Raw genomic sequence first — 288,358 nt, 5'->3', positions numbered from 1 at the left:
AAAAGCAGCATTTTCACCAAATTATGCATGCGAATATGATTAAGCGTATTGGAGTCTTACGTTGTCGTCTTATTTTAAGCATTTGTTGCGAATAAATTTAAATCTTCCAAGAGTAATGAGCGTGAAAGGGAATGAGAAATAATAATCGGTCGTTGAGTGTATGTTAAAGGCATCAGATGTTCACCCCAAATTATGCTGACTAAATACGATCAATATACATTACACATACAACTAATTTATAACGAATTCCGTTGATTACATTTTATGTGTAGCACATACGCTTGTGACAATTTCTTCCAGAGCGTCATCGGAAGTATGCTAATGCATGCAGCAGTTATGATGTGCTGTCATTGCTTCAAGCAGATGGGTTAATCAGCTTAGAGATGCATTGTTTCAGTGGTAGATGATATACAGTGGTCAAAATTAAGAATCACTCCGGCCATAGGGCAATTTCCGGCCTTGTTGAATTTTATTTTTTACATTTGCTTCAGCTGCTGTATGATACTAATACGAACATAACTGCTTACAGCTTACCGTTCCCACTTGTGTATATCGAGGGCGACATCACTAAAGGGCACAGCTCCGATATCTCAGACTATTAAACTATTAAACCGATTTCGATTTTTTTTTTTAAATTTTAGAAACACGTTTTTGAAAAATACTGACTTTAGAGAACACAACGAAAAATGCTAATTTCGCTGAAATTTATGTCGGGCTCAAAATTCAAAAGTTTTCTACTACTTTTCACGGAAAAAAAATTATCAAAATCGTTTCAGTAGTTCCTGACATGTTGGAGATATGCCCTTTCGTGTTGTTGCCCTCGATGTAATTGCTATTTTTTTGCTATTATTTTACCTTTTGACACCTTTTCGCAGTATCTCGGAAACATCCTTACCATTTTTTTCTGTTTGCAGGTGATGCTGCTCAGCACTAAAGTCTTCCTAGTAAAATTCATTCGAGATTTTTCAAAACTCTTCTGTTAATGAAATGTGATAATTTTCATCCAGAATACAGTAAATGGTGCAAATGATGGAAATGGTACTTCTTGTGTGTTTACCGAACTCGCCTCGATCGATAAATTTCCCATTGGTAAGTAATGTACTATCGTGCGTCATTTATGTTTTCTTCACTTCTGTCTACTAAATTTCACTGACCTCGATTCTAGGTCGCCACATTGCAGCCAAACTTTAATCAAACATTTAATGCATAAAGCATCTTCTATGAAAAAAAAAAATTAAATTGAAACTAATGATCGAAACGTTATTTTAGACAATTTCGCTGGCTGTACCTCGAATCAACGAGATATGAATATAACTGTACAAGCAAAAAGATGAAATCACGACCAAATTCCAAAATTCCTTCATAAAAAGTAAATTTTAAAAGCATATGTATGTTTCGAGTTATTCAGGATTTAATTTCGATGACAGCACTGAAAAAGCGTTACGTAATTTATGAGAGCTCCCCGAGCTCCCTCACTAAAAAATCGAACTGTGGACATGGACAGGAAAAAGCCTGTCCTATCTGAAGAATTCATACCATATTCCATTCGATTCCATTCCATTTCCCATATACCATACATTATTATGAATTCGAATGTTAGCGTTTAATAAACAATACAGTCACGTTTAAATACCAGTTATCAATTCCCTTTTGTAATTGACACTTGGCAACACGTGCCGAATTATTAGTGCTTTAAGCAATTTTATTTTCATTGCGAAGGCTGGCTCAAATAATTACACCAGGAATTCTTATTACTGAATTATTATCGTCGTACGTATTGCTGGGTGTAACATCATAACATGGCATTCAATTAGAATCGAATAGTAACCGGAAACTATTTGTGAACTAAATTAACATACAACTTGGGTTACACATATCCGTTTGATGTGAGAATCTCTAGATTTTGCTGTCACTGTTATGAAACGCTTTGTCTTAGAACTAATTCAATAGTCGAATGCAAAATTGTAATGGGATGCCATTGATGAAGGTAGATTTTGCTGAAATTCATAGATAGAGGTACAATCGGTTTCGAAATTAATTTGGCAATAAATAATTAAAGAAATTGAGCGACTCTGATTTTAAGCGGAGTCTACACATGGCTAAATTGTTGCTTACATTTCGGGGAAAAATTATTCTTATTTTGATGATAATTTTGGACTCACATTCCATTTGGAAAAAGTACAACCATCGTTTAGTGTTACAATGTGTTAGCTTTCAGTAAAAATTTAAATGTTTCTGGTGATGTAACCTCAAAACTCAATATTTCACGAAAATTGACATATATTGACACATGTTGGTCCATTTGGGTGTCTCATTGATTGTCGGAATTGAGAGCTCTTGAAATTCCCTCTAAAATGAGCGACGACACGACTATTTTGCTTTCCAGTCACAGATTTTAAAAAGCTTTTAACCCAAAAAAAAACTGAAAAAGTCATGGTCGCGAGCACTTTTTGCAATTTTTCCTCGGTGAGTCGAATTTTCTTTTTGTTTTAAAATATGCCAAAGTGAAGTCACAGTCTACGAGTAATTATCGTATACACTTAACAAATTTTTTTCTACACAGTCGACAGAACTGATCTCACTATGGTTTTGTGACCAAATAGTAGGTTTTCAGAGGTGCGCATGGGAGCTGCGAATTTCTTTTTTTTCATTTTTGTGATCAGGGGACCATCGAATCTACTTGCAGGCCTTCAAACACAAAACACCTTTGTCAAAACGCTACACCCTATTTATATTGTAAGTGGTCATTCACCAATATTCACTCGTGTGTAATTTGTGAATGTTCCCTCATTGAAAATACATGTTGTACACCAATGCAAGTAACTGGCTTTTCATCTAAATATATATTAATACAGTGGAATCAAAGTCTACAACGAATAGTGAGCAAATAAGCGTGTTAGAGAAGGAGCTCTGGCTCTTCATTCGGTCAGGGTAACGGGTAAGGATACTAAATTTAATAGGGAGGTAAGTAATTTGGATTTGACTTAATACGTCACAACCGCTTCGGTTTTTGTGCTAAAGACTTCTACGTTTTCCATAGTATATGGAAACACTTTGATTGGGGATGCTGTCCCCGAGAATTTGCTTTTATTCTCCACGATTGTACAATTGTAACTAACTTTTTCTTCTCGGTCTTCTTCGATCGGTTCAGCTCGATTAGCCTTCTCAATCATTTTCATATTCAAGTGATTTCACATAGACGATTTCACATATCATGATGCATATATTCCAGGGAACGTTTTTCATATTTTCTTGAAAAATTCGTGAAAAAGGAATTTCCGTCCGACCGTAAAGAGAGGTGAGATTTACAAAAAATAGCAAAATGTAACGAATTATACACGTATGACTGAGTAGCGAATCATTGAAAGTTTGACTTTTGAAGTGGCAGTACCGGTTGAAACGACATCATTGGTTAGTTCAATTTTTCTATAATTTAATTGTAGTTGCTTACAAGAGGATAGCACCGAAATTTGGATCTTAAATTTATTATATTTTAAATGTACATTGGAGTTCTGCGCTAGGCGGTAGAGTAAAATAACAGCGACAGTTTAATTTATGGGCGGATGGAATGATAAGGCTAGTATTTTCTTTATCTTTATTAAAACAAAATTTGGTTACATTTGTTGCAACTTAGAGTCTAGTATAAGTAGCCAGCTACATTTTAGCTTTTCATACTTTGAGGATAAATGTTTTTGTGCTTTTTACATGTTTAATTTGATGACCGATATTGTACGAATTCTAGTATATATTCGTCTGAGAAGATGTAACAAAACCGAATTGTAAATTCATTTTCTTGTGGAAATATAATATATACAGTAAGACAAAAGACAGAGTTTCCAATTAATTTGTAGTATTCGAAATAAATAATTCAGCAGGTCTAAATATGCCCAGTCATTCAGGCTTCAATTAACAAAACTTCAAAGTTTGACAAAATGAATACAAACGCTTAAGCTTATAAATTTAACTCTTTTATTTTCGCTTTGTTCTGCGAAACGAAACACCCTAACCAACATCATCGCCCTTATTTATCAAGAACATTTAATTAAAATGAAATTGTAAGCAATTCTCATTCAGGAAAAGCTCTAGTTTACAATAACCGAAAAAGGAAGAAAAAATTAATCCTCATTTTTACGAGATAAAACGGATGGTTTACATACAACACACTGTACATCTAGTAGAACTTATATATAGAACGATGATGTTCCTTAGAAATTAGTTCCCTTTTTTCTCTGTTAAAATTAAAAGACTCGTCTACTCGGAAGAAAAATTAATTACCATCGCGTTTTCGGTCGTTATTCCATCCCATAATGCATTGTCAACTCTGTTACTTAATGTTAGGTACGTGATAAACCTAATCCTTTTTTTAATTTAATTTGTTTTACGTTGCCGTTTCATACCAAGTCTGCTTTGCATTTAAGAATTTAAAAATCGTGGTAAATTGTGGAAAAGTAGTTGTCGAGCTATTTTCTGAAGAACTGGAAGCAAGTTGAGTTAAACAAGTTTTCGACGAATGCAAGTGTGGTGAATTTTATCCGATGGTGTGGACATGAATTATCCATTAAGTTTCAATCACAGATAAATATTTTGTTTACATGAAAGTTTTGCTATCGAATTATTTAACCGAGTACGGTAGCTTAGCAAATATAGTATTTTAGCCATGAAGTGGAGTTCAAATATGAATAGTTCCGGTTTTGTACCACCACAGAAATCGGCATAGAAGCGAAGCAATTATAAACAACGTAGACTTACGTAATAGGAACGTATTAACGTAAGACGGTACGAATTTATTCAACTATTGTTTTACATGAAACTACCTTCCTGATATATATTTATCGTATTTTGTGGGAGCTTCAGCCATATCAATAAAAAATTTAATAATTTTTTGGATGCGTCTTCTCTAGAATTGAAAGACGAATCCGACGACCTATCACTCATTTCAATTGGGGAACCCGTGTTCCCAAAGTTAATGAAATAACCTGCAGTTTTTGCGATATCACGAACAGCTAAAAAATACACTGAAATGTCACTTCGCAATCTGTTGACAAATGAACAATGAAAAGAATCTTGCATATGTTATGTACCAAGAAGGCGGATATCAAAAACGGTAGAGGTACAGCCGATCGCTATTTTGTTGCACAACATCTTATGATTAGAATTTTGCTATTTTGTCCAATTTAAACTCAACAATCAACACAAGTTTTTAACGGTTTTGTTGGTTTTCTTCATGTAATTCATTCCATTCATTCTACATGTATTTCATTAGGGTCTTACATTTCTCCCATTTCACACGAATTTCCTTCTCATGTTTGAAAGATCAGAAAAGCATTAGTATTTTACATGACTTGGTATAAAAAGATGAAAAGTATGGTTTTCGTGTGAATTTTGTTGATCCGAGGCGTAACCGAGGTCAATAAACACGCGAAAACGAGACATTTCATCTTTTTATCCCGAGTGGATTTTACATGCTTTGGGCGTCGAAAGTAGTGCGTGAAACATGAAAAGTACCGTTTTCGACGCATGTAGCATGTAAAATACATAAGTAAACAAAAAAAACCTTCTAAATTGCTTACTGTCTTTGCGATCAAGTCAGATGTGATCTAAACTGTCCTTTCAGAATTTTGATTGACGCTACCTGGTACTTCTTTAACTGCTTGGACACGCAAAGTATATGGTGCCACCACAAGCAGATAGTGAGAACTAACTACTTGTATGTCAATGGTGCCAATCGACAAAATCGACGAAATTGAATTCGTTGGTTCAATTGAATGTGGGAAGTGTGTAGGATCTAAAAGTAATGCATCCTACAATCCTATAGTCATAATAAAATTGGGTACCTGTATTTCCACATTCATATGAGTTTCAAAATATGTCGTATTGTGACACTCGGCTGCAGACACTCATTTCTTGTATTTTTTTAGATTATCAACATTGGTTAATACATGGTAAAATTTCTTACTTTTAGCAATTAACACAAATTTATCGGACTCAAGTAAATTTTCTTTTGGCGTGGGACGTTACGTCGTACAAAAAATTAAACCGAACTTTCAAGAAAGATTTGGCAATTCAGTTTTTTCTTCCTTGCATACTTACTACTGTGGAATGGTTCACTTAACACTATTCAATTGACTGTAACTCAACTTTCAATTGCTCTTGTATGTCTCTTCAGAAAAGTATGAAATAATTTAATGGTTTTATTCCATCCACGTCGACGTCTAATGGTCGTTCGGTGTGTTGAAATGCTCGACACAATCATATTCGGTGTATTGAAAATAGTTTCAAGTGGTGCTCAAATTTAATTTAATTCTTGAGTTGAAAAAGCTATTTAGATTTGACGACAGAACTTAAAGTCTATCGATGGCGCATTTTTGTTTAAAAAAAACGGATAAAACTACTTTAAGTCGAAGTCACGAAGTTTGATTTCAGAACCAGTTCTACCAAATATTTTGGAATCAAATTGAAGCCCCCACGTCCTACGTAGTACAGCCCTAAGAAAAAAATGTTACGCTAAGTATAAGTTAAGGACGTTAAAATAAAAAAAAAGATTAAAACATAAGTGCGGGCCTGTTCTGCAGCTGTAGAAAATATTTTCAGTTCAAAGTGAAAGTTTGCCCTTTCACAAAAACTTTTTATTTACAGACATTCTTAGCAACATTTCGAGTCATAATATTTCTCCAAAGTTTCACATTAAATATTCCAACGATGCAGCAACTTCTTTTAATTCTAAGAAAATGATGCAGCAAGAATTCTAAGAAAATATAGTTCTTCCCCGGTTTTAAATGCATAGAAATGATAGAAGTGCATCACAAATAACGATTAATAATGTGCATAGCATCTAAGAAAACATCAGATTTTTATAATTTCATCCATTTTAGAACGTCTGCTCGGTTATGAAATAGAAGTCTTTGTATAATCACAAAAAAGTGTACTAAACAAAAATAACAGAGAAAAGTACACTTCAATGCCTTATCGTCGCCTTTGTTTGAAGCATTTTGTTATTTTAATACAATCTGTACCCCGAGGATACCAACCAATGTTCTTCAAACGGAAGAAACAGATTTTCGAACAAGAAAATTCGTACGAAAACTCATATCATCATCGTGTAGATATAAGCCAATTTTCTTTGCTTGGTTAGGCATAGTGAAAACGTATATTGTATAGCAAATTATTGAACAGGCTTTAGATATTATATGTCAGAAAAACGAAATGAAAATTCGAGTCTTTAGCAACGATTTTTATTTGCTAAGGAAAGTTAATTTAGCGTAAAACCCAAGAAAAAAGCAGATGATTTAAGGGTGGCAGGCGAGACCCATACCATACGACTTTACACGTATACATATATGTTAAGATATGTTCACCTAACACAAGAAGCACTGCTTCAAGAAGTCATAAAATATAAAAACTAAGACGATGCTGTCTGTGCTGAAAAAATTAATTTTTGAAAATTGAGACGCTGGTTACCGTAGATAACGTTGCCGGAGATGCAGCAAAATTTACAGTTCTTGGTTTTTGGTTTAATTACGAAGACAAATGTTCAATCTTCATAAGAAAGTTATCCATTACTTCTGGATATCAAAGGATTTCAAGAAAATGACGTACAAAGTTAAAAATTGTCACGATACCTCAAATCAACTACCTTACATAACTAGCTATTGTCGGTTTATTTTCCTCGGCTTCGACTCAGATGAACAAAATTCAAACGAAAATTCTACTTTTTATTTTTTCGGTCCAAACCTACAAACTTTGACGTACGAGTTTCTTTTTAATTTGTTATTATAACTTACGTACCCACGCTTTGACTTTTTTTTACTGTATAAATAGAGATATTAGGGAAAAACAATGAAAGACAAGCTTGTCAGTTCGAATATCCTTTTGAGCCGCTGATTTGACATCATCCGAATGCTTCCACCTACTTCTACAACAATAAGAATATTGGCAAAGGTAAATATGGATTAGCATTCCGTTGAGTATACGGCTGCTGAATATTTTTCATTTCAATCAGTTATTTTTTTGTTAGGATGTGCGCGACTACACACCATATACGTACGTGGTAATAGTATTACATTATTGTTCTGTGTTAATGTTTTGTTTTATGTTTCCTTTTTTGTAGCCGGTACAAAATTTACACTAAAAACGTAAAATCCTCATCTAAATATGCTAATCTTGACACCTTTTTTCAATTTATCTTTCGAAAACCAAATTCATCATCGACTTAAAACAACAATACGCACATTTACAACATTTCTCTCTTTCTACCTCTATGTCTCTCTCTCTCTACCTCTCTCTTACATCTTTCGCGTAACCACATGGATTTCGTAAGCAAACCCTTATTACTTTCCACACCTCTCAATTATTTACTGTTCACGGTTTCGTTTATGCATAAATTATACATTTCCCACGTATAAATTGCCGCCTTCATATTTCATTTCCTTTTATTTTGGGTTAAACAAAGGACATCACCTGAATTTAAAACCTTTTTTTATTGTTGGCAAGAAGAAATATTTTCTAGAGAGGCGAAGAAAAAACAACCTCAAATTGTAAGTTGGTCACGTATTTTCCAGGTAATTTAAGTCTGACACAGCAAAGATATTTCTGTTTGAAATCAGATAGCTGCCTACCATATTATATACCGAAAGTTCGATTGATGTGTATAGCCATTAGTTAAACAATTTGTTTTTAATCCCGAAGGTTGCTGCTTTATGATTTTAATTTCTCAATATTTTTGAGAAGTAAAAAAGTTTTCTATTCGTTGCTTCGTGTGTTGTGTCGTTATATTTTCTCAAAAAATGTGAAAAGGAATTTTATTTGAAATCGTTGCTATAATCATAACATCATAAACCTCAACCGAAAAATTGCTTCTATTGTTGAAATGCACGTATTAAGTGAGTGTTGTTATGTTACATTTTTTTCTCTCCCTATAACGTCCTCTACGTGCTGCTGCTGCAAAACAAGAAATCAACCATTCTTAATGGTTGAAAAATAGCAAGAGAAAAAAAAGTAATAAAATTATGTGAACATAGCCTCGGCAGGACCGATAGGAAAAATCGAACAAAAAAATATTACAAATCCTGTCATAGACACGTAGTTATCGTTTATGGCCTGGGATGCTATAGTGTATTGATAGATGGACGTATTATGTAAGTGAACTGGATGTGAAAGGACGTGAATAATTTACCGTTGCTTCACGTTTGAGGTTTGCCTCATATCGACTTTCTGCAGATATATGAGGAGAGGTTAAAACATTAATTTTTTCGGGGATAACTTGAGAAAAAAATGTGAAAGGTAAATTTGAAATGATTTGTTTATTGTCTCTATGGTAATTGATGATGACATTAACATTATGAGCGGCCCATAATTTAAGCTTAAAAACTATTAAAAGTGAATTAAAATGGAGACCTTCTCCCGAGTTCCGTTGTGTCCAACTAAACATTACGACGGGCCGAAAATGAGGGTACTTTCAAATTTTTCTCGGACTTTCGGCCATTTGTAAGTTGTATACGGATAGTTTGTATAATTTGGGACGGTTGACCTGAGGTACTTCCGCTTATAAAGCAGTTGACCAAAATAGTGTACATAAATAACTAAAAAGTGCTCTCCTTTAACACTTAAAAGCAGAAAAAAAACTAGCGATGGAATTGAATTCAAACGAAGAGAGTGGTAAATCTTAAAAGCGAAATTACTCAACATATCCGTCGACAGAAGTACAAAAACATTTCATCGAAAATTTGCAGATGAAGAGGATTACCAGCGAGAGAACCTGAGTGAGAGATTTCAACGATGAAAAAAGTTCATTGACTGAACGAACTAATTTGCTGACCAAATAATTAACTAAATACCGTGGAGGTAGACTACTTAGAGGAATTATGACCCGAAATTCATTGAAAAACGTCAACTTTGCTTTTGACGTTATGAGTCACGTTACTTTTGGCATTAAGAGTTCCTTTTAACTGTCTGCACACGGAACTGTTACACACACATTTAAATATATGAGTTTTCATTTTAATTTGTCAGTTTGTTCTTGCTAAAGACTCACCCCATGTAACTCAAAATAAAATCAAATCAAATCTTTGCCACAAGTCAAGCCAAACATTTTCTATTCCATTTAGGTCACGGACTCTTCGGTATATAATTGTTGTATCAAATACGTCAGACTTTCAGAGTGCATTGATGCGTTATCCATCAAAACGGTTGTATTGGTCACAATCGTTTCAATCTCAGACCGAACAAATTCCTTAAGCTCGTCACTTTTTAAATTTTTGCTACCTGGAAATTACATCATTGGTCCATAGAAACAATCTTTTGTATGTTATCCATGGCAAGTTGAAATTAAATAACTTAACATGTCAGGAACGACAGACCTTTCAATTAGATTGTTATTGCATTCAACTTGTGACACCAACGCACTTCAAGCATGAGTGGTACTCTAAATAGAGCACTTAAACTTGACAGTGTGTCACACAACCGTAAAACACTGTAAAAAACCATTTCATATAAAATACTACTTCTACTACTTCTTTTGCTTGAAGTGCGTCGCACCAACTTGATTTCTCTACGAAAGCTGCAAGCTGACTAAGATTGAAACTAGGCCTACCCTAGGTAGCGCTCAAAAACATGTGCGGCAAAAATCGGGAAATTTTAAATGAATGTTGTGGAAAATATGTCATGAGGAAATCACACTAAGAATTGTCGTGGCGAATGGCAAATAGTTAAAAATAACTACTTTGATGATGAATCATTAACTGCAAGCCGAATGTATTTGTTGGTTGGTTTCAACAAGTTGCAAATTCATCTTATGAAAATTAATTCTTCTAAAGTCGTCCTGACGTTATCTCGTTTGTTCGTTGAATATTTTTTTGCAGAAAAACATTTTAAATTTCTTTTTCTTTTCCACTTTTTTTTTAAATTCAATGCAGGATTAAAAGTCTATGTTGTCTAGATGAAACCAGAAAAGCTTGCATAAAGATAACACAAAATCAGATAATGTACTTAGCGATATTTTATATTTTGTATAAAAATAAGAGGAGCGAACGGGCGCTTCCTCATATTTTTTTATTTTTCGTTTTCTTTTTCACCCATCGCTTATAATATACGTATTCTGTTGGAATTAAAAAAATGTGTCTAACAATAAATTTCCGTTGATCCCTTATTTCGGGCTTGATTGATATACGTACTCTGTCATTTTGACTGGAGCATTATATCTGAAGTTGAACAAGCAAATTGTAAATAGAGAACTTGTTCAAAAATCCGGCATTCGCTTGCATATATATCCGTTGTACGATCAGGTTCAATTCACGAAAGTGATGTCTACATCAAGTAAAATCTAAAATCATCCGAAATTCGGAATGTATCAAATTTGATGTGAGTCTCACTTACCACACTTTGAATTGCTATAAGTGCGAGTGAGAGAACTTCAAGTATGGCACATTGGAAGCGGCTGGATTAACTGATGCCCCTGGATCCATGACCCTTTTTTAACAAAAATTGAACCACAGCGCTTTGATTAGATAGTGGCGTCGAGATAAATTTCTCTTAAATATGCGGTGGACAGTAGACACCTCTTTGACCGTCTTCACGATGAGTCGGTAAATAGAAAAATTTAAGGCGACAAATAGCTATGATCTGCTATGTACAAAACTGTCAGCGCAGAAAGGACTTTACTAACGCAGGTTATTCCATTTTGGTCGTCGAACGTAGTCTGACAATTTGAACCATTGTCCATAATTTGTCGTATGTACGGCATATACTCTGTTATTTGTAGAATCAAAATTTCGGTTTAATTTAAATTCATTCATTTATTCATGCAATTATTCACGAGTTAAATTTCAATTTGAAATCGCTTTCCGAGCACAATGCCAATGCAAAACGTAAAACTAATAACCACAGGTCGTTTTGGAATGTTGTAAATATTAGAAGCACTTAAATCTTTATCACCCCAGGAGTTTACTGATACGTACAACGCAACTACACGTTTATGCACAGCACGGTTTTCTGCACAGTAGTAACTGTTAAATTTGTATTATGCAAATCGCATTATTTTCCACCTATACGACTTCTGTGAATTAAGTCCATAAATTTAAAGCGCCATTACGACTCATTAGTGAATCATTCATTCGTTTAAGTAATATTTCATTTTTAGTCATACCATATCAAACGAAAATTATGCACCGAGTTCATTTACCGGACAGAAAACATCAGAGTTGCATGGGCAACGGTTTCCGGGACACAAGAACCAAATTGAATGTATGATTTAGACACTCATAGTCAATAAATTATTTTACTTCTTTGAAATTGTATTTTTCTCGAAAAATTTCCAATTTTCTACTTTACAGTTAGCTTACGGTTCATTTGATTTCCATAGGAGGTGGAATGTACTTCTACAGCTTGTGATGTTGTAGCAATGGATAAAAAAAATTGACCTTGGTAACATCATAATCGAGTATCGACATCTGTTATCGACATCGACGCAAGAAAAGAAGCGATGAACTCGGTCCAATATGATCTCATTTCAGAATTTATGTAGTCGGTCTCACTACAAGCAGTAGAATTTAAGACAATGTAATTTCATTGTGGGATGCGCCTTTCTGTTATGAGACCACCTGTATGTTCAAACTACTGAAGCAAAAACAGGTTTTGTATTGTTGAAAACATTTAGGTCAAACGAAGGAACAGAATCGGTAATAACTCTAGAAATTTTTATTTAATTTTACCGAGTGATATTTCGATACAGTTGAGGTCATAAAAAATTTATATTAAAGTTGGTATTACCAGCTGTTCCGTTCACACAAACACACTTAGTATGTGTTTCTATGGGTTTGTAGTCATACACATGTACATAGTAGTGGTACGACCGTATAAACATGTATAACCCGTATGTTTGCATGAGTCGCTCAATTGGTAAATTAGTTGCAGCAAATTTCAACATAAAGGTTTGCCTTTAACTGTATTTGGAAAGTGACACTTTTGTGAATTTTTTAGTTGTCTTGTTGGTTACAGGAGGCCGCAGGCGAGAAGCAATTAATGAAAGTGTTTTCCGTGAAAAACGTTTCATGGCTTTGCCCATTAACGACACCTCGTAATAAAATTCAATTCCTCGAAAGTGCTCATTTCTTTGTGCAGAATTTCGCCTCTTTCGACAACTGAGTCCCATTTCAATATTATGTTTTGGTACGCATAGACGCTTCGGAATGAAAGAAAACTTCAGCTGAGAATGAATAAAAATATTTAAGAAAATTTGTTTTCGTTTCGCAAACATTTTTTTTCCTTTCTCCATCCTTGCAGAGAAAACTTTTAGCTTATCGCATCATTTAATATTTTCAAGGAAAAAAGAAAAAGAATTCTCATCTCATCGTTAAGAGGTATACTTTCGTACTCAAGATATTTTTCCGACTTTTTTTTTACTGTGCGTGATTTATCCAATTTTTCCACTTTGCGTTTGGTTATTTAAGTAGAAAATACAGCACGGTCTTGAAGTGATAACTAACGTAAGTTTTTAATTTATATTTATTAATGCGACTAAAAACCACAAAATAGACCCACACACATCCAGACCACAGTATAATCAATTCTTAAAAAGGTAAATGAATGATACTGGTTTCCGTTCCTGTTCTCTACTGTAACAGGTTTCTTCCCAGTTATGTCTTTCAACATTACCATCGTCGTTGAATCCCATAACATAATCTGATATAATAAATCACATAAGACGGAAATCTGTTTGGCTTTGGTTTATTTTATTATGTACATTTTGTATAACAACCTAAAGTGTATAAACAAAATTATTACATTCCCTTACAAATAATTCTACGTACATAAATACACAGAAGCAATCATATACGACAACACGACTTATGCTAGATTTTGTACAATATTTTGTTTTTATAAATAGAAAGATAGATGTGTTAGTGTGTGTGTGTGTGTTTGTGCCTCCCTATACAAAATTATTGTGAATAAAGCTTCTGTTTATAGTCAAACAACACATATGTTTGTTTACGACTTTTCTTATATTCTAATTACAAATAAGAAATGAAGCCACTCTTGTGTGTTTCTTCGTTATACTCTCGCTCGTTTAATCTCGCCTCGTAAATTATTTAATATTTTTGTTTCTGTTTATTTATTATTTCTTTTTTTTACTAACTGCAAGACAAGAGTATATACGTTACATTCACTTTACAACTTACTCGTATGTTTGTAAACATATTTTTTGTTTGTTTTAAATATGAAAGAAAATTAGTTTGACTTTTTCTTTGGTAGTACAACAACCATTTAAGCGCCTTAATTTCGACTTTATAGTTCATAACAGCAGTAAAATGTAATGCAAGGATTGCAGGTGTTAATTAACATAAGGTGCACGCAAAGCAAGATTCAACTGTTAAATGATAGTCTCGTTGTGAAAATGATATTAGTGCACTCATTGCGACGATGCAGGGCTTAATATTCGTAATTTAAATCCTTCTGAATTTTTTAAGGGAATTTTTAAGAATTCTAAATAATAAGCTCTCATATTTCATCGTAGATGCTTTCAAACCCCCATAAGACCCTATTTGGCCCAAAAGCACATAAAATTACCTTTCAAATGATACCCCACACCACCATGTACGGCTCGTGTAACTGGAGAAATATTGGTAAGAAAAGTGCAAATTTTCTGTTGAAAACTTCAACTGCACATATTTCAGTGTGGATTAATTTTAAAACCAGTGAGTCTCTATTCGGCTCAATAGTACATGTGATTACCTTTCTAATGACCTCCCACACGACCCTGTACGGCTCGTGTACCTGGAGAAATTTTGGTAAGAAAAGTGCAAATTTTCGGCTTTCGATCACCTTTCACCAGTCACAAAAGCTTCGAAGAATTTTTTTGAAAGTGGTTTTGGGTTCTAGGGTCGAAGTCCTTTCTAGGCACATAGAAAAAAGTCCACTGGAAAATACGTCCGATTTCGGTAGGCTGTTTTTCAAAAGAATCCCTCTGTCTACTCGGAAACAGAACATTGCTTTTCACATAAACCTTCACTTAATAATACTTCATATGAAGAACAGGTCGATATAGTAAACATATTTATTCAAACTTAAATCTCTAAACAGGTTGACTTCTCGTTCATTCACCAGATATCGTTTTATACTGAGACTATAATCAGTCTGATGCTTAAAATGAATACCCTATCGTATTTAACCCCCTAAGGAACTTTTTTTTTATTATTTTCTAAGTTCAATTTGGGTTTTCATGTGGATAAGTTTTCGCCATTAACTCTCGACCGAATTGCATAAAAAATTGCGGAGAACATAATCTATAAAAAAGATTTTGTATTAAACTCTGAGGAGATGCTTAATATAGAAGAACTAGCAGATTTAATGATTATAACAACATACTGTGCTTGTCGTTGTAAATAGTTTATTAGCTTTCCTTATCGAAATATGATTAAAGCGGTAGAAGAACGATTATAGTTTATAATAGGACATTGAATATAGAAGAAAGTTACCCTCATGCATTGTTGACAAACCTTAAACATTGTACAAACTAATTGATCAATAGACAGAGGTTACAAAATGGAATCTGTCACATAATTTAGAACGGATCTCGTAGTTTTCCATACAAATTTAGAATCGTCATCGTAATTAAATTTACAAAAATTACGAAATCCGTAATAAATTATGTGATAGATGGATTCAACTATGAAACCTGTCTTTGTGTAGTGTAGTGGAACTTTAGGTGTAAGCTGGTATCACTGTTAGCAAAGTTAAGTCAAAAATATATGAAAAAATGAGACTTGGATATTCTCAACGGGGGATTGAAGTTTTGACAAGTTATTTTTAATCGAACAATTCCCCATTATCTCATCGGTATTATCTATTAACTTGTCGAGTACAGAACTGTAGTTCACTTTGAAGAAGCCGTATTTTCATCTCCGTTTTTGATGAGAAAATCGTACGTTTTCGGTACGCTTGGATGTTAAATAATCTACAATGAGGTTCATGAAAAAGTAAATTAAATTTTATTATCACAATTTTTTTCAACCAGCAAGGTAAAGTATAATATTTACATCTGGAAGATGTTTTTATTTCGTTACGAACGAATGACATTTCCATTCAAGTCATCAGGATGAAGGAAGAAGAAAAAATAGAAGAATAAACAAAGAACACCTATGCATGCACAATATTTTTTTTATTATTTATATACGAAAACACTTCACATTATTTTTATTCCAAACAAAACCTCAAATATTTATACCTCGCTTTACATTTTTTATTTGGTGTACGGTCTGTGCCGTGTTGCGTTTGAAATATAAACAAAAAATAAATTTTAAGAGCAAACTGAAAACTTTTTTTATTTTCATTTTTAGTTATTTTTTTACTCCTCTTCTGTTAATATTTTTAACTGAAAACAAACTGACAATTATTAGATATTTGCTTTGAAACCACTTGTATACCTTCCTTGCAGATATAGCGAGAGGACAGAGGATAAAAAAATTGTTTACAGTCGAAGCGCATAAAAATAATTTCTACGCTTGGGTAATCTGCATACACTCAACGTTGTTTTTAGTATATACAGATTGTCCATTAATTTTGAATTTAATTTTGAGTTGTCAACACTAGTACCATGCTGTTGGAAAAATGTTAAAACGAAACGTCTCGCTTCAGCGCGAAAATTACTTTTCGACAAAAAAAAAACGAGACCTTTCGTTGAGCCCTTCCAAACGTTTCATTTGAGATAGTTATTTGTTTACCGAGAGAAGAAAATAGCAGGGTCGGACTGGCATCCAAAAAACGCATCGGGCTCGTAGAACAAAGACGCACCTCGAAGAGGCGCCAATATAGGAAAAAAGGGTCGAATTGGAAAGGCACATCGGGCTGGGCCCGATCGCCCAGTATGGCCAGTTCGGGCCTGGAAAGTAGGAAGTGGAAGCGGAGAAATTTGAAGATGAATGTCTGCAAGCTTGATGTACTGAAAATAAGCTGGGCATCAACGTGAAACGAGCCATCAGAACAGTACAAACCCGTATATCTATTGCGTACGTACTAGCTGTCACCCTACTTTGACCGTAAGCCTATTGCGCCCGTTAATGTAGTTAAAGTAAAATTATTATGAAATGTGTACATCTTGAAATCGCCCATAGCGCGACGTTCCTTTAAAATGTAACAAAAATTTCAAATACCCCTAAAATTTTAATTTATTGAGTATAAATAAACATAGTCCGAGTACCCGAATTTAAAATTTTTTTCAACAAAATTCTATTCTGCATTTGATTACCTTCCAAATGAAACAAAAATTACGAAAATACACATAGGGCCCTAGTAGTGGCCTTAATCCAAGGACCCAAATTCAAATTTTTTTCAACAACATTCTATTCGGTATTCGATTACCTCTCAAATGAAACAAAAATTAGGAAAAACGGATGAAATTCACTCGAGTTCTATGTAAAATACACATAGGGCCGAGTAGCCTTTCACTTCTAAGGTCCACTCATCCGATTTTAAAAAACTGGATTGGTATTGACAATACCTATCATTTGCTGTGTCATTTACATTCATTCCATCGTTTATTTTGCCATAAATATCAGCAAAAGACCTTAAATCACTTCGGTGGCTCTAACTCACGAAGGGCCAACCCGATTGAAATCGGATTTGATTTACTCAAGATATCGACGTGATAGACAGACGGGCAGACAAAATTTTTATTACGGATTCCTCGTCTATGAACATAGGCAAACACTTTGCCCTTACTGTCTGCTTCGAATTCCATCAATTACACACTGCATCGCAAACCTATGAGCCTTTGTACTTCGTACGGGGCTTAAAATGTGTCGTAATGTCAATTAAAGTCGATAAGAACAAACTTGAATACCAGTACAGGTTTGGTAATAATACTGCTCCTAGAGTCAACTCGAAACGTGATATAAGAGTCATCATCGGTAAAAAGCTTATCATTCGCCGAACACATCAGCGTAACGACAAGGAAGTAGTACCAAATGCTTGGATTCATCTTCAGGTGATTTTTTAAGCGTGGAAGTGTAATTACGTTGTACAATTCCTTGGCAAGGAAAGTACGCTAGAATCTATTTCTTTATGGTAACCAAACCTGAGTATGCTAGTCGGCGTGAACATTTGAATATGATGTCGCTGTAGAGTCGTTGATAAGCGATGAAAACATTCTTTATAAAATCATTCACCACCATATGGACAAAACGTTGAACATTGATTGTGTATTACAATCATGGGAAACTAACCAGATTGTTTTAACATCGACATATTCAAGTAATGCCGAACTGAACGAACCGCTTAATACAATGCAGGTTCATCAATAGTTATTTTCCCAATGCATGCTAAAATGCTTTTTTAGCGAATCCGATTCAAGCACTCGCCTCCGTCTCGAGCTGGAAACCTCTCATTCGCTAAAAAAGCATTTTATCATGCGTTGGGAAAATAACTATTTAACACTTTCTTATATTCGAACAATGTGAATGATAATGATTCAACGCTGCGTAAGTAAGACTCTTCTCACTTGCCATTTTGTATTTATTCTGAATCTATTCTGTGTTACCTTAGAATCTAGACCAAAAATGGAAAGAGGTAAACGTTGGAAACTTCAGAACTAAATCTCTTCCCAGAAACTGCAATAAAATTAGAGCTAAATATATGTGTAAAACAAATGAAGTAAAAGATTCATTTATAACCATGTCGTGTTGAAGGCATTTAGATCAAAAGAAGTAATAGACTCGAAAATTGTGATTGACTATGATAGATAACATTGACGTCCACTTCGCATATACATTTTCGCTATAGTCTTTTTTATGGTATCTACGGGTGACTGTTTTGGGGTCTTGGGTGTAGATATTACGTCTTTATTTCAAACATCTTTCCACTTTCAGCAATACGTAGAGCTTCTGTAAACCCCGTGATTACTCGAACTAAATTCGTTCCAATTTTAAGACACCTATCCCAGTAAAGTTAATTAACTTTAAACATTTCGAACACCAAATCAATACAAAATTCCGTAATTTATTAGCACGGAATCCTTCATTTTAGGCTAACGAATTAATTCCACTTTTCCACTTCAGCTACATACTCTCGCATATATTCTAATCATTTCGTTCAACTTCAAATTAGCGTAGGTATATCCATTTTACATAGAATAATGCATTATTATTCCCCTTGAAGTTGCAAGAAGTTTCGGTATAAGGTTAACTACATCTTTTGCATTATATGCCGCATGTACTTAGAACCTCCATTCCCTGTCAAACTTATATTGTAACACAAAGGTTGTTCGCTATTCAAGAAATATAATTTACATATACAATGAACCCGGACAAAATGGTGTGTTAAAGGTGCATTGTAGCACATACGTAATTCACAACCTCATCCCATCTAATATGTGCAACTTAAAAGCTCGCCACTATTATTTTAACGTTTCACTTTATGTGGATAAACTTATCGTCTCGTAACAACTATAAAATCATGCAACATAAATATCTATTCCCCATGCACATTGTACTACATATAAGTATATCTACTAAGTACGGAAAACTCTCCAAAAACTATTACATAGTCTCATTCAGTGTCTAAAGAAAAGTTGTTCTTTATACAGAAAATTCCATGGGAAACTCGTTGGGAAAGATTATTTTATTTAGTGTAAACAACAAATTTATATTGTTTTTAGCATTTGGAAGTTCTACCAGCATTTACATACATATGTACAGTATATAGTATATAGTATAACATAAGAAAAGGGTGAAAGACTGGAAGCGAAATAGTTTATCGAATTAAAAAGTTTTTAATAAAACAATTGCAGTCTTAAAAAAGTTTCCTAAACTGATTCGGTGCGATGAACAAATACTGTAAACAGTTATAAACATCCATTTGAGATAGATTGTTTTGGCTGTTTTTGTCGAAAGATTTAACCGTGTTTGTTTGCTTGAGTGAAAAAAAAAGTTTTAGTTTTTCTTTGTAATTCCCTTTATTTCCACCGAAAACCGACAATTCATTTCTTTGATACACGTTGCAGCGTTCAATTGCATGAACACATTCACACACAAATATTACACCTTTTCTTTTGCATGCTCGTATTCAACACAATATGCGGAACCTACAATCGTTACAAGAATAAAAATCTGAAAACCCCATTTACTCGACAAGTTTGCAGTTTGCAGCAAGTTTAGGCAAAATGTACCAGTGTAACAGTCAATAAGTAATATGTTTTCAACAGGCGAATACCAAATTCTTTCTCATACCAAAACAGACTGGAGAGCCGCCAGAGGTTTAGGCCGGCTGGAGTATTTTCGTTATAAAAAAAATCTAACAAAAATCTAAGTTATTTAACTGAAAACTGAAACTGAAAAAAATAGATGCTATTGGCTTGGCAGGCCATTTCACCTGCAAATAGTCTTTGTAAAAGGAAAAATGCTATTGGCAGGCGCTTGTCAATAGCCCCCGTAAAAGGGAAAACACTATTCGCAGGCAAGTTCGCCTGCCAATAACATTTTGTATAAGGGAAACACCTGCCAATAGCATCTTTAGTAATAATTTGGCTATTGGCAGGCGCCTGCGAATAGTCACTACGAAAAAAATAATTTGAAGTTCTAGTGAAGCTGTGAAGCTGTGATACGACACATTCCTAAAATACATTAAATTTATTTTGTGCTACTGTACCTTCCACTTGAGAAACTATTCATAATTAACCTGAAAAGTCTGTTTATTAATTCATGTTCGATGAAATCGGTCAATTGTTAATTTTTGCTGCATGTGCGTGTTCGGTTTGTTAAAAAAGTGCAAATACAAAGGATTTCATTGATTTTCAGAAAAGTTCAACGAAATTTCCGCACAGAAAAAATGTTAGAATTTGATTTTTTTTGTCGGCTACGAGCCAGCTTATTTGACTGCTAGACGCCGTAGCCAAATTTTTCATGGCTCTCCACTCTGTACCAAATGCTCGTTGTATTTTCCTGCATGTATCAGTATGTGGATAGAATGTTATTAATTTCGTAAAATCATAAACATTCGAGCAAGTGAACATTGTTGTGGTGTAACCATTACACTGACGTACTATGAATAATTTTTGAAGATTCCACGAGGTACTAAATTTCTATATGTTTCCACCGATACGAAAAACTGTATCAAACCGTATCTGTAGCAAAGAAACAACAGCTGCGAAAGTAAAACGAAATGCGCTTCATTTACAAATCGGGCCACTAAGAGAATAAAATCTTACCAAACAAAGGGCGATAAATTTTTAACAAAATTATCGCAAGCACACAAATTTGTCACCGCTGCTGTGTGGTGAAAACCTGTCAAGATGACTGTGTAGGGGATCAAAGCGTAAACTGCAAGTGTACCGTTCTCACGAAACTTTTTGTTTTCAAGCTTTTTTCTTATTATTATTCTGAGTTCGTTAGACTATAAGTATTTCTCAAAAGTGTTAAGTAATTGATGCGATAGAACATTTAGTTATGGCTGAATGATGATGTTTTGCTCGTAATTCTAAACAGGTCCGTAAATTATCACCCTCTCCCCAATATAATGGAAACCATGTTCCTAAACAATGCATTATAGGCATGGAAGACTTTGAGAATTATCAGAAATTCTATTGTTACGAATTTTTCGTAAAGAACCAAATTTCAACTTTGAACGACACTTTAAAGAATAGTAAAGTTCACAGAATTACTTAAATAAAGTTTCCACTCAATAGATGCTCTCTTACACTTCAATGATTTTTACATCGGACGGCACCTTTAAAAATGCAAAGCAATTCAAATTTCGGAATGGATCCATTCCACATCTCTTGTTTTTTTTTTTATTCAATTGGAGGGTTTTACCTTCAGAGAAATTATGCTTAGGCTTTGTGACTATGCGAAATGAAAATTCGACCATTATCTTTTCTCGGCTGAATTTACTACATGCAGCTGATGAATACAGTTGATTTCAGACAGTGAAATTATGATATTTCTGCCCTTTATTCATGCAAGGGATGTGAGGTGAATTACATATCAGTGAGTATCACGTACGGGTCTCATGCTGTCTGCAAAGTATTTGTTTTTCATGCCATTTCAATTATATCAATATAACGTCGGTCCAGCGTATATGGAAAGCGATTCATAACAAATAATTCTATGTTGTTCGTAGCGAAAACTTTGTACAAAACTTTGCAGATAAAAACGGCAACAGAAATGTGGTCTGGGAATTTTCATAATGGTTGAAATTAGTTGTTTTTCCATACGTACACAGAAGTTACATAAACCAGACCAACTTATACACCTGTGATAGTCTACATTTAATCGTAAACAATTTATATAACTATGTTGTGTGTGGCGTTGGGCTTTACATAGATTTTCGCGAAAATTTATGTCAAGGGACAAATTAGTAAGTCTATGCGTGGCAACATGTGACCATAAATGAACTGCTTTAATGGTTTTGTTGTTTGGTTAAATATTGAAATTATTTCTCGTAAATTTAGAGGGTTGAAACTGTAGAATTTATTGGTAAATTATTGAAATGGTGAGGTTATTCAGGTGGGATAAATTATGCTTACGGCTTTTATTATCTAAATTTGTTTTGAAAAGTCAAACTCACAGCAGTTTCATTTAATTCAATATTGAAACGGGATTCGCAATCAAGCCAATAGGAAATAAATAAAATAATCAAATGCATAATTATAGTACAGAGAGCGAACTGGTGCTGGTGCTGGTGGTGATGGTAGTCTCATGTGATTTATGCAGACTCGAATCGACTCGACTGGTTACTGTGCATATATATATGTATGGCTGTTTATATATCAAGCTATTTTCCATTATTTATAAGAATTCCGACTACATAAGAAAATTCAATTAATTTCGAAGTGTTTATTTATGAGCTTTTTATGGGAAATATTCCATATTCGATTACGAGTTATTCGAAAATTTTCTTTATGGAATAAATGTTTTATATTGCGATGTGCATGGCGAATAACCGTGTACAGTTTTGTCTCTTTCGACTTATTGGTGGAGTCTCATAAAAAAATTTATGTGTATGCTTGCTTTTGCACTGGAAAATGTATCTATATATAGAACAAGCCGATTAAATTACATCCGAACATAATGGATTTGTTCTTGCACACAATTTTTCCCAAGATGGTCATCATAAAATCAGTCAAGTGTAATATCGGAAAAGAAATAAATTAAATTCCAAATTCAATTATATATAAAGACGACACACTTTCGTATTGATAAAATGTTTCAGATTGAAAATGGGATGTGTATGATGATTACACGGTTAGCATTTCGAAGTTCGTTTTTGCGATATTATATACGTTTTGGTATAAATGTGACAGCCAACGTAATATAATATGGGAAAACAGTTACATGGCGAATGAAATCGGATACTTAAATTGATTTAGAAAACCGGACGGTATAGAAGCTTGGGCCGACTACTACCAGGAGCACGTGTGCGAGATACTCGAGAAACGTGAAAAAAAGTGAAATTAATCAGTATCATCGGCACCACTGGAATAAATTTTAACAGAACATAGTGTGAAATGGCGAAATGGTAGCTTATATATTTCCTGTTATTCATTGCAAAGAGAGTTCTACGAAATTTTGTTAAAATAGCGAAATCCTTGGCGCTGAACCGTGTGCGATAGAGGCAATTTGTTGGTGCCTTATGCTCTTCCGCGGAGTAGGACAAGATGATGAATTCAAAATTAGCGACGTCTACGTACAATTACAATAGACTTATATGATAAATCCAGTTTCCACTGGTGCATTTAAAATCTCAATCCTGGTTCTTCACAATTTCGCACAGTCAGAGGCAGTGATATTTCAACTGACCCAAAATCAAAACGGTTTATACTTGTTTATACGGTTGAAACTGCTACACGCAGCTGAAGCAAATTCTTGGTGAAGTTTTACTGACTGTAAGCCTCATACTAAATAGCTTTTCTGTTTAATTGAACTTAACATGAAATACCTGAAATTGTTCTGACAAGAAGAATTTCGTAATTAGTTCTATTTTTAAGAATTGTATTTCTTTGGAAATTCTTGAAAATTCTCTAAATTCTTAAAAGTTCTTGAAAATTTTTCAAAATTCTTTAAAATTTGCTAAAGTCTTGAAACTTCTTGAAATTTTCAAATCATCTTGAACTCATGGGCCAAAGCCCCTTGAAGGAGTGAAACGTGACGCAATGGCCTGTGCGCACTTTCAAAACGATTGATGCTGCGCCTGTCCTTAAAAATTGTGAAGACACACAAAAAACAATTCAATTTTATACATCCTTTGTATCCGCTTCAAAAAATATTGAAAAGAAAATTTTATTAAAAAAAACTTGCGTCGCAAAACGAGGAAAGTACAGTTTATCTTTAAAATGCAGGAAAATATGTCCTGAAAGAAAGCGCTCGTGTGTACCCAAATGCGTCGAAAACCGCAACTTTCTATGTTTGAAGAACTTCTTTCGACGTCCTCACCATGATACAGTACATAACTCGGGATAAAAATGAAAAGTCTCGTTCAACACGAAAATTGAACTTTTCATATTTTTATCCCTAATTATGTAAATTACTATTAAAATCTTATTTTGAACGAGAGCCGAAATTTCAGGAAAAGCCATAGAAACGTTTGGGATCTAAAACTATTTTGACACGTGATAGTTCGGCGAAGTCGTACGGCTGCCAAGATTGATATCCAGGCTGAGAGGTTGGGCCAAGAAGGAAATTGATTGTAATTTGTTCCTTAGTCCCTTAATTTTTTTGTGTAGCAGTGGACACTATTCAAGCCCACTCACTAACTAACGTGCGGACATGATCCTTACCGCCGTAATTCAGAAGAAAAACAATTTCCAATGAAGTAACAAAAGAATTAATGGAAAATCTTTCGTTATTTCCACTGGAAATTGTTTTTTATCAAAATTACGGCAGCTTAGTCTAGTCTTCAATTTTTTATTTGCAGTATTGGACTTGCTTCACGCCCACTAACTAACCTGCGGACATGTCCTATTACAATTGTAGGCCCTATTCGTGACAATTTTCGCACACGAAAATCTTTTTCAATTTCATTTAAGAAAAATCGACTCAAAATTAAGTTGAAAATAATTTCTCAAATGTTCCCAATGATGATGTAGAAAGTCGACTGCCTTCATCGTCATCGTGAAAGTGGAGCATTCCCAAATATTCAACTTACTGAAACATGGCTCAACGATAATGCGTTCGTTGGTGTAAAATCATCGCTTTCAGTTTGCATAAATTTAAACATGCAAAACAGTTATGAAAATGAAAATAATGTCATTTAAGTGACAAGTGAAATAACTTATAATTTTAGCGAAATGCTTCGTTGAGCATAAGTGGTTGCATTTAATTAAATGGTGATAAGAGGAAAAAACAACGTACTACCACAACTTAATAGTTCCACTGTAACTGTGCTTAAATCGTTCAGAGAATATAAAAGACAATTTTCGGAAAGTTAAATCTTGTTTTCGCATCTTAGCTAAATGCTTAGTTTACGTTTGTACAATGTGGAACTGGTTGTCTGTGTATGTCGAAAATTGTTTGAACATAAAATCGCATATTATACTATATGTACTGTACAGATATATGATGTAATGTAATGTGTTCGCTTGCTTTCTATGGATAGCTGAGCAAACAATTTAAAAACTTTTCAGACGAATAAGAAAGGATGAACGATAAGATCGTATTTGTTTAAAATATATATCCCAGATACCTATTATATTAACCCCAATCTATACATACTATTATGTACAATCGTTATGAAATTTTCATTAAAGTTTTATGTTGTATTGCGACATTGGGCTACCATACAATATTCAAATATGAAAGTTCAACAAGCCATTTCGTTTATAAAATTTCCATTTTCGTTGTTGATATTTAAACCAGCTGAAGAACGATATTAAAATATTTATGGTTGGCAAATCTACCAAATAATATTTTCGAAATTCTTAAATGGCTTCTGATTATTTATTAAATTGTGTGCAAACAGGGGGGGTGGTGTTGGTAGATGGTAGTTATTGGGAACATTTTGAAAGTGGACGAGATAAAGGTTTTCCCAGCATAAATGTCAGCGGCATTCATATTGAAATTACGCTCTTTGAAATGCCTTTTAATATAATTCGAGAATATGACCGGCCGGACCTGAAGCAATTATAAACATTATTTGTACTTTTCATGGACACTGCTCTGTGGCTCCTAGACTGGCGCCAAAGAAGATAGAAATCATTTCAAAACAGATTCCCGAAAAACCCCGTATTTGGTTAACACTTAGTATACTGCTGATGTAGTTGGAATAATCTTTGCTATGATAATTGAATTTTGATACTTTGCGTGTCGAGCTGATGAATCCAGCTGTGGTAAAGCAATGTACATTTGGGAGGTTTTTGTTTTGAATGAATTGTCAGATGTTCAGGGTCTTAATAGACTGAACGGTACGGAGGGCAAAAATAGAGGAACCGTATTTTTTAGAATTTAAAAAAATGTTTTGGGAATGAACGGGTACTCGATCTTTGCCCTCTGAACCATTTAGGTCTGAACCATCACCCCCTCTGACAATTCTTTTAAAACAAAACCTGCATAATGTCGAGCCTAATGCACAACTATATTCATTCAATTTTTTTTTTGATTCTTTCTTTACTTAATTAACGTTGTCATTCTTTTTGCTAAAAAACTCCTAATTAATGCTCGTCGATTATAAAAAAGATCATGAACTGGCGACCATATAAAAGACGAGCTATAGGTAGACCACCAGAGAGATGGACAAACGGAATTAAGAATATTGCAGGTACAAACTGGCAGCAAATGGCAATGGATCGTACGAAATGGAAAGAAGTTGGAGAGGCCTACATCCAGCAGTGGATAGAAACAGGCTGAAAAAGAAGAAGAAGAAGAAGATTATTTTTGTAGTCGATGTCGATAACCGATCCTAAAACATCCAGCATCCAGACAAGTTATTTTCAATCTACGGTATAACTTCCCAAAATGATCAGCTGCGAAAATTACGACCCATATTTTCGATTTTACACTGTTTTATTGATCAAAAGTGTGGCCACGGGCTACAAACGACTGCTTTAAACGTCCTGACGTTCATTTTATTTGATTTTAATTATTATGTTTGCATTGAAAGCCATTAAAAGGTCAGTAATCGGCTCAGACAAGCATCTTACATGTTCAACTTAAACAACAAATAATTAAACGTTAGATACCATTCTGAACATTCACCTAATAACGTATACAGCTCACTAATTGCATTCTCGTGTGCTTCTTCTGAATAGAAATGCTGGCATCAGACGGAACGTATATTATGTGTCTTTTATGTCAATTATTCGTCTATGTACCACGCAACGAATCAATTAAAAATTGAATTTCATATCATTTGTAACGACTGCGACCTCACAAGACCTCTTTAATATCCCATCTAGAAAGGGTTTAAAGTGGAAACGATGTTCTGAAAAATGTTAAAAACCATTATTAGTTCGATATTCTGCTGTGCCTTTTAATTCGTGATGTAGTATGGACAGTATTATATATAGGCGTGAGGTATGTTGTAATATATATAATATATAGGAGAAAAGATAAATGATGGATCAAAAAAATGAATAAATTTGTGGTTGTCAGTTTGGTATTTAAGTAAAATGTTCATTAACAATCGATCCTTTGTAATTATCGTTAGTAATGTGGATAATGGACATGACATCAATTTTAATACCCCCGCTTTAAAGAATGTTAGAAAACAATGCAGCTATTAATCGAACAGCACTGCATTCAAGCATCATAGGTATTTCGTTCCGCAATTTAATTGATATAGAGGACCACATTACGCTCGATAGAAGCACGTAAGAATTTGCAATTTCATCTATTTTGTAGAGTTTCTTCGCTTATTAGAAAATACTTGTTGACGCAACTGGGATAGACAATATAGCACAATATCGCCTTGTCAGCATTTTGTTTTTCGTTTCACGATAATAATTTCGTGCCATTCAAGAATCGTGTGCAGGTCGATAGATTTAGCGAAACGCAATTGGGTAACAGCATCCTGATTGCATCAATTGACTTCGTTATTTCCTTACTATAATTAGAGTTACGTTTGATTTAAGCAGCTCACAGTAAATACATACAGTCGGAGAAATATAGATTTTAAGAGACATAATCGTTTTCATCGTTTTTCTGCATTCTCTCATTTCGCATGTCATTTCAAATGACAATTGAGAGAATTGGAGAAACGAGTGCAGTACTATTATTGTTGAATTTGTTGTTCTCGAGTTATTCAATCGGATTTAGAAAAAAAAACTTAGCCATATCAGTAGGCAATTTCTTCTGTATTCCTTCAACGAAAAGCTACTGTGTCCGTCGACGCGTTATTTACAAATACAAATAAATTTCTGCTGACTTTTGAATTTTTTATTAAATAAAACAATTGTGCACGCAATATTTTCTACCCTAATCCTAATACAGCAAACACATTTTCACAACAGGTACTTGCCGGTAAAAAATCCGAAATATCTGCTTGTTTTTCCAAATGGAAAGGAAAGATATATCCCGGCACATACATAATATTTCGGGTATGTCTGCGTACACAAAGCCTTTGTGTGCAAAGGGATAAAATATTTATTTTGGATAAGGCTTTAAGACCTTTATTTACACTTGGGTAGCTTGGTGCTGAAGAACAAACTTATCTGATTTTTTTCACTCTGTTTTTCTTGTCAATGCTTTCTTTTTACCATTTTTCAAACCGTACTCGAAGAACTCGCAACGGTGTATATTTCCACATGCACTCAGTGTTTGAACGGTTATGTAAGTTGGCTAACTAAATCTTCATTCTCGAATGAACTTTTCGGCCCATTTAAATCGAATGGCCACGGTAAATTGAAATTAAGACGAAAAAGAACAACCTTGCCGGACCATGATAAATAAATTATGAAAATTATAAATTCCATAATTCCATACCAATGTTTACATGACAACCCATCATTAGACGAAACAAACCACACAGAATCACACACGGCTACAAATTTCAAAGGTATACAAGGAAAAAAAAGCCACCCACGAAGCATCTCAATACATTTTATGACTCAACAGAAACTAAATTTCGTTTTCTTCATTTCTTCAATAGAATCATCAATCCACCGATGTATATGTATAACATCGAGTGAATGGTACGCTTTGTATCCGTGTCAAAACGTATGGGGAAATGATAGCGCTGGTGGTTTTCTGTGTACTTTTTGTGGCAACAACAGAAAACATATAGTGAAAAGATAAGAGCGAAGAAAAAACGAAATTTGTACGACAGGAGAGAAAAAAATCCTTCAGTAAACCCTCATTAAAACAACATTTGCTTTCACCAAATTGTAATGACAATAATATTAACGTGTTTTTTCGGACAGCTAAAAAGGTAATATTTTGGGTGTATTCTATGTGTAGTGTATCTGATGAATGATGACGGGAATGAAAAATCTTCGCCAGCAGTCTTTTCAATATAGGTATAGGTGGGTAGTGGGTATGTCTGGTCTCCAGATATTTGGCATGCTATTCGGTTCGAAGTCGAAGAAATTTTTTTTAGGTTGGCTGAATAAGATTATTTGTCTGTTCATTTCTCCCCATGACCTGATAAAAGGTTGGTAAAATGTTTTTTTTCCTCTCGTCTTCTTTATTCTATCCAACAACAAAAATGTCGATGGTTATTTATTAGGTGGGTTCATCCTTCATCCCTAGTATATATTGACAAATCAACGTTCCATCACTCTTGAAAAATATACCTAAACCAAACACATACTAAAAAGGTTTTATTTGTAAAACATGGTTCAATTTTCCCATGAGAATTGAAGCAAAATTGGACATAAAAAAGGTTTTTTTATGTGGAAAACTTAACTGACCTTGGATATACATTTTCAACCCCTTGAGTGTTATCAAACAAAAGAAATCGCTTTTTAAAAAGAACTTCAAGATAGTAACCAACCACTTGCATAAATTCCATTCATTGGTTTTTCGTTTCTTTTCTTCATATAAATTCCGGCTGATTCAAACATAAACATGAAGAAAATAAAAGGAACTTTTGCTGTGATCGTTAGTTGAATAATTTTTTTTTTCTTCATTTCATTCGAAAGGAAACTATTATCGCAAACATGAAGATAATATTTGGATGAAAGTTTCGCATTCAAGCTCTGTGGCAAAGGTGGTAACTGAAAAGGTCAAACAAACCCTTTACCCATTCATTTTTCCATTCATCTAAAGTTTCGTTGATGGATTTATTGTGGTAGCGGGTAAAGGAAAGAGGATTTTTTTTTATTCTGCCATTCAGCGCTTTTCAGCCAACCTTCACCAGTTATTTGTTTGTTTTAAATTGAATATGCTGGCTTTTGTAACCTGAATAATATTTATGTATTGCGATGTGTTTTTTTAGGGTGGATCGGTAAGGATTTCTCTATTTGAAGTTCTGGCACATAAACCATATCCTCGGGCGCATTTAATTACATACATCTCATGATGTTTCATGGCTGTTCCTTTAGTTAAATTTAAGGATAATAAAACATTCATTCATTCATTCATGGGTATAATGACCGTAAAGTGAAAATTTCGTCTTGCTTTAGTTTCATTTTGATGTGACCTGAAGATGTGTCCTCTGATATATCTGCTATATTAATATAAAGAAATATTTCGAAAAAATTTGATGAAGTTGCATGATTGCATGGACGCATATTAGATGATGAGTCTGGGTTACTACGACAGGAAAATCTTAATTTAGACCTTAAAAAAACTTACCTGTCCTAGAATATCTATGATCTTCCGTCGATCTATCCATGCACCTCACACAACTTTAGCAGTTTGTGGATTTAATCTACAGAAGAGTTGAAATTTTTGGTTGAGGCGCCATGGTTGGGAAAAGTAGCTCACTTGCACAGATGTAGATGTTGATACTATTATAAAGCTACATTCATAACCTGTTGATGGTTTCATCTCACAAATGTGTCAGATAAACCTACTGTTATAACCACATCTACTGCCACTACCACAAAAAAATCCGTTTTGAGCCATGGGAAAAATTAATTTTTAAGAAAAGATTTCTACCGTGGTCAATTCTTTGGACCATTTTGCGTGCATTAAGGGGTCGAGAAGAACCAAAGGTGAAACACGACCCCCCCCCAAAATCAATTCTCAAAAATTTGAATCTCGTCATCATATGTTTAAGCAAAGCACTGTCACAGTGCGTTGGTTTAAGGTAGTCTTAGAATTCAAAAAAACTATTTTACTTTCCGAACCTTTATAAAAACCCACGATAAGTCGTTTGGTATTCGGTTTGAAGTATCAAACAAGACTCAGGTTTGCTCTTAAAAAGAGTATTTGTTGAGCATTCTGGTGGTTTCTGTTGGCTTAGCACTGCTCCTAGCATTGAATCTCGTATATCAGACATCAAAAAGCCTCCAAATTTTGAATACATTGGATGTACACTTGCATGTTACCTGATGCATATTACCTGTCTTCACGAAAGAAATGCGAATCTTATTCGGATGACATTATCGTCCAAATATTGTCAAAGTTTATTTGTCAAGTGGGAAGTTTTAGCCCCGAGTCGAAGGTCAAAATAAAAACTACAGCAAATGTCATTGGACAATTAATCATTTCCATGGCGGCGTGTTTCGATTAGATAGCTCTTTGCCTGACCTCCCCAAAGGTTACAGCCGTGGTTCTCCTCTAGTTCAGCCACGCCGTACATCGCACATGCACATTATGTATGTTGGGGTATATTAGGGACATTGCGATTTTCACTTGTTACCAAAGTCCACTTTAGTCTTCGAATACACAAATTTTTGAATTTTCAAGATAAGGTTTAAATATTTTCACTCTATTGAAAACACAATTTCTCAAACAATTTAAAAATAAAAACTTTTCTGACGATAGATTTGTCCTTTAAATTTCCATGTTGAATGTTCTAAAATTGTAAATCGACAATATCTTATCGCCAATGTTACCATGACCGTGTAATATTTTCTTATCCTATTCGTACATGAATACACAAGGTAAATAAATCAATAAAGCATTAGTAAAATCCATCCGACATCAAACATTTATGTCCAATGCCAGAGGAATGTTTATGGTAGAAACATTTGCCATGGTAAACAGAAGTCTTCCGATATCAAACCACTACCACATTACAGTTTATTGCTTTTAGCACCAAGGTTTTTCTTATTTTTGCTTTTAAACAAAAATGCAGAATTTAAAAAGCGAACGTGTACGGAGAGCTGCACTAGTTAGGTAACCATATTCCTTGAGGATATTGGACTCTGAGAACACCGAACTGAGCAAATTGAATATTACCTCAAGCGTTCAACTTGAATATTCTGAATAATGATAGAAGCGGAGAGAGAAGAAAAAGAAGAAGAAGAAGAAAAAAACCGAACGAATGTAATAAACTTAAGTATGTTGCTACCTTTGATATTTGTTCAACAAATAAATTAGATTATCATCGCACGTGACATTTATTTTATTATAACTTCTCGCTCAATGTGCTCAACCCAACGCTTAAGTTAGCAAAACTTTTCCAAAAGAAAAGAAATAAAACTCCATCAAAACAATATATCCTTCGTTACACAATGTCACATAAAAAGGAATCCTATGAAATGGACAAAAGTAAAATCATCAACACGAATAACAAGCTTTAATAGGAAAAATAAGTTTGGACTTTTCAACTCACAGTCTCGGAAAAACACATAAAACATAAGAAAAGGAAGGAAAAAAAAGGAAAAGAAAAATAAAAGAGAAACGAAAAAAGAAGAACAACAAAACATTTTGTATGCTCCACGGAACGAAAGAGGAAATTATGTTCATTGAAAACTTTAACCGGAAAGGATAATGCTCTACATGAGATGTTAGCATGCTGTTGCTGTTGCTTCATTTTAATTCTAATTAAGTTGCTGGAACACGAATCTTTTTAGGTGAATAATACACACGTGCTATGTTTGTATACGGTGAAAATGGCTTTCCAATGTAGGTAAAGAATCATTTGCTATTTGTATTACGTTTCATTTGAACACGAACGAAATTTATAAACAACTTTCCAGAGAAAGTTTGCCGTGCTTCGTTCGGCCTCAAGCTTTATGAACCGTACATATTCATTTATTAGCTAAAACGAATCGGAGTTTAAACGACACAAAACTTAAAAACTGCGAAATGTGTCAACCCCCAACAAATTTTCCTCATTTCAATTTTTGAATTCGTTTACTTTGAAGATGAACTAGTGCTAACAGAACCGTTATACGGCATCTAAATTAATTTCGATTTTATAATTTTGCCAAGTTTCAACAGACCAAAACTCTGCATTCATTTCTGTTTCGAAAAATAAAATCAACCAAAAGTTGACAGGAGAGAGATACATTTTCCAGTTTTCACAGCCGAATATGTTCCGGTTTTCATTTGTTTTCTATCGCTTTGTTCTTGTATTAAATGTATGAATGACGCAATTTACCTGGTATGCAGTTTGTTATTCACGCTAATCATGGCTATTTTTCGTGACTGATGGTAAATTGGAGGCATAATTTATATTAACCAAATTTTATGAATGCGAAAATTTTAATTGACAAAGCGAAAATATTTTCTTAAGCTCAATATTCAATGTTTGCTACACCAACAGAATAGACGAAAAGACAGTAGAGGTTATTTAAACTTGCTCTTCTATTTAAAATAATTTTCCTCCGGACAAATTCGAATGGATACCAGTTTTTGTGATTTGTCAGGTTTTTGATGATTGTTACTATGTAATTTGATGGTTAATGTGTTATAAGGTGCTTCAGGTTTGTAGAATGGGACGTTCCATACAAAACAGCTATTTTGACCCTTTAATCTGCTAGAACTGTTGCGTTCCGAAGGCATGAAAGCTTTTAACCGTTTAAGCACATCTGGGTCATCTCTTGTCGACATTATTGTTGATAAGAATGCATCCAGTGAAAGACTAAAAATCGTGGGTTAGATAATGTACCGAAAACAAAAATTTGCCTTACCTATCCGAAGTGAACAAATAAGAAAGATAAATTCGGTGCATAAAAATCGACCAGGTCAGTAGAAACATTGCGATGTTACCTTTACAATTGTAGATTGACCTGAAACTTGGCAATTGTGTTATGCATTTTTATTATTTTGAAAAAAGGTTTGTCGGAGAGCCAATAATTTTTCTGATTTTATCCTAAAATGAATACAGGAGTTGTTTGCATTGGATTCAAATGGAACAGTTCGTATCAAACAACTCGGGGTGCCAGAACTGTTCTGGCTTTACTTTCCTATTATTTTGTACTTACCGTCGTTATCTTTCGCATTTGTTTTTTTCTATGAAAATCTTAAAATTTTGAAAGTCGACACATTTTCTGTTTCGTGGTTCACTGTTTTTTGTGTGTGCAATTTGCAAATATTTTTATATGGAGAAATTAGAAACTCAAGTAAAACTCGATAAAACATAGAAACAGAAATTGTGTCGGTTTTCAAAATTCCGTGTGTATAACAAATTTAAATCAAGCAATGTCCATCTATCATTATCGTAAAAAATAGTCAAATAATTTAGGGTTGCCCAAAGAAAAATTGACATTGCTTATGGCATCGTCTGATTTCGATTGGGTATCATAAGAAATTAATAAAGTTCTAAGCTTTTCGTAGAACAGAAGCCGTCATTCAAAATTTTGCACGACCTTAATGCCCTTGGGTTGAGTATGGGCATCATGGGAATAAAATTTGCGAAAATTATCAATTTTATGAAATATTTTTGTTCGTTCGTTTTGTGACTTTTTTTTCGTGAAACCCCCAAATTTTAGGTTGGAGTGTTTGGTGAACAAATATAATATTGTATCTGAGCTGAGTAAGGATGTTCAACAACTGCTATTACTAGAATCTTTTTCTAAACTTATACACATAACTGTAAGCCTGCACTCTAAACTGTTGAACTTACGTAATGAAAGCGTAACAATTTTTGGGCATCAGGCAAACTTTGCCATGTCCACTCATCTTTAACGACGAAAAAACAATCGAAAAATCGATTGATAATAGCTTTTATATCTAGACCGTCCATGCAGTGTTAATCTATTACAGCGTCGAATTTCATCCAAATCCTCGATCCGAATGTTTTTAAGTGAATTGAATTCGTTTTTCTAAAAAAAATGTCCATAACTTACGTGTTCCACAAAGCATTGGCAATTTCAAGCCACTAAATCACACGAAAATATCGAAAGAATTCACTTGAGACAATAATAATTTCTGCCAGATACAAAGTTGTTGTGTTAATGCAATGTTATGCTCAAAATATATAAATTTGTTAACTTCTTTCGTAAGATTTAGAATGTATAAATTATTTACATTGTTTTGATGGATAAAATATGGTGATAATTTGTGCTTTTGTTGGATGTGTATGCATACTGTCGGAAAAAAAAGAAACGAAAAGGAAACATTTCCGTTTTCTTGATGGAATTGAGCCTTTCTCGTTTATTTATTTTTTGTTTTGTTTTTCCTCCAAAAGGAAAATAAGAAAATATTTTTCATTTTAACTGTAGATACTTTGTAATACTCTGCGAACTTTTATTTTATTTTCTTGTTTGCTTATGCGTGTTTTCTCTGACATACACGCGAAATGATAAATTTGTAGGAGGGAAAATCAAATTTGCTACTCGGTGCGTGGCAAAAACGAAAGAAATTCTCATTTTAAATTAGTCAGCTTGAATATAAAGGAATTCCATTGATTGTTTTTGTACGTTAGTTGTTTATTGCTTCCATGACATGTTCTCTTATAAAGATATAAAGCATGGAATTCGTAACTTACACACACGACATAGTTATTTATACAGCCAAGAGATGAATACCTTATTAGTCACAAGATCTATAACTGTCAACAATACACTTGTCTAAAAACCATCTATCAACGAGTTCTCCACAATGTTTTTCTCAATAACTTCAACGAAATTTTTACGTCCTCCGTGAAGTTACGCCGCGCCGTTTTCTTGGCAGTTTGTTTAAGCAATGAAAACTCCGCCTCTTTTCTATTTTTTCAACCAATGGCTAGGCGGAGAGCTTTATGGCGTCAGTACTCGCATCGCTTTTACTTTTCGTTACTGCGTTGCGAAAAATACCTCTTTTTGCAACTCACATGCGATTTACAAATACGGGTGAAGGAATACGTTTCAAATGAGTCTTGAGCACCCAAAAGCATTCTAATATCAAACGTAGCTTAAGAATTTTGTATGCCGGGCTTTAAACAAACATTTCAAATGAAGAATTTAGTCTCTCCAGTCGAGTTGGCAGTGACAATTATTTCAGAATTACAGCTGTGTTCGTTTTTAGATTGAACCACATTACATGAAGTTAGCAAAAAAGATCTGGAGTAATGTTGTCATTGAAATTTCCATTTATTGGTAACAACCTCAGGAATAAAATACAAGCTCTGGCTAAAGTCGTGTTATACATTCGCTGCGTGTTTTAGAAAAAAGCATGTTCAAAAAACTGAAGTAAAAGATTTGAATTTAGTCAAATAATAAAATTGCTGATGTGCTTTCCGTTTGTTAAAGGGTACATATACGCAGCTAGCTTTTGTCTTTTTCATCTCACAAATTAAATTTCAAGTGGATTCTGACTCTCATCAAAGTCAGGGGTAAAAAAGTGAGTGAAAAAATGCCAAATAGGACAAGCCAAATTTTCAGCCAATAATTTCATTCACATTTACTTTTGACATCTTACCCTTGAGGGTTCATTCTTGGAGCTAGTTATGATTAGGAACAACAACAATGACGTATTTTTATAGTGATGTTTCACTTATCAAATGAAGTAAAAGACTTTGTTTCTAACACTTGGTGGAGCTTTAAACAAACGAAGTAACAGATTAAGCAGCATTATTGTTGTTGGCCAAAGGTTATTTATTTGATCAATAGGAATGTCTATGGACAACATGGATTGGATGAACTTCCTAGTTTGCTAACAAATTTTCATGTTGTTGATGCTATGCTATGTTCTTTTGATAAAGACTTTTTTAAATGTCGTCCTAAATGGTAGACCACAACATTTTACAGATTGTTCGGGTTGAACGAAGTGAATTTTATGTATCCTCCATTTCATTGTTCGCTCAGTTCTTTGTTCTACTAGAATTTATGACATGTGAAACAAGCATAACGTAAACATAGTAAAGAATAAACAAAAAAAAGAGCGAAAAAAAACAGAAACCTTTCTCATTCACAAAAACCCATGCAAAAGAAGTGCCGTCAAAGAAGTAACGTACCTTTGTTTGCAATATACCATATTGTGCATAATAATCTTATTCAGTTTGCATGGCTGAAAAACCACTTGCTCTATAACATTTTTTTGTGTGAACATTTTCATGAGAATATGGACCTATTATACCGTATATAATACACATATAACGTAATTGTTCCAGCGAGAATATTAAAATAAAACCTCCGTTCCTATCAGCCGGCTCAAATAATACAAAAGAACATTACTCTGGTGTATATCAGAGGATAACAACCGGGAATATCATGTGAATCTCCATACCCATTTCAATGAAGCATTTGTCATGTCTGACAGAATTTTTAAAATAAAAAAAAATCTGAAAAATGTTTTAAAAAATCGAATCTCTTTACATTTAGAAATATGAAAATCCTTGTAAGCTGCGCCCTGTGCCACGATGTGTGAAGTATACATACTATACTATATAGTGAATAAGAGTACACACAATGTACTTGCGATTCTATATTATACAAATATAGATTCGCCATGGCCCTGATCTGATGTGCAAAATTTAATTTTTTTCTTTTATATTTTTGGGTGTATGAATATAGTATGAAAATACCTTCTCCCCCTCCCGATCCATCCCTATCTCTATAATGTGATGCTATGTTATGGGAATTGTTTAAAGGATTGCAAATCGAAAAAGTTTTTTTTTATTAAATCGTGGTTTTTGCGGATTTTTCTGTGGATTTCGTTTGCCGTGTATGGTTTAGTCGGTCTGCATGGAAAACGTTGGAACATGGCACAGGTGTAAATTCGCTAAATGAATTTAATAAATGGGCATATATATGCTTGGATAAAAGTTGAGGAAAAAAGAGGATTTTCGTGGAAAGTTTTGAATGCAAATTGAATTCTTTTTGTTTATGCCGAGTGTGTGTGGTGTTAGTTTTATTTTTCCGGTTGGGATAGCGCGGTAATTTATTATTGTTAGTGCAGTTGAAAGCGAAAAGTCATGGAAAGGAATTACCTCGTATTACCTCGTACATTACGGAAAGTTTGCTGTGGTTTGATTCATGATCCCTTTGATGCTGATTTGACTGCAGATATACTTTTGGTGGTGGTGGTCTACTAACTTTTACACAATACACATTTTCGGGTTTAATCTCTTGTATTTTTCAGCACAAAATATTATTTGGTACTCTTTGGCAGTAGCACTGGTTGGATGTTCGGCAACACACCACCTTGTGAAATGGTAACATTGGACAGAAGTGTATTGAGCTCATCGTCGTTTCGAACAGCCAGCTGCAAATGACGTGGAGTAATTCTTGATCGCTTATTATCACGAGCTGCATCGCCAGACAGTTCCAGTACCTCAGCGGTTAGATATTCCAGCACAGCAGCAAAATACACCGATGCACCGGAACCAATACGTTCAGCATAATTGCCTTTCCGCATGTATCGTTCAAGTCGACCGACTGGGAATACGAGTCCAGAACGCTTCGAACGAGACAACGATTTTCCCTTGACTTTTCCTCCCTTAAATTTTCCACCATTTGACTTTCCTTCCTTTGATTTGCCGGACGTAGGCCTGGGGTCGGTAGATTTTTTTTCCACTTTTGCATTGTCGGATGTGGCTTTGGAGCCGGTAGTTTTTTTGGTCTTATCAGAAGAAGACATTTTTTTGAACTGAATAAGAAATGAGAAAAACACCAAAACTTGAAAACTAGATGAGAGCTCAAAGTATAGTTACAGACTACTTCGTTTGTTAAAATTTTCTATTTTCAGCGTGTTTGTGAGGCGACAATATTAAGTATTCCGAATTTGAAAGATATCAGTTGCTTTGCTTATTCAGTGACAAGAAGCATCAAACGCAATACGTTTCACAAGCTATATTAATTCAGAGATACTTTCATTCGTATAAGTTTGCAATGGAAAAGAGAATTTCAAGGTCGATTGCAAGTGACTTAGGTCTCTGTAAACATAAGCATTAACGAAAAACAACAACAAAAAACAAAGACTGAAAAAGGTACACGTACACTTTGAATAACTAGTTTGCATGGGTATTTTGTAGCAAAAGCATGCTGAATGAAGTTTCAACAAAAGTTTTTGAAAATTTTTATACCAAAGCAAGAAAGGACTGTTTCACATAGACAACAAGCCTGAATTTAAAAATAGTTTAAAATACCTTCAGAGCAGTGATAATGACGATGAAAGATAATATTACAGTCAGGATTTCGGTACCATCTCAATTTGTCGAGCTCGGCAATTTTATGGATTTATAAAATATTTTGATTCATTACCGACAGTGCCTCTGCTTCTGTACAAAGTCACCATTCATATGAAATTTCATTTTATTTAATTAAATAAAATTTTCAAACCAAACGGATTTGGCATTGCGGCATTTACATTATCAAGATTGTTATGTACAAAAGTTTTCACAATTAAAAGCTTTACAAAGCTTTATAAACAAACCATACGGACACTCTAGCATCTTTTGGCATTTGACTGGCATTACGAAAACACCCCAGAAAACTAGTTCATTGATAGATTGTTTAAACAGTGCAGCTGTTATTTACAGCTAGAAAGATTTTTCTGCGAAGAGCAGTCAATTGAGAGAATACAATTTAAAACAATTATTCAGAAATTCAGTGTAGTGTGACACGGTCGGCTATCATCTGTTATAGATCACGAATTCAGGAATAAAAGACATGCTCCGACTAAAGCGGTCAATGTAATGGTAAAAAAATGAAGTAAAAGATTTGAAATTAATCTCTTGAAAATACTTAGATCAAATGACCTTCATTCAATAAAGTCCTAGTGCAATAATAATAAAACTGGTGATATTCTTGCCGTCTGTGAAAAGTTAATCGATTAACAAACGAATATTGCGGTTGAAGAAGGTACACAGTGAATTCGAGTTACAGGCTCCCCACGCAAAAAAGATCAGGATATTTAGTAAGATACAAAGCATTAGTGATGACCTAAATTTAATGATTGTTGGTCATATGTTGGTATTTTGTCGACTTCTACGGATATAGTCAACATAGTCAAAATAAATTTCAAATTACCATTTTCCGGTTTTTACCTGTATTACTACTCCGAATAGCAATAGTCAGAAAATTACGTACACTGCAAGAGAGCAGTGTAATTTACCAAATCAGGCAACATGTATTCACTTTCCTCACTTATTTTACGTATTACAGCAAATAATCACGTAAAATACAGTACGGAATACATGCTTGCAAACTTTTATTTTGACAAGTGTAGCTACTAAAACCCGATTCGAAGGGGCGCCGGTAGTGAGCAATCGAAAAAAAAACCCAAATAGGGATAACACATTTACAAATAGAAATATAGAACTAGATCTTAATCTTTTAGGGATTAACAGTACGCGATCTAAGTTTTTTTGGAATTAAAATTTAACCCAAAATTATTAGGTCTTAGAGAAATTACATTTTAATATTTCGATACCTTACTTAAAAATAAAAAAATAATCAGAAGTTGTGACATCTGTTGTTAGTAGTAAGGAATAGTATTTTTTGTTACGAGTGATGAAAAGTGGAATTTTTCAGGACTAGTCGTTAGCTTGTCTTAACGAGGCGAAGCCGAGTAGGACAAGCTTACGACGTGTCCTGAAAAAATCTGCTTTCATAACGAGTTACGAACTACGTTTTTTGTGCCGTAATGATCATAATGAGACGGAACACACAAACAATAACAAAGAAATCGTTCTACAACGATTTCACTTTTACTCGGCACAAAATCGTGTTTTATCGAATTATAGTGAAAAATTTTTGACTAAGAATTTCTTAGTAAGAAAGACATTTAGTGACAATATGAATTGGTGCAGTCAACGGTTTCACAGTAAAAATACCACAAATTTCATTCAAGAATGCTAACAAATTAGTTGCAAGATTGTATTAAATTGTCGGTACAGGCGTATTCAATTGCATATTCAAGAAATTGAACAATAAGATTTTATGAATCTTCAAAAGCAAAAAAGTGCAATGGTTTTGTTTTGATATGAGTCAGCATAATTTTCGTTTTGACAGATCAACATATGACTCAGGGTTGATAAATACTATAAAGCTAGGGTTGTCCATGTAGTGGCCACATGGATAGATGATAAAACGACAAAACGCCATCACGCCAACTCTCGAGTGTAACTCTATGATTGGATGTGATTTTTTGTTCTACGATCAATCAAAATGATTCAATTGGTAAAGTTATCATAGCCGTAGCTAGCCGGCTTCCTCAGGAAAGAATTATTTTCATATTGTGAAATGAAAGAAAAACCGATTTTTCGCTCTTCCCATCTTAGCCCATTGGTGTCACTATGAGAATATTTGAATTTCCTTAACACTAGCAGGGGATTAAAATTTCAATTCCAGATTTTTATCTGAGGTAATGCTTGAGAAGTTATGAAAAACAGTGTTTTGCCCTATTTTCTTCCCTCAATATGCCTTGAGAAAATTGCGTTTACCCGACGACTGGTCGGATGACATTTCTAGTGAGAAAAAAGTGGCACTTTCTCTTCATTGGGGAGGAAATAGAACATTTTTCATTCGAACTGTATATCTTGCTTGAAAACTATCTCTTTAAATTAACTTATCTTGTCCGAGTCATTTTGACTTAATTTTCATAAATTAATTTAAATAAATGAAATGAACTGTCACTTTGTTTATGTTTTCCGAAATTGTATAGCGAATTTGTGTTTTCGTTTCGTTTTTAGAGAAACGACAAAACGCAACATGCACGCATCAAAAATGTTGTGTTCAACGCTGGGAGAAAATAGAAAATTCCAACTCGAGGGAAATTACGGCCCTCACTTCGCTCTGGCCGCAAACATCACTCGTATTGGAATTTCCTATTTTCTCCCCCTCAGTAAACAAATAACCATTTTTGAAACGAAAAAATAATTTCATCGTTGTCTCAAGCAATGCCGCTCTCTATGATTCCGAAGAAATGAAAGAAGTGGGAGATCTGGCTATATGTTCGCACATATTATATTATACATATAAATACTTATGAACGGATCCATATTCATTATGTGGATATATATTTGCTTTTTATCAACGAAATATGGGTATATATGCATAGCACAACCATATTCTTATGTAATGAAAAAAAAAATATATTGAAGCCCCTCAGTCATATAAAAGCTTTCGTTTAAATGAAATTTCAATTGAACTCAATAAAAATATTCTTTATGCGAATTGAAATTGAATAAATTTTTGAGCGATAAAGAATCGAAAGTATATTAAATTTTCCTTTTTATGGCGATGAATTTGCATTATGTTGGTGAAAAATATATTTTTTTTGACAATCCAAAATACAAAACTAATTTCCGGTTTGAGTTTTTTTTCTATGTTTTCGTTTAACGGAAAATCCGAACAGTCATGTGTGGCCGTAAGTGTGTATGATATGATGTCTATATGGATGTTGTTCGGAGCTGTGTTTGACGAGGTGTTGCCATTTCCGTAATATAGTGGTGAGAACATACTGCCTCTCAAAACTGTTCATTATCATTAAAATATGTAAATCGAAAGCACAAATTCAATATTCAAGTCGTAGCGTGATGACCGTATGAACTTTGATTACTTTGCACCCGATTCGTCGACAATAATAAAATTTATGTTCTCGTCTCCAGAGAGTGCAGTCTGGTATAATTTCATGCATGGATTTCCATGGCGTAGAGATTTTGACAAACGTTTAATGAATAGATAATTTCATTCTTACGTGTGTGTATTTGCGAGTCCGTAAAAGGTTTAAAAAGTCATCGTTTTACTGTATTTGAATGCAGGCAATCGGGGGAATATATATATATATATATATATATATATATATATATATATATATTTATAGTGACAGCCTCATCATCCTCTTTCATATCATATCCTTCCGACCGTGTTATTTTTCATTTCACTTCTGGTAACGAGAACAACGGACGACAACGACGTGCAGATGTTCTTCCACTCGAATAACACAATTTTTCGAAACCATTTTTTTTTCAGCTCTCTCCAGATAGTTCAGTATGTTGTGTTCACAAAACACTTTTAAAACACTAAATGCAAATTAATGGTAATTTTGTTTCGTCGCAAAATTTGCGATATAAATTCTCGAATGTGTGTACCAGTGTACATGCATTTCCTTCAAATTGGTTCCAGCAAAGTACACAATATTTCAACGAAAAAAAATCAATAAATTGTAGACCAAAAAGACCGTCGTCGACAACGATTCTGGCATACACAAAATACGATTATGACTTTACCTCCATCCCTCTACCATCTAACTAGCAATTTTCAGTATTGGCTTTTGTGTATAACATTGAAAAGCATTCCACGAGAAAATGGCTGTAGAGTGTACACATTGAACAAGCTAAGAGACTTGGGACTTTGGTTCTTTGTAGTTTTTAAATTAATTACATATTCAGAAGTTGTAATTAGTTGCACTAATGGAATCGGTTCTCTCGTTTTTTTTGCCGTTCGTTCTTTCTACACTGTCGACTGTAATAAATTCAGCGTTGAGTTTGTTGCCGTTGTGAACGATAAGAAAAGTTTATTTAAGTTGAAGAATAAATAAAATAATAAGAACGAATTTACATTTTACATGACAATAAATTTTAAGTGAAAATACATTTTCATTGACTTGCATTTCGTGAAAGCTTTCGGGAAATTACCATAATAAAGTTGCTTGATCAAACGGACAGGATTTCAATTTTGGTAAACATTTTCCGTTTAAATACTACTTGTGGAAGACGGTGCCGTCGGAGGATGATGATGATTTAAAGTGTTGACGGTTAAATTGCAAAAAGTCGTTGGTCCACACAAGTTAGTAAAGGATCATTCACAAATGACATTAAGGTTTCCTTCAATAAACATAAAGTTTTTTGAGGAATAGCCAAAAAATGACTTCTGATCCGAGTACTGAGACCTAGAAGGAATTCAAAACTGCTTTGCTTAGTCGTGAAAATGTATGGGAAATGTTGCTTTTTTCACAGCCGAGTCAACTATGAGGAAGACTAAGCAAAGCAGTTTTGAACTACCTTTAGGTCTCAATACTCGGATCAGAAGTCGTTCTTTGGATACGCTTCAAAAATACTTAACTTTTGTTGAGGAAACCCGTCACGTTACGTAATTCTCGTCATTCATCGCTAACAGACCAGTTCTCATGATGTACCATTCATGGTATGACTTCAAAGGAAGGAGGAACCAAGTGCGTCGAAATCTAGGCAAATAGGTAAAGTCAACCATATCGAAAAAGTTAGGCAACAATCGAAATATGAAAATCTAAATTTCTTTATGAATGTGCTTATTGAGTCGGCTATAAAGCTGACATTATCTCGATATCAGCAATAAAGAAGAAAGAAAGAAAGGTGAGTATAATCATATCAGAAGTGTTAAACAACTGGAAATGGAGACAGAGATTTTTAAACTGAAAATGAGCATAAATGGAGAGAGTTCCTGTAGTGAGTTACAGCACAGCATAATCTTGATGATAAAATTAAATATTTTAGAGGACTTAAAAAGTCTTACCTTATTTAGAAAAGTTTCCATCGAAATTTTTGTTGTTGCATAAACCTACACACACCGGGCATCAGCAGTGGCAGTGACTTACAGAGTAATATTTCCATCAAATGTAAATGTTCGCAAACAAAAAGCGTCTGTTCTCGTTAGTCTCTACCACTATTACTGTTTTGTGGAATCTGACATGATTTACAAACAAATCCAAACTGATAATCATATGTCATCAAAAACGCGGTGACAAAAATTAGCAATGAGCTCTGGCTACGGTTTTCCTATATTAATGTTAAAGCAAATGAAGTGAAAGATTTTGCATGAAACACTAGGCGATACTTTAAATAAATGAGGTAAAAGACTTAACAAACTTATAGTTACCGTTTTTAGGAGGTTATAGGTTAATTAATCACTTCAAATTCAAACATGTCTGTGCCGTAATAATCTTTGTTTCGATTTATGTTAATTGATGACGTAATTTAATCTAATTGTTATAATGAACGAGGAATTGTTACAAACGTTACCATATCAGTTGCTACGCTTCAGAGCCGTTGAATTTATTTTATTTTATTTTTTCGCATTAACACAATCGTTTTTCTAACATTTTTAAATCATCGTCTAATAAACTCGGAAGTAAAAACACTCTTACCATGAAATGGTAACGTACCTGTTCAGTAGATCATGAACATGAATACATGTTGTGTTCCGAAAAAGATCACAGACCTCTTCATCAAGTGCATGTGTGCATATTGCGTTTATATAGGTATAGTTGTTGAGAAAATGTACGTGCGAAAATAAAACGAAAATAATCGTAGATTACATCGTATGCGGCGAAAGGAATTCTTTACGTGAAGTAACAATTTTGTGATATGAGCTCAACTTGAGAGTGTGTTATAGGTAAGGTATATACATCGTACAGATGCAGTCAAAATAACAGCTTCCTTCTATCAGTTTGCGAGCATTACAAAATTGATCTCTAATTAATAAATTACTTCCGTAGTATTAAGCAGCTTATTTTATTCGGGATATAAATCATACTTCGTTTGGTCAAACTTGTTTTTTTTTTTTGCTCTGTTGAGTCAAATACCTTACCTGTCTGTGGGGTAATTTGTTTATCCACTCGGGTGATTGTCAAACAGATACGTATTGCAAACAATAAATTAGTGACGTCATCATATGTAAAAAAAAATCATATCATGTAATGGCTCATTTTCCGGGGATGCACTGAATAAAATAAACGAACTGCAGCACAACTTTTGTTCCAGTACTGTTGCACATTTTTACATTGGATTTCAATGCATCTTTTTGTACAGATAAAAATGCGCTATATTCTACTGCGAACATTCTTTGATTTAGTTAGTCAGGCAGACGTATACAGAAGAATCAACGAACGAAAATCGAGAACATCAATATTATTTCGTTCTGTGTATAGTTTTCTTTTCTTATTCTAATTTTATTTATTTATTTTTCGTTCCTTTTTTTCTCTTTTAAAAGATAATAAAAATCAGCGAAGCGAAATAGAGGAAAATGGAATTGCAAAAGAAATATATAACTTTGTAGAATGGTTTCCATACATTTTTTTTTTGTTCATTCGGGTTGATGGTGTGGTTATATTGGGACGAAGAATATAGAATAGTGAAGTAATGACACATAAATATGCGACAATCTTTCACAAAAGTTTTGTGCGGAATAAAAGTTTCGCGTAAGCACACCTACTTTATGCATGAAAAACAACAACGACCAAAAGAAAAAGAAAAGCAAAATGTTCGGAAAAGAAATGCAGAAATTGCCAATCATATTTTCTATATCAAATTTGAGAAGAAAAGGAAACATTTTTTCCCCATTTGTGTCCCAAGCGATTTGGAGATTCTCAATTGAGGAAGTTTTATTTTCAACGGAAAATTTACGGTGAAAAAAGATGAGTAGCAGCAGATGAGGCTGGTTTTCGCACCAATTGGGTCATTAAAAATAAAAAATTTCTTTCGATATATCTCTCGATATTGTAAAAATGTTTTTTTCAGAAAAGAAGAAAAATCAGAAAAGTTCTATATTTTCGATGGAGATTTTTTTAACAACTTTCCAATGTTCCTCACAGTTACATACTTTCTTCAGTAAAAAACAGCTATTTTCCTGCCACTTGTGAACTGCTTTTTAAAAAAGATGTCTCGATGATGTTTTTCAAATAAATTGTCGTATAAAAGAAAGTTAAAAAAAATGATATTTAACAACATTATAGGACATTGTCGTGCCACCTACCACCTACGGAGAATAATCTTATTGTGAACTCATAGTGTACGTAAGGAGAAGATTCTTCCAGGTTATAGCGTAAATGACCAAACAATAACCTCTCTAGCAACCAAATTTATTAAGGTGGCAAAAATGGAACGTAGCCTTCGCTTCTCGCTTTTTACATGTAAAATTGGAAATTAGTCAACTGTGTGTGATTCCACAAACAAAGGAATAATGTGCTATTTTGACAGCTTGCAATTTTGTTTGCTAGAGAGGGTAGACCAGTGGATTTAAAAAATATCAAAATTTCTTAAGAAAGTGACTATTAAAACTGTGTGTAATTAGTCGCAAATACACTATTTCCAACTGGTATATATAGTCTAATAGACTATAGACTATTAGTCTATAAAACACTGTTTGCTCTCATACAGCCTTGCAATAGTTCCTTTTTCCTTGTAAAGATTGGCCTAACAATCAGAAGCGACTTAGACTTACATCCAGGTGGAAATGTTCCTTTTACGCAATACGTAACCATAATACGTCCGTAACAGTAATACACCCGGAACCCTAATACGTCTACAACCCTCTAATGCGTCTGTTACCAAAATGCAAGTCTAGTTGGGCATGGTCAAATTTACTGAAAGTGTTCATTTTTAAAATTGCGCATAGCGCAATTACGAAAGCCCGTACGAAGTACCACTCAAATAAAACCAACAATTTACGATATTTTTTTAGAAACCCAAAAATTTTTGCCAACTTTCCATTGGGTATTCAATTATCTCTCAAATGAAACAAAAACTAGCAAAATCGGATGAGATTTACTCGATTTATGTGCAAAAAACACTTAGGGCCGAGAAGCGGCCTTAGTCCGAGGGCCCTAATTTGACACTTTTTTCGTCACGTTCTTTTCGGTATTCAATTACCTTCCATAAAAAACTAAAACTAGCAAAATCGGATGAGATTTACTCGATTTATGTGCAAAAAACACTTAGAACCGAGTAACGACCTTTGAGCCCTCCCAACAAGCCCACGTTGCATCTTACCCAAAAACAATGTTCAGCAATTTTGTTCTACTCGTCAATACCTTTCATTTGATATATCACAAGCAGCTATTGCGTGCGTATTTCGGTAGATATCGTCGAAAGACTGAAAAACACCTATAGGGCCCTAGCTCTGGAGGGGCCGACCCTACCATGCCCATTTTCGAACTTGACCTTACTTTTGTCGATACCAATCGGGGAAAAAAAAGAATTTTGAAAAAAGGTTGTGATTTACTCAAGCTAGAGGGGTCACGGACGGACGGACGGATGGACGGACGGACGGATGGACGGACGGACGCACGGACGGACATTTTTTTAATTGCGGATTCGTCATCTATGAACATAACCAAATGCTTTGCCCTTACTGTCTGCTTCCAATTCGACGTGTTACAAACGGCATATTAATCTTATAAGCCCCCAGTACTTCGTACGGGGCTAAAAAGAGTATCAACTAATCGTTAATTCAACTATACAAGATTTTTCGACAAGTAAGTTGGTTGACAAATACAATTTTGGCACGACAGAGTAAAGTTAACCAGGCAGTAGCGCTGATTTGACTAGGGACCTAATTTATGACAGGTTCATTTGAGTTCATTTTCATACAGACAGTGTATTAGGTCTCTAATTTGACGTATCAAAAATGAACCGCTCCTGCCTGATTTATTTTACTCTGCCTTGATTTTGGCGATTGGTGATTTTCTGCTTATTTCCAGATGTATTAAACAGAGGTATTCAAAGTTTCAAATGAGATGAGAACGCATAAAGTTGAAAAAAAATTCAAATTCAATCTGATTTCTGGATAATTTTTTTACCAAAACTTCGGAACCCTCGAATCATACTATATACTAGAATCTATGCGATCTAGGCCCTAGATTGACCATTCTTAAATTGCAATCATATCCCAAAATAATCATTAAATCTGCTACTTCATTTGTTAAAATGTCATACATTGCTTCACACAAAATCTTTTACTTCATTAGATTTAGCGAACATTTTGCTGTATAAGACAGCATTAATGAAAGGACATTGCAATTTTTTTGTCCAGAGAATAGATAGTTAAGATGGTAACTTGGAGAAACCTTTGCAAATGTGTAAATTTATGTATTTTGCAAAGGTTTCTCCAAGTGGGTTATCGACCACAAACCAATTTTTCCCTTAAAAGTAACACATTTTGGCATGCTTTAATGGTTTTACTTTTTCAAAAAAAGATTTTGGTTCAGGAAATCATCAAAAAACGAATATTTTTGCGCACAAATGTAGGCTAGAAAATTGCCAAGGGGTGAGCGCTCTTAAACTAAGTTCATAATTTGAAAATTTCCTCGAAAATTTCAGAATTCGGACAATGAAATATCAAATAAAAATTAAATTAAAAGTTTGTGAATTTTCATTTTTTTAATCGGCTAAATTGCAGTTTAGTGGAACAACTCCGATTTGGTCGAAAGTGGTGGGGCTCGACGCGGGGAGGTTCACTGATGACGAAAAACCACTTTTTGGGGCGCGGAAGCCCCTCCCTGAGTCACCAGGGCCCTCCGAAGTTTCCTTTTTTTTATTGAATTTTCGGTATTTTTTTTTGAGAATCGACAACCTGATAACGGAATAAGAAAATTTGGGGCGCGAAAGCCCCTTACTTAGCCAACAGGGCCCTCCTTAGTCGGTACAACTAAAAATAAAACTTCATTTTCATTGTACAAAATGACGACTTCTAAAAATTAAACTTCATTGTACGAAATAAAGACGACAACACTGTCCGTAGTAAAAAACTTCATTTTCCTTGTACGAAATGACGACGACTACAAACACATAAGGAACTAAACAAAAACTTCTTTTTACTGGTTAGGAACTCGCTTTCCAAACTTTCGAATGTTGCCGTTCAGGAACATTATTAACTTACGGGCCGTGGTGGCTTAGTAAGGGGCTTCCGCGCTTCAAAAAGTGGTTTTTCGTCATCAGGTGACCTACCGTTGTCGATTCCATAAAAAAAATACCGAAAATTCAATAAAAAAAAGGAAACTTTGGAGGGCCCTGGTGACTCAGGGAGGGGCTTCCGCGCCCTAAAAAGTGGTTTTTCGTCATCAGGGAACCTCCCCGCGTCGATCCCCACCACTTTCGACCAAATCGGAGTTGTTCCACTAAACTGCAATTTTGCCTTTTAATCTTTTCGGGCTGAAGAAAATTGAAAACATTGATCATGAGGCGTGCTCATCTGTCCAACGCCGCACCAACCAAGTAATAAAAAAACTCCTCGAATTGTTTTTTAATAGTACGGAAAGATTCGTTGTCCATGTACATAATTTTTTCTTTCAACAACCATCAGACGCCGCACAGGTAATATTTTTATGATTTATTCTGTTAAAAATGCAATTAATAAGGATTATCATTTAACATCCTATGTTTCGACATCAACTCTATTAGCCAGTCTAATATTTAAGGGGGGCTAATTAATGAACATAAATAACTCAGAAGTGCAAGAGCGAAAAGGCGATTACGTTCAATTGGTCTCAATATACATAAATTATGTACCGAAATATCGACGCAAAAATGAATAAATTTCACATTTTCTATCTGTTGTAGCGGAATATAACAACCAACGTCTTCTTTGTTCCTGTACACCAGATTAAAGTTAATGATTTTTCATTAAAAGATTTCCTTTTTCGAGAAGGTTTTCAGCGTTTTTCGCATACACACTCAGTTTTTGGGTGTAATTAATGATTTTAGCCTAACTAATTTGCTATTTTCTCTTGATTCTTTATATTCAAACTTCGAATTCATGTAACTGCTACAGGTTTTGTGTATTAAATTAAATGATTTCACGGAAATAATCCCCCTCTAGTGTAATATCTGAAACAAACATGGCAAAATACTTCAATTTAATTAAATATTAAATTCGACTGTATTGTTTTCTGTGTGGGCCTTCGTTCCATTTAAATGGCATGGTGTATTGAGTGGCATCGTTGTCGTCGTCGTCGAAGTTGTTGTTGGTGCTGGTGGTGGTGGTGTATACATGTATGTCTGAAGGAATTTTCGTTTGTTTCGTTCTTCGTTTCCATTCTACGTACATATATTTTATTGTCTAATAGTTTCGGGTGCTTTCTAGATCATCAATCTTGTCATAAATTTTGATTTATTTTTGGTAGAGTGTCGTTAACATTAAATTGGGATTTATTTCATGTGTTTCTTGGGGGATTTTTGTCGAAACAAATATAAATCATCAAACGCACACAAAAATGTAATACGTAAAAACGTATGAAATTAGTGTTGAGTGAAGGCAGCCTTTTCATGTTTTCGATTGTACGAAGTTAAAGTGTGTTTACGAAACAATTTTAATTTAATGGCAAACGTTTTCGCCATCATTGTTTTTGGGGCGCTTTTCGTCGAACATTTACACAGAAGCTACAACAGAAAACGTTTTATGGCATTTTTATTTTGATTCTGTGGACGGATTTATTTTTTTTGGTTGACCTAGTACAATAATGGGATTTGGGGTTTGCACGCGCCTTCATTTACGTCTTCATTCAACTATATATAAAATTGATTGGAAAATCACCAGACTAAACACTGGTTTGGTGTTCCAGTGTTCCACTTTTAATTGAAAATTAATTTATGCGAAACAGTTTTTCGGTCTCTTCCGTTATGTTTAAACTAAATTATTATTATCGTCAACGTGTTTCTCACATAGAGAGAGGATAATTGAAACCCCCTTACTAGTTCGGATATTTTTTATAGATTAAATATCTGACCCAATTTGTGAAGTTTTGAGTCGAACAAAATTATCGTATTATGTAACCCCATGACACGACAGATATGACCAACAAATTATTCAATACTCAACAATCCACACACACCGATCTTGTTTTACATTGCTAAATGACTTTGTCGGTCTCGAATTTTCCAAATCTGGGATAAACAATCATCAATCATCGCTAAAATGCACGGACGTACGTATGTTTTTCCATAGAAAATTCGACGATAACCGTGTATAAATATACCGTAAACACCAGTTACAGTTATACATAGTCCAACGAATTTTCTAAACCCCAGTTCATCACCCTATTTCTATCAAGTCATCCGCCTCGGGCCCGACAAAACCAAAAATTTACACCCATATTCCGCTACATAAGTAGAAAACATTTACACCATTAAAAATGGAAAAACGCTGTTGCTTCTACGGTTTTTTTTCTGTTTCATTCCACCCACAGACCCTAACTCTCGCTGCATCGTAAAATTCACAGAATGGGTGCTATCTTTTATGCCCACATTTGTATTGTTATGGGAATGACGATGACGAAGATGAGTTGCATTCAAATTACTATCATGTTTTTCAACAACAATAAGAAGCAAACACCTTTAGTCTGGTCTGACAGAAGGAATGGAGAATTTTTTTTCCGATTTTTAATCGCGTATACAATTTTCTGTCTGACTTGTTCGTCGGTTGTTTGTGTATTGAATTCAAAGTACACTCTTACCACATCGAAAATGTTGTACAGTGGAGTGGATATTACACAAACTGCCTCTCTGCACACGCTGATATATTCTCAGTTTGTGGTGTATAGCGTCGGCTGTGCTGAAGAGAATTTGCAAATATTTCCCATTTGTCTCACTAATGACTTGGTTCGACTGAAATTTACTACAACTTTCGCGGTATCGGCTTCGTTAAAATCTCGAATTAAAGCTTACAATTTTATTTTATATCCTAAAGTTCATTGCATTTTGGCTCTTAAACATAAATTTTTGTTTCAATTCAATCACTGTCGTTTAGGAGGTATCGGAACTATGATATTCTATGTATGCATAACAAAACATGACTCCCGGTATTTTACAAATATTGAATATTTTCACTCACAAAATATTGTCGTTTTCATACTTTTAGAGGTGTAGAGACCCTTTTTGGTGCTACTTTCTAAACTTTTTATTTAATTTACCTTGCAAGTAAACTATTACAGTCCAAAATCGAAAGGGTTTATCAGCATTTTCACAAGATCAAAGTTTGCCGATGTCTATGAACATTTTATATTTGGAACTTTGAGCTCGTGCTAAAGATCAACTGCTATCGTATACAAATTACTCAGTATGGATTATTTTTGACGGGGTCAAATACTACCAAATAACAGTGAATTAATTCTTGTAAGTTTTCACAATTCACTTGAGTTGCAAGCTGGCAACACTATTTAGTAAAGATTACGATACGTCAAAAATATCAAGGTTCTAAAAGGTTCAGAACCTTGAAAATATATGGAAAAATCCAAGGTTCTGAGGTCAAATCCAAGGTTAAAACACTTTCGAGTTGATCACGAAGGCGGTGTGCTCAAAATTTTCCTGTAGCGCCAACTAGGTTTGGAAAATTTTATATGACGATTTCAACTTAACAAAAACAAGGCATCAGAACAGTCGGAGCGTTTGCTGCGACTTAGCCCCGTACGACCCGTAATCCTATTTCGTCCGTAACTATAATACGTCCGTAGCCGTAAAACACCCGGAACCCTAATACGTCTACAACCCTCTAATGCCAAAAACCAACAATTTACGACATTATTTTAGAAACCCAAAATTTTTTGCCAACTTTCCATTGGGTATTCAATTACCTCTCAAATAAAACAAAAATTAGCAAAATCGGATGATATTTACTCGATTTACGTGCAAAAAACACTTAGGGCCGAGTAGCGGCCTTAGTCCAAGGGCCCAAATTTAAAACTTTTTTTTCCCACCATTCTATTCGGCATTCAATTATCTCTCAAATGAAACAAAAACTAGCAAAATCGGATGAGATTTACTCGATTTATGTGCAAAAAACACTTAGGGCCGAGTAGCGGCCTTAGTCCAAGGGACCAAATTTGAAACTTTTTTCGACACGTTCTTTTCAGTATTCAATTATCACTCAAACGAAACAAAGACTAGCAAAATCGGATGAGATTTACTCGATTTATGTGCAAAAAACACTTAGGGCCGAGTAGCGGCCTTAGTCCAAGGGCCCAAATTTAAAACTTTTTTTCCCACCATTCTATTCGGCATTCAATTATCTCTCAAATGAAACAAAAACTAGCAAAATCGGATGAGATTTACTCGATTTATGTGCAAAAAACACTTAGGGCCGAGTAGCGGCCTTAGTCCAAGGGACCAAATTTGAAACTTTTTTCGACACGTTCTTTTCGGTATTCAATTATCACTCAAACGAAACAAAAACTAGCAAAATCGGATGAGATTTACTCGATTTATGTGCAAAAAACACTTAGGGCCGAGTAGCGGCCTTAGTCCAAGGGCCCAAATTTAAAACTTTTTTCCCACCATTCTATTCGGCATTCAATTATCTCTCAAATGAAACAAAAACTAGCAAAATCGGATGAGATTTACTCGATTTATGTGCAAAAAACACTTAGGGCCGAGTAGCGGCCTAAGTCCAAGGGCCCAAATTTGAAACTTTTTTCGACACGTTCTTTTCGGTATTCAATTACCTTCCATAAAAAACTAAAACTAGCAAAAGCGGATGAGATTTACTCGATTTATGTGCAAAAAACACTTAGGGCCGAGTAACGACCTTTGAGCCCTCCCAACGATCCCACGTCGCATCTTACCCAAAAACAATGTTCAGCAACTTTGTTCTTCTCGTCAATACCTTTTGAAAAAAGGTTGTGATTTACTCAAGCTAGAGGGGTCACGGACAGACGGACAGACGGACATTTTTTTTTATTGCGGATTCGTCATCTATGAACATAACCAAATGCTTTGCCCTTACTGTCTGCTTCCAATTCGACGTGTTACAAACGGCATATTAATCTTATAAGCCCCCAGTACTTCGTACGGGGCTAAAAATGTTGTTTTCAAGTTGACTTTTCAAACAATATACATGTCTGAATTGTCAAGATTTGTGTTTCACCCGCCTTCGTAAGTGTCTTAACCTGTTCTTTCAGAACATTGGAAAAATGATGACAACTCGTGATTTTTTTCAGAAAAACGTGACGCCCTCAACAGCGCAGCTCAAATTCCAATTAACACAATACACTAATCGTAGAATACATTAAATTTAAATGGAGCTTGTCCGTATTGCATGTACAATGAAAATTGCTACCGCCAGGGCAGTTGTAAAAATTGTTTTAAAAGTACCGATCATTGTTTACCGATAAAAAGCAATAAACTTTCGGATCGATGATCGACGTACTTTCAAACTTGTTCAGCGAAGCAATAAAAGAACTTCACATTTTAGCATCCACACTTATAGAATGATAACTTCCAATGTTGTATAGTGTCGAAATGAATATACTGTAGTGCGTTAATATTAATTTTGCGTGTGTACATAAAATCATGATTCTAACTACAAACCTAACCTTGAATTCTGCGTTACGGTGTGTCTCAAATTTTCACGAAAATATTTTCACGAATTTCTCAAATTTTTGTGAACTTTCGCATAAAGATTTTTGTGAAAATTTGAGAAAATATCGAAAATTTGAGAAAATTCGTGAAAATATTTTCGCGTTAATTTTCACATCTTCCATTTAGGCACATGTTATGAAAATAGCTATTTTTAACCTTCCAACGCTATCGAGGATTCGAATATTATTCAAAATTAGTGATTTTTACCATCACTCGAAATGTGTTTTTCAGTTAAAGACAATGTTGATAAGCGACTTATAGTGCATTGTGTTTTTAAATTAATGAAGTAGCAGTTGTTGAGTCAAAAAATACTAGACAACATTTTAAACAAAATCGGGTTATGCGAAAATAATCCGAAATCCAATTTTGACGTTGGATCGCTAGCGTCCTATTTAGAAATAAATTGGTTTCCGTTAAACAAACAAACCCATTTATTTTTTGATGATTTCTTCAATATCAACCAAAATATATAAAATAAATTCAACATCAAATTGTTAGCCCAATGAATATTCAAAATTTAATGTTTCAGCCAAAGTTTTTGCATTCAGGGCAAGTTATAAATTACAAATTAGTGATTAATTACTTCTCGTTAATTACATACGCAAACACCAAGAGAGCTTTAATATTTTCGGTTCTGTGTTTTGTTTCGCGCTATGACAAAACAGAACCATATACCGAAAATTAGCATTTTCATTTTCCATTCCGCTCTCTCGCATGAACAAAAAAAAAATGTTTTACCCTCAAGGGATGGAATCGAATCAGCATTTCGCTATATATGACGAAAATTCAATAAAATTGATGACTCTTTGCCACTTTAGCAACCGTATAATAATTAACCGCTTGATAAAATTTTCATGGAATATAATAGGTTTTTTTGGGGGGACCGAACGGACCGAACACAGAAATACTAAAAAAAAACCGACCCAACCACCAAAAATTATATTAATTTGATATAAATATAGATAGACGTTTGGTCGGGTCGGTTGCAGGGGTTAGGTTTTTATCGGTGACACCGAATTTGGTAATTACGAAATCAAATGAAAAACAAATTAATTAGTTTGAATTATAAGCGTAAAAGGAAATTTATTGTTGGCTTTTTGTTAATAAAATATTGTGATTAATGAGACCATTGATAATGAGGCATTACTTATGACGAGAATATAAACGCCGGTCTCATTATCATACACGTTAACTTACTCTGAGCACCAGTTACAATTCTTGTGACAGAGGCTTGGTAGAAACACTTTGAACAAACAAACTGCTATGTAGATCCGTATGTTCGCAGTTTTATCGCTTATACAACATCCTGAGTGGGTAATAAATAGATAACACATATTTGGCGCGTAAATAATTGAAAGTATTTCTTAAAATCAAATTTGTCGACACAATTGTTATTTCTTTTTGTTTGCACTTTCACTAGTGCGAAGGTCTTTACAATTAACGGTGAATTACCATAAATATGCACTTTTCTTTACAATCGAAACAATATTGGATTAAAAGTGTCATTCATCGATAACAATTTCCTCTGTCCTTTCTAAGATGTTATTGAGGATTTTAATTATGAAAAATTCAATTTTCAACTTTTTTTTGTGTATTTATTCCACTAGAACTATCTAGAACTGTTCCTCGTTCTAGAATTTCTAGACTAGAAACTAACATTTTGTATGTTTTTCTCTATTTTTTTGTTAGTTCCTGGATCTAAGACATGTTTGAGCTTACCACTGGTCAGTTCCTACAAAAAAGTGATATCCTCATTGTCCACTGTAAGGAAGATGTTTTGTCCAATTTTGTCATCATTTTCCAAGAACATTTTTCGCAAAAACTTCGAGAAAAAGTGGGAAAATTTAAAAAAAAATGGAAAAATTTACCAAAAATAGTTTCTGACTATTATTCCAATTATCAAGAAGGACAGAACAGATTCAAGAAAATCACCGAAAAAGCGTCCACAACTATTATCATGCTTCGAAAATTCGTCCACTGAATTGCCGTCTCGAGGTAGCAATAGAGATAAGTTTATGTGAGAGTACAATTCATCAGCGTCGATAAAATCTGATTAGAATCATTTTCTCCGACTCAGAGACTACAATTGTTCGTGACGTAGGTAGGTCACGTATATCAAAGTGTCCTTAAATGGTGTAATCCATTTACTCAATGTTTTCTCTAATTTCCTGCTAGACGAAGTAAACTAAGACCTATAGACACAGGTAACTACAAGTATTGGCATGTTCTCTATCGTCCGAAAAAGTTCCTTAGCTGTATGTATAAAGCTTTATGGATTGGCTGTGCTATAAGTAATCTTCGTGATGACTTCCACTTTCATTAGACGGTTTTAGTTAACTAATTGGGCAACAAATCATTGTACATTGAAAATGGATCAGTTTCACTTTTACAAGCAACCATAAATTAGGATTTAATTGCATTGTGGATAAATTTTCTGTATCTAATATTTCTGTACTATATACGTTTGGTGTTGCATCCAATGCACTTAGTGTATAGTCGTGTAAGTATGGAGGATAGAGCCACTTTTTCCTCCAACGTTTACGAGAAATTTCCAATAAAATAACTAATAAAACGGAAAATTTACTATATTGCACAAAAGTCGAAAAATGTAATCAAAGAGTGGTGTGTGTGTGTATTACTTTTCCGATGCAATATTGTGCTATATTATGCCATATTTTATATACTAAGCCATAATATTCTGATACACGGATATTCGATGCTGATGCTACACACACACATACACACTCTATTCATTGGCGAAAATTCCGAAACTCTTTTATGTTTGGATGGAGAAAATAACGAGAAGTCTTTGTTGGAAGTTAAGTGGGGAAGCAACAGGAAACACCAGTTTCACTTCGTGTTTACAGTTCAAAATGTAATAATCGTAATGAGCTATCGACATAAAAATGGTTATGTAACAGAAAAATATCCTTTGCTGGTAATGTATTGTTTTCGAAATAAAATTTTATTGTACAACAATGGGGTATATCGAAAATAATAAAAACTTTTCCTTTGCTCGGTCTAATTTGCGCTTATCGATTTTATGGATGTATTTTACGATTATTTGATTGATTCGTTTGCAAGCAGGAAATGAACTTTGGCTGGATTGTCTAATGGTTAAACATTATTATGGGAATTTAGGGAAAAAAAATCGATAAAAATCGAGAAAATAAAAAAAAACACAAAAATTAAAATTGCAAACAATGAGCAACATTGCGTCATCTGTTATCGACTTCATTACCAATAACCGATCGGAAAACGGTGCTCTTATATAACAAATGTATCTACCAACTATTAAAGTAATAGATTTCGTATCGAACTATAAATGACACTTCAAACAAACGGAGTGACAGATTCAATAATCAAATCAACTAATTATATTTTGTTATAGAACCATTATATCTGTCACTTCTTTTGACTGAAATATCATATTAATATGATTTGAATCATTTATGAAGGGTTCCAAAATTTATTAGACGGTTTGTTTTATAATAAGGAAATTATTAGTAGCGTTCTAGAACTTCTTGTATGATTCCAAACTCCTAAGTTATAAATTATGCGCAAACTGTCAATTATATAAAGCCGATTTCATCGAATGCAACACTGGCGCTCATACCAAAAAGCAAATATTCTTGCGGACAAATATGTGAGACAGCACTCAAAATCTTATATGTCAATAAGACAATGATAATAGCTAAGATGATGATTATTTTAATTCCCTTAACTGAAAGTCATGGGTCTTACAGATGATAAACACTTTAAAATGTTTGTCACACAATATTCACTAATATAATTTAAATTGCATGAATTTATGACCAAAAACCTTAAATACATGAGGGAGGGATTCTCTTGAATTTCGACTGACCGAAATCGTCGCTATTTATTCCGGGACTTTTTTACATATGCCTAGTTAGGCCTTGGTGCCTAGCCCAATAAACCAGTCTCAGATATTTTAGATCTTCCATACCTGGCTGGTTGTCAGTGGCCAAACGTCGAAAAATCGTAGTCCGGATTTCATTTAAGGTTGTGGGGACACGGGCGTGTATGGGTTCGTTGGAAAGCTGAGGTCGAGTACTCCTGGGGCAAATATACCCTTCATAAAATTTGATGATAAACGGCAGAAAATATGACCTAAGGAAAATTTCTAAAAATCGATGTAATCCTCGGTGATCTTTGATTATTTGATCAAATTATTACTTAGTATGAATGTGGAGGACCTCTGCTTTACAGCGAACATTTATCTGATTCGATGTTCGATTCTTTTTACGTTTGATTGACCTCAAAGTGCTAGATTTAATAGATAAAAATAATGTGCTAAATCAAGAACTTCATAGTCTAAGACTAAGACACACAGCAGTAACGGGAAATTATACTCGAGGTATCAATGTTTCTGGGATGACCAGATTCTTTTCTTTCCAAATATTATGAAGAAAATATTGGCAAATTTAATTATTTCGTAACGCTTAACCGAAAATTAATAACGTTCTTTAATTAAGTACCTTAGTAAATGAGGGTCGCACTTGTGGAATTTGTTTGAAAGAAGAAAAGTTTCTTACGCCGAATTCGCACATGTAGGAACGTTATGTAACATTATTTGTGACAACATAAATGTGAAACTGAAACTCCCAGCAGCAGTGAGCGCTCCATGCGTGAGGTTCTTGCGGTTCTAGTGATGACCCGCAAAATGTGGTTTTATTTCAGTTCCTAGTTCTAATTTCTGTATAAATTCATTAGTTAAAAATTTTTCAGCGCCCATTGACCTCTTAAGAGTCAATTCGCCAATTTTTCGACCACTTGGAAAACAAGCTCGCTCCGATATTATTGAGTTATAGCTCATTCTATTCCTCGTTCAACTCTAGCGAACGGGTGTCTGCCATTTTTTAAAATAAAATCCATTTTGAGTGTAATGTATCTAAATGTCATGTGATGTCAGAGCGTGGTCAAAACATTTTTTTAGCATTAACTTGAGGAAGGAGCAACACAAAAAGTTGAAACTTTGTAAGATTGTTCGCCTATCTACGTCCGACATTTTGAGCCCACTCTGACGTCCGCACTCACCACCCATGGCCAGTCATCAGTCATAGTATGGTCAACTTTCAAATAGTACTGTACCTCTGCAACATCATTGTTCTGATGGGCCTACTACATATTATGATAGCTGACCTCAGCCACCATCACATACCAAAATATTACCTCAGAAGTTTTGTGTTGCAGGATTTGCGGAACATTCACGGAAAATTCGGCAAATTCGACATTTGTTGTGTGCTGCATATATTTGCTGCAGACTGAATAATGTTCCCGTGTGTTGTATTACAATAAACATGTAATATGAATATTTTCAAAATATAGTTCCGGCAACAATATTATTCAGCTCGTAGGAATATTGTGAGGTTCCCAGGTATATATTTGCTGTGTGCTGAATTATATCTTCAAATTAGTTGTGGGATGTATTACTTAACTTTACCTGCATGCCGAATATTGACTAAATGGTACTATCGAACTATACCTGCATGCTGAATATTGACTAAATGAATAAAGTCGTCTGTATTTAGAATGGACTATGCAACAATAAATTTATTGTTTTAATGAAATAAAAGGAAGGTCTCAAGAACATACGCATAAAGATGATTATCAAATCTAATTTTATTCCTTCATTTAAAGTTATTTCTATTTTTACCGAATTAATATGCAATGATAATGTTACATTTATGTATTTCAATAGAAATTTTGACGAACGAACTTTTAAATCCATTTTCGGTGTTAAAGGCTTTTGAAATGTTAACAGAAATAGTTGGTGGTATTCAGCAATAAATGATGGAATTTGTTTATGTACTGTCCGTTTGACAAGAGGATCGCCACGGTTCAGCAGGGGGTTTTGAACATTTGTTTTTTACACGTTGGCACACGTGCTCTTGTCAGATTCAAGATTCTTTTTACGAAGGTTACGCTGATTTTACTTTGTGAAAAAGGCCAATACCTTGCAAATATGTCACATCTTGGACAGAATTTGACACTGCAATATCTGCAACATGAAAAAACTAAATGTTCGAAACCCCCTGAAACCCCGTGCTTCCACCTACGTAATATACACAACCAATCTTAATTCGCGTAATAGATGCTCACTATTAATGTGAACAGTTTTTTTGTAGATTGAAAAAACCTCTAATTCAGAACCAGGCTCAGAATTAAAATAATAATATCCGATGACATTGCTTAGTGGGGAGAAGTACTACATTTCATAGAAAATAAATTCAATTAAATGTTGTTGCATAACCCATTCTAAATACGGACGACTTTATTCATTTAGTCAATATTCAGCATGCAGGTATAAATATGCCTGTGTGCTGCATAAAGCAAAGTAACAACGGTTCGAAATAAGACTGCCACTATATGCAAGCAGTATAGCAGCAGTGGTAAAGTCGTTGGCAGTCAGAAACTGAGGTTAAGCATCGATGGTCGCGGTCCGTACTTGGGTGGGTGACCGGAAAAAACGTAAGCAAAAAAAAAATCTGTTAGCAATTTAATATGATGAATTTAAATATAAATCTACGGCTACAGTGAACGACATCTCAAATGTCTCACTGTCATTTTTTTCAGAGAATGTCATTGTGAATTTGCAATGACACAATAAAATTCTCAGAAAAATTTGACAGTGAGACATTTGAGATGTCGTTCACTGTAATAACAAATAATAATAATAAAATTGAAAATAAAAAAAAATAATTTTTTGAAAAAGTTTTTTTGTTTTTTTTTTGCTAACGGAAATAAAATTGATAAAGTTAATTAAATCAATTTCTTCTATTAAACGATAAATTAGGTTGTTTATTGAATTGAAAAAAATGGCGTCATTTTATATTATAAAACAGGCATACAGCTAAGACCTGCACGCTGAAAAATAATATCCAGCACACAACAACAATATTCATTAGGCGGGCATTGTATGATCCTCAGATCAATATGCAGCACACAACTAATGTTCTATAATCGTGAAGCTGTTCCCGATTTCTTCGTCTGGGGTGTATATATGAGTTTTCCGTGTTTGAAAAAAAGTTGACCTTTACGGCTGGAATAAAAGAGTAAATTTGAACCAAATTCTCGTCCAAAATGGTTTTTTTATTGGTAACGTGTCTAGGTGACAATTCTAGCCCACAGCCGATCGATTCCGAGGAAGTCTTTCTGAAAAACTCTATTTTTTTACATTTTGCTCATGGTCGAAAAGTCTCTTTGACTATAGGGAAATGGTGTAGCGATGCAGAGTGAACATACTTTATCTTTAGAACATTGCTAGGCACCCCAGAACTTGTTTCAAAATTGAAAATTAGGCTGACGAATTGGCGAATTGCCTCTTAATTGACTAAAAAATGGTGTAACGTTAAATTGTTTCATGATTGAATATGATTGATAATGAAGTTCGTTACTAAAATTCGTTTGAAAGTCTAAATAGACAGATACTACTAAAATCAAAAAATTAAGTCCGCTTCCATAGGTACAATTATGGATAATACTATCAGCCAGCAACACCATGCACGGACTCGATCACAAACAATTTACCTTAAATTAAACTGTACAGACCAGACGGATAAAATTTTAATTATTATCTTTTTATGAAGAATTCTGACGACCGATCTGCCGTTATTAAAATAGAAAAAAGCAATTAACAGTTCCCGACGAAGAGTTGGATGAATTGCCCTTAGCTCCAAAAATAATGTGCATGGAAAACATTAAACAGTAACATTTGTAACGACTAAATTCAATTGAACTTTCTCTCATCCTTCTCCACCTTTAATGTTATCTTCATCTCTGAAATTATCATAATAGGGAAGACAATGCTAACCATGAACAACGATAAAAATATCCACCGGTGTGATATATATTAAGCCAATGCCGCAAAATTGCTACCGTAATCTCTCCCATGTAACAAAAGAGCAAAATTTTACCACACAATTCGCGACATGCGCACATATACGCGCTATAATATCCGTATACTATTCAATGAACAACGAATGTCGGAGTACTCTTTGGTAACGAAAAAAAAACATTTTATCCATGTGAAATATCTCTCAACAGTCCAGTTCACATTGCTACAAAACAAAATAAATCTTGCATTCACATATCGTGTTTTACACTCTTGCAGTTGTAAAATAAGAAATCAGTCTATTGTACGACCTTCAGCGGAACAGCAACACACACCAGTGCTCGGTGGAATTTGAATATAAAATATCGAAAACGACAAAACTTGTTTCGTGTTTGTTTGAAGAATTCAATAATAATCTCGCTTCAATCACGTCGTTTAATTTTTTTTCGGTTATTTGTTTGTTTGTTTTTTTTTCTGTTTATTTTATTCTTGTTTTAAAATTAGCTAACAATATTAACAATACGAAATTGTATAACGTCTGCAAAAATTCAGATGAAAAGTTAAAAGAAAAAATTGTGTTGTAAACAATCAAAGGAAATTGTCGGGTTTTTCCCCAAAGTGAATTCTTAAGAAGTGGAGGTGGTCGCGTGTACACAAAGTTTGCCGACCAAAATTTCGAGTAAAACGAATAGTACAGTGAAATTTTATCTTCCGTTAAAGATTTATTCCTGATTCCTGTTTATAGTTTTGCTGGAATACTGTCCACGACTGCAACAAAATAACATTTTTTCTATAATAAGAGTGATTGCGAAACGTAATTTATGCAAAATATCGTCAGTGAAGTCAGTCGTTTCCAATGGTACAGTAGATATATTTGTATATGAAACATATAACCATTACGTATGAATACACGAGGATTGTATATTATTTAAATCACATTATAGTTTATTCGTTGGTGTTTGTGAAATTGTTGTAAAAAGTTTGTTGTTTTTTTTGAATAATAAAAAAAACCAGAGTTTGTGTATTGAAATTATAATCCGAAATTTACTCAATTTTTTATTTTGAATGCTGGCTGGTTGACTTCTTTTTTTTTATAACATTTTTTTTTCGTTCGTGTAGTGAAATATAAATATTTAGAATTGACTTCGCCGTATATAACAGTCAATTGAATTATAATATCCAGACGAAGACGACGACGACACCAGCAACAACAACGGTGTTGTGTGTATGTGTGGATTCGGAATAATATAAAGGGAAAGCAACTTTTATATCACGAAAAGGTAAAACATTAAATAAACAAACAAACCATAAAAATATTTTAATTTCAACGACAGACGAAAAAAGGAACAAACAAAATATTCATTTAGTTTGCTTGAATGTGGTCCCGTAAACCCGTGACCGTAATCGTAACCGAACTTTTTGCTACATTGCCTTATACAATGAATAATATTTGGCGAACAAAAAATGTTTCTCTACGAACAAGGAGAGGCTAAAACCTATCTCATTCTGGTTGATGGGTAACTTTCACCTTTTGCTTTTAACCTTTTACAAACGGCAAGTGTCATCGAATTTGACACTAGCTTTGTCTAGAATCAATTGTTTGGTCGAAAATCTGTTACTTCATTTTGTTTTAACATAAACGGTCGTCTTTAGGATTGTTAGGGGATAGGTTTGGGGAATGGAGGTTTGGTCAAATGACGATTATATTATAATAAGAGATTTTTTTTTTCATTTGTTGTGGTATTATATTATTGAATTAATTGGCTGTTCCGCATCATAACTTTGCTCCAATTATTTTTTTTCGATTCTCTTTTAAAGACAGAAGAAGCGGTTGGAATGGTTGATGTAGAATAGTTTCCCTTATTTTTCTCAACATTTTTAACATATGACATTGCCAACATTTTTCTCAAGTATTTGAACTCGTATTTTGTTCCTGCATGCCAAAATTCACTTAAATGCAATAGGATGCCAAATGTATACTACCACGAGTGTGGTGATTCCACCGAAAATGTAACTTAAATGGAAAATATGTCATAACGAACGTTGTCTAACCGCAAAACTGAATGTTATGGTTAAATATTAAATGTAAATAGTTAAGAGCATATAATGAAGTCGTTTTGGGGATTGGATAGGAGAAGAAGAAGATTTGGTAATGATACCGTAACGGTCTACGTTTAGTAAATATTATTCTGAACTGCAATGGAATTATTTAAAGAAAAAAAGCAATATAACCCAATATGTACACCTAGATAATTAACCCAATATAACTTCAATTCTGAGCAGTCGTTAGCACTATCGAATCTATTACTTCTTCTGGTCAAAGCATTTTCAAGAAAAGTCTTTTACTCAATTTTTTTGAACATGTGTTTGCTATGCAAGGTCGCGTTAGCTTGTCAGAAGTCTCGTTATCGATTACAGACGATTCGTAGCACCTGAATTCTATTCCGACGTGTGCTTAAATACAGAGTTCATGAAATGGATTTATCTTCTCAGTTTCATATTTGAAAATGTCGCTTTGTGCACTATCGAAATAACAAAACGAAAAACCACTTGCGGTTTTGGAATAAAACGAAGAACCAGAAACAGACGAAACTGGGAATTTCATTTCATAGTTCAAATAACCAAGTTTTCTCGATTGGAAGAAATTGAATATTATGAGTGAAAATATTTCTCAGTTCAATATTTCCACTATAGGGAGGACTAATGACGAGGGTCAACTGGTAAACAGTTCAATGCAAATACCATATCCGGGGTGGATTCGGTTATTTAGTTTTATTATACATTTAACACTAACTCTCGTTAAATCAATCAAAAGTCTTGTGATACAATATACTAATCGATTTTATCCAAGTATCTTTTCGAATTGATTTATTTCAGACAACGAGTTATCTTCGGGTCTGTTTTTTTTTAAATTGTTTTAAATAGATTGATTGATATGTTGTGCATATTAAGTAGCCTCTGTCACGTCAGTTTTTATGTTAAACCGAAAAAGTTGAACAAAAAATTAATTTTACTAAAACGTAATTCATATACAATGATAGTTACCAAAATCAATATAGAAGATTGACGTGAAATAGTCTGTCAATTGGTACCCGAACTGTGGTGATTAACTAGGAATTCTAATTCAAAATTTTCTCAGAAAAACCTTTCAATAATTTCTTAACCTTTAGTTTTGGTATATCTACCAAATCTCCCAAACACAAGTATGATAAATAAGCACCACTTGATAGATAATTTCTGATGAAGTGATGGTATGTATTGTTAGCGTTTTTATATCGAGACGAGATTTTTTTTCTCTCTGGCCATCAAAATAACACTTAATTATATCGAATAAAAACAGCTTAGTTTAGGTGTATGCGGGAAGACATTCAGAAAAAGTTGTTTTTGAACTTTGTTCAATCCATCGGATATCGGTTGCGTACATGAGACTTGTTTCGAGATATAATAATGTTGACGACATTAAGTAGAAATGAATGAACTTGATGGGCTTACCGAAATAATTTCATCTCGTCGAAGTTGATTGCGGTCTAGCATCTTTTGTTTCGAATATTTGTGAGATAAAGCTTCGGAAAAACCATAATCATTCCACCTTTATACGTCACTAATCAATGATGGTAATATGATGACCTTCATTGAATGATATGTGTGTTTTACCACATTGTCTACATGCTAGGCCCTGGGAAAGAAAACATTCTAGCGTAGGTCACCGTGTTACATGCAGTATCAAGTTTCGAGCGACCTTAGCGCAATGATTTTTACCGAACAAATTTAGATGACACGATTTTAAAAGGTAAAAGAAGTAGCCTCCACAAGACTGACGATCGGTTCGTGGCGGAAGCACCCATTGTGATTTTACTTCAGCTATACGTAAAGTTAACGACTTTTGAGCTTTTACTTACTAAGCAGCCGTTTTAACCTAAGTATTCAAGTGTCAAGTATTCGCTGCTATGCTGCTCTATCGTTTACAAGTTAAACTATAGTTTTGTTTAAGTAAAATTTATGTTAAAATTGATGAAGTAAAAGATTTTGTATCAGACGTTTCTAACAAGAGAAAGAACAGATGTTATGACTCAATGACGATACGTACAACTAAAGGCGATACGATTCAATAAGAAGCATACAGAAACCTCGTATCTGTCTGTAACCCGGACGGAATTTATCATTAAAACTGAACTTTTCATTAAAAATTTTATGTAAGCATTTTTGTTGACGTACATATAAAATTTTATTGGTTACAGAGCGGAATCGCGCAATTTTCCCTCCTAACCAAAATCATTATAGCAGAAAATTCATTTTCCCAATGTACCACGTAGAAGCGATGAATCCCTTTTATCGTATATACGTAAAAATTATAAAACTTATGCAGGCAATTAAGTGTTAACATAAAATGGATTCATCAGTTCAACGGCAAAAAGAAATCTATATCAAAATTCCGCAAGAAAACCAGAAAATCGATAATTAATTTGAAAGTTCGTCTAGCATACTTTGGCACCCCTTTTTTAGCTTTTCTAAATTAATGTCGTTTGCTTTCTTACAATTTCCTTTCTTGGGGTTACATCACAAAATATGTACGTCGGTACAAAGTATATACGTAAATATCATGCTCGTCGTATTACCAATGCAATAAGAGACATGAGTATTTCTCGTTTTGTATAAAATTCAGAAGTCTTATTTAACGTAATGTATCCCCAAGCTTATAACTGTATCCACTTGTATGTATGTACAAAATTTGTGAATAATACGTATATACGACGAGATATCCCTTTACTATACATTAAAAATGATAGAATTTACTAAACATGCCATCATGCCACGAAATGAATAAGAATTGAGGAATATTTTTCGTTTTAATTTCGTGTTCTGAAATCGTAATTTGTATTTCCTAACATGGGTAAAAGAGCGGCGCTTCGTTATTCTTATTTTCGTTCGTTCGTGTTTTTTTTTTGCTTTCTTCCTGCTTTCTTCCTTTCGTCTGTAATATTTAATTAAGAATTTATTGTTAATTATCCGTTAAAGCTAATTTACATAAATTTACGTACGTTTCAACATTCTTCCGTGTCTATTTTCGGGATATTATTAGGCTCTATTAGGCTGTTTATAGTACAAATATTATTTTACAATGTAAATAACTTGATGGTATGGTCGATTTGATACTGTACACCGTACGTAGGTATATATAACACTCAATTCTATTTACTGTAAGTACGCCTTTCAAATATTCAAAATAATTAAGAAAGCATACGAAGAAGGTGTTATAATGAAATAAATTGTTTGCTTAGCACATGGAATTGATGTTAGAGTTCCGAAAGGAATTCTGTCAAATGTTCAATCTGTTAAAACACTTAGATCAGATGACGTAAAAAAACCGATAATTACACCCGCAAACAAATTGTGACATGACTGCCTATATAATCATGTATTGCTTGCAGACAATATGTGAGAATGTCGTACGACCTACGATCATATTATATTACGGACGTGGATCATTTTGGTATTTGCCAATATTTTGTGCTAACTGTAAGCACAATGAGCAGGCATTCGTTCTGGCACATTCGGGTGCATCAAATAGCATATAATTAAATTACGCTTGCAAGTTAACGTGAGATGATGGTTTCAAATTATTCACGCCAAATAAGGATGAGCGTGTTAGTTAATAGTACTTTACGTCCAAGGTTCCAAATGTTTATTTTGACGAGTGGGGACATTATGGCCCGACCCGAAGGAAAGAGCAGTTTTTCCATTCGTCAAAATAAAAATTTGGAACCTCGGACGCACAGATCTTTACGTGCTTCTGGTCGATAGATGTACTCGGCTTGTTCCACAAATCTTTCATTTGCAAAAAGAACAAACTTTCAAGAAGGACGTAATTTACTATTGTTTGCCAGAAAGGTCCAATCGAACAACACTTCCTCCCTGTCCTTATAATCTGAACGTAGCAAATTGTACACTAAACCTTGTAAGTTTTAAATTGATTTAGCTTATAGCCCACAACAAAGAAGATCAAAACCAACAATTCCCCATCGTTTCATTCTTTTGCGTTGAGCAGTGTGTTTATTGATACTAATAATAAAAAATCGGATTACCTTACAACATCAAGGTTAATTATCTCAACAAAGTTTTGCTTGTAATAACACCTTCTATTCCACAGTTCCACACTATATGTTCCATTTTATACGAACGGCGCGGCGTATTCAACAGCGCTAAAATCGGGAAAATTAGCTTCACCTTGTGATTGTATTCAAACGTTGATATTCGCATTAACGTCGTTTATATTACATTCCACTTTATTAGCTTAGAAGTCGGGAAACGTCGCCCTTTTTAAATTAACGAGTGAGAGCTTTAAGCATCAAAAACTTCGTTATATTTACCTATATATGCCATCTTTCCCATGTCTATTATATGATGCTTGTAATGATTTTCCACTCTCACTCCATCAACGATTCGCGTAGTACACTAAAAATTTTGCAGTGAAAATTAATTATAAAACCAAAAGACAAAGTTAATGGGGCACTTGATTTCTACATCAAAAAGCATTTTCTTGAGGAATTTTCGCATAGAACAGTGAATACAGTATGTGTGTGGATATATGTGTAAATTTATACTCTGTGCACAGAACGACACCATCGAGCATTATTCGTTGTTATATTTTGCCATCAATGAAAAAGTTGTTGGTTTAAGTAAATCTACAGAAATTCTCAGCATAAAAGCTAATTAAATGTGAAAATTAACTTTTATAATTAGAATTAATCTAACCATAAAGTCTGGTGGTGGTGGTGGTGGTAGAAGAATTTATTTATTTACATTTTTTGTTTATATTTTTTTTAAATAAATAAAATAAATTCATTTTATGAAGTGTGTGTATGCTTTGTTTATGAATTATGAATTTGTTTTTTTTTAGTGTGTGATGTGGTCTGGTGGATGTTCGATGCGTGTGAGAGAGAGAGGGGATTATGCATAATCAAACTGTTTTGTGTATACTTATCATGAATTCGTAATGCCAGTATTAAATATTATTTTATTATGCTTTGTTGTTTCGCTGAGCATTGGATTGAATATACTTTATGGTCTGTCATAAATTCTGTTACTCGTTGCATGGTTTTCCATTTCCATGTACTTCAACAATGGCATTTTTCCACATAATTTATGTTTGGTACGTTTACGGCGTAGAAGTGATTTCATTTTTAAATGTTGAAAATGTGCGTACATACATTACATTTTGAATACACAACAAAAAAAAATATAATTAATCCCTTGTGGATAATTCATTGCTTTATTTATTGGAACTGCAATTTTACAGTTGCTTTAACATATGAATTACATTTGCCCGCATATTACATGGTTCCATGGGCTATCATTAATTAACTTTATTCATTATTATTATAGACGTGGTGTGACATCTTTAGACCCGTACGAAGTACTGGGGTCTTATAGGTTTACGCATACGTTTGTAACACGTCGAATTGGACTCCCTGAGTAAGGGGAAACCTATTGTGGTTGTCCAGAGATGCCAAATCAGCAAGAAAAAAAATGTCCGTCTGTCCGTCCGTCCGTCCGTCCGTCTGTCTGTCTGTCTGCACGATAACTTGAGTAAAACGCATCCGATTTTGAAAATTCTTTTTTTCCCCGTTTGGTAATGTCAAAAGACAGGCTAAGTTCGAAGATGAGTGATTTTGGATCGACCCCTCCTGAGCTGGGGCCCAATAAGTGCTTTACGGTTTTTCGAAGATATCTCCGGACATTTAAACGCTATACTCGTAAATGATACATCGAATGAAAGATATTTACAATACCGATCGACAAAAAAAAAGTTTATGGAAATCGGATGACCGACTTGTGAGTTACACCCCTTGGTGTGAAACAGGCATAGGGCGGCAAGCAGTTTTTGCTTGTAGGTCGGCCAAATTTGAACATATTTCGTTCGTTTTAGCTTTATTAGATAGGTATTGACCGTACCAATCAGGGAAAAAAAAGTTTATGAAATTATGTTCTCCGGAGCGTGAGCTAGGTCTCTTGGAGTGAGCTCTTATCTGGCTACTCGGCCGTACAGTGAACGTGGAGTATTTTGTCAATATCTCGAGTAAATTTTGACCGAATGTCATGAATTTTTTTTGTTTGAAAGGTATTAACGAATGTAAAGCGTCGGTACTATTTCCGGTCTCCTAACAAAATGGCTGCCGGCGGCCATATTGGATTTTATTAAAAGTGATATAAATTGGGAAAAATGATGCTTAGAGAGTTTCTGTTAACATGGAAATAATGTGTTAAGTGTGAGGGGTTTCAGGGATTCCATATATGGACATCTATATATACCTATATACAGCTATATTGAGCTATATACAGGCATATAGAGCTATATAATAGCATATTCCTCTGTGAAATGTTTATTTACAGTGAAATATAGGTAAATATAGCGGTATATAGCTGTTTAAATAGGAATTTATGAAATTTGACTTCGTACGGGGCTGTCTATATTGCCTCCGGCAATTTAATTGTATATGATAACAAGGCAAAGAGTGGATAATGTAAGTGATTTAAAAGGAAGAATAGTTTTTCAGCAGAGAAGAAAATGAAGTAAGAGAAATGAAGAGTTTCACATTAAAGGCTTTTGATACGAATAGGTGTTTCGTACGGGTCGGCGTTAGCTATGTTTTTTAATTGAAAGTGAAGACGACGGAATCGATGGATATAGGCGAAACTATTTCGGATGATAGTTTTTTGTGTCTATTTTATAATACATCAGACGGGACATCAATCCTTGTTTAGCTTGACAATCAATGATTTAATAGAGTACACTTTTATGTCATTGTTGACAATACTCATCGTGTGCCAAAAAAACATTTATTTGCATCGCGTTTTAAAATTGCAACAAAAGATGGTCTTTCCGTCACAGAGTTGTTAAATCGGTGTTTATGCAACTCGGTGACTAGGCCCCACCTTTTGGGCGGGTCAGGTCTCTTGACTGACAATTTTATTCTTATTATTACTTTTAATCAATTTCATTTTAGTTTCCGTTGTTAAACTTCCAAAACATCACAAATAACTGATATGAAAACCTTCGCTTGAGTTCAAATTCTTTGGAAAAGTATTTTTTGTATGTTCTCAATTTTCTTGTAAGATTTTTAATCTACCATAAATCATAAATTAAATACAAAGACTCGTGTGAATTACGGCACTCGCTCCGCTCTGCCCGCAAACTTCACACTCGTGGGAGTTTTGAAGTTTTCTGTTTGATTGTTTTTTAATGTCATTCCATACATTTGAATAACGATTCAGAAATTGGTTTTTCATAATATTTTATACATTTTTTATGCCATGGCGTGAAATCTGCTACTTTTGCCCGTGATAGCTGACTATCACTGTTATAACCAAAGAATTTATACAGTGTACCGAACACAAAATACGAAATCAACACCTCGCGACATTTTTAACATTAGGCAAGATAAATCGGTACAACAGTAGTCTGGTTTGTCTGTTTTGGTTATCTAAGTTTTTAAAATAATAATGGCGACCTTCATACATTAGCTGACTATCATGCGTGATAGCTGACTATCATGCGTGATAGCTGACTATCATGCGTGATAGCTGACTATCATGCGTGATAGCTGACTATCATGCGTGATAGCTGACTATCATGCGTGATAGCTGACTATCATGCGTGATAGCTGACTATCATGCGTGATAGCTGACTATCATGCGTGATAGCTGACTATCATGCGTGATAGCTGACTATCATGCGTGATAGCTGACTATCATGTGTGATAATTTGATATAACTAACCGACAAATTATCAAATTTCATCAAAGTAATCTTTTTCAATTGATTGAATTTCCAACAGTGTAAAATACTGTTTTTCTGGAATAACTTCCAGATCCATCCCACACAGCCCATCTTCGAACCTAACCTCAAGAATTTAATTCTGCGTCGATTAAAAATAAAATTAGTAATTGGTTGATAATTACTCAAGTTATCGTGCAAGTTATCAAGCAAAAAAAATATTGAATCAAACAATTCCGTTTTTCATACATTTCATACAAACATTCTAGAGTATTTTCCGGCATAAGACCCTGACTTACAGTGAATGGAATAAATAAAAATTCTGCCCTGACCAAATTTCGAACCCCTCACACCAAAACCCTATGCTTATCGAGCAACACGTCTAACCATTCGGCTATTGAGATATGCAATTGCAGGGAACTAATTTTTGAAGCATTATGTACATAAATGCAGTCAATTTGATCGTTCATACAATATTTCGTTCATACAGTAGAATATATGAACGTATAATGTTAAAAGTAAAGTTATGTTTTGCATTTCAAAAGAACCACTTTCGCAGCTGGTTGCAGAAAACGTTGTATGCAACACGTTGCGAAAGTGGTTGCATAAATTACTATTTCCTAAAGCATGGTGAAAGGCTCGCCTACGGCTGTGCTGGAGACTTTTCATTCGCTAAAAAAGCCTTTCAGCATAAGTTAGGAACAACGTTTTTCATATTTTAGACCGTCAAAATCCCATACATCTAAATAATATAATTTTCTGCTCATATACTTCAGAACATCAGTTCAATCCTTCGCATCCGTTTTATTTTCAAAAGACAAGTCTTCTACCCCTAAATTACCTACAAAAGCCCATAAAGTTTAAACATTCTAAGTAAATCTAACTTAAATTTTACGATCAATTTCTCTTTTATTTATTCATTCCCATATCCCTGAGCGCAATACCAAGCAATAATATCAGCAAAAAAGCTAGAAACTTGAAGATTTATGCAAACGACACTTAAACAACATTATTTAAATAGAAAAAGTACGCGGAAAAAAGTAAATAGACCCGAACAAGATATAGTATGCCCCACGTTGTAATACAGTCCTTTGAGTTTTTTATTTCGTTTTTTTTAATTGTTCTAGTTCCGCATATTACTGCGTGCAATGAAACACTCTATACTGTCTGCTGTCTAGAATAGCCGACTCTCAACGTGAATTGGGAAAACCTGCAAAAAAACACACAAATGAAAAGAGGGTATACTGTAATTAAACTAAGGAAGGAAACGGTTTTTAAATTTTCTTTGAAGAAGTAATTATACATCTCAGTCTCAGCTATTCTCATGGGAGTCCTTTCCTGGCTATCAAAGTGTAATTAAATGGTTGTGGTGTACAAGTGTAGGAAATATCAAAATGAAAAAACTTTTGTTTCGCCTATTGTCGACTGACTTGGCGAGTAAGAACATTTTGTCAGCTTTTGTTTTATAATTTATATTTATGGCTTTACAGTACAGGTCATTCTAATTATTTTATCGTACGATTGAAAATCAGATTGAATAAATTGGTTATATTGCCTGCCGTTCGCAGAACAAAGTCATAAACTAGGCACATGGCATACCATTTCTTTTGATCGGGTGTAGCTGAACGATGTCAATATATCTAAGTATTTATGTTACTACCAGACGGTAGTTGGTATAGTACACATAAAATCGACTCTTTATATTTCTTCGTCGTAAATACACAAAAAAAAATCTTTTCGATTTATAGAGTCATTCTGCTGGATGCTTTTAACGATTTATCTTTAAAATATTTACTATGTTCTTCGAGGAAAATAAATAGTAGAATGACTATCACGAATCGTAAAGAAAATGCTCGATTAATTTGAAGTTAACACTTATTGGAAACGATTTCGCTGTCTCAGACACAAATCAAACATTCTAAATTATTACAGCAAAGTGTCGTATCGGCACATTATCAAATTGCTTTATTAAACAGTATAAATCTACCAGCGTATAGATCACGAGAAACTGCAGTTGTTCATCGAACCCGAAATGATCGTCAATTATTTTATTTTATTTTTCACATTTAACCGTTTACAGACGGCATGCATATCATCAGTTTTACTATCAGATCTGTTTCTTCACTTGATTGATTTCAAATCTGTTACTTCATTTTTTCACCATAACAGATTTATCTCGCTCTATTGACTATTTAAATCTGGAATTTTGCAATGAGATGCAACACCAGGGAGGTTATTTGGGATCATCCATAAATCCCGTCAGCTTTTTTCGACGATTTTCAGACCCCCACCCTCCCCTGTCCCCATAGAAAAAATTAAATTTTGTATGAATCAGTCATCAAAGGTAACACAATCGAGCCTAAAACACACATGTTGTTACCGACTTTCGCATTGTACGGAAACTATCGAATATTTTCTTTTATGGAAAATCAACGTCGATTGATTGGAAATTATCTCATTGTCTCTCGGTGGATCAGAAATGAGTCCAATTTTAATTTATTATCAGTTTCTGTTGACATATTCGTATGGATGCACGGCTATTTTGACTTTCAAAGCCTAATGGACAATACTCCTCTTATAATGGCAAAAATATTAAAAGCCTACCGTTATACACACATCGAACCCGGGCGCTATCTAGATAGATCGTACAAATTCGACATATTACCGCTCGACAATATACACCTCATAAAGTATTGCAAATTAAGCGGGAGTATAAATATGACTGGAAACAATGAAAAATGTTTGAGGCTATTTCGAGAATACAATTTCGTAGAACAATGGCCATGGGATTTATCCAAACAGTATGTCACGGTTGTTACTGTCGTGCAATGTCCTATCAGGGTTTACTTTTAATTAGTATAGAATGGAAAAGAATATTTGATGTGCTGTAAAGTAAAAGTTCAAATGAGTCTCCAGACAGGCATTTTATACTGTCCTTACGATACGATTTTATAGATACCGGGAGAAAACACAGACCATTTCATTAAACCAGGCTTCTTGGAGGAAGAATGTTAAGAAGTGATCACCTATACTAATTCGTCTTCCCAATCTGCAGCTGGTTATCAATAAAAGTCTAATAGTAGCACGTCTAATAGTCCATGGACTGCAGTGATTTAGAAATTTCCTAAAAATTCATGGAAATTCCTCAAATTCTCAGAATTATGATTCACCAGAGAGTGATGACCGAAAAGATTCTTCTTCGCTATTTTGTCTATCAACACTTTTTCTAATTATTTGGAAACAGCTCCCATTCCCATTTAGATACCTCAGATAGTACTTAGTCACAAAGACTTGAAGTTGAGCTTCTTACCTGTCCCTGAATTAACCAACATGTCCTTGATAAGATTTGTAATTTATTTACAACTTTGTTCGGCATATTCTACTGCATCTCATTGATAAATTCAATATTTCCTCTTTCGAGTCCGATCAACGTATTCCATGTAATTAAATTTAGTTACAAAGGTGGGAAGTTAAATTTAAAGCTGCTCGTCAGACGTGAGGTAGAAGACTCATTTGTGCGATATTGATTGAAATTCAAGTCGTTTGCATCGATTGCATCGGGAGTAGTGAGTAGTTAACACATATCAAAAACTCTATCAATTAGAGCATGAAGTCTTTCCGAACAAACATTATCAAATCATCAAATTCGCTAATTATTTCTGATACAAAGCCTCAGTTTGATTGAACAAAATTTATTCGGAATTTCTCTATTCCAAATTGCGTCATTTAACACATAATATCTTATATTATGCCGTCGTCGCCGTCAATACAAACAGTATTTGTAACACTGAATATGTGTACGTGTAACCATACAGATAAATCGTTCCTCTTTGGTGTTAGACGTAATGCAAAATTTTGTGGCTATAACACATATTATACTTGGTGAAATGTGTGGTAACAACATTGTATGATGATGAGTAACCAGAGCGTCGCGTGTTAGCTAACTTTGATTAAACTTTAAATAGCAAAACTATTATCTTTGGACATAGTTACATGCACTTGGAGGCACTCATTTCTTTCGATTTTGTGCATTCAGACCCGAACGGTGTACCGTGCGAGATAAATAAAGTAATTTATGGCTTCGGAAATATACATTTCAGTTGTAAAACCAACATAGCGTTATCAACAAATCATTTTCAATTAAGTACACCGTACAGTCTTATAAACAATGATGAAGCTTAATGATGATCATCGCTTGACCCGACCGGAAAAACTAAATATATTCCACAACAGAACTTCTTCTTCACAAACTTCTCTTAGCAGAAACTTTATGCAAATGGGCAAGAACAAAATGTAGTTAAGCGTTTAACAACGTCGTCGTCGTCGCAAGTTTTATTCAACATTTAGATCATAGAACCAAATAAGCAACACTTCAGACAGATTTAACGTGAGAAGTTCATTTCACTTTTACATAATTGTAAAGTGTCGTTTTCGAAACGCCCTGTACGTGCGATTTATGCAATGTTATGCTGTTTAATAAGTTGATGTTGAGGGTATGCCATTCTCGTGTATGAACGAATTTTACGTGACGATGATGATGAGTCGGGTATTATCGGTAAAATGTGAACAGTACCTGCATCATAATTTATTGCACATGATTTCAATATATATGGGTGTATAACGAATTCACATTCATTGCAAGCATAAATTTGTTCAATAAAAAACAAAATCGGACCAGAGATAATCGGTTTGTAAAAAAAAAAATACGAATTGTGTTTGGATGGAAACTGAATTAATTGATAAAAAGGCGTTCCACACATACCACACGGCATCATGCACGAAAGAAATCATGGAATAGCAACCCCCCAAAAAAATAATAATAATAATTCTTTGTTAGAGAAAGATGGTGGGACGATTAGATACATCGAAAAATTTATTGTATTTTTCGTTCTAGATTGAATGGAACCAGATTGTGAGAACACATTTATATATATGCGATAACACATTCCGTGTGTGTGGGTGTGTTAACTATTACCCACATTATTTTCACAAATTAAAATTAGTTTTGGTTGTTTGGTTATCTTGCAATACCGATCATTAAATGAATTTATTTTATTCCATGCATTTAGACTTATTTAAGACATCAATGGTATACGATTTCGTATATATACAAAGAAGATTTCCGAACATTTTATCAAGCCCAATTTATCTTGGTGCGTGTCGTTGTCTTCCTATGCTTCTAATGACAATTTCGGTATTATATTATAATATCATAGAAACTTGAGAAGAAGCTACAATCAGTCGGAGATTTTAGTCGATATAATTTTAATAAGACGATGGTGATGGTTCACAAAAGGTGGGTTGATATTGTGTACGTCGTTTATGTTTACAAACGACTTGCCTAATGGAGTGTAAAAAAGAAACGATTTTAATCTTATTGTGCATTTAATATTGTAAATTTAGTGTGATGGAAGGGTCAACGGGAATGACTGAAAATGTTAAACGTCTTCCAGTGTTTCGTGAAGGGCTTACGTGGGTTGATTATATGTATTATAAAATAGGTGTTGAGGTTAATAACATTTTATGTACAGTTGGAAGGTGTCTTATACTGAAAAATATAAAACTTTTGAATTTGAGTATAGTCTTCTGCCCATTTCCATTTTACAAAAAAGAAAACGGAATGGAACGATCACTTAATGAAGATTTTATGCGGTTGTGTCGCATATAAATTGTAGTGGTTGGTTCTTTGTTGTATAGAAATTAAAACTTTATTTTTAATATCACTAAATTACATAAAATGTAAATGAACTTACGTGACGCTGCTGCATTAAATGTGTAAGTTGTCGATGTGAAATAACAACAAAAATTTTTGGAATATAATTTCCATAATATTGATTCCTTTCAATACAGCACTGTTGAGACGATGTTCTAATCCAAAGTAAGCTAGCGCTTCGAAAGTTGTTAGTGTTTTGCATATAATTGATTTCGTCGAATGAATTGATTAATTCTAAAGTAAATGTTCTCATCGAATTGTTTATGAAAATATTTTTTGTTTGAATTCAATTGGCTTCTAATAAGAAAGCACAACACAGCCAATTCTCGATTATCATTAAATTAACTCCACACCAGACGATTCATTCTGACGTCAATAATAAATTAACGACTGGGCTGCGAAAAAAAGATAATTTTTCTGCGAAAGCAATTTTACGAATAAATTAACAATTGCAATTCACAATTATTTGATGGAAAGCACACTGACCTAGCATCAACTGGTTTATTTCAATTAAAATAATTTGTTTTCATTTCAGTTATTTCGTTGGAACGACCGCTCTATCAATTCTCCATCAACACAACAAACAATACAGGTAAGCAGACATCACAGATATAACATGTAATTGGACATTTTGAGCAGATTAAATTGAACTCAGCTTTGTTTGAACCCACACGTTGAGTAATTATTGATGTATGTACTAAATGCCTGATTTTCTACAACAATTTGATAATAACGTAACTTATATGAATACCATGGGGGATATACATTATACATAAGCTACGTCCACTTTGAGGGGGAGAGAGAGTGTAGCCAGGTGGGACACAGCATGTTAACGATATAGGAATATTGTGGACGATGTGGACTCTAAAATCAGAAGAAGAAAAAAACAGCGGACATCACTGATTGACGGGCTTCATATTTATCTGTTAACGAGATTGCACAATATCGATAAACTTTGGCTAATTCCGATCTATATAGCAAAAAATAGAACATCCAGAGGTTTATAGTTGTTTTTTCTAGGGCTGTACTCTTGTGGCAAATGTTCTAAATCGTTTCGAGCATGTTCTAGAAAGATTGTACTGCTTCTCATATAATTTCGTGGAGTTATTGAGTAGTTCCAACAGTGAGACCTGAGTCTACAATTTTTTTTAAACATTTTCCTGAAGCAACAAATCGATCTGCTTTCTTCATTCTGTCGCAAACAATGTTTTCAATTCACCTGATTCCCGGCTAGCTTTTATATTTTTCTTCACTTTTTTTTATATTCACAAAAGAACTTCCTTTTACTGTGATTATTCTGCAGACGACCTGCATATTACACGCACAAATGCATAACTCGTCTGAACCATTGCACCATTACACTACGTGATTTCAAAATTGTTTGTGTAAAGTGAACATCTTATTCAATAAAATATTGACAATCGTTTTATCGCTTGCAAATGGTGTGTAATTAAATTGAAGAGTTCTTGCTCCATACAAATCTATTTATGAAATTAATGGTAAAATAACATCCAGCCTTCATGCACTGCATCCGCATTAATAAATCAACTACATCCATTCACTCCAAGTACAATGTATATTGAAAAAGTAGAATAAGAGCAAAAACAAGCTTCGACAAGCCATTCCTGTATAATAGTGAACAGAAAAAGGGGAACCGGCAAGAACGATTCGAGAATTAGACACCAACAGCTCAATAAACGTAAACGTAAATTAATATACGTAAGAAAACGTGAAACGTTTCGTCAACAATTATATCTCTTTCCATTTTACAGTAGAGAGATATATAAAACTATTTATGCTACTAGAACTTGAAACTGGTATCTCGGTTCTCAATTTAGTAAGCACAAACTCGAACCGAGATACCGTTTTACAGTTCTATTAGCATAAATACCTATTATCAAATTCAGGATATTTAATTCACAAATACTATTAAATTGAAGGGCTTCACTAAGATCAATTGTGAAAAGTTGATTTTTTGAATAAATTGAAAGATAGAATTGTGAGCGAATAAATATTTGTTCGATTTTCTGTAAATCCGATTTTGAAATATGGTCTTTGTTTTCGCATAAAAATGAAAAATTTAGTTTATTATTTGAATGAAATTTTTGTTTTTGTTCTCAGCGATTGATTGTTTATTTTCAATATATGTATAGTCTGTTCAATAGTTCAACAATTTTTATTCTGTTCACGTATTTCATTTGTTATAATGACAACAGTTCCATTCATTTCTAGTGTGTTTTTTTCCTACATTTCTTTTTGTTTGATTTTAATACAGATTCAATTAACCCGAATGAAAATTCAATCTTTGGCTTCAATTTTCGACCTTAAACGTGAATCAGACCTGCCAGGGTACGTGAACATGTTATTTGAAACCTGCTCTAACAGGTTTCAATTATGTCACGTCATCATAAAGGTGGACATTTATGTTCACTAATTAGAAGAATAGATGGGAAGACTAAAATGATCAGATCACCTTTCTTCTACTGTAAACAGTAGGAAAAATGAAACCATTACATACTCAAGCGGAGCCTGTAAGCTTGCAAACGTTTTCTCAAACTTCCGTGAATTTTCACGATTTTTGTGATTTGAAATTCTGTGCACTCAAGGCATGGAATTTACTAAATTCAATTACGTGATAGAAATGGTAGAAATGTGGAATTACCGGTATAGAAAAGGATCAATAAACCTATTGTAAATTCGGGTCTTCTTATCCATTACTCAGTTATAAAATTTTGCAAATTCATTTGAAATCTGGTTTCGCCCCTATTTGAGTTCATTTTTATATTTACGACAAGTCGTCGTCCTGTACAACACATCGTCATCATAAAACACTTTTTCCCCATTTTATTTTTATTTTAAATTGGTTTCAAGATATTTACCTTTATTTTCAATTCGCGGAGAGAATAGAATGCTAAAGTGAAAATAGCATTCCAATACTTACCTTACAGATATATGCTGTCATCGACCTCGGATAAATTGTATACACTTGCAAAGTGCATCGCTATTTGCACCTTTCTTTCACCGTAAATCCGTACATAAACCGTGGCTATACAATAAAACCAGAAATTTGCACAAAGTGGATTCAATCATCAAGCATTCAGTTTAGATTACCGCTTCAGCCACTCTCGGATATATGTTAAATGTAAAATATAATAAAACTAAAAATAGAAGAAGAATTTTCGAGAAAGAGAAACCTGTTGATTCTTTCCCAACATTTTTCATTCCATTTTCTATTAATCGTACGAAATGACTTTATAGAGTTATATAATGTAGAACTTGTGCTCCTCTCAAAATGCATTTATAAGAAATTCTATAAACAAAACGATTCCATTTATTTGAATAACGACACCAAGAAACCATATAAAAAGCTCAATAGCAATGAATTTCATTTTCATTTTCTAGAAGACTATTTATTATATTCTGACTGTAGGCGATGGGAATTATGCATTTGTTTTTGAATTATTATTTTGCCTACAGAGTATTATATGGAGACAACACATCATGTACACGCCATTTAACTATTTTATAAGCGTTTACGTATTATGCCATTGTGTGTACGATTAATTTTAGGGAAGAATTATGATATGTATGATTTCAGTTAAATGCCTAATGTGTAAACAATGTGCAGGATGTGCATATTAAACTTACGTAAACAGTTAATTTTGCCAATGATTGCGAACAGGAGGAGGCCTTGGAGTTTGTTGGTAAATGACGAGCGGACCTTACTTTTTTGCTAATAAGTCTAAGACTCTCCTTCCCATTTGTCCTACGCTTTATTATATACAAAATACCTACTTTCCTCCTAGAACAAGACGTTAATTAATAATGGCCGCGATGGTAAAGGCAATATTTTTGAAAGATTGTGTGTAACTCGTAGAGGTAATTTCGGTAATTGAAACATCCAAAAATGCATACTCCTCGAAAAACTCTGACTGACAACATTGAACTACGGACGTCCTTTAAGGAATGCCCCAAAATTAAAGAATTGCTTTGAAATGTATTGCAATGAATGCAATCCTGAGAGGATTTGTTACCTGGCGTCTTAGGAAGGATGTACTGTAGATAGTCTACAGGTTGTAGGTGTAAGGCTGAACCAGTTTTTGATCAGTCTGACCTTTTTTCGACCATCTCCTTTACTTCTCTAAGTTTATTGTTCGCGTGAATCGCTAAACAGAATCGTACAGCTAGTTTACTCGAAAATTGGAAACAGAAATACAACTAGTCATATAGTCTATATCAATGACATAGTAAAAATAGACCGGCCCTCGATAGAAATTTCAATGAAGCAAAAGTTCGTTGAACTAAACATACATAATATATGTAAAATTCCACTAACACATTCAAACTATTCATATGTGAACTTTTGCTTCATTTATTCATATCAACAACATACCAAAAGTGCCAGTTTATATCAACTAATATGTCATTGGAATTCGACATTTTTAACATTGTTTATGTACAAAATACTAATTTTTCCACAACACGCAACATTCGGAAAATCATTTAAACTAGATTAACAAAATTGTTTTGTCTCAGTCAAAGCTTTAGTGCGCGCAATAAATTACGAAAAATAAATCCGTCCAAAAAGTACGTTACACCGTTTCGCCCCGCTAGTCTTAGTAACTAGAACATAAGGGACGAATTCTGTGACTCTAAGCGTAGTGCGGTAAGGCAGACAAACTTTTACTCTGTATTGTGGTATGAATTCTTTACACAGGACAAGTCATTTTGCTTAAAGCGGGTCAATGGAAATGGGATCTAAATTTTTCTCGTTGATTTTAGTCTTTCATAAAACGGCGAGTTGATCGCGGTGTAATCATTTAAGTCGGTTACTTCTCTCGTTAAAGAAGTTGCAAGTGAAAGAAACAAAATCTTCTACTTCATTTTTATCAACAAACACTTTGCTTTATGAAAGAGCACTAATCAGAGTCAATCGCTTTATTGTGGATATCGTGTGTGCGTTGTGGATAACGGATGACAAAAACTACACAAATATTCAAAAAGTTTCTGCGAATGTGGGCCTTTTCTGTCGGTCAAAATAAAATCAACGATAATAACGAGACAACCAAATGCGAATTTGATTAACAGAATCTTTCTTACAACACATTTCCAGCGGCCTCATTCACTAATTTGTTTCAAGAATATTTGAGTCTATTCGTAAAAATAGAAACAACTAGCGGGCAATTTAAGTGTGATTTTAATTACGATAATTATCACTTTAAATTTAATAACCGAAAAAAAAATGTGACCAAATGAAAGGCGATGACTCATGAACATGGAACTAGCGAATTTCTAAAATTAAAACACCGATGTGTCTTCTAGGCTCTAATTGCTTAAATCAACAATGGATGCAAACTTCAATGCTAAATTAATTGAATTAGAAATACATTCTTGAAAGTTCAACAAATTCCAAATTTTGGTCTTATACCAGACATGTTGCTTAATCAACTTCGATCATTTTTTTTACAATAATAAAATCACCCACAGTATTAACATGATATGAGAGTATGGAGCACACTCTCGTTATAATAATAAATTAACCCTCGAGCAGCTAATAAGTATTACATAATTTCGATTATACTTCCCACATACCGACATTTACATTTACCAGATAGGAAAAAAAATAGGAAACCTGGAAAAAAGGTCCATAAAATAGAATATTTTATGACAATCCATTAACCGCACAAGTCGTTTCGATTATATTATCCTCCCTCACCGAACAAAAAAAAAGTAATATAAGTAAATAATACTACGATGTTTGTTTTATCCTTATGAAATCCATATATTATGTGTTATAAAATAGATGGGTACATTCAAGAATTCCAACTAAATCATGAAGGATTGATGTGATATTACATACTCCGCTTACGACTCTTGTGATCTTCCATACACACAACACACACACAAGCCATTGGATTCATAGAGAATAACATTTGAAATAGAAATTTTCAAATCAAAAAACCTCTCCAGTCTAATGTGCACACATAAGTCACCAATGTTATCATGGAAATGTTGCGCATTTTGATGTTTGTAGGTAATATATGGCCGTATAAATTTTGAGACATGTAGACAGGTATTGTATTATGTAATGCAAGAGAATACTACTCACCCTTATATCACAATATACCATTTTCAGAAGACAGTATGCCACATTATGCTATGATACACCACACACAATTCGTATATATACGATTCGTGCGTGTTCTATTGTAGGTAATATAATGTATCATGCAAAGTTTTATTGTATGTCTAATGCACAAGAGCACAGAGCTTTCACATAATGGCTGTGATTCTTGGTTTTATACGACTTAATGTTTGCATTCCATATAGTGCGAATAAGTCTAGTACGAACAGCATAGTACACACAAGTTCCATATTCCACTTCCACTATTTTCCACCTGTATCTTTCGCGAAACATACATAAATAAAATACATAACATAATGTGTCGGCTGGTTGTGATATACCACTCCCATGTCACATGCCTTCATATGTCGGAATATATTTATCTATCCGTTAGGTGTACTCCACATTTTGTCATTTTGCGACTCGATATACAAATTCTGCTGGCAACGAAAGTTTTTGTAATTCTTTTTTTTTACTACATGCTATCAGAGGTAGAGTTCGTGTGTGTGTATAGTTGAGATACAGTTCCGTCATTGAGAAATGTTTGCCGTTAGCAAACCATATACAAACGAAATACGCAATGTTTTCTGATTGTACCATTTTGGGTTGTTTGCAACAAATCTTGTTGAGATAAGTTTGCTGTCCGACAAAGTTTTTCTGGAGTAGCAAAGATTTGTTTCCTTTACTTTTTCTGCAAACAAGAAATTACGTCTATTTTAGGATCGAAAAGTGGCTTGGTCTTTGAATGCTATTTTGGTTTTCCGGGAAATTATGTGGAAACAATTCTAAAAGCAGCGAATGTAATTGAATTTTAGTAATTTTCTTTGTGATCTGCGACTTTCCAAAGTTTTGTAACAAATGCTTGTAACACTTTAGGGTTTACAAAAAGGGTGTTATTCGTAAAATGTGAATTTTAGATGGGCGAGATGGCTGAATCTAAAGGACTAATTGCCTTCTTTATTGAACCGACTAATAAGAAATGTAGCTAGATTTATACTCAAGCAATAACAGTTTTTTCCTAACTAGTGTTAAAATATCGCGGATATCGAGCGTCACTTAGAAAAAACGATGTTTTTTTACCGAATGAGAGGTTTCCATGAGCCAGAGACGAGTTCTGGAATCGAAAACCTTTTAGCAGGTGCTGCTGTAAAAGTAACTTGTCAGCTAGCAAAATTGCATAATAGGGTGGGCACCAGTATTCGGACATGTACCAGTAATCCGACAACTGTTCTTTATGAAAGGTTATCGTTGACAGAACAATAGGTGTCGGTCTACTGGTACATGCCAAGTTGTGCCAGGCTAGCTCTCAATTTTAGAAGTCGGTTATGGCCGCTCGGAGTAGACTTTGGTATAACATTTTCGGAATAGCCAAGGGTCACTCAACATGTCCCTAACAACCCATAAACTATACGGCCCATTGACACAAATCCATGTTCATTATGCTGCCAGCGAAATTAATTAAGCCATTAACTTAGATTTAACTTCCAACTGAACGATAACGAAAACTGCACTTTGAAACTTTATCTTAACCAAAAATCAACAAAAATATCAAAAACTTTAAAAACTATTAAACTTAATTGACCCGACGGTTATAACGGAACTTTAATGTGAGTTGCGTGCTAAGTCATATTTTTGCCTTTTTCGAAACATTAAGCCAAAACGAACATATGAAAAATTACAGCTCTTTAAAACCCCTTTATGGGCATTATACAATCTTTATTTGAATACAGAAAGTAGTCACTTATCTATATGTACAGCTCTCTCCTGGTTGAAAAATGCATATTAGTTCGGAAACAACAGCAACAACAACAACAACGGTAACAGCATAAAGTTTCAACAAGAAAACTAAATTAAGAAATAAAAATTATGGGAAAACTCACCTGAAAACGTTGTGATAATAAATTTTCCATGCTCATGCACACACACCTTTCAAAGGTTAGTTTTGTGTTGAAAAATATAAAAATCTTAAACGTGACCATATGCTCGGTATAAGAAAATGATATGTTCGCAGAAATAAGTGTGGGGTTGTTGAATACATGTTGGATCGCCCCATATTAAATATTATTTTGATTTTTATTTCGAAATGTGTGTGATTATACTGTGGGCTGGGGCCGATTATATTAGCGAACTTATATATGAGAGTTCGACACGTTAAGTGCGATATGCCCCGATTTTGATTGATATTTATTGAGTTGTATGCTTGGGGGCTGTTTTCAAACTAGGTAGAAATTTATTATTATTATTTTTCAAGTAGACCGCTTGCGAGAGGATCACCACCAGGTGGTAGCGAGTTATATAACCTTTGGAACATCCCATTTCGCATCATTTTTTTTTTTTTTCAAAACTATGTTTATACATTGCTGATATTCTCTGTAAAAAAAACGCCAATATTCCGATTGGTATCGTTTATCTATTGCCATTCATTTTTCGCGTAAAAATACACCGAATTCAAATGGGCGTATGTTGTATAACGAAAAACGTCAAATAGTGGCTGTGTGGAAATATTTTGTAAAATTTGAATAATTTGAACACTTTTCTGTAGTCATTCACTTGTATAACTTGATGTACGTGGAAATGCTAACATATCCATGGAGATATGGAGAATTTAAATAAATCGATGGAAACTCTATGCGGAAGTTCGTTTTTTTCTGGGTTTACTTTTCAATTTTTCTATGTCAAAAGTATATTGCCTTGATATTGGCTTGTGTTGTACATTTCGTTGTGTGCATAATTTTTTTTTTCGCGAAAATTTTCTTCTCTTTCGGTGAAGTACGTATATCTTTGAATTTATTACAATGGGAAGATGTCAATGAACGATTGATGATGTGCGCCCATTTATCTCACTATTTTTGAGGTGTACTTGCCCTACTTATCCGAGGGATGCTTCTCTTCTAGAATTTAGTCCATTAAACCATTTAGAACATTTACTACTTTTAGTCCAATCCCCAATTTGTGGTCCAATATAAAATTTGATTGTTGTTATCTATACTGTAGAGTAACTTAAAGTAAGTTCAAAGGTAAAGTGTTGCGAGTGATCGCTTAAATATATCGATAATCGTATGGTTTTTCGATGATCGCTTGATTAAATGTAAGAAGAGTTGTGTTCTTTGACTTCCTTTTCGTGTGGTTGTCTGGTTTAAAAAAATAATAATTTTTTGATCCCGAAATTGCGAACACATAAACTAAATATTTAATCTGAAAGCTTGCAAGTGATTTATCATCCAGTAGAATGCATCCACAGGAACACATTGTTCGAACAAACGTACGTTCGTGTGATATGTCGCACCTCTGATTTTATTTTTTTCAAAAAAAAAAAATTCGCTGCAAGTTCGATATCATTAGAATCGAATAACTGTGAAATTCGCTTTGGAAAGTGGCTTATGGCTTTATTGGATTTTTTCAGTGGAGCAACTGAATTTAATTTGAATTCGAATTTACATGCAAAAGTGCGTTTCACACTAAAGCACAGTAATTGGAAACGAACTAAAACTTGCCATTCGAAGTTGGTCTCTGAAATAATTGTTTAGAATGCAAATTAAAATTTTTTTTTGCTCTGTTTCGTGAATGCAGGACAGGTAGCTTGTTAGATGAATCATGTTCCAGCAAAATTATAAAGCTTTTGCCATCAGCTAATTCATCTCAGCTACATAAAATTGAATTTATTCATTGACAAGCCGTTTTATTTGAGTAAATTATGAATACGAAATGTGTGGAAATAAATACATTTGATGCAGCCTCTATACACCCAATCCTCTCGAAGCATTCGCAATGTGTCAGAGATATCAGTCGCCGACAAAAAAAAAACTCGCTCATAAAAAAGCCAGTTCAGCAATAAAAATTTTACACACATTTTGAAACAGACACCTGTCGAGTCATTTCTTTTTTAATTTACCATGCAGACAGACGGTTTCACCTACAAACAGGATGATATTTTCAGTTGTTTCATAGAATACAAACGATGAAAATAGTTAGAAATTGCCATCGGGCTCTAGGCATTACAATTCCGTTTGAGTTTCATGTTCATTGATAAATAGTGGTTGTCATCGGGATGTCGTTTCACTTCGCGACATTTTCAATAATATCAGAATTTATCGTTATCAACACTGTCGAGGGCCAATTAGTTTTAACCTCATTTAACCATGTTCAGTAGTTTTTAGCAGGAACTGTTTACGATAAAAGGTAAGTGTACCAGTATCCGTCAGTGTACCAAATGCCTACTTATCTGATTTACATGTAGTGGCTGACTCAGGTACAGTGACTGATGTAGATGCAGTGACAGTTACGATTCATAAGAAAGAATGACCATTATGAGATGTTCCATAAATTCAGAGACAGATAGTTAGAAAACTTTAGGTCTTTGACTTTGACATTGTCATTCGTAACTCATACATTTCCTATCGTTTCCATTTTAACTCGCCAGGTCAGCTTACGTTGCTGCTAAAAAAATGCGAGTTCGTTACTATCATAAATATTTGTATATAAAAAAGGTTTTTTTTTTTTCGATTTTTAATTGAATTTTCCCAATGTAAACATTCATATGTTGATGTTTGGATTTTTATTCTGCTTTTTCATTTTCGGTTGAATAGCAGCTACAACTTTTTTCGTTTTTATTTTTTTTTTGTCTTTTTTTGTTTGGATTAAATTAACAATATAAAATGTATGCTCACAGGATATCAATGGTTAATGGTAAAAGCATGTCAGCTCACCCTTTAAATGCCATTTTATAAATGAATCTTTAATGCTTAAATACATATTTTAAATGTATTATCATTATAATATTCACCAAATATGTATATATACAGCGAATGAATTTGGTGTTTGTTTGCAAAAAAAAAATTTTGAAGGGGGTTGGAACTGTCCATATAAAACGGGGATAATTTGTATCGAATTTTCCAGCCGACATCGAAAGCTTGATGCGGAAACGTTATCACACGGCAGGAATAATACCACTTTAATATCCAGATAGAATATACAGCGTTTCAATTAACAAAGTCACAGCAATGACAATCAATACGCATTCGGTTCAATTTAACAACCGGAAATTAACAGCTAATTTAATGGCAGGAAGGAAATTAAATTTTAATAACAATTTAGTCGCCTAAATTTTAATTTATTCACTGGATTTGGCCTAGTTTTAGCCGAATATTTTATCCTGTACAAATTACTCATATCACAAAATACGTTTAGTTACTGGATCCGGTGGACCAAATCATAAGATTAGTAGCAAATGTTTCGATTCGATAGATTTTATCAACTGGCAATTACACATCCACTCAGCGATTATTTCCTCTTAAAAGTCTTCGATTTTGCATGGTCATATTTGATTCGGGTGATCAACCGAATTTACACAATTTCTATACCCGAAATTACTTAATTAGAGTTAAATGTCTCCGCCGACATAGGAAAACCATATACTCTTACACAGTTGTCCCCTCAACGGTGTGAGTGTGTATAATATACAATACGGCGAAGTATATCCCTTTTGGGACGTTTGTACACATAATTATTAGCAAGACTTATTGGTGCGGTCCCTTACCCCAATCCCATTCCAATCCCATTATAACCCAAAAAGCTCTTAACAACATCACTCAGAAGACAGATGGTCTGTTGAATACTGGATGTATTTGTGGTTTTGTGTCGAATGTGTTCGTCTTATTATATATTAACGTTCCCATCTTTTTAGCATGTTTCTAATTTACTATCCAACATAACATAATATTAATTTAAACATCAGTTTATTGATGTATGGTCTACAACGAAGGATTTCACACGCCTCAGGCTTTAATTTTGTTAAGCAAATAATTTTAGGGGGGAAATGAGTAACTTTAATTTTATTAACGTTATCCGTTTGAAAAGGAATGCATCGGTTAAGTGGTGAGCTGGCAAATTTACATCAGAGAAATTATTGGAGAAATTGTGATCTCAAATTGTAATGTGATTGGATTGATGGAATACCAGGAGTACACATATTTTAGGAAAATATGCTTAACAATTTATGAGCGGAATATAATATATTGGATCATCATTACTTTATACCCGTAGGCTTTCCACAGTATGACGTCGTAGATCAATTGATTTTGGTTTTTGTTGGGTTGAATGGGGTAAAGTAATTATTATAAGGACCATTATAAGTTAGCGTGTCCAATTAGTAAGGATTAAGTACTGAATCCTTTTAGTAGCAGCTTACTACAGGAAAATGATTTTGAAATTAGGGATCAAGTGTTATTTCACCATTTGCTCATGTCGATGAAATGGACCAACCAAATGGGAAAATGATGAAAGTCATTTGATGCGTTGAATCCAATACAATACGTTATGCCATTAGGCTGAAATGCTTTGGATATGCTCTAAATCATATTTTCAAAATAAGCTTATTTAATCCAAAGATACTCAGGTAGTTAAATCATACACTGAAAAAAAAACTTTCAACGAAATGGAATATGAGTCCACCAAGTAGTATATTAACGCGATTAAATTGTAATATGTTCGACCAAATAGTAACATATTCCATCAAACGGTAAAGGAAATGCATAAAAAAACATGGAATATTATTTTGGGTAATACGCTCTGCCGCCATATAATGAGATTCAGTAGAATCTTATCCAATCGAAGTACAAGTTGGTTTAATATCTTTCCTGGTGGTATTGTGAAATTCCATCAAGAAGTATTACAAATGATATCGGTTAGAATATCATGTCACTTAATCGTATTACAAAAAATGATCAAATGGCATTTCCAGTAGACCTGCAATTTGATGGAATATATTACGATTTGGTTGCGCCTTATTTTTCGGAATGTCATTTGTTAGAATTTAAATATAATGAGCCTGCAATGAACAAAAAACTCTTTGAGTTCAGGTGTACGAATTGCAGAAAATTCTCATGACGTTACCAATGGAGCATATGATAATTGGATTTGAATTTTACAACATTATAGAAGCGATAGACAAGATTGAAAAATGTTGGTTGCTCGAGGATCAGAAAAGTTTTAAACTTTTTAAGATTTTTTTACGTGTATGAAAAGTTCGAAATCACGTCGTTAATGTGATCTACTGAAACAACTTACTCCGCAGATATATTATCCGAAAATAATGGAACATGTCGATCCTCTTTGTTTCACCAAGGTATCACAAATTTTTATTAATTGTAGAAAGAACTTACTAAAATCATGTCTGTTAGGATGCGGTATGCACATTTCCTTATAAATTTCTACTCATTCTTTGCCTCAAAATTTAAAAGTGGGAAGCTAAGTGAAATGAGTCGTGGTATTGCCTCTAACTTCCACTGTGACTCGGCTTTGCGAGTTTTGCGATCTGCATTGATCAATGATATATTTGTTCATCAAAAAAACATTTTGTTTAAGATGTCAGACTTTGAATGATTTAGGATTTTCGTCACACTTTCATGCAGTCAGGGTTGAAAGAAAAAGTTTCACGTTCGTCAAATTAACTAATACTTTGCATAATAAATCTTCGTATATTTTAATGGTGTTAATAAATATCGGCAAGCCTCGACCGCTTTGTCATACGTGCATATTCTTTTTTATCGCATAAGCGAAAACGAGACAACAAGATATGCGAATGACCATTTGAGAATTTACAGAAGTATAATGTTTGTTTATATATCCTAGGTGAATAATTTCACACCGCGTATGCGATAAAGAAAATTACGTAACGTGGGATTGATTCTAGTTTCTAATAAAACGTAATAACGATTTTAATATGTGCATTCAATTGAACTTATATCGGGCAGCACTTCCATTTCATTGAAATATTATACCAATTTTTGGTATGTCTGTGCGTTCTACACAGCAAAATGTTCTAGTTGTGCTGAAATTAGGGAAGGGAAACCGGTAAATCCATTACCGGTAAAACCGGTAATACCGGGATCCCGAATACCGGTGTTACTAGTTTGAATACCGGTTTTCTACAGAAATAGAAAAAAGTGTCAAAACTAATGCAACTTTCTTAAAAAAATATCAATAAACTAGATAGACGAGATAGACAGATGAAAGCGAATAACTTTGCCTTTCAAATTTGCTAGAAGTACCTGTATTACATTATTTCAGCCCTTTGCTTCTTTGAAATGAAGACACAAAATCTTAGGATGGCTAAGAATTTGCGTTCTGATCACATAGATTTCAACCTAAGATACTTCGTCTTATGACAAACGGTCTAAGAGATCTCCTAAAGAGACATACTTTTATCGTGCCGTCATTTACAAAATGTAAATTTATTTCTCACTTTTACTAAAAATTTCCCTGCTTGTTCCACTATTTCCAGTTCACATTGTTCCGCAATGGCAAACATAAAAAAGAATGTATGGGCTAGTGAGTAATGTGTGGTCTTCTATACATGATCACATCGAAGCCAGAAGAAATTCCGGTGGAAGATTAAAACAGTTCTGGGAATAGGGAAAGACCGATCGGTCTTTGTATCCACAATTATTAAAGCATACTAAGAGTTTTGTCCCGCATCCGGAATGTTTGTAAGCAATAATGGAGACTTTCGGAAAAGTCCACACTATTGATTTTATACCACACGTCTCTCAAGCAGTGATACAAAATGGAACTATGTCATATAGAGGTCTTTGAAATACCGGTAATACCGGTAATACCGGTTTCCTTTCCCTAGCTGAAATACCATCTCGTGGTATAATATTCGTTCTGATGGTATCATTTTCATTCTGGTGGTATAAATTACTAGCAGAGCTCTAGTAACGCTTTAATTCACCATTTTTGACAACCTGAATAGCAACAGTAGTAAGGCGATGGACTCATGATCAAGTGGTCGGCGGATCAAATCCAGCTGTCGTAAAAAAAACGAAGTAGGAATTTATAAGGGGAAACATTGTCCAATGGGTGAAAAAAAAAACTCAAATTGCTATTCAACAATAGGAGTAGCTCTATAATTTTTTTTTTAAGAAATTAAATTATTTTTATTTACTGCACAAAACAACGTACATTGCCATTTCGTTACCAAAAAGGTGACAACACATTTATTTGGTACTAATACAATTGTGAAGAAAGTGGTAATGCCACTCGGTGACATACTACACAACCGAATGGTATCTAAAAACCGAATTGGTTGTATTTAGTAACTACCATCTGATAGCACAAAATTGCAATCAGATTGTATTAGTGCAAAATAAATGCCTTGTCACCTTTTTGGTAACGAAATGGTAATATTTTTTTTGCGTGTACGATCGATGGATTCACTATTGGTCGCAGGTTGTCGATTTCCTATTCATTAAATATATTTAATTTAATTTACTTGAAAATCATTTACAATGGAAACGGGTTGTTACACATTACATGGCAAAATTTCAATCGATCATAAATAAAACACCTGGTCTAGCCGGGTGGACGTCGGGATCGTTGATAATATAGAAGACGCGTTTGCGCGTTGAATGGCTAGCGAAATGCGCTGAACCAAATAATCGTGGGTCCGACTGTTTCCACTAACCTCATTGTAATCGACCAATGGTACAAAACTTTATTTTACCTGGAAGCCAGACTAACTTCAGGGGTGGCGTTATCTAATATGCAGAACAATCACCAAAACAAACAAACAAACAGAGCATAAGTACTCTTCCCTTTCCCATGGATCGCATGAAGCGAAAGTGGAGATAAAATGCTGTTTCGACCTCCGGGACCAGTGGCGGTCAGAGGTTAGCGTGGTCTAACCATCTTCAGTCGTTAAGTTTGGGAACGATTTTATTGATTAAATTTTTAGCGTCGGACGACCATGGGCCGAGAGTCTCAACGGCGAATGCATTGAAAATGAAATTGTTCTGTTTCAATTCGGTGTATTTGTTGTGTTTGGCGTTCGAAGCGAGTTCGGCCATATGACCAGCGTGCCTGCGAGATACATTGATGTGCACAAGTGACATCCCAAACTAAATAGCGACCGTTCACCCATGGCACCAATGTCAGACCGTCAGGCCTCTTTCCGTCGTCCCGGTGGTTCAAGCGTTCAATTTACGTGTATGGCCGATAGAGCTTGACATAGAATTGCGTTAAGTTCGGTATGTCGTGGATGTCTGCCGGCGCTTCTCTGACAGCTGAGCCCATGAAGGCCGTATTCATTTACGAAAGTACCACAAGAACAAATGTGAGGGCGGCAGATAATGGCTCCGACTCGAAGAGCCAAGCAAACTCTGACGTGATGATCATCCAAGAAAGTGCCGATGTGTTTTGACGGAATGGTGTTAAGCCAAGCGTTCGGCCTGGGGTGTTGAAGAGCCAAAAATCGTGCGATGTCATTCGGATGTGTATAATCAAGCTCGTAGTCAATTAATCGATCAACGTTGATTTTATCCCAAGCACTTTGATGGTGACGATTAAATATATTAGTCGCTGACGTCTTTAACAACTAATTAGCTTGACTGGCTCTAACAAAGTTTTACCAAAATAATTGAATTCAGAGTTCTCGTTTGACCCACATGGTGTCAGTTGCTCAATTCACAGGACATTTATATTCCAGTAGTTGTAATAGCTTGCTTTCCTTATCCACTGAAGTGCGCAGAAGTTTTTTTCTAGTGGAAAAATCTGACGCTTATGTCGGTAATTGACGGTACCTGGGTGCAAATAGTCATTTCGTTCTTTTTGACGGCTTCAATCATAGTAGTAGTTATACTCCCGAATAAACCTAACCTAACGTCCGGAATCCGATTTTTTTTTATTTTGGCGAGTGAGAGATGACATGGGCCGGAGGGGAGGCCAAAATCAATTGATTTCCCATTTCACTTAACATTATCCCGATATATTGCCTGCGTACAGCTTTAACAAAATCATAATTCAGAAATTGAATTAATCTGATTACATCGCACGTACAATATATAATATATATCGTCATACCACACAGGCGATAGACAACTTCTATCCGAGATAATGAAATGACCAAAAATAATTTATACTTGGGAATGAATTTCCTATCCTGGGCAAAACCATATATCATTATCCTGTTCGCAATTTCGAAAGCTGAAACGTAACATGGCTACAGGTCAGAGCAGTTGACATAATATCACAAAATAATTATTTTCGTAAAGTCTCTCCAAACCGTCCAGCTCGTTCTTGTTCACATTTATGTAAATTAACAGGAAATTTGCATAACACAATTCATGCGAAATTTATGGGCAATTAAATTACAGGAACATAACTTCGAGAATATGTGCAAGAGTAAGAAGCGTATGATGTACAGCATGCAATACTTATATAGATGTATGCATTGCATACAGCATTTTCTCTAAAATACAATTTACAACACTCATATGGCGATGCTATATGTTAACAACAGTTTGTGTGTTTCACTATTTTTAGTCACAAATTATTAAATGAATGCAAATGTGTGTTCAAGAAATGTGTTTTTATCAGTGAACATTTTATTTAAATAAATGTTTTGTCACACAGGTCGTAATTTTAAACATAAATGTTTATTAAATGCTTTTTGTTCAGTGTTTCTGTACGATATATTTGTAAACAAACCTGTTGGCTGAAACATCAGAACAGGACAAATACTTTATTGTATGCGGTTGTATATATCGACGACGGTCTTTTTAAAGATGGTACAGACTACAGACGAAGAGAATTATTGGATGTATGACACTGTTGCGTGTTATAAGAAGACGTCATGACTCGGAGGAGAGAACTTAAAAGTGTTTGCTGTGCTAGTTATAATGTCAAGTAGATTAACAAATTCAAAAGTTCCAATGGCTACAAACAATCACGATTAGTTAAGTGATGCTCCGAACAGAGCATGTTTGATGTGACCTGAAACTGATTTGAGAAAACCTGATTTTAATCAGGTTCAGGCTAAATTGAATGAACCTGATTTCGAAAATTCTATTTCAGATAAAGTAACTTCAGGTCGTATTCGGGTCAGGTTCAGGCCTGCCATTTTCGGTTCCAATTTCAATGAAATCAAATCAAATAATGTGAACCTGACCTGAACCCGACCTGAAATGATAAAACCGGATTTGATTAAGAGGAATCACCACTTGGCTAAATTGTAGCCTACATTTCTGCGTTTTTTATTATTTGATCGGCGATATCTTTAAAAAGAAAAAGTTTTTCAAAAATGTGAAACCATTATTTTCTGTAAAAGTATGTTAGCTTTAAATGAAAAATATTTTTTTAGCCATAGGTTTTATGTGCACCGAGAAAATCGTGCAGATTACCCAAATTTGCATAATCTGCACGATTTTCTCGGAGTACATAAAACTATAGCTAAAAAATATATTTTTCATTTAAAGCTAACATACTTTTACAGAAAATAATGGTTCCACATTTTTGAAAAACTTTTTCTTTTTAAAGATATCGCCGATCAAATAATAAAAAACGCAGAAATGTAGGCTACAATTTAGCCAAGTGGTGATTCCTCTTAAAGTCAATTTGACGCTGAAATCGGAAATTCACTTTCAGGTCAAGATCAAGTCATGTCAACCCGAATTAAATCAGGTCAAACAGAACCTGATCGTAGTCTTACTTAATAGAAACAGTTCGACCTTATTCGACTGCCGTAAAAAGAATGGATTACCTAGAAGTTCAGCTCAGGCAACTAAGAAAAAGGAATCCCAGACATCTGGCTTTACTCAAATCATCCAGGTCAGATTTCGGGTATTCTGAAAATTTCACACAGATTTTCGCAGGTAGCCGGAGCTGTTCATGGTGTAGGTTAATATATCAGTTCGAATCAGGTATAACGTGAAAAACGTCAGATTCCGAGCTTTAGTAATTAAAATGTTGAATTGGTCATATCTTCATGTGTAACGGACAGGACGTAGATGCACAATCCGTTACAAAGTTGAAGTGATCACATATACCCATTATGTGAAAACGGATTGTTGTTCCCTCTTTGTTTCGTTCACTCAAAATTCATGGGAAATATTTTCGACGTTCCACTTTATTTTAATGAACGGAATTCCAGCAAAATAACACACACAAAAAGTTTTTTGGCATTACATTCGGACAATACATTTTGCACATCCGAATCATACATTAAATGCATCAGAACCGTAGCAGGGATTACTGGGATTTTTGTTTACTGAAATTACTCAACCTCTTACGGGCGGGTGCCATAGTTAGAATAGTAAGAAACATCTTGAAGAATTTTATTTCTGCATTCGTACATAGGCGTCCGAAAATATTTAGATGAAATGAAAGAATAGATTAGATAGTAACACTGATATGCTTGCCGTCTGTGAAATGCTAAAATTAGCGAAGTTACTTCTTCTGTAAATTCAGTAAGTTTTTGATAAATTTTGGTTATTTTAAGTAATTTTAGTAAATGAAATTCTCAAAAATACGTAAGTACCTTCTACAGTTTACCGGAAATTCGACAATTTATGTTTCATACCATCCGTTCTTAGATACACGATTTCGTAGAAAATAAGATTTAAAATGTGATATTCTTAGTAGCTGGTTAGGCAATAGCTGAACGAAGGTTAGACCAAACATTTCTGCTCATAAAATAATTATCGTCGAAATAAGAAAACCGTTAACCGATTCCAAGAAATTATTTTTTGTTGAACTAAAGTCAATTTAACATTAAATTTTGATTATACAACAGAAACCAAGTAATTGTACGTTCATTATTCGAACGATCGTTGTTTGTTTATTCAATTTTTAATATTTTTTTTCTTTCTTGCAGACTCTCACAAGTGAATTCCGGGAACCACCAAAAACGAAGAGGTGAGTAACTTAAACATAACCTTTCGTTCAATCAAATCATTTCATTTTCGACTTTATTACCGGAAAAAAATCCCCCACATAATCAACGAGCTTATACTTCAATGTTTTATCCACTTTTTGTATCAATTTTTATAATCGTAATAAAAAAAAGTTTTTTCCCGGTGCCTCGTATGCCCAAATAACATAAAAATACGAAACAGCAAAAACTTTATATCAAATAACGACACACAGTACGACGCTGAAGATTGAACCAACAACCAACTGAGTATGTTCTGTTGTATAGGTGGAAGAATACAGTACTAACTTCACAGATTGGTCGAGTTACAAAAGCTTTTTTTTTTGTGATGTTTGATTTGAATGTATCTACTTATACATGGTATACATATAGACTACAATAAGGCACGATATGTGTCGGGTCAGACAGTGTATTTTTGCAGAATGCCACTATACGTGTGATCCCACTTTTTTTTTTAATTTAAGCTAAAATGGATATCACTTGTTTTCTGAGTATATCCGTGACATGCATTCCCAATTTAATGAAAGTATATAGAGTGCCGCTGCAGTAATTAGGCAAACATTGCAAGGGAATTATTTCGAACAAAAAAATGGGTAGAGGAAATGGGGTAGTCGTTAACTTTCTGCATTTTAAAAAAGTACATGACCATGTAAATTGGTTTTTCTGTCAATCGGTTGATCTCGTTGAAACGTTGTCTTTATGGAAATCTTTCCAGTGGATATAGGCGTTATTGGTCTCAGCGTTGGGATTTATATGTTAATCAAAATGTTTTTTTAGTAATGCAGATGTCCTACGAAAAGAGAAACCGATAATAATTCGATCACACGCTAAGTGCGATATCGAATTGTGATTTTTTTTTAGTTAAATAAAACGTTAATTTAGGAATTGAGTACAAAAAGATAAAATTAAATGGAACAATGGCGTTTAATACCAAAAATATAAAAAAAGCTGGTAGTTTGCATACAAGAAGATTACCAATAGAGTGAAAATAGCGGAAATGTAATTTCCATAAAGTTGCCAGTTTGTTTGTCGTGGCTGTATTTACCAACCAGCATAATTACACAAATAAAAAAAAATGAGAGGAACTTGAAAGGGAAAAATTCAATTCATCGTCGGAGTTTGTGTGTTGTTCGAAATTTTTGCTTATTTTTGATTTTCGCTGCGATTCGGAGGCAATTAAAAAAAATATTAAAATTGGTAGCAGATTGTGAACATCCAGTCTCGGCGAAAAAAATGAACATTAAATCTAAAGAGTAAAAATTAAAAAACAAAACAAAAAAATCGATGTAAAAAACATTGAAACATAAATAATAGTGTTAGTCTTGTATATGTATGGCAATTATCGTTCGATATTGTGATAAATTGTCCGTATGAACCAATATGTATATGCTAAGGGAGAATTGAAGCGCGCCAATATGCCAATATAAATTTTCCATGTTTTTTTCTCGATATTCTCTTTTTTTCCTCTCGCTACACCCATACCACACTTTACCATATATGCACGCATATTATATCCTATCTACACATATGTATGGATGGTGCACATATATTTATATTGTCTGTGAAAATATGTGCAGAGAGATGTTTTAATACAATAAAAATGTATTCTGTATGCAAACAATATAATGATTTGTTATGGTTTTTTTGGTCGGGGGGGTATTTATTTACGTTATCGAATTCGATGATGAAATATTGTTTCCTACAAATTTTCGTTTATTAGAAAAAGTATCCAGGAAATGAGCGTTGTTTATTGTAAATATTTAAATTTGAATTGATGTTAACAACCAGAGTGAAAATGTTGAGATTTGTGTAAAAATTGGAAAGCGTAAATCTGGATGATCTAATTCAGGGAAAGCCTGATCTGAATAATTGGCTGACGCTTTTACTTTATTCTCTTTAGCTCTAAAAGAGATTGTTATGAGTAAAGCCTGTCTCCATCCTACATCCTACGTACCCTACGTCCAACGAGATACAAGTTAGTACAATTGAAAAAAGTGAAAAGCAGCATAATTATCTGTTGTGTTAGTTTCTTAGCAAAAACCTAACTGAAATCCTAATTACCCCGAATATGTATGTAATCCACAACTAACCCACAACATAAATAATTGTCTGAGAGGGTAAATATCAAAATGTTAGTAGGTTTAATATTTTTTGAGAGTTGTAGTTTCGAGCAATTGTACACTTTGAAAAGTTGAAACTCTCAAGGATTTGCAAAGCTCGATAACCAAGAACGTAAGAACCGAAAAATTTTACACAATTGACTATGCAATTCGATAATGGTCGCATAACGGTACCAACAGAACCAGATCTGATACACGCTTTGAATGTGAATTATACCATACACATCCAAGAATTCCTGATTCGACGAGTTATTCGCGCCAAAAATATCCGCGACATTCCGACATGACATATACTAATGCTAAACAAAAAGTGTGGGTTGATTGTTGATATGTTGATATACATATGCCAGAGCTGACAGATTCACAAATTTTCTCAGCACACCCATTGAATTTTTTTATTTTGAGTAGGACGCAACCGACGTCAATAAACGTTATCAAAAAAGATGAGAAAGTTGGTGTTGAAGCTAGTTTCGAAAATATTGATAATATCAGGCCAGAGCTTTGGTCCAGTATGATATTCAAACAGCGACAATTGCTATTGCTGTTCAAAAGCAGAGAAAAACTACAGCTCACAATTCTTTAGAGGGATTCTTTTGAAAAACAGCCTATCGAAATCGGACGCATTTTCTAGTGGACTTTTTTATATGTGCCTAGAAAGGACTTCGACCCTAGAACCCAAAACCAGTTTCAAAAAAATTCTTCGAAGCTTTTGTGACTGGTGAAAGGTGATCAAAAACCGAAAACTTGCACTTTTCTCACCAAAATTTCTCCGGGTACACGAGCCGTACATGGTCGTATGGGGTGTCATTAGAAAGGCAATCACATGTACTATTGAGCCAAATAGAGACTCATTGGTTTTAAAATTAATCCACATTGAAATTTATTCAGTTTAAGTTTTCAACCGAAAACTTGCACTTTTCTTACCAATATTTCTCCAGTTACACGAGCCGTACATGGTGGTGTGGGGTATCATTTGAAAGGTAATTTTATGTGCTTTTGGGCCAAATAGGGTCTTATGGGGGTTTGAAAGCATCTACGATGAAATATGAGAAGTTGAAATGTTTAAGTGCCCATATTTCATCGCATATGCATCCAAACCCCATAAGACCCTATTTGGCCCAAAAGCACATAAAATTACCTTTCAAATGATACCATGTGCGGCTCGTGTAACTAGAGAAATATTGGTAAGAAAAGTGCAAGTTTTCGGTTGAAAACTTCAACTGCACATTTTTCAGTGTGGATTAATTTTAAAACCAACGAGTCTCTATTCGGCTCAATAGTACATGTGATTACCTTTCTATTGACACCCCACACGACCCTGTACCTGGAGAAATTTTGGTAAGAAAAGTGCAAATTTTCGGCTTTCGATCACCTTTCACCAGCCATAAAAGCTTCGAAGAATTTTTTTGAGAGTGATTTTGGCTTCTAGGGTCGAAGTCCTTTCTAGGTACCTATAAAAAGTTCCACTAGAAAACACGCCCGATTTCGGTAGGCTGTTTTTCAAAAGAATTCCTCTTAATATATTTCATACTGGACCAATTTTCGGTCCTGTAGTGCCATGGCACGATTAATTTTTTTTTTATTAACAGCCACCTTAGACATAAAACCTAGAAAACTCGAGAATTTTTTTTTATTGACCCACCCTAGGGTCCATGTTACTTATGTTTCTTGTTTATATTGTAATGCAGTTTTCGAATAATATTTTCTTTTTCAAAAAGCCTAACTAATGTTGAACAGTTACAACTGTGACCAGGGTGCTTGACACTGGAGTCAGCCCACTTACATCCTTATTAATGCAGAAATACAGTTTCTAAATTTGCACTTTGCTTATTATTACACATATAAATACATGCTATTTTTGTTGAATGTTTATTTATTTCGAATTGTATGCGGTTATAAGTCGTATACAATAAAAATTACCATTTTATATGTTAATGGCTCAGTTTTCCTTCCTCTCCAAAAAAAATCCATTCAATGGCATTCAATGGTATGGAATTTATATTAAAAAAATAAAAGAAAATCAAAAGAGTCATATGAATAAAATCCAATAAACAATGAAAATCGTCTAATAGAAAGACTCCCGACAAGCGAAAAGAAAACAAAAACACAACAATGAAGCTGAAACCGAATAAAAAAATGGAAATGCGACGAAAATGTGTTCTGCACAACATCTGTTATAGAATATTTATAACAAAACAACGATAAAAAAGAAGAAGAAAAAAACATTTTATGCTGACAACCAAAGAAAATCAATTTGAAGTTCGACTCAATTTCTTGACTGTCTGTCTACGGCGACACATCCCCTTTTGCACATAAAAAATTTATTTAAAAAAAAAATAAAGCTGAAAAAGAAGATATGGAGGATACGTATTACATAAATAGATATTGATTTGATAAACTCTTTATTCTTTTGTTACAGAAAATGATCAATTCTATATAAAAGAAATTTTGAAAATACATCGAAAATCTATTGACATTTGAGGGATAATACAACGTCTTTCACGTCTCTCTCCAAGTGCAAACATTTTATTTTTCTTCTTCCAATTTTTACCTTTACAATATAACGTACAAATTGAAAATGCGCTACAATCTATTCACAAACACATTTTGCATGTTTTGATTCGCTTTATAGGTTTAACAAAATACTAACGCTTCAATTGCAATATAAACTCACTCTATGTAATAAATGGAATTGAGACATCGCGTCTCTCACTCTGTTCTTTTTTATATCTTGTACCCGTGACAACACAAATGAACGGAACATATCCCACGTGGGTACACACCTTCCTTAGCTACACTAAAATTCGATTTAGTATTCATTCAATGCATGTCATGTGTTAAAAAAGTTTCCGTTGAGTTTTTTTTTGTTGATTATTTTCTTTCCTTTAAGGGTTAAATTGCATAGAACAGAGACTGCATAAAACAGTTCTCGTAGTGCAGTTACTTTACTATTATATTTTTTTCGCCTTCTTTTGTTTTTATCCCATTGCTAGAGATTTCTCCATAACAAACTATGTGGAAAATGATTTGGAAACAAGAGATTTTATTGCCAAGTTTTTCGTTTTTATACTCTACAGATGCCCCTGTAGTTATATACGTTCTACGTTCAGATTTTTTTTCTTTCGGAGAAAATTGTTTGGCGAAATAACCGTAAATTAGATGCTCATGTCGAATCGAAAGTATATCACTAAAAAAGAGGATAAGAAAAAGAAATATGTTTTACTATCGTCGAAATTTTATTGTATTTATGTCAGACTGAGAGTTACGATATTTTCGAATGAAATTTCAATTTTTATAAAGATGCTGCAGTTTTCTTCTCGATATTTAAAATTCAATGATTGTTTTTTATGCAACAAAAAATTGCATCGATGTATCAAGAAAATACAAAAAAAAAATAGTTTTTTATGCTACCGGGCGGTAAAGTGCACTTTATATCACTGTATGTGACAGTGAAAATGCACTTCCTACCGCCCGCTAGCATGTAAAATAACTGACGTAATTTCTTAAAAATTGTTGGTTTGTCTTCTGTGAGTACTTCACTCGCATTCGACTCGTTCCGAAATCATTGGCAAAGCAACAAAATTACAAGCAAATACGTAATATACTATTACGAGTATTCCAGTTATGGATACGAATAATCTTGTTACATAAGTCTTGTGTCTAAGGAGTTGTTATAGGCGACGTATTATCGAAAAACTTTACAGAACAAATTCGTTTCCTTTAAACTAAATTTCTCGAAAAATTGCATTATCTAAGTCTGTATCTTATTTTGTCGTCGAATTCTGAGAAAATGCCAAGCTTTGAGAAAGAGAGACTTGTACAGTTAGAAAATCCATTAAACGATATCTTTACCGTGTAAAACTCGCCATAATTTGCATAATTTAAATTTATACCATCAAGTAACAATGAAGTCCCATCAATGTACCTAAATTAGAATCTCAAACCACATAATGAAAATAGTTCAAAACTTCATTACCTGTAGCTTTCATGTGAAAATTACAGCTTACCTGAAATGCCTGTCGTGTAAGACAAATTGAAAAATCAAAAATTTGAGTAGTCTGGCATCAAAAGATTTTAATTTTACAATTTCATTCGACAAATAATTGTACAACAGTCGATACAATATGAGTGAATAAAGGTAATCATCGGGGACCCAACACCTTCATTTCGACATCAATTAGTGTCCTTCTAGAATATTAAATTAAAAGTCGTAGAACAGATATTTCCCGTGTCGTGTAGTGTAACAATGCATGGCTCGACACCATTATGTGAGACATATGTGTGTTCTCGATCTATGCTAGGTTTGAATAATATGAAGCTCAGGTTGAGATCAGATCAAAATAGGCTCAGGTGAAAACAGGTACAGGTTTTTAAGCAGATCTGTTCTGAGCTTCAAACTTTCAAATAGTTAAACGGATAATGTCATTTATCTTGAACAATCAACTAGACGCTACCATTTGAGAATTTTCTTAATTTTATTAATTTTATTGTTACAGTGATAAACTCTCTAAATTACCGTGTTTTTCTAAATCTCTTATTTCTCCAACTTCTCTCATTTCTCCATAATGAATATTTAGAGAAATGATAGAAGTAAGAGAAATAAGAGATTTAGAAAAAGACGGTCATTTATAAAGTTTGTCAGAGTATCTCGTAAATTTGAAGTTGCAAAATACATAATTTATTCCACGAAATTCTTCCCGTAAAGATACTCAAGAAATGTTGTCACTATTTTTTTTGTTCGCCCATTTCTTTCGATATTACCTCGCAATCTATGCCTTCGAAGATATTATTTGTTTTTAGACCCGTACGAAGTACTGGGGTCTTATGGGTTTACGCATACGTTTGTAACACGTCGAATTGGACTCCCTGAGTAAGGGGAAGCCTATTGTGGTTGTCTAGAGATGCCAAATCCGCGAAAAAAAAATGTCCGTCTGTCCGTCTGTCCGTCTGTCTGCACGATAACTTGAGTAAAACGCATCCGATTTTGAAAATTCTTTTTTTTTCCCGTTTGGTAATGTCAAAAGACAGGCTAAGTTCGAAGATGAGTGATTTTGGATCGACCCCTCCCGAGCTGTGGCCCAATAAGTGCTTTACGGTTTTTCGAAGATATCTCCGGACATTTAAACGTTAAACTTGTAAGTGATACGTCAAATAAAAGGTATTTACAATACCGATCGACAAAAAAAAAGTTTATGGAAATCGGATGACCGACTCGTGAGTTAGACCCCTTGGTGTGGAACAGGCACAGGGCGGCAAGCAGTTTTTGCTTGTAGGTCGGCCACATTTGAACATATTTCGTCTGTTTTAGCTTTATTAGATAGGTATTGACCGTACCATTCAGGGAAAAAATTTTTTATGAAATTATGTTCTCCGGAGCGTGAGCTAGGTCTCTTGGAGTGAGCTCTTATCTGGCTACTCGGAAGTACAGTGAACGTGGTGTATTTTGACAATATCTCGAGTAAATTTTGACCGAATTTCATGAATTTTTTTTTTTGTTTGAAAGGTATTAACGAATGTAAAGCGTCGGTACTATTTCCGGTCTCCTAACAAAATGGCTGCCGGCGGCCATATTGGATTTTAGTAAAATAGAAATATCTTGGGAAAAATGATACTTAGAGAGTTTCTGTTAACATGGAAATAATTTGTTATGTATGTGGGGTTTCAGGGATTCCATATACGGACATCTATATATACCTATATACAGCTATATTGAGCTATATACAGGCATATAGAGCTACATAATAGCATTTATTTATCTGTGAAATGTTTATTTATAGTGAAATATAGTTAAATATAGCGGTATATAGCTGTTTAAATAGGAATTTATGAAATTTGTCTTCGTACGGGGCTGTCTATATTGCCTCCGGCAATTTAGTTGTATATGATAACAAGGCAAAGAGTGGATAATGTAAGTGATTTTAAAGGGAGAATAGTTTTTCAGCAGAGAAGAAAATGAAGTAAGAGAAATGAAGAGTTTCACATTAAAGGCTTTTGATACGAATAGGTGTTTCGTACGGGTCGGCGTTAGCTATGTTTATTATAGTTTTTAACTCATAGCAGCACGTTTGAGCATTTTAAGCCAATAACTTTTATTTAACTTTAACTTTCAGTCAAGGGATTAGACCCTCATTAGACCGATTTTGTCTACTTGTGAACTACTGATCAATTGATTCGTCTTTAAAGAAAAAACTTTAAAAATCAGTTATAAAAATTCTTTTGGCAATAGCTCCCAAATCATTAGATCAATGTTGTCCATTTGCGAACTAGATCTCAAGGGTTCCATTCTTCACAGAATGAAACGAACATTTTAATAATCGGTTCAGAACCACCCAAGTTTTCATACCATCAAAAAGTCAGAAATCAAATTATATTGGAACTAACTCTGAGATCATTAGTTCGATATTGAACATCTACGAATTTGACCCAAAAAATGTTATTCCTCGTCGAATAAAACCAAATGTTTAAAAATCAGTTCAGAATTACTTAAGTTTTCGTGCTTAAGTATTACAGTTTTCATACATTTCAGTATTTTCCGTTTTATTTTTGTCATCATTTCATATATTTCATAGACGTAAGACCTTGGCTTTCAGTCAAGGGAATTTACATTAAAAAATTATAAAGGTTCTCAGTGTACTAGAAGTCGTATGTGTGAGTTCACCAATTTTTTTTATGAACTTTATTTCAGACGTAAATCGAACAAAATTAATGATGTTGCATCAGATGATATACTCGATAACTACAGCCAATATAACACAGCCAGACAAATATTGAAAATATCAGTTATGGTCTTAACCTTTTTCTTCGAAGGACAGTGGTTTTTGTGGTTTCACTGTAAGAGCTGTATTCATTCAAGACAACAAGAACAATGCAGTCAAAGCTAGTTCGATGATTGCATAACTTAGAGAGCGGTTTTCCCAAAAATAAGACCAACAAAGTTACAATTTAACAATTTTGTACATTGTATTGTATATACGACTCCAAACGTCCCACCTCACAAAATATTATGCGTACGCAAAATCACACAAAATAAAAATAAATAAATAAAAACATCACTGGCATGAGTTAGCAAAATAACACCAATATGTCGGTTGGTGTGTTGTGATTTTAATATAAGAACATTAATACATCATTCATGGTGATATATAACCATATATATATATATATGTAGAATCATCATCATAAACACACTTGTCAAATGCACAGTTTTGAATTAAAATCATATTAAAATGTATTTCGTGAGTGTATGTGAATGGATGCATGATAATTTATAACAAGCTTATATACATTTCTATTCCATAGATCTCTATGGATGGTATACACAGCAGACACACACATTCACAAACACATTGTATGTATAGTTTTGTTGCATACATAATATGGCGTTTGTGTGTTATTTGAATTTGAAACTCTTGAGTATTTAGTTGCAAATCAATTTTAATTAAAAATCAACAATATATTGCGCATACGAAGTTTAGTGTTGCATATCATGCACAGCAACCTGCAACATTGATGCATATACACCATTAATAAGATGTGCAATATAACATTCATCTCGACCACTGAAAGCTAAATAAATATTCCATTAATGCACCGAGGCATCGCATATTATAATGTACCGGTCAGTATGCATATATTTACAGATATACTCAAATAAACAGTCAAAGAAATGCTATTCATATTTTATAGTCAAATCAACATTATTACCCTTCTATTCACACAAAATGTAATATCCATTTGCCATAACCTACATCCACCATGTACAATAACTGTGACACAGACACCATAAGAATTTTCGCATTGAATGAATATAACAAAAGGTTAAATCAAACATCTTTGGGCTACCTCAAGCCCATACAGAATGACTGCCTTCGTCGCCCTATAAAATATGCTCTTTTCGTATGGCATTTATTGTTCGTAATGGATGGATCATGAAAATGGAGGAATTATGGAATGGGCATGAAAATGTGTGTGGTCGAACGATACATGTATATATGAAAAAGGGCGGGAGGGAGCAGGAGTAGTAGGACTATAGAAGGGTTATTATATGTTTTGCATAATCCATCCATTTCGTACAATTCGTTCAAACGTTTTATTATGCTTCAGTTGTACATTGGTTACTTGGTAATCTCGACCGCACCATGTCGTGTGTAACCCATGGACATTGTATATTTATGCGTTTTGTTACATTATTGTTCGTATGGTCCTTTCGGACATGTGGGGAGGTAATTTTGGGGCATTGTGCTAACAATTTCTTTTTTCTGCTTCTCTTTTTTGTGCTACCGAAATTTCAACAGAATAAATTGGTCTCATAAATGTCGAAATAAATCGGAGACAATAAGACATTTACATAAGGAAGCAAGTGTATTTGAGTATTTATGGGGAATATGGTTTCTTTACTTAACAATTCCAGTTATGGATTCACAGCGAGGGGTCACCGACGAATCAAATTTATGTGACACTGATTTCCTCGGGGTTTTCACTGGACATTTACAGGCATTTCATTCGTTGAAGTAATTTCTATGAAGTTTTCTCGTAGAGGTGTGACACCATTTCTACGAGTCGGTGACCCCCTCGGTTCAGAGCTTTGCTACGATAAACTATCTGAACTTTTTTTGTATGCATCAGAATTATCAAATTGTCATTCGGAATCATTTTCACCAGTTGTATCATTTCCCAGCCGTCGAAGATGTATAAAGATGTTTGGTAATCATTGTTTTGCCTCATCATATTGTGATATTTCAATAAACTATTTTCACCAGGCTCGTAGACTGATATTTTTCATAGATACCGAATGACCTGTGCGCCAATAATAGTAAGACCAGAAAAAAGCGTTCTTTGTCGAATGTAGTTGAAGCATCGATATATCGTTTCATCTGATTCCATATAGTCTATTGTTTGTCTTTGATCTTCCCATTAATGGAATTCTCTAGTTAATGTTCGTTTAAAGCAATACTCTAAGTCAACAAGAACACAATCAGACGAACTTTAACGCAAGAAATTGCACATAAGTTCTCAGAACCGTCTGAATAACATTTATTCAAATTATATACGTCTTGAAACTTCTATATCTGAAGCAATGATGATGCCAGATCTATTTTACTTTCCAGATTTAAGGTATATGTATTTTCGAAAATGGTCTTAATCGTTCAAATATCGAAATGAACTTAAAAACTTCTATGCGCTGTACCGTTTGGTGATTTGTCGCTCTTTGTTTAAAGTCAATGTTTAAGCAATCAACTGAAGGTGAATGAACTCGGGTCTGAATGTTGAAGAAAAAAAAAACAAAAATGTTATCGAAAATTCAAACATTTTAAATTAGATTCTGATTCGGAGTTTAAGTTAAAAAGAAATCTTTCAAACGCTTGAATTATTTTAGCGAAAAAGTAAGAAATAAAAAACCAGCAATTTTTTAAGAAAGCGAACAGATCAACCGAATAATGAATTATGATTTTGTTTCGGATGTTAATGCAACTATTTTTCATAGCTCATAAGCAGAACGTGTCAAATTTCAGACAATTTTTTTTGTAATTTTGTGAATCGATTAAATTTTTAGCAAAGAAAATATTTTGCTAAAGTTAATATTGCCTTTTTGAATTTATATTTCCATTCATGAACCAAATTGACTCTATTTTCTACAAAGAACAATGCATAAAATTGCCATTATTGCCTGAATTAGAGGAAGCAAATACTTTTTAGCTTCAGCTTTGTTAAGTGCCCAATATAATTCGAATTATGTTAAAATTAACGCTATTGTCCGAAACGAGGATTAGTTAACAAGATGTGTTATCTGCCCTTAGGGGACGTTCATAAATTACTCACGTTCACAAAAATGCATGAACTGTCACGCAGGCCCTGAACCCCTCTTGCGTTACGTAATCTATGAACGTCATCTCAGTAATAGGATCCCGGTTCCTTCATACTTAGGTGATTTTCAACACAATAGGTTTGTTCCCAGGCCACACGAATTGTCAAATTTCATCCATACAGACATAACGTCATCAATATTTATATGAAAAGCGAGTTATTCCGAACAAACCTAACGATATTTTATTGTGTAAAAGCAAACACGTCGACAACAGATCTGTGTTTCGAGATCTTAAATGATCGTCCCAAACTGATAAATCTAAAAACACGTCGACAAACTTTCAACTTATCGATGTATCGATAATGTACGATTTATGGACACCAAGTAAATAATAATGACATCACGCACATCGCAACACAATAGACGCGATGACAGAATTAATAATAACGAGATTTAATACCCTGACAATGTCGGTTTATAAAAGGAACAAATTCAATCTTCAATCATATTTTCCATTTAAAAACAACGTCACAAACTTACGTTTTACATGAACTTCAGCCACATTCATAAAATGTCAAGAAGTCGTACGATTTCATTGATCTGAACTATTAACGCATTCTTCCTTTAAGCTAACTATCGCCCGGAATTTTTCTTTGTGTCACGGTGCCGTCAAAACAAAGAGCGAATTGCTCTCAAGTGCACCCTTTTTGTACGTAAGAAGGATTGGGGAATGGCAAACATAGCTCATAATTCAAGCTGTAAATTACCTCTTTAAACAAAATATTTTACGGTTGGAGGTAGCGCTTAACATTATTTTGAAATTAAATTTTTTTGGTAGAATGCTCTGATGAACTATAATAAAATTTTAGTTTCTTATAAAAAACAGATTTATTTCAAAACTAAAATATTTAAATGTTTAATGCTCATGTCACTGAAGTAATGACCAATTTCCAGGGGTGTAGTATGTAAAGATTTTTTTAAACGTGACGTTTTATGCAGAGAAACGATCACAAAGGTTGAGGTGGACGCTACGCGCTCTGTTATCATTTCTATGGATTTATGTCATACTTCAGAACATGAACTATGAGTGTTGACTTTTCACACGGTCCAGTTAGTCCGCAAACCCGCGCATTAAGTGAAAAAAAGCTTAAAAAAATGATGAGTTGCTCTATATGACCCATCATGGCCTGTTACTTCGAATCATTTGTAAAAAAAAATTACATCTGCATTACGAAAACTCTTATTTTAGCGTCTTACTCTGAATATATACTTTTCCTCTAGTCTTGTCTAGTCAGGTCTCAAAACCCTAGTCCTGTGTGGAAAGACTTTCAAACTTTTGAGGCTTTTATTTCCATCCGGGAAGAACGAAAAAATTCATGTACGAACCTTGACTGTGAAACAAATTGTTTCGGGCGTTTATTCAGATTCCACAATAAAATCAACATGACGCACCGCCAACGTGAAAAACACAAACATGTTCATCGCCGTTCCTTGTGTATAAACCACAATATAATCAACAATTCGAAAAAAATGTGTTGGAAATGGAATGTGTTAAAATGGAATGTTTCAAATAATTTCAGAACATTATAACACTTTCGAAAAATATCTAACTTTGTTGACCCCGAACGAAATTGATTTTTTTATTATGCTGGTAACACTTAAAAAATTCTATAGGATTATTATGTGGATAATTACAATTACACCAATAACTTTTCCAATAAAAAAAATCATTGAACATCATGTCAACTTTCCAAATGGGAGCAGTTTTTTTTTTGCTGTAACCTATTACTTTCATAAGAATTTCTATCCAACAATTTAACTCAAACACTCCAATAGTTGTGCTGAGAGAAAAGAAAGAAAGAAGATCAACAGATTAAAAATTGTTAAATTAGTTTGTTTGAGTGAAGATGAGCTTAATTAACTTTTCCATTTCAATAAAAAAAAACTTCTTTTACAGTTCTACCTAATCTGAGACAATTTATCGCCTTTCAAGTGAAAAGAAAATCCAACTCAAACAACTAAAGTAACAAACAAAACGAGAGAAAAAAAAGCAAAACAAAACAAAAATAAATAAGTTTAAGCTTCCTCCTCTGTTATAAGTATTATTGTTTCCATCAAATTTGAGATTTCTTCGGAATCGTACGTATTGAGCATCTAATCCATTTCCGTTGACTTTTTCTTCCGATCAACGGGTATGTGATGTTGTTGATATGGTATACGGTACGTATATAACCTAAGCTTGGAAGCATATCGTCATACATATATGGCGGCTTTTTTTATACGAAACAATTTATATATGCAACATAAACCAGACTTAAATTATATATGAGAGAAGAAATCTTCTTCATTTTCAGCTTGATTAGTTTGTATTTCTTTATCACCGTTCGCTCATTGTTTCCCTCAGTTTTTTCTTTCTTGTCTTTTCTCCTTCTTCATCACATGTATGTATGGATTTCCGATTAAATTGTCAATCCATGTATGTTATATTACAATTGTAACGTCTGCTGGTCTATGCGATTGAAAAGAAGCAGTTTTGGTTCGCTTTTTTTTTCTTTCTTTTCTTTTATTTTTCAAGATGAGAGATAAATCTTCTACACTTCTAGGTATAGAAGGTAAACGACACATATATATATATATATATATATATATATATATATATATATATATATATATATATATATATATATATATATATATATATATATATATATATATGATGTTGTTCTTATTATACGAGTTTTGCGGCTATCTAGGTATGTCACCGCATAGAGAGGAGATATAAGGTGTATAGTTACAACGTAATAGGTCTACGACCTTTTGGTTTACGTTTTATCTCGTATATGTCGGTGTGTTTTTGAAAATTGCTGTAGCTGTTGTTACAACTTGATTTGTATTGACAACGATAAAAGCGATTGAATCACAGGTTTTGATGTTAGAATCGAACACCAAGAGGGCAATGTGTAGCTTTTGAATTTGAAGAACTTATTTTGTTAAACGAAATAGAAAGATAGAAAGATCGAGTGAAAAAAGGACATTTCTATCTCCGATTTATTATTTCTGTTTCTGCTTTATTTGAATTAATTATGCGACGTTATGATGCGACTAATTGGCAAGATAAATCCTGCAACTCTCAGAACTAACATCCAATTTTGTGGCATTTTTTTTTATTTCATAAAACAAATTCGAAATTTCAAACTACATCGCCGAGCAATTGCTTTATTGCATACTCACTGTCAACATTGATTTGTATGGGTATTGATATTCATCCAATGATTCATCTGCCGATAATACCGAAATAACCAATTTGTCAAAATGGAGGAGAAAATGAATGTTTGAGACAAGTGTATGTCAACAGCAGACTCTTTGTCCTACATTCTGCTATATAGAGTTCCGTTTCGAATATCGTGAATCATTAAATTTACAGAACAACATCGAACAAATACGGCCGGATCATACATCCCGAAATTTCCAAGAATTTTTCCTGATGGCTGAAAGTTTATTTGTTCGGTTCGGCAACATAATTTGCATTGATTATTTTAGATCTCCATTTTTGTTGTTAATTTTTGGACTGCCAGAAGGGCTAGCGATCATTGCCGGAACCGAGACGAATTTATGCATAATCCCAATTTGTTTCAGAAATAGACAGTCTTTTTTACGAGCCGTGTATTTAATTAGGAATTCCGTGAAGATGGAAATGCATTAAATTTCATCACATTGGAATTGTACAAATATTGGGTCTACATGGCAAATAAGAATATTTCTCTAGAACTGAATGTATCATACTGATGACCTTAATCAGGCTCAGTCGAAATTCTCCTAATTCATTAGAGCGTAGGAAATTTACTGCAAAACCTTCGTATACCGCCCAGTGCAAATAAACCACCTATTGTTATTAACTCCATAATCTTACGCCGTAGAAATTCCATCCAGTGCAAATGAAACCCAAACATTAAAATATAATTCTCTAACAAATCCAGAATTGTCAATATATCTGTATGAAAATCGGTTCAAATTTATGAACGAGGTAAAAAATCGGAAAAATCACGTGCAATCAAATTTGTGACGCAATTTGCTTCAGCTGTTTTTCAGCTGGTCGACTCATACAACTTCACTGTATTATATACGAGCCTTATATACGTGCTGTGTTTGTACGAGTTTTATAGTTATACGCGCTCGTGGTATTGGTGAAACCGTACAAACCATTTTATAATACAGTGAGTTTGTATGAATGGACCAGAGTGCATTAATTCAATACGGCTTTCCTTGTACAATACGTTAGAGTACGACTAGTCAAATCATTTAAAACAAACCACTGAGACTTACATTTTAATCACTTGGAACCCCAAACACAATATTTTTGTCACTTTAGCTACTTTATGGAAAACGGTGGAGTGTCTGTGTATGCACTTTTCCAACATCTGACGGCACAGCCATCATTTCAAAATTTACGTTGCCGCTGCATACTTTCTTATTCCACAAAGGCTTGTTTTCCAATATACCAATATTAGCAATTCCAAGCTATTTCTACAGCATTTGCTCCTTAAAAAAAAACTATTAAGTCGAACGAAACTACCTTAATTGCAAAAATATATTCAAATTTATTGCAACGTTGCTACGATTCCATGCTTTTGTATTAAATGACATCGTTTGAAACGTTGCATTTTAAGTTAGGTATTTTTTTTTTGTATCCTGCAAACTCACATCCTTTTTTTGTAAAAAGGCAAAGACCAAAAAAAAACTCGGAAAAAAATCGGAAAGCTAAAGTCCATTTTTCATTGTTGATACTGAAAAGCTTAAAAAAACACATATAAATTGGCGAATACGGCTATAATTTTATCTGAAGAGGAAATTTTAAGCTAAAAACAAACAGCAACAGAGTTTACATATTGGTTTTGATTTGTGGTGTGGCGGCGCTCTCATGGTTTTTTGTTTGTGTATAGCTAAAAAAAAGTTGAACTTTGTGTATTGGGGAAAAAAAAACATCCCGAAATTATGCACATAGTTTGTATTCTTTTTCATGCAGGAAAGTCTCGTTTAACAGAAGGACCAATGTACAGTTTGAAAATTGATATTTTTCGGTTTTGATTTTCCTTTTTTTTTTTTGTGCGAAACTTATTATCGTATACCAATTGAAAGCAGCATATTGCAGCTCGGCTTCCAAATTATTGCAGTAAAAGCGAGATCGTGGGTGAGGTAAAATTCATTGATTGATTTGCATTTGTATATGGCTGCTTCGACATAAGGCTCTTTTTTATGGTCCATTTTTTGTTTGTTTTTTTGTTAAGTAAACTTGTTTATTTCTGCGTTTTTCATTTTCTTTCTTGTCTGGATTCGACATTATTATTGGTTGGAAAAATGGTGAATTGAAAGTCATTTGAGAACTTTATGGGGGTTCAGTAATTGTTAAGGAACGGCTTCAGGTGCATAACTCATGTGAGCCAAACATTTCAAGTGAAATCATTAGAAAGCAAATTTCTGCAGATAACATCATTTTTTGTAACATCATAATGGGCCGTAGCTAGAAGATATTGACCTCCAGCTACCGACTCAATTCTACAATGGTTTATTTATGTCTCAAAAGACATTTTTTGAAATATAAAGAGAATCGACTCTTGGAAGTTAAGAAATTTATTAACGAAAAAAACCGTTTCAACTGTTATAAAAATATCGTCTTTCAATTTTTTCGAAATTTATTAAAGTTGAGAAGGTATTTTTTCTTGATAACTTTCTTACTTCCAAGAAATCCCCATCCTCATTTTTTATTTCAGGAAACTAACCTTTTTTTAGAACAAAATAATTAAGTTTTGTATGCAAATTACGACAGATCATTGTACAAATGAGTCGGTATCCATGGGTCAATATCTCCTAGATACGGTCCTGCGAGCCATTTGTTTCCAATCAAATTTTATCGAAATTTCTACATATTGTTATACTCTCCTTCAGTACGCTTATTGAGTTGGTATTTACAACAAATATCATTTATTCGTTCGAATCAAATGTACGAGCATATTTCGTGAACTGAATTGATGTAGCATTCACCTCGCTTCGCTCTGACCGTAAACTTCGTTCTTGTTCACATTTCCTATTTTCTATTAACCATAGGTATTGTTTTCACAAAAAAATTTGTTTCAAATTTTCGTGGACAATGAAAACACAAATCGTATCGGATACTAAACTCCCCATAGTGTTGAATTTCATAAGGCAAATCGTAAGCTGTAATATTAACGGCAATGGTTTATGATAAATGATCGTAAATAAAACACAATTTTGTTCACATTTCGTGTAGCTTATCACAAATAATTTATTTTAATTAATTTTCTTTAACATTTCTCTTCATCTTTTTAACTAATTCAAGAAAATAACCACAATTCTCTCCATTATCCGCTGGTAACATGTTTGTACCAACAAAAATAATGTCGAAACGTTGTATTAGTGTATCAGAAAAAGCCACTTATTATATCTAACGTAACATCACATTAATTTCAATGACTAAGTACAAAATTACACAATAACAAAGTAAAAACGGAAATTAATTATTCAATAAAATAGTTCCGGTAATTTCGTTGATAATATTCCTTATTTGGCTTTTTGATTTAGACACAACATGTATAATATACCGTGATTACCATATTATTGCGTAACCCAAAAAACATCAGTTCTTTCTTTAGTTATATTTATAAGGAGGGAAAATGAAAATATAAAAAAGACGAAAAAAAATCAAGTGGAAATAAATTTGGACTGGAAAAGTACAACAGGAAATTGTGCTTAAAAAAAGACGGAAAATAATTGAAAGGAATAAAAGAGGAGAAAAATATATATTTTTACAACAAAACAACAAATTATGCTAATAAATCATCGTCACTGTCTGACAAGCTGCCCGGTTGAGGGAGTAATAGACTAGCTTCTTCGTCGCTACGTACCTGCAAAAACAATGCAAATATGAGCACGATAAATAAAATAAAATTAATAAAAGTTCTGCAAATCTTTTTCCCTTTCATCCCCTGACAGTAAATTAAATCCAATCACCCCATCAGCAAAATGCACTATAAGCAAAAATTTACTAACAGACATAATATACATCTTGATTCTGCCGTGAAGGAAACGCTTCAACGTAAAAGTGTATTCTTTAAAAGACGTTTCTGGGAAAAGCATTTTCATTTTCCTCTTTTATTTTGAATTAGTGTCCTTTGCAATCTCATCCCGCGTTTTACGTTCTTCATCGTATAAAGCTTTTTATCTCGTCTGTTTACGTTTTTATACAATCCAAGCACAGACAGAAACAAAAGTTAGTCAAGTCAAAATTGATGCGAAAATAGCAATACAACGGTTACATTGTTAGAGGAAGCTCTTTCGTATACTTAAAGTGAACTTGTTACGAGCAATTTCTTGATTAAAATTTGATCTGTGATTCGCTTCTATGTGCAATGCGACATAGTTAACAATTTTTGACAACATTTAAACAAAAATTTATTTTTCCTTTGAAGAAGAAAAATCTTTCAGCTAAATGACGTACTTTTTAACGACCAAAGAAAGACGGGTATGTGGAATAATTAAAAAAAAAACCTCTTACAGAAGTACATTGGCTTGACAGGTATAGAAATGGAAAAAAATATGAAAAGCGTTTAAGGAAGCATAAAAGAATCAAATTGAATTTTTCATGAGTGCGGAATATAAATCATCCACTTTATGCGTTCACTTTGTGATTGTGTATACATACTCAAATGCGAAAACGAGTAAAAAGTAAAGCGGTTTTCTTGTTGACTCTGTTCAAAACAATATTTCTTTCAAAAAAGTAAAAGTTTTAAGCCATAGACAAAAAAAACTATTGTTAGTGGAAATCGCTTAAGCTTTCGGTTTAGTATAACATTTTTTTTTTTGTTTAAGTCATAATACGACTTCCGCTTGCCGGGCTTTATGTTTGTTGAATCGAAAATGGTTTTATCCACCGTCTATTTAAACTCTTTTTGACATAAAAGAAATTTTCGCAAAAATGCGTTAGCAATGGGAAATTTCTCGCACGAATTTCATAATTTAATCAAATGTTAATGGCAGAAATTCGGAAACATGAAGGATGAAAGTAGTACGTACATGCTCTAAATTAGGGTGTGTCGTTTTGGACTTATTTTTCTCCTTTATAAGACCGAATTCCTATCTGCTGTTGATTTTTTATATCAACGAAAATATGGTATTGATCAGTGCAAGAGATGAATTTCTTCAAATCTAAAATTCAAGAATATCGGACCTGGACGAAATTTAATGGCACAGCAAAACCAATTTTCAATATTTCTTTTTGAAATTATTTACGTCGTATGACGCCCTGTACATTCCGCGGAGAATGACAACTTTACAAAATAATCTGTTGGACCTTTTTTCATCGGCTGGTCCCAGCTCGAAATCTCGAATTTCCTAGCAAAACCGGCGGTACAGTATTAATTTCTACGAAGAAACTTTTTATGAACTGCTATAAAATGGTGAAAAGTGCACGTCGACACACCCTACTATACATCTAGCTGAAAAACAATTATGTTCGTGTAAAATCTGAATTTTATTTTTCTAAAAAAATTCTTTCGTGCAAAATTTTCTTGTAAATATGTAGGAGGTCATTAACAATGCTAGTTTAACATCGCACGTACATGAGGACAAGATAAACGTAAATTTCCGTTGATTATTTTGCTTTAACTATTAGAGATTTTTGAAAATTTGCAGTGAAAATCTTGAAATTACTAGAAATAAAGGGAAAAGTACACACGAATTTAAAGACTTTTTACACCCAAACGTTCTTCAAATAACTTTCTTAATTGTCCCGGAAATTTTCGAAAACTTTCGAGGTTTATACGGCTTGTATGTTCATCACTTTGACTATGTTCTGCACATTTAATACATCATGCACAGGTCCAATATCACAAAAAGAAATGATTTCAAAGTTTTATCAGAAAATACGTTGGATTTTTGTTGTTAGCGCCCGTACCAACATGCAACTACTAATATTGTTTAAGGAAACAGTTTGGCATGCAAAAAAGTTAGTTTACCACAAAGACAAAGGTCTTGTAGGACCATTTTGCCTAGAATGTATTAGCAAAGGATACATAAAACTTCCACTGAACTTTAGCTAAGAAATTCACATTTTTAATTAATTTTCGTTCAGTAAAAGGTCGTGTTAAATGATAGTGATGTTTTCCAACATTTTCTTGAGTTTACCAACATTTTCCTAGAAGTTCTAGGAAAATGCAGGAAAACTTAGGAAAACATTTTCCCAAAAATACTTCTCGGTTAGTTATAAAGACCGAAGTTCAGTGAAAACGTTCCATTGCTAGCCCTACTGATCCAATTGTAGTCAACATATGACTATCGTTACATCATTGGTTTTTAAATAAAATGTTTTGTTAGTATAAATCACCGACATGCTGCTCCCAGACAGCAACCTCACAATTAAATAAATAAAAAAATTGCAAATAAAAAAAATGCAAAATAAAAACCTCTGTGTGCAATATGTAGACCTATTCGGTATTGAAATCATCCTGTAAATTCGATTAAAAAACATAAGAAATCTAATCTAATGGCACAAACGACGAAAGAAAAAAAATCGGAAATTAAAACAAAGAAAGTGGAGTTTTATTACACACGAAAAAAGAAAAACAGCAACACATCAAACCACAAAAATTTTTACTTACCCTCGAATACTGTACCGAAACGTTGCGCCTTCGGAATAACGATATGACCTTAGCCCGACGATTGGAATTCGCTGCCATGTAAATGGAACCACCGAAAACCAGCAGAATTGTTAGCGTTAGAAGTACGGCACCTGAATTTGAATAATAATTTTCACAGAAAACCATTAATTACAAACAAGTTACACCTCAACATAATGAACTTAAACTCCATTACGAAGTGCATTTGTTCAACTTTACGTTTTCTTTTGTTTTCTTCCGCTTTTCCATGGCTTTATAAAATGTGGCTTTAATATGCTTTAGTTTTCGCCATAAACACAACACACCTCTATACGTACATTGCATAGATGTGTATGCGAAGTGAAGTTTATGTTGTTGTACATGAATCAGTAACGAAAATACACTTACCCCAAGCTGGTATTTTGGTATCAACGGTATGTTCACCATTTGCATCTGTATCCGTCGTATCCGGTTTCGTTGAGTCGTCAGTTGGATTAATTGTAATACCAAGCAATGGACAAATGAGTGGTGTTTCTCGGATAAGCACTAAGCCACAGGAATCAGTCTGTAAGATTAATGGATAGAGAATGTTTTTTAAATGGTGTATGATGTTATCAGATTTTTATATATTTCACAATGAGTTTGTTGTTCGGGGTGGGTTGGGCCTGAAAAGGCTACATAAATCGTTACTGAGTACGAGTTATTAAGAAGTCATTTTGCTGGTTAATAGTGAAGTTGCACGTTATTTATGCTTGAGCGAAAATCGGAAATTCCCTTTGGCAATACAGTATGACTTGACGATTCGCTGCTTAACGTGTATCAGGGCATATTTCTTGATAATCTTTATAATTCGCGAAATCAGAATTTTCATGAATTTTTTTAAAAGAAATTTAAAAGAAAGGATTCCTAAAATTCTTGAATGACAAATTTTCAAGAACTTCGAGTCTGAACGAACTGAAAGCAATTATGTAACAAAATGCAAATACGACTCCAATAATAATATTTCAACAGCAACAAGAGTTTAGTCTAATAACGGCTTTTTAACTTAATTTAAGCTTGATTTCCACAAACCAAACAAGTTTTCAGTATGAGAGACAAAATTGATTTAAGAATGTTAAGAATTCAATTTCTTGAAAACTCTCGAATTTCTTAAAAAATGCTTAAAAGAAATTTGAATTAGAACTGGAATTTGGAAGAAATTGAATTCTCAAAATGTAAGAATTACGAGAATTTCGAGAAGAATTCGTTAAAATTGGCCCTGGACATTGTATACATATACAAAACACAAAACCATATACCAACCAATATTAGTAATCACACCTTGTCCAAGTCCAAACCTTCATCAAGAGCTGGTTTACTTTATTAAGGATCTAAAAGTTCATCTAAGGTACATTTTCGCGGTACGCATTTTGAATTTCTTTTATCAAATATTTGAATCAGTATCGATCGAAATTTTCCCTGAATGGATGCACATACAATGTCGAGCTTAAGTTCAGATCGCTTAGATTTCATTGGTATATTTAACGGAATCATACAAAAAAAATCCCTTATTTTGTAGAGATTGTGTTCTATACATATATATACACAGTCGACAATAACTTCTCTTCTCTCTTTTTGTGTGTGTTCATTCCATTTTCACCCGTTTTATATTGCTGCGGCTGATACCGCTTATTGTGTTTTTCATACATTAAAACCATTATCGTTGCATATTATTATATGAATGACTGAAGCTCGTCTATTGTTTCTTGTGGTTTAAGAACACAAAAAAGGTATAGCTAGCGCACATAAAATGTGTTCAGAGTGGTGCTTCATAGAGCGTCTAGATCTATAGAAAACATAAAAGATTTCTTTTTTTTTATTTTTATTTTCATTTGAAATTTTCACGGATTCTTTCTTTTTGAGGAAACGTTCTTTTATTTTCTTTTATATGTTTTTTTTTCTTTCTGTTCTTCTTCTTCTTCACGTTACACATCACATCTTTTCCCATTTTCTACATGCTTTTTAATATTGTTTCTTTCTTCGTCTCCTTTTTTTCTTTAATACCAACCATATCACTAACTTCAATGTAGGTACGCGTATAATAATATGGCTGTTAGTTGAGCGAGAAGCAATCTGTTATGATTATATGGTAATTTTATTTTCAATTGAGAGGTTTCGTCTATAAAAATTCTTCAAATTCTAATATTATAAAGCAAGGCAAATGGTGTAAGACGGTTTTTATTTTATCTATTTTTTCTCTTTGTTTTTTGTACTAAAAGAAGTAAAGAAAAAAAAGTAAACGAAGAAGTGAACTGTGTTTGAAATTTTATATAATAATACCAAACTGAATATAAACCGAAATGGTTTTTGGATGTGTAGAAAAGGGAATGGAGGTTTAAAGTTCGCTTAGATATATAGCAATGGAATTGATTTAAATATTGATGAGGGAAACATTATCGAAAAATAAATGGTTGTGCGGATGAGAATCAAAGCTTTAATGGAGCGGAGGTTTTGTTTATTTAAAATGTTGATGAATTGAAAATATTTCCTTTTTGGCAAAACAAAAAATTATTTTTTTTATGCTTTCATAATATTTATATCGTTGAAAGCGGAAAGAACGATAACATTTCGATGATAACTTTAAAAATATTCGAAACGGTCTGCCACAGAAAATAATGAAAACCAGAAAAATACGGAAAAATAAACAGAAAATTCGAAAAAGACTGGACGAAGTCAATTATACTGAAAAGAATTAACAGAATGCTCAGTTGTGATATTGGTGGTTCTTTTTTCGAGACGCTGAATGCTACGACCTTAATGTTGAAAGATAAGAATGGAGCTGAAAGCACCATTGTGTACACCATTGTATTGTAGTTTTTATTCAGAAAGAAGACGACAAAATTTAATGAGGCAAATGTCAATTTTTCTGTGTGTGTGTTTTAGCATCCATTCCGTATCCATCGCTTAATAAAATGTTATAAAAGGAAGAGAATGAAGAGAAGAAAAAACCGTTCTGCAGCTTTGGAAACAAAAATACAATAAAGTTACATTTTCGTTACATATAATATTGTGTAGACCGACACATTGCATGTGAACTGCATCGTAAATAGTTAATGGTCTCGTCTTTCTAGCTTTGGACCTTTTCGATGTTGTGTATGTCTCGACACGGTATGTGTACGTACCATATAGATTTTTCTGGTTGCCATATCCATTTTGGGTGATTATTTTTCTACTTCCACCCGAACCTCAACAGTATATAGTCGATGTGTAACAGAACATAAAGATATACAAAGCACATGCTAAAAGCTGTAAAGTGTAGAATAAGTTCTTAAGATATGAGGTTTTCTATTCCATTAAATATTAAAAATGTTTTATCCGTGTAATATTACTGCTCTCCGGTCGCTCGGTGAATGCATATACATGATATTACTCCAGGAATAGAATATTTTCCTTAGACAAGTTTTTTTTTTGTTTGGGTATTAAATGACTTGTATGCTGAATATTACATAAAAGATTCGCTTTTTTCTGTTCTTTTTCGTTTATACTTACAAAAAGAATCATTTTTTTTGAAGGGAGAAAAAAAATCTTATAAATATTGAAGAAGGGTTAGAAGTTGGTCATTAATATATTCCGTAACAAGCATCCTTTTGCTATACGCTAACATATTAATTTTTAATGCCAAACATAAGTTCATGTTTATGGGCAAATCGTTTGTAATGTGATATGTGACTTATGGTCTTTTTATAATGTTGTGACAACTAGTTTTTTTTTCGTACAAAGAAATGGAAATTTGGTCAGAATAGTAGGATATTTACAATTTGGGGTAATGTCTCTTTTAATGGAATAATGTTGAAGTTGAGTCGCTAATGAAAGTTAGAATTACTGTGAAGTAATGACGACATGCCATTGATTTTTAAAAGAAGGTGAAAGGTGAAATTTCCACAGAAATTAGTCATTTTTGCGTCTTTTATAAGTCGTTGGATCAGAGCCTAATTCGTTTAATAACCTTTCTTGAAAATTCCTAACAAGAATTTAATTTATTGAAAACATGTCAAATTGTAAGAATTTCTAAGAAACTCTGCTTAGGTGTTCATTGCATCATTCACGTTATGTTCATCTGAACTACAAGATAACTTGGCTTGTTATGTTAGAATAATAGACCTGGGCTCTTGAAATTTCAAGAAAATTTCATGAATCCAAAAATTTAACCTATTTGGACGACCCCTCATAAGTGGATCCACAACTGACTTAGAGTATCAGCATCTCTATCATCCTGGTACTAAAGTTAGATCATTTCACCAACTTTGTTTCATTTGTTTCCACTGCCGCAAGGCCTTGTTTAAGGGTTTTCACTTCCAAAAATAAATTCATGTAACAGAATTCCCAATTATTTCCAGAGCAGCGGTGAAACAATTGACTTGTAAACAATTTTATTTGAAATTTGTGCTTAACTTTCAAGTGACCATTAACAGAATGAAAAATTAACGAGCTCGCGCTGAAATACGAGTGTCTGAAATAAAAAAAAAATCCATTCTGATATACAATACCGTGCTCTGCGCGAAATATAACAGTGCACATTGTATAAACATTGTGATATTATAACATATCTCTCTCTATTTTTTTAAAAATGCATAAAAATAATGTTATTATGCCATCGTATAATACGGAATGGAACCCTTGTTCGGTGCTTCAAAAATTGTAATGGAAATGGAAAAATAGCTCGGTTGTAAATTCCTTCTTACCTAATGACAACAATATGGGCCAATCCACCGATTCAAATGTTTCAAAGCAATAAACTTGATATTTAGTGAAAATTTTGAAATGTGTTCTCGTAAAAATCTTTTGAAAATTGGACGTTATATAGCGAACGGTCTATTAAATGATGTTTTATCGCTGCTTGTTTTTATAATATAAAAATATTTATATCAGCCAAGCATCGACCGTTATCTGTATCATAATATGCCGGAGTTTATGCACAACAATCAGTAGATTAAGAGCGGTTTTTAGAATTATAAATCCCTCAAAACATAAAAAACGTAATTTGATTTTCTTAATGGCAACCATCAATCTCGGCTGTTTGATACACCATAGAGGAACGAAAAAAGAGCGTAACAATAAAAAAATATTTTTTTTATTCTTCTCATCGTTACACCTTACCCGAAGTAAATTTATTTGAAATTATTATTCTCGACAAAATACACCTCACGCTAAAAGATATAATATTAGAACCAACAGTAATATAAACAGAGAAAATCCCTTAAATAAGATAAATCTCCGTAAATATGTACAAAATAGAATGTCTAAAAAACGACACACAAAAGCTTAAAGTATTTTGTGAACCCAAAGCTTCTTATAATTAAGCTTGAAGGCATAAAATGTCTTTGTGTTGTTCTATAAGCCGGTACGTTTAATCGCTATTAACAATTGCTAATAAACTCCAAATGACAGTAAAGTTTTTCGTTTGGTGTGATGATGATGGCGATGCAGTGGTGGTGTGGTGATGGTGACGATGATGGTCTCTATCCGGTGTGATATGAACGTATAGTTACTGTCTCATTTCGAAGCAAAAACAAAACAAAAATTCGTAAATACGAATTGACGAAAAAGGATTTTTAACCTAAAATACTCCCAGCACATCCATTGTGTTATCAGTCGGGGCTTGTCGGGGTGGTTATACTTTTGTGTATATCACTCATTGTACTGCCTGTATAATATACTACACATAACACACTCGTAAAATAGGTATTTAGGCCCGTACCAGAGGTGATTGTGTGTATACATTAAATGACAGATATTAAGAGACATAGTTGTTGAAAGGATTAAATGTTAAATTGTACAAGAAATGAGGTCTTCACCGAAATATTACTTCACCATCCACTTGAATAGCATGGCATATAGCTCGAAATCATTTAAACAACAGAGCGGAAGAATTTATTTACATCTATAACACATACACCGGCATGAATGGTAGAAGTTTTCGCATATAATACAATAAAATTGCGAACGATAAAAACCCCCTCACTTCACTAACAATACAAGTGGAAATTTAAATTTAAAGGTAAAATTAATGAAAACCGAAACCGACTGAGGAAGAGATACAGAGAACAATTTCTAACAATTTCTTCCCTTTGAAAACAATGAAAAGATTTATTATCATAAATTAATATTTTCGACGTTAGTTTTATGAAATATTAAAATTTTTCATCTGAAAAATAGTGAAATGTGCAAACACCATATAGTCAGTATACTTTCAGTTTTCCGAAATTGTTCACTTGTTCCGATGAGGTATGGGATCTATATCTATAAGAGGTAAAATTGTATTCTATACACAAAATGAAATTTTCTGTTGGGTATACTTAAATTTAATATTGTACACGACCAACCGGAGATACGTGCATTAATAATATTCCGAATACGGAACACCCTACGTCTCTCATTTTCCTTAACTGGTGGAAATCCATTCGCAACGTTATTATATCGTATATAATACATTGAATGGTTGAAGTACAGCAACACTTTTGAAGGAGTATTTCCCAGCGTACGTCTCTGCGATGAGATGCTGTGTGCTACTGTGTGTCATTGGGTTTTGTTTTAAGGGTTTTATGGATGAAATACAAATGAACTTGGAAAGTGTGTGCGGTGGGATTTTGGGTGTCTTATGGTGTCATACATTTTCTCATTGTTTTTCGGGTGAATGTTTTAAAGGAGTTTTATTGAGTTAAATGGGTCATTTAATGGAATGTATTTGACCCGGTTTTATAATGCGTATACAGAGGAGCTCAAGGGATGATTAGAGTAAATGGTTTCATTTTTATACCCGGTCGGGACTATAACGGAGGATATTTCGGTATTCGAGATATTGTTTGTTATGTTCGTTAACAAAAATCTTCATCCACCAAACAAAACCATTCACAACTCCATGGTGTGCCCGTGCTAATACATTTACATGTCATAAACTAAAATAAATATTTACTGACAATGCACAATGAATGTTGACACCACAAAAATAAATTTAAAAATAACAAACCAAAAAATTACCGAAATCCATCGGACAAATAATGGTAGCATGGAAAATGCACAGCCACAAAACAAAACAAAATAATTTATTTATGCAAACAACACGGAATCGAGATTTATTTCACGTCAATCAATCAATTACCCAATGATTTTGATCAATGTATTTTATAGGTGTGGTTTGCAATTAGGATATTGTTACAAGGTCCGATCAAAATCCACTTGACCAAGGCCACAAACTAATTCAAAGACTGACAGAAAATCATTTGAAATTATCTGGTTGGGTCAATTGTCCGCTCATTGTTGTTTTAAATGTGCAATATGTCCTCGGTCATGTCACGTTAGGGAATTATTAGAAAAGTGCATTTTCATTGAATTAGCTCTGTTTCAAGTAGTCTGACTTCCACAAATAAATTTGATATATTGAAACAAAAAATATCGCAAAAGAGGAGCTATATGAATTCAATTTCAATTTTCTTATAATTCTCTAATGTGACGCGTCCCGTTTCCAAATTTAACTATTGAATTATCAAAAGCATTCAAGTAATTTCATTGTCCGAGTCATCATTCTTAGTTGGAGTACCACTTTGACTATCCAATTAAAATTACGAGGGCATAGGGCAAGTTTAGTACAATTTACTGGTAACTCGATTAACTCGCTGCGCTGCTGCATTACATCTTATCCCAACGCAATAAAGTGCCCCTAAAAATCGACACTAAAACAACAAGATCTGTTTTTTTATGGACAGAGAATGTACTCTTATTCAGTTTTTCTCTAACATAACAAGTGAATTCAGCCAAGCCATCTTGTTTATATCAAATAAAAAAAAATTATTCATAGTTCAACTCTGGCACAACATCATCACGGATATATTCTCATAGATTAATGTACATCACCAGTACATCACTTTTTGCTATAAAAACTCAATAGATGTTCAAAATGCCATAAAGTTTAATGTACAATAATATTATGTCCCTATTTAGTTTACTGCTTTTGTCAATTTACTGTGGATTTTCACTACCAACACTCTCGACAATATATAATCCACTCAAATTATCTTTTTTTTTACAAACCAAAGACCAAAGACCATTATGTTTCATGCACAGTTTCGTTTTTGTCTCTTTTTAAAAAAAAGTTTTTGTTTAATCAGAAAATATGTATGTGGTCCTTCATCTTTCATCTCATTAAATTTCATTGTAATTCTCTTGAATATTTTATGCCAGCAATTTTTAGAGTCTTGTTGAATTATACAACATCGTGTAATGGGAAAAAATGTTAAGTAAATAACCATAAAGAAAGTGGAATATGTTTTCTTGTTCTTCGGGGTTTCAATTTTTTTTCCTTTCTCTCCACTTCGTTCTTTTACTGCACCACAAATCTTCCTACTTTATTCAGCTCCATCTATAAAAATGTAATTGTAACTTATCTATACGTATATATGTGGGATACGCGCGCTTCACTGGTATTACTCAACTTAAACCACAAGTACGGGGAAAAAACACACACAGAATTTTCATCATAAAGAAGGAAAAAATCCAGAATTGCAAACATATTTTTGTTGTATTACACTAACGCTTCTCTTTTTCTCCTTACGCCTCGTCGCCAATGTTATACATTATTTTCATTTATTTGTGGCCGGAAAGACAAAAAAAAGGAAAATGAAAAAAGGAGAAGCTGTGTGTAGCATTGTATTTTATCCAAAAGCGTCTCGTACAAAAGTGTATGAAGCCTTCATACATAACAACACAACACTACTTTGTGTGTGCACATAATTTTCAATATGCAGTCTCTCGTAACTCGCATACTTTTCCCTCGTCGCTGTTAGATGCTTCTTGGATGTTGTTGTTCCGTTTAATATTGCAGAAGAGTTTTTAATCCACATCACAGGAATGTAGATGTGTAATGGATGTTACTGAATACAATACACAACAAGTCTGTTCTGAAAGGTATACGTTCAACGTGTGCTCATATTATATGTGAGGTATACGAGATCTGGAAGACAATGAAGTCACGTTGCAATTTATTGTCATGGGGATGAGAGTGGCGTGTATAAATTATCATGTACCATAGATAGCATGTTCATCGGGTGGGTATAATGTGGGGAGGAAGAGAGAAAGAATATTATGGCGATATATGGAGTTCTTTGTGGTTTGTTTTATTTTTTAATTTTCTATTTCACCGAGTATTACGAGATTGAGGTGTCATTTGTATCGAATAATTTTTTGACACATTTTGAACAAATTGGCTCTGAGTTCATTGAAGTGTTGAATTGTTTATCTTTGTTATGTCTTCTTGCCGATTGCTTTTGACATATGGGGAAATTTATTAATTCAGATGAGCAGTACTGCTCTTGATGCAATTTTTTTATTATTTTAGCTTCTATTTGCCCTGTATTGATAATACCAGTACAAAATCGAAAAAATTGACTTAGTGTCGAAGTGTTCACATGAATATTTTTTTTAAGAAAATAAAAATATTTTCTCATATTTTCTTGAATTTTCCGACATTTTACTAGAGATCCTTTAGTTTTCTTGATTTTTCTTATTATTCTTTAATTTTCCGTAATTACAATAAAAAAATTACGAAAATTTGAAAAAATTCGAAAAATGAAGGAAAATATGGAAAAAGGTTTTCCAAAAATATTTTCTGGTTGCTCTGTTTCTGAGCAGAAAAATCTAGTACTTCAGTATTGATCGAATAGGGAATTGAAGAAAAAATCGAAATGGTGAATGATGAAAGAAACGTTTCATAGGCTCATAAAACAGATATCCCACTTTCTCATAAGGCAATGCCGCGAAATTATTTTTATGCACACTACGTATGACGAAAAATCTTTGTTCTGGAACAGTTTGAGGGCTACTAGGTCTAGTATATATCAGTCAATCATCGTACAGAAGTCTAGATACCAATGAAGAATGAAAATAAAATTTTGGTTGAAAGGTCTGTCGTGCCTGACAAGTTAAAAATTCAACTTGTCAGGCACTTTGGTATGTAGAGTAGAGGAAATAATATGCACGCGACTTGTGTGTGCCTGTAAATAATCTATCAAAAATATTTCCTTCATCTACCTCGATTCGATTTTTCATAATTCTATTTTTATATAAAAAAAAATTCAATCAGCTCAATTGATCCAATTGTAAACGAAACAAAATTATGAATTGCTTTATACATTAATGCGCAGAGCATACACTATATTATATACACCCATCAAGCATTAAAGTTACTATTAAAAACTTCTGCGAAATGCAATCAGACTTAATTCGTTGAGTTAGTTTTCTTTCTTTTTTTAAAAGTTTTTTTTTAAACTCATAAGAGCAACAACAGTATTCCATTAGTGGAGCATCTTTCGTAACAGTGCTAACAGTACGTTCTGTTTGCTGTTGTTATTTAATTTATGTGTGTAATAATAATTTGAGATGAAAACAATGGCAATATAATCTGTTAAGTCCAACCAACAGTTACTCCAATATACATTACCGAGAAGAAGAAGAAGAAGAAAAAACAACAACAAAACGAGCTGTTGAATAGATCTGATGATATATTTTTGAATCAAAAATTGATGTTAATTTACATCTGTTCTAATATGTTTATTGTTTATACAAAAACAATTTTTTTTTTCTTCTTTCTTTCCTAACATTTTCATGATTTATTCAATTTAATGGTGTTAATTCAATTACATCATGAATTGTTGATGTTTGGCTTAATTTACATTTCAATTAAATATATTGTGGAATTTTCACGCAAGCAATTGTTAATTGTTGAAATTTCACACGATTTTACACCCATTGTCATTGAACTGAATCAAACTTGAATCGGGCTAGGTATTATAATATATATGTTTTACTGTCTGTTGTTGGTTTCTTTTTTCGTCTCTGGTTTGTTTAGATAAACAATTTATTTAGAGAAGTAAAAAAAAAATCAGTTTCATATACGTTCAATCATATAATTGTGATAACAACATCCTCCCATTTTACAAAGCCACAATTTTAATAACCATATTCCTAACGACATACCGTCAACTGAAACGACGTTTTCATTCAATAAAACCGTATTCACATTTCACGAATAAAAAAGCGATGAAAAATAAACACACTTCCTTTCAAGACATACATTATACGTACGTATAAAGCCATCGGAGAGATATAAATAAAGAAAAGAAAATGATATGCAATGTACGGGATGGTTTTTTTTAATTTATTATTTATTTTTGTTTGGTATAAGCCTAAAACTCATGAGATATTCTACGTTTTCTGGGTGCGCTCTCATATTTATCGCATCACGGCATAGAACATATCATGTCACTTGTACATTATTCGTTTTTTGCTTTCTTGTTCATCGTAACATTTTTTTCCCTCAACCGTTTTACGATTATGTTTTTCCTTTAACTAATGCCACATTTTTCCAATAAAAATTTTAAATTTTTTCTTCTGTTTTATCTGTTGCAGATCATTTTTGACTGAATAAATCCGGAATACTCAAGGGACACATGGGAGTAATCGGTATGTATATATCTGTTTGATATTAACTAAATATCTGTGTTTGCAAATGAGCGTCACCAACTTTAGATGTAATAAATCACTCATTGCATTCAAGGCAGCGATTATATTTTTAATTACTCATTAAAATTCGAATTAGCGGCTACGCGAACATATACAGATCGCGTCGATGTAGAAACAGAAACCATAAAAGAGTGCCATCAAATTGTTTTTGGTGTAAGTTAAAATTTATCATTACTCCGAAGTTAACTGATACATTTCGTTAAACGACAAAAAGATATTAGAACAATGAAAAATTTGATCAAAACAAATTCTCAATGCTTAGTCTGTTTCCACCATTATGGAAAACTAAAAAAAAATATGAAAACGAGATTGTAACACTGAAAGAAAGCGACTAAACATGAAGACAATTATGGTAAATTATGGTAAATTAGTCTCATTCAGCGACTGGGATTTTTAGGTCACTAAAATGTTCCCTTAAAATTCCACAAATTGTAGCAGAAACTAGAGATTGTTTTTGGCGAACTCCCACATATTAAGCAATAACTACATTACCATATTCCCTTGAGAGTTCATACTTTTAAAGTAACTATTTTTAATATAGAATAATATATAGGTGTTCCTCCTAATCCGCTTTCCGCAACACATATTAGCTGAACACGAAACTTTTGAAAAACTGAACGAAAACAATGTTATTCATTAAAATCAACTATTTTCAACGTGATAGAATATTTTCACCGTTAAGCACATAGAGCTTTAACAACTCATTTGCTTTTGATCGACGAATATGCTGAACAACATTTCATAGAGTCTTCCTAACTACGGAAAGAGTTAATTTAAAGTTTAAGCTTTTTCACTGAAGGAATACGTCTCGAGGCATGAATCAGCAAAATGTCGAAATTAATGGGTTCTATCAGTCCGGCAAAATAAAGGGCAGAGGGATTCTTTTGAAAAACAGCCTACCGAAATCGGACGTGTTTTCGAATGGAATTTTTTATATGTACCTAGAATGGACTTCGACCCTAGAAGATAGAACCACTTTAAAAAAAATTGATCGAAGCTTTTGTGGCTGGTGAAAGGTGATCGAAAACCAAAAACTTGCACTTTTCTTACCAAAATTTCCCCAGTTGCATGCGCCGTACAGGGTCGTGTATGGTGTCATTAGAAAGGTAATTTTATGTGCTTTTGGGCCAAATATGGTCTTATGTGGGTTTGAAAGTATCTATGATGAAATATGGGCCCAAAAGCATATAAAATTACCTTTCAAATGATACCGCACACGACCATGTACGGCTCGTGTCACTGGAGAAATTTTGGTAAGAAAATTGCAAGTTTTCGGTTGAAAACTGCAAATATTTCACTTTCGATTAATTTTAAAACCAATGAGTCTCTATTCGGCTCAATAGTACATGTTATTACCTTTCTAATGACACCCTACACGACCCTGTACGGCGCCGGCGCATGTAACTGGAGAAATTTTGGTAAGAAAAGTGCAAGTTTTTGGTTTTCGATCACCTTTCACCAGCCACAAAGTGATTTGGCTTCTAGGGTCGAAGTCCTTTCTAGGTATATATAAAAAATTCCACTGGAAAACCCGTCCGATTTCGGTAGGCTGTTTTCCAAAAGAATCCCTCGCAAACTTTAAGCAAATTGACATTTTTACTGGAGGATTATGTGTTTTTCATCGGTTGCCTCAAAAACATTTCAAGTCACAATATAAATTCGGTTTGGCGCAATTCACACCGATATATCGAATGAAAAATGATAAATAAATGGAACGTACGGTAAAGATTCTGTTTTAACTGAAGTCAACTGCCCGACCTAACGATTATTTTGTTTTCCCGGTATATTGGTTTAGTAATGTATCCCATTATTTAATTAAAATCTGTGTTCCATTCGTTTCTGCAATTTCGTTTCAAATCTTCATTTAATTATTTCAACTGAAAAAAACTAGTCGAAATTTTCATTTTATTTTATTTCATCAAAATACCGGCAACGCTACTAAAATGTTTTAATGTTATAAACGAAAGATTGAATACATTCTGTGCACTTTTGTTCGAGAGGAAAAAAACAGAGAGTTAAAATTGTAATTAAAGCGATTTAAAGATGAAATTCAGCCATTGGAAAATGTAGACATTCCAGTGAAGAGAATTATTTGTAATTAATTATTCGTTTCGTTCTTTTTTTTGTGTTGTATGCATAATCCGAACGTAATTGAATATTCCAGTTACACATTTTCAGTGGAAAACTTAAAATATAATCAAATATTAAAATCTGAACGCTGCAATTCTGTGGACTCTGTAGAGTGTGACAGTATAATGGATGTGGTACCTGTTGTATGGATTTATGGGTCAGACGAAACGAAAAACTCATCAGACACATAGCCAATAATTTTAAAAATTTATCCAGACAGAGCATATCCATTAAGATTAGCTCGTTAGAGAATGTGTAGTGATACGTACGGCGTAGCACCACCATTACAGATGTTTTGAACGTTTAGTTTCTCTATGTTGTTAATAGCAAAGCCAAGAATAGCAGACCGCTTAGGCCGAAAACATACATGCAATTTTATGTTGATGGAATCAACAATGCTGCGTCTTCCATTGGTTAGCTTGTGGTGAAAATAGAATTACATTGGAAAACACAGCATAATTGTGGATCCAATCAACGAAAATTGCTCATGTGTTTTCGACTTTATGAGTATTAACCTAAGTATTAATCAGCCCAACCTGAGGCGATTTCCGGGGCACTAATTTCTAACGGGTCCATTTTCAACTAATTTTATCAATTTGAACCTTTCATACGTCCCGCACTTTATAATCCAGGTATCAATGCATTATCGCCACAATAAGGCACAGTGAAAGTAACACAGAAACCAATTTGTTTTACGTAATTGTTGCGATAAATCGACACTTTATTTAATATGGGAACCGTGGAAGTCTTATTCGGTGAGTTAATTGATCAATATATGTGAAAAATGAGAAATAGAAAATCATACACAAACGAACAATATATAAAATCAACAAACAATGCTCAATTAATTTAATGAATCCGTACATATATTGTGTATAATGTGTATATGATCGACCAACCCCCTTTATACCCGATTGTTACGCTTTTAAAAGCAACATAATTTGAATTTGCCGTGTCTTTTTTTGTTCATTCACATACAGCATATCAATGCTCGTTGCAACGACCTGTGACATGTATGCAATTAAAATAAAATATAATCTAAACTAAAGGGCCTATTTACCATCATAGCATGGAGACGTGCACTCATGGAATGTTCCAATTAAATGAAAGGTAAAATTATGTCACAAAATACGAAACAGCACACAGCATAAACAATAATAGACATAACTAATGACAGCGATTCCAAACACAGCCCGTTCCCACGATTGTGAACTGTAGCATCAGTAATTAATAAAAAGGTCATGCCGAAAACTCTATAAAACATTTTGCTTGCAGCTGACTAACTCTCAATGAACAATGTCCGTAAATTTCACCCGCAAACTGTTAGGCCTACCTGTTTTTGTGCGAATTATAAGCTAAAAAGGTTACTCAATTGGTTACAAAATACAGACAATACTACAAGTGGCATGCACTGAGGATTTCATTTTAGAAACAGGAAATGTATGCATTCGAAGCTCCAAACAAACAAATTAATTAATTCATAATATAACATCCGTGTGTGTGTGTGTGTGGCTGTGAGTGTTTAGTGCATTGATCACTCTGTATAGAGATACATGTTCGGTCGGGATGTAAAGAATTCAACTGCTGGAAATAGAGTCAGCTAATGTAAAGCCGAAAACGCATTCAAATTCATAAGCAAATGTGACGATCCTGAATAGTTAAATTCGAATTGGCCATTGCACCTATCGTCACACTGTGTCACGTTTCACCGGATTTCTATCGGTCAATGTCCAATATGGAAACCAAACCATAATATTTGGGTATATCTTTGGTAACTTTGTTTTTAGCTAATGGATGGATTTGTTGCATTCCCTGGTCGTGCACACAGTTTTATCGCCGCACAACAGTGTGCATCGGACAAATAGTAGAGTGTAAGTTTGAAATGTGTTTACCGAGGGATTTTTGTTGTATTATTTGCTCGGTTTTCGTTTATATATTTGAATTGAAACACAAATACATAAATTTTCCGGTCGAATGAAATTTATGGCATATCATTATCTGACACGATGAGAGAGTGTCCGCTCAATATCATTTTTATGCAACCGCTGAGATAACTGTGTTAAATATTCAACATAATTCAGTTTATGTTTTCATTTTTTCTCTCTCTCTATCTCTCTTTTTGGGTTCATCGATTTGAACGATGTTTAGATATTGCATCAGTGCGACTTTTGAATATTATTCGCTGTGGGAACATTTGATCTCGTCTTTTGGTTATAAAGTCGAGCTGGAAAAAATGTTGTATGCATCTGTATAGTTCCATGTGTCGTATATACAGCAAAGAAACGTCTCGTCCACTTCCGCATATAAATTCATCGAAATATTATCCTTTCGAATTCTTTCCAAAATATTCTATCAAAATATAATATTTCTTTCACCAAACATTTCAAATTCTATGATTGCGAAAAAGATGCTCTTTATGTGGGAGTGTTTTTCCACCCGTACCAAATAATAATTCGAAATAAATATTTTACGATTCACATGGGACACAAGAGACCAGGAGTACATCTCATTATAATTTCATCGTTGGATTCCGTTCAATTCAAACGAATGGTCAAATTAGTCATCTATCGCTAAAAATTGGATTTTAAATTGGGATTTTCACTCAAAATAAAAAAAGAGAAAAATAATTTTCCGAATAGAAAATCATCGAAATTAGACTGGATCTGTCTGATGCAGCCCTTTTCATCCGCCATTATCGTTCGTTAAGCCGCGAACGTATAAAATCGGATAAATAAAAATAAATAATTTTCGGCGTGTACTATATGTTTGTGTTATCATGAAAGAGTGCTGCGATTGCTGTTTCCAAAGACTTTAATTTCATTGTGTTATTAGCTATCATCCCTGCGGGTATCAGTATTCCATAGCTTATATAGCTTTATTCCACCGCAGCTTTTTACAATTTTTATCTTTGGCACAACATTGTGTTGTTATTCCATAAATATTTACGGTTCTGTGAGCTTATTCTTGTTTATACATTTTTGTGTATTTTTTTCATTTTCGTTTTTATATGACGTTTTTCTCTTCGTCGGAATAATGTGATATGGTTTTGTAATAAATTCCATTTTTACTGTGTAAAGCATCAAATATTATGTAGTTAATCTAAAGCATCTTTTGAACGTTCAACCGACGTTGCTGTTATTTTTCTCGTTAATATTATGAGAATCTTATATTATGTTTTTTAAAAGAAGAAGAAGATGAAGGAGAAAAAAAATTTGTTCGTTTCTCGATTTATATATTCCTGGTTTTATATGTAACATAATATAAAGTATGGAGCGCATTCTTGGTTCGATAAAACTTATACTCAATTCTACCATCATCGCAATCATATTAAATTTCTGGAATGTATCATCTGTATAAAAATGGGTATAATGGCATAAGTATCGTTTTCTGATACATTCGCTTTTTTATTGTCATTTTTTTCCCGTCTTTCTGGATTGGTTTCGGTGCTCTCGTAGAGTGGGTTTGTGTTGTTCAGTAAAATTTTAATAACTACCACCGTCGAACATTGTGTGTATTATGCAGTCTAGTGTTGATTTTACGCTCTTTTTGTTCAACATTTTTCCAACATTGTTGTTCATGATTTTGTTCGAAAAATTTTTATAGCAAAATCTGATGGAATATACAAGAGAAGCAGCAGCTAAAAACCAACTCAAAATATTGTTACCTCGAATCGATTTAAATATTTCCGTCCCATCCTGTAAAAACATCATTTATCTCCAAAATGTATCTCTAGTCTCTGGCAATATTATATAGGTTGCTATCGTTGCTATCAAACCGAATTATGGCAATATGATGTCTAATGATATCCGAAGAGATGGGATTTTTTATTATATGAAAATGATAGGAAAAGATGATCGATCTTAAAGAGCTTTCTTGCATTTAATTTTCTTCGCGTGTTGTTTCGTCTTCGCTTTCTTCGTTGGTTCGTTTTTTTTGTGTTGTTGGCTGAGATAAAGCCAGATTCGGCAAACGAGAAAAAAACTTGTGCTAAATAAGAGAGTGAAAAAAGTAAACAAAATAGGACTGACCAACATGCTCGCTAAGATATTATAGTCTCGACGAGAAGTTCCTTTGATGCGCATCCTACTGTAGAAAGGTTAATTTACATTCCATATCTACCTGTACACACGAAGCAGATCATCGTCAGTTTAAAAGTAAATTGTCTTGACGTATAAAATGAGTTTTTAAATGAATTATTATGTCATGGAGTATCATCATTATATTACCTACTTATTAAATATAAAGAGGAACATTTTCGTCTATTTAAAAGAATGAAGCAGACGAGCGTAAAAAAAATACAAGAAAAATGGATGGAAACGACGAGAAAAAAATTCATTTTCATAAAAATTGAAATTTATAAAAGTTGAATAAATTAGAACTGGAATAAAAAAGCGTTGTTATAGAGTAAACGTAATTTGGATGCATTGTTATATGGACGGATAATTTCCCTATCATCCTATTTGTTTTGGGTGGAATAATGACAAAAAATGTAAAAACTGCTTGCGATGCAGCGCATAGATGCTTAATAAAAACTTATTTTCATATGTGCGGTGTGATTAACCTCATTTTCTTCACTCGAAAGGTCATGATAAAGTGTTTTGTTGACGCTGCGTCTAATGACAGTTTGACATGACACTTGTTTTGACAGAGAAGAAAATATACACTTTCTTCCACGAACTGTCATCTTTGTTTTGAAAAATTGTGCAAGAAATCGATGTTTTTGTTTCGTGAAGAAATCACATCTTTTGCATATGAAAAACGTTGTGTTTATTCGTTGCGCTCTGGCCGCAAAGCTTGTTGCAATTTCCTATTTTCATCACTCGATAAACAAATAACTATTGTTCAACAATATGTTCACCGGCATGACCGTGTGTTATATAGTGTAAACGGGATTGCATCTTCTCATCGTATGTTTTTAACATCATTCTCACATCGAAAGTACCAAGGGTACATTTGAACCAAATATTTTAATCTTACACTTTGCCAATTTAGAAGTTAAACATTTAATTTATGATCGGCGGCACAATGATGAAAATCTTTTCAACTTTCTACAAGTCTGAACCCGTAATAAAAACTAATTAAATTTTAATAAAACAACAGCAGATATTACAATTTCGCGAAAAGTTTTGCAAAAGTGCAGTGTATACGCTACTTAAATTAACATATTCTGCATCCTGTGCATTTCGTTGTATGTATATGAGTGTAGGAATATCACGACGTTATCTTTCGCTATGCGTGTGAAAACGCTAATTTTCTTCCTTTCTATTTTTCTTCCTTGCTCAATCTCGAAAACTTATATTAATTCCCAGCAATGGGAAACTTTTTACATATTGCCTCTCGTCTTTTCGTTGTAGCGTAAAGAGGACTCTACAAATGTAGATAGATCCACAGAAGACTTTGAAAAATTTAAAAATTATTGCTGAATGAATTAAAGAATATATTTTTTTTTAATGGAAATTTGATTTGAAAATTGTTGAAAAGTTTTAATATTTTTTTTATGATGGAAACTTTTCGTGTTTGTTAATTTGTTTGGGTGTGGTGAAAAAAGAAAAAGTTTTTGATTGCTTGTGTGAGCACTAAAAAAATTTAGATCGGAAAATGTTCAACTAAAACCGACAAATTTAATGAACTTTTCTCTGTAATAACAGTTTCATTGCGGGCTCATTGCCATTCGGTAAAGAATCGTGGAATAAAACACTGAAGTAATTATGGAGAATGAAAAATAATAATAGTCAACGTACAACCCATTCACTGTAATTTGCGCGATAGGAATTTCTAAGATTTTCCTTGGTAATATCCTATTCAGAGTGATTGCAACAATTCAACGGAATTAAGTGAAACTGGAGACGAGCAAAGTAATGCCAGCGTTTAATTGTCGGTTTCAATCGTTCTTGTAAAACGTTAGCTCTACTTTGTCGTGATGCTGAAACCATTCCACCGCAAATGATTTTGTATTTGATTTCGTCATATTACAAAGTATTTTCAAACCAACAATCATTCGACAAAGACAAAGAATATCGGAAAATATCAAATTTGCTACCGCAAGTTTAGTTAAACTCCATTCAACCTCACCGTGTAATGCATTGCACAGAAGGCGTTAATTTTGAAGAAACAAAAAATTCTTTATGTTTCACGTGTCTCAAGTTCTCTAATTTGAATTTAGGTGAAATTTAGAGAAATTTCTGTGAATACCAGAAATTAGATTCTCTGAAATCAGTAAGGTTTCTAAGCAGCTGATAAATGAATCATAATTGTAATGCGAGTAATTTTCCATGCGAAATAATGCGAGCATTTGTAACTATGAATTTCACATAACATAATAATTTTCGTGCTTTCATCAGTGAGTTTCGAGCATTAGTAATTTTTAAAGACTTATTGAAGATTCTCAACTGCTGGGAGTTCGTAACTCTGTCGAATTTGTTACTATTGCTTAAATCATCAGGACTATATGCATGAATTATAACTCTCGATGAGTGGTAGCTCAAAGTGTCGTAACTCGTAGATTGGTTTCGCTTTCCTTGAGACTGGTGACTGGGAACTTCAAACTACGAACTTCATCACAACGAGATGAATTAAAATTTTCGTAGCAGAGACAAATTCGTCTACTTTTCAAAGTCGATCAATAAGCATCGCCCATTACCTATACTAAATTAAAAGTAATTTACTTTCCAAACATTTGCAAATTGCAAATGACAACATGACAAATTAAATTCATTCATAACCCTGTTAACAATGTTCCATACAATATTCTATTTCCCATTCACTGAATTTCACAAATTAACAAGGAAAATTGTCGTTCATCATAAACACATCATCATATCGAGCACACTTTGCCCTTGGTATGTATAATACACCATCATCGTATACAACAACATTAGTATGGTAGAACAACAACATGACGTAAAAATAATCATTACAAATTAGGTGTTAACGTCAACCCATATAGTATGGATCTATATATGTATGTGAAATATTATATCACCCATGGTACTTTTTATCCACTCACTCGATACACTCTTCATTCAATAATAATGAATCGATATTTGATTGAATATGATTGAGGGATTTACGATGGTACATAGCATGAAATATTCTTCAGTCTAATAACCTCAAAGTCGGGATGATGTATATCATCTCATTTGTACAATTATAAATGGATAGAACACAAGCGCAAGAATCGACATAATATATATTTCGTTCGCTCCCGTTTGCTGCTCGGTTAGCAGCAAAACATACACAGAGCACTTCAAATTAATATATTGGAACTTGCATCAAATTATTGTATTTGTCGAACAATTTATATTACTTTATAAATATATTGGAAGTGCGGTCTCTGATACTCTTTTTATTTGTACCGGAATGATCGTCTCTGATTTATAGTTATTTAACACAAATGGTTCGACTTTAAGTGCCTATTGTATTTATCCTACTGTCTGTAATGTTTGTATATAAAATGGTAAAATATAGATTGACCGAACGAACCATTCTTTTAGACTTAATGCAGTATAAGTTTGGTGAATGATAAGTAGGTGGAACACATCGTTTATATCAATTTATATGCCAGCAATATATCAAATCATGAGTGCATCAAATTGCTGTACATTTTGTCGAGGTTTTTTTTTCATTATTCGAATGATTTAAGGTTTGAACATGTAAAATTGTCAACTAATTTTTCTTTCGTTTGTTGAATTTTAAAATTTTAATGGGGGGTAGGTTCTATTGTCTTCTTGTTTCGACTGTAAAATGTATCTCAGAAGAAGTTTTAAGTTGACATGGTGACAAATTGTAAAAGCATAACTCCGAGTTCAGAATTTTATCGCCGTCATCTCGAAAGATGTGAAAAGATTGTTTGTTGAGGTATGACTGAATGAGAACAGAATTATTATTTTTTAAATATAATGAAATCGTCAGTAGTTTCCCCCATTATGTGCTCGAAACAATGTAAGCTCTTTTAACAATGTATGCCACCTGAACGAAATCAAAATTGGGTTAATAGCCTTTTCTCGACAATGTTCACAAGTGTACAAGCATGCACACACACCAAGGTTCATTTCAAATTAAATTTTAGCTGAATTCTCAGCAAGCAAACATTTTGAAAACTGACTTCACAGCATAACGTGATGACCACTTCTATTATGAGACCCAAAAAAGAAAGAAAATCGTGGTAATGTCTTTTGTGAACTTTTTAACTCTCTACATACACAAAACTATTGCAGCCAGCAACAGTATAAGTTTTTCAAGATGTATAATTAAACAGCGTTGGCATAACTTTTTACTTAACATAAAGTTCCTTGTCTCGGAAAGAGTGTTTAGAAACACCAACCATTTGGAATCAGTTGTGGCTGAAAACTTAAATAACTTTCATAATTCCGAATATTCCTTAAATTTGTTCGAAACTACATTTTAGCAACAACATAAAATATTAACTGAATTTTAAATGAATTAAATGAAAATGTTGTTGTATGTATACCACAGACGAACAGGTATAAGGGGTGGTTCTCGTCGTATTTATTTCGAGATTAATTTTTTATTGCAATAATAAAGTTCCTGGTTGTTGTCTTTTTTCCGTGACGATTCTTGTCAATTTCACTTAGGTGCTGAACATCTTTTTATTGGATTGCACACCGTCTCTGACGAACAAAATTTTTGAAATTTCACTTTTTTTACTGCGAAATCTTCAACTTATAAACACAGAGAAATGATTTCTTAAGAACTGACGAAAGTGTGAAATAGTGTGAAAGTTTCTTCTTCTTTTTTTTTGTAAAAGAAATATGAAACCCACCGATGACAGAAAGAATTCTCGATGGAAAAATTCGTTTCGTATAAAGTTTTAGAGCAAACTTTGTCTCACTTTCTCTATATCGCAAAAAAATTCATGCATTTTTTACGAGCGTTCCAGTGTCAAGCTGGTTTCACTTGAGGCGTGGTGCACTCATCTCATCGATTTGTAAGTATGAGTCTGATTAGTAGATGGCAATAACGCTATGTTGTTGAGAAATAGGAGAAATTGATTTATTAGAAGCGAGCACCCTGCTCAATTTACTTAAGTAAAAAAATTGATCATGCTCTTTCTATCTTTGAGTAACTCAGACTTAGACTATTGTCGGTTATGCTTCTAGCTACACATTGCAACGCGAAAGAAACCTAATTCAAATTTTTCCTTTGTTCACGACAGAGTAAAGTTAACCAGACGATGGCCCCGAAAGAGTTTGTTTACACTCTATTTCATAATAAAATAGAGATGAACTGTCGAGATCATTGAAACTAGCAGGCCGAAACGGTATTCTTTAGGGAAGTTTCGGTTAGGGATAGGTGGCTGGGAACGATGGTGAGGTCCAAAAAATGGTTTATTTTACTCTGCCGTGCTTTGTTATATTGCCAAACTTGACAGAAGATGAAAAGAAACATTTGAATTAGGTCTACTTCGCGTTACTTTGTGCAGACAGTGTTTTACTTCGCTAATCCAAAACAACCATCTTCAGCAAGTTTTTCTAGAATTTCTATTGAAAAGAAAGTTTTGTTAGAATTCCCAATCATCGCAGTAGTTCAATTAGGTAACACATAAAGTCGGACGATCTAAAAAGCGCTCTGGAGGCCAACAACTATTTCAACGCTACAGTCAACACTCTTTCTGTCAAATTGGGTTCACATAATCGTTGTTTTGCACTTTGAAATCGTTTAATTGGCTTGAGAGATCATGTGCCAAATACGTATCGCATACATTTCTCTTCGTATAAAGGTAATGAATTTCAAGCGGCACATTAAACTCGATTAAAAGGGACAAGTCTAAGCACTAAACACCACATGCACGTCTTTTTTCCCGCTCCGTTGATAGAAAAAAAATTATAAATCTAAATTCCATAGAACTGACTGTAATAAATTTAATTACGCCATCCAATTTTTTTGTGAAAGTTTCATGACCGGAAAATGCGGTATCTTTGCTACCATTTCAATGTACACATCTAGCATTTTCGCATCATTGTAACTCAGTGCGACAGCATTTATTTATATCACCTTTTTGATGTGATTCCAAAGTCAGAAAATGATTTAATGGATGTGGAGGTTGCGTTCGGGAGACAGAAAAGGGAGAACCGACAAGCAAAACGTAAAGTTAATACGAAACCAAAAAAAACCATTCCGACAACCGCGCACCAAAATTCATTACATCAAAAATTCTAAATTTAATTAGACTTTAAAAGCAGTTTTCTCTTCTGTCTAACCTTTGATGTCTAAATTAAAATCCAGCATTTCCTTCTTCGCTCGTTTTTTTACTTCTTCTTTTTTTCCATTTTATTTCGAATTATACAAAAATTATTTCAGGTAGGTCGATTCGTTTATAGAGAATCTAATATACATATAATATTAAAGGTACTATTGAACCAACAAAATAAAGAGATTTAAAGGTAGGGCCGTTAGATATTACCTGTTCAAACGATAATATAGCTGTAGGGTCTTTTGACATAACATCACGAGCATTATACACATTTTTATATTATTATTATTACGAAAGAAATACAGACATATGGAGGTGGAATAAGATAAATTGTATACCAAATGTCCTGGTAGAACGATACGCACATGCATGTATAAGAATCTAATGGATAGAATAGATAGACTAAATATAAAAAAAACCTGTCCGTCTACACTCAACACACCGTCATAATGTAATTAATAATCATAGTAATTTCTTCATTTTCCCGACACTGGTCTGTGTATTCCTATACTGTAATAATCATCAAATCGACACACAAAAAAAGGTTCCATTGTGTTTTTTTTATGGCTTTATATATGCGTAATTTATTATCTACCCTCTTCATGGTTTGGTTAATCTCGTTCTGGATATGGGCATTCGATTTCTAAGTGAAAAAAAAACTTCTATGTCTACCTGTGACATGAAGTTAAGATGTTAAAAATGAATTTCTATCATCGGAGGGTAGTTGATTTAGTTAGGGATCGTTATGTTGTCACTTTGGCTCTGGCACAATATTTTATAGCATTTCACTTTAATGTCGGCTATATTACACCTTTTAAAGATGTGTAGTGTTTTGTAGCAATCGATAAAATAGATGTGAAACTCTTCTTGTTTATTGCGAGAAATTTTCGATCAGAGAATCAGAGTATTCAACCCTTAGAATATAAGTGGGTAGAAATTATATTGCACCTAAGCCTAACAGATGGGCCTGTTGTGCGTATGTGGCTACTTTTAGTAGTCTACATTCGGGCGTTGGTATATTTGATGATGATTAGCCGATATGTTGTACAACGTTTATTTTTGAGCGCTAGGGAAGGGCGATAACACGGGTAGAACATCAAGTCTTCTTGAAAAATCCAGTGCATCAAATCTGATTACAAAATTGAGAGTTGCATATACAGCAATTTGTGAATTTATGGAATCGACTTACCCAAATCAGGTCTCTCAAAATTTGTGTCAATTTTCGTGGTCTATTGAGTTTTCTCTGACTTACTTATTAGGCTACTTCAACACAAATATTTCTATTTTTTATTCAAACCTAACACATTTCAACACCGAAAGATGTTTTCATTTTCTCGAAAATTCGAGTACAAAATTATCATAAAAAAAATTTTTGAGCCCAACTGTCAGCTTCAAATTTATCAAGTCAAGATTCCTCTTAAAGGTGCGATTTTGATTCACAAAAAAAGCCGGTACTAAAAAATAGTCGGAAAAGGAAAAAATAATGATGTCGTTGGATTAGTCTCGGCAAACATGGTGTTCATGTTCAAGTTGTTAAAATCGATCCAACTACTGTACAACATACGTTATATACAAAAATAGATTGTTTCAACGCCGTAAAGTAGACTACTTTTCAACGTAGTACTGAATGCTCTTAATTAGCATACTTTCTCGGCTTATTTATTTTCGCTCGCCACTACAAATTACTTTTAATTGACCAAAAGACATGTGACTAAAATTCCAGTAAATCTAATAAATGAAATTCAAGAGCTGCTATGGAAATCGATACAAAAAAAACCTCAACGGTCCGCATTATGTCATTTTGTGTTAAATGCAGAATACAAGTAAAATTGAAATGGCACAAATTAAACAAGCGACAAAGGTAGAACCATTAAAATCAATTAATGAGATAGGTAAAGAATCCCCTGTCCAACATAAAATTAAATTTAAAACGAAAAAAAGTCGTCCAGTGTCAAATTATCATCGCAAATTGTGATATCAACATTAATATTTTAAATTGGTTAAAACACACGAACCTCCACGCTACCAAGTGGAGGGGTTAATTTTTTATGATTGTGTCGGGAATTGGATAATTACTTCATTCGATAACATTCCTAAAACGTTTGACTTCGGTGTTTGGTTAGATATTATTATCGGGCATGTTGAATAATTTGTTTAATGGTACCATCTCCCTTTTCCTTTCCAAAAGACGTTCACGCCACAGTTAAAAGAATTAGATAATGGAAACAAAGTCCAGGACCACACAAATGAAGACACGGGCCTGACACTATTCATGCTGTTCTTCATTTTTTAAATGCTCATATTCATAGAGTGTCCAGCCCGTGAATGAAGACTACATTGAAATCCATGGAAATTAGAAACAAATAGTCGATTACTGTAGCAAGCAGACTTAAATGTTCGCAGAAATTACTTAAATTGTCGTTAACAAACCATTCGGTTATGAGAAATAATTGTTTTGGTTGCACTCAGTTCGATAGCATAATTATGTTTTACCGTATATTATAAACATCTCATTTATGTTGAAATATCATCATCATATCCACTCCACACACACATCATGCATTCCAAATGAATTTCTCTTATGAACCATAAATATTCATATTCATATTCACTCATTATTTCATTAGCTATTCGGCTTTAAATTCAACTTAACACTCCAAAAACCGAATCCAATCGAAATTAAATTTAAAACAAACTATACATCTTACCTAATGTTGTATACATATCTACCTATAACTCACTCAAAGCAGCCCCTACTTCAACAACAACAACCAAATAAGACGAAGAAAAAAAAATCGGTTTTTCTTTCTCTTCCTCTTTTATTATACGTACGTTGATTCTATGTCTATTTTAAAACAAGATGCGGTCTATAACCATCCAAAATACGAAAATAACATAATTCAAATTCAGTTCTGTTTGACTGGTTGTCGTGTGTGGTTAGTCGTTAGTTATATTCTTTTTATTTGTCCGTTTTTCGTGTTCGACGAGTATATACATATAATAAACTACGGTCGCTGAAAATTATGTTGAAGAGAGTTCGTTCGTCTGAATCTCCTCTATAAAAGTGAAGAAAAACCATCGACAGAAATTTAGGTTTTTTTGTGTTAAAATTGTTAAAATGTTGAAAAGAGCCCATTGTTGTGTGTAATGTTTGTGTTGTAAAACTACGAAAGGTGTGCTGTTTAAAAAAAATAATTTGGCTCCCGAGTGAATGAAAGGAAAAGTTATTTCTTTTTTTGGTTCATAAAAGAAATTTGATTAAAAAGAAAAGAAAAAAAAAGGAACCAACACAACAAACGTGTTCTTAATTATTATCACGGAGGATGGAGAAAAAACTTCAAGTGCCCATCAAATAAAAAAGGGATATTGTTAAGTGGATACGCGAAATATACAACTTTTTTTTGGCAACGGCAGAGAAAAAGCAAACGATAAAACTTATCTGTGCAAAAAAATAAGGTTAGCACTGAAAAAAGAAAAAATTTTCACCCATGTTTCTCCCATGTTCCTCTGATAAATACAAGCCCTCTCTCGCGTCTTTGGCACATAACTCCATAAAAGCAATATAATTTAAATTTTTGATAAAAAGAGTGTGTAATTAGAAAAGTTTTCTACTTTCCTCGAGAATGTTTAAAATATTTTTTTTTCTGCTGCCTCTCGTCTTCGTACTCACTTTTAGCTCCTGTTTATAGATAAAAAAATGTATTTTATAGAAGAAAATATTACTCTTAAAAAGGTTGAACAAATTTGAATTAAAAAAACATTAAAAATTTAATCTTTTTTATGGTTGTGGAAATTATCATTTTTCTCTATGGGATCGCTTCTAACTGTTCCCGTAATTAGCTTTTAGTGGTTGTAATGGCTTCAAGTGAATTTTCATAATTTATTTGAAGTCTACTCGAGCTCAATTACGTATTGGATAAACATTCACATTTTAAATGTTTCTAAAAAAAAACTCACAAAAATTCATAAGTGGCGGATGGGATAATGTTGAGTTTCGTAATTTTTCTCTGTTATACATAAAATATAATACGGTTCCCAGACTCTAAGACAACAAAAATTTATGAACTTTTTTCCCGTATTTTATGAAATGATTCACTGAACGTTGTGCAGCATAACCGAAAGGTATTTATAAAATGGAACGAACCGAAAAACCAAAAAATTTAAACAGCAATTGGTGGAAAAATCCAATTCATTTGTTAATGTCTTACTGAATAGTTTTATTATTCAGCGTTTTTATTTGCAAGCACACATTTACTGCCTTACACTGAGTCGTTCAGTCATTTAGGGTAAATAAATTTCGGAAATTCCCTATAGAAAGTGTCACGTTCGATGAGAACCAAGAGAAGAAAGAAAGAAAAAAACCGGGGCTGTAAAAACGGTTGTGTAAAACCATTTATGATGCCAGATTTACATTTTCCTTTTTTTTTAATGATTCCTACCGAAAAAGGATTATGTTCCCACGTCAAAATGAATTATAAGCAAAACATTTCCCAAGGTTAACTAATGACTTTGTCCCAAGCATACAATTATTGTTTCCGGTGACGTTCAAATCCATCGAAATCAAAAATTATCAGACATCATTTTCACTCACACCGAAAGACACTGAATTCAATTTTGCATCTATTTGCACATCAAATAATGGTCAAACATGGTGAATCATTTCAAATGTTCAATTGTTTGAACTGGAAATGTCAACAATGGCATTTCCATTTTGTCGATAGGAGAATATGTGCAAATTAAGACAGTTTCTTCATCAATATATCGGTGTTGTTTCGCTCTATCTGCCTTTAATTCTGTTTATATAAACTTCATAAATGTCAGTTTAGCATAAGATATTTATTGTTGCAGCGTTATAAAACAACATAAAAATTATATTGTTGCCGAAGGAAAGTTTCTTCGAAATTGGTATTTCCCAGAAAAAAAGGTCACCGGAAAAATATGTTTAAATTTTCTCAGGATGTTTTATGACTTTTGACTCACGTTCTCACACTCATTTATTTCCATTTCACCCCCTAAATTTTAGCTTGAATTTCAAAATATTTTATTGTTCTACCAAGTTCTATTGCAAGAAAATATTTTTTGTACCTAAATATGGTCGACTATTAGACGATGTCGGCTTCACAGCTGTAATTTAATAAAGATGTTTCGTTAATCGGTAACAAATTCTCCCAAAAAAAATCGTTTTCCAAAAAATCTTCCATTCAAACTTAATGAGCTAGAGCCAATACATTCAACACTTAACACATGTTGAAAACATGTCGAACACAATATCAGAAGGTTGCATCATTTCAATTATTGTCCAATACAAAGGATATGTGCAGAAGTGCAGAACATAGCAAAGACCCCACGCTGAGAAACGTTACGTATGCGAAAATCACTTGAAAATGTTCAGAAGCAACAAGGGCGAACAAGGAACGAAAAAAAAATTCACTCTCCAAATAAATCAGTATGAATTCAAAAGGATAATAATATTCTTGAAGAGATTTATTCTTTTTTGCTCTTTCGATTTTTTTTCTGTCGTTTCTTCGTTGTAGAATATAACAAGGAAAAAAAATTACAAAAATTTGCACATGAAATGAATCGGGTGCGATGGACATATCAATAGGACGAGCGGAAAGATATTTTTTTCGGAACGAAAAATAATGAACAAACATAATTGTGTAGATTGGAGCGCGAATTTAAGAATATAAAATTTGCATAAACGGTTTTTCTGTTGGCATTTTTTTTTATTTTGTGTGTACGGAGATTTAGTGCCCGCCGATTTTGTGTCAGTTTGCAAAATTTATGTGAACGAGGAGCGACTGTACTGCTTTCTTAATGATAACGCTAATCCGTTCATTTCGGCAAATATTTAAGCAGACAATTTGACTCTCTGTCTGTCTGTCTGTGAGTGTATGCTTTATTTATTCGCATCGATAATTCTATGTTTGCATTATATTTTCACATTCAAAGAAATGGAATTAAATTTCCTACTTTCAGAAGTTTGTTCGTCGGAAGTTTGTTTTACTTTTATCCGAGTGCATAATTTTCGCACAAATTACTTTTCTAACTTTTTGAATAAAACATTGCAATTTATTTCCAATGCAATTTTACATTTTAAAATCGCAAAAGATCAAAGAACATTATTTTGTATAATTTCTGCGAAATTACAACTTACCAACAGTTAGCACAGTCTTATACACACAGTTTGTTAGGTACATAATGAAATAATGAGAGCATACAAGTTGAAGAAGACAGAATGAACAAAAAAAAAGAATTTATTTTTGTAACAGACACGAAAAATAAAAAAATCTGATAAATCGATTCGGATACGGTCTGGATGCGCTACAGTGTTAACTGTTTCACTGCTTTTTTTTCTTGCTCAAGGTTGATATGGAAATTGAAGTAATTGTTTGCTTGCCATATCAATTATTTGCAAAATTGCTTATGACAGCTGTAATTCACCATTATATTAAATCGAGGCGAAATGTCTGCGATTTAATTGCTTACATTAAATCTAAACGAAGTAATTAATTGTTGATACGTTGCAAAGCGGTTCATCTTAATTCACCGCAGAAATATTCTTGTTTAAATGAATCTTATTCACCAATCGATCAACGGAGCTCATAAATTTCGTTAATTAGATACATAATTGTCGCAAACTTCCTTTCCTGTTAGAAACGTTGATTTACTGTACTTTTAACAAAAGAAGTAAAAAGATTTAATCATAATGTAGCGATACGCTTGCGAAGATGATATGAAATGCAATGACTAGATATTAGAGATGTTACATCTATATCAAGACCTCACCAATATCAATTGCTGCAGGACTGAATTTTTAATCGCAACTCTGACTTCTCTTCCTTTCTCTCTATATCTAACTGTTCTGAAACTAATGAAAAGATATTTATGTTAATTGTAATCTTTATAATCCACAACGTTAATTGGAAAAAATTTGAAAGGGGATTTCTGCCAATTTGGACTTTAAATATGCGGACAGTTGAATGACGTAAAACGTTGGCTCATGATCAATTAGCTTTGCACGAATGTTTAACATTTTCAAATGTATTGAAACAAATCTTCCATAGTTCGTTATAAAAAGTCTGAACGGAAATAAACGTATAAGCGAAAATCTGATTCCTATTTCGGTGTATTCCATTTAATGCTTCGTAACATTTGAATAGAAATGTTTTAATATAAAAAAATACACCGAACAAAAATGTCCTATAATCCTCATTAAATGTTACGAAAGCAAAATTAAAACCATAAACCCCGCAGTTTTTTTTTCGTTCTACCTGTTTAATGTAAATATTAAATGTTTGAATGTCGGATGAAACTCAAAATGAAATTTTCAATTATCTGAAAACCAAAACGTTTCGTTTTTTTTTCTGCCATAATACTATTGAGGGCTATGTGCAAAATTAAATATTTACACAAACATGACAAATATTGAAAATATTATTCGAGAAAAAATACGTCGAAACCAATTTTTAAAAAAATGCTATTAGTCTTGTTGCGTCAGTTGTTAGAAGAGATTTATTGCTGAGTTAGAAGTAATCTCATTTATGCAATTCCGTTGCGAAAAGTGTGATTTTTCATGCATCATTTTGGTGACGAAGTGGTTTTTTATCACTCGATTTTGAAACATTACTAAACGTGAATAAAACTCTTGCGTTGACCAAAGTTCTTACTCCCGATAAGAAGCAATAACTCTATACCATTCAGCTATTAAGACTTAAGACCACACAGTATAGGTATAATAGCAGTGAACCAATTTATTTGCCAGCGAGTGCTGTCTATTAAAAAATTAAAACTGTTTGTGGTTTGCAAAATATCGCAAGTGATTTGAACAAATTATTGTTTGCAAAAACTGCCAATCACTATCAAAGAAGGTTCAATCAGCGATAGTTCATTCAAGCTAGTTCAACTAGAAATGTTTACTCGCAAAGCCGAACGAAACTTAGTTTGTCACCATTGCCTTTCTAGAGAAAGCTTTTCTTGATTTTCTTAATTTTCTTTGATGTTCTACATTTTTCTTGATTTTCCAGAATTTTCTTGAATTTCTCCCCTTTTCTCGAAAAATTTTCTCAGACAATAAGTACCAACGAAGTGATTTTTTTTCCTTGTGTGCAGTTTGAAGCCCTAACTGAAAGCAAGTGAAGAGTATTACAATCAAACAGGAACAAAATATATTGTCCCGATTTGCAAGTACTTTATCCCCTTAGGCTCTGTTATCAAAAACTAACTTTACAAAAATGACAGTATTGTCAAAAGTACTTTGTTATTCGGTAAATCCAACATGATAATAAAGAGTTTTGCAAACATTTTATACCATTTAAGTTTCGAAGTCATCATCAGGCCCATTTTCATTTCCAATAATTTGACTGTTAACCGAACGCATTTTTCAAGCAGCCAAAAACTCCATAATTCATTCATTTTATGTATCCAGCTCGTACATTTAAACGGTCAACATTCTACATCGGTTCATAATCCAATAACCGTTGGTAATTAACTTTCATTAGGCAATTATTATAAAATTCATAATAACAATGAATGACGTCAATGATGAGTTTATCCGAAATATTGTTAGCAAAAACAATAAATCGGATTAAAATACGAAATAATAATTTTCCATTGAATAGCTAAATTGCACTGGAAATCAAATGGTTTTCATAAATCGGTGGAAAAAAAATGTATGGCAATACCAACCACGCTCCCACAATTTTATTTTTAACAAAATTGATTACAAAAGTTTTTTTTTCTCTCTCTCCATATTTTCAATCACGTTGTTAGCACATCACGTTGAAAGTACTATGAAGCCATATAATAAAAGATCAAAATTTAAATAAATGAAAAAACAGAAAATTACACGTTAAATGCCATGAAAACAATTTTCACTCATAATTCCAACAGATTTGATTTAAAATCTCATAGACGAATTATAGGCCATCAACTGCTTTAATCACATTGTATTATTTTGACGCTGAACAATGAAAAAAAAAATTCTGAAAATAATACACCTAAGCCATACGGCTAAATTTCATTCATAAATTGTCTACACTTTGTGTTAGCTACTTTTATTTTCCCACACAATAAAAACCGACAGAAATTACATTATTTTCAACAATCAACCAGACGATAATTTCTCCTTTTCTTTCTTTTCTCTTACAGACAAATTCTGTGGAATGATGTAACCCATACCACGAAGCAATCAACATTTACAATTAACCCATCCTGCAACAAAACCGGGAATCTACACAAGGATAGAACAAAAGGAGTGCGTGCGTGCGTGTCTATTTATATAAAAGACCATCCAGCTAACCTTAATAAACATAAAACAAACAGCAATTACCACCCTCGAGCAAACATATAGTGAACATTGTATACCGACAGTTATAAACAATGGATGTAATATCGTTCCTAATCGGCTTAATGCTATTATTGTGTTCAATTAGTCGCTCAACAGCTAGTCCGTCTGAATACTATAATCGAGCTAAATTTTGTCCGGATCGATCAATATGCAATTGTGTATTCGTACAGAATGACTATGAAATTGAATGTCCGACCTTCGATCCCAGCATAATAGTTAAATTTAAGCCGACAACATACGTTCAAATCGAATGTTTGACATTGAACGAAACCGTGTACAAGCAATTAGCACCCATGGATGTTGGCGACATACCGCGTGTCCAATTTTCGAGATGTCCATTGCCAATGGGTGGCAGTTCTTTGATGACAATTTTGAATCGACTGGGCATGCGAAAAACGAGATCATTGATGTTTTTGACGTATGGAGCCGATCTTGGCAGTTCGTTGGTACGGCAACATTTGAGTGGGTTCACCGATTTGGAACAACTGAGACTTAGTGGAAATGGATTGTCCGAATTGCCAGAGGATCTGTTCAATGACGTTGGTAATATAACTTGGTTGGACTTGCGCTCAAATAAAGTTCATCTTCCGGTTAATATTTTCCGGAGCTTGAAGAAGCTGGAGTATCTGGAATTGGGTTATAACAATCTGAAGACTCTGGAACCGGGAGTGTTTAAATATCAACAAAGACTAAAGAATCTCAATCTGTGGGGAAACAATTTGCAGCATTTGACGAAAGAGGCATTTGAGGGAGTGTCTTCCCTGTTGGAATTGGACATGAGCTCGAACAACATCGAAACTTTACAACCGGACGTCTTTGCATATCTAACCAACCTAACTGCAATAAACTTAAGTGCGAACAAATTCCGAAAATTGCCGCAAGGATTGTTTGCTACAAACAAAAATTTGATTCAGTTACGATTGATTGAAAATCGCGTCGGTCTGGACACTTTGCCGAATGGTTTCTTGTCGGGTCTATCAATGTTGGAAGATGTGAATATAAAATGTGGACTGAATACTGTGCCCGGTGATTTATTTAGCGGTTCGTTGAAAATTAAAAACTTGTCGTTAGCATGGAATAAGTTAACTTCGTTGCCGGTGGAACTATTCGCGAATCAAAGTAATATGCTGGATTTGGATCTGACTGGAAACGGCATTGTCGAACTGGAAGATGGACTATTCGATAGCATGAATGCACTATTGGTGTTGAAGCTGTCGTACAACAATTTAACAATGATATCCGGGTAAGTGCTCTACCGTGTAGTTGCGGTTTTCGATGAATGCATGTAATTTTTTTGAAAATTTCGTTTGAGTGGCATTGCTTACTTATAACATTGCAACACAACGTACAAAAATGAGTATAAAGTGAAGTACATTAGCTATAACTGAGTGTCGTCGTGCAGTTCATTCAACCAACCAACCCTCCATACATTAGATTTATTCGAAATTTTCGTTATATATGATTGGAAAATAAACTTTGACACTGCTATTCCTTTGCTACACGACTTCAAAAGGAACATTCTTTTCTTCAGGCACACACAAAAAAAAAATATTTTTCTATCAAAATATCATATCCATACCAGACAACAACACAAGAATTTTCCCATATATTTTCTCCCGCAAATACAATAATATTGAAATATATATAATTCCCATCGAATTCCATTACGTCCTTATTCTATTACAAACGTTATTTCTCATTGTGTGTATACACATACCGAATGAACCCATCCTCTCTACCCCAATGCCATAAGTTCTGATCAGAATTCGTACATATTTCTACTGTACCCCGCCAATGTTATCTACAATCTTCTCATCCATCCATTCGTTTTCTTTCTACATTTTATTATTATATTTTATGTATTTTCAACTCAGCATAGGAAAATGCAAATTCCTTATTTCTTGCTCCAGAAGTTTTCGGTAACTTATTTAATCTAACTGACCCGGAAATAAACGATAAATCGTCCAAGTTTACAATATTTATTATAAGAATTGAAAATAGAATTAAAATAGCAAGAGAAAGAAGAAGAAGAAAAATCAAGACGAACGTTAGAGAGACACAAGTGATAGGTAAAAGTAGATGAGAAAAAAGAAACGAATCCAGATCACAAAAGTATACTACACCAAGAATTAATCAAATTTTAACGGTCTATGTAGTTGAGTCGAAGACGAAAAAAAAATTGTTTATATCTTAATGATATGGTTAGGTGAATTCAAGTCTCTTTTTTTGTATTAAAATTTATTTTTTTTTTTTCGCTTGTACAATAAGCAGCTTGTTTTTGCCTCTTTTTCTTCGCGAATTAATCCGAAATGAACATTATAATAAAGTAAATGGAATATGAAGTAGCGAAATGGCGTTAAAGGTATGCGACTTGGTATTCCATTTTAAGAAATTGCGGTGAATACTTGGAAACGGTTTGTTAACGCTTCATTATGGATATCGTTGAAAATTAATTGTTTATGTCTTGTTATAAGATACTTTAAAGGATTTCGGGAGAATGAGAAAGAAAAAACACAAAAAAGAAGAGGATTTCTTACGTAAATATGAAGGATGTACATTTTTCCACCCTTAACTTCTTCTTTTTTTGGGGGGGTAGAATATCTAATGACATTGGGACAGACTGGGTGCATAGATCCATTAATAATTAATTTTCGCGTTGACGGTTTTTCGAGAGAACTTTGTACATTGTTTGTGGGAAAAAGGTCACACAGAAAAAAAGATTTCGGATTATTATTTTAAAGAGGTTTCCAGGGTGTACTTGCTATACATTTAGATTTTAATCTTGTAAACTGTTATCGACCATAGGATGATAATGAATAATAGAAACTTTAAAGCTTTCGGTTTTGTAAATTCTAATTTTTTTTCGATTTTCCAAATTTTCAGACTTTTGTTCCATGGTCTGCACAGTGTCCAAGAAATTCATTTGGATCATAATCAGCTGAAAACCATTCATCATCTAGCCTTCACAACTACGACAAAGATCCGTAACTTACAGTTGCAAAATAATCACCTGTCCTTTTTGAACGAAGACGAAGACGGGGTACGAAGTCTCGACCTGCAAATTGGTTCACCCTTCCAATATCTCGAAGTGTTGCAAACGCTCAATTTGCGCAACAACGAAATCATAACGATTTTATCCGACTGGATCACCATTAACAACAATTTGCAAGAATTGGATTTGAGCTACAACAACATATCGTCGCTAACATTCGAAGGATTACAGTTTTTCTCGGACGACGCAACGATTAATTTAACCCACAATTCCATCAGAGATTTGGATTTCCGTAATTATCGCGTCATTTTATCACAGAATGTTACCAAAACAGCAACAGTGTTACTGAACGACAATCCCTTGACTTGTGACTGCCGAATGTTTCATTTCATTGAATACATTCATCTGAAAGGACGTCAACCGATACTCATCGAAGCGGATCAACTGAAATGCGCAGAGCCTGAGCGAATGTCCGGTAAATCAATCACAGAACTTCAGCTTATCGACATTGTGTGCCCACTCGATCCACCGAACAGTTCGATTAAACTCTGTCCACCGCAATGTGAATGCTTCGTACGACCATTCGATCGGGTAATGGCTGTAAACTGCTCCAATTTGAATTTGAAAGTCGTGCCAAGCATACCGGACATCAGTAATCGCGGCTTAGCGTTAACAGAGCTGTATATTGAAAACAATAACATCACCGAGCTGCCAGATCTTTCTCGAGGAGCTTATTCATTCGTAAGTGTTATCCGGGCTAGAAACAACAGCATTCGGATGTTAAAGCGAGACAATTTACCACCCAAATTGTCACTCTTGGATATATCTCACAACCAAATAAACTGGCTCAATGACACGGTTTTCGCACGATTGAACAAAACGGCAGAATTGCAGCACATCGAAATGGGCAACAATCCGTGGATTTGCGATTGTGACGCTAAGGGATTGTTTGCGTTCGCTAAGTTAAATGCTGCTAAAATAAAGGACCTGCAAAACGTAGTCTGCCTAGGCGGTCAGCCATTAGTTCACGTCGATGACATATGTTCGGAAGATGAGACAATTATTGTTGCGCTAAGTGTGGTTCTCGCATTGTTTGGACTGTTCGTCGGAATTCTGGCGGCTTTATACTATAAATATCAACAAGAAATCAAAGTATGGATGTACGCCCACAATTGGTGTTCTTGGTTTGTCACCGAGGAAGAACTGGATAAGGAAAAGAAATACGACGCCTTCATATCGTATTCACATAAGGATGTTGACTTCGTAACCGAACATGTGGTACCTGAATTGGAAAATGGCACACCCAGCTTTAAATTGTGCTTACACGAACGGGATTGGGTAGCTGGAGAATTTATCACAGAATCGGTAAGTTTGTCTCTCTTGATCTCTTCATCTTTTTAGAATGAAATTGATTTTTTTTTGCATCCCCTGCGGACGCAGAATCAAACATTTTTACTGTTTACTAACTCTGAATTCTTTCAATACAAACAGATCGCTCGTTCAGTCGAAGACTCCCGACGAACCGTCGTCATTCTGACGCCCAATTTCCTCGAATCAATCTGGGGCAAAATGGAATTCCAGCTGGCACACAAGAATGCCATCACCGAAGGTCGAGTACGCGTCATTGTGGTCATTTACGGTGACATCGGCGACATCGAGAACCTAGACCCGGCCCTGCGATCCTATCTGAAAACGAACACATACATCAAATGGGGCGATCCATGGTTCTGGAAGAAATTACGCTACGCCATGCCGCATCCGAACGGATACAAAAGCAAGGGTTTGGTCAAGAGCACATTGAAGAGTTCCGTCGACGACAAATTAGAGTTAATCAAACCGGTACCGGTCACACCGCCACTCACCACACCACCGGCTGAACTGGCTGGACAGAAATTTGCGAACGGTTTGAATGGTCATGTAAATGGAGCATTCATTATCAACACAAATGCCAAGCAAAGTGATGTGTGAAACTTGGATGAATAAACGGTAAAAAAAAATTCGACATCAAACGATGTTATGGCTTAGGTTCACAATGAACAGAATAAAGAGAGAAGAGAAAAAAAAATGCAAACCGTAGAAACAAAATATAAATTGTAATTATTGTGATATCAAAAAATCTCGTACGATTTCTTGAACATATAGAAACTCTTGAACGTAGGGGGGGTTTTTATTATATATTTTAGTTATATGTGAACCATTCGATGAGTGCTCTTTTGTCACCATATTCTATCAGGTGTTTCTAAAAAACAAAATATTCGTACACCAGTGGATGGCTGAACAATGCGATGAACGGAAATACGATATTACGTTTCTTTTTGATATTGAACGACATATAAAGACGTGAGTCAATACTATAAAACAATGTTATACTTTGACGTTCAATATCAAAAGGAAAATAGGTTCGGCTCTCCGTGATCAATTCGGTCACCGTCCTACAGCTATACGACCAAAATACATTATATATTGACTCACACAAGCTAATTATTATTATTATATATCTACAGTTAAATGAATTAGATAAGACAACAAAAATTATATTTTTTGTTTCGTAGCATCAACGTAAAGAACTTAAAACGACTGAGACGTTATGATCTGATTACAATTTTTTTTATACAAAACTCTCAATTTAATTAAATTAATTTTTTGTAATTTTAATTTAAATTAAGTGCTAAAGCCTCTGCAAACTCCAATTTATAATGGACTGGTATCTCTGGTATCAAAATTTTATTTTGTTAAAAAAAACTATTTCCTTGACAAGAGACTTTAAATTGGATGTTTTTTGCGGGCTTTAATCTCCTTTTCATAGATTTTATTTTTAGGCTAACGTATTTACCGAAAATACGAAAATGGTTTTTTTGGGGGTGTAAAAGAGAAAGGAAAATTATTTTTAAAAGAAACGAATATTGTCAGCAAGTAACTGCAAACACAAAATTGTAGTTTAGATTTAGTTTTCTCGAAAAGTTTAAAAGAAAATGTTTTTGAATTGAATAAGAAAAAAAATTGTTTTTTATTAGGAAAATTGAAATATTTTAGCGGTTAATTTTTCTATTTATTTTTATGACTAAAAAAACAAACAATTTATTGCAAATGAAATCTACCTTTATTGTAGCAAACAAAATGAATAGGCATGTACGTTAAGGTTTTATACATCGTAAAAGTATATATGGAAATAAAACAAAATACAAAACAACAACAAAAATTCTATTCCATTTTGTGTTCTGCTTTTGAAAATATCCAATTAACATTTTAGTCTTGCAACAGTTAATTCGAACGAACGGAATAATTCAGTGTTAATGGCCACACATAGTTGCAATAAAACGCCGAAAGGTAAAAATAATATTTCTGTCACATACAACCAAATTAGTGCCCATCTATATGCCCTCTCAAAAGCCGTGCATTCTTAGGTAGGTATGAAGTTTCGAGACTAGAACATTTAGTCGCACCTGTGAGGCTGTCAGTAAGTATGTTACGTTTTTTTCCTCAACGTTTTATTTGATTATGTGCATGTGCAGCAAAATGAGGATGAGAGAAGGAGAACTATTTTTAGGAAATTGATTTTATAAAATAATGTCCCGAAATTTGTCAGGAATCCTTACTCAGGATCGTCCAATATTTGTCCTTACTTCAGTAACTCACCACCAGTTCTCTTAAATTCTACCTTCTCATGCCTGGCCTGTTTTCGATTTGATTTTTGGCCATTCTTTAAATCGTTTTTAGCCCCGTACGAAGTACGAAGGGGCTTATAGGATTACGATGCCGTGTGTAATTGATGGAATTCGAAGCAGACGGTGAGGGCAAAGTGTTTGCCTATGTTCATAGATGACGAATCCGCAATAAAAATTTGGGCCGTCTGTCCGTCTGTCCGTCTGTCCGTCTGTCCGTCTGTCCGTCACGTCGATATCTTGAGTAAATCAAATCCGATTTCAAAAATTTTTTTTTCCCCTGAAAGATAGTCAAAGTAGTGAGGCTAAGTTCGAAGATGGGCATATTCAAGTCGGCCCTTCGTGAGTTAGGGCCACCTAAGTGATTTAAGGTCTTTTGGTGATATTTATGGCAAAATAAACGATGGAAATGTAAATGACACGGCAAATGATAGGTATTGTCAATACCAATCCAGGAAAAAAAAGTTTTTTAAAATTGGGTGAGTGGACCGTGAGTTAGGGCCTTAGAAGTGAAAAGCTACTAGGGCCCTATGTGTATTTTACATAGAACTCGAGTAAATTTCATTCGTTTTTCGTAACTTTTGTGTCATTTGGAAGGTAATCGAAAGCCGAATAGAATGTTGTTGAAAAAAAAATTAAATTTGGGTCCTCGGACTAAGGCCGCTACTAGGGCCCTATGCGTATTTTACATACAACTCGAGTAAATGTCATCCGTTTTTCGTAATTTTTGTTTCATTTGAAAGATAATCGAACACCGAATAGAATGTTGTTGAAAAAAAAATTAAATTTGGGTCCTTGGACTAAGGCTGCTACTAGGGCCCTATGTGTATTTTACATATAACTCGAGCAAATTTCATCCGTTTTTCGTAATTTTTGTTTCATTTGGAAGGTAATCAAAAGCCGAATAGAATGTTGTTGAAAAAAAAGTTAAATTTGGGTCCTTGGACTAAGGCCGCTACTAGGGCCCTATGTGTATTTTACATATAACTCGAGCAAATTTCATCCGTTTTTCGTAATTTTTGTTTCATTTGGAAGGTAATCAAAGGCCGAATAGAATGTTGTTGAAAAAAAATTAAATTTGGGTCCTCGGACTAAGGCCGCTACTAGGGCCCTATGTGTATTTTACATATAACTCGAGCAAATTTCATCCGTTTTCCGTATTTTTTGTTTCATTTGGAAGGTAATCAAAGGCCGAATAGAATGTAGTTGAAAAAAAAAATTGGATCCTCGGACTGAGGCCGATACTAGGCCCTATGTGTATTTATACTCAATAAATTAAAATTTTAGGGCTATTTGAAATTTTTGTTTTATTTGAGAGGAACGTCGTACGGGGCTTCGTAATTGCGCTATGCGCAATTTCTAAGATGTACAAATTACATAATAATTTTACTTTAACTACTTTAACCGGCGCATAGGCTTACGGTCAAAGTAGGGTGACAGACGCACTAGGGTCACGTACGCAATAGATATACGGGTTTGTACGGGGCTCAGTCGCAGCAAACGCTCCGACTGTTCTGATGGCTCGTTTCATCGTGAAACCATGATGGCACATTCTTCCACAAATAAAGAAAAGTGTAGATCATGGTGTCTACTATAGTGGACCTGCTAAGGCTGAAAAAAGGGCTTAAGGGGCCGTTCATAAATTACGTAACGCAAAAATCAACATTTTTCAGACCCCCCCCCGGGTCTGTAACGCTAAAAGGGTCAAGTTTGACCCAATTTTGTTAGAACCGTAACGCTTGCCTCATACCCCCCCTCCCCCCTCTAGCGTTACGTAATTTATGAACGGCCCCTAATCGGTCATCTTACAAAATCGTTATAACGATGATTGTAGGTTGTTCCGTATCGATTCCTGATTATAAATTGTTGTGGGGCCAAGACGGCAGCTCAATGGTCCTCTGGTGAGCGGCCGTTATGTCACTTTTTAGCCCCGTACGAAGTACAAAGGGGCTTATAGGATTACGATGCCGTGTGTAATTGATGGAATTCGAAGCAGACGGTAAGGGCAAAGTGTTTGCCTATGTTCATAGATGACGAATCCGCATTAAAAATTTTGTCTGTCCGTCTGTCCGTCTGTCACGTCGATATCTTGAGTAAATCAAATCCGATTTCAAAAATTTTTTTTCCCCTGAAAGATAGTCAAAATAGTCAGGCTAAGTTCGAAGATGGGCATATTTGGGTCGGCCCTTCGTGAGTTAGGGCCGCCTAAGTGCTTTAAGGTCTTTTGGGGATATTTACGGCAAAAAAAACGTTGGGTGAATGGCCCGTGAGTTAGGGCCCTAGAAGTGAAAGGCTACTCGGCCCTAAGTGTATTTTGCATATAACTCGAGTAAATTTCATCCTTTTTTCGTGATTTTTGTTTCATTTGAAAGGTAATCGAAGCCCGAATATAATGTGGCGAAGAACGTTTTAAATTTGGGTCCTTGGACTGAGGCCGCTCCTCGGCCCTAAGTGTATTTTGCATGTAAATCGAGTAAATCTCATCCAATTTTGCTAGTTTTTGTCTAATATGAAAGGTAATTGAATACCGAATAGAATGTGGTGAGAAAAATGTTTGAAATTTGGGTCCTTGGACTGAGGCCGCTCCTCGGCCCTAAGTGTATTTTGCATATAAATCGAGTAAATCTCATCCAATTTTGCTAATTTTTGTCTTATATGAAAGGTAATTGAATACCGAATAGAATGTGGTGAGAAAAATGTTTGAAAATTAGGTCCTTGGACTGAGGCCGCTCCTCGGCCCTAAGTGTATTTTGCATATAACTCGAGTAAATTTGATCCGATTTTCCTAATTTTTGTTTCATTTGAAAAGTAATCGAACGAGGAATAGAATGTTGTTGAAAAAAAATTAAATTTGGGTCCTTGGACTAAGGCCGCTACTCGGCCCTAAGTGTATTTTGCATATAACTCGAGTAAATTTCATCCGTTTTTCCTAATTTTTGTTTCATTTAAAAGGTAATTGAACATCGAATAGAATGTTGTTGAAAAAAAATTTAAAATTTGGGTCCTTGGACTAAGGCCTCTCCACGGCCCTAAGTGTGTTTTGCATATAACTCGAGTAAATTTGATCCGATTTTCCTAAATTTTGTTTCATTTGAAAGGTAATCGAACACCAAATAGAATGTTGTTGGGAAAAAAAATTAAATTTGGGTCCTTGGACTAAGCCCGCTACACGGCCCTAAGTGTATTTTGCATATATCTCGAGTAAATTTCGTCCGATTTTCCTAATTTTTGTTTCATTTGGTAGGTAATCGAAGGCTGAATGTAATGATGTTGAAAAAAAATTAAATTTGGGTCGTTGGACTAAGGCCGTAACTAGGCCTTAGGCCTCTCAATAAATTAAAATTTTAGGTCAACTTGAAATTTGTGTTACATTTGAAAGGAACGTCGTACGGGGCTTCGTAATTGCGCTATGCGCAATTTGTAAGATGTACACATTTCATAATAATTTGACTTCAACTAGGGTGACAGACGCACTAGGGTCACGTGCGCAATAGATGTACGGGTTCGTACGGGGCTCAGTCGCAGCAAACGCTCCGACTGTTCTGACGGGTCGTTTTTCTATGATTTTTCATTCGTAAGCGAGAAGAGACATTAATCCACTTCCAAAGGATAAGTTATAGAGAATTTATTTTTTGACATTTGAATCCAAAATGGCGGAAAAAATTGGTCAAAGTCGAAAAATATTTTTTCTCAAAGGAAAATCTCTGAAACCGATAGAAATACTGTAAGTTCGCAAAAAATTCTATATTTTAAAGAGCTACGTTTTCATTTTTTATTTATTGAAATCGGGCAGAGATACAAGAATTGTGCTACATTTTGTGTTTAGATCGAGATAATTATAAGCAAATCTTTGAAATTTGAAAGTGTCCATCGCAATCCTTCTACCACAGTGTTGAGATCTTTTATTCATCTGATGATGTGAAAGAGTTTGTCCCACGAAAAAACACTAAAGAAAATTGAAGGGACAGACCTGGTATAAGACCTAATGATTATTTGCAATACCTCTGACAAAAAATTACTTTTCTTCGTTAATGCGGCGGTTACCCATATTTTCCCGAACTTTCGTACATTTTTCCAGACTTTCAAAGGATAAAATATCAATATTTCAAAATATTGGAAAATCCGAAAAAAAAAGGTAAAAAATTTTTTCAGAAAAATAGTCATTGTTATCCCACTAAAGTTTGAGTTAAATATTGTTTGAACGTAAAATAATACACCGCTCCCCATAAAGAATGTTTGTGACTAACTAAACACGGGTTACACTTTGTTTCCAGGGTTTTCATTTTATTCAATTCATTAACCAGAAATGTTCGTTTCCCCACAATTATTAGAATTAATACCCGCTGGAGCACAGCGATAGCAGCAATATAAGTACAACAGGAAGAAGATAATGATTGGTAGGCGCTCCTTTCTTGGAAAAACAACGCGAAAGATTCTTCTTTTTAAAGATTTGATAAAAGTTTATGAAAAGAAAATATCAGCATGAGTCAGTAAGTTGCTATGAGAAACCGACATTCATTTTTCAATTCTCCATTACATCGATCTGTTTTTTCCACAAAATCTGAGAGATGGCTTCGTGCTGATAATTTCCCTTTATTAGTTTTTATTTTCCGTTTTATGAAAGCATTTTTGACGCGACCAATACACGATTGACAAAACCGGAATGAAAACATTTTCAACGTCGCTTTCAAACATAAAACCACAATGATATTTAAACCAAACATTTAATATAAGCCCTCTCAATGTATATAATATTCGCCTACGCGGCCAAATAGCCTATTAATGCATATTTTCTCTTGCGGGTCATTGGTCTCCTACACTTTATTCGCACTCGCTGGAAATTATTTCTACTTTTTTTGATAAAAGGATAGCCTTGTATGGTGACTTCTGATCTCAAATTAGCAAACTGAATTAAATTGAAGGGAAAATTAGATCGGTTTGAAGCGGGTGAAATCTAGAAGACTACGGCATCATTCATAATGTCACGACTATTTCCATCTCTTTCTATCAAATTTTCAACCATATGTTGCATCTCTTTCGCACGCGTGACTTGATGAACTATCCCTAACAGCTCGCGAGGGCGAATAGTCATTAATCAGGGACTAAACTAAGGAACATCGCAGGTGGGAATTTTCCCACCTGCGCCCCTCTAATTCCCACCTGCGAATACAGATCTGCCCACAAGAAAAATTACAATTACCTGACTTGAAATAGTCAAATGAATGTAATTTTAATACAAATTTTGCCTGCGGCGCATTGAACCTAATTGAAAAATGATAATGGCATTGTCGATATCAGTTTTCTTTAATCTTTTATCATCATTTAGATGGAGATACAGATACAGAATCAAAGTATTTCACATTTGTAGCTTTCACTTTCCTAAAAACTAAAAAAAATGGAAAGAAAATAGGCATGTAAAAAGTGACACGAAAGGAGCTAAATCATTCGAAAGGTCTTGGCCTAGAACTACTTTCAGTGAAGTGGCGTATGAAACTCTAAAATGGAGTTATTAAAAAAAATGTGAATTTTGTTTCTCATTTATTTCTCTCTGGTGTGTTAACGCAAAAATCGGTAGAAATTCTCAAAAAATGTCTGTATGGAGGGTAAACATCCGAGACTTTTTTAGATTTTTTGGACGCCTAAACGATGAAAAAATTCAATAATTTTTTTCCATATGCTAGACAAAATGTGCTACTAGCGTTTTTGGTCACTTGATTAGTCTTCATGGAATGCGCCTACATTATGTAATTTACTCAGATTTTTTAAAATGGCGGAACACACCCTAATTTAACGAAGAATATTTGAATAAATATTTTTACCTATAAGTAGGGGTCCAAAAATTCTGCAAAAATCACAAATGTTATAGACGTTACTTGAGAATTTTTTCAATTACATCCATTGAGATATATAAATTATAGACAAAACTCATCCTCATACCCAAAAACTCACCACTATTGTGATTTTTAGGGCTGATATTCTACCAAAAATACCTTTTAGTCCAGTAAACCGATAATTATCTGCAATTTTCTGGAATTTGATTTTTAGGTCATATTGTGGACTCATTTTCCACAGGTAAAAAAACACCTCTAAATTCCAGAAAATTGCAGATTATTATCAGGTATGATCGGCAACTTGACGAGACTTTACATTTTGACATTTTGAATGATTTTTTGGATGAAAGACCCTAGACTTACGGTCGGTGGAATAATTCCCTTTAAATCGTAAAATATATTTACGTCAACGTCCTGAACGCATGATATTATTTTTGGATAAAAAATTGTTACTTTGGCGCCCAAGATTTTGTGTTTAGGCGCCCCTTCGAAAAGTTTCCCACCTGCACAGAAATCCTTATTTTAGTCCCTGTCATTAATAGTCTATTGGCACCACGAGGGCAATGAGACAGTTCGAAAAAATAATCCCCAATAAACTGAGAGAGCATCTTCATAAATCAAACAATAGACTTGTTATTATCATTTGCTTTGGTTAAAATATTTCTTTTTTTTTGCTGACTCAGGTTGATTTTCCTTTGTCATGGAATATGATATTAATAAATTCATTGATTTTTCCCCCGAGTTCTCCGTACTACTTGAGAAACATTTTCCACTGCAAACAATTTTTCAAGTCCACTACTTATGCATGGAAAGTACAATTTCAAAGAATCTACCCAGAAGTCAAATACTTCCACCAAACAGAAGAAAAAATTAAAAAAAAGAAGAAGAAGAAAAACTCACCAGTCGATGATAACAAAAGAGCGCATAAAAATATCCCTCCAAAAGAAACATTACTTTTCATATTACAGCAAACGTAAGCGTGTATACATATTGTATGTGTGGCAAAATGAATGTACTTAAGACGGAACATTCTATGAAAAGCTGTTCTTTTTTACATGTTTTACCTTTGAAGTGATTTTTTGTCTTCACATTTTTTTTTGTGTTTGAAAAAGTTTTCATTCTTTTTGAATCTGACTTTAGGTAGGAGGCAAGACATAGATAATATCTGTCTCGGTACTATGTATATATACGTATAATATGGCGTACGTGTTCAATGTTCACATCACTTATTTTCTGTTGTTAAATCGTGTTTCAAATTTAAAAACCAAAAAAATTGCTACTATACTTGAGCGGGATTTACAGTTTACGTTCACAGTGAAAAGGAAAATAATAAAAATGAAAACTTTTCAAATTTGAGTTGTGGTTGCAATAAAAATGTAAGGATAAGACAAACGTTTGATAATAATAGATTCTTTAGGTGCATTGACGCAAATAAAAACCTCAAAAACAATTTCGAAACTAAAAGCAACTCCTTATAAAACGTGATTTCTACTGGAGATGAGGGATTATTGACGGAGTGTTTGATCAAAGAATTTTCTTCAATAAAAAAAAAGTTTTTCATAAGACGATTATTACGAATGTCTTTCAGGTATTTAATGTTTGCAAGTCTTAAGAACAATGTTGTAGGTTTGGTCTTTAGAAATTTGTAGCAATGATGCTATTAAAGCTTATTAAATTAAATTGTAAAAAATTAAAATTTTATGAATTACTCGGTGGCATCAACAGCATTGAACATATACTATTGTAAGTGAGGTAAGAGACCATTCATGAAGTATGCCAGTTCCAGGGGATGCAGTGGGTCTGCAAAGCTTTGCGTGACAGTATGTGCAACATTTTTTTAAGAGGGTACAAGGGTTTAGCTTCGGACAAGAACCAAAATTGCGCGAAAAATAGGGCATATTTAGGAACATAATTCTCAGGACTCAAGAGATGGAATACAGCAAAAAGGGAATTAACGATTAATTTGAGCCTTACTTAACAGAAATTTGTTTTCGCATTTATAAAATTACTTGATTTTCACAATTATTTTTCACAATTAAAACACGTCTGCAAGGCAAAATTTTTTTCCACTTTAGGTACATTTTTTCGGCAGTATATCGAGAATAAACACATAAGTTGCTATATCAAAACCGTTCCTTATGTCGCTGACCACGAAAATGTGTTTTCCTTTTTCTAAAATTCCTTTTTGTTTTGATTAAATTAATAAAAATCAAAAATTTTTCTACCACGGCGGCCATCTTGCTTTCACACTATTTCTATGGTGGCCGTCTTCGATGTTCCAGATTCTTTTGTTATTGAAGACACAATGAGCATTTCACTTGAATTAAAAGAGGTGGCGCCATAGTATTTGGTTTATGTACACAGCTAAACCCTTGTACCCTCTTAATATTTGTTAAATTGTTTTGAAAGAAATTGAAAAACGTTGATTGTAGCATCAACAAATGAGCCGCCGGTAACATAAATTTCTCCGTGAGATCGATTCTCCTTTTAATCGAAGAAAAATATTGATAAAAAACAAGAATTTGTCGCACTAAACGATAAATAATCGATGTGATAATTGAAGGACTGAAATGCAATCCTTCTAGGATTTGAGGTTAAATAAAAGTAATTATCGAGGGAATTCAATTTCAGTCGCAAACTGCGTATCCCTAAAAGATTAAGATCCATATTTCTATCTGCATTCAGGTCCCGTCACCCCGAGCGTGGCCAGCATTATCTTTAACCTAAAACCGAAAACACACGAAACATTTTGCATTGATGGAACTGACAATTATGCTGCATTGTAGTCACAAATTCACTACAGGATAAACAACGGAAACCATTGCATAATTGTCGATCCCATCAACGCAAAATTGCTCGTGTGTTTTCCCCTTTACCCGCACTATCTCGAACTTAAAAATTGTAGATAAATTAAAGTTAAATTAGTTCAGATCAGTTCAAATATTACTTTGATTAAAAAAAATTAGCAGTTGACCTGCCTATTTCAGGTTGACCTGGTAAATGATTTTCAGAATTCGGGTTATTTCACATCGACCCGGAACGTGACATGGAACGAGCTGCCGCTACTTAATTACTGATCTGCTGTAAGAATTTAATTGAAATTTTTTTCCTTCAAAATTTCATTAAATTCCGATCATTGTTTCATCACGTAGACGGGTCAATTAGACCTTCATTGATAGTTCTATAATGAAAATGGTCAAGAATTGCCGCCTACCCTCTTCAGTAATGGTATCCATTGATCCTGCAGCACTATTTCGATGGTAAAATTAATATAACATTGAAATATAGTGAGAGAAAAAATATAATTAAATCGTAACATCAACCGTGGCAACAATTTTAATGTATTTTTTTAACGATGCATTTAAGTACGTAAAATGACTACACAATTTTATTTTCTTACATTTTTTTCCAGCTCTACAAAATTTCTATCTCAATATCGCATGCTGGTGTAGAGCACTTTGCTGGGATAAGTAAACGAATCCTATAATACAGTGTGTTCCAGTCTAACCGAGGAACTCACCACACACTTTTAATTACAAAACATAAATTGTAGCACATGTTCGGTTGTATATTAAATGTTACGTGTGTTGTTGAATGGTTTTGTTCAACGAGAACTAATCAAACGAAAAATGTGTTTTTTTTCCTCCGCCGAACCGACCACAAATGTTGTATAGCAATACCTACCACAATCTCGAAATCATTGTTACTGGTAATGATGATCATTAAAAATCAATATTTCAAAACAGTTTGATTGTTCATTGTGTAATTGATGATGAATTGAGATTTTGTCAGAGAAAAAAGAAAAGAATTGAGAAGTATGGAAAAACATACAGACGAGAAATAAAAAATCAGTTCAATGCCGATCATGCCGATTGATGCACGATAAAGTCAAACCGTATGATGAAAAATTAGAATTTCAACGAAAACAATCGATTTTCAATGCTCTAAATGACTTCCCAATACAAAACTGTTAAACATAAAATTCCAATTTATTTCGAGATGGAAAGTGTGAAATGCTCGTTCGTCGAAAAGTACATCGAAACTGTTTCAATTTACATTAGCTGGAGCATTTCCTTAACAATTTCAAGCATTCCCTTGTAGTTGACTCGATTAATTGTCTCAATTCAGAGTGTTTCTCATGTTTCACGAATCCCTTCCAGATTAAATTAATTTTTAATTGTAAGGAATCTAAGCGAAGCAAGCAAATCCATTAATTAGCAGCAACTTAACCAGCATAATCTACCAGCAGTCTTCAATAATTTCTGCACCATTTCATGCGAATACCTTACGAAGCTTATTTTGTAATATTATGTGAAACAACGGAAAACAGATACGTATAAATAATCGAGCTTATGTAGCGATTGTACGGTTGTTTAGGGTGGGTCGACTTGATGTTCTTTAAGAATTTTTTGATCATTTTTTGAGAATTTGATACAGGTGACGTCAGTGAAATTTAGACATGCATATGCTTCAGTTGGTCCACTCATTCAAACAAAAGTGTGTAAACGACTTTATACAGGTTAAATAGTTACACACACGCACCCGCCACTACAACCGTATGAGCGCTTTCGTTTGTATGAGTGGACCATCTGCCCCAACGGATCCAACATGTGAAATGAAAACTTTATTATTTTTAGTGGCTAATGTGTCATTTGTCAAAAAATTTCACCTGTCCATTATTCTCCATAAAATTACCTGCTCGGACCTACCCTACACAATGCTTCAAATTGAAATTTATCGATTTCATTCGAAGTTCAAGTTGAGAATTGTGTATAGAAACGTTTAAGTTTTTTGGACATTCACCAATTAAAAAAAAGAAAAATCAAAGGCCAGATTCGATCTACCCTAACGGTTGTACGGCCATGCTGGAGTCTGATAGGTGTATGTATAATTTAAAATCCATAACCACATTAATAGCACTTAGGAAAGGAATATTTCGAATCAAATTGTGATGGTAAAGTGGGTTATGCTGGCCGGACCATGTGTACCAATTTGCGTTCTATTTCAATAGAACACATTGAAAAATACCGAGAGACCAATAAAACCAATATCAATGCATATATACAACAACCGTATTACTCGGAGAGATTTTCATTTCCGCACGAATAGTGAAGTTAGCCGTGGTTTCATGCCATAATAAATAAATTTATTTAATGCGTAAATGTTACATCTCTGTTGTACAACCAATTCGGCCAAATATTTAGGATGTTTTCGGTTGGTCGATCAAAAAATGATTATGGAATCAAGTACAATGATGGAGTTCCTGCGTTTTTGTTAATTAAAATTCACTCATTGAAACGAATTTATTTTTGCAATCAATAGTTGAAGTGCGTTCGACTCAATAATTACTGATAGGTTGCACAGTAGGGCCATTACAGATAACAAACAGATCAAAATCATTTGAGAACAATTACCAATTCATAGTTGAGGGTCCTAATGTTTACAGAATAATTAACGTAAAACTAACACAATACAACCGTGGAAAATACTTTGTTAACAAAAAAAACTTGGACAATCCCTTTACATTGACTAGAATATGCCAAAAAATCCATGAAAATCCTCAAAACGTAAAAAGAAAATCCAGCAAAAATGGTTAAGAAGAGCTCCTCATGCCTGATATTTATATGGATCGTCGGATATGGATCGTCGGATATGGATCGTCGGATATGGATCGTCGGATATGGATCGTCGGATATGGATCCATATATCATTACTTAGTCAATAACTTAAATTTAATTGCTTCCACAAATCTCTAGTTTTAAGTTAGGCGGAGCTAGTTATGCAGATTGGAGTGCCATTGCCTATAAACAAAATCGCAAAATACTAGCGCAAGAGATTGTCCATAAAGAATATTTCTCAATTTTCAGAATTTTTGGCCCAATCCCAGTATAGCTGAAGTCAGTGGCGCCGAGTATAGGGGGGCGAGGGGGGCGATTCCCCCCCATAACAATGCAAAACTTCTTTAAATTCCTAGGGTTTTTCACAATTTTTTTATCATTTTGTGCTCTTTGCCCCCCATGAGCCCCCCATGAACGAATTCAAAGTCGGCGCCTCTGGCTGAAGTCCACTTTAATAGGCAAGATTTTTTTTTTAATTTCACTTTATTATTGTCCCTTTTTCTAAGTGTGGAACACAATCACGCTTAGGAGCTTCACAAACCGTTAGGAGCGAGGGGTGTTCAAGAAAACGTGTCAAGTTCTAACAAGTTTGGTTCAATTTTGACTCTTTTTGCGTGACGAGTGCATGTCGAAAAATAGCATGACATCTTTCGTGACTTAAGTTACTATCGGCCGACTGTCTATCCATCACAGTTTCTTCGATTAAAATTTTATTCTTCCCACTATATATGCAATGTACGGGTTCTTTGAAATGCAACCCCCAGAGTCTGTTAGTACTGTTAGTGCATTATACAAACCCCACCAAAGTTTTCATTTTAATTTTTTTTTTTGCGTTAAAAAGAATTTTCTCGTAACCAACTTCTAACACTTTTCGTAACACGAGTCAATTCTTACATCCTCAGTCGACTTCTTTCTGCGAAATGTTTCATTTCTACGCGACGTGATATTAAAACGTATAACAATAGTTTCACGCATAATGAACAGAAATTCATCACGAAACACTCTGCCTTTCAATGGCTATATGACTATGCACAGCAATTTTAATATGGCAAAAATTGTACTCACAAAAGTTGGCGCTAAACGATTCTCTGCTTCCCGACAAACGATATTCAGTTCCACGCTGTATGGATCTAAAAATGTGGAAATGAGAAATGAAGAAATTTGCGTTATGAAAACTTCACTCAACAAAGATAGTTTTCTTTTTGTTCTTTGCGAAAAATGATTTTTTGTTCTTTCTCTCGTCTAAGGAAAGTTTTTTTTTGCTTCTTCGTCTTATATTTATTTTAATTACCTTCCGGTGTACAACGACCACCGTCAAAGAAAACCTTCACAGTGCCTTGAGCGTAGTCAGTCTCAACTTTTCGATTGTTCGCACAAATATTCAGATCAAACGATTTGGATTCTCGCTTCACCTTAATTGAAATGAAGAAATTGTTCGTATTGAAAAATAAAATGTTTAAGGTTTCAGAAAGGGTATTTTCAAATGTTTTTGAAGAGACTATGAGGGTTGAAGTTGTGTGTTTGAGTGGGTAAGAGTTTAATTTAAGTGGAAGAGTTTTAAAGCAAATGGAAAAGTTTAAAAGTGAATTAGAGTGGAAACACCTGGAAATTAATTATTGGCACAAACGATTCGGTGAAATGATTGAAATGGATGGGTGCGAATGGAACGATAATAATGATAATAATAAAAAAAAAAACAAATGTTCAACATACCGTAACGATTCCATTATTGGTAATCTTCTTTAAATTCAGAGTTGCGTTCAATTGGTCATTGAATACGTCACACTTATCGGTCGTCAATTTGAGTAAATGTGACGGACACATTACGTTCGTGCCCCATTCATACACATAGTGACAATCATGCATATTCTCTTGCAGAATTGGTTTTCCCTTCATAAATTAAATGAGAGACAAAAGTGAAAACAAAACTGAATAAAAACATCAGCAACAATTTGTCATACTCGTCCCGCAGCAGGATGACAATAAAACTGAACAACCGACGACAATTGAGTGGCAGGATCTTGCGGACATGCACTTCCACGAAGATATTTCAAATGAACTCTGCTCTTTACCACAGTCAATGAAATGTCAGGATATCCCAGACTTAATTCAGATGTCGGTGTTGTCGAACTGTTCACCGCCCGACAAGCGGATGAGCCTCCCGGGCAACTCAATCCAAACTGCGGAACCAACGGCCTGCATACATTCAAGTAATGCTATAAATTGAAATCGATTGTCATGCACCGTGCAACTAATGTATCCGGACAGTCACTACGAGTAAACCTTACCAAAACTGGTGGTCCCTCAGTCGATTTTAAAGTTTCATTTACTTCGGCCAAATAGTTTACCGTCGTGCTGATCAACGATGATAAATCGATTTCCGAATCGCTTGAGTGATTATAGGTCCGACAATTTATCTGAAAATACAAATGGAACTGGTGATTCACCATTCGGCATAAAATCTCACCCAGTCACTTACTTCCTTCTGGCACACCAATTCGGTTTTGTATTGAATAACAACTTCACAATCGGTATTCTCTACCATAATCGGTCCAGCGTCACCATCCTTACCGCACAGAAACTCAATTTTCGTTGTCCATTGACGCGAAGGTTTCGTGCAGACATCACCACCAACGTACAACAGATATGGTGAGCCAGTTTGGTTGTATTTCAAATGATCGTTGTACATGCCCAAGGATGTTGTTTGGCCTTTGTCGTCTTTTTCGCAAATTCCATTTTTGTCTTTGCAAGTCTTAGCCATGTTACAAATGCCAAATGAATAGGTTTTGTTGTCATGTTTAACGGTATGTTCAGTGCCGGCCAACGAAGTTAAATTGAACCTGTTGATAGGAAAAAGGGAGAATGTGGAACACAGATCACGTTCGCAGATCGGTCTGATTATACACGAGATATCGATCATTTACTACAGTCTCTCATAATAACATAGTTTGAAGCCTGCGAGCGCTAGATTTAAGACGAAAAATGTTTGTTCAGACTCAGACATTTGAGCGCTAGAAGAGGATAGTCCAAGTGTCAATTGAAGGTGTTGATGCCACACAAGATTAAAAAATAATTTTCCGGAAGGCCAATCGTACATGACACCCCATTTTTTTAGATTGCATCAGCACGACGGATCTTTAGGAAAATTTATTTTTTAAATTCCATTCGTCAAGAATACAGTCGGAGGCAGTGAAATTTCAGCATGAATTTGCTTCAGCTGTTTTTCAGCTGATCCACACATATAATCAGAACTGGTTGTGCTTGTCTACACGGCTAAAGCTGCTACTCGCACTCGCGCAGTAGTAAAACGGTATAAAGACTCGTAAACAGTTTTGATTGTTTGTGTGGATCACCTGAATAACAGCTGAAGCAAATTCATGCTGACATTGCACTGCCTCTAACTGTACGTTGTAACAATAATTTGGTTTCGCTGCGATTAAGCCTCAACATACAATAAGGCTATCTTCTATCGTCCAACGTCAAAACAGTCAGAACCAATTATGCAGGTTCTCACCGACTGTCTACTGCTTTTTCATTGTTAGGCAAATAACTGTTATACTCACTTAAATCCAGTATTTGCATCTGTCGCAACGCATGGCTCCACAGAATTACTACAGGCCAATTGAGTATTCCACACGAACCGATGTTCGCAACTACGCTCACCTAAATACTCTGGATGTCCAATCTACAAAGATAAGTTCATTATCCTGCTGCAACCAATTTGGAATTTGCCGGTTTTTCTGCACATCTCTGATTGTCATTCCAACGTAAAAAAAGCGCAGCAATTTTTTCGCTCATATGACACACTGCATTATAATAGTCTTACCTCAATCGATGTATCACAATTAAAATTGATGTGGGAACTGATGTAAAGCGTTTCGTTGCACTTTTCCGTTGATGTAAAGTGCATGAACAATTTCCCATTTTCATATTTCGGATTGGCAACAGTTGATCCATAATTAACGAACCTGTGTATTGTGTAACCCCGGTAGAATTGAGTTTTATTTAAAACCGAATTGTGAAAATACCGTTCATGAATTATGGAAAATTAAGTCGAGTGAAAATGGCATAGGGTATAATAACAAATGTAGGAGGAAGCAGCGATGCTGTTATCATCGCGCCGCCACAATGCTTTTTAAAATTGTTTTGAATATAACAAATAGGGACGGACTTTATTTTCAGTTTCCATGTTTCTGTGATAAGGGAAGGGTTCAGATGACATTTCATGTGGAATTATAAATTAAATTTTTGAGTGGAAAATTGTGGGGAGGGGTGACGATTGTTCTTGGTGTGGTGAAATACTAACTTTTTGCTCAAATTCGATTCATTGTTATTCTGCAAGCAAATGCTGCTGCCGGGTGGGCACATGTCGTTATGTCCGTAAAGCACTGACTTACAAACATTAATCACAAAACTTCTGTTATCATCAATGGGAATCCTGTTAAAATATGTTGAAAGGACGAAAATTAATGTTTCGGTAATGGTGCACGTTTCGGTGGCGATTTAATCAGCAATGCCATAATGTAGAGAGCGGCTTGTATACATATGTATAACGTATGCTGTTACCTATTATTGTATTGGCTTAAGGCCATTAAGTTGAAATTATGATTTTTGTCATCCGTTACAGAACAGTCATTTGATTCTAGTTCCTTGGGTAGCGGTAGGCAAACGTGCGACGTTCTCATAAAAACATGGAGGCTGCAATCATCTTCAGACTAAGTAAAAATACAACAAAATTAGAGATTAGAAGTCAAAATGTCAAAAAATCACCAAACACTCACATATTCGTTGCTGGTTATTGGTTCCAGTATTGGATTCGAATAGTCGCAAATGAATATTATTTGAAGATTGTACTTTTTCGACGGGTTTGTCGCGCATTTATCGCCGGTGTAATTAAAGTAAATGCGGCCATCAGTTAGTATTGGTTCGGATTGTGTTCCTGCAAAAAACTCAGGGTAATCAAACATTCACAGTTGAGTAGTCGGTCACTGTGTTGTGAAAGAAAAGTTAGTAATTTGTGCCAGATTACAGGAAAATTCTCTGAATTAAAATTTGACATTTTTCGTCATTTAGGTAGTGTATCAGTATTGTCGATAACAGATAGATAGGCTTTAATAAAAGGATAATTATCAGGATAACTCACCCATTACATGCTCCGATCCATTTTTACTGAAACAAGCTGCTACATGTGTTAAGTTGTTACATTTGGGTAGTATATCCCCACAAATATTAAAGTTAACATAATCTGTTTTGGTCAGCACTTGAGTATAATTGAACGTTGTACGTAACGGTGTTAAATCGAACGTATTTTTGTATATTGGATCTGTCAGTTTACAATCTTTTCCAACAATATTCTACAATGAAAATAATGGAAATGAGGAAACATCTTCGGATTTGGTCTTACGGTATTAAGCTTTACAAGTAATGTTTACATTTACTTTCCACGAAAGACTAGGCTGTCTTTCCAAGATCAAACTCGACTTCAAATTAGAAATGAACCGTGTAGCTGCTTAGGGAATAATATCATGATTGGCAATTAATGAGGCCGTTAGGATGTAGTTGTAGTATAATCACATCGGAATAATCTCGTTTAACTTAGAGTTCATAGAACAGTTTCGCTGTCTTAGCTCTCTCTCTCTCTCTCGGTATGAGACATTGGATCTTAATTATCTTGTCAAAACATTTCAATGAATGAATGGTTCAAATAAGTAACCAATCGAATGTTCGTCTACCTCCCACATTTACTACATTGCGTAAGATATCTGAACAATAATGTTTACTGTTGAACACCTAAAATTGCAGTCGTGTTATCAATCTGTTATTTTCAATCCACTTCGTTCCACACAATTTTGAGATTTATAAACGCATGAAACACATGTGTGGAACAAAGTAGACTAATGAAAATAAAAGTTGGATTAATGTATCCACGCACCTACGCCGTTTAGCTCTGATTACGTGACGGTTCTTTTAAACAATTGTAAAGAGGCGCAGTTTTCATTGTTTTAACAACGGAGTTCAAAACTGTGAAGTGCGATTACAGCTAATGCTTCATTTCCTCTTGTCAAAAAAGTACTCCATGTGAGACAAAATTGAATCGTTCTCTCACGGCTCTCTCACTGAGTACTTTTTGTTGAGTGGAAACCATACTTCACACTTTTAGGTGTTCATAACTGTATTCTAGATTCTAGAATACAATGGGGAGAAAAACATTCTCAATTAATATTACTAAAGCTTTACTGAACTTTGTAAACGATAGACACTAAATACAACAACTGTTCATCTGATTCTGAAGCTAAAAGAAATCTATCGGCGCGTTATTTCATGAATTTTCAAATATACACCTGAAGTGTTAACATAGTTTAATAAGGTGACATCCTCATCAGATTGAAGTTTGTGTTGAAAGCTCGGCTTTTTTTTCATTTTTTACCCCTCCCTCCGAGTGGCAGATAATCCGTTCGTTTTATATTGCAAGCACTACTTTCGACGCTTTTGACTTGTAAAATCGGCTACGCCTCGGATGAACAAAATTCACACCAAAACTAGGTTTTTCATCTTTTTATCCCTGGTCATGTAAAATACTGAAGATTCCGCAAAATGTTTACAAATATCTTTGATAAAGAAAATCCTTTAAAAAAGTCCTTGAAAATCGTTTGAAATTGACATCCTTCGAGAATTTTCTTTTAGAAAGTCCTCCTGCACTCAACATAAACGATAATCTGGCCTTCACTTTAACAAACCTCACTCTGTCCTTATGTGCGGATTCGCTGTATGGATGGCCCTAATGAGATATTAAAAAAATGGGTCTAGGTAAACATTTCGTATCAATTACATTGACCGAAAGCATAAACACAAATAATTCATTGTTATACGTCCCACTAAATTTTCTTAATTTAGATGAAAATAAACATTACACTACATTAGCAGCCGTATATGGTTATAACAAGTAGATCCTTATGCTGTTAAATATTCCGTTTTTCATCAATGATCTTATACAATCTAATATTTGTCATGACTCTCATGTCCTCAACTTTCTTTGCTTTTTCTGAAATCGAACTCTCAATTTTGTGTTTTCTCTATGAAGAAAGTCCATTATCAAAAGCCAATGCAACTTCATAAAACAATTGCAAACTTATGCTGTCCCAAATGCCTTAATGTTATCAACTGGAATTAGTGTTAAATTGTCCCTTTTTGAGAATACGTTTAGTTTAACCGAAATCGCTCTTCATCTAAATTCAACACATACAAGAAAAGAAAAATCAGATTTCTTGGCGCCATTGAATCTACCATCGTATTATATGGCTTAACAGGCCCGTATCTACTAATACGTTTTGGTTGAATGGGTTCTCTGTGTGAAAAACCTTGAACAAAACCGAAATAGTTTTATTGTAAACTGACTGGACTGTATAGGGACTTTCTGCTCTAAAGAAATTTCTTGTACTTAATGTAATTGATTAACTCATCCATCCATCATGTTTATATCCGACACGACGTGATGTCTAGTTACGGCTCTGCGTTGTCTCTGCGTATTTTCCCGTATGACAATAAAATTGATTTCATTTTGTGGTACATAGTGGACGATTTAGTTGTTGTCTGTTTGCCTTAAGATCTGCTAACGAATATTTTCCGAGACGTTGTGTAAATTTTCACTGAACACTCAAAACGAAACTAAAAGTGATGGATAGACAAGTAAACACCGTTTGTGGATGCTGTGTCCTTGAAAAGGGCTGCATTATTATAGCAATTTGTCGGGTCGTTCTGACGATAGTAGCTACATTCTCATATTGTGTCATTTATTTTAACGATGATTTGAAACAATTAGCGGTCGAGACCAAAGTTGTTTCGGAGTCTACATTGACTTTCTATACGATAATTTCGATTCCTTTTTCCATTGTAACCATCTTATTTTCATATTGGTTTGTTAGAGGCACCAAATCGGTAAGATTGATATGCAGCACAGGAAAAACCAAAATTTTTAAACAAATTCTTAAACAAAATTCATTTCCACAGACTAATAAAGGTGAAATAGACGCAATGTTCTACTACTTTGGTTTGGAATTAGTAACAATAATTGGATTTGTGGCTCAATTCAGTGTAATGGGTTTTGTCTTTGTTGGGATCGAATTCTACGTGCTGTGTTGTTCTGCATTCCTGATTGCAGAACGACAATATTTATTGAAGGAAGGCGTTTAAAAAACGACTGGAGAAATTCTTAAATTGTTAAAAATTATTGGTAATCGAGAGAATTTAGTTATTGTTATCTGTATTAGCAATGAGCGAGTACATCAATGAGAGTGTCGATAATTTTATATTGGAGGTTTGTTTTCCTCATCCGTATGATGAGATCGGATGTAATATTCTTCAGGATTGATATATACTTGTCTTGAATTGCCTTGACCCAAGACCTCAAAAATGGGTCTCAGACATTTTTTGTGTATGTATTAAGTACGAGTGGCAGTTATATCAAAGTTCGGAAGAAAAGAATTGAGGATTCATTGGAAAGCTGCGGTCGCGTAGTTCCAGGGTAGGAGCAGTAACATGAAATATCGATAGAATGTGTTGAATTTAATCAGTTCTACTGCACTGGAGCTAGGCTAACTCAGCTTTCCAAAGGACGACACGCATTAAGAAAATTCATTTTTTTAAATTTTGATGTCCTACCACTCGCACCTGAAGATAGTTAAAATGTGTGAATCTCGTTTTGAATGCTTGGGGTCAACGCTTATCCAGACATGTGTAACCAAGTCGTGAGAAAATACGTTCAATTTAATTAATTGTATGTACACGATATGTAAAACACTAATGCTCTTGCTGTAGTCGTATTTGAATATATTATTGAAGCTGTTAAAAATTAAACAAAAAATTCTATAGACTTATAGGTGAAAAGAGTTCAACCTCTACATTTGCTTTAACAAAGTAATTTACATGTAGAACGTTTCATTTGATATCTACAGACAATTTATCCAATTTACCCAATTTGTTTAACTTAAAAATGGCATGCTGCTCTTGAAGATACGATCAACCGATTGCGATTCTACAAACACTTATTTTATATGGAAAATAATTTATGGTTCCTGAGGTGGTGGAAACAGAAGTCCTAATTGCTAGATCAAAATCAGAGTTTCCCTTCTCTATGTGTTCATGTTCAGCGAAATGTAGAACAGAGGTAGCTGTTATGACCTTCGAAAAATAATACGTATCGACTGTCTGTTCCTTGGCGCCTGAGTAAAGGGGAAACTTTTAGTGGTTGACCAGACATGCCCAGTCAGCTTTCACCGAAAATGTCCGAGTTAACTGAAGTAAAACGTAAATGACTTTGATTTTTCCTGTTGTCCCGTTATACAATGCAAAAGGTAAGAAGATGAGCAAAATCGGTTGAGTGGGTCTGTACGATCGAAAAAGTATTATGTTTGAGAGCTGGTCAAGGGTTTTCAAATATATCTGGAGAACATAATGAAGTTGTAAGATTTGATAAGGCGGCTGTACTGTTTTCAGTTTCCTAACAAAATGGCCGGATTTTAGTAAAAGTGAAATATCTCGGTAACTTAGAGGGTTGCTGTCAAGGAGGGCGGTATACATTGCTGTGTGCTGCCCATTGTAGACAGCAAAAAAAATATTTGTTAAGCAAATTAAGCGAAATTTTTCAAAGATATGACAGTGTTTAATATCGAAAGCAGTAATTATTAAATCATCTGTGGGTGATTGAAATGAGTTTACATTCAATTATTGTACTTTCTTGTACAATTCGTGTTTTGGCTTAGAAACACAAAATTTTTTAAAGTCAATGATTCGCCGACAATGGGCTGTCTAACGGGTAGGCAGTGTAATTTCTGTATGGACGGGTAGGCAAGATTGTAATCTACGCGATACGTATAATAAAGCGTAAAATTGTTCGCGCCGAACCTGTCACATACGGCTATTCATCTGTTATCGATAACGACGACAAAAATAATGACAAGTTCTGGTCCTTTATATAGTAAAATGTTTTAAAAAATGAAGTAAAAGATTTGAAATTAACAGATTAAAAATACTTTGATCGATTGAAGAAATACACTAGACCCACTAGACCCGATAATAATACTGGTCATATGCTTGCCGTCTGAAGTGGTTAAAAACACACAAAATTTGAGTGGGAGAGTTTGGGTTTATCTTTGCATCGACACATAAAAAATGATATGCACCTACACCCAAATGTTTATTTTGACGAGTTGGATTATGATCCGCGCCTTCGGCTTAGGACACAGGTGCATAATATTTATTATCTGTCTTCGGCTCGGTACATAACTTCTCAATCGTCAAAATAAACATTTGAGACTGTGGTGCATTATCTACTAATAATTTCAGTCGATAGCATGATTGGACTGTGGCACAATCTAACGAAGAAAGACAAGGAGGCATTATGTGATTACTCTACTTGCCAAACGCGATTCTTTCTGCAAACCAAACACTTGCCAAGACAACAAATTTTTAGAATTTTAGTGTTCTAGTAACCTAATGTCGTCGCTCCTATCTGGTGACTTTCCATCGGCAAAAGTTAGGCAGAAAATATTTCACAAAAAGCAATCTACGTTTCTTTGTACTGACTGTTTCATTGTCTTCTTATCTTAGCTAGTAGAAGTGCATAAGACACATAACGTAAATGAGATAAGATCGATTTATCCAAAAATGAATCGTTCCATATGTTCCTCCTTGAAATTTCTTAGCTTTAGTTCAAGGTTAGGCAACCGATAAATTTTCCTTTCTTTGTTCATTATGTCGTGTTTTTCTTTACAGATATCTGTGTTTGATTTGATGTTATATTTCAAACGAATGACAAACTACTACAGAAATTATTGTGTGTTGTGCCACGATATATATCCGAATTGCAACAAAGGTATTCTATGAATCTTTTAGCGGCATACGTGCAAATGTAAACATTACCAATTCTCACTTGAAATGTAATCAATATATCATCAACTTACAATTGATTCACTCCGTAATTGTACGACAAACAACACTGAACACAGCAACACAAACGTAAACATTGTATCACCAATCATTTTCACAAAAAATATTTCCACCAATTTTCATTCAGTTTACAGTTTTTCTATAACGCAATTTCGGTTTTCTAGTTATATATAGGTATAGATATCACAATAATTTTATTATTTTTTTTTGTTGTTATCAACGAAACTCTAATCGTCTCTTTAAGTCACTTGATTTTGATTATTGACCGCATCGAAGTACGAACAATGATTTACTAGAACGTATTGAAAATATTAGTCATCTGAATGTAGATGAGTATTTCATTTATTTTTCCAATATTTTTCACACAAATGTTTTTGTGATAAGAGGCATTGTTTTTCCCTTTATTTGACAGTTGTCGGTACTTCGTCAAGTTTTTGAACGATAACGAAAACACTGTACACTGTCACAATATTATGTAGTTCGGTAAGTGATACACTGGCGCATTATGTGAAGTTTCTTCTTCGAATAAACGTCATAGATATATGAAAGATTTCATGGATTTCATGTCTGCCCTAATTTGCAGAAACTGTTTTTTTTAAATAAAATTTCTCGGAAAAAAATTTGAAAATTTCATAAGAACTCTGAAAAGCTCTGAAAAAACGACAACAAATAATTTGCTGAAGTGTCTTAAGTTTCTTTTGCTAATTAGTGCATTTGTGTTACAGCCCGTTACAACCTAGCACTGAACTAAGGAACCGATTTTTAGCTGATATTTTTTCTACCCCCAACCCGCCACAAGTATAAATTTAATGAGAAATTTAATTAAAATGTAGACAAGTAATTCATTTCAAACAGATTTATGGAAATTCGAACAAATTCTTTCAAATTAGTCTAATAAAGTCTATAAACAATTAGATGAAACCTTGAATTATTGATAAACCAACAATTACCGCATGTGTGTCTAAAGCATACATGCAACTCTTATCTTTTATAATACAATTGACTGAAAGTCAGGGTCTTACACCAGATAAATGTGGATCACAAAAGAAGTTCACTTTGATTATTAAGTTTGAAAAATGTAAAACGTGGGTCCGAAGGTTCTTGATTTCGATGATTTTGAAGCGGAATTAAACAACTTAGCCCTAGTTCGAAGATGGACTTTGTGGGACGTTGGATAAGGTACCATTGAATTTTATTAAGCAATTAATATCAATTAGCAACAATTACTATATCGATTATCAAATTCTCTTGACTGTTTAAGTATATATCACCAATCACATTAACATTGCATGTGTCAATGCTGCTCTGTCGCATACACCTTGTTTACAAAATTACGAGGCCTAAACGTCCTAAACGTGCTTCTAATAACAGCTGCCATAGCACTTTGACATAACTCAATTAATTCATTGTATGAAAGCCATCTATTTGACACGGTGTCCCTTAACAAAAATAAAGTTTTTCTGAAGGGTACCCAAAAAATGACTTCTTATCCGAGTGTTAGGACCTAAAAGGAGCTTAAAACCTCTTTGCTTAGTTTTCAGCTAGATCCTTCTTGTGAACCATTTTTTGCTCAGAATAACGTCGTTTATCGATAAAAAATAAAAAAAACGCCGGTAGGCAACAGTTCTGTTTCATCATTTTCTAAAGAATCTTGAAAATGTATGGGAAATGTCGTTTTTTCACAAATCGACTATAGGAGAATGGAGTTTAGAAACTAAGGGTAAAATCTATTACAATTTAGTACGTTTCTTCATAAAAAGACTACTGTCACTGAATTATTTTTTCATGAACAAACTTCACTGCTGTGACATTTCATGGGAATGAATCAATGTGAAGTTGTTACACAAAAAAAAAGTACAGTGAGATTGAAGTACTTTAAAAAAAATGTGGCGCCTCTACAGGCCAACCGACTAGGCGAATGGGGATGGATCTAGCTGAAGACTAAGCAAAGCGGTTTTGAACTCCTTTTAGGTCCTATCACTCGAATCAGAAGTCATCTTTTGAAAAACTATCAGAAATACTTTTATTTTTGTTGAGAGACAGTGTTGAGCTACTCTAGCTTTACCATTTCTTGTAACAAAAGATGCTTTCTTGAGGCATGATTTTTATTCAGGCAACGCACTTCAAGCATGAGTAGTACTCTAAATAGGGTACTGAGACTGGACAGTGTATCAAACAAATTTTGACACTGTAAAAAATAGGACAAATTTGTCATACAAAATAGTTCTCTATTTGGCAGCTGTCATTAGTAGCACTTTTGCTTGAAGTTCGTTGATTCAGACAAATGAACAGTCGGACGAGCTGCAATGAGAACCACTGTAGAAAGGAACGTTACAATCAACGGAGAGAATAATCCGTCTTTTTAACCACTATGTGTAACATTAAATTTCGACATTCTCCCCACTCGTATATGTACTGGCTTAAAATGCATATGCCCAAAGCGTGTGAAAAACACTCATAATATGGGCGACGCTCTTCTTTGATAATGTAAGCAGACCGTTAAACCTTCAAAGAAAGTTTTTTTTGGCCGTATTGTCCAATGAAAATTGTACGTCGATACATCCACACGAATTCGTTGTGCTAATCAAATGCAGACGGTTATTTCATCTGTTCCAGACAGAAAACACAAATATAGGCATCGAACTCTGGCTGACGTCGGCCTAGTACCAAATTGTTTGATAAACCTGATAAAAGTTAAAGATTTTGTGGCAATCTGATCTAAGGATCACAAGAAGTAACAGACTCGATGAAATTATCGGTGATTTACTTCCAGCTAGCCGTATGTGATATGTTAGAGTCGGTAGATGGGATACAAATTCGGTGCTTGGTGGGAAAAATTGAAACAAATTTGTTTAGAAAAGAAACGAAATCGTTGCGGCTTTAATCGGTTAACAGTAAATTCACACAGCAACAACAACAACAGTATTTACTGAACTTCACAGCCATCTATCGTGGACTCTTTCTGGTAGCTCTCGCAGATGGTCCATTTTTAGTCTTAATTGTTCGCCCTTTCCGAACTGGAGTATTCTCGTTACTGTCTGGAATGACATCTTCGTCGTCACCATCGTCTGTCACGGTAGCGCTCGCTTGTATACTCCGTTGTGAATCGGACTTTCCGGCTTTCGGTTTGCGCTGTACGTTGACAATAATATCGGTATCGATGGACACATTCAAGGCCAAATTCAAGTTTATTGTTTTCGTCTTTTTCGCTTTAGTTTTGTCGGTGGCTGGCGAATCGCTGACCACAACTATGCTTCCGACTCGTGACGACGAGGTTTTTTCGTCACTGTTTGTCTTGGAGATTTTTGCTCGTTTATCTTTCGAAGGAGTTTTGGCAGGTTCCGTCTGAACGCGTTTCCGTTGACCTTTCACGGGTGATTTGTTTTCAACTTCCGATTCTTCGCTTTCCGATTCAACAACAGCACGAGCCTGTTTTGTCACCTTCTTTCTTGGTGACTTTTCACCAGCAGTCAAACGCTTAACAGTTTCTTTCTTACTTGGGCCGGCTGCGGTCTTGACTGTGAAAATCAAATCACCCGAATTCTTTTCGCCTAGCTTCTTCAAGCCAGCTTCGAACATCTGTCGACATTTATTGTAGTCTGGAATATCGTCGTACTTCATTGAAGCCACGTATTTGACGTAATCTGAGATTGTGCCTGAAATAAACAGTGACGCATGAGAGTTCGTCGGTAATTGACGAAAGAAATTCCGCACTTACTGGAACATGACGGAAAACATTTTTTCAACGAATCAACAACGTTGGCCATGAAGTTTTCTTTCGATTCCTGTACCTTCTTCGGATTCGCCAGTAAGCCATCAGCCTCCCAAGGCAGTGTTGTGCCAGACCAATGAATGATATTATAGGCCAGGATTTCCAGATCACCACGTCTGGTCGGGACACCGTTGTGTGCATCACGAGACGTGTACTCAATCGTTCCGTTATGCATTTTCTTCGGATCCGGTTTGAAGTCTTTCGTGGTGTAATGACTCGCCAGACCAAAATCTACCAAATAGGCCTGACTTGCACCAGCTTTACCTTGTCCCAGTAAGATATTTGCACCTTTCAGATCGGCATGGACATATTCACACGTATGAATATACTCTAACACGTCCAACTGTTGTAATTTCGCGGGAAATAAGTACATGAGCTGATCGGAATACAAAAATCACTTACCATTTGTATAGCGATGCGGAATATCGTTGGCTGTGGAAGGATTTTTCCATTTTCGATGAAGTAGCTCCAAACATCTCGAGCGTACCGCGGCATTACAACGAAACGGTGTCTCGAACCGTTCAATTCGTGCGATCCGTGTCCCACATAGTGTGGCATTCCGAGGGATTTCAAATTTTTGGCCTTCTGGTATTTTTCGACTGTAAAGACACAATTGACATTAATGGCCCAAATTGTCTAAAACGTTTTTGAGTATTAATGCAAGCTTACTCTCGGACAATTTGGCTGATCTTGAATAGAAATGCATCTCGACGAATAAGGGTCCATTTTCATGTGGTTCCTGTTGATTTAAAACATACAAAACAATTAGTTTCCTTCAGTTATGGATTGTTAGCTAACGGATATGACATTGTCCTTAGGTCACCGAGGTCAGAGAAATCCATAAATCGTTTTTGGGCAATTTTTAAACGTCAACAAAAATTATTTACCGCAGAAGTCGTGCTTGTGGAATAATGACTCTCTTGAGACGTTCAAATTGATCGTCAATATTGCATAAGCGCGAGGGTTGTCAAGGCTCTACTATGAAAACACACACAAATACACAGGAATGTGGACTCGCCACAGGAAACTTACAATTTTGACAACATAGTTGAAATCCTTCGTGTCGCCAACTTTAGCTGCCGAATATATGTCACCGAATCCACCAGATCCAATTGACGGACCAATTTTCCATTGCACTCTGCTCACATCAGTGAGAATCTCACCGTTTGGAACCGGTGCCGGCTTCTGGTACTTGCCTTTGGCGGCAACTTTCTTTTTCACAACCCCAACGGGCTTGGTAGTTTCTTTTGTTTTAGCGGCTGGTTTGGCCTTCGGCATTTTTGATGGAATACACTTACGAATAGACAAATTGAAATTAACTACAAATGTTCCTGATAAATTTATTTTGTAAGCGTCAAAATATAACAGCAAAGGTAGTTTGATGGAACGCTGTATGAGCGAACCGAATTCTTCTTTCTTTTGAGTTAGTAATCTGACATTGATGTCAATGGGCCCATAATGTAAGTTAATATGAAAAGAAATTGCACTGGGACATGCATTTTAAATGTTTTTTTATTCAAAAGTCAACGGTGGCTACGAATGCTACGAATGCTAATCAATTTCATTGCGAGTTGGTTTATCAAAACCATGTTACTGAACAGAAATGACACGTTTATCATGTTGAAAACAATTGAATTACACATCCTGTCTGGGATATAATTCAAGAAAGGAAAAAATACCTTGCTTTGAGGACCACTTTATTGAAATATTGAGCGTTTTGAAACTGTTAGCTGTTGGGATCAAAATTAATAAGTATTATCTTTAGGGCAAATGTATCATTTTGGGTCTGAAATCTACTTTGCCTTATATATCTATTGCAGCGGATAAATATGGAAAATTAAAGCATCAGCGTCCCTACTTCATTACACAGTCACAGCACAAATTCAATTTTCACAGGTGCGGCTTATTTTTATGAGAAAATAATTTAGGGATGAAAATCTTAGGTACTCTCGCCCATTTCGAAATATTTATAATAATTTGAACTAAAGTCAAGTTGACGTGTGATTATTGATATTGACTTCGCCTCGGAACAACAAAATTGACACGAAAACTTTTCATCTTTTTATTACTTGTCGTGTATGTAAATTACTATTTCACGACAATTGCGCTTGACATTTTAACATCATAACATCATAACCAAACAGACGGAACAAAATTCATAGATTTAGTCATAGCACTGACAGTGATTTAGTACTTATCTGTGGCACTATCACGGTGAGCTTGAAAAAATTTTTATTCGACCTCTCGTCGATTGGAAAATTTTTAATTAAATAAATTTTTCGTTTTTTTGGGACCTGCAAGAAGCTTGAAGACTGTTTGGACCCTAGCGGTGACTCGTTTAATCACAAAAATATAGTTTCTGTTTAGCCTGAGGTCTAAGCTTTACAACGATACCAATCATGACATTAATGACTACCAACAAACATCTTTTACGAAGCAAAGTAATTGAACTAGGTCACTGCGAATTTTAAAGGATTTATCACATGTGGATGATTTCTATTTTGTCTTAAAATGTATTTTTAATTATTTTACGTAATGTAAGGGGTTAATAGAGGTCGAAAGAAGATTTTTGACCCGAAATAGATTTTTTTATAAATCACCATGAGCAAATTGCACTATCTCGAGTCAAAAATTAACAAAGCTTGGTTTGTATTTTCTTTTGTTTCGTAATTAGTTGCTCCAATAGCTCAAAGCTATTTCTGCAACATTTTAGTTGCTTCCACAAAAAAAAAACATTATACGAAGAAAATTGGATGGTCGTTCTGGTCTATACAACAAAGATTATAACAGAATGAAATACCAACTTATTTTCCGACCTTTATTCATCACTTAAATTATGCCGAATAATTAAAAATACGTTTTGAGACAAAGTAGAAATCATCCACGTCTGAAACATCCTTTCAAATTGGCAGCTTCCCGCAGGGCTCAAAAAAACAAAAAATCGATCTCTAATTAAACATTTTCCCATCAAAATATTTTCTTGGTATGTTATTCTTACTCGTGGTGCCGCCCTCTACAAAAACCACTAAAAACATTTCATGTCCACGAGAGGTCGAATAAAAAGAATTTCAAGCTAACCGTGCTATTTTATACCCAATCTACGGTTAGTAGCGGCGGAATCAAAATGCGAGAAAATTATAACGGTTGAATTACAGGTGGTCCTATGTCAAAATGAACTATGATTCTATGAACGAGTTGTTTATCATCAAGTAAAAATAGCAACAAAAATTTCAATTCCACCGCAACTCCGTAGAGTGTGTTTGTACAGAGTTTATTTTTACCCAAGAGTACTTATTTACCGTGTTATTTACATAATTACTTACATGAGGCCCATGTACCCACATGATAAGTAGTAGTTATCATCCAGCACAACATTTACCAATCACTGACCCTTCGACAACAAGTCTATCATTATCATTTGTACGAACTAAGACAGGTCATTATGTAGGCTATAATCTATGCCATTTCGATTGAGAAATCAGAATTTTCAGCGCTATCGCATCACAATCAGTTCTTCTGAAAATTCAAACAAACAATTTTACTTTTACTGAATTAGTAAACGAATTTTTCTATTAAAACATTACCGAAAAATAACTTGACCTGATTCGAATACTGAACCCGATTTATTTACTCAATTCACACGAAACGGCAAAATCTTATACAAAATACAAAATATTGTTCGATTCAAATTACTTTCTCAATTAATCTGATGTGCATTCATTCTACCTACACTTTTCATTGTAAATATCCTAAGCTCTTCTTCTAGTAGTTATTTCTCAATTAGCAATTGCAGATTTTCTACGCATTCTTCTTGACATAATAAGTCAATTCTAGTTAATGAGGGGGATTGTGTGTATATAGTTGAATGTACTACTATATATCCCTAACACTAACCATTAAATGTAAAGATTACACTACAACTCAAGTCACATATCTACAATGGAAACTGTAACATCAGTTAGTACTCTGTACATAAGATACTTTTTATGCACATAAATATATCTGAAGAGAAAAACTAAACATCCGCGCATATTCTTAACTCATGATCATAGTACATATTTCGTCGATTCCAGTCGATCGCGATATTCTGGGCAAGACAGTTCGGTAAGGAAAAAAAATTAAAATTTATCAAGAAACTATTCACAACTCTGTGACAGCCATTTAGACTTAATATTTCTGATGTTCTTCAGTCGTTAAACTGATATTGTGTGTGCACCATCGACAAATACTTATTCGGATTATCAAGTGACTTGGTGGTTATAATATATAAGTACTGAACGATCAGCGGTATTTGGGGTGAGTGTAATATTATTTTGTTCATGTTTTGTATATAAATTCTAAATTTGGCTTCCGATTTTTCTATTCCAACTAAAAAATGTGCATCGTACACTCATACTCTCGCGCAGACATACGCATCTCTCTTTTTATCCATTCATTGGATCTAGATTTATTATTAGATATTTTGGAAGGCGTTGAAACAATATGTTTATGTCGATATCTCTACCAAACAGTTGTTAAATATGATTTAATTACTTGCTACACTATGTGTTCGGATGGTTGAAAAGTTTTTTTTTTATTTTTCTATTTTTAATTGTATTTTTTGTGTGAAATTAATTTTTATTTCATGGAATCCATTGTTCGTTTGATATTGAATTTAAAACCAAATTTCCGGATGTATAAATTTGGATGATTTATCATGGCTCGGTTTATTTGACCAGCCGACAGACTTTTCTCGTTCCAACCAAATTTATTCAAGGTTAACTCCATTTGAGATTATATTTGTATTCATCAACATCATCTGTCGTGTTACTCCTCGAGGTAGCATAGAGACTCTACAAATTGTCGCCATCGTATTCGGTTCGGTGCGAATGCCTTTACTTCCGTCCATTCTTTCTCGGCTTTCCACGCTTCGTCAACGACTGTTAGTTTCCATATTTGAATTAAAGTAATTAAATTTAAAAATCCTGTAAAATGCCAAAAAAATAGAAAGTCTTTACTGCTCGAAGATCTTCGGATATTTGGGACCTTTTCCTAATTTAACTTCAACAATGAATTCATGACCAGTATTAATTGAACACCTCTGAAGCAAAATACATGCAATGGGTCAAAAAAAAAAATTGGAAATACGAAATGTTTTTTAGCCTAACAAATTTTACCTCGAAATTTTTCGTTTACTGCGCTACTTTTACATTTTTATTCCTATCTGACTGCACTCCCATTTTTTCTTACATCTTCGTCGACATCGACGACAGACGAGGACCGAGGATGAACTTATTTCATCCTTTGCTCACTGTAATTTAATTTCATAGTTTTGTTGCGCAGTATTCGTAATATATTTGAGAATTAAAGCATTGCTCAATCGTACGTTGTGTAAGCTGAAACGGACTCTATATATTATTTATGCTGCGTAAAACCATTGTATAGAGACGTCTCAAGATGAGGTTGTTCTTTTTCGTGTACGAAAAATGATGGTTTCTTACCACAATTTTGCTAAACAAAACAAACCGCGAGATTAAAATTTTGCTCTGAGTTTTTACTCAATTTAATGTGGTCGTCTGTGTATGGTGTTTGATTCGAAGGATACGCAGTTTTTTAATTGAAAATAATTTCAAGCTTAACTGAAGATGGTGTCTGTTGAAATACAAATTAAATATCACGAAAATTGTATGCTTGCATATGCTCCAGTATATTTCTGCTGAAATTTGGTCATTCATAACGAGGTCACTGATAAAAGTGTAACCCTTCTTATCGCACATTTCGGTTTGGAATATAAACAAGTTTTTAGATCTTTTTTTGTTGCTCTCTATAATTTAGCAATCGTACGGATGCCCTAAAATTTATTGAAATAATTTCTGCGAATTCAATTTATAATTGTTTGTTGTTAATTCCAAGTCCAACAACACACAACAGCAACATCGTTATACGTTATTTGAAGTTTCTTCTTTCGTTTAAAAAAAAATGCGGACATCCTCAGAAATGCGATAAATTATATTGTGTTACACTTCATGTGCATTTCATGTAAAATGTTAAATTTAGACACTGCATTGAATTACTTTGGTTTTAATTATTTTTTTGGACATTGTTTTGTCAATAATTTGTTTTTATTTTTGGTAATTAAAACATGCTTGAGTTCATGGTCACGGGGAGTAAATTAAAACGTACGATAGCGATAAACGAAATGTTTACAGGCATTGATATGACTAGCGAAGAGCAGTCTATTGCGACAGTAATGTTGAGTAAAACTAAAAATATATATAAGCTTACGCTGGATCGACATAATACATTAGAAGTACCCGAACCATTTTATATCATTGACAAAATAAGAATTGTGTCGCAATTGCAAACTTCCAATTTTCTCTATTTTTCCATTCAATGGGGCGTTCGGAGTTTTCTTAAAAATGATTTTTAAGTAGACAGCGTGACAATACATAATGTTTCAATTATCTACTACTTCGATTGTATAAGTTAGTGTTTGATATAAATTCTTTTACTTAATTAGCTATGAATAGAGTGTTTAAGCGAACTGTAGCTAGAGCTGTATTCGGTTGCTGCCGATAACAGATGACAAAAAACAAGACACTTCAAGCAAAAGTGCTATTAGTCACAGCTGCCAAATAGAGTACTACTTTGTATGAAAAAAGTGTCCGAAGTGCCAAAATTGGTTCGATACACTGTCAAGTTTCAGTACCCTATTTAGAGTACCACTCATGCTTGAAGTGCATTGCTAAAAAGGATAAAGTTATTGGAATTTTATTTAGAAAAACCAACGACTGCTGAATTTATTATGAAAACATTAAAATTTGATGCTCCAGCTGGTTTAGTTTTCTGGTAATGCATATGGATCGGATAAAATTCAATTTGTCATAATTAATTCATAGCCACATGTTCGATAATGTCATTAAAAAGCAAATAAATTATTGAGTGTGGCTAGCATACTCTACCACAACATAATAAATAGATAGAGTGAGAGGAAGGCTTTATTAGAATGTCGTTGTTGTTGGTCAATGCGCATTGCTCGTATTCAACTATTTATATCGTCAATTCTCGCAGCTAGTACCATTGATCCATTTCTGTTTTTAAATTGGTATTTAAGGATTATTAGCTTGTGCTAATTCATTTAACATTTTAAAAACTACTTCAAAATCAAAAATTGATTGCAATTTAATTAAAATTTATAGATATAAAGAGATCCAATGCAGAGAACTAGTCGATATTCGTTAGGTATACAGTGCCTACCTCAAAGTCCATATGAAAATTCACATCTAGGACCAGAAAAGTGCGACTTCGACGCACTTTTTCTCCGTCGAATATGAAAACATTATTCGTACCACGGACTTAAAGTCTTTTTTAGCGTACTCGATTCCAGACCTCGCCTTCGGCTGTCTGGAAACATCACCCACGCTAAAAAAGACTTTTAGTCCTAGGTACGAAATATACTAGCATTATCTGCCTCCTACAACCACGTAACACTTTGCTCCCAGAGAAAATGATCCATTACTTGATGAAGAATATTTTCGGTTAATTTCAAGTGAATAATCAATTTTCGCATGGGGCAGGTAAAATTAACCATGGAAGTTGCTATGTAATTCATTAATTCAGTAAACCAGGGCAGGGGAACACAGTGTGGGTTCAATCAACGATGCTCGCAAACTCATCAGTGTGTTTTTGAGCAATTTGGTTCGGTAACTGTTTTTCGACCAGTTCAGTTATATCCTCGTCTTCGGCTCAGATATGCAAACTCTACACTTGTCAGTCGGAAACACAGTTATCGAAGCTTGTTACTGGAAAAACACTCTTATGAGTTTACTTTCGTTGCCATGTCATCTTCATTATGGTACTGAGTCTTTTGAACCTAGTATTCCCAACAGCTGACGATGATTGAAATTTACCTCAAGACTGCCATAGTTTTGTTGAAAGATTTTCTTAATTTTCCAAAATTCGAAACAATTTCGACAAAATTGACGAACGTTTCACAGGGTGATGTTACTAGTATCATCTAGTATTACTTCTTCTGATCTAAATTTTATCATCAGACCCACGGACAATCTTTCGCTTCATTAGTCCTTACGCTCGGTTTTAATATGAAATTTACTGTAAATGACCAAAGAAATCGAAGCTCATCTCTTAGTATCGTCGTTGCTATCGATATCGAATTTTTGACGCAAACAAGAAGCTCTTATCAATAAACGGGAGCATTTAATCTCTGGTTGATTGTCAATTTAGAACGAATGAATAACGAGACTTTAAAACTCGAATAAAACAATTTCATAATTAAACTGCCAACAACACTTTCCAGACACTATTTATTACATACATATCATAGGGCACATATTATATATACTTATATGTAGTAGGAACGGAACACACATTGTATGTAATTTTCTTCGTATACCCAACAGCGCACATGTTGAACTTTTAAAATATTTATATTCATTTTTCTCTCACACAAAATTTCTGTGATACCATCGGAGGAAGTTGAAGTAAACTGGGTATATTTTTATATGAAATAAAGAAAACCCACATTCGTATGTAATAATCTTGCATTTTGCTTTTTAGTTTTCGCCGATTACGTAATTGAATTGTGCTCTCGTCCGACAATTTTAAATGCTCCGCACAATGCAAGCATAATGTTGCATTATAAATGAAGTCATCAACTAAATTTACTGGAAATTCGAATTAAGTAAATCAACAAAAGAATTTTTTTAAATCCCTCAGTAAATCTGGTATTCCATTCTTCAGCAGTCCGTTTAAACAGTCAAAAGTTTCGTTATATGTTATCAGTACTTTAGTCTATAAAGTCGTACCTCGTATTTTGTCGTACCGTTGCATAATAGTTACTTTCCCAACGCATTCACTTCGAAGTGAAACCGGATCGCTCACACCATTCGATGGCCTGATGGAAACGTCGCGAAAACCGCATTGGACTGGAACCCGCAGGGGACGCGAGACAGGTGTAGACCGAAAACCACATGGAAGCGAACAGTCGTCATCGAAACGAGGGAAGCCGAGTAAGAATGGACGGAAGTCAAGGCACTCGTAATGAACCGAATACGATTCCAAAACTCGCCTTTGGCGCTCATTCGCTAAAAGAACCTTTTAGCATAAGATAGGAATTTCCTAAACGAAAAGTTGAAAATACGCGAGGAAGTCGCGGTGTTTCAATGCTAGTTATGGTGATTCATGACATCGTGCGACCTCATGCCATAATTACACATCTAGAGCTTGATAAAGTTATTTGTACCGAGACTGAAATTCATACGATTTATGCAACAGATGCATCTAAAGTTTTCAAATTTTGCACGTTATGATGCTGAGTTCCATAAACTTTCATTTTTGCAGTAGTTCGGAAATGTTTTTGCTGGCACTGTTTTTATATTAAAACCTTACCCTCGCCCGCGCGTTCACACACATCTTGTGTGTATTGGGGTATTTTGAAATATACTATTACAGCATAGATGACTTCAATGATTTTCCGTTCCGTTTACATGCGATTCATGATTCGGTGATTTCAGTGGTTGTGGTTTTCTTTGTTCCGGGGTTCTGTAAACGTTGTATTTATCAAGTTCGAAACTACTTTTATTTTAACTAGTAGAATCGAAAATGCGATTTCTCTAGCAAAACGAAAGTTCCTAATAACGAAGTCTTCGGAGTGTCAATCAATATGTATCAAAATAGCGTAAATCTGTTGATTAACCTGTCACATACGGCTATTCATCTGTTCATTGTAACGACGACAAAAATAATGACAAGCTCTGGATAATATGGTCCGTTATGTAGTAAAATGTATGCTAAAACAATTGAAGTACAAGATTTGAAATCAACAGATTAAAAATACTTTGATTGATGGAAGTACTGGTCATATGCTGGCCGTCTGTAACAGGTTAAAGAACACATGAAGTAGATTATACGTCCTTCTTTGCACATTCTCATTCTCTGACAAGTTTGAAGTTGATAGTCCGTGCTAAAGGCCTGACCTGACTGTATTTCTACTAATCACAATAACAATGTCTAAACAACTAAGCCAACACCATTCGAAAGTTGATCATTACATGAATGATCTGTTCAGTTCATGTTAGGTGTTTGTGGTAATCAACAACTTTCGTATTGGGCAGCCAATAACTAGAACACGGAATTTATTACAAACCAATGATACTCGCATACTTGTGATACCTCATGCAATGAATTATTTTCGCAGCATCCAATGTAAATAACTATTACTCGCAAAGCTCCAAGGAAATTGGACTAATCAGGTAATGAATTCGTAGGGAGCTGCGAGTAAACGACTTTGCATGAAGCTGTTGCAACAAAAGAACTGAGAAACTGGGTCTTTACATCGATGATTTACTTGCAAATTTTATATTAATTAATTCTCAATGGACTTTGTGATGTAAGTCGACTATCAAAATAGTGAATGCGCTTACGATTACATACAACAACAAAAAATGTGGGTAGTGTAGCAATCATTACTTCGTCCATCTGAACTTGATGACTTTAAAATCAGTAAACTCAATTGTTTTTCCACATTTTCAAATGAATATTTTTCGTTTTCCCATTTAGTGCGATGCGGTGGCCAAAAATTCAGTTGCTTATCTTAGCAGCGGCATGTATCTGTCTAGCTAAGGCCGACGTAAGTTCACTAGTTTCTTAAGTATCTAAGCCAGACGGAGTCAGATCTTTAACTTTTTCTAGGAATTTGAAATTCCGGAGGATTTTGATCTGGATGAGTTTGATGATACTGACGAAGAGCTGTTGAGACAATTTGAAGAGAAGCTTGTCGTAAGTGTTACAGCTGCAATTGACTTTGTATTTCAGATCTGAATTTTATTTCCAATATTCACAGAACAAGGATTTGGCTCATGAAAATGAACATGCAAGGCAAATAGCATCCGATCTGGCGGCAGAACAATTGAATAACAACTTGGTTGCAGGTACAGTATGAGATGGTATGCCAGAGGCAGTTTGAAATTAATTTTATAATTTCACGAGTAGTTGATCCGTGTATACAAATTCATTGTGGCGCTGGACGTGTTTGCAAAGCTGAAGGCACAAGTGCTTCGTGCGTCTGTATTCCTGAATGCCCAGAGGAAAATGATCCTAGACGAAAGGTCTGTACCAACAAAAACGAAACATGGACGTCGGATTGCGAAGTTTATCGCCAACGTTGCCTTTGCGATTCGGATGATCCGGCATGTCGAGGACCTGAATTTGCTCATATGCACATTGACTACTACGGCGAATGCAAGGAGATGCCGGTAAATTTTTTCAGTTCATATCCTTCCTCCTCATCATTTACCGCGTTGCATATTATTCCGTGATAGGATTGTCAAGAAGACGAGATGAACGATTTTCCCCGTCGCATGCGTGAATGGCTGTTCAACGTTATGCGTGATCTGTCTAACCGCGATGAATTGGCCGAAAAGTTTGTATCATTGGAAGTGGAAGCTGAAACGAATCTGACCCGACGATGGGCTAATGCTGCCGTTTGGAAGTGGTGCGATCTGGATGGACATCCACACGATCGAACTGTGTCACGACACGAACTGTTTCCGATCCGTGCACCGCTGATGGCATTGGAACATTGCATTGCACCATTTTTGGAAACATGCGATCCAGACAACAATCATCGAATTACCTTGAAGGAGTGGGGTAAATGTTTGGAGTTGGATGAGGTAGGGTTTTTGATTTCGATGGGTTCGGTGTCACATTTGGAGTTGATTTTTTGTTTGTCTTACAGGCTGATATGTTGGAAAACTGTGACAAACTTGTCAAAGATAAGGCACAGCAATAGAGCAGAGCCAAAATAACTTGAGGTTGAACTTCAGGATTTTTAAATAATATTCTTAGAGTGTATCTTACGCATGAATTGAATTGAATTTTGTATAAATAACTTTTTGCATTTAATCTGTAACGCCATTGGATGTATACTATGTTCATAGGAAGTGCAATGATTTTACTGGATAAGCCTATATGGATCCCGACATATCTCAATGAATTGTATACCTAACTTCCCTTTTGTACCAGTTCTCTGTGACACATTTCTTCTTTTTTTTCAATGTTTTTGTGTAAATCGAAACTATTTCATCCAATAAATAAGTCTGTATCTGTACTATTAAGATTCATATGGTTTTATTTCGTCTCGGGTGATCTGTTCGTTTATTCCAAACTACTACTAAATAAGCCATGAACTATCTGGCTGGTGTTTTCAGGGAAATTATTGAAATTTTGAGTCACCCGGAAAATTTTTGACGGCTGCCCGAAAAGTTTTCTGTCCAACCGATGACTTCTTCTCTTTTCACTTGTCTCGAACTATGTTTTTGCTGTTGGAGTTGCTATGTTGTTGCCTTTGCTCGACAAATAACTGCCCCAAAAAACAACCATACTTTGTAGAGGACCTGGTTTTCCTAAATTGTGGGTTATCCCCACTCCTCTAATCCTGATAGGCGGAAAATCCTTAGAAAATCCTTCGAACATTTTTGAAAATAAAAAAATATTTCCATCAAAAAATCCTCAAAATCATAGAAAAACACTTCAAAAAATCCTCGACTCCGAATGTCCAAAATTCCAACACAAACAATGAAGAAAATGTTCAGAAAATAATTAACAATCCTCAGAGGATTTTCTTTTTTAGAATCCTTCGTAGAATTTACAAATACATCAGACACCAAGGAAGCAATAAAGATCAAATGGTGACAAATACAACTTGCCATTTTAAAATTCTTATAAAAATTTGGCAATTCCATTGTAGGTGTATGTTACTTCCGTCAAGAGAAAAGAAAAGTGAATCAACAAATGATAAAGTGAATATGTCTGTTGGCATAGCACTGCTAGCAGGAAATATCAGGACCTTTTAATCCAAGAACTTGCTGGCATCAACACTTCCTCCAAGTCAAGTTCTCAATAAAAGATGAAAACTCACAAATGACAGGATATTCGCGCAAAAATTTCACTATTAACGCTATCTTACATGATTTATTTAGGTATTAGAAACCGAACCATTGAATCAACGATTATGTGAAAACTTTTTGTTGAATGAATTGTTCCGTTCGTTCGTCATCATTAACTTCCATTACCACCGAACCTATAACTATTTGCACTTCAATTCTTTACTTGTTCACAAAAATCGTTCAACAGCCACTATGGCTTCCGAGGCTCAGGAATGGATTGTGGATCTGTGAACGTTGTCTCATAGTTCTTAGCATTTTCGATGTCCGTTCCAAACTCCCCCATTCAATCTAGAGCAAAAATCTGAGACAATTTTTCGAACGGAAGGGACAGACAGTTTGGAGGTCCGAGCTCGAGCCCATTCGTGCCGGAAACAGAGTAACTTTTTCCTTGGTGTGAGGAAAAAATTGTAACTGCACGAGACCCGTTCAACTACGAAAGGACAACAAAAAAACTTAAACGTAAACCTCCAATCCTCAAAAAATGCCCAAGAATGGACTATCATTGTAGTTTATCAATATTTCCAATTTTATTGGAGGAATTCTTCTGAAAAACAGAAAAATTTTCCATTGGAATTTTTTATATGTGCCCTGTAAGGTATTCGACCCCGGAAGCCAAAACCACTTTCAAAAAAATTCTTCGAAGCTTGTGTTGGCTGGTAAGAGGTCATCAAAAACCGAAAACTTGCATTTTTCTTACAAACATTTCTCAGGTTACACGAGCCGTACAGGGTCGTGTGGGGTGTCACTAGAAAGGTAATTGCATGTACTTCCGGGGAAAATAGGGTCTTATTGGGTTTCAAATTCATCCGCACTGAAATATGTGCAGTTGAAGGTTTCAACCGAAGACTTACACTTTTCTCACAGAAATTTCTCGAGGTACACGAAACGTGCATTGTCGTATGGGGTGTCATTAGAAAGGAAATTAAAATGCACGTTTCGTGTACCTCGAGAAATTTCTGTAAGAAAAGTGTAAGTTTTCAGTCTTATTTCGGTTGAAAACTTCAACTGTACATATCTCAGTGTGGATGAATTTTAAACTCAATAAGACCCTATTTGCCCCGGAAGTACAGGCAATTACCTTTCTAATGACACACCACACGACCCCGTACGGCTCGTGTAACTGGAGAGATTTTTGTAAGAAAAGTGCAAGTTTTCGGTTTTTGATCACCTCACACTAGCCACACAAACTGCGAAGATTTTTTTTGAAAGTGGTTTTGGCTTCTGGGGTGGAATACCTTACTGGGCACATATAAAAAATTCCAATGGAAAATGCGTCCGATTTCGGTCTTCTGTTTTTCAGAAGAATCCCTCTTGATTTTCTGTCTTTTGATATTGTCTGAATTTAAACTAAATTTATTGGTTTCATTGATACGATGGTCTTTATTAAAGCTATATTCAATGGACTGGACAGTGGTGTCGTATTGTATCCATGGTCGCGATGTTCATTCCAACTGCTGACTTCATAGTAAAACATATTATAACGGCCGAATGGCGCCACTTTGATCGTAATGCTGAATAGACCGTTAAATCGTGAAAATGTTAGGACAACGTCATTATACATGTACTGCCGCTGTTGCGCATTTATACAGGACCATGATGATTCAATACTTTAGGGCTTAGAGGGTCGACGAAACAGAAATAAAAAGATCGGTTCCGCCTATTTTTAATAAATTTATTTAATTACACTGAAACACATTGGAAAAGAATTGAAAACTTAAAACTTAAAAAAATCAAAAAAATTATGTTTTTTTGTCGGAAAAACGTTGCGAAAGAAAAAATTATTTTTAATTAAAAAATTTGCTTTTAACGAGCTCTAGTTTAAATCGAAAAAAGGTCTCGAAAATTGAATCGGGGAGATTTACAGGTTGCTTATTTTTTTGTGGTGGATTGTTTGTTATTTTCTTCTTCTTTAATTAAACATTCACTCATTTTTAACAATAAAAAAGAAATAATAAAAAAAACGAAAGAAGTTACAAAAATAAAATAAAGAAAAAAATTATTGGAGAGTCAGCTGTATCGTCCTATGTAGAGAAACAAAAAAAGAATATCTTTTCTGTAATCTCAAAAAAGGGAAAAAAGGAAATATTTGAATTTGAAAATTTAATTTTAATAATTCAAACAGTGAAATTGAATTTATTTTTTTTATTTTTGTTTATCCACGCGTTCACACGGCACGACAAATCCTTAACTAACAAATTTGTAATCTTTCTTACTATTTAATTTAAATCCTAAAAAGAATGAATGATCAACCAAGTTTTCGTTTTGTTTTTTTTTCTTTCTCTCTCTTTCTTTTTTTAATTAATTTATTAATTAACGTTTACAAAAATCAGAATTGTAAAATCAGAATCAAAAAAAGTAATTCAATTGGATTTAAAAAAAAATTAGATTTCATTTAAAATAATAATAAAATCAAGAATGAAAGGATGGATGGTCATTATATTATACTATAACATTGGTCATTGTGGTGAAATTTGAAAAAGAAATTGAAAATAATTTCCCGCGCTAGCAATTCATAAGGGAAAGCATTTGATCGCTCCTCTTTATAGTTTCACTTTTTTGGGCTGGCTTATAGTATATTCATTAACAGAAATGAAAAAAAATTAAATTCCAAAATCAAGAGACACTACATTGTATGATGTACCAATTAGGTACAAAACAATAAAATCCACTGCTGAAATCCACACTTACTGGCACATCATACAAAAAAATGTGTCGAAATTGGGCGCTAAAATAACAATGTAAAAAAATCGGTTTTCGAATTACAGTTTTTAGTGTCGAATAGAAAATGCCGTACAGAATCAATTTCAGTTTAACATTTTTTGTTTGTTTGTGCTGAAAGTCAATTTAATTTAAATAATTATGGTTTGACCAAATAAATCGTTTTGGTCGTTCTCTCATTCGCTCTCTTTCTCACCCCATTATATTATCGTACAAGGACTTTTTTTTCGTTCTTTTAGAGTTTCATCCAAATCTTTCAATTCTGATTTTCGCTATTCTTTTGTAGTTTTCCTTAAGTTTATCGATAATTTTGCTTAGATTGTTTAGTTTAAAAAAAAAAATTGTAAAATTGGTGAAAACTTTAGTCCAAACCATATTCATTTATGGTCGTCCCAGTTATTCGGGACCGCCTTTTTTGCCAATGAGCGATTTATGAATGTGCGGAATGACACCACCACCGGCAATTGTAGCTTTGATGAGACTGTCCAATTCTTCGTCTCCTCGGATGGCAAGTTGTAAATGACGTGGAGTGATACGCTTTACTTTTAAGTCCTTCGATGCGTTACCCGCCAATTCGAGTACCTAAGGGTGGAATACACAAACAACAAGTTGTTAGTCGAAATTCGTTAAATCTGGTCAGCCGATTGATCGAAACGAGTAACCAGTTGATCACTTGCAGCCGATTCGCTTTGTAGTTTGAAACAAAAAAACTTTTTGTTTTCGAAGAACAAAAAAAAAAGTTCGCCAAACGAAAACAATCAACAAAAGATTCAAACACAACACAGAAGAACATTATCAAAATGGCGCACTTTTGAATTTCGTGTTATTGAAGGTAGTTGAATAAAATGTTCGAAAAATGATTCGAATTTTGTTTTGTTTGGGTGATAAAAATATCGATTCAGAAGAAACGACTTGAGCAACGTCTTTTTTATGGCGCGTCACAAAAAATACTTCTAACAGTGCCTTTTTCATGGCGCGCACAAAAGAGACTTCTAAAGTGCCTAACAGTATTACGAAAACTATGGAACTTACTTCAGCGGTCAAATACTCCAAAATAGCGGCCGAATAAACGGCAGCTGTTGCACCAACTCGTCCGTGACTGGTTGTACGGTTTTTCAAGTGTCGGTGGATACGTCCAACGGGAAACTATAGTAAGAAAAAAAAAATTGAAAATAAAAATGAGGGGCTCGGATATGGCGCCAAAAATGGAATGTCAAAAATTTTTGATGTGAAATAGAAATTTTTTTGATTACAATATCTTACCTGGAGTCCAGCACGCGCTGATCGCGATACGGCTTTCGCTTTCGTTTTTCCGGAGTCTTTACCAGCTTTACCACCAGCCTGAGTCGATAAAATAATTTTTTTTAAATGAAAACATTGAAAGAAAATTTTTCTAGTTTTTTAGGTTAGGACCATTGAGTCCATATTTCTTTTGAATTTAATTTTGTTGTAATAGATGCAGCTAACAATTAATCATATTTAATTAGCAGCTGCGATGCGCTTACCATTTTATTAAATTGTTTTGTTTAAATTTATTTGATACGAATTACAAAAATAAAACTTCAAGAGAACTTGTTTCAAACTCACGAACAATCGGAATGACTTCTTTGGATATAATGACGCGGGTAAGATTGACGCTGGAGAATGATTTTTGATGCCGCTTTTTTCGGAGATGTCGTTTTAGAGTAGTCCGAATAATTTGGTTCGTTGTAAATCGTTTCGTTCACTGAGTGCGTTCAATTGCGTGTGATTCATTCAATTCTGTTTTGTATGCAACGCTCTCTGGTGATTTTAGATCGAAACTAATTTTAAATATTGCAAATTGGTCAACAGTCAATGGAGGTGAAAATCAATGAATATAAATTCACAGGTATTGTCCAATGTCACCACGTAGGATATAACGATATCAAAAACGGATTCACTCATTTTCATATTATTTTGACCAAAAAAATGGATGCGTTCAAGCTAAATCGAACGATTTTGGAGAATAGGCCATGGTTTGCAAGTTTGTGAAAGAACAGGTTAAGCCACTCACGAAGGCGGGTGAAACACAAATCTTGACAATGCAGACATGTACATTGCTTGAAAACAATTTTTTTTTTGTTAAACCGCCTTCGTGATCCACTCGAAAGTGTCTTAAGCTGTTCTTTCAGAACCTTGATGATTTATACATTCATTGGTGAAAATTCTCATCTTGAGATTCTTAAAATTATCATTCGCCATCGTCTCAGCTACTCAATTTCTTCATCCATAACAAAGAAATGAAGGTTGAATATTGTAATAACAGCACCCTGAACGGGAGTTATACTTAGCTCAAATGCTTTGTGGAAGAAAGGAATATAATATTTCCGTTACGCTAAATTTCATAACATTTATCTTATGTTTACAATTTTTGGTTCAAGATTGACACCAAAAAGAATTATTTTCAAAAACAGCCCACAGATATCCGACACGTTTCACATTGGACTTTTTGGAAGCCAAAACCACTTTCAAAAAAATTCCTCAATGCGTCTGTGGCTAATGGAAGGTGATCGAAAAATCGAAAGCATGCACTTTTCGGACTTATATTTCTTCAGGTACATCTAAATTTTTTATAGAGATATTTGTGACAGTTCAAAGTTTGAAAAAAACTCATCTTAAAAAATTTGAAAACTGATATTTCACGTTAAATAAAGGCGTCAAAGCTGTAACGTATCGAAAAATATTACTACTTTACATAAAATAGACAAATTTCACATAAAACGTATATTTTTCTTTGGTTAGAGTGCACTTTATTTTGGGAGTGTTTGTCGCATTCGAATACGAAAATCAAATGTTGAACTTCATTCTAAGTTTATTTAAAAGCGAACTGTCCAAAATTTCTATCTAAAAATTTTTTGCTGTACATGGTCGGGTGAAGAATTGTCACACGGCTTACCTGTCAATACATTGTTGGGAACCGTCGGTATTCTACTCCTACTATGTTCACCCCTTCGTATATAGGGAACACTCGCAATCAATGTAACTAAGGTTTGTTGCATACCTTACCACTGGCACAGTAAACATATATCGGCGATGAAACGATCTCAAAAGTAGAACCATAACCAGTGAAACTAGTAAACAGTAAATAATGATCTACCCCTCAGCCTTCATGGGTTAGGCAGATTTTTATTATTATTAAAGTGCTCAACATTGAAGGAACGTTGGAAAAGTATTTTAACACAGCAGAATTTTCAGAATTCACGTTTATTCTCCTTAAATTCTAATCATAAATAAAATTCGTTGAATAGACCGTGTTCATATGACGTAATTTATTTTTTACCAAATGAACACATAGAAAAAACGCTCGGAACCTGTATAAATAGTTGAAAAAGTATTAGTTAGTATTTTTAATTTGAGTATGAAAGATTCAGAAAAATTTTGAAAATTTAAGCGCTTAAAAAGAAAGACCTCATTCTGAATTACCAGAGTTAAAACGAAAGCCAAAATGGCGCCGAATGGGATATTTTGATCGTTGACAGTTTGGTGATGTTGATAGTTTAAAATGGTGAACACATGAAAATTTTCGGAAAAAACAGTTTAATATGAACGATAGCGGACGTAAACGATAAAACTTTTTATCCAGAAGAAAGTGGTCAAAAATGAAGTTCGAAATGTTTATTAACGAACGACATATAAATATGTATAACATTTGTTCAGTGAAATTATAAAAACTCAACACGTTTGTGCCGGTGTAGTGTGTGTAGTTGATGTTTGTTTCTATAATTAATTATTGAGTGATATGTTTATATTATGCGTCTAAAGTGACCATAACAGTTCAATTAATCATTTAATATACATCTGCACCGATTGAAATGTTGCGAAATAATAGAAAATTGACGTCAAAGTGAGTCTCCGAAATTTGCTTCAAAACGAACATGGCTGCCATACATTTTCAATGAAATTTTTACTTAGTGAATATTTTTGACCTTTTTTTGTTCTTTCCTTGCAACATTTTAGTCGTTCAAGATGTCATTTATGTTTATTGGATTATCACCGTCACTATTGTTGTTACAGTTAAGCTAGACACGCACTATTTTTATAAATATTACCCAAAAATTGCAACACTACACAGCCACACAATTTTAAGGTTTTTTATAATTTCTCCGGACAGATTTAGACATTTTTGTATATCACTCGGTAGTAATAGCTTTGATCTTCATTTCTGACCACTTTCTTATGAATAAGAAGTAATATTAACAAAAATATTACACATTTTATGTGCATTTCCATATAAAATTTTGAATTTTGCAAACTGACAGATGATCTGGTAGAAATTTTTCAGCCTACGCCGCCACTAATTGCCTGGATTGCAATCGAAAATTGCAAATTAACATAGTCCTCGCAAACGACAAATTTGTTATTAATGTAATTAATCATCACAATTATCACTTACTCGTACTCAGCGCTTAATATTAATTTAAAAGAAAGAACCAAAATAATCAGACAGCCGTTCATCAAATCATTTGACATAAAAATAATAACAAACAAAATATCCCTATCAGCTGTGGAATAATATCCCATTCTACATTTTTTAGAGTTTCTGCTATGAAACAAATTGACCATCGGGATGGCACCGGGATGGCAATGTATTTCTTAAATAATTTATTAAAAATAAATATAAACATTTGTTCTTGTGGTAATCATGCTAAATCTGATTTTTATTGACGTTCGAAACTTTTTTGTCAAAATAGCACTCGGTCTATTCGTTGGAAATTTTGGAAATAATCGAATACACTGGGAAATATTTAATTTTGGTGAAAGGTTATAAGTTTTTTTCAGTGGAAAGTTGACTTGTAAAAAACCCCTTTTAACGCAGCAAAAATTCTATTGAAATTAGCGCCATAAGTGCGCTGCAGAGTTTGAATTTTGGGTGAATCAGTAAATGAACATATGAAATGAAAAATAAATTTCCACGCACTGTGATATGAGAATATCGTGAATTAAGTATGGTTTCCACCCAACAAAAAGTACTCCGTGATAGAGCAAACTGTCAAGTAAACAAAGCAAAAAGTGCTTTTTTGGTAAGAGGAAATCAAGTATTATATGACGCTGCCAAATTCAAAAATTCCCTCTCTTTCGTTCTGAAACATGTAAACTCTTGCAATATAATGCCCGCATAAAACGTACTCCGAATTTTCGACTAATCATCAAACTGTTGAATCGATGTCAAAAAAAGGCAGAAATAACGAAAAATTTCGAAAATAGTTTGTTGTCCTTGTCATACAGCGACCATTCGTTCGTTTGTCCCCTTTTGTCGAATTCGAATACTAAAAAAAAACGTACGTCTCCAATCAATTCACACTCACTTTGAAAAAGTGTTTCTACTATTTTTGCTCTGGTGCAGTTTATTGCATTTTAATATAAGAATTTACTTAAAATCGCATCTGTGATTTACTCAAACTTTCTTTATTTTAATAAATTTAAATCGTAGACATAATTAACCCTATCAAAGTGCAGTTTGCAGGTGAGTTTTCAGACAATTGTTTTCCTACCAGTTTTTCGCCTTAAAATATTGTCCCCATCAGTGATTTAATGCTTTTCCGGGAATATTATCAAATTATTCACAAACGGTATGCCCGAATTACCAAATTAACATAATCCCGATGTCGAACGGATCAATCATTTGGAATTCAAATTCCACCCCAGACGATTTGTTTTAAATCGCACAGCGAACGATGCCATCTTTTTAACCTTAAAATTTGTAACAATCAGCCGCATTTTACAATGTTTTGTTTATCGAAATCGATTTGTTGCCCAGTTAGATTCATTTCGATTGTCCAATTAATCCATGTGATTTAATCGAAAATGTGGTTTATCAATCGAAGCGCACCATTTGGTTGTGAGCAATTTTTTCTCCTTCTTTATATCGGATCAATGGCTTTGCGTCGTCAAAAATGTGGAAAAAAGACCTTATTGTCTGAGACGCCATTGGACCATGCGTTTATATTCGTACACACACACTGGGTATGAAACTTTTCGCTTATTGGAAAAATGGGTTCACCGCTTATCCGAATTTGTGATAAACATTTTCTGTCCTTGCATTTTGCTTGCATTTTAATTCGGATTTGGAGAAAAGCGCAAAAAGTTTTTCTTTCTTTTCTTTATTTTTGTTGTTCTTCTCTCTCCCGATTTTCTTTCAAGTTTCAATTTTATTCGAAATTATTTTTATCCATCAATCGCAACAGCATTTTCTTTATCAGACGTTCTGTGTGATGAACAGAACTGATGGCATGAATCAGCGGCAAAATTAGTTTCAATTTATTGTAGTACAAATACGTTTGGTGGTGTGTATGGCATTTTTTTTTCGTGTAAGATTGTTATCTGCAAGAAATCGATAAAAGAGTTGAACCAGCTGGTCCACGGAATAATTACTCGTTTAGGGCATCTATTTCTTTAATTAAATTAATAAAAATTTGATATTATTTAAAAAAAAAACCTTGGAACGAGCCGAACAATTCGTATGATCTGGAATTTCCAATTGTATCACAGAAATCGGTTAAATTTGCATTTAAAATGTTTGTCGATTTATTTGACTGGATCTGCGTTGGGTAATCAAAATTCCAGATCATAAGAATTGTTCGGCTCGTTCCAAGTTTTTTTTTACAATAAGAATCAGATTTTAATTAAATTAATTGGAGAACTAGACGCAAATGCGACTTTAATTCGCCACCCACCGGTTCAAAAAATATTTCGGTACATGTTGTGGTATTGTCGGTAATGAGCTGACATTCAGAAAATTAAAAAACGATTCGATGTTTTTGAACGACATTCAACAGGGCTGGTACAAAAATCAAAAATGTTCAAGCAGCGACAATAAAAATTGTTCTAAGTTACACCCCTGTGACTATAAATAATATCGCTTAACGTTATCATCGAACAAGAAATTGAGTCTCAAAATAAACCAATTGGATTGTCATCGAACTTTTTCCGCCAATACCCGCCCGAATGCTCTCTTTGAAGGGCTGTCACTTTCCAAATCTGGACCATGTTCACAGGAATATTTTTTGATAATTGAAATTCAGCAAGAAGGAAAATATTCACATGAATTTAGTAGCGGCACATTTTTACTTATTGGCCTAACGACCTAAATCCGACAAATCGGTTATTCCATTCTGCCTTAAATTATTCTTTTACTAGCTCACCACGAATGAAAATAAATGAAGAAAAAAAGCTTTCGACGACAGAAATCTACGTTGTCAATGAAACAAGTTGCAAGACCTATAAATGCGGAAAAAGGCGCCGGTATCCGACACTTTTCATGAGGTTATGTGAACAGTCGCAGAACTCACATTCTTGACAAACAAAAATTACTGTAGCGTCCGTGTCAACCAAATTTTTGTGTGCAAGGTATAGAACGAGAAACCCCTATACCAATTTTGCACTGAAATCATTCGCTTCACATTCTAAAATTTTGTCATATGGAACAAGCTTATGAGTTTCTGAATGAACTAAACCATCGAAATAAAAAATAAAATCGCCCGGTGCACTGTACTGTGGTTTATAGCGGCGTGCTTCGAAGCGTTCCGATTTATAATGCATTAACCCTTTTCAGTATCCGATGCCAGTCGTTTATGTATATTTTCTCCTTTTTTACAGACAATCGGTGATACTTCACACCTCTCTCTCTCTATCTCATTTCGTTTGGCAACAAAAAAATTCAATTGGAAATGGTCATGGATGCACCTTCGCCACAGTCCGTTGGTCGGGAATTCGTACGTCAGTACTACACTCTGTTGAACAAGGCTCCCGATCATCTACATCGCTTTTACAACAATTCATCGAGCTTTGTGCATGGCGGCCTGGAACCGCAAAATCGCGAAGCCACACTGGTTGTTGGACAGAAAAACATTCACAACAAGATCCAGCAGTTGAATTTTCGCGATTGCCATGCCAAGATCAGCCAAGTGGATTCACAATCGACATTGGGCAATGGCGTTGTCGTTCAGGTAACTGGGGAACTGTCGAACGACGGCCAACCGATGCGTCGATTCACGCAAACATTTGTGCTGGCTGCTCAGGCTCCGAAGAAGTATTATGTGCACAACGATATCTTCCGATATCAGGATTTGTATACGGATGAAGAGAATGATGGCGAAAATCGATCCGAAAACGATGAAGATCAAGATGGTGAGAATGTCGTTGAGAATATCCAGCCCATATCTCATCAACAGCCCATTTACTATCCAACCGGTCCAACAATTCAAGGTTATCCACAACAACAGCCACAATTGCAGCAACAGCAACAGATGAATGGTGCTGTTCATGATGACCTTCAACCCGGCTTAGTCAATCAATCCATTCAGACTCCCACGATTCCGCAACAATTGACCCTTCCAGCTGATCCCAACAATATCTCGACCATGCCTCCCGTTCAGAACAAAGTGGTTGAAACTGTTGAACCAGTACCGCAACAACCGACTCTGACTATGGACACGGAAATATCAGCTTACAATGAACAAAGCCTGCCAATGGAAACGGAACCCACAAAAGACGCTAACCAACCGGAAAAAATCATCAGAGAAGACAGTGAGTACGCCGCAAACGGTTTACCGTTTCATTGGACCATTCGGTTCACTAACTAATCCTCCATTTTAGCAACCAAAACCATACCAGCCGAACCACCATCCTATGCAAATCTACTGAAATCGGACACCAGCAGCGGAATGAGCTTCGCATCGGCAATGTCAAATTCAACGGCACTTAACTCCGGCAGTGTACGACCTGTGAATACATCCACATATTCATCGCGCACACAGCAGGATGCCCGATCTGAAACCAGTCAATCGCTGCCGGCCCAACAACGTCAAATCAATTCAAGACAACAGCCTCGAGGTAAGAGTTCTTTGCCCACCAATCAATGTCCGACAATCGCGGCCACATTTTCATTGTAATTTGTTTCTGTGTTACACAGTAGAACGGAAATCAAGCAATGCAAATCAGTATGCGGACAACCATCAACTGTTCTTGGGCAATGTTCCACACCACGCTACCGAAGAGGCGCTGAAAGTAATTTTTAGTAAATTTGGAACGGTTGTTGATTTGCGAATTTGCTCAAAGCCTGGTGCTCGTGTTACCGGTGGTCGTTCGCCACCGAACTACGGTTTCATAGTTTACGACGATCCTGAATCTGTGCAGCAATGTTTGGCTCATACGGTGAGTTTTGCAGAATTTTTTTGTTTGTTTGTTTATTTCACTAAATATTTTTGTGGGTCGTTTGGGCCGAGAGTTCTGTTTGTGGTTCAAAACCAAAAAAAGGATTGCCCCCATTTAGAACAGTTTTGTCCTGAATGATGTTGCAGTAAAGTGGTGAGCGCAGAGAAACACTTTGCAAATTCCTCCATTTAACATGGAAAACCTGGCTATCATCAATCAACGGTCTGTAATCGAGTTTCGATGGATAACGTCACTAATCTCTTGATTTAAATCCGTCCGTATGCGTAATCACAAAAATCATATCGGAACGAAGATAAAATAATTTTGGCGAACGTTCTCTATTTCTATCAACAGTTTATAATGGAAACACTTACAGCGGGACTGTTTATAGGTTCCTGCTGATTCTTCTACTGTTTTCTGTAGTAACTCTCCATTGCCTCATATTTTCCAATTCTAATTCCATATCCTTCTCACACAACGTTCTCTCTCAGATAAAAGCTAGCATGGAAATTGTGCAGGACTCCAATTGTCAACTGAAATCACCTCAGCAATATGATGATTGGTATCCTTTGCCGCGTCTTCAACATTATTATCACAGAACGTTCCGATGCTTGATTGTGACAATTTTACTTTTTCTATAAAACATTCGTAACCCGTTAAATGATCCATAATTAAAGTTCCAACTGCTCCTGTGGTTGCAATGTCTTACAGGCTGGAACAGTGTGCAACAAACGTTTTCATAACAAAGCACGCGAGTTCGTTACTAAAACTTATGTAGAATTTGCTCGTGACCTACTTAAAGAATGAATTGCAGAAGACTCATGTATGTTGCACATCAGTCTAGTAAGGCCAGGGTTTGAAATCTGTGTCGTATCGCTGCATCACTTTATTTTCGTTTACGCCTCGGTTCTGGCACTTTTATTAAATGTCCCGGTCGTTTGTCTGTCGATTACAAAACTGATTTCCCGCTGGTTTCTTCAGCGAATGTTCGATTCTCGTCAACAAATTTAAGAAGAAAAAAAAACTTCCAAGCATCGAGTATCTCAGTTTGTCATACTAGTCGCAAGCATATCATGTTTAACACGCCAAACGTACGAATTCGCTGATGGTCAGGCAAAGCAAGTACTGCAACAAAAAATGTAATTTTTCTTCTTCATGTGAGAGCCTTCATTTCGACAAAAAATTTTGTTTCTCGAACGATGTGAGTAATGAGATTTACAGTTGGCCTACCCTTGTTAGGTTCATTCTAACGCAAAAAATTATAGTGTCAGAACGAACCTGTCTCTCGTTTTTCGTGACAATATGACAGATTTGGGCTTCGTACCGTTACCCTTTAATGAGTGGCTCAGAGCATCGCATCGCTACTCTTATCCTGCCACTTCCGGTTTTGCTCAAATTACGGTTCGCTTATGCCATCTTTTGCTGCATTTCGAACGCTGATGTTTTTGTCAGTCTGATCGCTTAATTTTGTAAATTATTTGTGATCTTTTGATAAATAATTGTTTTCAAATCAAATCAAATCCTATTTATCCAATGTTTACCACAGCATAAAATCGTTTCTCTCCAGTAAGATAACCTGGTCGCTGTGACATTTTGAAGAAGTTTTGATGTTACCGGACAATAAGATGAGGGTGAAAATTACACAATTTACTGTTAACTCTAAAGAGTGTATTCATTGTAGACCGTTTTATTGGCATACCCATCGCAAATTTCAAAGAACATTCAATGAAATCTCTTTTTTTACATTTCCATTTGCAGCCTCTCTATTTCCCTGACGACTCTAATGACGGCCAAAAACTAAACATTGAAGAGAAGAAAACTCGTAACGTCAACGGCAGCAGCAGTGGTGGCGGCGGTGGCAACGTCGGAATGAACCGTAATATGTCCGAATCAAAGTACAGTGGCCCGCGAATCGACCGAGGCAATGATCGAGGCAACGATCGAGGTAACAACGACAATCGCGGCAACGATCGCAACAGCGGCGACCGAGGCAACAATGACCGAGGCACCGATCGTGGCCTGAACCGTGGACCGAGTTCGGCTGGCGGCATTTTACGCGGTGCACCACGTGGCAACAGTGGCTCGATGTCGAACAATAATGTACGCGGCACATCATTCAATCGGAATGCGGACAATCGCAGCGGTGGCACTACTGGTGGTGTTATCCGTGGCGGCAATGGACAAGGTAACGGTCAACAAGCTGGCGGTAATTATACACGCCGTTAGACAGTACTGTAATGATGAGTTGAGAGAGATTAACGGAGAGAGAAAACATTAACGAGTTTAAACGAAATGAAATAGAGGGAGTGAGAGAAGAATAATAATAACAACAAAATATAGAGAAAAAGAGAGAGAGAGAGAGAGAAACACACACATACATACATTGAAAGGAAAAGAGAAAGAAAATAATTAAAATTAAAACAGAAAAACCAACACATTAAATAAATATTAAAATTTAATATCGGATTGTCATTCGCTGTCGTCGTTCTTTATCGAGGAATTGGATTTGTTTTCTTTTTAGTGTTATAACCATTGCACTTCCAACAAACAAAAAAATGTAACTTTGTAAAACAAACAAACAAAAAAGAAGAAGAAAAACAATTAAAAGACTTTCGCGAGGCCATCCCCTCTCAGTACATGTCGTAATTACATAGAATAAATAAAAAAAATTAAAATTAAAAGAAAAAAAATTAATAAAAAAATGATAAAAATTAAACAATAATTTAAAAAGCAAAAAAAAAACTAAAAAAAAGTCAATGTGAAATATTTTAATTTATTTACTGTCAAAACTTCAACGTAACCTTAGCAAAACAGAGAGAGAAGAAGAAAAATAAAACAGAAAGAGTTCTGAATAGAGAGAGAGAGAGAGAGAAATAAAAAGAAAAATATTTGTTAAGTAGTTCCATTTTTGCATATTATCATATCCACTTACCACCCTTTCATCAAAAACTCCCTGAGAAATGTGTCCTCCTGTCACCTCCCCCCAGTAAACTCCATCGTGTGTCTTTGAATAAAAATTTTGATTTAGAATTTAAAATGAAAATATAGTTAAAGAAAATAATAAAAGAGAAAAAACACCGAAACAAAATGAAGAAAAAAAATTGTTTTGCGCTAAAGTAAAAAAAATAAAGGAAAAATGATAAACCAAAATTGTGATTTTTTTTGTACAAGTAAAAGTAAAATTAAAGTTAAATCTTAAGAGAGAAGAAAAAAAAAAGAAGTAAAAAAAACCACTGGTAAAAGTAATTACAATTAAATCAAAATTTTTATTAAAAATGACTTTAAAGAAAATATCTTTATGATTAACCCACAGTGAAGAATAAAACGTCTTAGGTATTCTTTTATGAATTAATTTTTCATTTTTTTTTTGTTTTGTTTGTGTATGTACACTTTCAAAAATAGATTCTTTTTCTTTGGTTTTTACTTTACAAATTTTTGTTTAAAAATGAAAAAACAAAGAAACTAAATAATAAAAAAAATTATAAAAAAAACCCGCGAGAAGAAGAAGAAAAAAAAAACATAAAAATTTTTTAGATAGTGTGAGTTGAATGTGTAAAATTTAAATATCATTTTTCGTTCTAAAAAAAGCAACAAGAAAATAATTGTACTGTGACACTTGGCTTCTTTTCTGACATTAATTGGGCGAGATTAAATAAAAAATTATAATTTTTTTTTGATAATAAAAAACCAAAAATTCGTATGCTTTAAAACATCAATAACAGATACTTAAACGTGTGACACATACAATATAAATGGCCTTTGATAATATTTATATCCGACATTAAATTTCTCCTATATCTCATTTTATAAATAATAAAATCGGAACTAACCAACAAACAACAACCCAAAAGAAATGAGATGCACTAGTGAGTGTCAATTAAACTTAGACTAATATTTAAAGATCACGATATAAATCTTAATTTTCTAAATAAAAAAAAACAAATCTTAAAGGCTGAATTTTTGTACGTTTTATGAATGTTGTTGTTTATAGACGTGCGAACGAAGAAAAAAAAAACCAAAACTGATTAACGAAACAATTAACGAGAGATATTGTTTTTTAAAAAAAACCTCTTTTTTAATCACATAAAATCACATTGAAAATACTCACTAAGCATCTCCGTTAATAACTATAAATCCAAGTGTTGGGAACGGCAGAATGGAAAATTAGTTTTTTTTTCTATTGAATTTAGTAACCACAAACACCCCGCCAAACAGGGATTTTGTCGTAGTGGAAATTTATTTATTTAATCTCGCTAACTTAAGTCGTCTGAGAGAAGAAATTAAAAAAACAAAAAAAAAAACATTTTCTTTTCAATAAATAGTTGAATAACAGTACCAATATTTAATTTTAATTATAAAATTAAAGAAAAAGTATAGCAAATAGACACCACTTAAGTAACTTAAAGTGAAATAAGATTTTTTTTTAGTAACAAAAATAGTTTCTTGGCGTTTTCTTTCCTTCTCAGAATGTTTCAGAATTAAAATTCCCAATAGTCAACCCTGCTTTTCATCCTTCAGAAATTGATTTTTGTATGTCAGGAAGTCAGTAAGACACCGACAACAACACAGCCAATCGATATCGAATCGGGAAAGGCTATGGTCAACTGAATCCAAAAAGTAAGTGAATTGAAGACGACTGAAACATTGGATGGAATAGATCAAATGGTTCCAGGTATATTGTCGAAAGAATTGAATATGTGAGTATTGGTCATTGTCGGTAAAATGAAACATACGTCCAAGCCCAAAGAATCGACATAATTGCAGACTGCATCTGAGTTGGTCGTGAGGTGTTTTTTTCCTATAACGTTTTGTCTCAGTTTCGAAAAGTGTCAGCGACCACCATTACGTAACATTAGAAAAGTAATAAAAACCAATGTTAACCAGCCTGTTTTTTTCTTGCAATACAATGCAACGAATTAATGGTCCAACGCTCCGCTACTCAAAAATTTTCAGTTTCTTTTCAGACCCAATGCCTATTTCAGGGAATAAAATTTCAAACAATTCCACAAAATTCTGAATATTCCTGAAAAATTCCTGATTTTGTTCTCTTAAATAGAGTAAGGAATTGGTTTCCGCATTATTCGTTCGTCAACCGAGTCGCCACCGCTCATCGGTGGGTTTTTATTTTTTTATTTTTACAAGTTGGCACACATACCCCCTAAAAACCACGCTTCCACCTACGTAATAAATACAAACTAAGCGAGCTAACCTTAATTTATATACCATCCAAATAAGATCAATATTAATATTAATGACAAAAAAATAATAACGGAGACACTGTCACATCGACCTATTGTTATTTTCGATGAAAAAATTTCGGGAATTTGATTTCCGCAAAATAGAACCTATCTTAGTCTGTAAAGTGATTTTTCGAAGGTCTGTGAACCACTGAAATGTTTTGTGGGCCGGTCTCTTTACTCTTTTATTTATGATGCAACTGGAACTGTAACTGCATATTGTTCCTTCTAACAGAATTTTCAATGAGAAATTAGAAACCTATTTAGGAGGTACAGATAAAACTCACGAAAATGTTATACCAACGGATAGCAGTTAGCCTAAAAAATCTAAAAGGGTGTAATCAAACAAAATAGTAGAATTGCCACTTTTGATTCGATATAATTGAGATAACAATTTTTAACAAAAAACAAATCTTGCTGTCTGCAATCAATTTATAAAATAATACGAAAAACCATTCACATATATCTTCATTGAGCGAAAAGCAAACATTGTGAAAGTCTGCAACATTCTAATTTCACAAATGGACCTTTATGTATTAATATAAGAAGGAGTGAATGTTATAAGCCGAAACGATAAACTTTACTGGGGTAATTGCAGATGATACGATGGGTATGGTGGTCACATGATTCAATATAACTCAATGGTGGTCATTGTAAAAACGTTACGACATTAACACAAAAGTGCATCCGATTTGCATCAGGGAAATAAGGCGTGTGTGATGGAGCTTTTTTTATTTGTTTAATAAAATGGAAATGATGGTGAAATGGTACGCCCGATGTCCGCATAATACTTGGGAAAACAAATGTGAATTGGAGACAATACATCTCGAGATATTCAGTCAAACATTTTCACTTTTCCCAGTCTGTTATCGATGGAAACGATAGTAATAATCAAACGAGTACCTGTTACGCCCATATCAAGAACGATGCGCTGAACTGGGAATGATGTCATTGAATCGAAGGAGGGAAATTTCAGCGGTGCGGTGGATGCATCAGCTTATATCAGGTCGGATCGACTCGCCATATTTACGCAATCAACTGAACATTAACACGGGAGCGTGAACGCTGAGGAATCCGGATTTAATAAGAATAAAATATTCAATTCAAGAACCGAATATGGATGGAATTCACCATTCAACAATGCTTGTCGAGCATTCAATCGGGCTGCACTGGCTGTTGATCCCACATTACCATTTCCACGCTTAAAGCAGGAGGTAATGCAACTGCCAGACCAAGTGTTTGGTGATTTGAAAGAAATGTGATACGAAACTGTAACATTGTTGTGTAAATATTTTAGAAGAATTGATGATAGGACCTTGTCTTGGATTGTATAAGTGAGGAGTGAAAAGGGAAATGAAGAACTTTTCTGATTGATTGACTAAACAAAGTTGAAGACTGAGGTAAATTTAAGATTTTGAGTTGAACTGTATTGACGAGACGTGATGTCAGAATTAACTGTTGATGTGATGTGCAAGGCGAGAATACAGAACTGAATTGATGGATTGAATGTAGAATTAATGTTGAACTGTGAACTGTTGAACTGTTAAGCAAACATTGAAACCAAGAAATAAATAAATAAGCTAGGTAATGTGGTCTTATATATTAAAATTGATGTTGAAACGAATGAAGTAAAAGATTTTTAGATCAATCCGTTAATTGTACTAGTGTTACACTTGCCGTCTTTGAAAGATTAGATCGAAACATAGCACTATCACTAGCATTAACACTCGTAAGTCAGATGTTAAAAAGTCTACAAACTTTGATACATGTTAGAATGCAGAGACTTGCATGTGTCGTACGTTTATACTCACCCGAAGAAAGCATGACTCTGTCCTGATCCCATTAATGCTATGATCGACGCAAATTTTAACATTTCATTTCATTTATTTCAGTTTCAAAGTGATTACAAATACAGAAACATCTGCGTAGCTCTAGTGTGACGAAGTCAATTCGAAAGAGCTACGAACATTCCCAACATTTCGGCAATAGACTACAAAATATCATACATACACATAACTAACGCAACCATTATTTCTCTATGCACAAATTTACTGTGTTAGATCCATCCATAAGTGTATTATGCTCTGAACTACGTTAATATGGAAAGAAATTGATATTTTCATTAAATTAATTGGGGCGCGAATTTGTTTGCTCATTGGATTATATTTTCGACGTTCTGTCCAATGTCCATGGGGTTTTTCTTTGTTGATTGATTACGTGTACAAACACAAGTCTTTTGATGGAATTTTAGTTCAGACACTTTAAGCGGAGCATGAGCCACGTTTAATACATTACTATTGTGTCGCTTTTTTTTAGTTGTCAGACTTTGAATTAGATTAAAGAGGTTAGTCAAGGCGAAAAATTAATCGAAAAGAAACCAATGAAAACTAATAAACAATATTCCGAATAAACACTTGAATTACTCACTCTAGAGCTTACCATGGTACGTCCTACGAACGTCCTGAAAAAAAAAACTTCGTGTGGCATGGGTATTTTACCTTAAATTGTATTGGTCATTGATCATTTGCTGTTTGTAGAAAAAAAATGTTGCACCACTTCAGTTCAATGGTGCCGCTAGATGAAACAAAATTATCGTCTGTCTGCCAGGTATTCGGTGTTAACTTCGTACGTGCTCAATCGATTAATCTGGCATATCCTTTTTACGTGTTATGAAAATGTCGAATGTTCAATTATGCATACCTCAGCAGCGAAATTAGTTTATGGGAAAAATTAGGCATTTGTAAAATGAACCCCTCGCTTTCATCTCGGAGAACACAATCGTTGCAGTCTACTACTACTGTTTATTACTTTATCCAAAAATATAGCTAGACAACACCAGACACAACTAATCGCTTTTTTTTTCGTCCGTGTCGATAACACATTAAGGTGTTCAGTTGAATCGTAAGATGTTCTTTCAAGATGTTCTTTCAAGATATTATGTCCTCTTTAGAAACTATATAATAGATAACAATAACAATCTTTTTATCGAGATATCAAATGAAAAAAAAAAAATTAAGACCAAAATGCAAAACTCTTCAAACAACAGAAGTTGCAGATTTAAACGGAGTCCACGAATATTCAAATATAAAGGTTGACATAAACTTTTCAAAGTCTAAAATTTAGTAATAGGCGTCATTCAAAAAGGACGTCACGCTCATAGGGACGGACCCACTTTTCGAAAAACGTGACGTGTTGTGACATGTCTCTGAAATCGGACGGCCTTTCTTTGTTGAAACACTTAAAAAAAAGTTAGCATCTCCGATTTTTCTTTATGTTCTGATTGAGGGACTCGAGTACTACACGAAACTGTATTTAGTTTCCGGAACCGCTCGGCCGTTTCGGGGACCCGACATACATGATCGCCCAGAACCCACGAGTCAATTTGAATACAGATTGTTATCGCAACGTATAGAGGGACTAATTCTAAGCTAATTCGTGTTAAAAAGGCTTCCCTCTACAACCTGGCCACGTAGCTACATCCAGCTAAAGTCGAAAATTCGACATTTTTCAATGGTGATATATGTCCCAGACGAAGACAGTTTGATACTCTATTAAAAGCTGTGAATTGATTTTACAGAAGCCATCTGAATTGTACAACATTTAGAAAAGTTTATTTTCGTCATTAGTGAACCAAAAATGTATTGAGTGGAAAGACGTAGAATTGAAATCGATTTTTTTTCCCAACGCTGACGAAGCATGCAAAGACATCAAAGTCCTCAGAAATCGATTCTTCTGCGGCAGTTATCGAACCATGACTTTCGTTGTGATTTTTTGGTTTTAGAATATATTTTTGATGTTTAACTTGAATTTACTTTTCCCTTATACGGACGTCACGTCCGCTTTGATTGGACCCACCTCAAAAAAATCGAAAAAAAGCGTGACGTCCTTTTTGGACAACGCCATATTACTTCACAATTTCGAAAATAATAATTATTATTTCTTTATCCAAAGAACCTTTTTATGACATAGTCTCTAAGCACATTTGTGACAAAGTTGTTAGCGCGAGTGCTATGGTAGAACTCATGAATGATATTTGTATGACGAACATAACTATAATCTTGTATTTTGAGTGCAAAATGATTTTCTAAAAGACAATCCTCAAAGATCTCCGAATTTCCAAGGATTTTCATTGATTTTCCAGGACTATTTTTTTCATTGTCAATTTCAAAATATTTACAACCATTTTTACTCGAAATTTAAGTATTCACTTTTGATTTTCAAGGAATCTTTGATTTCCAAAGGATTTTCTTATAATTCAAAGGAATTTAATTGAGGATTTTCTACTAATTTGAGGATTTTTTAAGAAAGGATTTTATTTTGACTAAAAAAAGGAATTTCTATGAATACTCCTTGTTAGTGACTAAGATATGATACTAATGATACTAAGCTGGGTAAAAGCGTAATTTAAAAACGGCAAATAGAGAGAGAGAGAGAGGACGATGAACGAGTGTTTGCATTGGTTAATGACACATTTTAAACAGCACAAATATGCAACACTTTCCATTTTGCAATTGTTCAAGTTAGAAAAATTACTTGCCATTATAAAGGTGGTGACAATAATTTTTTAATTTAATAGAAATACATATGAGTGAATTGTATATATATATATGTACTTATAACATATAAATATATGCAATGCACAAATATTTTTCTAAAATTAACATTCAATATTTAATAACAAATAATCTTCAAAAATTGAAACCATTCTATAGCCATACCGATACATATATATATATTATGTGTCTGCCTTATTTATTTCAATTTGTTTCTTCAAAAATTATTAATTATTGAAATAATATTTTTAACAAATATTTAATTTTTGTTTTGTTGATGAATTAGCTTCAAAATTACACTTCTCTTAACCCATTGATCATCCTCTCATCTATTGTAAATAAACAATGTTTTTATGCGCGTTGCTTTTTTTGAAAGAAAATAATAATTATGTAACTAAATTCCACTTGAATTTTATACGATGTATTTTTGTATATATGTGAGAGGATGAAAGCACATAATAATAACATCAACAACAACAGAATTTTTTTTTATTGTTATTTTTAAAAAACACCTTTTGGGTGGTCCAATTTTTTTCCTTACTTCTTTCGATTCCTCATCCATGACATAGCACATAGCACAATTTGAATATTAATATTATATTATTATGAATCACAGAAAAATGGTGAAAAATATCGAAACAAAAACACAATAAAAATATATCTATAAACGAAACACCGAGAATAATTTTTTTTTGAATGAAATTGATGCATCAATTCCACAAAACTTGCAGATACATCAGAGAGAAAAGAGCGAAGAATAAAAAAACCCTAAAAATTGTAAAAATGCTAAAACCTTACTTAATACCCCATAAAGTGTAAGATATCCGTCATTTTCATGATTTTATACATGCATATAAATATATTTATACCATGCCACTCCATTCACCACTCCATTCCGTTCAGAATTTATATTTTTTTTTATCTTCTTCCCTAAATTCTACATTTTTTTTTTAATTTATTCATTTTTATGGATTTATATTATACCGGGAGAGGATGAAAGATGAATGAAATATATGAAAATGTGAAGTGCAATAATATATTTTTGAGAGATTGAAGTGTGTTGTGGATGAAGAGGTATTTTATTTTTGAGACCTTTCATGATGAGTGCATGACTTGCAACTTTTTTTTTTCTAGATATATAGAACATTCGAGCAATACACATTCGAGCAATACACAACGTGCCATAACGATTATTATATTGCTTTTAATATTGTATAGGAACGAAGTGTATTAATGAAGAAGACATTCGAAATGTTGCGTATTGGTTGATTTTTTGGTTACTGGCAATATCTTCACTAATAAACTGATGCCACCTCAAAATTAATTCAATTTTAAAGATTCTAAATTGTATGTTATGTGCGAGGTAATATAGATCATTCAAACGTAATACAGATTACCAGACTTACATGTTGCAGCATGATCTTACGTATTATATTTATTCGACAGCAGTACTATAGAGTTTGAAGTCTTTTGCAAAGGATGATTATTATGAATTTAATTTTTTGAAATTACTGAACTCTGCCGACATTTACCTAGATCTACTGAAAATTACCAAATATCTTTTTTGGTAAATTTTGGTAGATTCAGTAATTTTTCTGTAATTTTTAGTGCTCTCAGTAAAATAAAAATCCGCTAATAAGGTATTTGACGAATTTTCCGCTCTAATATTGAAAACTATATAAGAACGAATGACATTAACATGACATTTTGTCTAAAAGATTATTAGCTCCAGCTGGTGAATGTTACTTGGTTGTTGTCCAAACAGAAAGCTGAAACCTTGTCAACCAGTATGTATGATTAATCAGACTTATGAGACTTCTGAAGAAATGAAACATTTTTCAAAAAATGAAACCGTCTGTAGATTTCCTTTAAAAATAAAATTCCAATAAGATTTGACTGATGCATTATCTTAACCAGGACCGAACTGGCCTAAAAAATGCCAAAAATTGAAAATTTTCATAGAAAAGTCCAGAAGTCCCGAATCGCCCAAACTCACAGTATATGGCAAGCTTTATCTAAACATACTTTCATGAACAGCGACATAAAACCATTGAATCTGTTCCTTCCTTTGATAGAAGTATCGTAGAGTGGTCGAAACCAAATCTTCTACTTCATTTGTTTAAACAAACACCTTGCTATATAAGAAGACATTAATCAGGGTTCATGGCTTTTTCCGTCTTTTTCAGTAACAGATGAATATCAGTTTCTAAAACACAAAGTCTTGTATGTTAATTTCTCCTGCTCGATTTAGAACTTTTTTGATTTTTGACGACGGGATATGATTGGGGGGGCAAAACTTTCCAACCTAATTTTTTTCTTGAGTAAAAACCGGTAAAACTGAACATTTTTTGATGGTTGGACCAGATTCTGAAAGCTAGGACCTATAATCGCTAGAAGAACTTTTTCACGGAAAATGAAAAATTTACTGAGTTATCCTGGGCTACCTGAAAAGTATACCGGAAAAACCGATAACTTTGGTCTGAATTTCCGTGGTCATTTCAAAACAAAATTGGACGATAGGTTCCCGCAGAAATTTTTTTCTAAATACAATGAGAAATTACCTGAACGAATGTTGTTCATCATTTTAACCGAATAAATTACTGGGGCCTTTGAATGATCTCATACAATATGACTATTCTTAGTATCATCTAAATACTCCCAAGTGCTCCCAACGCTAGAACTCAATGATATTGTGAGTTCTAATCAGTCTTTTGAACTCTTTTTTATATTTATGGAAAGTTGAAGGTTAGTTCCTAAAATCTCATATATCACCAAAATTAATTTTTTTCGTAAATATATGGATAATACGGTATCATTAAGTCTGGTTTCCACTTAAAAATGTTTGCCGTAAGAGATCACCGTGAAAGATTTCTATTGGTTGAAATTCGTCCCTCTCGTATTTAAACAAATAAAATGGAATTTTGAGTTCCTTGCCGATAGGATGAGTGGATTGTGATTATTGCAAGTCCAAAAACTCGCGACTGTACCCTTCTAGGAATTTCCGACCACCCCAGAAAGGTTTTCATATAACCAGAAAACTTGAAGAGAAGCATCCGAGAGGGTGATACCTAACAATTTCGAGCTCCTAATTTTTTCCACACATTTAAGACACACCCCACTCTACATCATCAGTCCTAAATATCAAATTCTCTGAAATCTGTGATTAAAGAGATTTCCGGATGGTACACCAATTTCTTCTACATTTTTCTAATTGTAAGTGAAAATCGGAATCCATCTAATGAAACATTGCATGAGGTTCTGAGATTATGAGTGATTTATCGAAAGAATATGGATAAATGTCATGACCCAATGATAAGTTAAAATGCTGATTGACCTAATGTATATTCAAGAAAATAGCGTAAACGTTAGCGTTTATATATTTTAACTTATTATAGCGACTGTGATTGCAGATTAAAATGGAACTTTCGCCAATTCTTATGTCATGAAAAATCTCAAAAAATATTTCACGAGTTTACTTCCAATAATATCTATGAATATAATTAAAAAATAAACAGAAAAGTCTTATCCACAAAATCATTGAGTTATTTAATTTTTTTTATTTCTCTTCGTCTCATTATTAATTTTCTTAAGCATATTCACTAAAATAACAAGTAAATATTGAACATTAAATAAAAATACCTTAAACATTTTTTTTTGTTTTGTTTCTTCTTATAACCAAACTTATTATATTTTTTTATTTGATTTTGCTGTTATTATATACGCCTGGTTATCTGGCATCATCATCGGTGCGGTGTATATTTTCTGTGTGTGTCTTTTTTTATGTGTATGATATTGGGGACATATTGCATAATTATTGACAAAAAAATTAATTATATAAACAAAAATGGTTTTTTTTAATGGAAATAACTCATGAAACTGGTAACACACAGACGAGATGAGTACAAAAATTTATCATAATGAAGTAATGATGCGCTAAATAATTAGAATTTAATGTGTCAATAAACAATGCCACATTGCCCATACACATATATTAAAATGTTAAGGAGATAAAAATATTAAAAATAAATATAAAAAAGTCTTACCAATTTTTTTGGGATGTCGAAGCAGACGAAGTGAGATAGAAGTAGAGTGATAATATTTATTGAACCAACATAATTTCTGTCCGAATTTAAAGTAAAGTATATAAAAAAAAATCCGATTTCGTGTGTTAATTTTCAAACGAATATTGAATTATTCATAGAAAATGTGTTGACAATGGATTTCCCACCTGGCAATGAATTTCATTTATTTTGTTATTATGACTTTTTTTCTGTGTTCAATTCTCTTTTTTTATTAATTCAATTAAACGCGCTATCACATCAACCCCCATATTGGACATCATCGAACATTTTTGTGACATCTCGGCCGTCTCATCGTCGGCGGGTTATTATAGATAGGTAGATAGTATATTACGTACGGACATCCAGAACTTGATGATGATGGAAAAAAAATAAAAATGAAAAAATTATACTTGAAATGCTATTATTGATAATTTGACAGGGAAATATAATTTGATCTAGCGCACGTGTAAATTGAATTAATATATTTACCAATGGAAAACATAATTGTGTACCTTGTTATTCATGAGTGCATACACCGTATATATGGAGAGAGCCCATTGTTATTAATGTCCATAACACAAACCCATCAACAATGTCGCGGTAGTGAGATGATGACTTGCAATTTCGACATTTTCGATATATCAATGTGTGTTTCAATGTCGTTATTTTACTGAATTTTTCAGTTTACAATTATTCCAAAATGTGATGCTCATTCGTCATTGTGCTTTTGTGGATGTGGACAGATAAATTAATTACTGATGTAATTTGGGTATGCGTTGATTGTTTAACCAGTAGATACTTCTTAATTTTTGTCGCCTGTATCCCCCATGGGATGCAACAAAATTCAAACAATTTATACATCCAAATAGTTACTCTGAGATGGGTGCTACCCTTATTCAATACTAAATGATACTCTAGAACATCGAAAGGGCTGCAAAAACTTTTTAGAGGTTGTGTAACGCCTTTGAAGTCTATATTAAAACGCATCGTACCGCAAAGAAATGCATACATTTTTAAGGGCATTGCATAACCGCTAGACATTATTACACTTTTGACTTTCTAGGGTTTCGTATTGGATGAAGAAAATCAGCAAATCAATATTCCTCTGAAAGTTCTGATATCAACTGTATTAGAAACGACCATCATTGAATTTTATCGTTAAAATTTTTCAAGTCTTACAGTCGAAGAAAAATAGATTTTGGTTTTTTCAACGAATACAATCCAAACGATGTTATTTACTCCACAAGCGATTTACAAGTTATAATACATAACATTGGTAATGCATGTGGGGTAAATAGCATTGATTGGATTGTATTGCCAGATTCTTTTTTTTCTTCGACTGTAACCAGTAGAAGAAGAATTTATTATTAACGGTTCCGCTAAAATATAGGCAATAGAGAGACTTAACATTCAAAAAAATCGCACCATCCAAATCCATTAAAAAAATAAACGTTTTCGTCAACCCCTCTGTAAAATTTCCGGACAAATAAGTATTTAACGAATTTAAAGCGACTAAATCCTAAAGCTTTCCAATGATACCAGATACTGTAATCGTGGAATTTTTTATTTCTTTTGTTCATTGCAATGCCTGGTTCTTTGATACAAAATCTTGTACTTCATATGTTTTAACAACACTGAGCGAAATTTCCTACGTGCTATGCGTATATCATTCGTGCCCCCTGTTAAAAACTGTGGTAAGGTAGTTATACAGCTGTCTCGAATATAATACGTCCGAGACGTATTTCGCTTTGACACAGATTTAAAAATATGGATTTTATTAAATTCACCTAGGATATATACCATATTAACCAGTTTATAGTAGTTCTTATACATTTTAGCAGTTATTGGTGACAAATACTTCAAATTAAAAACTGACTTCTTCGGGAATTAATCCGGGGACCTCTGGATCATGAGCCAACCATCTTTCTAATGTTGCAGTACAGTAGTGTTGGTTGACATTTCTTATTGTTGAAGCGTACTTCGAAAGCCATTAACGTGTGTGGCGTATAAGTTACGCAGCGCACTGTATAACGTAACGCACAATGGTGTGTTGTTTTTTAACATAATTGAATTATCAAATATAGATAATTTTAACTTAAACAACTTTACGATATGATTACGAAATGCAACCTCTTCATAAAAAATGAAAGTATTTTGACGAAAATTGTTCTAATTTACAAAAATAATTTGTGGAGAAATATACCCACTATATACGTTTAACATACGTGATTTGCGTTTAACTTCCGTCCCATTCGTAAGTTGTTCACATTCCACGTACATCAACACAATACGCAACACATGAATATTCAAATCTGACAATCGAAATACGTAACTATGGTTTCAGCGTGTCCCAAGTATAGAAAACATTGTCTATGTTTCATATACGTTAATGATGTATATCATACCGTTTCGATGAATTTTACACATACCCGGAGTATACTATTGCCTGAGTTTTCTTTTTCTGGGTGAAGGTTCCGCCAATAATGATCTTTTGCGGTACAATTTATAAGACTGAAAACTCAAGATTCAAGATGCAATCGTAGTATCAGGCATTAGATCAATCCTTCCTCTATTGTCTCAAAGTGTCAAAAATTTGATCTGAGATAACTGACATCCGCTGATAGACGATTTTACAGATCTTAAACATTTACCATCATCGAACCGCCCAGTTATGTGGGAGGACAACCAAAACTTTCGGGGACTTTCTACAAAAGAAAACTAGTTAGAGCTCACTGATTATTTTTCTCATCGCTATTGATAAATTAAATTGTGGACCATGTTTTCCTAATAATTATAGAATTATTAGCTTGGTTCTACCGCAGCTACTGAAACCTTAATTTCGAAATGGTTAGTCATTGTTGACAACGTTTCTTTTTTAAGATTCCACGTTTTCAGTTTAAATTTTGAATGAATGAGAAAACCTGCATTATACTTCTATCAAGGATCATGACTTAACGATTACTGTGCCACTACTACACATCATCAAATCGTTGTTAGTTATTCATCTTAAGTTTTATATCAAAATCTTGAGATCAGATACCTACGAATATTAGTTCTTATAAATCGAATCATCAAATCATACCTCACCTCTACCTTACGCAATGCACGCGCACTTAAATCTAAAAATAACATTCGGACCACCCACCTTGAACTGACACTTCACATCATTTCCGAGTGGATTCAGATTTTTTTTATCTTCGTTGTAACTTCTACGTTCTCAATTTTTTGTTTCTCAGTTGTTGTTTTATAATGTCTGTGGTCCGGCTTCAAATATGGGTTTTCCTTTAACGAATACAATAAACAGAAAGCAAAAATATATTTTTTTTTTATTTGCTTTGATAACTGACCGAATGAATGGTGTATATGTTTGTGGTAAGGAATATTGATGTTGAATTGGGATCAGGTAAAATCATGTTGAAATGAATTTTATTTTCAAACATTAAAGTTTAAGCAAAAAAAAAACTTTTAAATTTAACCTTAAAACATCTTTCAAATAAAGTAAAGTTTTCTGTTGATATTCATGATAATTTAACATTGGAATAAAATTGTACTGCAATTACAACGGCCGTGACTCAAACGAACATATAAATTACTCAATTTTATATCTTGTCACTCAATAAATTTCCCTTCCTTCCACTTCTAACTAGTTGGAATCGAAGCAGATGCATGTTATAAGCGTCGAGCGTCAAGCTGGCTGCAATCGAATGCCAGTACTTCAAAGTACCTATGAGAAAAATCTATTTACGAGCCACTGGTTGCATCTACCACATAAAATTCCGTATTTCCTCTTGTCGAGATCGTAACTTAAGCAGAAGCCTATTGGTAAAACATTTTTCTTGCATTGACAACTATTCTGGCTCTCGATGCTTGCATGATCTAAAGCGGATGTGCTGGAATAAATGTGAATGGCTATGTAGTAATACTACATATGTAACATCAGAGACTTCAAGCATGTTTTGATTTAATGATGAAATCTGTTACTTACTTTGATTAAATTAATGTCTCACATTTTCTGCGAAATCTGTTACTTCGTTTGTTTGGACACACATTTGGCTATATATGGAAATCATAGCTCATTTTTATCTACTATGTCTACAACAGACGACTAGCCATTTCTACCATGTGTAAAATACATAAAAACCGGAATTGACTAAATGTGACATTCTCGAACGTTAGTGAGCCAGCGTGACGCAAGTCTACTACAACAAAAAATTTACAGAATTAAGCTCGAACTAAGAATATATTTACAGCAACTTTTTAACGTTCCACTTGGCAGCAAAGTAGATCTTCTTCATCTGAGTTCAAACATTTTACAAGAAAAAAAAATCTCGAAAAAATGTCTCACAACACAAGTGGCAGATGTTGAAGAAAGACGTCATTTTCCAAAAGGATAGAAAATTGAAAAAATGTCTTGAAATAAATTTATTCTTAAAAATGAAAACGGTCTTGCCCTTTTTGACAATTTTCTTTGATAAAATGATTGAGCTTCACCATTTAAGGGTTTTTTGACTGATAGTAATGCTTTGAGTAAATGCCAAAGTTTATGCTTCAAACTATAATAATTACATAGCGGAGGTAGAAGTGGCAACATCAAAATGAACAACTTCGATCGCCTTAAAGTCATTTATAATAATCATTGGCATGGTGTTGAAAGCAAATGTTTCCATAAGGTGTGAAAGAAGAAAAGCTTGTGTGAATGTTGGAAGCGTTTGCTCAAGCACTATGCTTCACATACTCATCCAAGCACTTGTTCTTGTGTTTTTCAGGAAGAAAGGCTCACACTTTTCGTTGGAAGAAAGTGATTTTTCCAACGATTGAAGTTGCAACATTTTAAGGCTGTTACCCCTACCAGCAAGAGAATGTGGGTGGAACTGAAGCAACGTTTGTAACGTAGTTTTGTCAGCAGTATACCTATATTCTGAATGATGGACTGTTCGCTGTATCGGTGCAATTAATTATATCAGAGTGCTGCAAATCTAGCTTTCTACGAAGAAATCGTTTATGTTTCCATTTTTTTTATTTACACAGATAAACTAGTTGTTCGCCTGGTTATTACACTATATTTTCTTAATGTATGCCAAAGAATATCAAAATGTTCATATAATATTGAAAAATCGACGGTGAACTATTTCAGTAAACTTTCCTCAAACCACTTTATAAATAACGAAATCAAAATCGAAAAGCTTACATCAACATCATTAATTTACTTACACATAAATCTTCGTCTTCTTCGTCTTGGTATTTTGTTCGTCGTCTTTACCAACGATAAAACATCTTTTTTAAATTATGCCAATATTGGAATGACAAACTTCTTAGTCAAATATAGAATTAAAAGATTTTCGCTTTTTTAATTTTAATTAAATAATTATTTGATCAACATCAACCATAATACTAAATATTGACCGATGATCATCTTTACCAAACAGAGAGGAAAAAAATGATTTTTTTTTCTGGTGTGAAAATCTGTTTGATCGTTTTATTATTAGTTGGAGTTTCGGTGGGTGTGAGTTTTATTGTTTGTTAATTTTTAATTTAGTTTTCTGATTTTTTTTATTAAATCAATCAAGTCGCATATATAATGTGTGTCTGATGTCTCTCAAATATCTCCCGTCTCAATTTGATGACACATTTTTAGCCATTTTTTTTTGATATTTCATTTTCAACGAAAAATGCATTTAAGGCCATTTACTGTATAACGTGTACATGAAATTTGATGCTTAAAATTGACTGTCTGAAATTTAATATCCAAGGAAAATATAATATTTTCTCCCGATTTAATGTAGAGAATAAGTTCCCATATTATCTTCGACTTCAATATTTTATTTTATAAAAAGTTTTTTTGGTTAGTCAAATATTTACAATACTAAGTGGATGGGATTTTTCACATATATTCCGTATAACGACATCAGAGAAATTTTAAAATGTCCGTTTTAGATATGAGGAATCGATTTTGTATTTAAACGTAACGTGACTGTATACAGATGCGTTATATATGTATATATATCGACACACACAGACCGAAGTGAGAAAGAACTGTGTGTAAACGATACAAATAGCGCAAAACACAGAAATAGAACCACTAACCGAAAATTATTCCGAAAACCATTTTATCCAAATTAAATTTTCTCGATTCGAATAAATTGCCTATTTTCATATTTATAGTTTCAAACCATAATGGTGGCTGCATGCGATACTATAGCTTCTGAAATATATGTCCATTATAACGAAAAGTATCAGATTTCACTGTTGGTTTTACGACAGAGATTCGCTTCATAGAATGCTGTTGAACGTCTGACAAAATGGGGGACTTTCATATCGGTCATAATATTAAAGATGGTCATCATGTATGCAGCTAAATTAACTCCCATTATGTTTGAACGAAAGTTCCAATCCATAAATGAGCTGGACAAGTAAATATAGTTATAGATGTATGTGTTGCCTTTTGACTTATAGACAGATTAAAAAAAAAGAAGTTAATAGTCCACCCCAAATTGTCTCACAGTAACTTACTCAAAGTAATTATGTGAGTCATTTGACCGTATTATCACAACGGTGATAGCGTTTGTTCAATGTATTCGATTACAATGAGATAATTTACCACATTGATTATAATTATGTTGATCTTTGTCAGTGCATTAAGCGAGGTTCACTGCTCGTAGACAATATTCCGTTTAAATTCCTAAAGCGAAGCTACCGTTTGAGTAAGATTTCAATTTCATGTTCAATCCGCTCGTTATCTTTGTGTAAAGTTGATATGAAGATGTTGAGTAAATAGAGTAGCTTGGTATACTTGGTACTTAACCTTAATCTTTTAATTTCTTATCTGTTGCTGTGGTTCATTTAAGCGGTAGTGTCAAGAATTTTGAAGATTTTTTTCTAAAAGAATCCAAAATTGAAAAATACTGACCATGCTGGTGAACAGAAAAAAGAAATTTTTAGAGCACAGAAAATTGGAAATTTAAGATGGATCGGTTGCACAAAGAAATTTAGTCAAGAAGATATCTAATATCAAATATTCGCTTCCTTTTCCACACAAAAGTAACCCAATCAAAATTCTTACCGACAAGATTCTCCAGTTAGTTGACCCAGAATTTACATGAGAAAAATTTGGAGCCCTTCAAAGACACCTTAGCGAAAATTCATGTTATAAAGAAAACAGTTTGTGGAACAGGAGTTGAAAAAAGCAGCAAAAAAAGAAGAAACCACATTTTAATTTCGTATGTAAAAGGATTGTTTGAAAAACATAAGGCACGTCTGCAGAGATAATGTCACAATAACCTATTATACTACATTAAGCTAATTTTCCTGTCAACAAGTTGTTGAATGCTATGGTACAAAAGACGTAGATTTTATTCTTGTCTGTAAATCCTTACATGAGAATCTCAAATTACGAAACGGTCTAGGCAAATATTTTGTTTGTTTGTAGCTGAAGTTCCATTTGTAAAATCTATTGTCCAACCATTGCCGCAACCCGAATTTACAATTTATAGTTAAATCGAGTTATAGAAACCACCAGTCAACTGCTATCGACAACAGCGAATAGAGTGAACGATGAGCTCTGACTAGTGATCTCTTATGTATAACGAAATGTATGATAAACATATTGAAGTAATAGATTTTGTATCGAACTCTAGGTCATACTTTAAAGAACTGAAGTAACAGATTTGATAATAATCATAAATGGGTATCGCTTTTAAAAGTAAAAAGCTGGTTCTAGTGACAAATCCTAATTGCTCTAAAGCTTTTAGCTTTCGATGTACTAACTTTGTAACAGTGATGCCACGTTTACTATCGGCTCGAAAAGCAACATTTTTCTACCTAATGGAAACATTCTATTTAGAGACTTGCCCGTTGATATAATTCACAGATGCCGTGTGAGGCGAACAAGTAAATTTCTAATCAAAGTGAGTATGCTAATAAATCGTGTTTCATCAATCATAGCGTACATTATATACAATACATACATCAACCACATTCAGCTTATATTTAAGCCTATGAAGTAAAAATCATAAATTTAATGAAATGATCTCAACCTTGAATTGTTCAGATTTCTATATAAAAAGGCACAACATTTTCGGATTATTCACGACATAAGACTTTTTAGTTCCAGTTCAATTAGCATAATTAGTGGGATCTTTTAGTGGTCACATATATGGCAGAATTCGTCAGCGCTCGTATTGGGATCTGCATCCAGCGAGGTGTGATTTGATAACGTGTACAACGTATATAAACTCGCTAATGTTGTAAAATTGGTAAAATAATTAGCAAATATCTGTCATATTTGAGCTTATTGACACATTGCCTTTTGTTGTTCAATTTTTTTTTCTTCCAAAAAATAATTTTCAGATATTGAAGTAAATTTGTTATTGGAGAGATGGCTCATATGAATTGGATTAGCAAGTTTTAATCGACGCATATATATCTGTCGATATATATTTACCGTTCACGACGTGTTCAACATTGATTGATCGAAAATACTTTTTTTTTCATATACCACGTTCCCACAGGGGTGTAACTTAGAACAATTTTTATTGTCGCTGCTTAGAACATTTTTGATTTTTGTACCAGCCCTGTTGAATGTCGTTCAAAAACATCGAATCGTTTTTTAATTTTCTGAATGTCAGCTCATTACCGACAATACCACAACATGTACCGAAATATTTTTTGAACCGGTGGGTGGCGAATTAAAGTCGCATTTGCGTCTAGTTCTCCAATTAATTTAATTAAAATCTGATATTATTTAAAAAAAAAACCTTGGAACGAGCCGAACAATTCTTATGATCTGGAATTTTGATTACCCAACGCAGATCCAGTCAAATAAATCGACAAACATTTTAAATGCAAATTTAACCGATTTCTGTGATACAATTGGAAATTCCAGATCATACGAATTGTTCGGCTCGTTCCAAGGTTTTTTTTTTAAATAATATCAAATTTTTATTAATTTAATTAAAGAAATAGATGCCCTAAACGAGTAATTATTCCGTGGACCAGCTTGTAATCGATCAAATGGTAATTTACAGCCAGGTTCTACACTGAAATTCAACTTGACAAAATCAAAACCAAAATCTGCTGCCTTTTTCATATAGTTCGTTAATTTTCTAGTTTTCGGCAACAACGATTTTCTGTTATAGTAACTTTTAATTGTCTTCGGCAATTGCCTAACATCGATGGTATTTTACGACAATTTTTATGGTAAAAGTGGTACACCCGTGCACCCATCAAAGTAAAACAAAAACTCAATTCCCATTCGTCAAATATTCTAATTTTACTGTTGAAAAGGAATTTATTTTTTGTTTCTTTGCCTATACCAAATTTGAATATGTCAATGAAATTTGCCTAGTCTGTTGTCTATATGGTATGTTTCGACTTCGTTTTTCAATGTCAATTAATATTTGTTCGTTGAGTATGCGAGTTTTGTTTTGAATGCGACTGGTACAATACAGTACGAGTTGCGTCTATAAAAAACGTATGTTTTCTGTTTGTTCAATTTGATACAAATTTTAAATTATTCAATTATTTTATTTTGATACTGCACTCTCTGTATAATGTCGTCTTCAGATTATTATCAATATAAATATATTCGAAGAAAAACAAAAATTGAAATAAATAAATGGGCTGATGAATTGTCACAAAACGTTGTAGGTAGAGGCTTAAATAAAACTGGTTATTGTTTATGCTGCTACTACATTCAAATTAGTTGCAAAAGCTGCCTATAGGAGCTACGATGCTCCACATTGAACGATTGGCTAACTTTTTTTTTGTAGCGTCCGCAATAAATTGAATCTGGTATGATTTGTAGTAAACACGGCAGAGTAAAGTAAACCAGGCAGGAGCGGCTCATTTTCGAAACATCAAATAAAAGACCTAATACACTGTATGAAAATGAACTCAAATGAACTTGAAATTGAAATTGAAAAATTTTGTTCGCAAAAAAAAATGGACTACTAGATTATTCAGGTCCCTTGTCAAATCAGCGCTCCTGCCTGGTTAACTTTACTCTGTCGTGGTAGTAAAACATTGTCGCTTTCAATGGCACATATAATTGCTAGATTTATTAAAGAAACAAGTGGGTCAGCTTCAGGTTGAACCTAAAGTTGACCTGTTTGGAGATTTCTTCTTTAATCAGTTGTCTATCACTATTTACTACAGATCATAGCACATTCGATTTATTACCGAGTTTTTGACGATGCGTTTGAGTCAATTTCGTATGACCTCTGAAACAGTCCTGTTGTTTGGACCTATTGTTTTCGCCTAAATTACGACAGCCATTAACTTGAATTCAGAAGAAAGCTTTCTTATAACTTCTATCTGAAAGGCAAAAATAAATCAGAGATTGTGGTCCATGTGAGAAACTATACGCTATATTAAAGCGTAAATCTCTAAACAGTTTCTGTTTTATGAAGCGAGTGGCCATTCACATCGTACGCAAACTTCCAATGGGATGAGGTTTAGACGAAAGCGTAAGCTTCATACATTTAAAACGCATTCACTTGGAAGGGCTGACATTTGGGGTTTAGGAAAAATGTCAGTATTCAGCCCATTCCAAGTTAATGCATTTTTGCGTGAGAGGGGTCTAAGATTTGTCATTTTCTGCTAGCGCATTTCATGAAAAAACTTATTTCATTACAAGTTGTTACATTACCATTACATTGGTCATTCGGGTATGGTATGGCCTAGTATCAATATGCCCGATTTGAGACCAAACGCCATTTTTGCATTTGAGCAATGAGCTTTTCGCCTGTGATTTGATATAAAATCTACTTACCTATGAATGTCATTTTCTGCTTACCTTTCTATTCAATCATATTCGACGAAGGCAAAGTATTTTATTTCGCTGGTAAAATGAGTTTGGATGCATATGCGATGAAATATGGACACTTAAACATTTCAACTTCTCATATTTCATCGCATATGCATCCAAACCCCATAAGACATATTTGGCCCAAAAGCACATAAAATTACCTTTCAAATGATACCTCACACTACCATGTGCGGCTCGTGTAACTAGAGAAATATTGGTAAGAAAAGTGCAAGTTTTCGGTTGAAAACTTCAACTGCACATATTTCAGTGTGGATTAATTTTAAAACCAATGAGTCTCTATTCGGCTCAATAGTACATGTGATTACCTTTCTAATGACACCCCACAAGACCATGTACGGCTCGTGTACCCGGAGAAATTTCGTCCGATTTCGGTAGGCTGTTTTTCAAAAGAATCCCTCTAACTAACTTTTAGTACTTAAAGTTTTTGACATTGTACCTGTCACAGACACCAGACACTAGGAATGAAAAGTGTGCGGTGAAAATGGACGGTCGTGTTTTTCTTTTCGCTCCGCAATTTTTGTGAATTTCTCGGTTTATTTGGGGTGAAAATTGTTTCCGAGGGATGTGAGTACGATTTAAAGTTAGCTGGAACTGTCCCGTGTGTGAATAATGTGAAGTGTGAGCGTGAGTGTTGCGTGAATAGCCGGTTGAGTCGGTCTTTGGCGCCGTAAGAATCATCTCGAGCAAAGGCTCCGGCGAGCGGTTCATCTCCCTGCTGCCAATCTTCGGGTCTACGAACGTTGTTATTACCGTACCCGTAGGCCCGTCGTTGGCTAGAACAGTCGGCTTTATAAACGGACTCAGGTAACTGGACGAATACAGGTAATTTAATGAATGCAGTGGGATGACAAAGCAGGTAACAGGTAAATTTTCCTTGTGGCATTATATTGTGTCGGACTGTATTGCAAGCCTATGAATGATATATGCAAAAGTAGCTAGTCCAGTCACTTAGTCCGGCGACGGTGATTGTTGTTAGTCTTAAGTTTAACACATTTCGGATGGCGGTCCGGCGCTGTTCAATACATCGATACGATGTACACACAGAGTAACAAAGTATTGAACAAGGAGGGCAAAAAGGGGGATCCAAGTGGGTCATTCCACTGTGAGTGATTCAACGTTCAAGCTCTTCCGGAAAGACCACAGGGTCCTATTCGAAATGTGCAAGGTCAAGGTCAAGGTACCTGTCACAGACACCAGACACTAAGTATTTTCAACAGATTGATAAATAGTATATTACTTCCGAGTTTCCAAGTTGTGTATTTGATAAGTGGGGTGTTATATCCCGACCCGAAGGGGAGGGTGGTATTCCCCACTTGTCAAATACACAACTTGGAACGCCGTAAGTACAATGCTCTACGTGATTTGGCAATGTAAATGAAAATGAAACATGCCGTAACACGTAAAATCTTTTCGCTTATGCGATAAAATAGAGTACACACTTGTCACTGTCAGTCTCGGCAAGCCTCGACTTCTTCGTGATAAGTGTGTAATATATATTACTTCATTTGTTCACCTTTTACTATAATAAGATCTCAATAGTCAAAGATAGAGCTTTATTTCTGTCATCGTTGTTGGTAACAGATGACAAAGCTGTCCGTAAAATACATATGTGCATTGCCGGCATTGACTCACGATTGTGCGTGTTGGTCTGATATGACTTGACAAGGTTGTCTTCTTTGGGGAGTGTAGCCGTAAGATTTTTTATTTGTTCCCACATTGTAATTGTTTGTTGGAAAATTAATGAGTTCAATGAACGATGTTTCGCTAAACACAGTGGCCGAAATCAAATCAATCAAATTGGGTCATGTATTTTTGACCTTTACCATGTTCTCATAGCTTAATAGAATCGTTATATAAAAATTCGTAAGTGTCGTGTAGATTTCTGGCATACAATATATGATTATGTCACACGCAAATAAATTACAAGAAAAAAGGGTTGATTCATTTTACCTAAATAAATTCACAAATTAACCCGAAAACTTCGTTATTCATATATGGCATAAAGTACCTGTAATTACAATTATTATTGAACATCGTTTGAACTTTTCAAAAAACAAAAAAAAAGAAAATGTTTTACCGCGATGTCATTATTTATCGTTATTACATAATGTCGTTGGTCACGTGAGTGACCGATATGTCCTCGTTCCGTACGTGTATAAATGTATATGTATATATACACGGATGTTACACAAAGTAAGTTATATTTCATAATTGCATTAACCCCATATAACTAAAAACGAAACATAATAGAGCCAACGATTGTTGAATGTAAATGCAGAATAACTGTGGCACACACGGAACGCTCCATCGGTTCAAGTGAGCATGACTAATGAATTTAAAATTAATAAAAGATTGAACCACATTAAATTCTAACATGATCGTGTGCCTTGTATGCGGTCACTTATAAGTTCTCATCAATGTTTGAAGGGGGTGTATTCCAATTAATGTTTTCCTTTTTTTCAATTCGATTATTATTGTCTTCCCATCATACACATATAACAATTGGAACATAAATACAGTTGATACAGTGATGCTTTTCGTGAATGATTAAATAACCCAATAAAAAGTTGATTTTTTCTATGAGGATGAACATAATGAACATAACGCTGAACAATCCAATAATATGGGGATTTCGATGTATGATAGGGTTGCTATTTTGCAATGTTATTAGAATTGACAACCGCCAAAAAAATCCATTTTTATCCACCTCTCCCCATTGGAGAAATAGTTTCTTCCTAATTTTTATTTTATTTCGTCATTCTAAAGTCCTAAAGATGTCTTAAATGCAGCAGCAGTGTTTTCAATTCAATGTTACCCTAATTGGGCTTAACACTTTTAAATTATGTTTGAGACAGTTTCTCGTGCTCAGGTATATACCCCGTTCAACTCATCTTCATCCTGTGAAGTGAGCATACATCACTTATGCTTACACGATAGCAGCAAATGTAGTTATTTATTTAGCGTATGGTTCAGTCAAAAAAATTAAAGCAAACCGTCGTTCAAAAGAAATATCACTGACTGAGGCCACCCAGGCTGAAACTGGAGCATTAAGAATTAAGTAACACCAAAATGCATGTTAAAACTAATGAAGTAAAAGATTTGACTGTAGAAAATGCTTCGATCAAAAGAAATATCCTTTAAATTAAACAATTTTCCCTTTCTTAAAGGAGAAAAGATCTATAAAATTCTACTCATCGACTGACTGTTTCCTGTTTTACTACCAGTTTTAGCAATCTACACTTTCGGTACATACGATACTAATCTTCATTGTTCTCTTCTTCCCAAGATGTAATAAATTTGGAAGAGTCCACTTGTAAGAAAATCGTCATAATAATAACGACCAACTTTTAATATCTGTCCCCCGTGTGTGACTATCAAATTAATATTATTCATTTCCAACGGCCTTATCTTCGCAACCGGTCCCACAATATACAAATTATAATAGAAAAAATACCAGATTGTAACATTCATCGGTCGTGCTGTTTCTGTTTATTATCCTCCTAAACGTTTATTAAATCGTTACAATGTGAACAAAAAATGCATATCTTTCCTAAGCAGTCGGATTATCGCCAATTTTCCAGAAGAGTATGTGAATGAACATTTTTTGGGGGGGTTTAGAGCAATGAAAAGAACTATTTGATAGCAGGGGTTGCAAGCATTAAGGGGATCGTTATGTCTGAGGTTTTTATTTGATCGCCGAGATAAATCAGAGTATGAATTACTTTTGAATTGATTGTGTAAAAAAGGGTGCGGGTGTTTTGTACTCAGTGTGTACATATATTTGGTTTTGCATTACATGTGAATGGGCTGCATAGATGATTTTGCGGGTGTACACTTATTGCATATATAGTTTGATGGATTCACCCCAAATATTACGGTCTACGTTCGAAAAATTACACAGAAGATGGTTGAAGTAACTCCGATATTTTCTTCACAGGACTTTTAATATATGTAAAATCCTCTCCCTGAATTTCACATAGTGGTTGAAAAGGTGTCGTGGGTAAAATGGTATGGTAAAAACGATAAATTAATAAAACATTACTCGAACGAAATAGACACAAAAAACATTTAATTAATTTTGCTTGCATACCGTCGCACCATGCGTCACTTCAAGTAGCAAACGTCGTTCGTAAACAACAATTTTGCGTGTAGGAAATTCATTTTCGTTTTTCATAAAGGTTTTTTTTTAATGTGATATGTGGTCTTCGTTCTATATCATGTATTATGCAAGGTACTTGAAACTATTTTACGAAATCGAAATATGATGGATCACTTATTTGTACATAATTTTATTCACAAAAAAAAAGAAAGAAGAAAAGGAAAGGAAATTCCATTTAGATGGAACATTGTTGTTTTGTTCTAGATTATGCGATTGGGATAAGTGCACGTGCCATAAAAAACACATTAATCGATTTGCCACTATATTCCATTGAATTTACACTGAAATTCAATATACTTCGACACTTTTCTATCATCTTAAGTGTTTTGTTATTTCAATCATTCAATACAGATCTTACAAAGAAAACGACATTTATAATTCTCACCTTGAGTTTCTCTCTACAATAAAGCAATAGAATGAATAGCTTCTAGACATTGATCTTGTCATTAGATTTCAATAAAATTATATTTACGCTTCACACAACCATTTTTCTTTTATTATTTTGTCACTTCATTGCCACCACATTACGCTAGAGTATTGCACGAGCCAAACTCAATAAAATGTATGACCGACGACGATTGGAACGCTGTGCCGCCGAAGCTAATAAAACGTTGAAATATGGTTGCCAAGTTGTATAGAAAAAGATTTTATATAGAATTCACTCAAGAATAGTTCTTAATAATAAAGTAAGTTAGAAAACGCTGTCAAAATATAAAATCTTTAATTCGCGCTAAGAAAAACAACGGGCACAGTATCCATTTCGAGTGGGATTCCGAAAGCTCTGAATTTATAGGAAGGTCAAACGTTGAAATATTGAAAATAGGTCGTCAATTCTTACACGTACACTGTCATATGCATAAAGGTTCGATTATTTTCTAAATTAAAAAAATCTAGCCAGAGTGTTATTTTGCCTTCGTTGCTGACAAGCCCGGCCATTTCTGAAATATTTGTGCATGGCTTGCAAAGTCTCGATAGACACGTTTCCTTCTTGATATTCACTTAAAGTTTTTTGGAACAACAGATGACAAACATGTTATCAATACGCATAACTATCGACTCTATTACTTCTTTTGGTGAAGGCATTTTCAACCGAATCTTTTACTTCAATCATTCCCTACAAGATGAGACAAAATCTTTTACTTCTAATACTTAATAACGCTATATCAACTGGAACATGTCATTGATTTTTTCGTCTTTGTCAATAACAAATGGCATTACGAAGTGTAGTAGTCTCATCTAGCATATGACGTTCTAACAATTTTGGAACCACTAGGAACTGTGCGTGAAGATGGAAAATGACCAGATCAGATGGCATAACATTAACACAGTGGTAACATGGCAAATGTTTACTGTGGGATACAACCTGTGATGACACACTTGCAAAATCATATGTCAAGCAGACTTCAAAACATGTTGGTCAATATCGTTTTGTTCCAAATAGAAATGGCACACACTAAAACGAAGGCAAAACCGAGAGCTCTTTCGTTTCAGTGTGAGACCTCAGCTCAAACATACTGGCCATCCTACAAAACACTTCACACCACGATCAGAATCGATGAATCCAACTATATGTATGGAAACTTACCATAATTGTCACGTTTCGATTCATCTTTATACAGTTTTGTTGACGATACGATTGTTGATTACCATCATGTTAATGAACCTGCAACTAGCGAAATGCACTTTACGGTCATAAAAGTATTTGTGCTGCTGTGATATTCTTCAATATAATATTTCTTAAAAAGGAACAAAACAAGAACAAGAAGAAGAACCGAAAAAAAAAACTTTGAATGAAAGAATCTTTTGAATATTACGCACTTCATTTGAGAATTCATAAATAATTTTAATTTTATTTTCCAGACAAAGTGAGAATTTTGTGATAAAAATTGTGATGTGTTAATCAAAGTGCTACTATATTTTTTTCGTAAGAGAATAACGTTCTACACGAAGAAAAAAATATTTGCATTGTACATACTGAAAGGATTCTCTGAATCAAGGACCAATCAAACTAGTAGCTACAGTCCAGTATGGCCAGTACAGAACCTAAACCGATTTCCCCTATTTTCAGTAACGACTCTATTCCGTTCTTTGGGAAAACATGTTCCCATTTTCCTAAATTTTTCCACATTTTCCCGAATTTTTCCTGCATTTTCCAAATTTCCGCAAAAAGATTTTTTACCTTAAGAAAATCTATGAAATGTGGGAAAATTCAAGAAAATATTGTAAAATGTTTTCCCAACATTAGGGATTTTTTGTGTCATTCACAATAACCCACAAAGTGACATCTTCCTTATACAAAATGTGCCATTTTGTCAATTATTGTGAATGACGCGGCGCGAAAGTCCTTGCAGCCGTTCTATGTACGGTTACGGTAGCACTAAACACCCCAACTACCCTGATTATGAAGTAAAGTTACGCTTAAAAACATTAATTTTATGCCATACATTGAAGAAAAATGTATTTAAAGAATCTACCCTCATCGGGTTTTTAACCCGACATTCCTTGGTGGAAGGCCAGAATGCTAACACTGGGCCAACCCCTTCAATTTTTTTGTTGTTGTGTGTTTCTCCTCTGTTTACTGTAAGTCATCCGAAACATGAAATTGGAGTCTGATATACAAACGGTCTTTAACGATCGTGCGGATCATTCACACCATTGACAAGGCTTGTTGGGTAGAACAACTCGTTTTTTTAAACATTTTTGTTATTCTTTAATTTCATTTCTTCTGAATGTGTTAATGGAGTTTATATTTTCGATTGAAAATCATCATGTGAGGTAAGAATGTTATTGTTTTGGTGTATTAAGAGATTGAAAATAGTTTTACAACTGGCCAGAAGTGTTTATTTAATTAATTTATTGAATTCGTTGTCTACCGTTTCAGATTTTTTTTTTCGATTCTTTCTTTTCTTTCGTCCAAACATTATAATATAATGAAAATTAACATCAATCGTTTTGTGTGCATTGTATTTAATGTGAGCAACAATAATAAAATCAATGAAACAAAGATCGCAAAGAATATTATATAGGAAATTATGAGATTCACCCTTGCTTTTGTCCCTACCGTGTGCATTCAATGTTATATACTAACCTATTACAATGTCTTATTAATACAAAGTCCATAAATATGTTTACATAAATACACACGTTCGGCACACGTTCACCTCACCTACATAATATAGATTTTTAATAAATTTTGTTCGTTGCCCTTATTTTTTTAGCTCATTTTTTTGTACAATACAACAATAACTGAATGGTTGGTCGACGGTAGTTCATTGTCCACCACCTTCAATGTATATACAACTCAATATAATACACAATGTGAACAATGTGTGTAACAATACATTGAATGAGCATTACACCAGGAATTATTAAATTTTTGATTAATAAAAACAATTCAGTTTTAAAAGTATAACGGTTGTGGTAAACTACCCTTTTATGGTTGATTGATAACACGATTAATAGGAGACGAGTATGTGGAGTAAATGAAAATGCAGCTATATTCGGTTGGAGGACATCGTTTCGTGTGTGCCGAGAAGCGGTAACAATTTCCACAACAAGGTACTTTCGATGCACACTTTTGATAATGTTATTTTTGTAGCTTATGTGTAACGCACCGGAAATACCAATTGCACAAACACAACAGAGACTTTACGCGTTGCGACGACTTGTTAGTGCACGAAGTTATTGTGGGAATATCGACTGAGAAGATATTTCATTTAGGACATTCTTCTGGTAATTTGAAATTGAAATTGTTCATAAACGAAATCGTACCATTCTTGTCGTGATTAGATTTCGTTACCGATAGTGGTTGTAAGAGTGGTCATTCTTAAAAGACGTTCTGTAATCTTGGAAAGGCTTGCAGAGGGAATCAAACATGATTTATGAATGACACAGGGCCCATTTTTTGGTAGTTTAATTCAGTAAAATTTCTAAAAATCCATAAAATTCCTACGTTTTTGAATATTTAAATTTAGGAATGTTTTAAAAGATTTTTTTGGAATTTTATTCGCAAAAACAGGAGGTGAACGACTTAAAGCAAACGAACCAGTAGACATATAGGTCAAGCCAAGATACATCTTCAAAATTATGGTGACACTCTCGCTTCTCTTCGGATATCAAATAAATCTTTCGCCCTTTACTAAAAATTTCTGTGGAGAGGAGCACCCTAATGGGTTTCAAATAAATTATTGCTCCGTCGAATAGACGAAATCAGCTGACATTTCGGTTAGCTCAGTTAGTTTTATCAAATCCCCGATCCCGGTGTTACAATTATAAATTTCGTGAACGACTGACAATTGCTGAATTAAATAGAACATCTGAAACACCGTTGATTTAACATATTGCCAATAAAGTTTTTCATGCACAAGATCATAAAGCAATAGGGATCAAAATAACATATACAAAAATACCCTCAAACCAGCACAATGGAATGAACAAAATGAATAGCAAGCATGAAAGAAGGGCGCTTTTATATTGACTTATGTTGCATTCATATCACATTTTGATATGAAAAACTATTGGAACCGATGGAAAAGGTATATGTTCTATATAAAAATGTCCTAGGTAGAGCATTTATAAAAATTTAACAATAAAATGATGTTACATGTTAGAAGAGAAAATGATAGGTGAATTTCCGGTTTTACTGTCAAATCATTATTCTATTGTATCAATGTGTACATTATGTGTATTTCGTTAGTTTATTTATACAGTTAGTCTTCATAAATTTTAAACTAAGTCCATTTAAGTTAGTGGTTGCCATTACAATTGGAATTTATTTTGACTTGGGGAAAATTATATGCCATTACATTTACCAGCAACACATTTCGTTAAAAATTTATCTGTTCAATTCGACAACAACAAAAAATATCGTTCGACTAAACATGCGCATGCATCGCATCATATTAATTTCGTTGCTGTGTTATTGCTCTCTACAATTTTACCCCTTGTATCTTTTGTATCCAAAAATGTCAATGCCTCTTCCATAAGAAAATTATGAGGGATTTAGTCCCTATCTCATAGGCTATAAGTTATCATAACACTGCTCCTAGCATGAACACTTAATTGACGTTTGTCATGAAGAAACACAGTGACTACTGTTATTTCATCAGAATGTGCTCTTAGTTATACAAATTTGAATGAAAGATGTATGACACACTTTCTTGAATGTCTTGTTAGTTAATACCGTCTCAAGCAACCAAACTACATTTATTAAGGCGGTAAAATTGCACGGTAGCCTTTACATTTTACATGTAAAATTAGTCAACAGGGTAGGATCCTACAAACAAAGGAATAAGCCTTATGACATAAGGTGGTATTTTCACAGCGTCAAAACGAAGTTTGCTTGCTAGAGACGGTATTGGTTTAGTCAACGCACTCCAAGAACAGGCAGTGCGTTGGTTTAGTTCGATTTTACTCGTTAAAGTTAGTTACCCGCATTTTAAAAGCAAGAAAAACATGGAAAATAGAGCATCACTTTTCATTGTTGTACCACATTTCTTGCTTTGAACCAGGGCCTATTTTTAGGAAAACAATTTTACAAATTTTCACATTTTTTCTGCACATTTTTTCAGAAGATATTTTTTGAAAAATTGATGGAACTCGGAAAAACAATTTTTCAAAAGTAGTTGGCAGTATAAAGTAAGAAAAATGTTTTATATTGAATTCAGATTCTGCTTCAGCAACAGAAAACCCATAAAAACGATTTTCGCGGTAATTTTATGTGAATGTTTAACCTTTAATAGCAACGACAATGACCCAGACTGGCTACCAAAAGATGATACACATGAAATTAAACAACAATACGATAGCAGCCGCCGGCATTAGCCCATATCGGGTCATATTCTTTAAGTATGTCACTTGCTTTGTTTAAGAGGCACCGACACTTAGCTAAAATTGTACCCTACATTTGGGTGTTTCGTATTTCATTTTTGGTAATATCTCTTCATCAGAATCCTTTTTGAAAAATGTACGACCGCAATTCCGACCACGAATCTGTTAGCTATAAATAAAAATTAGTTTTGGTTGTAGTCGTTTGACCAGCTCTGAGAAAAGTGAGCAGTTTAATGAAATTTTCATAAACTGCTCATTTTTCTCAGAGCTGTGCTCAAAGCTAATACATTCGTGGTCGGAACTGCGGTCGTACATTTTTCAAAAAGGATTCTGGTGGAAAGGTATCATCAAAAGTAAACTAAAATCCAGTATTTAAAAATCGCTATAATATATGCTTTTCGGCAAAGTAACGGTGCCTCTTAAATGCGTTTCAGGCAGATTCTTTTACTTCATTAGTTCAAACCCAGACATTAGGAACACAAGTCACAGATCAGAGTTGTCCATAACATTAACATATGAGTAGTTGTAGTAATGAAATGGAATTGGTGCTGTGAGTGTCGGGAATTGTATTAGGAATATTCAAGAAGGCGGATGGAATGGAATCAATCGAAGCAAACAAAACGAAAAGTCAGTCAGAATTGTAAATTGACAAGAATAAAAAGTGAACAGATGGTTCGCGGGGACAACATCCCCAAATAAATAGTTTCATTGTAGTTGGTAGAAACGTAGAATTCCCAACAAGTGGCGCAGCCAGATTATCCTCAGCCAGATCATTGCTATATTAAATTGTCGAAAAGTGTTTCCATGACTCCCAAACGTTCCTACACTTTTTCCTATTTACCCCGCAAAATGACAAGTGGAATGAACAGATATAAAGATTTAAATTGTCTGAATTTCGTGTGCTCTGACTTGACTCAGCAGACAGTTCTTTTGCTTATTTTTCTATACTGAGATAAGAACAACTCCATTCAACTGATTCGAGTTGTGTTAGTTGTGTGGTATGAGCAGTAACAGCTGTAAGTCAGAAAATTTCTCTACTATTAGCCTTACACTACTGTCACTTTCAAAGTATGAAAAATTAATCTAGTCATTCAAATTGTACAACCTTCAAACAAACTCACAATTCACTGCCCTCGTTTAAAATTGAATCCTCGACTTAAATTTGTAATTGTTTCTGGCATAGCACAACGTAACATCATTCAAAATATTCGTTTTAAAAAAGATTACGGAAGTGATAATAAGTTCAAGCTGAACAGTGATAATGTACTCATATATTCTAGAAGATAAATGGATTAATTTTACCGAAAAACTGTCATTTATACCCTAAACTACCTACAAAATATGAATCACACTGAAAGCAAGAGACATTGAATGAAATTCGTAGTATCGAAAAGTGACTTGACTTCTCAACATCATTCGTGCGACGGGTCACCAGAAAAAAAAAGAATTGTTTATCGATGCCTTATCGTTCCTTATCACCAATAACAACAATTGTTCCGATTGTTAATTGCCATAATAAAAAAAAAATGTATGAGACGTAGGGGTATGTGTCATCACAGTGTGTATGCATTCATTGGCATTACATGAAATTATTGGTACGTAAAATTTATTGAAACTCCTCATATAAATATTTGTTGAACTTATTTCATACGTGACGATTATTTTCATCTCTGACAAGAGACATTATCATGCGTATACATATCAAGGGTCACTCCTAATCGTAAATGGTTATCTCTAAACGCAATTGATTTTCGTTTTCCGAGAAAATCACAACTTTCACACAATTCTAACATTCAAACATCACAAAATTGTGAAACTTTGAACCGAATCGAACCTCGATAGGTCACAATAATTTGCCGATTAGTACATTTTTGTTTATTTTTTTTACCAGCCCCTGTTCAAATGTCGTTCAAACTGAACGACTCTCGCTTTTTTCATTTTTTCAAGAAATCCAAATTTAGACAACGGTTTAAGTTATAAAATGTTTCGCTGGGCCTAAAACACGGCTCTAGAACATTTTTCATACTGAAGTATTATATCCGTGCTGGATATCAAATTCAAACTGCGTAACACTAATAAAAATATTTCACTTCGATCAATCACAATCGGTGGAAATTTATTTCATTTCCAGCTTATCACTGTCCCATCTTACATTAGAGAAAAAAAAGAGACTTTTTAACATCCCGAGCTAAAATCTTTACACTTTGACCATCACGTTCATCAAATGTTCATCTTTAAAGTTTGATTTTTTTCATCAATCAAAATTAGACCACGATTTTCTGAATCCCAGGCGTTAGTATTGGTGAGTGCACAGATCGGTGTCGGGCGTAAACAAAATGTCAGTTAATGGGAGTTGATTTTACGTTTGGTTAACATACATTCGCCTTTCTATACGTGTATGAAACAGACGAGGGGTGTGGTTAGCGTAAAACACATTCACAGTTCACCATAAATTCATCAATGTAAGTTTTAATCAACGGACATATACATGGAACAGTCTTATGGTGGGGATAAAATTATGGCTAGTTTCTTCTGAATGCAGAATGCACTACAAAAAATATTTTTCGGATGAACACATCGTTCGTCAGTTCGAATATGTTAGTTAGCCAAATAGTACGTGTGTAGTAACGCGGAGTGTTCCCCTATCATATTTATAACGAATATCGTTTCGAATTTGAATTTGTTTTCTTTCATTTTTTTTTGAATTTTTTTCGCAGTCAATTAAGAGCGGTATTGAAATTCGTTCGCGTTGAACTAATTTTTTTTTTCGGTTGGAATTTTCGGAAAAGTTTGTTTTGTGAGTAAAAACATTGCCGTAAGACTTTAACACTTAACCGTGCAGAATCGATTGTATAAAAAAGGAACGCTTATTAATCATAGCAGTGCATCGGGCTATTGATTTTTTCCTAAACGCCAGTTCACTGGAGACTCTGAAAAAGTGCGCAAATCATTGTGGATTAAGAGGACATAAATCGTAAGGACAATAATGTTTTACTGTGTTATCATTAAGTGATGAACGTGCATGATCAACTCACAAACGAAAATATCTCACAATTGCGATCGAATTGAAATGCAAAAATTGTATCCTGAATCTTCGACCAGCTTATCAGGTGGAGGCAACATGAGTCCGATGGCATCAACATACAGTATGAACGCAATGGGTATGTCAGTTGGTGGTATGTCCACACCGTCGCAAGGAGGATTTCCGAACAGTGTTTTAACAGCCAACGGTATTAGTGGTGTCACTGCAGCTAGTTTAAATTCGATGAATGGTAATTGTATGACCAATGGCTCTATGGGCTATGGGTCGATGAGTTCACCAATGGGAGCTTGCAATATGCCGTTGGGACCAATTAGTGGAATGAGTGGATACACATCCGTCGGGCCGATGCCATCGGCTAGAGACTTAGGTGAGGCTGGTTCACCGAATTCAATGATATTACAACGTTCGAGGGTAGAAAAACCTTCATCCTACCGACGCAGTTATACTCACGCTAAACCACCATATTCTTATATATCGTTAATATCATTGGCGATCAATCACAGTCCTCATAAGATGCTTACATTATCCGAAATCTATCAATTCATCATGGACAACTACCAGTTCTATAGACAAAATCAGCAAAGGTGGCAAAACTCGATACGACACTCATTAAGCTTCAACGATTGCTTCGTCAAGGTGCCGCGAACACCGGACAAGCCTGGTAAAGGTTCATTTTGGACATTGCATCCCGAATCGGGCAATATGTTTGAAAATGGTTGCTTTCTCCGACGGCAAAAAAGGTTCAAAGATGACCGAAAAGAAAATATTCGTTCGCATCATAAAAGTCCGTCGCATAGCATTGAGGCCGCCAGTCCCGGCAAGAAAGACTCTCCGCATCATCATCACGACGACCATCACCACAACCTACACCGAGACTCTCAACACAAAAGCGGTGACGCACATATAACCGGCAAGGATGCCGAAACGCTGGCCATGCTACACGCAAGTGCCGAATTGTGCCTTGGACAACAGTCACACAATCAACATGCGTCGCATCATTCACAATTACAACAGGAAGAGCTGTCGGTGATGGTAAACCGATACCATCCACAATTGTTGGATTATCATTCCATGCACCATTTGAAACAGGAACCAACCGGATACACCCCATCAAACCATCCATTTTCAATAAATCGACTCCTACCAACTGAATCGAAAGCCGATTTGAAAATGTACGACATGAGCCAATATGCCGGATACAATACACTTAGTCCATTATCGAATTCACATGCAGCCTTAAATCAAGAGTCCTATTATCAGAGTTTAGGTTATCATTCCACACCAGCCACATCCAGCAGCTTGTGACATCAGTATCCAATGGCATAGAATCCATGGAAGTCAAATGGGAAATTAGAACAGTGGATGTTCAATTGCTAAGCAAAAAACATGGAAGAGAAATCGCGAAATTGGAAAAATCAAATCAAGTTTAGTGAGTGCATTTTTCAGTGGACTAATACAATTGCACAAAAGTTGTATGCGCGACAAGCTGTATAAAATCGGGTGTTGTTATGAAACAAAAATAAATTCTTGTAAAATAATAGTGTTTGAAAGTACAATGATTTAAAACGAGTGAAAAGAAAACAAAATTTACCAAATATCTATAAGGAAAGATTGTGATTTAAAATGACAATGAAGAAATGAAAAAAGACAGTAAATTTTCGCCCTATATGATAACTAATATATTGAAGAAGAAGAAGAAACAGTCTCACTATACCACTCCCACTCCTAACCAGTAATAGGCAAATTTTCTTATTGCATATATAATTTAACAACATTTTTAATTTCGTTTCGAATTAAAAATGCAAAATGATTTTTAATTTTCGCAGCGCATCAACCTTTCAGTTTCGTATCAAAACATACATATAGAACTCTAAATATTTAACAATTTTTAGGCAAATAAATTTTTTTGTCAATATTTGACGTATTTTAACAAACTTTTTTTTATTTAGCAAACAACACTTTTTGTTTATCATTTTCATATTAATTAAAATATTTTTTTTGTCGGAGATGCTCTAAATGAATAGCATTTTAACACTAAAAGCTGTTGATAATCATAGAACCAATTTTTAGTGATAAAATTCCATTTTTTAGTCGGCTTACCCTATAAACTAATTAATTTTCGTTTCGTCATGTTTTTTTTATTATTTAAATTTCAATCCAATTTCAATCTTTCGTTCAATTTTATTTACTGTGACACTTTAATGAAAGGATTCCCATATACTTTGCATTGTAAATCTTTCAGAAACGACCAATCATCTGCTATCGACGATGATGACAAACAAAATAAGCGATGTACTCTGGCTAGAATCCCTTTATATAGCATAATGTATGGTTTAACAAATGAAGTAAACGATCTAGTACTTGAAACCAATTAAGTGACAGATTTGATGAATATTTCGCGATTCGCTTCAAATTTCACCAGGCCGCAACTTTCCCTTTGTTTCGAAGATTGATGTAATCAACAAAATTCATCAACTCAATAACTGGATATTTAAGACCTATCTGGAACGGGTTTCTAAGGATAGGAATTAGATTAGAGATGGATCGACAATATCCTGAACCTTGGCCTGCGTTGAGCGTGTTCAATATTATTGAGTTTATTCAATTTTTTTTCTTATTAAATTCTCCATTAAGAAAACCATTAAGTTCATCACATTAATAGGAAAGTAGAACAACAATGCAAGTGTAAATATAGTTTCATTATCTCCGTTTTATGGTCATTAGAGAAGATAAAATTAATTGTTACCTTACCTTAAGCATTGGTAATAGACGTCGAGTGGTTTTTTGCCGATTTCAACGTTGCGAAATGAGGAATTCCGATTTAGATTTTCTTTGATAATTCTACGGGAACATCAAACAAGATTTGCTTTCAAACCAATTGGTTCCAATCTCAATAATTTCTTCAATTTTTACCAGTGTACACTTCTTAGCAATTCAAAATATCATTTTCACAATTCAGCGACGCAAAATAAAACTTTCGTTGCCTTTGGAAGAAAATCGTTGCATGCAGCTCTGTGATAAATGGTTTTTCTATCCACATGATGTGTACTGCTGAACATTTTACCACTCGTTTGTATAAATAACTTTTGAATAAGGCGAGTGCCAGACACACTAGCAACTAGCCGAATGTCAAATTATATTTTCAAAACTTATGGTTTAATATTTCATATATGGACCGATTGCAGTTTCTCTGCAACTAAAACATCTAGCAGACACAATTTTTAGTTTTAGAAACGACAACAATCTAGAAACTAAAAATTGCGTCTGTAACGTTTTCCCTGAGATCATATCAAAAGGTCAAGTAGAAATGTTTCAAGCAGGGCTTTAGAAAGTTACACATACATAGTACAACAAACACTTTGTTTAATTAATCCTCCTTTTTTGAACTCTTTCTCCATGAAAGTAGCTCACGTTAAATGATTAGACAGAATTGCATTAAATTAATCAAATGGACTAAAAGTGATGGTTCCGTATGAGGAATCTTATCCTGTTCTCGGAATTATAAATTTAATTTTTTTTTTTTTGAGTTTCTGAAGAATTTAATTCTAATAGTTTAGAAAAGAGTGTCTCGGGGAACTTTAAACTCCTTAGACGCTTTTTCTGGTTACCCTCCTTCAGTCCTAGTGACATAATCCGATCAAAACGTGAACGAAGATAAAATTGTATTGAAAATTAAAATTATTATTTTGTAAGCTTCATCATAACTCTCGGTTACAATTAAAAAAAAAAAAACAACAAAAATTCAGTCAAAAGTTTATGTTTCTTTTTATTTTGAATAAAGAAATCAAACAACAAAAAAAATCGTAAAATTAAGGAAAATTTAACAAAAGTTCGTTTTCGTGTAATAAAATGATATTATGTAAGGTCAATCTCATTGAAAGGAAAATACTTTTCTTATTCTTTATATATTTTCTAAATTCTAACTGTAGTCTTTTTTATATAATTTAAATTTAGACAAGTTTTATTCTATATAAATGAACTTTCTCAAATGTATCGGTTAGTTTCTTCTTTTATTATTGATTTTTTTTATTGATTAATTCCCTTCGAATGCAATATTTTGTATGTTAATAGAGTTTAAGCTAAAAATTTGTAAAATAAATATAAAAACAACAAAAAAAAATCTATATATAAATATAATGAAAGAACCTCGAATTATTTAGTTATGATTTTGGTACAATCTTATCAATTGATTTTGTATTATGTATCTAATGTGTATATGGCAAAAGATAAAAACAACAAATATATTATATAAAAAAAGAGAGAAAGAGAGAAAGAAAAAAGAAAACAAAAAAAACTATACATGAATTTTACTATCACAATAAAAATACCTAATCTATTAATAAAATGCATTGATAAAAAAAATGAATTTTTATTTGTTTTGTTTTAGCTGCTGCTTTTTTTGACGAAAGATCAACGAACATTTGATGAATCAATTTATCATTTATGGGGCTAGGTCTAGACCACTTAGGCTACTTAATGGGAAGTACGACATGCACATATCACAAGAGATATAATAGAGAAAATAACCACTTGAACGTTAACCCGGGATAATAACCGATTAAAATAGTTTGATTGCTACTGTCTAATGAATTGTTAAGCTGATGGTAATTAGGTTGTAGTAAACTTGTGTCGTCATCAATTAACTTGCTTTGTATGTGTTTTCCTTGCATCCTTGTGAAATTTTATTTTTCAAATTTTAACGCTACCTTTGTATCATAAACGACGTGAACTTAAAGGCTGTTGCATTAATTTAATCAAAAGCAGGCCTGTTTTCGATGATTTCTAATTTCTTGAAGTCTGTCTTGGGACTGTCAAATAAGTGACGCTTGTCGTTTTAGCTGTTTTTCAGCCCGCCTGTAGCAAAATTTGCAAAATTTATAGAAGGAACATTTTCCTTAAAAAATTTTTGCAATAGGCTCTGTATCAATAGAGAGTTCTTAGAGCGTAATGTTACAGATATAGTATCATACACTATGGGGTAACAGGCTCTGTGTACACCAACGCCAATCTTCCCAAAGAGCAAATGACAAAAAAAATTATGCGCTCCAAAAACAGTCAATAGTCGTTTAAAAGAGAGCCGTTGCCATAAATTATATGTCTTTAGGTTATTATTAGCCTTAATGTATGGTGGCTCGCATCAGGCAATGCTGTCCAGCATTCATTGGAATTTGAGATGCTCTGTAGAGGTCCTAATTTTTCTATGAAAAGAAAGGGAGCATTAGTAAAGGTCACCACGAGTTGTCATCTCATTTTACCATATATGCTTGATCGTAATCTATGCTCATGGTGTTTCCAGCTCTGCGTGGTAAGACTAACATTATGCATCAGCTCAGAGTTGATTGATCATAATATCGGTAACAATATGTTGAAATAAATATTATGTACCTGTGACCAAATGTTTATTAATTTGACGAGTTGGAGCCTTCGGCTTAGGATCACAATCACCAACTCGTCAAATAAACATTTGGTCACAGGTACATAATATTTATTTCAACATATTGTTACCGATATTATGATCAATCAACAATTTTACTTTACTTTCTAGTTTTGGAGAATTTTCTTTGAGTAGACCAAAAAAAAATCCCATAAAAGGTCTCTAAAATTTCAGGAAAATAAATAAAAGTCTTCTACAAACGGTGATGCCCTGTGACAAAAAAAAATTGTTTTATCAACAATGCAGTGTAATCCCATTCAATGAAGAAAAAAGACAAGCTTGTCGTCTTAATTCTTAATTATGAATTCTTTCATTCATCTAACTCTGTAGACAGACATAAAACAAAACAAAACAAAAAAAATAAATAACTAGACAATGAATGCCACACTGGAAAGAAGACAAAATTAAATGAGATTTTATTAAAAATATGAATTTTATCAAGGGAGGAGCTAGTTGTCAGCGTAAAAAATTTATAATATTTCAATATGATAATATTAGGTGTGAGTTATATATGCTATGGAAGATGCTCGTTATCGTATTAAAAGCATTTCTGTTAATATAAAATAGAAAGGGTTCCCTCCTACTTATAATAATCTTTTTTTTTCAATTTTATTCTGTAAAGACTACACACAACTTCAATCAGCAAGAATGACCATTCAGTATTATCAGTTTGTCAATTTTACCAGCAAAATAGCAAAGATAGTCCTTAACACAGCTATGTCATCTATAGCACGAGAGAATCTAACATAAGAACACGAACAGAATAAGAATCTGCAATTTTTAGATCCGATGATTTTGTTTTTTTCTTTGTTACTGTAGCGGATCAGCCGATTGAAAATTCGTATTTATCTAGCCCATGGCACTGATTTCAATCACAACAAACGGATTTGGATTTAGGCAAACTTTTAAACCGAACGCATTTTCCGCTATTAAGTAGATGTAGCCACTTTACTAAAGCGGGGTAGATTGTCTGTCTGAGAGAGGACTTGTAATTGAATGTTTAATAAAAGTTCAATTCCTTGAAATTTTCATAGTTTTTCGATCACATTTCGTAATCTAATTATTACATTATCAAATAACATAAAATCACGATTTACAACGGAATTACAGGAATTATTATGAATGTTGTCTCATCGATTTGAGAGCTATGCAGCACTTAGGTGAACGATTTTTTCTTCTATTACTTCCAGAAGCAAAATAATGTCAGATTCAGATCCTGTCATCGTCATTCTTGGACTGCTATATATGGAGGGCTACACCACTAAAGAGCATAACTATCATATCTCTGGAACGACACAACCGACTATCATAAACTTTTTTCCCTAAAAGCTTATGATTCTCAGAGTCCCACATGTATAAATTCATTCCGACCAATAATGGTTCGGTCTGAACCAAAAAGTCTCTGGTATTAGTAGATAATGATTTTTTTTGTCGTAAGTAATCTTGCACTAAAAATGTGTCATGACGAGCAATTTTTCAAAAATATTAAAAAGTGGCAGAGTGGAGAGCCGCCGAAATTTAGCCGCCCAAAAACGGCGGCTGGTGGCTAAATGTATAGCCGCCGCCGCCGCTGAACATTACGAAAAAACACAAAATTAGCCGCGCCGTCAGCCGACGCCACATAATTTCGTCGGCTGAAATCGGCGGCTAGTACATTTTACTCGGCGGCTAATGACCATAGCCGCCAGATTTTTCAATACATTTTAGCCGATTTATCCGCCGCCGGCTATGCCTTTTTATCGGCTAGCCGCCGCCATCGATATATTTTCGGCTCTCCAGTCTGAAAAGTGGTACATCTAAATGTTGTCCAAAACCAGCGCAGAATATTCCACAGCGAACTTGCAAACGTAATCATATAAAAGGGTTTTAAGGCAAAAGTCGTGTTTTTATCAAGTATTTTGAAAGAATTGATTTCAAATACATGTAAAGTACATGCGTCAAAACCCGTACTTTTCGTGTTTGAAGCTCGTCTTTCGACGCCCTCAGCATGTAAAATCCATTACATAACTCGGCGAGGCGAAGGCGAGATCAATAAACACACGAAAACGAAACTTTTCATTTTGATCCCGTGATATGTAATGGATTTTACATGCTGAGGGCGTCGAAAGTAGTGCTTGAAACATGAAAACTACGGTTTTCGACGCATGTAGCATGTAAAATACTATTACTTCATAGTTTTCAACAGGTTTTTTTTATTATCTGTCCGAAACAGGTTAAGTGTGAGGTTTATTGTGGAAATTGTGTTTTTCATCGGAAGGTAAATGTAACTCAGAAGAGCATTAAACTGGTAAAAAATTTCCATTTCGTGTGAAATCTGCGTTGGAATTAGAGGTTAAATGGCAATCTTAAATATGATTTTCCTATTAAATCTACCAAATAATTTGATTTTCTTCTTTCAAAATGCTTTTGTGTCATACAACTTTAATAAACGCGTAAAGAGCTCGTCGTTTTAGCTTTAACCGAGGGTTAATCACTCTGATTAAAACCGATGGTTCAAATGAGTCGTCGACTTTAACGGAATTTCGAAGTCCTTCAATATTGTGCTCTTTTAGATAAGTGTCCCATATACCTTCTTGTGTGTCCACTTCACGAATTAGTGCCAATAGCCAAGTCAAAAATGTCATTGGTCTCACTTTTGCCATTTCCGCTGTGCTGCTTGACTTTTTTGTTTAGCAAAAATGCTTTCACAAGAAATCGATTGCCTAAACATTACCCCCTCTTTCCACATGCATCCAAATTGTTTTAAGTAAAAATTTTGTCTGGAAAAATTGCTAGATTTATTTTGAGCTCCTTTGCATACTGAATTGAGGTGAGTTGTAATAATATCCATACACTTTCGAATGAATATACTAAACAGGGGCGCCTACTATTATTTATGAATAGTGGTGCCCACGAGACACTTTTAATTCGTTTTGTTGTAAAAGTAGTAATTCTCAGTATCAATTAACCTTTGAGTAGTACTGCCCAAGCCTCACTTGCCCTTAGAAGTCGGCACCCGTGGTACCTAACATGCATGGAGACGTCAGCTTTTATTCAATCTGTTAATGCTTGTTTTGTTGAGGTGAATAATTTTAAGTTCTACAGTCTCATTCCTCAGTGTGTTCTTCATGGTTGCAAGATAACTATTACGCGAACCCATTTTTGTTTAGTATTGAAAGCCAATTTATCATGTCAATGCGTCTGTGCCAACAGATCGACAGACATGTGTGCGTGTATTATACATACGGTTCCACACGGCATTGTTGGTCTTACAGATGTTTAGGCCCATTTGTAGCATGAGGCCGACACCTTGATTATGGCGAATTATCAGCAGAGGGCACAACGTGTCACACATATACGTTACAAAGTCGAATATTGTAAGAAACTCTTATGTAAAAGCGGAAAGAACACGGATCCTCGGAGAGTTCTTGGTGACGAATGCTGAATACATTAGACCGAAAGATGAAGCTTTGTGATAAATCTAAAATGGCTGAGGGAAAGCGCTCTTTAGTCTTCTCATTATGCTTGGTTGCATTGTAGTCTATAAACGTAAAATTGTCCATCACTACATTTGTTAAACCATCAAAACAACTCCACATATTACGGCACAGGAAAGTTGTGTTTGTACTTTAGTGTGGCATGGTTATATAGCAAGCATACATTTTCTGGTAAAAACTGGCAATACGTGACATTGGGTGTAATAAATTTTTGAGAAAGTGTATATGAAACTGAACTATATGTTTCCCAAATGAAAAAAGTTTTTTTCGTAGAACATATTTACAGCACACGGTTTAGGAGAACAGAAAACTAGTCCACCAGCATTTCTAAGCTGTAAATTTGAAAAATTTTCTCTTTTTTTTCACATAGAACGCAGTGTGCAAGATAAAAAGTCCAGATAAGCAACAACATGCAATTGTAAAATTCTGAACCGACAAAACCCGAACAGAAAGAAAATGTTATACAACATGCACACACTATCACCAATCTTCCATCTTAAACCACACAGAACTTTGCATCGGCGCTTATAGAACCACGAAGACTCCAACAGTACTCATTTTATTAGACAAATTCTGCATGTTTGGTTGTAGTTGTGCGAAAGGCGTTACCGACAAGCGATCCCCCTATGTGTCGTTGCTAAGGTAACAAACTGATGTCGACAATTAAATTTTAAACCTGGATTCGGTGGATGTTTTTTTATATTTATTGAATACATGTAGTTGTGACTGTATGAATTTCTACCAATACTCTTGGAACTTCCGAAATACATTAACAAGATGACTATGAATTTTCACTGTTGGATATGTATACCATTTATATATGTGGCTTTTGCGACCATGGTGATTATACATTAACAAGAGAAACGATGAAAAAGTTTTGCGAAAGGCATGGATATACATAGTGGAACATAGACACTTCAGTTCGAATATTGTTAGTAAGCCAAATAGTAAGTGGATATTCCCCTCTGCAAACAGTCGCATCTTGTTATTTTTGGTGAATACATACGGACTAAGAGACAAGACACACATATCAATAATAACAATAATAATAATAATAATAATTTGTGTTGCTCGCGACGGTCGAATCAAATCATCGTTCCGAAACGAGTGATAAAAAAAAGTTAGATTTTTTGTGCTGTCTGTAATGCAGCCATATAGATCTTGAGCCGACGGACCAACCACGCATATTTACTTATTCAATCAACCTGGAATGGTCTTTGTGTTCTGATTCCATTAGACTATAATTCGATGTGCGTTGTGTGTGGATTGTGAACTCAGCGAATTGATGAGAGTGTTTGCATTGAAAATACACAAACTGAAAAATCGGAAAACTCATACCGTTTGTTGGATACGGCTACAGTGTTATTGTTTTTCTCGATAAATTTAATTACAAATTGTTCGTTGGAAATTGTTTCGATGACAATTTCATTTTTATTGACCGTGTAACGTAGTCAACAGGTTTTATGGACAAAGACACTGCAGGACTAAGTGAAAAATTGTAACAATGAAAATGAAAATAATTTTTCTCAAATTTTGTTTACTGATGTGATTGACTGATATTATTTTAGCCAAAGTAATACGGATATTGAAACGATAATCGTCGCAAAATTGTGCGGTGCCTGTGAATAGTTTAATAAAATGCAAAAATTGTATCCGGAATCGTCGGTGGCGGCAAGTATGCCGGGTGGAGGCAATATGAGCCCATTGGCGGCCACATACAGCAGTATGAATGCAATGGGAATGTCTGTTGGCGGTATGACGTCCGTATCGCCACAATCTGCTGGATTTGGCAGCAGTGTTCTAAGTTCGAATGGAATGTCAGGTGTGTCGGCTAGTATGAACCCAATGTCAAGTAATTGTATGACTGGTGGATCGATGGGATACGGTTCGATGGGCTCGCCGCTAAGTAATATGGGATCATGTAATATGGGCATCGGACCAATGACGTCGATGAGTGGATATGCATCGGTTGGAGCGATGAGCTCTGGGAGGGATTTGGGTGACGGTGGGTCGCCAAACTCATCCGTTTTGCAGAGATCTAGAGTGGAAAAGCCATCATCATATAGACGAAGTTATACGCATGCTAAGCCACCATATTCGTATATTTCACTCATAACACTAGCTATACAAAACAACCCGCACAAAATGCTTACTCTATCCGAAATTTATCAGTTCATCATGGATCTGTTTCCGTTCTATAGACAAAATCAACAAAGATGGCAGAATTCAATAAGACACTCATTAAGCTTCAACGATTGCTTCGTAAAAGTTCCTAGAACACCAGATAAGCCCGGAAAGGGTTCATTCTGGACGCTTCATCCAGAATCGGGTAATATGTTCGAAAATGGATGTTATCTAAGACGGCAGAAACGCTTTAAAGATGAGAAACGAGAGCACATCCGATCGATTCACAAAAGTCCTTCAGATAGCATTGAATCATCTAGTCCAAGCAAGAAGGACTCATCCCACCATGATGACCATCATACTCATCGTGATTCACACAAAAACGCCGAATCTCATATGTCGAATATGCTGGTGGCACACAGTAAAGATGCCGAAGCATTAGCTATGCTTCATTCCGCTCCAGAATTATGTTTAGGCCAACAGTCGCACGGACAACACAGCTCGCATCATTCTCAATTACAACAAGAGGAACTGTCCGCCATGGTCAATCGTTGTCATCCATCGCTGCTAAGCGATTATCATTCCATGCACCATTTGAAACAAGAACCAACTGGATACACGCCATCGCATCATCCGTTTTCGATTACACGGCTTCTGCCGACGGAATCGAAAGCCGACATTAAAATGTACGATATGAGTCAATATGCCGGATACAACACGCTTAGTCCATTACCGAATTCACATGCTGCCTTAGGACAGGATTCGTATTATCAAAGTTTAGGTTATCATGCGCCAACCGGCACGACGAGCTTGTGACATCAGTATCCGTTGGCATAAAGTCGAATGTTCAGACGTTGAAACTAATGTTTGGTGTAATGTAAAAGAGACCTGTGTAACCTAGTGAGTGCTTTAAAATCGAGTAAAAGGAAACGTTAATAACAATGAAAAAGGAAAATATTGCACGTCGAGCTGATGAAAGTTTTTTTTTCTTCAAAAGATTCATGGTTACATCCGGTAGTAAAAGCATGATTTTTAAAATAAGAAAGAAACAAAAATGAACTTTTGCATTTTACAATGGCCACAATACTGAGTATACCAAACAAATGAATTGAAAATTTCTTTCAAATAGAGCGAACAAAACGAGTGAACGAACTATTATTTTATTATTCAACAAACCATCCAGCTTCTGTTGTGATGAATGTAAGACTCTCATTGACATGCAGAATATGTTAACTTGTGGTAACTTCTACACAATAGAAGTTAAGTGTAAATATAGTCGGTTGGAAGAAGAAGAAGATGAAGAGAAAAAAACGTAAGATTTTATGGTGACGAAATGATTTTTTGTACATTTAAGAAAGAAAAAACAATATTGACGCCAGCTAGCTCAAGGAGATAATATAGTTACATACATATAGACTACATACATAAAAAGTGAAGCGAAAAGAAAAACTGGAGCGAATAGGTGTAAAGTAAATTTAAGTTCTTTGATATTACATAACTAGAATTCATACGGAACGACCTAAGAGTGGCCATTGTTGTCTTGGTTATTTTTTTTCTCTATGTCGGATTGTCGGATGCATAAACTCATTATTATTTATGCTTTTGAACTAAGTCTGTCTTCTCTTTGAATGAATCGTTTTTCGTTGGAAATACCACCGATTAATCATGCCAAGTTTTTCTTTTTTATTTTGAATTAACAATTTCTCAACAACAACGACAAGAAAAAAAAATGTGTAACAAGGTATATCATATCCGGACGCAACATTCATTAATTTTAGTGGGAACCTTATCGCGCTACCGGTGATATTTTTTAATTAGATGGAACAAAGGCTTAATGAGTTATTTCCATCGCTAGCTAATCTAATTATCATTATCGATGTTGAGTTGAGTATGTACAGTGCGAATATCATGCAACGAATTTTATAATTTTATTACAGCGATGGTAATACCATTAGTCTGTCTATGTGCATATAATGGGATTGGTTTTCATTAGGATGATACCCAAGGGGTGTCGAACTTCTTGAATTTATAGTCTGTTTATCCATTGAATCCCATTAGATATAGCAGTTTTAGTCCAAGCAGAAGATACGATCTTTTGCTCCCGGGGCCCATTATTTGGAATTGAATTGTATTGCTGACATTTTTGCTACGGCTGAAAACATCCCAGCAATTTCGCAGTGATAGGATCGAAAATTGTGCTGCATTTTCCATTGTTTAACCATGTGTTGAATATCGGATTACAATGAAAAATGCAGCATAATTGTCGATCCTATCAAAGCGAAATTGCTCGTGTGTTTTCGGCATACATTTCGACCACTTTCAGTAAATAAAATTCTAATACTAGGCCCAGTTGTGGATATGGCTTTTAAATCAACAGACGTAGTAGAGTTTGTCCTTTGAGTACTTGATCGAATTGGGAGGATTGAGGAGCCATTAGGACACGAATTATAGATATCTCAGATGTGGAGAGAATCTCTTCAAAAGATCTTTACATGAAGATTTGTTCGGAAATCTCACTCTCTCCTAATTTCCTAGTTTCCTAAAGGTTAAGAGATTTCCTCGATTGTCAATAATTTAAATTTCAACATTTTAGTTACTCTGATTCGCACGCTTCAATCGATCTGATCGATTTCAATTAAAATTTAACCTTTTACAGACGGCTAGTATAACACTTTGGTATAATAATCAAAGCTGTTACTACTATTGATCGAATGTGCTAAGTACAGCTGGTAAAGCAGGATTTTACATTTGACAATGTCTGACGCTTCACTGGGCGACGACTTAGTCGTAATGCTGCTCAGCCTCGATGAATTTTCGAGGACCGAGTATTTATGTGCGATCCTTACTCAGTACTAGACCATTAGAAGTTGAGGCTCCTTCCATTTCAGCGTACTATGAGCAACCACATATTGATAGTTTTCATTACATTTTACTTTATGAAATCCAAGAAAGTCGTAACTCTTAACTCCATTTTATCTTGCTTAACAGCCGTCTGCTAAAGGTGAGGTTTTGTTTGATGCTCTTAACGTTAAAAAAAATGTTATTTCAACGGCATCATCAGTTCTTCTACATGTTTTCACTCTATTTCTTTAAAATGTTGAAAAATCAATAAAAAAAAATTTCTTTGAAGCAAAATGCATTAGATATCTACAGAATATTGCCATTGACTTTATGCAGTTTTTTATTTAGCCGTTTATTTGTTCAAAGCATTATATACCATTGATGGTATGTGCCGTTTTACGTATCAACTAGATAAGCAAGCAAACAAACAAAAATAAAAATATTTATTTAAGCATGCAATGTTCATCGGAGAATCAGACAACGTCTCTTATATCAAATATCGATCGAAAAATTTATAATTTATTATGAATATTATGTAGATATATTGGGTTTGATGGGGAACTAGGTATATTAATAGATAAAATGTTATAAAGATTAGATAGGCAACAGCATATTTTATCATTCGAACGATAATAATCTAATCCATCAAATGCATTTCTGAATAACTCGAAAACTCGAATAGAAATTGAAATTTTTGTCATCAGACTTCACTGCTTCCTAAAAAAAAATCAAATTTTTTATTTTCATAGTTTTGTCGTACCCCTCTACAACTACTCTTTCGTTTGGTGAATAATTTTTCGTTTAAAAAAAAGTATTGTGAAAGGGGTTGTGCTTTCAAAATTGTGAGAACGTACCGTTTCTAATTGTACATAATATTCCAAGGTGTACCTTCGAGGACGCGTCTATATGCATTGCATTGATTTTTTTTCGACATATCAATATATTCAAGCATATTCCAATTTTTTAGTAGGTAGTGTTGTGTGCTGTCTAACTATTAGTAAATGGGCAATTCCTATGGTTATAGTTATGCAACGTTGTTGGCAGCTGTAGCAGCCGTACCATTAAACAATGTTTTACAGAATTTGTTAAATAGAATAAACGTGCTAGGCCAAATTTTAAATGGAATATTCTGTTTACATTACTTTAGTGGACTGTTTGAAAGTATATCTGAATTGCCTTTGCTTACCTCGTCAATATTTTTTTAATTAAAATTTTAAATTTCCGTTTTTACATTTTTTTTTCTTTGTTCCAACAAATTGTTTGTTTGCTTTGCATATTTTTTTGTGATATATACCAAAGACTGTTGGTCTATCTGTCTGATATTACTTTACGTTGTAAATGTCTGGTGTTGCGAGGTAGCCTTTTCCATATTTTTAATTATTATTAATGATAGTAGATTACATGCATATATTTGTAGCGTGAATGGTAGAAGTAATTTATTGATCCAAATCCTTAATCCATCATTTCTGTGATGGCACCCTTAGAAATTGAAATTCTTATACTGAAGTAGAGGGAACCCCCTTTTCTAGCTGTGAGAGCAAGATATTATAGACAATGAGAGTGAGAGAGAACGAGTGGAAAGGGACACCATTTCTGTTATCTCGATTAGTTATTATATTCAACGAATTAGAAGATGACTTTTTTTTGTTGGATAAATATCCGCGACATTGCACAAAATGAAAAAATCTTAAAAATCTAGATCATCATTTGTTAAATGTACAATGTAATCCAAAAAAATAATTCAAAATTTATTTCGAATTAAGACAGGAAACATCGAACTTTAATGGTTTTCATATTTCTGAGTATCGGTAGGTGAAGAGCATTTTACTTCTCTACAAGTTGAAGTATGTACGTAACTGTTTCTAAATGGTTCTTTTAACTGGCATGATGATAGTACATAAAACGATACGATATAATTTCCGAGAAAAAACATTAACGTGTACGAGCCATCGTAATTAGTTAATGACCATGTCCATCGTGTTTTTTTTCTTCATTCATTCATTCATTTCAATTATATATCTCATATACTCGTGCCAAAAATCAACTCAGAGATCACATCTGAAAACACGTTTCAAGCAATCATATTCAATTTTGTCGTCACACTGAATACACAATTTGTTTTGGTTTTGTTTTCTATTTGCCATAGGTAATCACATTTATTTATATGGTTTACACAAATAATTGTGCCACTCTACTCTCTTCACTCTACAAAATGTCTGCACAGACAAAATATACTCAAAAGCGAATTCTCCATAACAAATCAATTCTTAACCATGAAACTTTGTTCAATAATAAACACAAACAGTCAGAGGAAAATCCAATAAACGTTATATAATACACACACTTAGAAACACTTTACTTGTGGCACTCCTATGTATAGAGAGAGAGACGGGGGTCTATATTGTTTACACGAAGAATTTATGTGACGAACGATAGACCAAAAACTAGACCGAATGTTTGAGAGGAACACAAATTGTCGATATGGTTTGGTGTGTACACGATGTACACAAATCATCTATACCGAAATGAAAGTTGAAGTTTTCGGACAAAAGTTTATAGTTTTCGGCAACAGGTTCTTTGTTTTGTCTTAGTTTGAATATGAACTGGAATTGGAAGACCAAGTTTTGGTTACAACTGTTGCAGAATATTGATTATTTGTATTAAAGTTTTAACCGAACACATGTCGACACGTTGATTAGTTATTTATGATTTGTCTTACCAATTTGGGAAATGTTATTATTGTCTTGATGAGTGAAATGCGTACATAACTATAGCAAACACATAAATTAAGACGACTGTTCCATTGAGTATCTAAAACTCTGTGTTTTCAGTTCAAATTTATAACGATGTAAACTTGCAGAAACACAAACGTATCGACATTATATTTATTGAATCTGTTACTTCGTTTTATTAATGAATCACAGTAAATATTTTGATAAAAAATCTATTAGTTCATTTGTTTTTACATAAACTCGGCTATAATAATAGAACACCTGCCGATGCTCATCGCTTATTTTTCTTGTAGTTGACGATAACAGATCACTAAAATAAATTTCCTGCCCAATTATGTTCTATTGAAATTGTGGTGAAACGAAATTAATTGGAGGAAAAGAAAAATTTCGTTTCGTCATTTCAGGACACAGGACACATTATTCACATTCACTCGGAGGAAATATTCTCTCGAATCCATAGACTGTCAAATTAGGAACGGTAGCAAACGACATAAATAAAAACAATTAGTCAAAATGCTAATCAAATTGAATATAATGTTGCAACGATAATGTTATTAATGTTTTCTAAATGACAAATATATTCTAATACATCTTCTCGGATATGACCTATCTCTCAGAACAATAAAAGAAAACATTCAGAAGAACCATAATAATTACCATAAATTTACACAACATTACATTATTTAACATGGAATTTTATGAATTGAATGCATTACCGGTAGCGGCATCATGCTTTTTACAATCATCAGTTTTTTTTATATTCTTTTCATATTATTTCGTCTTCGTCTGCCCGGACAATGAAGGCATTCATTCAAGAAAATAAATTTTAAATAAATATTGAAAACGAAAGACTTTACATTTCAAGAAAGGCGAATTGTTGTTTGTTTGAATATAATTTCAGTAAATTTGTTTGGCGATGCGTAGATGTATTACATTTATACGTTACCAAGGTATATTTGTTTGAAAAGGAGTTTTGCAATATTATTGCAACATTTGCGCGTATTTTCCGAAAGTGAATAATTTCGGTTAATTTTTACTCATTTCCTTCAGTGTGTATTAACACTCTTGTATTGTATTATATAGAAAAGTGGAGACGGTTATGATGATGGTCTACATTCTTGAGAAGTGTGATCATAAATTGCGATTAATGAGGAATGTTAAAATAATGCAGTCGATTTTTTAGAGTATATGAAAAAAAAGCATTTAATAAATTTAGGATACAAAGTTAATTGAACCAGAGACGTTTAACTACCCAAGAGCGAATACCGCGCATATATTTGGTTCATTTGAAAGAAAATTTGAATTTAAATTTAGTTACCAATTCGGGAAAATTGACGATCAATGTATGACTGACGATTTTATCATTTTTTTCATTGCATTAACAATGATTTATTTCGCGGCGCTAAAAATGTATCTCAAGTTTTTTTTAGTGAAATACATGGACTATTTAGAGGAAAACGTTTTCCCATTTTGTCCCAAATATTGTTATATTTTCCGAATTTCCCCATATCTTTCCAAAAACTGTTTTCGGTAAAATAAGAAAAATTTAAGGAAAAGCGGGAAAATATAACAAAATTTGAGAAAAATCGGAAAACGTTTTCCTTAAAGTACTACTTGGTGAATTACCTTACTGGGCAATGGGTCAAACGGTCGAAATGGTACTTAATGTTTGAAATTTACCTTTCCGAGGCGAATCTGAGATTGTAAAACACACAAGTTTCATACTGGTAAATGTTGTGCTATAAATTTTTGATAATGGAATTTCTTTTACAAAAGCTTGGCTCTTTGCACAATTTTTCCATGAAACGAATAATATTAAAAAAAAATCATAAGACGTTGTCCATAAAGTATGTCTTGTCAAATTTCGATTTTCCATTTTCCACAATATTTGAAATTTACTATTACAGTTAAACAATGCTTTACACTGTCATAATTGAAAGCTTGCGAGTGCGACGCTAATAAAAAATATCTGGTTATAAAAAATGACCTAATTTTCCCAACCATTTTCCTACCGTAAATATTCATCGATTTTTCAATTGTGATTTATCATGTTTTACACAAGAAATGTTCAATCCAACCCATTCCTCGGTGCATGACATACTTTATGGATGGCCCTTATGTGAACGATTATTATTATTATTATTATTGGCGGCTGTTTGGAAATAATTTTTTTATTTATCGAATATCAATTTTGCAATGAATTCTTTTTGGGGTAGTTAAACGTCTTACATTGAAATAAACATGAACCGATCTAAAGGTAAAATGAAAAATGGTTTGAAACTAATTGTTATATTGAATTTTACCGACTATTGATAGAGGACTAATCAAATTCAAAATAATGAAAACAGAAAATATTGTACATATAGGTAAAAGTAACAACAGAACGTTAAAAAGAAAACATTTTTTTTGATATTTTGAAAAAAAGAAGAAGAAAGAAACAAATGGATGAAGAAATAGTTGGGAGCCACTTCGTCAAAAATAAAAACTGACTTGCGTTTCTATTCTACATTTAACAAAAAAAGTGACTATGGGACAGGATATTGTTACATTTAGTAGTGAAAAGAGTGCAAATTTCGTAATGGTGTAGATCGATTGAATTTTTGACAAATAAGACTTTGCATGCAACAATAAAATCAGAGATATATTAGCCAGATTCCCATTAGCATTTAACGGAGCTGATAAATTTAACTCCATCATAAAGTTCGGTTATAGGGATGGGAGACGTTCAAAATCATCGATAATATCAATCGAAAGAAATTATCGATAATCGATTAATCATATCGTTATCGATAATTTAATAATTATCGATAATTATCAAAATATCGAAATTCGATAATTATGAAATATCGATATTTTGATATTTGTCTGAAAATTCATGATAATATACCGATATATCGGAATATATCGATAAATATCGGATTTTCGGACCGGAATATCGATACATCGAATAATCGATATCTTGACAATTATCAAAATATCAATAATTATCGATTATCGATATTTTTTTTGATAATTTTCGATAAAAAAAGTCGATAATTATCGATTATCGATAATCGATTATTATCGATAATCATTATCATTATCGCCCATGCCTATTCGGTTAAATTTTTCCATCGTATAATTTATGTAGCTCCGACACTACTGATTCAGTAGTACTGAATTGATCGGATAACTTTAAGGGACACTTGTTAAATTTAGTAGCGTTGACAGGAATTGAGCTATTGTAAAATCTATTTCTTCGCTGAATTACTAAATTCAAAACAAAAAAATGCAGACAAAATGAAACCACCTGAAATTTCGACATGTTTTCGAACTTATTATAGAAAATGGACTTGTACATATACATCTATACAATATTGAATTGGGATGGAGAGGGGAACGTAATTCAGAAATATCACGGCAATTACCCACTTACCAGTTCTGCACTTAGAGGGCATTTCCAATGCGCACCTGTATTTCCTATACTCATATTTACTTCGAATTTACTTGGTATTTGCATCTTCCGAAGTGTTATTGGCATTTACTTTTCCTTGTAACAGCATTTCCATTAGTCGTTTGTCCTGCGTGAGACGGTATGTTTTCCTTATGAAATTAATTGCCTCTCTCGCACTCCAACAAATAAAGAAAAGGAGATTAATTAATGGGTTAAAACTAATTCTAGTCATATTCTTTTGATGATTCCAAATATATATCTGCCTAGAACAATAATTTCCCACTTATCCCTCTACAGCATTTTTGTTTATTTCGGTATATATGTTCTCGGCAGATAAAAAAGTGTATGCACCTCTTGCCGAAATTGTTATCTTGACGTGTGGTCATTACGGTTCTCGCCTTCGGCTCGACCAGCAATACCCACACGTCTCGATAACAATTTTGGCAAGAGGTGCACACACTTATATTGTCATGTTTGTTGAAGAAGAAAAAGCAAGATTTTATGAGAACGTTTTTTATGCAGCAAGTATCAAAATGAGGTGGTTTTTGTAAGATGTGATATTGCTCGTAAATGATTTTTCCCAAATCAGAATTGACGAATAATTCTCTATCAAACGTTTAATTTTCGATAATTTGTTGGCGTAAAACTTGAAAATTATGAACAACCTCACCATACAAAGTATACGAAGAGGCAACCTATAGTTCCTAAGTTTTACATCAACTTATAATTAAATTGTAAGTGAAAATCGCAACCTCTCCAATGAAACAAGGTTTTCTTATTGCTCCGAGCTACTTTTTGTCATTAGTTATAAAAACTACAACCATCAGCGAAAAAGACCCCTGATATGTCACCCAAACGAGGCCGGTGCAGAAAAGTAATTGAAACCACATTGAGACCCATAATCACTTTTTAGTTAAACGCTCTAAGGAACGGAATGCTCCCACACTAATAGCTAATTATTATATAATAATAAAAATATTTTGAAAGTAATGTGCAATGACCGATTTAGAAAGAACGAAAAATAAAATACTAAAAATTTAATGCAGATTTGAATTTAAAGACATTTTTAAAATCAACACACCTTTTTAAAGCGTTAGTATAAAAAGAAAGAAAAAGAAAACATTTCAACAATAACCAACAACTTTTCTAAACCATTAACAGACTCATCTTTGATTTTAAAATTGTAATCTTAACAAATTTAAATTTAAAAACAAAGCAAAAAACATTGTAAATAATTATAGCAACTTAATTTCCACAACAACAAAGAAATGAAATGATAAAATTTTAAATAAATTTTTAATAAAATATAATTATAATTGAAATGCTAGCATACAGCAGAGGAGAAAACAGGAGAGATGAATGCATTAACTATAAATATATATATATTTAACATCATTTATAAAAATTATTATTATAATTAAAAAGGAGAAAATGCAAAAAAAATGAAAGACAAAAAAAATAATTAATTTAAAAAACAATATTCTATCTAGTTCTATAATAAATTTCAAAAAATATAAATATAAATAAAAATATGGTTTGTCACCCAGTAATCTGAATATATAATAAAAATTTTGAATGTTTTAAAAATGAACAAATGTTGCTATTTTATTCACTAGGTCCTACCTGTTGGGTGGGTCAGATCCCTTGACTGTTTGTCTGAGCTTCTCAATAGTATTTTTATTGACAATGATTTATTGATTTATTTCAGTGAAATGTAATTTTGTATAATATAAAATTCCCCGGTAAAAAATGTCTACTTTTCATCTTTTTATCCCTAGTCATGTAAAAAACTCGTGTGAACTTCGGCCCTCGCTTCGCTCTGGCCGCAAACTTCACACTCATTAATTTTGGTTGTTTATTCGGTTTTGTTTAGAAGGCAAAATCAACTAACAAGACTCTAGATCGTTTTAACAAAGAGTAGAAAAGGCTTCTTTTGAGAACTACTTCCAGATTGTTGAACGAATCCGTTGAGATTACTCCAGTTATTGTGTTAACCAAGGGTAGAATAGGCTTCTATCGAGAATTACTCACAAAAACATATTTAGAAGAAGAACTACTAGAACGGTCTAATAATTCTCTAATTGAAGATTTAATTCTGGTTAGTTTCATTGAAAATCTTCGAACCGTTGCCTATACATTAATAAAACTTAAATTCGTGTGATTTGCACCTAACCTCAGGAATTAATTCCATTCTCCACCAAACATTTTTTTTTAAATCGGTTGAGAATTACTCTAGTTGTTGTGTTAACAAAGAGCAGAAAAGGCTTCTTTCGAGAACTTCTCCCAGATCGTTGAACCGATACCACCCATTTTCGAACGTGGCCTGAGGATTTCAATACGACATCGAATAAAAAAAAGTTTTTGAAAATCGGTTGAACTTTGCTCCAGTTATCGTGTTAACAAAGAGCAGAAAAGGCTTCTTTCGAGAACTACTTTCAGATTATTGAGGCGATACTGCCCATTTTCGAACGTGACCTGAGGATTTCCATACTTCATCGAATAAAAAAGGTTTTTTGAAAATCGGTTGAACTAACTTTGCCCCAGTTATCGTGTTAACAAGGAGCAAAAAATTGTTACATTTAACGTTTTTTAATCACATTTCAATACATTTTTAATCATAATGAACGTGTACGGTGTAATTTCTTTTGTAAAACCCATGACTTACAGTCAAGGGAAAAACGTTCACATCGTTCAACACAGCTATATATACCGGCACTAAAGTTTTTCTAGCTGCCAAACACAGACGTTCACCAGGTGGGAGGCGAACGGGTGGGATCGAGATTCCACAATTTTAATTAATTCTATGCTGATGACTTTATTGTTGATACGACTCTCATTATATACACCAGCAAAGAGTAAAATGCTGAAATGTTCCAATCTACTGCGATCGAAAAGCGTTTTAACACACAAAATAGAGTGCGTGAGCAATTTTCTACACATATCTACGTGGTTATGCTCCCAGGGCGGACGCGACGCGGGCAAATCGTGTGACAACAAATACCCGTCGATTCGGTATTTCCTCCACTTACTCGTGTCTACCAACATTTACCTCGCATATATTCAGTATTTGTCCAAACTTATCGTCTTAGCGTTTACCTTCTCTGCGAATGGGTTATCCCATATCCCTCTTTCGGTTCTGAATTAAACTTCGTGAATAACGTGAAGTTGTTTAAACAATTTTCTGTTGAGTGAGCAAAAGGTGTCGCCATCTTATCAGTAGTATAAAACTTAACAAATAAGCGATAAGAATACAAAAAAAAACATTTTCTTATAATATCACTGCCAAAATGCATTTCCGATAAAATGTGCAGCCATATATGTGAGTTTAACTCAATGGTATAACGTGCACGATATAAATTTTAAAAAAATGTATTTCGAGGTTGCACTTGAAGTGGTATGAAATTGCATTTATAATAAATGATTCGATTCGATGTTTTCAAATATTTTACCAGACACATTGGTTCAATTTTCCCGTTTTAAATTCAAATCAAACAAACTTTTTTTTTGGGCTGTTGTTGTAGCTAATCAAATATTTAAGTTATTTTTCTTGACCTTGTCAAAAATTAGACAATGTTTGGTAATGTAGTTCGTGTTTTTTTTTGGAGCGAAGAATTTTAAATTATTTTTGAATTTTAATTTCAGTAATCAGAAACGCAAAACATTTTCATCTTTCTTTAGTTTTGTGTGTTGATGATATCACTTGATTCTGTGAGATAATAATCACAGTTTATGGTGCTATAATTTCCTCAGTTGTCACAAATGCGATCTAGAAATATGATAAAAATATGTGTAGGTACATGCATTTACACTGACTGTGTATAGTGATTTTCATTTTGAATTGAATTGAGGATGAAATAGGATGCACGAGTTACCATTATACCCTCTGAGGATTTTCAATGATTTTAACCGGTTTTCTGGATTTTAGAAGATTTTTAAGGATTTTCTTTTCACGTTAGGAACATTTTGTTCCTCCATACTATTCTACTCACTACGTGAAAAAAATAAGGGTTATAATTCCACAATAATACTAATTTACAAATTGAAATTTTCGTAAGTGGTGTGTTGACACTAGCGATAATTTTCATTTTCACAGGGCTTCGCAACTAAAATACTGTACGTAATTGTTTGGAGATTGTTATTTTGTTACAAGGGATTGTAGCCCGAGCCAAAGGCAACCTCCCTCACGACAAAATAAAAATCTCCAAACAAGGACGTAATGTACTATTTCAGTCAAACGGCCCGAAAACGTCACATTCTGTCACAAAATAGAGAGTCCAAACGACAGTTTTTTCTCTCACCTTTTCTTTCACTTTCTGTTACAGTGAAAAATATTATATGTCACTAGGAACAAAAAGGTTTGTTTTTTGACTACGGTGGTAAAAACGTAATCGTCTTCGCTCCGCTCCAATCCCGTAACATAATATGTAACATACGATTCTACAATAAGATCTTTCGCTAAATTTTCAAAAAAAATCATGGTGAAAGAGTGGAGCTAAATGTAATACCATCCAGGCGTTCCAGGTAATTTATGGTGAATATTGCGACGAGTATAATAATTAGCCAATATAAACAAATTTTTGTTTTCAATTGATAAAGAACAATGGCAACATCATCTCATTTATCTCTCATTGTTCTTTTCTTTATCGGTTATAAAAAGTGAGCAAACAATTCATTTTATTAAGTAATGTGTTCCGCGCTGCAAATAGATTCTTTATGGGAAACAAATCTCTGTGGCTCTATTTTAGTAATCCAAGTAAAATTAGTTAATGGACAACAATGTTTGCATACCATGGGCTTATGTGCTGTGCTATTACTGGTTACCGTTCTGAAAAAGAACAATCTATGCTGCACACAGAATAGCAAAATAAGCGTTGGTGAAAGTGAAGTAAACGAACAATAAGAACAGAATACGAAATATTCGTCTCAATATAATAATATAGACATCATCTCGCATCATCTGCATAAACGTGTACCTTTTTTATGCAAATGTAATAATATTTCCTGTTGGAATAATGATGGCCCGAAAAAACGTAAATTCAATTTTATTATTTAAACACTTGACTTAACCTGAATATAAATATCAATCAATAAAAAAGCCAAAAAACCGTATGAAAATAAATTAACAAATAAAAGAAAAAGTCTATATCCGTTGTGCCCGTTCATTCATTTATGTAATGTAGCATCAACAGCACAAAAAAATAAAATTGTCCGAATAAATGCCTTCTAACCATAAAGTAAACTCATATTTTCAACATCTTCTTGCAGTACCTATTGAAATTCAAAACGGAAACCTTCCGGATAATCTCAAACTAACATTAGTTATTTTTGAAGAGCAAACCTTTTGTCAGATTAGGATACGGTTGATGGAAAGACATTCCATTTGTTATGTTATTGATAGATGTACAGTTCAATGGATCTTCATAGTAAAGTATAGCGTACACAGGCTTTATACAGTAAGATAATGCAATTTTAAAGTGGATAAGAGTTCGGTTAAACTATTTATGCCAATTGTTGCATTCGTAATTTGATTTTTTTCCCAATATGTTTGTACTAAAACAATCTAGAAAAATGAATAGGGAAAAAAGAGGAATCGAAACGATAAATTACGCAACTAGAAAAACAAATCTGGGTGCTAAACGACCGAAAATATTAAAATCAAATTGCTAAAATGATCATTCCAGGAAGGCATCATCTGAGCATCATCTAGTTAGACATCATTCATAAAGTATTTCACAAGTCACGACTACTTGCATCTATTTCTATCCCTTTTTCAAACATAAGTTGCATCTCTTCCGCACCATCGCTTACTGGAAGAAATGACGTACGATCGCTTACTGGAAGAAATGATTTACGATCGCTTACTGGAAGAAACGTACGATCGCTTACTGGAAGAAAGACATTTTTTAGAAAATGTTTCCTTGAACTATTCCATGAAAACTAAGATAATTCAACAAATGGCCTTATTATGAGGAACAGAAATGCACGAAGTCTTTTAGTCAGCAAACCCATGGACTTTCGGATCGTAAAGCTAAACCACTGGATAAAATTACAATTACTTGTCGGATAACCATCTGTTATCGTTAACGATGACGAAAACAAGGTTTCAGGTCTGCCTTCTATGTATGAAAACAAATGAAGTACAAGATTTTTATGATGCTTTAAAAAAAGGAACAGATTAACCGAATACATCGGGATATGTTTCTGAAATATTATATAATGTGTCAATAGTCTCTTCCTAGTCATATGACCTAATTTCTACATCTTCGAACTGACAGCGAACTGATTGGGCTGAAGAAATGTATCAAATTAAAAATTATTTTCATGAAGACCTGATTATTACTCATTATGTAAGTCCTAACATGTCTGTTCTGCGGATAATAATAATAATAACGTATGGTATTGTTCAACCGGGAGATCACACTTAAGTGACAGGTTCGGCAGTGCTGCTATAGCTTCAAGGCATTTGCATACATGGCATTGTATGACCTAACGTATATTCCAAACCACGGGCCTTTTGATTTTTGTATGGATAAAGGTCAACTGATGGCCTTTTGAAAAATTTCTTCATACAACGTCCGAAGGGCTTTTTTGAACCAATCCGGTACTGACGGCCTCAAAGTATTTTACACTCTGAAGTATTTTTGATTATTGCGCCTTAGAGCCTACAGCAGTGTTCTACGGAAATATGTTGACAATCTATCAAATATTATATTTACGGTCGACATACATAATGTGTAATACGCAAGTCAGGAAATATTTTTGGGAAAACATTTTCCCATATTTTTTTTCCCCAAATTCTTTTTTGACAAAAATATAAGAAAAAATGTAGGAAAAAGTTTTTCAAAAAATAATTTATGTCCGAAGTGGAAGGTACAATCTCTCAATCACATTGAACCGATACTCGATGTACAGTACACATGTTCGAAATTTTAATTAAAATGTAAAGAAACTTACAGTCTTACAGCCGTTCATTACATTAATGTGTCTGTAAATCAAGATTTCCGTAAAGGTTCACTAAACTTGACTTCGTCGCCGCAATATTTTAAAGTAACAAACTGAACTATATTTGTTTTACCTCAGAGCATTTGTTTCGATCATTCAACACCTGTGTACGTGTCCATATGTTACGATTTATACATTTTATTATGAAAACGAACACGAAAAAAAAATCCCATTACAAAATAATAAAATAGTTTGACTGACAGGACCGTTGTTTGATCACGTAGATATATGTATTAATAAAAATCAACTAGAAAAAAGGGTTATGCATGCACTTGTCAGAACATACAAAAAAATTGAATTCATTGATTAGTTTGCCAATTTGTCGTAATATACCTTAGTTCAATTTTTTTTCCTTGCCAGTGCATAAATGCTCGCTCATCAAAATCACAATTTTAATCTTTTTACATTTTTATTCAGCAGCTGTTATATATTTGATTTATTTTGGTTTAAGGATAACGTGTTTTATTGTTTGTGCAATGACAATAATATGGGTAACAGCGCATTAATCCTCATCCCATCCGAATTGAATTTTATATAATTCCCTTGACTGAAAGTCAGGGTCTTATGAAAGAAAATACCCTTAAATGTCCGTAACGCTAAGTTCACTATGATATTTTGAAAATGTTCTACATTGGCAAAAAACGTTAAATACAGAAAACGTCCGTACACTTGTTCCCTCGATAACTCGAGTAATTCTTAACCGATTTGCAAAATTTTGGTTTTAATCGACGGAGAATGAAAATCATGAGGTTAAGTTCGTAGATGGGCAATATTGGGATAATGAGATGGGAGTAATTCTCAAGAGAATTTTATTCCTTGTTACCGCGATAACTTCCCTAATTCTTATCAGATTTTCAAATTTTTTGTGTTATTCGACGAAGATTGAAATTCTTGAGGTTGAGTTTGCAGATGGATAATGTTAGAACAACAAGATTGGAGAAATTCTACACAGACGCTTTTCCTTGTGGACTCGATAGCTCGAGTAATTCTTTACCGATTTGCAAAATTTTGGTTTTAATCGACGGAGAATGAAAATCATGAGGTTAAGTTCGTAGATGGGCAATATTGGAGTAATGAGATGTGAGTAATTCTCAAGAGATTTTTTTACTTGTTACCGCGATAACTTCCATAATTCTTATCCGATTTTCAAAGATTTTGTCTTAATCGACGAAGATTGAAACTCTTGAGGCTGAGTTTGCTGATGGATAATATTCGAACAACGAGATGGGAGATATTCTACACAGACGCTTTTTCTTGTTACCGCGCGATAACTTGAGTAATTTTTACCCGATTTTCAAATTTTTTGTTTTAATTGACAGAGAATGACATATTGGAGTAGTGAGTTTGGAGTAATTGTAAACATAACTTGTTTACCACGACATTTTTGCAACGGATTTCCAGAAAAATTTCTTATTTGACGAGTAGTGAATTTCTGGATTTCTGGTCTAACAATTAAGAAGTACTTCCCAAAAGAGTTTTTGCTTGCTTGAGAAACCGATAGCTCGAGTAATTCTCAGAGGCTTCAAAAATCAATTTCGACCAGTAGCGTAATTCATGTGGTTAAACTCGAACATTGGAATTTAATTGGACTAGTAATCTGGGATATACGACAATTTTTGCGTGAAATCCGTATTCTTAAAAGAATTTTTTTCGTTCCTAAAATGTTTGAACGAGTGTGAACTTTGTGGCCAGAGCGAAGCGAGGGCCGTAATTCACACGAGTTATATTTTTTCAAGAGGTAGGCAGGAAATACGCCAAATTATACTCAGACGCTTTTCCTTGTTATCGTGATCACTTAAGTAATTTTTACCCGATTTTAAGTTCGTAGATGGATAATATTGGAGTAGTGAGGTTGGAGTATAATTGTAAACACAACTTGTTACCGCGACATTTTTGCAACGGATTTCCAGAAAAAAAAATTATTCGACGAGTAAGTGAATCTGGATTTCTGGTCGAACAATCTAGAAGTCTAGAACAATCTTGCTTGCTTGATAACACGATAACTCGAGTAATTCTCAGAGGCTTCGAAAATCGCAGATTTGAAAATATTAAGTGTTTTCGACCAGTATCGTAATTCATGTGGTTAAATTCGAACATTGGACTTTATTGGACTGGTAATCTGCGATATACGACAATTTTTGCGTGAAATCGCGTTCTTAAAAGAAATTTTTCGTTCCTAAAGTGTTTGCACGAGTGTGAATTTTGTCAGAGCCGTAATTCACATGAGTTTTTTTTTCAAGAGGTAAGCAAGAAATGCGCCACCTGTTCAGCGCTTTTAGTAGACTATATAGGAGACTCAACTTAGGAGTAAGACATCGCTCGCTGGACCTTCAACTCATAGCTCTTTTTGTTTCTTCGGGAAATTAAATAAATATGAGTAAAATGAAGCATGTGATGACTGCTGTTTTCTGAATAAAAGAGACATCACCTTTTCATGTGACTTTAATTTTGTGATCTCAAAAACACCACCTCATTTAAAAATGGTTAGAAAACTAAGGCTGGAATTATAGAAAAAAAATAGCCAGTCAAGGGATCTGACCCACCCAAGAGGTGGGGCCTAGTAAATATACATACACACATCCACTACTATGCGTTATTAAAACGGGAGTAATAGCTTCATTCATGACGATATATACAAATAAATATGTAAAAAAAAACAGAAATATAAAAACACCATTTGCTTAAATACCACTTTGCCAGACATAAACGAACCATCCACGCATCGGATATAATACACATAAAATTGTGTTCGACAATGGAAGCAATAGTAAAATAGAAATATTAATCTCAATTTGGCAAATATGTGCGGTTTAGTACATGTCATTTGACGATTATTATTGTGTTGCGTTGAACCTCCAGCATCAATTGTTTTGTTGAATAAAGTATGCAAGTTATTTTTCACCCCCTCTATTCTATTATAAAATATCAAAATGCTTGTATTGAAATAATCAAATACTTATTGTCACAATCACATGTTTCATTGCGCGTTCATTTTTGGATTGGGGTTGATTGAATTAGGAATTACAAATCACAAAAAATAAAATAAAAATAATTGTCAACAATTTGGGAATAGGGAGTGATGTTGATTAGGTCTTCATTTACCCCGAAACACAGTTGACGACAGCTCAATTTTCTATTACAAAATGTTAGTAGACACACTCCCGTCCGTATTTATCGTTGTACATTTTACTAGGAAAAAAGATTAAATCGACGAAATTAAGATCTGGACAAATTTTATTGGAAGAAATTCTTTGTTTTAGATCATCAATGTAATGAAATCAATTCCGACAAGGGGTATCTGATTGCTCGAAATTGCGTTGCACAATATCAGATTCTTTGGCGGTTATTTTATGATTTTTTACTCGCACAACTATTTTTCTCACAAGAAAATGTAATGGGAAGTTTTTTGGGAAAAGATGGTAGAACATTCAGAGGCAAGGTCGTGGGTAGAATAGTCATTTTAGTAAGGTACGAGAGTTAGTTAGGGCACGAATCTTCCCAAACACCCGTGACACCAATCGATACAAAGTATGTAAACATCATTGAAGGTAGATCAAATCCTCTAAACCACACGAAATTCAAGTTTCGGGTGAATTCGAGTGTAGCGCAGTTCTCTTCTTTGCAGCACTTCATTTCGATTAGAATTTTTACAATTCATATTCATATTTCACCCATAATTTCGTTTCGTTACTTTTTGTGATTCGCTGAAGAATAGATGCCATTACATTCAGTGTTTCGTGTTTACCATTTGACCATAAAAATTGTAGTAAAATACCGTAGAAATACCATCGATTTTAGGCAATTGCCGAAGTCAATTAAAAGTTACTATAACAGAAAATCGTTGTTGCCGAAAACTAATTATAACATTCAGAAAATTAAAAAACGAGTCGATCGTTTTGAAAGACAGGACTGGTACAAAAATCAATTGGCACAGTCGGTTAACTCTTGAATCCATTTTTTGTTTGATTTTTTTTTTACAATCTCTACACGTATATATTGAGCATGTATTAAGGACACAATGAATTCTATAGATCAATCATAATCAGCAGACCACACACGGATATCAATCAATAAAACGATCTAAATTATATGCATCATTCTCAATATCAATCCAAAATACAAAATCCAATGCAAAGCCGTGAAGAAATTGGTCGTAGATCAAACGTATAATTTACCAATATGACGTTCTTGGTCGGGATAAAAATGTTGAATTTTGCATATTTTAGCAGTTATTCACATTAAAACTGAATAAATTAAATCAGTCCACTAAACTCTAAATATCGTTGTGTCCGCAATATACTTTTAATGGAGTACTTTGTTCGGGTCTGTGGTTCTGCGTTGAAAATATTTTATTTAAATTTTCCACACAAACCACTGAGCTACGCAAAATATATCAGATCCACAAAATATTTTATACCAAGTTGAGTGTATGTGTGTATTTGTGTGTGGCGAAAAACTTAAGCGTCAGTTTTATCCCGGCACTTGGAAAAACGAAAAAGAAGAAAATGTAAATAGAATTATCGCTTTCAGTAAAATTTTAAATTAATCCTTTTGCATACAACATTTATTGTTAATTGCGGCACATTCTATTTAATTATTTCGTGTATAATCTCTTCTGGTTAAGATAATCTCTGCTCTGTGTGTGCATGGAAACATGACGAGTTGGCGGTAGTTTTGGGTGTGTATGGTTCGTTTTTAATGGTGATAAAGTTCAAGCTTTTTGTTTAGTTAGCATTTTAGTGGCTACAATGTCTATGTGTGTGGGATGTCAAGATAAAAATTTAGGATAAAATTTATTTCTTCCATTTACACCAGTTCCAACTGCAATAAATTTTCGAAAATATTATAACTTCAGAGAGCTAATTAATTTATATATTAAAAAAAAAGCTTCTAAAACACACAGATATGCTGACCAAATCGGGGGAGTAACTAAGGTCAACCGAAAAATGTTGCATACCAATATTAATACCCCCGTTTTCCATTCGTATCAGCAGAGTTATGATTTAATTTTTCCAATACGTTTCAATATTAAGCGTTTATTTTCAAATATTTAATGCCACATGGAGATTACGCACAGCAAATATGTGTACTCAATGCAAATATTTTATTATTTAAATTGATGGTTTGCACATTAAATAACAAATTAGCTATGCGGCCGAAATTAGTGATTGTAATTTTTTTTCATATTTTTTTTGGTTAATATTTTCGATCAAATGTTTACCCCATACTATTTCTACATATGTTTCAATATTTAATGATATTTATAACGATAATAAGAAAACGAATTCATTTAAATAAAGAATAACTGGCAATAGTTTGACATACTAATGTCAGGTTAATTATAATCATTCTGCTGTTTAATGTAATGCCGAAAGTAAATTCGTTACTTATTGATTCAGGTTTTACCTTATTTTTCTTTATTTTCATTTGTAATTAATTACTTAGTCGAGATTCGCATTTTTATCTCAATATTATGATCGCTTTATGTGTCTGAAACCGTAGAATTTCTTTCGATTTTTTTTAAATTATTTTTTAGTTGAATACAGAATCATATTCTATACAAAATATTATTCAATCACATGCCTCAAGTGATTTTTATTGATTTTATTCGTATCATTAACTTTATTTTATTATACAAATCGAATAACATCACAGCGTAAGTAAAATCAATGTTTCCTCTGGTATTCACGAATGAAACTTGGTAAAAATGTAACAACCGACAATAAGGTGACATTTACCGTTTCAATTTTTAGAGAAAAGATTTATTTTTAAAGAGAGAGCGCAGCGAGCGAACACTATGATTTTGGCTCAGAGAAATCATTAAAAAACGACTATTTCCCCCCTAAATTTAGGCAAAAAATTTGCAAAGGGTCCATCGCTCTTAAGAGGCATCAATGCTTTGCTGAAAAGCATACATTTGGACGTATATTTTCAACAGAAAGTAGATTTAGCTGTAGCAGTTTCACCAGCTCTGAGAAACTGAACAGTTTATTAAAATTACGTTTCTCAGAGCCGGTCAAACGACTACGACCAAAACTAATTTTTATTTAAAGCTAACTCACTCGTGGTCGTTTTTGCGGTCGTACACTTTTCGAAAAGGATTCTGATGAAGAGGTATCATCAAAAATTAAATTCGAAACACGCATGTAGGCTACAATTTTAGCTAAGCACCGATGCCTCTTAAATTAAATTCATTCAAGCTTGCCGCGAAGCAATATGACTTTTAGCGTAAAATTCACAATGACATTACAGCGTTTTCAACATGCATGTAAATTTGAAATAGGTTTCTTTCACAAAATCAACTCTTGCAGCTCCCAAAATGAATTAAAATATGTGAGAATGATAGAAGTTACAAACCTGGAGGTAAATTTGAGGTTTCTTATGTATTACCTTGTAAAGGCCTCAAGGAATAGTATTAAATTAGGATCATGTTGACGCCGGGAGACTATAGGATACGACATATCAGGTAAAACAAATACCTCTCCTGATTGAGCTACCTGAACTTCCAATATGATCTCTTATGATCTCTCTAATTCCAATTTATAGTCATGGCATCTAGTCTAGAGTCTAGAGACATTCATTTAAATCGTCCAATTTGAACCAATATTCATTTTGAATTTCAAAATTTTGCAATATCAGTTCCTGATATGCTTGACGTGAAATGGAAAATTTATCATCGAAATATCTTTTACACCTGAACAACGTCACGCAAATATTGTATCATTAATTAACATCACGTACTTCACTTCGATTTTCAAGTTGCTTCTGCTGCATTCCATGTCAGTATATGTATTTGTATTCGGTATCAAACAATGTATTACTTGACAAGGTTCAATTTTGTTGTTGTAACATCCCGAAGGATAGAACGGCCATTGAAAATGTTCAATGTTAAATGTTAAGAGTTTGTGTATGCTGAATTTGTACATATAGACAAATATATATAAATTCCTTTCCCGATGTATAGTATACGTGAAATTTGTCTTGCGCACAATTGTCAGTCAATATTATTATCGTACTATGCCACAAAACATCGACATATATATGAATCAGTTTTATACGTATATCTGTGTGTTCCGAAGCCCCATGTTCATCGACAAAGAAACGAAAAATGCGTCTGATCTTTAAAGCAAATGTAGCGTTCCGACTAACTGGCGAAATTACATTGACCATCTTACTTAGCTCGATTAATATTTCCACTCATACAAAAAGCTGATGGAGAATTCGCTTTTCTGCATCATCCATCATGAATTGATTACATAACGAACGAGCCTTAACGAACCTTAGGTATTGTCGCTTAATGACAAAACTTTCTTTAATTGATCGTTGAAATAAGAATGAACAAAATTTCAAACTATTAAAATTAGCAAACGCATCGATATAACCTACTCATTTTGAATCTGTTACTTCTTTTGTTTAAAGTATCTTCTACTAGTTCAAACAGTATCAATTGCTTCATTAGCTTTAGCACACATTTTACTGTAGTGGCTTAGTAATCCTTCGATTTTTACGATGGTAAGACTCGATTTTGAGACTTGTGTCCTCCACAACGTATTTTTTATGAATTTCCAAGTTCCTTACAGTTAATTGTATTTAAAGGCTATGCTGGAACGATTAAATTCATGGCATGAATTCTTCAGTTACTTTCTTGAATGTCTTACTTCAGTGCAATTTACAGCAGACAATGACTACCAAAATTATTAAATTATTCACTTCTCTCTGAAATGTTTATTATGACAATTTGAATTATGACCACGCCTTCGGCTCAAATAAAGATTTTAGACAGAGGTGCATAATCTACTATTATCTGCCGAGAACAGATATATCGAGATAAACAAATCCCTAGAGGGATAACATCAACGTTATCGTTCTTAGGAAACATTATTCATGCTCTGATAATGTGATCTTATATAGCAATGCACGATATAAGAAATGAAGTAAGAGACTTCGATGTCTTGAAAATTTTAGACCAAAAGAAGTATTAGATAATAATTATACTGATGGTTCTTTGCTTGCCGTTTGTGACCGGCTAACACAACTTAGCTTTTATTTTTATCATATTTTGTCGGAGTGAGAAAAATCACTAAGTAATGACTGAAATAGGATATAGAGTCAGATGCATTCAACTAGTTTAACTTAGTAAATACCTGGAAATTCACCTTGTTGCAATATCTTCTATAGAAATGCACTTAGCTAAGTTGATTTTTTATATTTCATTTTTATACACTTTGACATGAGTTATGACATCATTTCATATTATAGCGTTTGAATGTAAACATTTTCGTAATTTACCACACCTTTGGGTATTTAAAAAAAATCTTTTATCGCTTTTCATATATGCTAAAATTGTACTACGCCTCAAATGATTATGGGTGATGATTTATAAGCCAAAGGTAATGTCAATTCTCAGACAGACAAGTTTTCAATAAAATGATTGTCGCATTGATAAGAGCAGTGTGCAACAATGTGTTAATTAAAAACGATATACGGCGCAGTTCTTTATTACGTGCTGCATTATAAACCATGGGTATAATAAATTTTGAACTATGTGCATCAATCTGTTATTGCAATTTTAAATGAATTTTTTTTCTCCATTTTCATTTTATTATTTTACTTACTCTCTCTCTCTACCTTACACCTTCATGAATAATTCCAATGCAAATAAACGCAAAACAATAAAATAAACAAAACTACGGAAATACTTGAACGAAATCCTAAATCAAAACAGTAAACAGATTAGAAATGGTTATATCCAAATTAGTAAATTCAGATATATACATAAAGCGAATAAACACAATGCGGATAACATGAAAATCTCCCCAAACTCTCTGACCCCCATTCGGTTTGAGAACATAGAGTGGTACCTCTCCATCACGACCGTGTAGAATACACAAATCTAAATAATCCATAAGCGAAATTCTTGACATGAAGCTCTACAGGTATATATATGCAAAGGTATACATAACAAACTCACAAACCAAATTGCTGAATCTCCTGAACTCAAACAAATCTGATGTTGTATAATATATGGGTTATGATGTAGACGGGGAATTCAGATAAGTAATGACTCCACGAGTTTTCCATCAGTTTTCTTGAACGTGTTAACCGAACGTTTTGGCTAAAATGCAATATAAATAAAATGAGAATCAACAGAAATCTTTCGTTTTTCACGCTATGTGGACATTGCGTTCCGTCACTTTCGTTGTTTCGACAACATGAAATGTTGAGAAGATTTGCATTAAGTTTGATAGTTCAATCGAAATGTTAGTCTATTTTATATCGTCAGTCAACAGAATTCAAAATTATTCAATAAAAACAAACGAGAGGTGATGCAAAGACTATATTGTAATCATTAAATCTAGTACTTACTTTGTTGAATGTACATATGCGATCAATGAATGAATTTTAATCTTTCTCTTCATTTGTCTTAAAATACATGTTGCTGTTCATATAGGAAAGGGTAATCAAATTTCAACCTACGTTTGCCTCAGCTGGTTCACTCATACAAACAAACCTGCCTGTGAGTGCTTATACCGATTTAATGAGCCGGAAAAACAGCCATAGCTAGTTTTGTATGTAGGAGTGAACCAGCTGAAAATCAGCTGAAGAAATTGCGTTACGTAATTTATAAATGGTCCCTAACCTGTGTCAATGAACTAAATTTTTAACCAGGATCAATCAATTCAATTAAGATGGGTTGACATCTGAAAACTAATGGTAGCAGCACATACAATTGTACAATGCAACTTACAATACTTCAACTCTAACTTTATCATTCAGTGTCTTCATATAAGGCAAATGAGAACATTTCCACGAATCGAAAATGATTAATTTCGACTAAAAGCACAGTGCGAAAACCTTGTCACACTCAGTTGCATTGACTATCACATGTAATTACGAAAAATTGGTTAATTGGCCATTTTGTGTTAATTTAGATGAATAAGATTGAAAAGCGATCGAAAACCAAATATGGACATTTTTTCCTATTTGTCTTTATTCGCATGTTTTGTTGACTGTCATTTTGCAATACATTACCGAACACAATATGCATGGTCATTGGTCATGGTCGTTATACAAATTGCTTAAAGTGTTTCCATTTATTTTTTGGTTGCTTTACAAAAAAGCAAATAAACAAAAAAAAAATATTAACTTTCGACCAGCATTAATCATGAACAAGTGATGAAGATTGTCTCATTTCTTTTACGCTCTCCATCCAGACAAAATGGATACATTGGTTACACATCTATATAAATATATTTGTGAAAGGCAAGAATCGTGTAATTTTTTTGTTGTATTTATTTATTTATTATGCATTGTTTTTTGGCTCTTTTATATTGAAAAATGAACCACACACATTCCAATAGAGGCTAAGTAAAACAACAAATAAACAAATCGATTCATTCATAAATCAGAAAAAAATATTTGACTAGTCATTCACGATTCACATGGAATACAAAGTGGGTTGACACAGTGCGTCTACGGTAAATATTGAGCATAAAGTGGGTGGATTGTGTGTGGATTCGTTTTTTTTATAATTCCGTTCTCTCTTTGAACAGTAAAATAAAATAAAAAAAAACTCTGTGTGAGCTTTAGTTTACACAAGCACAATAATTGAGGATATTTTTCCAGCTTGTATGCAAAGTATGTGTGTGATTGTTAATTATTGAAATTAAAAATGATTTATTTCCGTTAAATAATTACCTTCATTTCGATAAAATGAATAATCACTTTCCCGTTTGCGATGGTAAAAAGTACGACGATGGATGGATATTATAGAGAGTTCGACAAAGTTGAATGTTATTATTATAATGTGGCTAAGTAACTAAAAGCTATTATATACGAAAGTGAAAAAATGATTAATGATTAAGTTAATGGTTGATAAGAAAATGTCCACACACAAAAATGACGAAGAAGAAATAATGACAGAATTTAAAAGGACATTAAAATAGACTGTGTCTGTAGTAACCATAAATAAATTCAAAATGCTTTAATGATAAAACCATTTTTTCGTATTTACTTCGTAGAAGAAGAAGAGAAAAAAAACGTCTGAAGTTCTCATTTCGAATCTATATATAAAAATTGTATGAATGCATGTCCTATATGGTAAAATTAATATAGTCACTGATGATTGTAAACATAGCATTTTTTTATAGTCGTTTCAATGTTTGCGCAGTGTTAAAAAATTATTCTTTTTCGTTGAATATATCACGTCGTTTATTTAGTTTTCTCCAGTTATTAAGGGTGTGGTACTACAAGTTATGTTTGCTTTTTGATTGTGAGATGTATTTGTGTATATAAAATGTGTTTTGTATGTATTCATCAGTTTAAAGAAGCGACTATAATAAATTTACATTAAAAGCCAGACTATGGTTGACGGTTCGCTTTTTTTTTGTTGCTGTGATGAAATTGTTTTCCATTTCGAAACAAAATTTAGTTTATAAAATTAATTAAAGAGCTCGGCCATCGTATCAACATGTAATGATTAAATCCGGCACTTCTTATATTTTAAGTCTCGCTGGATACTTCATCCCAAAATTTGAATCACATACGTTTTACTGTATAACAAACGTCTCAGCACATCCCCTTATTTTTGTCATCGTTGTCGATAACCGATTAGAGAAAGAGAGAGAGAGAGACATAGAGAGAATATAATGAGAATAAATTGTCAAATCAGAATTTTTGGGTCAATTTTCGGCTTGGCTCGTAGTCTCCATGGATTTTTGTGGTAAGGTAACTAATGAAGAGCTAAACCACTCAAAAATGAATGTTGAACTGACCGTGTAAATTTTTATGAAGAAACGAGCCGTCAGAACAGTCGGAGCGTTTGCTGCGACTGAGCCCCGTACAAACCCGTACATCTATTGCGTACGTGACCCTAGTGCGTCTGTCACCCTACTTTGACCGTAGACCTATTGCACCCGTAAACGTAGTTGAAGTCAAATTATTATGAAATGTGTACATCTTTGAAATTGCGCATAGCGCAATTACGAAGCCCCGTACGACGTTCCTTTCAAATGTAACACAAATTTCAAGTTGACCTAAAATTTTAATTTATTGAGAGGCCTAAGGCCTAGTTACGGCCTTAGTCCAACGACCCAATTTTTTTTTCAACAGTATTCTATTCGGCCTTCGATTACCTTCCAAATGAAACAAAAATTAGGAAAATCGGATGAAATTTACTCGAGTTATATGCAAAATACACTTAGGGCCGAGTGGCGGGCTTAGTCCAACGACCCAAATTTTGATTTTTTTCAACCACATTCTATTCGGTGTTCGATTACCTTTCAAATGAAAAATATATTAAGAAAATCGGATCAAATTTACTCGAGTTATATGCAAAACACACTTAGAGCCGTGGAGCGAACTTAGTCCAAGGACCCAAATTTTAAACATTTTTCTCACCACATTCTATTCGGTATTCAATTACCTTTCATATAAGACAAAAACTAGCAAAATTGGATGAGATTTAATCGATTTATATGCAAAATACACTTAGGGCCGAGTAGCGGCCTCAGTCCAAGGACTCAAATTTCAAATATTTTTCTCACCACATTCTATTCGGTATTCAATTACCTTTCATATAAGACAAAAACTAGCAAAATTGGATGATATATACTCGATCTATACGCAAAATACACTTAGGGCCGAGTAGCGGCCTCAGTCCAAG

The 288,358-nt window shown here is 34.0% G+C and overlaps 9 protein-coding genes, 1 long non-coding RNA gene and 1 other non-coding gene across 18 annotated transcripts; 6 read left to right on the top strand and 5 right to left on the bottom strand.

Annotated features, from left to right (window-relative positions):
• Window positions 1–38,282: 38,282 nt before the first annotated feature.
• Window positions 38,283–38,855, bottom strand: LOC119068200 (histone H2A-like). The gene has a single exon (XM_037171701.1). The coding sequence runs from the start codon at window positions 38,808–38,810 to the stop codon at window positions 38,322–38,324; it is 489 nt and encodes a 162-aa protein (XP_037027596.1). The 5' UTR covers window positions 38,811–38,855; the 3' UTR covers window positions 38,283–38,321.
• A 24,539-nt stretch (window positions 38,856–63,394) lies between these two features.
• Window positions 63,395–159,464, top strand: LOC119068180 (protein toll). 3 transcript variants are annotated; one of them, XM_037171671.1, is made up of 7 exons: window positions 63,395–64,416; window positions 79,159–79,215; window positions 98,396–98,436; window positions 131,485–131,538; window positions 153,092–154,533; window positions 156,174–157,647; window positions 157,774–159,464. In XM_037171671.1, exons 5-7 carry the CDS (start codon window positions 153,323–153,325, stop codon window positions 158,248–158,250), a joined length of 3,162 nt encoding a protein of 1,053 aa, XP_037027566.1. In that variant the 5' UTR covers window positions 63,395–64,416; window positions 79,159–79,215; window positions 98,396–98,436; window positions 131,485–131,538; window positions 153,092–153,322; the 3' UTR covers window positions 158,251–159,464. The 3 variants fall into 3 exon arrangements, with proteins under 3 accessions (XP_037027566.1, XP_037027567.1, XP_037027569.1); XM_037171672.1 differs by lacking the exon at window positions 98,396–98,436 and having other exon boundaries at window positions 63,421–64,416; XM_037171674.1 differs by lacking the exons at window positions 63,395–64,416; window positions 79,159–79,215; window positions 98,396–98,436; window positions 131,485–131,538 and adding an exon at window positions 146,841–147,397.
• Window positions 116,648–182,720, bottom strand: LOC119068181 (cation-independent mannose-6-phosphate receptor). 2 transcript variants are annotated; one of them, XM_037171676.1, is made up of 17 exons: window positions 182,352–182,720; window positions 176,537–176,747; window positions 176,175–176,332; window positions 175,960–176,108; window positions 175,700–175,831; window positions 175,220–175,361; window positions 174,957–175,078; window positions 173,873–174,233; window positions 173,682–173,810; window positions 173,355–173,609; window positions 173,107–173,283; window positions 172,685–172,805; window positions 172,459–172,523; window positions 120,454–120,610; window positions 120,049–120,179; window positions 119,854–119,895; window positions 116,648–117,297 (listed from the first exon to the last, which is right to left on the bottom strand). In XM_037171676.1, the coding sequence occupies exons 1-16, from the start codon at window positions 182,427–182,429 to the stop codon at window positions 119,875–119,877; spliced, it is 2,409 nt and encodes an 802-aa protein (XP_037027571.1). In that variant the 5' UTR covers window positions 182,430–182,720; the 3' UTR covers window positions 116,648–117,297; window positions 119,854–119,874. The 2 variants fall into 2 exon arrangements, with proteins under 2 accessions (XP_037027571.1, XP_037027570.1); XM_037171675.1 differs by lacking the exon at window positions 119,854–119,895 and having other exon boundaries at window positions 182,352–182,718.
• A 2,470-nt stretch (window positions 182,721–185,190) lies between these two features.
• Window positions 185,191–187,539, bottom strand: LOC119068190 (nucleosomal histone kinase 1). The gene is made up of 5 exons (XM_037171688.1): window positions 187,142–187,539; window positions 186,779–186,848; window positions 186,512–186,708; window positions 186,056–186,452; window positions 185,191–185,993 (listed from the first exon to the last, which is right to left on the bottom strand). The coding sequence occupies exons 1-5, from the start codon at window positions 187,385–187,387 to the stop codon at window positions 185,284–185,286; spliced, it is 1,620 nt and encodes a 539-aa protein (XP_037027583.1). The 5' UTR covers window positions 187,388–187,539; the 3' UTR covers window positions 185,191–185,283.
• Window positions 187,540–190,058: 2,519 nt separating this feature from the next.
• On the top strand, window positions 190,059–197,936 carry LOC119068195 (SPARC). 2 transcript variants are annotated; one of them, XM_037171695.1, is made up of 8 exons: window positions 190,059–190,213; window positions 190,300–190,397; window positions 196,660–196,736; window positions 196,799–196,885; window positions 196,950–197,037; window positions 197,099–197,361; window positions 197,428–197,778; window positions 197,844–197,936. In XM_037171695.1, exons 3-8 carry the CDS (start codon window positions 196,671–196,673, stop codon window positions 197,895–197,897), a joined length of 909 nt encoding a protein of 302 aa, XP_037027590.1. In that variant the 5' UTR covers window positions 190,059–190,213; window positions 190,300–190,397; window positions 196,660–196,670; the 3' UTR covers window positions 197,898–197,936. The 2 variants fall into 2 exon arrangements, with proteins under 2 accessions (XP_037027590.1, XP_037027589.1); XM_037171694.1 differs by having other exon boundaries at window positions 190,300–190,405; window positions 196,667–196,736.
• A 3,244-nt stretch (window positions 197,937–201,180) lies between these two features.
• Window positions 201,181–225,502, bottom strand: LOC119068207. Its single transcript, XR_005086105.1, has 3 exons — window positions 225,485–225,502; window positions 216,689–216,691; window positions 201,181–201,604 (listed from the first exon to the last, which is right to left on the bottom strand). It is a non-coding gene; the product is annotated as an uncharacterized LOC119068207 (long non-coding RNA).
• On the bottom strand, window positions 201,805–203,453 carry LOC119068202 (histone H2A.V). Its single transcript, XM_037171703.1, has 4 exons — window positions 203,277–203,453; window positions 203,035–203,112; window positions 202,804–202,917; window positions 201,805–202,353 (listed from the first exon to the last, which is right to left on the bottom strand). The coding sequence occupies exons 1-4, from the start codon at window positions 203,277–203,279 to the stop codon at window positions 202,168–202,170; spliced, it is 381 nt and encodes a 126-aa protein (XP_037027598.1). The 5' UTR covers window positions 203,280–203,453; the 3' UTR covers window positions 201,805–202,167.
• On the top strand, window positions 207,020–213,894 carry LOC119068188 (ras GTPase-activating protein-binding protein 2). Of its 4 annotated transcripts, none has more exons than XM_037171685.1 (6): window positions 207,066–207,256; window positions 209,389–209,919; window positions 209,998–210,318; window positions 210,388–210,624; window positions 210,707–210,945; window positions 212,704–213,894. In XM_037171685.1, exons 2-6 carry the CDS (start codon window positions 209,460–209,462, stop codon window positions 213,169–213,171), a joined length of 1,725 nt encoding a protein of 574 aa, XP_037027580.1. In that variant the 5' UTR covers window positions 207,066–207,256; window positions 209,389–209,459; the 3' UTR covers window positions 213,172–213,894. The 4 variants fall into 4 exon arrangements, with proteins under 4 accessions (XP_037027578.1, XP_037027577.1, XP_037027580.1 ...); XM_037171684.1 differs by having other exon boundaries at window positions 207,067–207,256; window positions 210,704–210,945; XM_037171683.1 differs by having other exon boundaries at window positions 207,020–207,256; window positions 209,389–210,318.
• Window positions 225,503–243,872: 18,370 nt separating the features above from the next.
• Window positions 243,873–243,987, top strand: LOC119068386. Its single transcript, XR_005086151.1, has one exon. It is a non-coding gene; the product is annotated as a U5 spliceosomal RNA (small nuclear RNA).
• Window positions 243,988–248,177: 4,190 nt separating this feature from the next.
• On the top strand, window positions 248,178–252,378 carry LOC119068192 (protein fork head-like). Its single transcript, XM_037171690.1, has one exon. The coding sequence runs from the start codon at window positions 248,632–248,634 to the stop codon at window positions 249,955–249,957; it is 1,326 nt and encodes a 441-aa protein (XP_037027585.1). The 5' UTR covers window positions 248,178–248,631; the 3' UTR covers window positions 249,958–252,378.
• A 6,114-nt stretch (window positions 252,379–258,492) lies between these two features.
• On the top strand, window positions 258,493–262,882 carry LOC119068191 (protein fork head). The gene has a single exon (XM_037171689.1). The coding sequence runs from the start codon at window positions 259,201–259,203 to the stop codon at window positions 260,500–260,502; it is 1,302 nt and encodes a 433-aa protein (XP_037027584.1). The 5' UTR covers window positions 258,493–259,200; the 3' UTR covers window positions 260,503–262,882.
• Window positions 262,883–288,358: the final 25,476 nt, after the last annotated feature.

The sequence above is a fragment of the Bradysia coprophila genome, assembly GCF_014529535.1.
Source record: "Bradysia coprophila strain Holo2 chromosome X unlocalized genomic scaffold, BU_Bcop_v1 contig_173, whole genome shotgun sequence".
Classification (NCBI taxonomy): domain Eukaryota; kingdom Metazoa; phylum Arthropoda; class Insecta; order Diptera; family Sciaridae; genus Bradysia; species Bradysia coprophila.
This window is presented reverse-complemented; position numbering and strand designations above follow the sequence as displayed.

Excerpts from the sequence above, each read along its gene's own strand:
- LOC119068195 (XM_037171695.1), top strand. The coding sequence starts at position 196,671 with ATGCGGTGGCCAAAAATTCAGTTGCTTATCTTAGCAGCGGCATGTATC. Across the intron at positions 196,886-196,949 it reads AATTTGAAGAGAAGCTTGTC|AACAAGGATTTGGCTCATGA; the intron begins GTAAGTGTTACA and ends CAATATTCACAG. Across the intron at positions 197,038-197,098 it reads GAATAACAACTTGGTTGCAG|TTGATCCGTGTATACAAATT; the intron begins GTACAGTATGAG and ends TTTCACGAGTAG.
- LOC119068200 (XM_037171701.1), bottom strand. The coding sequence starts at position 38,810 with ATGTCTTCTTCTGATAAGACCAAAAAAACTACCGGCTCCAAAGCCACA.
- LOC119068188 (XM_037171682.1), top strand. The coding sequence starts at position 209,460 with ATGGTCATGGATGCACCTTCGCCACAGTCCGTTGGTCGGGAATTCGTA. Across the intron at positions 210,319-210,387 it reads AAAAATCATCAGAGAAGACA|CAACCAAAACCATACCAGCC; the intron begins GTGAGTACGCCG and ends CCTCCATTTTAG. Across the intron at positions 210,625-210,703 it reads TTCAAGACAACAGCCTCGAG|TAGAACGGAAATCAAGCAAT; the intron begins GTAAGAGTTCTT and ends TGTGTTACACAG.
- LOC119068181 (XM_037171675.1), bottom strand. The coding sequence starts at position 182,429 with ATGATTGGTGATACAATGTTTACGTTTGTGTTGCTGTGTTCAGTGTTG. Across the intron at positions 175,362-175,699 it reads GAATCGAATTTGAGCAAAAA|GTTCGTTAATTATGGATCAA; the intron begins GTTAGTATTTCA and ends CACAATACACAG. Across the intron at positions 173,284-173,354 it reads GTCATCCTGCTGCGGGACGA|GGAAAACCAATTCTGCAAGA; the intron begins GTATGACAAATT and ends TAATTTATGAAG.
- LOC119068202 (XM_037171703.1), bottom strand. Across the intron at positions 202,918-203,034 it reads CAGCGCGTGCTGGACTCCAG|TTTCCCGTTGGACGTATCCA; the intron begins GTAAGATATTGT and ends TTCTTACTATAG. Across the intron at positions 202,354-202,803 it reads TGGAGTATTTGACCGCTGAA|GTACTCGAATTGGCGGGTAA; the intron begins GTAAGTTCCATA and ends TTCCACCCTTAG.
- LOC119068180 (XM_037171671.1), top strand. The coding sequence starts at position 153,323 with ATGGATGTAATATCGTTCCTAATCGGCTTAATGCTATTATTGTGTTCA. Across the intron at positions 154,534-156,173 it reads AATTTAACAATGATATCCGG|ACTTTTGTTCCATGGTCTGC; the intron begins GTAAGTGCTCTA and ends CCAAATTTTCAG. Across the intron at positions 157,648-157,773 it reads GAGAATTTATCACAGAATCG|ATCGCTCGTTCAGTCGAAGA; the intron begins GTAAGTTTGTCT and ends CAATACAAACAG.
- LOC119068192 (XM_037171690.1), top strand. The coding sequence starts at position 248,632 with ATGATCAACTCACAAACGAAAATATCTCACAATTGCGATCGAATTGAA.
- LOC119068190 (XM_037171688.1), bottom strand. The coding sequence starts at position 187,387 with ATGCCGAAGGCCAAACCAGCCGCTAAAACAAAAGAAACTACCAAGCCC. Across the intron at positions 186,709-186,778 it reads ATCAGCCAAATTGTCCGAGA|TCGAAAAATACCAGAAGGCC; the intron begins GTAAGCTTGCAT and ends GTGTCTTTACAG. Across the intron at positions 185,994-186,055 it reads ATGTTTTCCGTCATGTTCCA|GCACAATCTCAGATTACGTC; the intron begins GTAAGTGCGGAA and ends TGTTTATTTCAG.
- LOC119068191 (XM_037171689.1), top strand. The coding sequence starts at position 259,201 with ATGCAAAAATTGTATCCGGAATCGTCGGTGGCGGCAAGTATGCCGGGT.